The 288,358-nt window shown below is 37.1% G+C and overlaps 4 protein-coding genes across 28 annotated transcripts; 3 read left to right on the top strand and 1 right to left on the bottom strand.

Moving 5' to 3' along the window:
• The first annotated feature begins 70,105 nt into the window (after positions 1-70,105).
• PAM (peptidylglycine alpha-amidating monooxygenase) lies at positions 70,106-189,189 on the top strand. 9 transcript variants are annotated; one of them, XM_059873324.1, is made up of 28 exons: positions 70,106-70,234; positions 71,233-71,344; positions 125,075-125,590; positions 126,728-126,851; positions 129,093-129,150; positions 134,861-134,948; positions 141,342-141,427; positions 143,092-143,175; positions 149,573-149,621; positions 150,095-150,162; positions 151,766-151,846; positions 151,951-152,027; positions 152,309-152,412; positions 155,238-155,425; positions 156,078-156,143; positions 156,383-156,454; positions 166,248-166,553; positions 171,195-171,324; positions 176,387-176,503; positions 177,029-177,101; positions 178,421-178,628; positions 179,274-179,474; positions 182,152-182,270; positions 183,269-183,368; positions 184,677-184,730; positions 187,033-187,239; positions 187,786-187,842; positions 188,372-189,189. In XM_059873324.1, exons 3-28 carry the CDS (start codon positions 125,499-125,501, stop codon positions 188,551-188,553), a joined length of 2,991 nt encoding a protein of 996 aa, XP_059729307.1. In that variant the 5' UTR covers positions 70,106-70,234; positions 71,233-71,344; positions 125,075-125,498; the 3' UTR covers positions 188,554-189,189. The 9 variants fall into 9 exon arrangements, with proteins under 9 accessions (XP_059729307.1, XP_059729304.1, XP_059729312.1 ...); XM_059873321.1 differs by having other exon boundaries at positions 187,033-187,245; XM_059873329.1 differs by lacking the exon at positions 166,248-166,553.
• Positions 189,190-196,634: 7,445 nt separating this feature from the next.
• On the bottom strand, positions 196,635-207,521 carry GIN1 (gypsy retrotransposon integrase 1). 7 transcript variants are annotated; one of them, XM_059873336.1, is made up of 9 exons: positions 207,184-207,280; positions 205,072-205,116; positions 203,570-203,715; positions 202,477-202,670; positions 201,103-201,408; positions 200,217-200,405; positions 199,954-200,121; positions 199,220-199,508; positions 196,635-197,454 (listed from the first exon to the last, which is right to left on the bottom strand). In XM_059873336.1, exons 3-9 carry the CDS (start codon positions 203,706-203,708, stop codon positions 197,156-197,158), a joined length of 1,584 nt encoding a protein of 527 aa, XP_059729319.1. In that variant the 5' UTR covers positions 203,709-203,715; positions 205,072-205,116; positions 207,184-207,280; the 3' UTR covers positions 196,635-197,155. The 7 variants fall into 7 exon arrangements, with proteins under 7 accessions (XP_059729319.1, XP_059729318.1, XP_059729320.1 ...); XM_059873335.1 differs by lacking the exon at positions 207,184-207,280 and adding an exon at positions 206,813-206,952; XM_059873337.1 differs by lacking the exon at positions 207,184-207,280 and adding an exon at positions 206,809-206,905.
• On the top strand, positions 207,236-257,392 carry PPIP5K2 (diphosphoinositol pentakisphosphate kinase 2). Of its 11 annotated transcripts, none has more exons than XM_059873309.1 (32): positions 207,236-207,372; positions 210,826-210,898; positions 219,406-219,767; positions 221,272-221,467; positions 221,802-221,892; positions 222,853-222,938; positions 224,243-224,397; positions 224,741-224,842; positions 226,651-226,812; positions 227,921-228,042; positions 229,428-229,529; positions 230,086-230,172; positions 231,117-231,192; positions 231,276-231,385; positions 232,415-232,500; positions 233,117-233,242; positions 233,357-233,478; positions 234,928-235,110; positions 237,046-237,187; positions 237,744-237,967; positions 239,533-239,660; positions 239,866-239,980; positions 241,296-241,403; positions 241,486-241,602; positions 242,243-242,416; positions 244,823-244,996; positions 246,217-246,286; positions 248,339-248,458; positions 249,326-249,388; positions 253,205-253,336; positions 254,893-255,021; positions 255,636-257,392. In XM_059873309.1, exons 3-32 carry the CDS (start codon positions 219,624-219,626, stop codon positions 255,737-255,739), a joined length of 3,750 nt encoding a protein of 1,249 aa, XP_059729292.1. In that variant the 5' UTR covers positions 207,236-207,372; positions 210,826-210,898; positions 219,406-219,623; the 3' UTR covers positions 255,740-257,392. The 11 variants fall into 11 exon arrangements, with proteins under 11 accessions (XP_059729292.1, XP_059729297.1, XP_059729294.1 ...); XM_059873314.1 differs by having other exon boundaries at positions 253,205-253,352; XM_059873311.1 differs by having other exon boundaries at positions 231,117-231,196; positions 231,280-231,385.
• A 7,092-nt stretch (positions 257,393-264,484) lies between these two features.
• MACIR (macrophage immunometabolism regulator) lies at positions 264,485-275,668 on the top strand. Its single transcript, XM_059874015.1, has 2 exons — positions 264,485-264,604; positions 273,943-275,668. The coding sequence occupies exon 2, from the start codon at positions 273,964-273,966 to the stop codon at positions 274,585-274,587; it is 624 nt and encodes a 207-aa protein (XP_059729998.1). The 5' UTR covers positions 264,485-264,604; positions 273,943-273,963; the 3' UTR covers positions 274,588-275,668.
• Positions 275,669-288,358: the final 12,690 nt, after the last annotated feature.

The following is a 288,358-nucleotide window of genomic DNA, read 5'->3' as shown; positions in this document are numbered from 1 at the left end:
TTTTCACTTTAATTTGCTAGAGGCCATTTGGGCAGACATTTTGATACTCTTGGGTGACAATGTTTAACTCTACATCATTACGCATTAGCTCTTTCCTCTCAGCGTTTTCTAACAAAGACTAGTGTTTGAGGACCTTATACATACAGGTAGTGAGTAAGTATTGTAGCAGCAGGCCCCTGAATGGGTAATAACGAGCATTGACTCCATGATTGCAGAAGGCTGATCAATTGCTTTATTACTATACTATATCAAACCATACTCTCCTATTAAGAAAAACCCATCGCCCTTGCCACACGGTCTGATACACATGAGGATCCAATTGGTCAGTGAATCCAAAACACCATCACCAGAGTCCAATTAAGAAACCACCCTTTGATAAACAATTTCTATAACACATTTCACATGTGCGCAGCAACAGGTGCAGCAAGTGAAGATAAGACTTGTTTCTCATTTTCTCTGAGCTTTCTCACAGCTTCCCAGGAAAATCCTGGGAGAGAATTATGTCTCTCTCTGTTCAGAGGATATGTGATTGCCACAAGTAATTGAGCTGAATCATAGCAGAAGTGACACCCTCTTTATTGAGGAAGAATGCACAGAAGTTGTTTTTCATGTTTGTTCATGGCTCTTGTCACATAGAAAAATTATTTGCAGGTAGCTGCCACAGGCAGGAAAATACGGTGGAAGAAGATGCTTTTTGCCTTACTTTAGGGAAAAAAATTGCTGAATTTGTCAATGTGATCAATATCTAAGTTAAAAATTAAATGATACATGCAATTATATTATACATACAATGATACAATGCAGATGATACATGCAACATTCTGGAACACATTATTAAAAACAATTATCTTCTTTTAGCATGTGATTGTTCAGATCTGTTGTTCTGGACTCATCATTAAAACAGAGCTATTTGCAACCATTGCTTTGGCCATTTTTAAACAGTGAAGAGTGACAAGGATTTATCTTTTTTTATTCTGCACTCCCCTCACTCAGTGAGCAGGCTGGGAATGGGCAAGAGACTGGGAGGGGATACAGCCAGGATGACTGATACCAGCTGGCCAAAAGGATACTTAATATCTCATTAATGTCAGGTGTCACTGTTGAATAAAAAAATAGACTCATCAGAAGGCTGATTGGCATAGTGCACCATTTATTTTGGACTGCTCCTTTTTATACACTGTTCCCAGTCCAGGCAGACTTGATTGGTCATTCAGTTAATACATCTGAATGGCTAATTAACATGACACCCTTTTTATGAACAATCTTTGAGAAAAACAAATAAACAGAGGGTAGGAAAAACACCTGCATGTTGTTTATAATAATAAGCTATCATTGCTTGTCTTCTACTCGCCAAAGTCTCCCAGGCCAGTTCAGGGAAAACTTATCTAGTTTTCTCACTCTCTTACCAGGCTGTCACATCTAGAGTCAGGCTCAGCAAAGAACACTGGAGTCAGAAGTAGGAAGGGGATACTTTTGGATTCTGGGGTGTCCATCACTCAAAGAGTGGCAATGAGCATCAGTCTGCTTGTGGGAGGTGCTGAGGGATTGCTGTTCGGTCACACCTGTTTTATCTTTATCTTCCCTTCACCTGTTAAGTAATTTTTATCTTGATCCATCAGGTTTTCTTGCTTCTGTTCTTCCTATTCGCTTACCTGTTTCACTAGGCAAGAGAAGGAATGAGTGAGTAGCTGTGTGGGTGCCTATCTTCTGGCTGAGGTTAAACCACCACATAAAGAAAAAATTTTGGAGTTTTTTGTGAAGTAAAAAGAATAGATCACATTACATTTCTGGAGTTGCTTTTAAAAGTTAGTCTTTCCTCTTTGCTTTAGTTTCAATCCACATTTCTTTCAGATACTAGGGTAGAAAAAAAGATAAATCCCTAATAGAAATTTGCTTTGCAGGACAAAATTTATTTAAAGATATCTTAGCAAAAAATAGTGTTTGTTTCAAAAAACAAAACAAAACAAAAAAATCACAGTATTGTAAATTATCAAATCGGCAGCCAAATTTATTAAAAAAAAAAAATTATAAATTTATTAGATCAACAACCAAAAAATAGAATATTATAAAACCGCCACAACCAAGACAGCGTCAACCCCAGAATTTGACGCTGGGTGAACTTGGGTCAAACTGACGCAGTGTCAGCGTCTCCCCAGAGTTTCACACCAACTGCTTCAGGTAGCCAGATTATATACAGTTTATTCTGCCTGGAGCAGAAATGACCTAAGATTTCTAAAATTTCCTACATATGTATAACGGGGACTATACAGATGCAGTCCCGTACAAAAGTCAGTCCATAGGTTTGGATGGCTGTCTGGGCTCCTTGAGATAGTCTTCTTTTCACTTGTAGCCAAGACATCGCCCATTCCTCAATGTAATCTCTTCCAGGTGTTGTTCTGTGAATGTTCTGGACATTCCTGGGAAATGGCTGCTGATTGCCTGGGAAGGACTCATTCATTCGTTAATAGGCATGATTTTATCTGGGCGAGTCTGGGAAATCTTTTGAATAGAAAGGAAGGCCCTGCTTCTGGCCATGGGGGTCAGAGGCATGGTTGGATCTTATAATTTTTATACAGTTACAAAGCATGAGTTATTTCTATCATATACTACAACAGTTTCATATTTCTGTTAGAAGAGTTTAGGTAGAAAAACATAGCTAGTTGTCTACTATGATTAATTCACTACTGACTTCAGTGGGGATTATTTTTTATTTCATAACTGCTTTTTGTTCCATCAATATGCATATGCTTTCAAGTAGAACACAAAAAGATGACTTAAAATGATACCATAAAGAGGAAAATTTTTATTAAATTGAATGTTTCTATTTTGTACTGAAACTATCAACTATAGTGCATAATCCATGCCAATTTGTGTTTTATTGCTTGTTTTATGCAATCAGTTATAAGATTTCACAATACTCACAACAACACTCTTTTAGCAGTTGATAATAATCACATTCTACATAATCTACTGAGAATGTTTGGGTCAGCCATCATTCTACCTACTAATTGCCTGCTTTTGTCCCACAAGGTACTGTGAAGACCAGGACACAGAGGGGATCATTAAGGAACATTGTTTACTATCTTTGTTGAGTGTAGACTATGTTTGCAAAGTTAGAATGACGAAAAAAACATGGTTGCAAAATGGAAGGTAATGATATTTTCCTATTGAATACTAAAAAATTGTGGAGATTGAAGTGATTTACTCTTCCATATGATATCTCATTGTCTGCAGATGCAGAACAAATGTATCCACTTTCCTGCTGAGGGAGATCTTTTGTCTTACAGGAAACAATACCATTGTTCTGGCGTCATCCAAAATTCATTATTTCCTGACTTATTGTCAGCAAGCTACTGCATTATTCCAGTATTTTAATTTGTTTAATACAGTACTTTTAGATGTGTGTTATCTAAAGCTTGATCTATAAATATATCACAGTAGATACCTGCTATTATCCAAAAACCTCTAAGAAGTTTTCAAGATGGCCTAAGATTGGTTGTGTACTTAGAGAATATTTGCTATTTTAAGCTAATTTTTTCTCTATGCAACCTCCTTTGAAAACAAATGTCACTAAAAGAAGGCTGATGCATTGATTTTGACATCTCAGTTTTCTTTGGCAAAATTGAAAGGTGTACCCCACACTTAAATTTTTCAGAGGTTATCCAGTTTTGTAATGCTGAACCCTGACATAGCAAACATGAGGAAATAATGCAACTGGTCTCTTACAAATATACTTGTAACAGACTGCAAACTTCCTGCACGCTCTACCTCATTAACATTACAGAATTCCATTTTCAATTCATATGGAACAAATTCAGAGATTCTCAGTATCATTAGAGTGAAACCTGGAAGTGCAAAGAAAACTCCACTGTGGGAGCCAAAGTGTGCTTAGAGTGTCTCTACTTGCTCTTGCTGACAAGGAGGTTTAATTATGAGTAGGAAAGGAAGGAAGGAAGACTTGTAAATTAGTATATGGAGGCTCCTCTAAATTTTGGTTCCTTTTTCAGCACCAAAAATACTTGAAAAAAGTTGTTCATTCTCAAAGACAATGTATGTCAGGTTTCTCCTAACTTTCTGACAATACTCTGGGCTCTCTTTGATTTTAATTATATGTAACAGAGCTAGTATCTAAACTTTCTAGTACGCAGCCTAACTGTGGGAGAAAATGGACTAATCTTATATACTTGAAGAAATTTGGAGGGAAAAAAGGGATGAAATTTCAAAGCAGCTACAAATCCTCTAGTGCCAAATTTACTTGCCCATGTATGGCTGAAATTGGCAGCTGCACAAATGTAGAATGTGAGCCAATCATGTAGGTAAGAGTTTCCTTGATCACCATGTGAGTTCACAGTGGTTTGCAAAGCTGACCACGAGTCATGAAAATAATTAAAAAAAAAAAAAAAAAGAAAAACAAGACCATACAATATAATTTTTAAAAACAAACTAACAGAAAAAGAGCACAGGTTCAACAGAAAGAAACAAGATTTGAGAACAATAACTGGTATTTTCCTTCTATACTTCAGCAGTGAGATATCTGGGCATTTAGAGGGTATTTTTTTGCACGTGCTTCAGGATACATATGGATTAATAAGGATGAGAGATTCAGAGATGTTAGAAGGTCAAGACAGTGTGATCTACAGGGGAAGCTTGAGCAACTGCAAGAAAAGAAAAATGAAGTGGGATAAAATTTCTAAAGGCTTTGCTTAGCAGGAAATGGAAAAAATGTTCTACCTGTCCAAGCTGAATAGCACATTTGCTGCAGTGAAGATTTGAGTTAAACAGGGGGATAAATGGGTGAACAATGATAACAGTAAGGAACCAGGATTTCCTGGTACTGTTGTAGTGTTTCCTTCACTGGAGGTCCTTAAGACTAAGTTAAACTAACATTTGAAGGTGTGATTAACATGGCTTTGAGCACAGAGTTAGAACAGGTGACATGTTACTCAAGGTGATTACAAGGCTTTATGGTTCTGTGAAAAAATTACTAATTTGTAATGAAAAGTATTGCTTGGAATTAAAAATTGAAGGGTTTTACAAAGAAACTTTCCGAACAAATAATCTTCACATCTTCATAGTTATCCCTATTTTTTCCTTCAACCACATGATATACTGATTATCATTTCATTACTATTTTCCAGCCTCTTAGGCATGGGATTTTTCTTTTCAGTATAGACAAAACTATTCAGTATGGTTGCATATTGAACCCTGAATTTGAAAAATCTACTGACAAATATATTCTTTCCTTCCCCATGGTGGCTGTAGTACCACAAGGCAGATACTCCAGCTATTAAGTTTTCATTATTCAGTTTCCATTTACACAGTTTAGATATTGAGACTAACATGTAAATTTTTAGTAGAATATTAATATTCTAGAAACAAAAGGAACATTAGGTGTTCAGACCCACTTCAGCAGTCTCATGGGCTATCAGAACCTGCTTTAAAGTGCTTAAAAAAAGATGGGATAGTACAGTATGTTTTGAAGTGTAGGGACCTGATTAGAAAATTACCTATTGGCATTCTTCATAGCATAATGACATATAAGCATCTATGTCATTATACTAGGAAGCATTTATGCAGTTCAGTGAAAGCAAAGACCAGAAATAATCTTTGAATTAACTGTTCTGTGTTTCATGTTCAGATCATATGTTCACACTGTGCTGCTTGTTTCTGTAGAGATGGAAAACCAAGAACACAATTGATTTTCACAAAGATGGAGTGGTTCATGAAATTACAGAAAGGAGAGTCCTTGAGCCTTATGGAGCCTTGTGGAAGAGATATAAAATGTATTGATCTTATCAGGGAAGTATGATTTGACTGAAGGAAATATGAAAATGTTGTCCCTGCTTTCCCCCTACATGGGGCTGAATTAGTGTTTCCACTGATTTTCTCTTGGAAGTTTCTGGTAATAGCAAAGTGTTGATGGGGCTCAGACTATTATTTGCTATTTATTACCTCATCTCACAACATTCCCTCAAGATTTTTTAAAAGATTGAACATTATGCAGAGCTTGTCTGTTCTACTACAGCTCTGGAATATCAGGGCACAATTTTAAAGGGGCTAGGGGGTGATTTGATATTGAAACTGGATTAAAGAAGAACAGAAAAGATTAAAAAGAAGGAAATGCATAGACAAAGAGTGTCACAGGTCTGTCTCCAGAAGGGTCAGGCTTTCTGTACTCCTCTTGCAATTATTCTGTAGGTAATCCTCCATGTAATATTCTTCCATAAATTATTCTTCCATAAACTATTGAAAAAAAATACTCTAGTCTAGGATAAGGTAAATCTGAGTCTCATAGGTTCCCACACACTCCTTAAAGGAAATATACATTATTTGACTGCCTACTCTTTTGCTAGGTGCCTTATTATTGCAGGAATATGACTAAAATAATTGACAATAAAAGCATAAGAAATATTGACAATGTGATGACAGAGTGGGGCATACATTCCATTTTGGGATGTCTGTAAATCACAGATAGAAGATCAATTTCATTACACACTAGAAATGTTTCAAATAATTTCATGGTGGCAATTAGGTAGTGCTGCAAATTGCAGTGGTCAAACCATGAGATGGCCAATATGATATGAAACTTTCTGAGAAAAGCAATTATCAGGTTAATTCTGATACAACACTGGAAGTCAAAGAGCACTGAAAATTCCAGTACTCTTTGACTCCAGTAAATTAATAGCAAAGACAATTAGTTCCACTGAGTATTGAACCTATGTCTCTGCAAGGTTTGTGTTATCACAGTGATGCCAACACCAAAGAGAGCCTCTCCATAATATTTCTTTTAACTCAAAATTGTCAAAGACTAAGCTTATTTCCATAAGATTAACAATTTCTTTATATTTCCTTGTTTAAATTGATCATAATATGTATTACAAACTGTTGTTTTTAGAAGATTTCTCAAATTAGGGTTTTAAAGTAACACTTTTCAGCTGTAGAACTGGGTTAGAGTTTGAGCTGTAACAAAAAGAAAAGGCAAGAAAAGGAGGTGCACATAAACAATGCGGTGCAAAATTATACAGGATGTGGCAAAGAATGTTGGTTGATTGTTTTCGCGATTTCTTTATGTGCCACAAGATGGCATCAATTAGTTTTTAATAGACAGAGACTCTCAGCTAAGGAATTACTTTTGTAGTCCACGGGTTTGGGAAAAGCATTAAAAGGCAGTAGTTGTATTTTTTTCCTAATAAAATGCAAAAGCTCTCAAAATACATTCTATATTTACAAATCTAATGGGAAGAAAACTTTTAGGTAAATAAAATATTTGGAGAGCTCTGTATGTAAACTGGTTCTAAAAATGTGAGCAGAGGAACCTGATGTTGAAATTTATCAGACTTATACTGATTCAATAACTTGTACTGCCCTACCAGATAAGTTACTAAATATGGCTAAACATTCAAAGGGAAATGTGGAGCAGAAAGGATCATCATAGCATACTATCTTGCTCCACAGAAAGTTCATCACAGTTTTCAAAAAGCGGCTTCAAGTAAGGAGTTTGAATTTGGTTCCAGATTTTCTAGAGCTGTGTGTTTGGAATTCTAAATTTTGTATTTAAAAAGTTTCTCTTGTTTATCTTCACTGTATTTTTCGTTCACAACTTTTTAAAATGGGTCTTTCTTAGGCTTTTAAAGACCAGGAGCAATAGATTTAAAGGAAAGCTTTTGAAAATAACATCTGTCCCAAAGGTAATTTCTCTGAAGCGTATATTAAGAAAGCAGGAATCATGCTGTAAGCATGTAAATAAGAAATAGGAAGAAAACAGTTAAAAGCTGAAGAAGAAGGAAGTAAATGCAAACAAAAAAAAAGGAGAAGTGAAAGGAGTCTTGGAGGAACAGAAACTCTTTCCATTTATTTAAATAATTGTGTTGATATTTCAGAGTTTATCCAAACCTTGGGACTTGGGATTTCACTCTCATAACACCCAAACTGTAATTTCCAAACTGTTGCAAAACATTGCCGGGAGCTGACCATCCATGGCAGATCTCTACTCAGCCTACAAAGATATAACAGAGAAACTGTAATCTGTAAATAAGAAGTAAGATGCAGAATCACTACTCCCAGTTTAAAAGAGAATCCTCTAGAAATATCTTTGTAAACTTTAATGAGCATATTCTGGGGGATGGTAAGGATCATTATTGCTAATAATGAAAGCAGATATCTGATGACTGTTTTCAGAACAGTCTATGCCATCTCATTAATATCCTTCAAAATTGTTAGAGCTTTTACAATGACATAATTTTGGCATGCTCTACTTCTCTTCTCTTCTCCTTATCTGTGTGGGATAGTGACTGTGGCTTCTTCGTGTTGTCAACTGCACTAATGAAGACTGAGAATATCTCATTTAATAGCCAGTATTTCTTTGGTGGTATAGAACTGAATGGGGCTCTTAGACTGTTACCAAGTATGTGAGAGCTCTTAAATGTCTTACATCTTCTTAGACAAAACTAGGAATTACCAAGAATTGCACCATGCTCCTTATAGATATTTTCAGAGTTTACAGGTATAATTTTTTCATCATTATTATCATCATCATTGTTGTCATTGTAATTGTTGTCTTTATAGTTGTTACTGCTAAAATTATTGTATGCCTTTGTTTAATCTCAGGTTAAGACTAAAACAGCATTAATAACTGCAAGCTGGCTCTGGTTTAAGAAACCTGTAGTTTTGAACTCCAGCACCACCCCTTGCATTGGATATTACAGATTAAACACAGGAAAGACTGCAAATAACAGATCTATCTGCTGCACAGTATCACAGTAGAAGCCCTCAAAATCAGTATCCTGGATAAGAGGATAAAATAGCTCATGCTGCAAAAGGGGAATATTTATGGCTGATTCTTTGGATATCTACTGAGGAAATAAAAGACTCAGCATGAGAAGCAGGAGAAAAGAACAAAACCCAGGAGACTGACAGAAGATTCAGAAGGCTTTGGATGCCAGTGACTAACATAACTGTGTCATTTTCAGATGAGCTAATGGACATATATTCTATATTTAGACAACCTCTGACTATACAGAATTATATTTATTAACTGAGTATTCAGGCACTTACAAATATCTCTACATGAGTAAGCAAATGTATCTCTTACAATTGTTTATATCTTTGCAAACATAAAACTACAGCATTTCACCACTGGAATTAATGTTTCTTTCAGCAAATGACAAGGGATTCTAAGTGAGAATCAGAGATAGAACAAGAGATGGAAATTGATGGCTGATGATGTCCTGGATTCATCTGGGAGAGAGTTTCTTCTTAGTAGCTGGTGTTTTGGATTCAGTATGACAATAATGTTAATTACACACTGTTGTTTTGGCTGTAGTTAAGAAGTGCTAAGGACTTGTCAGTGTCTCATTATCTGTCAGTGAGGAGCTGCACATGGAGCCAGGGAGAACAGCCAGAACCAGTGACCTGAACTGGCCAAAGGGATATTCCAGTCATAAAGTGTCATGCCCAGTATACAAAATGGGGGAATTACCCAGAAGGAAGGTCATGTAAGGACTTGAAGAAGGCAGTTCCCTGTCTCAAAAGTCCACGGAAGGAACCTTGCATAAAATAAGCCACCAGAAGAAACTTAAGATAAGGAATTTGCAAGAGGAAGTTGCTAATTCCAGGCCTGGCAGAGGTGAGGTCTGGTTAGCACATCCTGGTTAATGCATCCAGACAAATATTCCCACTCTGGCAAGCTGTGGGAAAGAAGACAACTGCTCAAATATATATCACCTCAAGTTGTGGGAACAGCATGTACCAGTACTCCACGGATTCCCAGAACATGTTCTGTATAAAGGTGGTACCCCCAGAAGAACAATTCTGAGACACTCAACATCAAAAAGGGACTAACAGCATGCAGCTGATCCATGGGTGGTGCTTATCTTTTGCTGATCCCTCTCTCCCTTTCCTGCACTACTTTTTTTTATTTTTTCAATCTCTGTAACTCAAATTTACTGTTAATTATGACTGTATAGTTGACTTCAGCACATGATCTCATTTTCACCTTAATTCATGAAGAGGCATCTTTCACTAACCCATTCATAACACACTGATGGAGATTCAGAGATGGGCTGGACATCAGTGGGTGACATGCAATTGTATTGTGCATTGCTCGGTGTTTGTTTTTTGTGAGTTTTTGTTTGGTTGGTTGGTTTTTGGTTTTTTTTCTAATTAGCATTACTCTTTAATTTTATTTTAATTTTTAAACCCTTCTTACCTCAATTTTCCTCCCCATTCCACTGTGTGCTGCTTAGCTGCCAGCTGGGCTTAAACCACTACAGAAATTTATACCTAATTTTTGAATGGAAAACATCTCCTTCAGCTGTGCATCTATTCTGAAATAAATCAATGTTAAAGATGGTGTAACTGGTCTTTCTGTTTGGAAATATTTTTCTCTGATCTTTAATGGTATAGCATTTTATGGCTAGCATAAGATTTAGAATAAGTAGGATAATTTATAATACAAATAAAGACTATTTTTAACTAGAGATTGAGAACAATTTTTGTAGTTACTTGGATCATTTGATCTTCTGTACTACCAAATCTGTAATAAATATTTTGTTAGCTGGTTTATTTAACATGACAAGGACATATAACAGTCAGTTTAAGTCCCAGTGGAACAGAAAAGATAATAATACATCTTTTAATCAAATATTTGGCAGAATGCAATGCCTTTGTTCTGTATAGGTGAATGAGATTGAGAAATTGCTATTCTGTTGGATATAAATTCTTGTTGGATTTTGTTCTTGCCCTTGTGAAGTCGGCAAAAGTATTTCCAATGTATTATCTTATTTTGGTAAAACGAGGATTGGGTCCACCATAATAGTGGAATGTGACACAGTAGTTTTGCTGCTTTGAATTTCAGGATCACTCATGCAGTTCAGCTTGAAAATAGAACAGACACAGCAGTCCATGCAATATTTTAATTAAGGGATAATGTAACTATCATACATTCCTGAACCAGGTTAAAAGTCTTCTGCTGCTGGATGAAAGCCAAGAAAGACAAACAGTTAATGAACATAAACACTGAGATGCAAATGTTTCCAAAGAGTGGACATTTGTCCTTGGGATAAAATTTCATTTCAATTGTTTCTGTCAGAGAAGGTAGATAGAAAATTAAAAAAAATCATTGAACATGGCTACATCACAGTGACAATTTTTTACTGCTAACCAGACTATGCCTACAGGATGGAAACACCTCCATATACTGCTTGCTGCAAAGAGAGGCTTCTCTGCTTAAAATAGCAGTAAAGGGTTCTGACACTTGACCTGAAGATAGCCTCAATGTTACCTTTCTTTGCCAAAGATGTCATTTTCCTAGTGTTATCAGCTCTGATCTACAGCTTTGCAGCCTAGCTGCCCACAGCTTCTTCCCATCTTCTTTAAATATTTAAAAACATTCACATGGATCTGCTTTATTATTTATGGAGGGCTAATGCTCATGAGGCTTCAACATAAATATGGGCCCAGTTGTGTTACAGATACATCCTATTAAGATTCCAGAGCCTATTCTCTATGGAATTTAACAGTTTGCTGAATTTTTGTGTGTTTCCATATGATTTACAGCTGTTTGTATTGTAATGTCTCTACTGAAACAAATATCTTCATTTTATTCATAGATAAGCCTGGTATTCAAGAATCTGGGTGTTAGTTGTAGATAATATTACAAATTGTCTTGTCTAAATAATAAAGTTTTATAAGTTTTATTGCCATAAAAGATAGCTCTTTATAGGCACACAAAGAACTGGGACGAAGAAGACAGAACTAGTTTGGTCTACTGATCTGTTCCTACCAATTAAATTATTCTGCTAAACTGTATGAATAAAAAAAATGGGTATCTACCTCTCTTAGGCTTTCTATAAAAATCACTGAACTGTCACATTTTCTATAAATGTCAGTGACAATAGGCTGGCATTAAACAATCCTTTAAAAGGACTGAAGCAGAAAGACTTTAATACGGCTGTGAAGGAAGCACACACTGCCTCACTAGGAAAAATCTGAGAAGAGGGTTTGCAAGAATGTGGAACCATCTCCCTATGGAAATGATCTTGCATTATTTACCTCATATGCTGCCAATTAAACTGAACAGATCTCTGATAAAAATATCTATGTGAAACTAGCTTTTTGGAAAATGTTCTTGCCATTTGGTTATTAATTCAGTGTGCGTTCTGCAGTCTGTTGTAGGCCTAGGTTCACATCTTTAGTATATAAGACTTACCAATCACAATTTTAATAGTAAACTGTAAATCATATAAACTGAAAATGGGACTTTCCTGGTTTTTACCCATTTGCATTGTATTAACTGTTCCTACTTCCAGAAATTCATGTGTAACGTGAGCAAAGTTTCATTTTGAAATTTTTACTTCAAATAAACTGATGCTTATTAATGCATGTCACTCAATTTGAAAGTACTGAAACTGTTTCTAATATCTTTCAAAATAATTTTGCAGCCTTCTTCTTCTAGAAGTCTTATAAATTTAGAAAATTAATTGGAAGGAAAAAAAAAAAGTAACTGGAGGTAATATTTTCCATTCTTATTGATGGTAACTTTAAAAGACACAAACAAGATTTCCAGAAATCTACTAGCCTTGATTTTTCACTTGCACTCTGACCTCTTCCATTATACTACCAGTACAAAAGCCCTTTAAAATGGAAATAGCTCACTGGCTCAAGAGGTTCTTGATGTAAATGAAAATCAGGTTCAGTGAGTAGAAAGAATGCTGAGGAAAATTAACCCTGTAGTGAAGAAAGTAAAATGCATTCTCCTAAATAAATGCTAATTACATAGAGGAGAGAAAGCTCAAACGGGACTCTGAATCTCAGTGCACAGGAAGTCAAACATGAACACAGGAAAGGTATTGCTGCACATGTTACTCTAAAACAGATGAGGAGTTCCCTGCTTCCTGCCCACATCTATTGATTTTACAGCTGCAGATTTTTTTGTTGTTGTTGCTGGTATTGTATTTTGTTTGTTGTGGGGTTTGTTTTTTGGTGGCGCTTTTTTTTTTTTGTTCCATACTTTATAGGGTGATTTTTCATTTCACGGAAGATCAAAACCTTGTTCTAAATCATGTCTGAAAGAACTTGAACTACCATCCTAAGAGTATTCAACTCATTGAGGCATTGAATGCATTCCTGACTGCCCTGCTCAACTAACTGTAGCATACCAGACAAATTAACCAAGGAAACTCATGGTAAATTCAAGATGACTTCTTTTTTCTTTCCATGGAAAGCCAGACCGTAGAGCATGCAGCAAGTATTATTATTTATCTCTGTATTCACTGACTTTTGGGTCAAAAATGCAGATCAGGGTTAGGAAGAATGTATCATGAACTTTGTCAAGAGACTAAAGATTAATCAGCAAGTGTCCAAGAAAGATCAGTGTGAAAACAAGCACAAATTTCAAGAATTTCTTGAATAACTGTTATAGTCACGCAAATGACTTTATTTGTTGCAAATAAATCTGCTGTCTTACATCTTAATTTGAATTGTCCTTTTCAATCGTCCTTTACTTTAGCTGATATGCTTCAAATATTAGAAGGAAGCAATTTTAAGCAGTAATTAAATATTATCAATAACTGTTGGAGAAACTAGAAATACTATGAAACTCAGTAATCTTGACATAAGGCAAAACAATCAGTATTTATTATCATGCTTGGTTTGTTTTGGTTTTTTGTTTTTTTTCTTTTATAAGAGCATGAAAACAAAACATCAACCTCTATAAAGTCCCTGGAAACCGACAAAAAAGCCTTGCTGAGCTATGGTTCGGCAAATCTTGGCTTTTCAGATAAGTGAAAATTGTTAATGGAAGTCTGATTTCTGCTATGTGATTTAGCTGCTTATATCGAAACACACACGTGGTTGAGAGGAGGTTTATATAGGATCATAACAAAGACATTCAGAATGGTTTATTTAGGAAAATTTGCAAACCATTTAAAAATGTACAATATCTTCCTAGCAATAGCTTTCTGTATATCTGGCAAAGCCTTGGACTCTGTTCTCTGCTTGTGAAAAGAAATTATGGAAAGAATTCTTCTGGAGGCTTATGGTATGCTTTTCCAACAGGCAACAAATTTTATTTCTAATTTGTTTTTATCATCTCCTTGGTGAAGTTAAGCATGTGATAAGCCACACACTATTTGCCAGGAGTTACATAAATCATCCTTGCTGTTGAAAAGGAAACTTGGCTGCATGAAAATAGTAATTTAGTAATATAAGACCTATAATAAAAGGAGTGTTTCAGTATTACAATTTCTTATCTTATAGAAATACTACCTTTACATACACTTGTAACAGAAAGATTACTTAAGCTTAATAAGCAGTTTAAAGAAAAATATCACCCTAATCACCTGAAAGTTCCCTGATCAGACAGGTGCTTTAAAAAGTATTGCAACATAATATAAAATATTGGTTTACATGGTGTTTTGGGGGAGCTTGTAAAACCTTCCTGCCAGACCTGGCTGACACTAAAAAACTGGTACTGGTACTCTCACCCAGGAAAGGAGAAACCAGACAAACTGAGTTCATCGACTGAGCAACCAGGTGTCAGTGGTGAACTTGAAAATGAAGCACTGTGCTATTCAATACATTTGTTGATGTGATACTTAAATCCACATTTGTGTTAGAACACTCCCTTGTGATTCTATATCTTTATTGTCAACTCTATGGTACTTACTGGTCACTGAACTGGGAAGAAAACCTCTCTCAGTAATTCAGGGATGAGAATATTGTGTTTCACTCCCAATTTGAATCAAGCAGACTACAAATGAAGTCAGTTCTAAAACTGTAATTGTTCGGTCAGTGACAGATGAAAGAAGTGATCTTAGTCTTTCTCCTTTCAAGCTCATTACAGGAGATTTAACACAGTGAATGACAGCATAGTCATTAAGAAACAGTTTAGAAGATTTAATCCAAATGAGGAGAGTTTGCAGCCATTAGGATTTTTGTAGAAAATTCAGCAACCCAAATCCCCAGAAAAACCTTATATTGAGATTTGCTCTCTCTGCTGGTTTATTAACAAATGTGTGAGGCTGGTGCAAATGAGTCATGCATAGCTGCAGCAGATTTCTTTTTTTCTTAAATGTCTCATTACAATATGTGTCAATATGGCAATGCTGCAACTGCTAGGCACATAGAGACATAACCAGTCAGTAACAACTGAATTTCAGCAGTGACTTTTAAAACTCTGAAGGTTAATCAGTGTTTTCCACACAGAAATTAAATAAAATCTGAACAACATGTTTTATTGCAATGTAAAATGTTTCATTATGTAAAACTCAATATCCATAAGATGATTGTTCAAACTGAATGATGCCCATTTTTTAGTATCTCCAGGATGAATAAAAAAAATATGTTGTGATTGCCTACAAAACACTCACTTTACTCAAACTGAATTTTCTTTGAGATGCCTGCATTTTCAGAAACGATGGCATTTTGTTCACACCATTTATAAATCATTAAATAATCTTTTCAATATCAAATAAAACTGAAACACTACTCTTTTAAAGAACTCTTTTAGCAGCCTCTGAGAAGTGGACATATGTAGAAAATATATGGAATGAAACATGTAACACCTACCTGTATTAGGAAGGTTAAACCACAGAATTTTTTAAAATGTCAATGTCATGCAAAACAGTCATAGAGAGTCTCCTGCACTGAGGAACTCTACATGATATGATACATCAAGTGCTAATATTTTTTTATCTAGAGGATAGATTAGGCTATGACTAACTTTACAAATATCAAGAGAAAAAATAATTTTGTTATGCTGGCTGAAACAATATTCTGTCTCTTAACACATGCATTTATTATATTTTCTTAATCCTCTTAAGAACCATGAGAATCCCAAGGAATCAAGACTCTTCAATTCTTATTTATATTTACATAGCTGCATTTTACAGATTTTTCTGATAGAGCATATTAGGATAAATTTAAACATAAAACATTAGCTAGCAGTGTTTCTGGAAGCATGACAGTAGTGCAGAAATAATCAGAATCTGGAAATTACAGAAAATCCTAAATTCTACAAATTTACTTGTTAGTTCAAAAAACATGAAAGCACTAGAACTCTAACTAAAAACATGATAATTCAAATGTAAATAATGGTTAAAATGTGTTAGTTTTAATATTTGAGAAGTATGGTTCCACTCATAAAGGAAAGAAAGAAGAAAGAAATGGAGGAAAAATTTTTCCATACATACGTTATTTATAAAGATCAATTTATTAAATGCTGCAAGTAAAACTAATAATTAGCTAAGAATTATTGAATTTTAATTCTCTTTCCAGTACAGCTATTTTTTACCACAATAAATCTAAGGAAAAGAAAGATAATATGACTTTAAATTAATTTATGCTCAGCTCAGTGGGTACCAGAGTCTATTCATGTTGCCATGACAACAGACACTGAAAATTTAAACATCCACTGACAGGCTGAATTCCCTGTAAAGAAGCTACTCTGCATTAAAATGATATACTAGTAAAACACTAAATATATCTACATATAATCTATTTATGTTGAGCAGACTACTTGATTATAGCTTTTTAAGAATATAACTATTCAGGCATGAAGTTTATTATCTCAGTTTAAAATTCTCTGAGATTTAAAGGGCAACCTGAATACCAGTAAGTAAAAAGATGAAGTAGCCAATTAAGAGGGACTCTTGAAAGAAGATTTTATTTTTATTTTTTTCTTCTTCTTCTTTTTATTTTTTATTTTTTTAGGAATGCATTTGCATTATCTGTCCATCGTATATATTTGATTAAATTGCCTCTGCAAATATATCACCCCCCATGCAAAATTAAGCCTGTACGTTGTCCTTTTCATATTCATTACAAGAAAGCATTTGAAAGCCTCATAATGCATAAATATTTCTCAGAAACTTTTTTAACAACATACAGGATTTGAGAATTAATATTTTGTGCTTGCACTCAGCTTTTTTATAAAACAGCATCCTGTATTCTAAATGCAGAAGAATTTCTTGCACCTGGGAAAAAAATGTTTCGAGTCATGGACATAAATCTAGTGGCAGGAAAAGCATTTTATTGTCAACTGGTCAAACTATCCAAAAAAGGATACAGAAGATGTAGACAAGGAGTGAAACTACCACTATGATTTATACTCTGAAAAATCACCATTTGACTCTATATGGAGCAGAAGACACTGCTGTAGATCTGTTGGGCAGAATTCCTTCCACAATAACATAACTTTAAAGGCTGCCATTTAAAAGAATCACCTTCTGAAAAAGCTGTATCAGTTTTAGAAAAAGAACTAATTGGCAATAATTCTAAGAGGATTTAATTAACTATTAACTATAGGAATTAACTATTCCTACTTCATGGTATATTTACTTTATACATTAATGACATGAAAACATTGCCAAGGTTTATTTCTAAGTTCCATTTCTGTGGGAATCCACAAAATCAGAGGATTTTGGGAAAGCTACAAAAGGCAGGCCTCAGAGACAGCAGAACTGTGATTAGAGCTAAGCAGTAGCCATGAGACAGGTCAGCAGAAAAATTATTTAAAAAGTAGAAAAGCAAGGACAAATAGAACAATAGTCCACATATTAATGCTTGTCTAGGATAACTTCCTAAGCTGCAGAAAAGTTTGTCTAGCAAGATATTAAGAACTTTGAAGTTTAATAAGGGAGCTCTGTGCATTGTGCTTTAAGGCTTACAAGCAGGCATTGTATTTGAAATAAGCATTGTTTTAACCAAAGGTATGTGTGCTTATAGTGGTTGGATGGAACTACTGTCAATATGCTTTTGCTTTGTGTGATTGGTCAAAAAAGTTATAAAGTAAGTTGTAGCATTAAGTTCTTGGTCTGCTGCTTGGGATGTGATCTGATGGCATCTTCCCATTGTCATAACCATGTAATGAGACTGATGCTGAAAAATAAAACAGCTCAAGGCACATTCCACAGCAGTCCTGTCACGTTTGTGGTTTGTACATAGCCCCTGGCCAGCGATAATTTCCTTCTTAATATTCCTCAAATTACTCTCTTTATCTCCTGACACTCCCAGTCTTCTACCATCTGTGAGACTGCACAGGAAGTTCAGACCACTGAAAAATCCATCCTGGAGAATTCCAAACATAAAAAAATAATGATGTTATCTTTCTCAATATTGTCTTGTTAATATGTTCACAAATGGACCCCTTGCATACCATCTTAGTCATTGCTGAAGCACAGCATCTGTATGAACACTGGCACTCACTGTTGACCTCCAGTGCACTACCAGACTCTGCAACCTCCTTCCACCAATCCATCCACTCTCCAGGTTAGTGCATTTGTGCTCATGACTGCTCTGACAAAGCACAGTTGTGCTTCCAAATTGCTCGGTGCACAGCTGCAGAGCAGAAACTGTGAGAAGCCCCATGGGACACTGTCCCTGCTTCTCCTGGGAGCTGTATCAATGTTCTGGATAAAGTCTCTGGCTTGAGCTCTCCTGCAGGTAACCCTGTGTTCTTGTGCCTGGTCATGCATGTCCCTGCACTCAGCTGTGACCCGTCCTGGACTGGCATCATTATCCTTGTGTAGTGGTCCTGCTGGGTGCCCCTGGCTGCTGCCACTGCTCCCTGCTGTCCCCTATCCCCCAACAGTGTGGGGCTGCATCCTGTCTTCCTGCCCGCTCCACTGTCACCCCCAGCTCCCACAGCACCCTTCTACTGCTTCCTCCTGTCTTGCTTGTTGAGCTGCTGATCTGAGCTTTTACTGTGAAAGTTTCCTGCCTTGTTTAAAGCAGGAAACACTATTGTTTATTTACGCAGGATTTTGTAGCTGCATAAGGAAGAAATGAAACATGAACAAAATTATGGCACAGTGACTTGATCCAGTTATCCAGGTGCACCATGTGCATGCCAGGACTTGCTTAGCCCCAGTGCCTTCCTAATGCCCATGAAGGACTCCAGTGCTGTGCCCAGTAACAGCACATCTTCACCCGCGCCTCCAAAATTACAAACCCAGAATAATTTGCCTTCCCAGCTGTAATGGAGATTTGGAGCATGCAACCTCTTTCACTGATCAGTCAAATATTTATCTTTTTCCCTGCACAATGGAGTGGAGAACATTTTTGAGGCAAGGCCTTTTCTTTTACCTTACCATGCTACTGTTGATACAATATGATGGGAGTTTTTCAATAATTAGCCCCTACTTAGGCATCCAGGATGAGTGAGTAACTGATTACCTCTTCCCAGGGCTTTCAGCAGACAGTCCTTAAAGAGAGTTTCTCACAAAGAGAAGCATTTGCAGTGACCTTTTGCGAATGCATTGAAAAGATGAGAAAATGGGAACATTTTGCCAGGAAAACAACGCAGCTCTGGGCAGAAGCCAAAAGCAAGGCAGCAAATTACTGCCTTACTTGGAGTAGAAAATATCTGGCATCCTTCAGTGCTCCTGGTGAAGGGGAGGTCAAGACTGGTAGAGTACCTGTGGGGATATGAGAGAGGAAAGTAGAGCAATCCTTTACAGAAACAGATGCTCTAATTGTGTTCTAGGAAATAGACCGGAAACAGCAGTGGAAATACCCTCCATTTCACACCATTCTATTTCCCGGTTCCTTCTCCTTTGTCTCCTGTCTTCTTTCCATGACCACTGTAGGTGAGCTCTGTCCATTCTGACCCATCTCCAGAAATGAAATGCTGTCTTTGGCACCACAGAGAAGCCTCCAGATAAGGACACATCTTCATCATCTCTAACATGCTGCAGAGAGGAAATTGGCAGCACAGAATGTTCCAGTTCAATCTTACCAAACAACTGTCCCGTTTCTCACAAAAATGAAAGATTAAATTGTACAAACCATTGATGCTTCTGTTTTGCCCAGGGCAAGGATGAGTGGCTCTGCTGGAGCTGAGTGCTCCCACAGCCCTAACTGGGAGCAATGGGTGCCATGGGCAGGCCCAGTGCTGGGCTTTGGGCACCCCCTTCCAGGAATGGGGGCACCTGTGGAGAGGTCCAGCTCAGTGGGGTCCATTGACCTACGGGCAGGGCTGTGCAGAGCCAGACAAGGTCCCTGCTGCAGCACTGCTGGGGCAGAGCCTGTCAGTTCTGAGACTAGAATGGAGTCCTGGGCTGAGGACAGGTGACAAGAGCCTCAGGAGGGCCAGGCAGGGACAGTCAGGGCTTTCAGTGCCCATGGTGATGCCTTAATTTTTGAGCTTTTATGTGTTTTCAGATCCCGTATTGCATTAGTGTATAACTCTGGATTCCAGCTAGAGTATTAGTAAGCTCTCTTCATTTTTGTCAGACATAACAATCCTTCCAGGCCTGAGAGCCAATGATGCCTTCTGCCTCAGGCCCTGGGAAGTATAAACAAACGCTTTGCATCAGGTGGAAAGCAAACTGGGAGAATATGACTTCATTACCTGAACCTGTAATAGGACAATTAACCTCTGATATGCAAAGAAACCAAACTTACATCTGTCTGAAAAGCTCACAACTGTCATCCATCTGGGGTATTAACCTCTGCAAGGCTTTTGCACTGCCCAAGGTGTATCTTCTGAAGGCCTTTAATAAATATCTTCTTTTTCCTTGTAACTCTGTCTAGCCTCTGTTCTAGGTAGCCACGCAGGCATCCTGAGGCATCAATGGCATAAGTGACTCACATAGCCTATCATTCCAGAGGAAAATGTGCAGCCAGTAAACATTGCTGTTCCCTTCTTGAAAGGAAAAGCAAGGCTGGAAGTGAATTTTACATCAATTTTGGCTTATATTTAAATATAGCTGGTTTTTCATTACCCTTTCAAATATTCTTCAAGAAAATTTTTGTAAATCAAGTTATAATGTCCTCAGCAAAAAAAAAAAAAAAAAAAAAAAATCCTGTTTCTTCTTCTCTAGAGGTATAACAGCCGATAAATATGAAGTTTTGTTTTCATATAGGTCAAGACTGAAATTTCTTTCAGGCTTTGCTGTGCCAAACATCTAGGCTCCCAGTGCTTTCTTTTTTTAAATACACTACAAACATTGCTATATAACCTTCAAGATAGCGTAGGAGATCAATTTTCTCTACCAAGCTCATACTTTTCTATGTTAAAAATATTAGCTAAGTCAATAAATTAACATAGAAATTCTTCTTTTACATTCAGATTGTAAACAAGACTGCCTTTTGCCATGAAAGTAACTTAAGACATAAAATATCTCATAATAACATTAGATGGCACACAAAGAACAGCAGGGATGAATTTTAATTGAGATAAAGGGATGAGTTGAGTAATGTGGTAATAAAAATTACATCTCAGAAATGAAACATCCAAACATCTATCACATCTATCACCTGTTCTTGCTGTATGTTTTCAAGGCTTATTTAGGAACAGTAAAGGAAATATGTTTTCTCTTACAATAAGTTCATTAAGTTTTAAGACTTTAAGAGATTTTGGGGCCCTTCTGGCTGTTTTAATCACCAAATTTTTTTACTGCTTCCTGTTCAAATTCTGATGGAGTTGCTGAGTAAACCACAAAGTTTATATTAGTAAAACTGGGAAGTGGATAGAGTGGTGGTGATAGTGTCATATATTTAAGATTCTTCAGTATAAATCAGCCCAAGCACAAGAAGTCAAGTCATTATAAAATTAGCTCTATTACTTTAAAGTGGAATGTATTTTTTTCTTCTGACATCCTAAGAGTTTCATATTTTCTGCTGTATAACAAAGAAACAAATCCTTGGGATGACTAAGAGATGAAACAGCTTTGGTGATTCATCCTAGCTCAAGAATGAGCTTGTACAAACATAATAAAAAAAGTATTTACTCAGTACAGATTTGGAGATCTACTTTACAGCAACAGAAGTATACCACTCAAGGCAGGCCTGCATCTAGTAACAATAGCACTGCCTATTTTTTTCCCTTTCCTATGACTGAAAGTAATGTGCATTATTTATGAATTGCTTCTTCTCTACAGAAATGCAGCCACTTCAGGGACATATCTGTAATTTAAATGTCTCTTGCAATATTTTAAGAAGTAAAGGCATTTTCAGTGGAACAAAAAGCAAATAGTGAAAAAGATTGCAATAGCTTTAGAATACATGAAGATATTTTCACAATATTTCAAATTTTTTTAATAGATGGTGTGTTTTTCTGAAAGTAAAGTAAAGTATTTTCTCAAAATCAAATGTAAACTACAGTAAGGAATATTTGGAGAAGCAACTCTATTTTTATAGACAATCAAAGATCATGTTTCTTTATTTTACTGTTTTGCTTGATGCTACCCTGGCAATATTGCAGACATCTATTGAAGAATCTGAGATAGAATTTTTAAATAATTTTATTTAGACATGGAAGATGGCGTCAAAAATTCACTTTCAGATTTTGTGATCCTTGTACTAAAATACCTCATCAGCAGAGACTTCCTTTGTAGTCCTGTCTTACACTGTATACAGGTCTGCACTTTAACCCATGGCTAAGAGCAAATACCTAAGATAATAGAATTTCTTAATCAGCCTGAAAGCTTGTAATTAAGACAAGAATGATACTCCCTCCCCCACTTTTTCTAAGTCTTTATCCACTGCATCCGAGGCACTCCCAGTGCCTGTAGGAGGCATGTTTATTTTTCTAGGATATTGTTAAAACCAGCTAGTGGCATAGACTGTTGCCACAGGATAATTTGAAATACTTCTGAGCAGTGTTTGTTGAACGTCAGGATGCTGATGTCTAAGCGACTGATGGCATGACAATGTTCAACTGAATTTTTGGATCACTAAGATGAAGAATGCATGTCACTAGTGAAATGGTGAATGAGCATTTACTATATGGAAACATGCAGAGCTTAACACTCATACTATTGATCTAAACTTCCAAAATGACAAGAACATATTACAAGAACTTTGTAATATGTCCTTGTCTTTTTGGAAGCTTGTCTCTTTGTGAAAATTTAGGGCCCCTTCTGATTTTCTAAAATGTATTTCTGTTCTACTATAAATTTTGATAGGGTTCTAAGAATGAAATAAACAGCATGAACAAATCATTAGCCATTAAATTAAATGAGTAAGCAGTGGTAGTCAATCCTCAAAAAATTCCTGACTTGTCCAATACGGACCTGACAATGAATGTTCATCCGCTGTGTTTCTCTACTTAAGCATGCATGTATGTACAACAGAGCAGGCAGAAAAACAGTGCCAAACAAAACAAACTAAACCAACATCTATTACTTTATCAGAGAGTGGTAGCATTTGAGGTACAGATCTTGAAGTTCTCTGCTACAGTGATTCAGCACTGTAAGTGTCATTGGCATAGAAGGTTTGTCAATTTTATTAGTTTATACAGAGTTAATGTGTTCCAGAGGAAAGAGTTTGGGCTGATATACTAGAGAAGTATACTTAATAGAGCCCGAAGTGTCTTTTGATGGATGGGACATCAGAAGCATATTTAAAAGGCATTAAGGCTTCTACCATTTGAGCTGATATGAGATAGTACCATTATAGTGATCTTTATAGAGTGGGCAGGGTCTGTGTTTTAAAGACATACTGAAAATTTTTGTGCATGAGATGGAAAATACTAAATGCAAGTTTTGCATGTGCAAGAATGAATTAAACAGAACTGAGACTAGAAGTCTTCCAAGATCACTGTCAATTTATTGTGACTGTACTAAATACCAGCTTTATAATCTGGATTTTTTTGGTTTTTACTCATCAGGATGGAAGGAGATACTAGCTGAAGTTACCCTCAGCATGCCATGAGTTATGGGAATGCAGCAATTTTTAGCTGTCCCTATGTTAGCTTGTCAAAAGAAGAATTAAGTAGAAAACAAGGTCTAGAACACCAATTTTTCATTTCTCTTCCACAGAGAGGAGGTAAAAAATGGTGAAGGCTGTTCTCCTAGCTAAGCTAAATGTTTCAAATAGCTTACCCATAAAGAAGGCTTGAGGTGATTAAGTTGAAAACAAACTCCAAACACTATGGAAGCCTTTAGCAAATTATACGTATTAATGCTAATTTGGATAGATCTCTAGAAGCTTCAGCTACAACCAGACATTAGAATCAAAATTCCACTGGTAGGTTCATATATTTTCAGAGAAATGTCAGAATGACAATATTTAGTCTTAAAACAGAAATACAAAATGCCAGAAGAAATGTGGTGGTGAAGACAAATACACACATAGAAGTCTCAAAGACTTTTTTCCATATTAGACATTCTAAAGATACCCCACAACATATATCATCCTTGTAATTGATGAACTTCCTCTCCAGGCTGCATGATAATTCACTTTCCATACTGTGTTATCAAAAATGAACTGAGGTGTTCAGAGTAAAATGTGAATAAGGTTTTAAGCTGAAGCTTAATGTCCTGGCTCAAGGCCAGATTGTGTTAGCATTCATATTCAGAGATATAAAACTGATAAGTGCTTCTCAGAAGGAATCAATTAAAAAAATATAACCATTTGAAATAATGGAAACTTCACAATATCTGTCAGCTCTGCTGTGTTATATTCCTACACTTGGAGCAGCGCCAAAATTAAAAGCTCATGGACAGAACTTTGGCTCCAACTCAGCAAAACACACAAAGAACATACTTCTTAACCATGACCTGATTCTGGAAATGAGGTTCTGACAAAATCACGTCATTGGCTTTCTATCTGCCAGTCAGCTGAAATATTACCTTGCTTTAGATCTATAACCTTTAGAGATTATAGATTATGAATTACAAATAATTATAATAATTTATGCTATGGCATTGACTGCATGGTATAATATGTCTAAGAACAACTTATAACAAAGAAAACTTAAAGAAATGTATACAGTAGAAAGGTGGTATTTTAGCTTGTAATATAACAGTGATGCCATTTCCAAAGTGCTTTGGTTTATCCCAGACTTCCTTTAGAGCATATAATGGGTACTTATATTTTGTCTACATTTCTGGCTACCATTTCACAAGAATATATGGAATTCATGCTGTTGTATTTAAAGACTCAGCTGGATATGGGAAAATATCAGTCCATTTCTCCAGGCACAATTTTGATGTATTAATGATCTGTGGAAATGCTAGTTTAAGATCTGGAACATATTTTTCACTTCCAAACTTAATAAAAACCAAAGAATGTTAGAACTGATGTTTAAATTAGCTCATTATCTGTTTGTGTCTTTAGTCTTGAAGATTTGTCCTTGACTGAATTTTAGTTTTATATATTGTTTAAATGCTTGTGGTTTTGATTTACTCTTCAAGGAGTATACAGTATTCTCAGGTTTATCCCACAAAAGGGATGAAGTATTATCGTATTTCATAGATGTACTAGTTGCATAGTCTCCAGAATCACTTCTATGGAAAGTAAGCAGAAAAATATAAAGCAAGGGACAGGAGTAAATTATATTCTCAGGAGCAAGAAAAAGGAATTATGATAGTTGCATGGCACTTTCCTCAAAGTAATACAAAGAAAAACACTCTTGTAGATTAATTGAAGAAAAGAAAATTTAGAACACATAGAAATTTAAATTTGGGCTTCTATATAGAACAAATTATACTAAAAATGGAAGATTAAATACAAAATAAAGAATTTACATGGCAGAGAGCTGCACTGGTTAGGAAGTGGGTAATTTAATTTCTCCACAAGAATGAAAATCTAGCATGAATTAATTTGCTTCTTGCTGTTTTCTCTTCTTTCCTCAATGACTGTTTACTACATAAAGTCACGTCTTGCATTCTTTTATTGTTTAATTTTAGCAGGATTTTTTTTCATGGCACCATGTGTAGAAATAAGCTTTATTCTGCATGTAATACACAAGCTTATTATTTTAGCCTTCAAGATGACTAGGGCTATTTCAAGTTTGAAACAATATTATTCCAATATTTTATTTCCAGTCAATCATTTAACTACATTTTAATAAGGTGTCCAAGCCATAATCCAACATTACTTTTCCAGAACTCCTACTTTCTTCAGTTGATGCCTTGGATTTCTAATTAATAAATTAACTCCTGAAGAAAAACAGGAAAATCAGCTCATTTCAGTAAGATAAACCTCCACTAACCTCATAGGGCTAATTTTAGGATGTGAATGAAGAAAACCAATAGGACTGGGTCATGTTTATTGGACAGAACCACAGAGACACTTTGAAGCCTTTCAAAGGAAAGGCTTCAGAAATATTTGGAGAATACTGATCACTAGGGAAAAGTGATGGGGTTTCAGGTGGTATTCACCCAGAGAGTCAAAAGTTTTGGACTGTATATTCAAAAGACAATAATGTAACTTTTTTGGAGCACTTAGAGGAAGATCTATAAGAATAGATTACATTTTGTCAGTATAGAGTGATCTTTCCTACTAAACCCAAGTGGCCTAAACATGCTTACATGCAGATTTCATTATTTCAGTAACTAAACTAAATATAGAAGCATATATATAAATTACAATGAATTTTTAACAAATATAGTGAGAAATTACTTATGATAAATCATAAATTTAAACTAATTAGTAGGTGTAGTATACTAATTATTATATTGGGTTTCATAAACAAAAAATTACCTAAAAACCTATTGTAATGGCAGCAGTTTACATATCACCTCACATAGTACCACAGAATTTATTATATTCCTGAAACAGTAGAAGCAAGTGAGCCCTATGTATACAGAATATCACCCTATATTACTGAACGGTTCTTGTAAATTCCCCCTTTTTGTCATTAAATAGCTCAATGCAGCCCAAACAGTGGAAAGGCTGGTCATCAAATTGATCAGATGAAAATCTGATCATAATGGGAGAATAATTTTTTCATCATAATGGGAGAATAATTTTTTCAGACAAGTTTTATCTCAGAGATTTTTATCACTGCAGTAGACTTTAGCTATTTTTTTCTACACCACTAGCCATAAAATTATAGTTTTCCTTACATTGTTCTAACTTAAACAGGATTTGAGAAAATTTCCGCTACCTCAAGTAGATCTCAGTCAGTCCGGCTATTAGCAATGTGTCCTAGGGTGATGTTAGGATGCTTGCAGCCCCATTCGTGTGTGTTATTCATGCTGGATATTATGTTCTGTGCCTTCAAGACTGGCTCTGCAGAGTGAAAGTTTTGTTTTGGGCCTCTTATCAGCCACTCCCCGCAGCCGGCGGGACATACAGACAATACAGTACATAGTGCTGCTTTTTGCTTTTTGCCCTGCTTTTCGCTCTGCTCTTGCTTCTGCTCTGCTTCTGCTTTGCTTTTGCTTGCTCTTGCTTTTTTCCTCTTCTCATCAGTTAATTTAGCTAAACAGTCCAAATTCCTTCCTAGACTGTTTCCGCTTTCCTGTTTGGACCTACTGAACCTGCTTCGGACTGGGACCTGGGAAACACCGAGAGAGAGTTTGCATCTTGTAGCTGCAGCGGCTGCCCCAGTGCCGGAGGGACTGATAACAGAGCAAACCCCCAGGAGGGACTTTCTGAATTTGTCATCTTTTTCAGAGCTGTGAAAGAGTGGTGCCATCCGGTATTGTTCATTTTGTGTGCTGGGGGTGCTGTGCCTGTTAAATAAACAGGTTCTTTCCACTTCTCTCTGAGGAATTCTTCCCGAACCGGCTGGGGTGAGGGGCGCTGTGGGTTTGCATTCTGGAGGGGCCCCCTTTTTGGGGATTCTCTCCCAATTTTTCCCTAAACCAGGACATAATGTCAGAGAAAAAATGTTGTGTTTGATCTTCTCAAACCCCATCTCCCCCCCACCAGTAATGGAAAAGGACGTGCTTATGAGCATCCATTTTCCTTCCTTGCAGTCTGAAATCAACAGTTTGGAGATGGGAGATGCTGATAGTATGTGGAGATAAAGGGGAAAAAACCTTCGTGAACAACCAAGAAAATTGTGTTAGGAATCCCCCAAAACAAAGTCAGATTTCTAGCTTCAAAAATCCCTCCTCCTAATTCTTTGTGAACGAGAGAGGGAAAACAGCAGGAAGTTTCTTTTGCTTACCTGATAGTCTTGGAGCTAGTTAAATTTAATGTGTTCAGCTAAGTCACATGGACTAGGATGTAAGTGGGACATAACTTCTTCAAATTCAACATTTTGTTACCTCTCAGGTAACAAATGATCCCTTTGTAGCAACATATTGCTCATACATTTACTGCAATCTCTGGGCCCTTGCAAAGGTTGGATTTATTGTAAAGGATGGCACTGATCACAAAATCACTGAAACAGGTTCCTTGTGGTTTTACACTTTGTCACTGGACATTACAAAAAATTTGGCCTGAAGCACTGTAGATCTGACTTGTAAATATAGCGTAAGATATTTTCAGACTAACTTATATGTGAAGGACAATGCCTGCAGAAATAGAAGTGGAGTAAAATCACTGGTATGTTCTGCTGTGGTATCTTGTCAAATTTTTGGTTTTTGCCCCAAAGAGAAGCAACAATTTCTCAGGTGAATAGGGAGGGACAAGAGATAAAAACAGTATTTTCAGAAAAAGGTTAGCTGTACCCTGAGATGCTTTAAGCACAATACAGCTGACCAGTCAAAGGCCATTGTCCCCCTACATCCACTGCTGCTGTGTCCTCACCTCAAACATTGTGTAGAGTTTTCCTCACCACAATGTAAGAAGGAGATAAAAATATCAGAATGTGTCCAAAGGAGGGCAACAAAGGTGGTGAAAGGACTACATGGCAGGGCTTGCGAGGAGCAGCTGAGGATATTAGGTTTCTTCTGCTTAGAAGAGTCTGAAAGATGACCTAATTTCGATTTATAGTTTTGTCATGGTTTGACACTGGCCCAGTGCAAGGCACCCATGAGTAACTTGCTCACCCTCTCCTCCTACAGCTGAGCAGCGGAGAGGGAAAAAAATTAACAAATGCTTTATGAGTGAGATAAGGACTGGGAGAAAACACTTCAAGGGCAAAACCAGGCTCAGCTTAAGTTGCAAAGTAAATTTATTACTAACCGAGTCAGAAGAGGAAAATTAGAAGTAAAATAAGCCCTTAAAACACTTCTTCCCCCTAGCCCCTCTTCCCTTCCCACCAAGAACACAGGGAGACAGGGTGTGGGAGTTTTTGGTCAGTTCATCACCAAGATTTTCTTCCACTGCTCAGGGAGAGGAATCCTTCCCCTGTGAGGCCCTGGGGTCCCTCCCACGGGAGACAGCTCTCCATGAACTTCTCCAGTGTGGCTCCATTCTCACAAACAACAGCCATACTGCACCTGCTGCAGCATGAAGTCCCACCATGGGCAGACAGTGCTCCCAAAACTGCTGTGGCATGGGTCACTCTTTCCATGGGGTGCAGTCCTCCAAGGACAGCTGCTCCAGCCTGGAAGATGGGCCCTTTCTCTCCACTGGGTCTCCCACTGGATCACAGCCTCCTCCAGGCATCCACCCACTCCAGCATGGGCACCTCCCCGACGGGCTGCAGGTGGATCTCTGCATTCCCTGTGCACCCATGGGCTGCAGGGACACAGCTGCTTCACCATGGTCTTCACCACAGCCTGCAGAGGAATCTTGGCTCTGGTGCCTGGAGCACTTCCTCCCCCTCCTTCTCCACTGACCTTGGTGTCTTTATGTTTTCACCATGTTCTCACCTCCTCCTCTTCTCTGGCTACAAGCAAAATACCCCATGACATTGTGTTGATTTACTTCTTAAATATTTCATCACATAGGTGTTACCAGCCTCTCATTGGGCCAGTTTTGGCTAACAGCATGTCCATCTTCAGAGCCAACAGGGATTGGCGCTGCTGGGAAGCTTCTGGCATCTTCCCATGAGAACTGTCTTGTAGCCCCCCTGCTACGACAAACCAGGCCATGCCAAAACAGTGTAACCTTCCACACAAATGGAAGGGAGATGCTGATCTCTTCCCTGGTATCCAGTGAAAGAACCCATGGCAATGACTTAGAACTGTAGCAGGGGAAGTTAAGATTGAGGATTAGGAAAGGTTCTTCACTGAGGGATTGGTCAAGCAATTGAGCAAGATTCCCAGGAAAATAGTCATGGCTCCAAGCCAAGTGTTCAAGACATCTTTAGACAACAGTTTAAATTTTAGTTTCCTCTGTGTGAAGTCAGCAGTTTCATGCTCCTCACAAGTCCCTTCCAACCCAGGTTATTCTGTTGTTTATGATTCAAAGAACTCTCCCACTCTTCAAAGAAAAGAAAGATCCATTAAGTGCCCGTGTTCCCACCTCTCTAAATAAACAACTTTGCTGCTTTCCAACACTTTTCCATGTGCATAAGTAGAGATGTGATTTCATCAGTCATGCTGATGAAAACATCATCACAATGAATATACAAAGCCACCCTAATTGTAGTATTTCCTAGAATTCCAGTGATTCTAGTAAAAGGTCATTCCTGCTAATTGAATCATCTTTTTTTATACTAGGTGTAGTTTAGAGCTATTTAGTATAACAGGTCTTAGCACTTTAAATATTGAGCTGGTTTAGATACTTGTGGAGTAGAGTTAATTTTTTTCACAGTGCCTAGTGTAGGGATCTGGTTTGGATATGTAACAAAAACAGTGCTGATAATATAGACATGTTTTAGTTATTGTTGAGCAACACTTGCAGAGTGTGAAGACCATTTCTGCTTCTCACCCCACCCCACCAGTGAACAGGCTGGGGGTGCACAAGGAATTGGGAGAAAAACAGCCAGGACAGCTGACACTGACCACAAGTATATCCCAGGCCATGTGGAGTCATGCTCAGTACATGAAGCTGGAGGACAAAGAAGTAAGAGGGAACTATTTGGAGTGATGGCATTTGTCTTCCCAAGTCACTGTTACCCATGATGGTGCCTTCCAATCTTTGGGATAGCTAAATACCTGCTTGTACCTGGGAAGGGGGGAATGAATTAATTGCTTTCCTTTTTTTGTTTGTGTAGCTTTTGCTTTACCTCCTTATCTGTCTGTATCTCAACCCATGAGTTTTTTACTTTTATTTTTCTCATTCTTTCCCCAGTCCTGCCTGTGGAGGAGTGAGTGAGTAGCTGCTTAGTTGACAGCTGGGATCCAAGCACAATAAATATTCTTATATTTGAGTAAAAAAATTACTGACTAGATCCTAGGACCAGTTTTGATTCCCTGCAAAGTTTATTCTGAACTTCAAAATGCTTTCCCAGCAAAAAACCTGTAGCAATTAAGATGGGTGTCTCTGCATAACATAACACGAGGTTTATGAATCAAAGGCACACTCTAAAGCTATGACATTGGCCAAAAAGCATTCCTGTTCTTTGATCACCTTGCCTGTTGCAACCTTAATATAAAAAGGGAAGGAAATAATTTGAGTGGCAGCAATTTGCAGCTGCTGAAACACATAGAGCAGGAGCTTAGAAAGGATTGAAAAATTACTATAAATTATTTATCTCTGTTCGAAGAGGAGTCCTTATGGAAAAAATGTTGTTTCTAACTGATTGTACAGAGCAGGCAGGTATCTTCTTGCCATCTGCTGCATTTCCAAGTCAAGAACCCTTGAGGACGTCACTAGCGCAACAGCAGGCTAGACTGCTATGAATAAAGATCTGCATGAGAAGAAATTAATTATTTTTCACAATTTTTTCTTGTGCAATCTATTCTGTAGCTTCAGAGTGAGGCCTTACTTCATAACACCTTCAGCATTTTTCCAAAGAACTTCTAGTTGAGTAACTGTTCTTCTGTTAGCATTGCAAAAGAGGAATGTGGCAGTTATGTCTCAACAGGATATCAAGATTCAGGCCAGGGGGAAAGATGAAAGAGCACATTAGAAAATACTTCCTTTTTTGTACTAAAATGGATGGGGAAAGGGAAGGAAGAATGAGTTTAAGAGATGCAACTGACAGAAACTTTTCAACTGTTCCTTCATGAAATAACCAAACTTTCAAACATACTTACCTTGGGTAAAAGAGAGGCCAAGTTGCATTGTTCCTCAGGAGGAGACCTGGTCAAAGGAGGGAAAGGACATGCTGAATTTACTAGTGATTATCTCCTTCAAGCTCCAGTGCTCCTGGGAAGACTTAAGGCAGGTTACTGCCTCAGATAGATTTATTCCCAGATTGCTCTTGCCTCCTAATTTACTGCTGAAGTGCATCTGATTTCCAGAGTACTCAATGAAACACACTGAATATGTATCAGGATCAGGAAATGTGGATGGTTTACAGCTGCCTGGAGTAGCTGGCATGGTGATAGTCTCCTGACATGGATTGCCTTTAATAAAAAAAGCAGACACTTCAGCACAGAAACTTATTAAGTTTTCAAAAATGCTCAGGAGAAAAAAATATCTTTTTTCTGACCAGAACTTTGCAAGCTAGAGCATACAGACAGGTAGTATATGGCAGCCTTGAAGAGAAGGGATTAAACAACATTGTTTTAATCAAACATGTCCTGGGACAAACAGTTTCATGACATCCATTTTCATTGTCTGTCAAAGGGAGATAAATAATACTTACCTTCCAAATCCATTGAGATATATGGAAGTACCTCTCTGAAAATCTTTTACAAAACATCATATTTCAATAGCATTTGCTTATTAGCATGAAATTGGCTCTCAAGATGTTCTTGGCTTTTGCATGAATTTGATTTTGTGCCAAAGAAATGTATTTTTTTCCTTCTGTTTTTTTTTTTTTTTGTCTTTGTCTGTTTACTTTAAGGTTTGCCCTTCTGGATGAAGTTTCAGCCAAGGGCTTAATAAAAATGCATATGTTTCTTATTTGCTAACTAACACAGCTGTGCAAGCGAAATGTTATGTCAGTTGTCACTTTGCTGCTCAGTGTGGAAGAATGCTATGCATTTGCCTTCTCTTATTTAGTGTGGATATGGTCTTTCTCCTTACAATTCTATTGTGTTAAAGCATAAATATATTGGATAGAAAGAAGATTAAAGAAAAAGCATTTAGTTTTTAGTTCTGTGTAAAGTAGAATGTGCTTTTATCTATACTACCTGTAGTTACCTTTTCATCAAGATTGAGGCTGTCATATATTTCTGATGGAAGCTAGGAGAGCGTAGGAGACTAATTAATGTATTTTGCCTAACATTACACTTGGGGAATGTTTCCAATTAATATGCTAGATTTCTGGGCCTATTATTTCACCAAAATTCATTAAATTTGGTCCAGAACTGGTGCTTGAAAATCTTGTTCAGCTCTCTTTAACATTTTTAATAGAGCAAAAGCTCTATTAAACTAGCAGTTTTTATACACAGATTGCCCATGCTACTGTATTTTGCAAGTCAAAAATTGTGCTGACGAAAAAAACCACACAAAACCACTTTAGAGTTACACAGTTGTAAGTGAGGACAAAATTGTCCTTATCCAAGTAATTAAACTCTTATCAGATTAGATATCTAATGCAACATACACAGTTTATGAAGGAGATCTGCTCTGCTAAAAAAAGATAGAGATGAGAAAAATTATTCAAGCGTACTATATATGCATAGCACTCAAATTCAAGTGTGTTTGGAATAATGAAATTACAAATTTATTAAAACAATAAATTATTAGTATTTAGCCCTGCAAAACCACTTAGGCATTGAATTTGCTATAAAATTCCACATAACAACCAATTTGCTGCATAAAGGTCTAAAAAGATCTGCATTGAGTAATAAACACAGGAAGAATATTATTTTAATTTGCAAAATAAATTCTGAAATCAATGTTTTTCCATTTCTAATTTAAATTTTAAGAAGAGATTATACTCTAAATATTAACTTAGGATTTTTATTTTGTATTGCATTAAGGAAAGAAGGTTAGCTGAAGCTGATATTACACATGATCTTTCAGCTGTCTTGCAAATGTTTGCCAAAGCATCTTATGGATGATTTATGCTCATTGCTTCCCTAGGCTTGGAAAGGATTAACAGTCATGCTAGCCTGCAGAGTGGTTTTAATCTCCTGAAAAGTATTCATTAGGTATTACATTTAAATGCTCACTTATTCCATTTGCTGGCCTGGGGAAGAATTCAATTGTGGTTGCAGTTACCATTGTGTCACAGGACAGACTTCTCAGCACAGCTCTCCTCAGATATGTAGCCAGCCTTTTTTGGTCAGGTGTGGGTATAATGTAATAATATCTTTTTCCACCATTAGAAAACTGTTACAAAGTATAATTGATAACATGTTTTAAAGGTATCTCTAATCATAGTGTATAAACTTGAGTTTCTTAAAACACGAAAGGTGCCATAATATTTTGATAGTTTTAAAATCTGGAGCATATAGGGGTGTGTTAAGTATGAGTGTTTTGGGGGGGGTATATACATTTCAGCTGACATCACAAGGTTTTTCTCAAACAGCTGACTAGTCTGTATGTTTTCACCTTGTATAACTACCATCAAAACTCGTATCATTCCTGAAAAGAAATGCTAGTTGTAGGAGGAAAACAGTTTAAATTAAGTCAAACAGTTCAAATTATGTCAAACTCTTCCTTTCTAAGATTTCCTCTACTGGTAAAAACACATTTCATTCATATTGACCTATATTGTTACTGGCTGAGTGTGTAGCCTCCAAACAGTTAAAATACTTTCACTGGTGACTCTGTACATAAAGCACTCTCCACTAAATTTTCCTACACCCAGACATTTTTTTTTTCTTTTGGCCGTTAGAAAAATGGAGAACAGACAATAGGTGACTAAGCATTGTATTTCTTCTAGGGTGGCAAAAAGAGCTGTCTGTTGCTAAACAAACATTTCAGCTCCAGACAAGGCAAGTAAACTGCCCAGCCACAGCTTCAGGACTCCAAAGTGCTCAGTGGGGCTGTCTGATAAAGCTGTAAACTTGTCTCTACAAATCACCATACAGATTAATTATCAGTTATAAGAGGAAAAAGGAGCCAAACCCCTCAACTTTCCTTTACCCAGAATGCTCTGTCATTCAGGAAAAACAAAACAAACAAAAAAGAAACCCACAAATAAAACAAAACAAAATAAAACCAAACCAAACCAAAATCAAAACCAAATAAACAAAACACACAAAAGTAACCCCCAAAAACTAACAACAAAAAACCCAAAACCAAACAAAAAACCAAAGCAAAACAAAAATCAAAACAAATCAAACAAAAAAAAGTCCCAACCAAACAAAAAAGAATGTTTTAAATAAGCTTGTGCATCACACCTTTGATCACCATTAGGTGAACAGATATGAAAAAAAATAATCTGCCTCTATGCTTCATATATAATCTCATCCTAATTAGAGATTGTCACAGTGCTGTCACAGTACAGCTGGTCTATAGCTGGACAAGGTAAACACAAACCCAATTAGGCTGGCCTAGGTCATTCCAGAAAACAGATAAACAAGTTCCCAGGTAGGTTGGTTTCAAACCTATAGAGGGAACCCTCAGCCAACCCTGCTCAAGCCTAAATGCAGAAACACCACTGGCCAAAGATGTAGGCAGAAAGAGATCTCAGCCAATCAGTTGTCTGAGGTGGGGAAATCCAAACTCCCTATCAAAAGAAGCTCCGAACAATAAAACACGTTATTTGTCCAGGACACTCAGTGAGTTCATGTCGTCCCTGTCTCCCACCAACAACATCACGTAACAAGAGACTGTGCAATAAAAGTGTACCAATTCACCTTTTTAAAATCTCTGTGTTCCCATCTGGCCGGCTACCTGATTATTTACCATCAGACAAGCTTTGGGAAATGTTGTTTTTAATCTTTGTGAAATACGTCCATAATTTAGAGGAGAAGAAATTGCTGTCAAAGTACTTAATGCTATCAAGACCTGCGCAGAATTTGAACTGAGTTTGATTGCTTGGTTTTTTGAGCCAGATGTTGGCAAAGATGCTGATCCTATGTATTTTTTAACTTTCAAGTAACAAAAATACTCCTCCAAACTGAAAATATCACAACCATACTCTTCCTGAAACTGCATACCCCTCTAAGCAGAGGTTTTTTATGAGGTATCTTTGTAATAACCTCTGTTGGGTAAAATTATCTATCAAATACCAGTGAAACGCTACTCATTTGCACTTAGTGGTTTTCCTGCTTCATTAGCTCCTGATCCCTCCATCAGCTGAGTGATTTTCTGTTTCAAATATTAGATGCTTATATTTGTGCTATTGGGTTTTGTAAATGTTAGGAAGAGGAAACAGGAGCACAGCCCTCTTTCATTTGCAGATTTACCTCAAGAAATCCACTGTGATTTGTGCTGCAGACTGCAGCTCCACTGCTGCTGGGTCTGCTGTGATTTAACATCTACAGGTGTGTTCTGTAACATCTACAGGTTCTGTAAAACCCCTCCTATACAGGGGGGTTTTACAGAACCTGTAGATGTTACAGAATTTATTTAGAGGAGGGAGAAGGATCCTGTATCTAAGGAGAAAATTTGTATTCCAGGATGACATATTTGGAAGCCAGTCTTTCCTTTGTCTAATCCTTTTACATAACCTGTTCCTTGTAACTATTCTGTCTTGGCTTCCTTTATTTGATGTGACAGCCAAGATGGTCCCGGAGTAGCAAGTACATTCTATCAGTGCTTAAGGGATGTTTTATCCTGTTATTGTCATATTTATCAGTTTAAACATGAGGCTGGTTATATTCCTCTTCCTAGGCAGATAACACTAGCACAACAGGACAAATGTCACCCTCTCTGTCTCCATGGACAGTCTGGTAGTACAGATTTGACATTTTAAAAATTTGCTTCATATGGCTCAATGAGTTCAAACATGTAACAGTAACCTAAGCAGTAACTCAGATAACAGCAGTTTAATATTTTCACTTTGAACTGAAAGAAAAAATAGCTGGTTTTCTTCACCTCTTGCTATTAAGGTGATTTTAGGAACTAAACTACATAGGTTTGTTGAGTGCAGACTGTGGGAGAAAGCAACTTCTCTTTATTAGGGAAAAAGGGGTGGAAATAAAAAAAGAATAAGAAAAAGGCAATTGGAAGACAAAGGAACAATTGTGTGACTTTGGAAAGAAGATATTTTTGAAAATTTCCTAATTTCAAACAAGAAAAATATGGGTTTTTTCCTCCCTCATGCCCATTTGGTTTTATGGGGGTTTTTTTAGCTGGTTGGTTTGGGTTTGTGATGGTTTTTTGGGGGTTTGGGGCGAGGGGAGGAGTTGTTTCTTTTCCTTTGAATGTTTTCTTTTTTGTGGAGTAGCTTTGTTTGGATAGGCAGAGGTTTTTGGGTTTTTTTCATAAAATCATCTACCTTAAATTCTGAATTAATAAAAATTGCTGATCTGTGTAGTGACAGTACCATTCACAAAGCTCTGCTTCTGGTATTCCAAATTAATTATATACCTGGAAGATGCAGAACAAATCTTGCTGGAGGAGTGAAATTCTTTCTCAGGGTCACCTAGACATTTTTTAATAGAGCTAGAAATGGAAAGTTATCCAAGTGCCTTAACCACAACATATTTTCTTCCTTAAACATATAAGCTAAGTGCACCACATTACAAATTGCTGCATTGGTCATCAAGAAGAAAAGCATTTAAGGGATTGTGGAAGTTTAATTTCTACAGAAGTGAAAATATCATCAGATTCCCCACACTTTCATTAATTCTGCCCTCCAGTGTGGCTCATACTTATGGCTTTTCACCTAAAAAGACACAAATCCACTCACACCATTGTCTGAGCAACCCTGGGCTGTTTGTTTGTTTGGACATTCTGGTGTAGGGAAATGACTCCCCTTGAGCCTGGGCCTCTCCCATCTCCTAGGAGAGCTGGGCTGCTGTGACTGGTTTGGGCACCACTGAAGGCTAGCACAGTCTTGCAGCAACATTTGTTCCAAGCTCCACAAAACCAGAAGCCCATGCAGTAGTTCTACAGAACCCTACTTTTTCTCCCTTATCTCCCCCTCAGTGTATAGCAATATTTTTTTATTCTATTTTATCTAGTTTTATTAACGGAAGTTCTGTTTTTTATTACATGAATATTGACACTATAATCACTTTTCCTGGGCAGAAGAAAAGCTGTGATTTTAATCCCCAGCAAGGTCTTAACTTCCATGTAATGGCTTTAATTTCAACATGGAAGCATTTATCAGTGGAATGTGTGCTGGAAAACAAGGTTCAATGGAGGCAGCCAGAACTCAGCATTGTCTGCCCTGACCTGCCCGGAGCAGCCCCAGTTGTTTTCAGACTAGCTGAAACCCTGAGCTGCTGAGGCTTGTTTTCAAGGATTTCTTTAAAAATATTCATTTTACTCTTATAGAAATGTGACTGTCTGATGCAGCATTATTATTTAATTTTTCATTATTTCTTTGAAAGCACTTGGTGGAATGCTTGAATATATCAGTAGGACATTGACAGCAATTTTTTTGGCATGCTCATTGTCTTTTCCTCCTTTTCCTCTGTCTCAACTCTTCAAATTCAATCCTCTGTTTCCTCTGGTAGAGTGGCTGACTTTTTCTACCCTGCTGAGAGCCAGCCAGATGGTGTTTTGGGCTTTCTCCTAGAGCACAGATCTCATTAAGCCAGGAGTCAGTGGCTTAACAGGTCTTTATCCATGTTACCTCATGATAAAGACAGAAAAGCCAGATGAAATAACCCAGTTAAAAGCTGCTCTTCAAGACAGTTTTGCAATTTTGTCTCATTCCTTCAGATGATAATGTAATACATCTGATAGTACATGTACATACATATCTGTCCATGTACACACACACACATGCCTGACCCCATGTCTTTTCCCCCGTGAATGCAATTTTATCCTTCCATTTATTCTACTGAGGGACAAACTGCTCTAGCCAGCTGTCATATTACTCGCTCAGATGAAAACTGCAGTTGAGTGAATTATGTAACAGTACATCTGGTTTTTTAATTTTTTTGATTACTGTATAAATTATGGACTATAGGTATCAACATCAAATTTTCTATGTTTTTCCAGTGCTCTAGAAAATATATTTCCATATATTTTCCGTAGTGTTTTCTACTATGCTTTAGTGTTTTCTACTTGTGGCATAAGAGCTAGATTTAATATTCAAAAATCATTCTTTGTAAAAAGGTTTCCAAGAGAATTTTTACTCATCTCTAGTTTGCAAGACCTGGTGATACTCAATTAATGTGCAAAGCTAAACTGTGTCTTAACATGAGTAGTCCACTCTCCTGCTCTTACAGAAAAGGGGGGAAATTAACCTGTTTCCCTCAAAATAGCTTTCAGGTATTACAGATTCCTATGTATTTGATAAGGACTATGTATTTGATAAGGACGTACAAAAATGAAGAACCAGTGGAAAAGAATGCATCTCATGTTAGTAATGACATAAAAAGTACAAAATAAATAGCCCCCTGCCAAATAAAGAGGTTTATCCTCTTTACTTTGTTAATACAAAAATACAGCCTTTGAAACTTACTGGGATAGTTTTAACCAAAGAAATTCTGGAGGTGTATGAAACTCACATTAAGTAGAGGGTGTTTAAGACCATTACTGAATTCTTCATATTCCAGCATACCTTTGTCACCTCAATGAAATCTATTTGCTTTTAAATCTATTTGCTTTTTCTGTATGTAGAAGAGTTTACGATCTCCCTTACAATTTCTCCTTGAAATGTTACAGCTTCAGAAGAAAACTGTCTATGTTGTGTAAGTTGCAGGTCTTGAAAAATTAATAATTGCAGCATTGTTTTTTCCTCTGCTGTTCTGAATATGAACAGAACAACCTGGAAGTGAATCAAGTACTGGATAGAAACAGACCAACTTAGATTGCCAAGCCATTTCACCTTCCATTTCAGTAGAGCATCAAGGCATCACAACAAAACATTGATAATGCAATTGTGACAATAACATTAAAAGGAGAACATAATAATAGCAAGTATGAATGCACACCTGTAAAATCTGGCCGTTTAGTGGGAAATGTGCTTTCCTTCATGATTCATTCATCTATGCCTCCAAATGCCTTTAAAATGGATGGGCTAGTTAGCTCTCTGCTTTGTACCACACCTTCAGGAGGACTGTCAGGCCAGCTGCAAATCTGTTGTGATTGCAGAGAGATGGGACCTATGCCTGCAGCAGACTTCTTCACCCATGAGTCTAAACATCTGCTCATTTCTGTTATAAAGTCAGCAGTAAGATTCTTAATTTTTCATTGTACCCAAAACTTCTCCACTACTACCAGCCTAATGTTATAAACATTTGATCTCATATGACAAATACCAGGATGACCTCCCATAAAAGGGCCAGGGGCTGGCACATCAAGTAATGGGTCCATGCTGATGCTGTACAGATGGTGGATAACTACTTACGCAGAGCAAATAGGAACTCTGAAAATTCAGATTTGCTTTTCTTGATCTGCAGTCATACTCATGGATGTCCAGATACTTGGCAGGTATTTTACTGCATTCAAAGTAGTGTAGAAAATTTTGAAGTTAATTTTTTCTCCATTATTTTTGATATTTTTCTCCCCTTCTTACCGCCTGTTTTTCTTAAGGTAGTCTGGACTCCCCCAAATGAAACAAATCATTTTTAATTCAGACTGATATGTTTTGCTTTTATCTCAAATAATTAAAATAGTGATATTTGTTTCTCTAGTTTCAAATCCCTTAAACCAAATCCCAAAGCCGGAGAAACAGACAACTACCCCTTTCCTTATTTCCTCACTTGCAACTTCTAAGGCTAACAGATTCATTCTATCAAGGCAATATTCTTTGTATGCAGCAAGTGAATTTAAGCTCTTAGGAAGCAATTCTCTAATCTGTACATATCTATATCACTCTGTCATTACTTGTAAACTGATCTCAGGCTTGGACTGATTTTTTTTATGTTTCTCTGTAAGGAGAGATGCAAAGTGAAGTGTTTAACAATGCTTCCAGTGTTAGAATATCTCCTCCTTACATTATAAACTGTGTGGTATCAATTTGAAGTGGCCCAGTGGTTTCTTTAATCCTGTGATTAAGTGTTTCCAGGATAACATTTCAAAAGGTAGCAAAGGTCATGTCATTAATATACAGGTGCATGGGCTGTGCACTCACTGTTCTCACTCCAGCCCAACATGAAAAGCAGGCAGCCTCTTGAACAAGCAGGTGCACGCAAATTATTTTGTTCCACAGAAGGAATTGATTGCTCTTCTTGGCACATTGATTTTACTACTGTATAAGTCTTAGACATCCATTTCAGAATATTCTGAGAGCTACAATAGGCAGCATCCCTTTCTAAAATCTTTTGCTTACTAATAACTAATCTTTTTGTTGTATGTATAAATCAAGGAATTCTTTTAAAAGAAATATCAGATTCAAAGTTGAAATTGATTCAAAGTTAAAATTTAAACAAGGTATGGCAACGTATTTTGTACTTGTCATACAGAATTGTCTGACAGAGGCCTCACACTACTCTGCTGACATGTAATCAGGTACACGTGTTGCACGAAGAGGCAGGGCAGAAAAAAGAAAACATTATTAGTACCTTGGGAAAATACCTTGTTACCTTGTTCTTAAATCCCTCTTCATTACAAACATGATAGGGAGAAGAGATTCAGACTGATGCCTGTGTTTTTCATAGGACAGGTTACTGGTTTTGACTTACAAAAACAGTCTTGATTGTCCTGCAAAGAAATTCTCAGTGATTGTAAACAGAGCTTTGAAATAACAAAGGAAGGATCTATAAAACGTAATCATTCTAAATAAGAATTGATGCATTTTAGGAGGTAAACAAAAGTTTGGAGTATTTCACTTTTTAATGCTTTTGCTAGCAAAATAACACAAATGCCAAATCAAACAACAAGATATGAAAAAGTCAACAAATAAATGGCATGAACAGAAGACACACTGAGTAAACAAGAGGAACAAGTTGCTTTAGACACTGCATTTTCACTGATTTACACACTTGTGATAGAGGCTTATTTTCTTCACTCACTACCTTTAAAATGGACCAAAATGGAGCAAAATGGAGCAAAATGGATCAATTTTTCTCTTCTCTGTCTAGAAGTTTCTTTTGAACTAAAGTGAACATGTGTGAGTTTTCAATAAAAAAATATCTACTGCAGTCTCCAAATCCCTAAGTCCTCTCCCTGAACATAGCACTGATTCAATTTTAAACATTGCTTGTGTTTAATTTCAGTTGCTATATAGTACACTTTTGTGATTGTTCTTAAAAAGGATAGGTTTTCTTTTTTCCTTCATCATCCTTTTTGTGCCTGTTGGGGCCTCAGTGTCTCAGAGGTTTCTGGGATTGTCTGCCATTGAGAAGCAAATACTGGAATATTTCTGTAACAATAAGTTTTCCTAAGGCAGAATGATGTTGTCAAGCACATCCTGCCAAATTTCTTGCTGCTCACCAGCTTTATGTGACTATTATAACTAATTTAATGTGTAAGTTCTGTATTTTTGCTGTTTTCTGTATTTTGATATATTATTTTTAATATATGCCATATTTTCTTTTCACATATTGTAAAGGTGAGTTCTATTTTTTGTTTCTGTATCATATAGCATGTTCCTCTCTAAATCATGTGTCAAAATACAGAAAATATTTAAATATATTACAGTTTATTAGAGTGGGCAGTCTTACAACCCTCTGTGACTTTACTGAAACTACTTCTGCTAGAATCTGCAATAAGATTCCTATGATTCACAGCTTGCATCATATTTCTGCAATGTCCTCCAGGTTCTGTGCAGGGTTATAACGTACTAAAATATGGCAACAGTGAGAACAGTAAAAGAAAATCAGCTTTTAAGTATTCAGATTCAGTTGAAAAATCACACGCTTAGGATTGATATTTGAATATTTGAGAGTAGGAAAAGACAAAAATTCTTTATACCTGGCCACATCTTACATAACACTCAGTTCAAGAGAATTCTGAATCTGTGTGCAGGGTCCTGGAAGTGAATTGTAAATCATAGAATGACCTGAGCTGGAATTTGGTAATTTGGCAGTGTCCAGTTGACCAGGACATTTCCAGAAGCCCAAAATCATCCAAAAATGAAAAAGAAAGGCCTCACAATGACATCAGCCAGATCTTTGGGACAGTGTTATTTCTGCCTATTGCTATTTTGCTATTAACACATCTAAAAAGCACGTTTTACTGTCCAAAACAGTTCTGGTCTTCTTCAGCTCCAACAGAGTTTCAGACACACAAATTTTCTCCCTACAGCAGTGACCAGTGTCTCTGTATGCCCTCCATGTCACGAGAGCTTTCCTCCATTGACCATACACTTCTTTTTACCTTTGTTCCAGAAGAAGATGCCTGCTTAGCCAAGCTGGCCTTTTACCTCCCCTACTTGACTTCTAACATTTTGGAATTACCCATTCCTGTGCTCTTGGGAAGCAGTGCTTAAAAAGTAACCAGCACTGATGTACCCCAGGACTTTCTAAAGCATTCTCTCAGGGACCTCTCTGATTAGTTCCCTGAGCAGTCTGCTCTCCTCTTGTTCAGGGCTGACATTTTGCTGGCACTTTTCCTCCTGTTGTCAGAGATTTCAGACTTGATTACTTCATGGTTACTGTGGCCAAGATGGCCACCAGTCACTACTTCACTCATCAGAATCTCTCTTGTAAAATGAAACAAACCAAGAAGACCACTTTTCATAGTCTCCCTCTTTAGTACCTGTACCACAAATCATAGACTCATACAATGCTTAGGATTAGAAGAGACCTTTAAGATCATGTCATTCCCATCCCCCTGCCCATGGGCAGGGACACCTTCCCCTTCATCAGGTGGCTCAAAGACCCATCCAGCCTGGCCTTGAACTCTTCTATGATATGAACTCTTCTATGATACATCCACAGCTTCTTTGGCCAGCCTGTGGCAGTGCCTTACTGCCCTCAAAGTAAAGAATTTCTTCCTAATGTCTAATATAAACCAATTATCTTTCAGTTTAAAGACATCTTATCACTACATGCCCATGGCAAAAAGTCCCTCTACCAGCTTTCTTGTAGGCCCTCCCCATTAGGTACTAGAAGGCTGCTATAAGGACTCTCTGGAGTTTTCTCTTCTCTAGGATGAACAATGCCAATTATCTAAGCATTTTCTCATAGGGAAGACGCTCTATCCCTGTCATCATCTTCATGACCCTCCTCTGGACTTTTTTTTGACAGGTCTATGTCCTTCCAGTTGAGTTATAACACAAGTATTTTAGGGGTGTTTTGAATCTTTTTGTACCACCTGTGTGTTATTCACATACTAATAATATGGCAAGAATTTCTATACTAATAATATGGTTAATATCTGGCAAGATGGATTGTCCCATAAGGGCAAGGGTGGCTGAATTAGGCGTCTCTTAGTTCCTTAGAAAATTCATCAGTGCTGTCACCCTGTCTCAGTGGTCCATAGCAGACTCCCATGAGGAAATCTGCACTACTTGCTTGTCCCTTAATACTTATCCAGAGGCCCTCAACTGGGCAATTGCCAAATGTGAGCTCCACATATTCCAGCCCCTCCATTATGGACAATGCCACCCTACCACCATGACCTCCACTGCCTCTTCTGCCCTGCTTATCCCTCCTGAACAGCCTAGAACCATTCGACATCACATTTCTGTCAGAGGACTCATTCTACCAGGGATGACACTGAGGTATCTCAGGGACTCATGCTGCATGCGTTGGTCAAGTGCATCTGATTGCAGCCAACACCCCATGGAGAAGACTGAAGGATCTCACTAACACGTTGTCGTGGTTTGAGAGGAAATGGTTTTTTTGGGATAGTGTGGTCACGCCAATCGGTGTCCAGATTTTAATATTGGCACCTGGTTTGTCCATTGAGGGCATGGATACGCCTCTGAGAACACAGGGGGTTAAAAGCTGTGAACTCCCACTGGAAGTTCCTTTTGAGTTCGGGCCCAGGACCAAAGGAGACCTCTCCCCTGTCCAGCTCCGAGCTGGGCAGGGGGGGAGGGGAGCCATGCGGCCGGAGGGAGGTAGGCAAGGCCTGGGCCGAAGGGTGGAGGAGCTCTGCACTGCGAGGGCTTCGGGCAGCCATCCCCCATTCCCCCCGGAGGGAGAGAGAGAGAGAGCAGCCTGTGCCTGTGATAGCGCGGCTGGAGTGAAGGAGAAGGGGGGGATGCCCAGCAGGGCAGCCAGCCGTGGGAGTTCATGAACCAAACCGGCAGAGCCTGGGACTTTTAACCCTTCTTGGGACGATGGAAACCTTGCAAATGCTGATTCCTCCTAGAGTTGGTGAGATTGAGAAAAAGTTGAGAAGAATTCTAGGTGGGAGGAGATGATGGAGTGGCTTTTGGCTGGACTTTTCTTGGATAGCTATGGACAGAACCCTTGAGTTCCTGTGACACAGAGACTGCATCCTAGGGGGAGGCAATGGCTCAGAGCCAGGAGAGTGCGGTGATGTGAAGGTGTGTGAACAGAGACGAAGGGTGGAGGAGGGTTGTGGTGGTGCCCTCCGTCTTCGATGAAGAAGAAGAGGAAGATGATCTCTGTTCGAGAGACCCCTCAGCCCCAGGGGGTGAAACATGGGGGGGACAGGTGTCCCAAAAGGAGAGGGACTGTGCTCTTTTTTGGAACTGGACAAAGCATCCTTAAAGGGAAAAAACCCTAGAAGCAGCTCTGGTCCATGTGCAGTGGTGAGAGCACTGGACATGGAAGGAAGAGGTCACGATGGCAAAATGTTCTCCGGGCGGTGCCACACGTGACACGGAAACACGAGAAGTTTCGACTGTTTCCTGGGTGAAGTCTGTAGTGCAAGAGGGACTCCTCTCTTCTCAAAGAACTGAGAATTGATTATCCAAAGGGTGGCAACAGAATTAAGAAATTTGGTGGGGGGAGGAGGAGGAAATTTGGAAGGTTTTCATCCCGTGTTCTGTGTGTTTTTTCCCTGTAGTTTTATGTTAATAAAGTTTTTTTTCCTTTCAATCATAAGTTAGAGCCTGCTCTTCTCTGTCTCTGATCACATCTCACAGTAGATACCAGGAAAAGAGGTTTTCTCATGGAAGCACTGGCATTTCACCAGGCTCAGACCATGACACACGTAGTCCCTCAAACTTTCATGTCCCTCCCCATTACTTATAAGTAATGCTCTTTTTCCTTTCTCCATTCCAGTCTAGTTTAAAGTTCTGTTGATAAGCCCTTCTAACTCCTGCGCAAAAACCCTTTTTCCCCCTCTGAGAAAGGTGCATCTCATCAGGTGTCAGCCAGCCTGGCTGTATAGATCACCCTACAATCAAAAAAACCCCAAATTCTGTCAGTGACACCAGCCTTGGAGTAGCATGTTAATCTATTGACTTGGCCCATTCCTTTCAACATTCTTTGCTGTTGTTGAAAGGCATGAAAAAAATACTACCTGTGACCCTGATCCTTCAGGCAATCACCCCAAAGCCCTAAAATCCCTTTTCATTGCCCAAAAAGCCATGGAAACACTTGAAGTGCAGTAAGTTAAATAAATAGCAGGGGTATGATGAAGGTGATAGAGGATTCTCATTTCAACAAAGGAAAACTATAGCTCTATCTGGAGTTGTAACACAGAGTAATGGATTAATGTAAACTAGAGTGGAGTTGTTAGAGATAATTTCACATGACTTCAAGTCTGCCTCTGAAAAGTCATTCAATTCTGCCCTCATTTCCACATACACCAGTGCAATGAGCTGGTTCCAGGAAATTTCTGCAAATTTAGCGCTTGAAGAAAAAGCTGATCAATTTGATTTGCTGTAACTGAGTACAAACCACCACTTCCATTTCTTTTTAACTGCACTTCCTCTCCTTTAACCCACAAGAGTGTCAATTCAGAGATTAATCCCAACTCCAGGCAGCCCTAGAAATGTCAAGCTAATGGCATCTCAGCCATACGGGGGCTCAGCTCATGTTTCAGCTGTCTAATAGTCTGAGTTTGATACAGTTAATATATGCTAGACATACTTTTCATAAGAAATTAGTGCTCCATTCCCACTTTCATACTTTCCTCCTCCTCTCTTCCCCCAAATTGCAGCAGTCTGGATTGGAAATAAGACCAAATAAAAAACAAGCATGAAACATTAGCATGAAATGGTGTTACATACTTCATTCATGTAATGAAGAATTAATGTACATGCTTAGATATAATTATTTAAACATTGAAATTAGTAGTCATTGCAGTGTGGGAGTTTTCTTCTTCCAACAGATGCCTCACTCTGGTGCAAGAAGCAGAGCTGACTTTGGGGGGAAGTGCAATGATGTTTCCACACCCTATCCAAATAGAAGCACTTTGGAACAGTTTAAACAGGAATGGAAATAATTTGTAGGAATAGAGAGTTGATATAGGTCATAGTAGTTTGGTAAAGTCCATAGTACCCAAACAGCGATAGCTATATAGCTAACTATATCCTCCAAGTTCAAGCATTTTCTTATTTTTGGCAACTTGTTCAGAGATTACTGTTCAGAAACTGAGACAGTGTCATAGTACTGTCACAGCTGCAGGTGGTCTGTAGCTGGACAAGCTAAGTCTAGCCATAACACAAATCCAATTCAGCTAGCCTGGTTTGTTCCAGAAAACAGACAAACAAGTCCCTGGATAGGTTGGATTCAAACCTATATAGGGGACCCTCAGCCAACCCTGCTCAAGCCTAGATGCAGAAGCACCACTGGCCGGAGATCTGGGTGGAGAGAGATCCCAAAGAGTCAGCTGTTTAAATCCCTATATAAGGAATCATCCATAACAAACCATTGCTGTTGTCCCATGGATTGCTGAGAGTTTGTGTTGTCCCTGTCTCCAACCAATGACCTCATATAACAAGAAAGTTCTAACTTCACAACCAGTCTTGCCCAATGTGTATGTTTCTTCTATGAAAGTATAGTTTACTTTTTGACAGGAAATGATGAGGGTTTTTTTGCTGTCTTGAGGAAAAGATTATACTCTTCCTCTCTAGAGTCTTGTTTAATCTCTCACAAAGGTTTTTATAGAGGAAACAAATGCACATACATAAAAATCATTGCAAAGCTGTGTGTCCTGCAGAGACTTGAGCTCTTACTTATTGCCTCTCAACTCTTGTCTCCTGGAAAAAAAACCCAACAAAAATATTAGTTAGATGTGTTGATAAGAACTCTCTAAAGCCAGGACCTTAGCATGAGTGAGGATGTACTTGCAATCAAATGATACAGTTTATAATTTCCTAGCAGAGGATGATTATTCCACATACACTGTAAAGCAACTGAATATGGTCACTGATGTTCCAGAAGATGCTGTTGATATACATAAGGTTCTTGGCACTGTCTGATGAGCATTATACAATGCAAATCAGAAACAAGAAGCTACATTGAAAAAAGAAATCCAGTGAACATTAATTAACATACACATCCTTCTTTTTATCTACCATTAGCATTGTAGCAGTAAATAAGGTGCTAAAAATAATTGCCTAACACAAAAATCTATGTGACATTGATTTACTATAAAATAATTTTGACCTTTAACAAGTGGGTGTACTATGATGTTGTCCTGGTTCAGGGCAAATTTGGGAGAGAACCCCCAAAGGGCCCCCCTAGGAAATCGGATTCTACCACCCCTCCCCCAACCGGTCCGGGAAAAAAATACCTCCTTGGAGAAAAGCGGAAAAAAAACTGTTTATTAAACAAGAAAACCTAAACAATATTAAACAATAAAACCCCTTGCTGCTCCAAAAGACATGACAAACCCAGAAAGTCCCCTCCCCAGATTCCAGTTCAGCTCACTCAGTCCCTTATCAGTCCCTCCGGCGCTGGAAATGCCGCGGCCCAGGCCCGGCCCGGCCCACCGATGCGAGCTGCTGGTGCTCTTATGGTTGTTCAGTCCAGAGCAGGTGTGAACAGGTCCAAAGAAAGGGGAAAAAAGGAAAAAAACCCACAGTCCAGGGAACTTCTTTGCCTCAGCTAGCTAAACTAACTAAAAGCAAAAAAAAAAGAGCCCTGTCCTGCCATCTGTTCATCTGCAGACAACGCAGTCCAGGAGCAGGAATGTGTAGGAGTGGTTCAGTGTCTGAAAACAAACTGTGCGCCCCTCCTCTACCCCCCTCTCTATCCTTGGAGCAAGTCTTAAAGGTGCAAAACTTACTATTCAGCATAAACGGAACAGGACGATTGGGGATAAAAGCATCATATAGTCAACCGAGGACAGATGTGTTTTTAAGTAAGTGAATTCTATGAATCAAAATAGGAGAAAATATATCCAGTCAGAATATCCTAGTTTATGCTATAATTAACCTCCATGCTACTCTCTCCACCCACTGCTCAGAAACTAAGTAACTGCTGAGCTTCTATCTGGATCCTAGAAAAACCTTGTGAATTTTTTTATGAAATAGAACTACAGGAGAGGGTGTGCATCAAAAAGTCCCTTTTCAAGTATATGTCATTATTATTAAATACTCTTATTAAATACTATTTAATTCCCCATATGTCTGTCAAGACAGACATGTGGGGAATTAAATAGTATTTCTTTAATTAAACAGAAAAAATAAGAGTAGATTATAAAGCAGAAATCAGAGAAGAGGAAAGATAAGCTTCTGAAAAATAAATTTAGAATGGCTTCTTTAATTTATCTTGAAGTGTTGGTAACACTGCAAGGGGAATAGTATAGCTGTGATTCCATGTAGCAATATGCTATTTTTAGGTCATTCTAGCTGTGAATAAGGCAAGAACCTCTGGGGAGATTTTTGTTTTGTAGTGCTGGCCTCCTGCTAAAATATTTTTGTTCAGCTGTGATGACAGGGGCTTTCTGCTTCCTCTGTAATAGTTCATCTTACTCTCTCAGAGAATGATTCATTTTAAGTATGGGTATGGGAATAGATATGGTGCTTACATCATCTCAGGGAAAGAGAAAGTAGCTGGAGCCTGAGCCAAATAGTGTCCTGTAAGTGGACAATTAGAAATAATTCTAGGTCATAAAAAGGTAATATCAGTCTTATTTCTGATGTTAGAGCACATTATTTTTAATGAAAACACATCTCTATTATATGCATAATGTCCAACTGTTTTCTCCTTGAATATTTTTCACAAGTAGTAGCTGATGATCTAATTTAGTCCTAGCTGTTAATAGTTAAATTACTTCAATTTTTCAAAGAAATCTATATTTTCCTATTATTATTTTTATTGGTATTTTTACTATTGCTATTACTAGTATTATGATTATTAAAATGAGGAGGTAACTTTAAGGTTAATTTAGCAGTTTCCCAGTTGTGATTTCAAGGGATAGTTGAATGAGTTTGGAGAGGACAGAATAGAATACAAGGCTAGAAAATGAACACGCTAGATTTGCCTGGCATGGAACTCAATAGGCAAATAACAAATCTCATAAAAATAGCAAAACAGCAAGTAAGATGCCCTGGGACTAAGACACTATTGTGACATTTAAAAGATTCAAGAAATATGGATGCTACCAGTAGTATTAGAAGCTGCATTACCTTTGGAAAGGCATTTGACCTCTCATTTCCATAGTTTTCTGTCTTTACTGCATACGATTTTGTTCCTCTTGTTCTGTTTAAAGTAATAGATTTCTGATAGTCTATGAGCACTAAGCAGTTAGTTCTCTAACACATCATGAACTTCAATCAAAAGAAAAAAGAGCACAAAAATGACACCATGGGCTACAAAAGAGTAAAGATGTCAAATGACGTTTGTACTCTCTGCCTATATTCAAAGAAAACCCTCTTCCTTTTCTTTGTTATAATGGCAAGAACTTCCTCTGCCTCAAACAGCTTGGATGGGTAATGTAAAACAAAAAACCTCAGCAATACATGATTGCACTATTGGCCAGGCACATGGGCATTATTAGGGAGGATAGTTACGTACATTGACCAAAAGGAAGTTTTTGATGTCAATTTAGGAAGCCTGCAGATAGATAGTTACAAAGTACTTTAACAAAGTATCTCTTTTTTGAGACATTGAAATCTACTATTGCCATATTTTGTTGGCCTGCTAGCCACTTTTTAGAGTTTATGCTCCACCTACACATAGGAATACAATTTATTCTCTGATTGTTTATTTTGCTTGCTACACTTGTCTGCACTCACAGTTGAAGGCTGTAAAGAAAAGCCTTCAACCCTGGTAATGACTGAGACAACTATATAGCTTTATTTTTAGTTTTTAGTTTTTCTTTTGGTACAGCTTATTCACACACAACACATACACACACACACACACACACACACACACACTGAGATGCAGAGCACCAGAAACTTCTCCATGGAAAATCTTGTCCACCTGATTTTCTGTGTCCAACAGAAGAAATAACAGTTATTCTGGAAGATTCTCAACATGCCATCATCATCCCATCCAGCATCTAAACCATGTAAGACTAGCTTTCATACATCCAATGCACTTAAAAATATTAGTTTTAGGATGCTTTGTTATTTTTGGTAATTTATTTTGTAATAGATTGAGGGGAAAGGGAAAAGGGAAAGAAAGAGATAAGAATATGTGTGATCTCCCTAGAACATTTTTCTTCCTTTCTGGAAGCAGTTCTGCAAGTCTAAATCCCCAGGGTATGATCTAGGCTTGCAATGCCTTGTCTTCCCCCTGTCCCCCATGATTAGGCAGGCTCATCACCCTGGCCACATATCCCAAGGGTGTCAGTGATACCTTTTTCTCAGCCTCCAACAGGGGTGACACAGCTTGCACTGCAGCATCAGTCACATCAGTGACGCCACACTACAGTGTTACACATTTATGTGCATGGGGTGAAGAAAAACAAAACAGCACCAACTTCACAACCCTGAGAATAAACTCATGACATGCCAGCTGAAGAAGAATTCTACATTTCATCTCTGTTCTGTTTGCACTCTTACCTACTTCCCATTCCATTTATCAAAACTTCATTTTCATTCTGTTTCATGTCCTTTACCTCCCTTCCCTTCTTCCCTTTTGAGTGACCTGTTCCTAACAACATGTAGTTAAGCCTGATGCCTGGAAGCAATGTACCAGTGTGAGTCTCTCTGACAGATTCCAAAAAGGAAGAAAGGTGCCTGATTATTTAATAGGGGGATATTTGCAATGCTCTTGAGGGCAAGCTTTCTCATTTTGGTCACAAGCTCTGGCTTGGTTGCCATCATGGCCTGTGCTTCTCCAAGAGAAAGTTAATTAATTTTTCAAATTAATTTGAACAATTAATTTGCTCTTCAGTATCAACCTTCCCAGGGTAGTTTCAATGACAAGGTTGAACTTAGCTCACAATCAAAGAGATAAAGAGGGTCTGATGTGCCTTTGATTTTCAAAAGTGTGCCATCAATGTAACAGAGACATAATTTCCTAAGAAATTTTAGCAACAGAATACACATCTCTAGATGATTGAAGTCATATTCCCACTACAAAGTCTCTTAGACAAGTAGGAAATAAAACTGAATTAAATTTTTATATAACTGGAAGTCCCATGTAGTAAATTCTGTAATTTAATTACTAAAATGCTACCTAACCTCTTAAGTGAACCAAAATCCCACATGAGAAAAACCACTAGGTATTTATATACTCCAAGGCAAATAACTTTGTGACTGTGTCACTGAATTTGAGAATACCTTGCCCTTTAAATTGCAGTTAACAGATTTTTTGTTAAGTTGCACTATAAATTTCCAAAACATCAATAATCACATTACTAAGCCAGTGTCAATTTTGATCTCATCCTCATATTCTCTTCTGTCTTGCATCAACAGGAAGCCCATGGAACACACATCAGCAACAGAGACCAATGACATCACTGTTGCTCCTGCACAGCTAATGTCTCCTGAGCTGATAATTGCATATTACTATAATATCTGAGAGATAAAATCCATCACTGGTATAAGTAGCTATGGAAAATTTATTTTGATTTGAGGCAGCATGCCTAACCAGATCTTGAAACAAGTTGTAAGCACCCACAGAGGTAGAAACAGAATATAGCTTTTTTATCAGCTTTTGTTGGAAACTTGGCACATTGTAAATCAGGTCCCCCAGTTTTAACTGAGAAAGAAAAACCAAGATTTCTACAATCACTATAGTGGTATCAGTGTTAGCATAGGGTTTCTTTGGAAATACCAAAACCTTTGAATTTTCTAAATATGTCTAAATAGTTTTCAAAAATTTGTGAGGTATTTTAGCATGAAATGTGATGAAAAGTCAATTATTTTCTTAGGTTGTATTTTTGTTTTCTTAGTCTGCAGACACAAATAAGACCCCTGCAAGAGAGTGTTTGTGATTCAGTTTATGAAGCTCACAGAGAGGTAATGTATTTCAAGTACAGTGGTCAGATACCTGTTCCATTAAGTTGTTGTATACAACATCAAACACGTCTCACTGTTCTGCATCAATTTATGAATGAAGAAGACCATTCCATGTTTGTGAGTATGACAGAGTACTGTATTTCCAGCTGAACTGTACTTTCAATGAAGATTTTTCAGTAAGAGAAAATCACTACTTTTGATTGCACTCTTAGCATGCCTAATGTCAGCTAAACTCCCTTTGCTGAATTAGAGGCCAAATCTAACAGGAACCCTCCCACCTGGATCAGGAGCAGGAACACACTCTATCAAACATGAGAGGTAAACACAGGATCTCTATTTCCTGGTAATTAAATTCAGACAGCTGGCTTTTAGAAACATGGATTTTCACTGTGTCCTAGCAGAAGTTAAAAATGTGTAAAAAGGCTGTCTTAAGTGTGTCATTTGCTGTCTCCTATGACTGAAAAAAAAAAGGGAAAGTTTATAACTGCTAATATATATAATGTTAGGCTCCCATGCTGCAGTTCTACCCCAATATACAATAGAGCAGTGTTCCTCAGTGTTCCTCAGTATCCTCTGAGATGTTTGAAAAATAAAATTGCAATGAATGGAACACATTTTAGTGTTGCATGCTGACATACTATCAAGTAAAAAAATGTTAATTAATAATGAATTAATTTGTATTACCGCCACAGTAATTTGTTGCTGCCTGAATAGCTGTTAGTAAAGTCCAAGGTAAGGAACCAAAGAGAGCCTTTGCATGGTATCTACAGATGTTTAATTCAGCCGTGTGGTGAGATGTTCTGAGTCCACAGGCAGATTCATGAGGAGATTCAAGGTTTCTCCCTCACAAGCGGCAGGGGCTGACCCTGGTCTCAGGGCAGTACAAAGATAGGGGCCACTTAAGGAAGGGGGAGGGAGTGGCTCAGGGACAAGGGAACAGATATAGGAACAGGGGAAGGAGCCAATGGGATCTTAACACATTTTTGAGGGAAGATTCTTGTGTCTCCCCAACTCAGGGGATGCCTCCCAGGGTCTCCACGGTAATTCACCAAAAATTGTTTCTTCCTAAATCACTTACTTTGAAAGAAGATTATACACTGATATCCTCATCATTGCTAGATGTAGATAACAGAAGATAAATATATGCCTTTCAAAAACAAATATCCAATGTCCCTAATAGGTATATACACTCCAGCACCACTGCTGTGAAATGAAAATCACTACAAAACTACATAAACTTTTGTACAGTTATTCACCCAATAAAACCCTGCAGGGGAGGAGTTGCTTCTTCGCTAAGAGAGCTATTCTATTTCTCTGAAACTGGCAGAGCCCCAAATTCAGAAACATTCATAGTTCTCAAGTCACGTAATTCATAATCCTAACTAGTTTAAATTCTAGTCTTGCGTGTTGAATATATTGCTTTAATCAAGACAGAGTCCTTTTCTTAAATGTCCAGTGAATCTAATATGTCAAAGATTTGGCAATGTTCATTTCAATGATTTGGTCTTCTTTTGAATTCCTTCTTTCTAGCAAACTTCCTCTCCCCTCCCTTCCTACAAACCCCCACTGCCCTCCCCCCCACCCCCCCCAAAAAAAGGAAAGATATTAGATAACAATTTAATAATTTCTAGCCATACAAACTAAATTGAGAATTGAGATCTTTCTTTGTGCAGGGGTATTTATCATTAATGTTGCTTTCATACTTTAGCCAATAGGGACAAACTTTAGTGCCTTTAGAACAAGCTCTGGCTAAGGTAGAAAGGAGATGCAGAGCTGCTGTAGCTCATTTCTTTCCCCTAAGAAAAGTTACTGACTACTTCTGTCCCTGTCACTTGCAACCAAGAAATCATTACAGTTTTTCCTCTTTTCAGGTTGTCAAGGCTCTGAGTTCCTACAGGGGAAGAAAACTTTTTTGTCTTGAAAAGTCATGTGATTTTGAGATTTATCACCTTTTATGACATTTTCTTAGGGATTTCATCACATAATTAAACCTCTTATCTAATCTTACCTTTGCTTTGCTATATGTTTCCACAACAATCCACACAGTTAACAGCCTGAAGTTGTTCTCTGATTTTTCATGTAGGAACCTGGCTGTGTGCACAGCTTTCCATATATTATCCTTTTAGACAACCCACCACTGGGAACTGGGGCACTGCAGACAGGTCTGCAGGCCAGGTTACCACAAGGAAGCCTTGGGATGCATTCCAAGGCTTCTCAGCAGGTCGTCTGGACACTGCTGTTCTGCACAATTCTGGATATGAATATTTATTCAAGGAATAGCTTAGCATTTTTTTCTGTCCACTTCAGTGCAAAGAATCCAATATAATGAAAAGAAAGTTATATTTTTATTTGTCTTGGCCTCAGTCAGCTGCTGCTTGAAAGCACTCAGATTTCATATTCATTTTCCTTTCTTTGTCTATGGCTGATCAAATCATTGGCTGATAGATCGTGATGTCTATCTGTTAAGATCAGTGAACTTACACCAGCTTCTACTTAGTGAGAATTATCCTAAATCACTCCAGTTTTCCTTATTGGTTTTAGGGGTTGGTGTACTTTGGAGCATTAAAGAATAATATTTGAACACTATTTACTTATGAAGGTGTATTGTTTATAGTGTACAGAAGTATTGAAATGAAAGGGTATTAATTTTAAATATCATGACCCCCCCTCTGTGGCAGTATCATGGAAGCGCAGTGTAATGTAACAGGTGGCTTTCTGGGCTCTGTTTCACTTCATGATTCTACAAGACTAAAGGTTTTATAACTAAGATATCAATGTTTTACTGAGAAATTACTCTTCCTATTAATGATTTTGGGCTGTACTGACGATTGTGTGGACAGAATATTTGTGTCTGTCTGATTTGTATAATATCAGGATTATTTGCTCAATATGTCAAAAAGGACAAAATATGAAAAGAACAACTTTAAAAATATCTGGAACCTAATTAATTTTCTTTCTGTTGACTGTGATCACCCCATAATATCAGATGCATGCTTGAAGAAATCTGCCCACCTGTTTTCCAGAGAAGTTAAAAATTATAATTTAAAATCAATGTAGAACAGCAATATAACCACATAGATTCACAAAGGATTTATTAATACGACCTGAAATTAAATTCTCCACTGTGGATTATACTTATGGAGACGTAGCAAAAGCTCAGTGAAACTGGGCACATATATTTTAGGTATGTTGTTAATCTCACAAATTGGATCCAAAGCCTGTAATACTGAGTCCCCTTGCTTCAGAAATGTGTGCTTTCAGGGCACTTTATTTCAGCTGAGTGTAGCAAACCTTGTGGATACTCACAGGAGTCAGAGCTGGCCTCAGTCACAATTCTACTCCTGAACTTTAGGGAAACCTGCCCATCAATCCTGCCAGCTTATTAGTCTATTTGTACCATTTATAATAGAATAAGAGAATCACTGAATGTTTGGGTTGGGAAGTGTTGTGTTGTGTGGTGGACGAGCCCTTGGGTTGCTGCCAGTGCGTGCAAGCCTGGGATTGGATCAGGCAGGAGCATGGCAATAAAACAAAATAGGGACGGGAATGACTGGAGTGCCTGAAAATCAAAGTTTAATAAGGAAAAATAAAAGAGTGCAAATAAAACATAAACCATACACTATGTAGAGCTATTCCAGACAACCACAAAATGAAGCAAACACAACTGTAACTCAGGGCAGGGAACCAGCGAACAAGGAGAAATAGGAATACCTTCTATGGAACCAATCAGAGGGCAAGGTTCAGAACATAAACTAATAAGGAATAACTTAATTGACACAAATGTTCCCATCATTCTTTTCTCCTCACCCACCTCTCACCATAACCTGACTGGATGTTATCTATCCTCACATCTCAGTGTCTAGAGGCCAATACTGTTACCTGAGGTGCGGCTGTTTCACAGCCCTTTCTCTCCAGGATGGACTGCCACAGAGAAGGACATTAAAGATCATCTAGTTCCAATTCCCCTGCCAAGGGTAGGGACTACTTTCACTGTATTTTGTGGCTCAAAGCCCCGTTCAGCCTGACTTTGAATACTTCTAGGGATGGAGCATCCACAACATCAAACTCTTTTACTTAACTTAATTAGTTAAGTAAAAGAGTTTTCAAATTACATTATGACTAGACCTGTCTATGGGATATGAGCAAATATGAGATATTCTACTTCACCTTCACAAGAAAAGGCTTACCATGCGACAGAAGTAACTTCTATGGAACAGCAATGCCATTGAAATGAGACATTTAAAAGAACTTTTAATTCCACAAAAGCAAATGTAACTTTTTTTTCAAAAATATATAAAAGCTAGAACTGTCACCCTTAGTGCAGTCTGGGAGACAAAGATATGGAAGACTGGACAGTTATCTGTAAAATCATCGCTATTAATTTGCATTCATAGTGTGCTAAGCAGCTATATTTTCAAAATATTTTTCTCTATTTTTAGAGTCTTAACCAAGGAAAGCTTGTAGAAATAAGTCTGATTTCCAACACAGCATGCAAAATGCTTTTGGGTTTTCAGGGAGTGAGACAAGGCTTACTTCAAATCATTGTATTGTATGAACAGAGGTATTCATTTTACGTTGAGGAAAATCTGTTAAAATTAAACAGAAAGCCTAGACCAAGTTATTCTGGAATATTTATATTCCAGAACTCTAGTGGAAAAATGACTAAGCAGTCAAGGAACCATTTTGAAGTGTTCAAATATATTTTCAGGGCAATTGAGGAAACATTAAAGCATTTCTCAGTTCCCATAGTGTTTCATCTGGCTTTGGCATCTTTGGGTTTGTTGTATCTTTTGGGTTTGTGTTTTAGAAATCAATCAGCAATTCTGTCAATAGGAATACTGCTTCAAAAAATTAGTATTTGCCTTCTTATTCAGTGAAGCCTGCTAATTATATACCAAGGGTGACAATTTTCTTGCAGCATTTCTCTTTTATTTCTTACATGAAGGTTATAGTAAATAGTTACACTAATTCACATTTATGCACAGAATCACCTTCTACACTGTTATTTCCCACTGACCTCTCCACTATGGTTTAAATGAAGAATTTAATGGGAAGTTGTCTGAATTATGCAACCCCACCCCAACATTTAATAGATTTTAATGGAAATATAGCGATTCTCTCTGATGATCTATAGTATAAAGATCACAAAGAGACAGACTGTGTTAGTGTTCTATTCCTCTAACACCCCAAACACAAGGCTTACTACTAGAAATTGTGGTTTAATAGAACTAATGTCTTCTTTCCTGAAATGGTGATTGTATCTGAGGTGAGAAGGAAGGGTCAAGTAAAGGAAGATTGGTTGTCTATAACTTGTACACAGGCAATATTTCACATCTTTAGAACAAGACCTATCTGTTAAATGCAGCGCTACTTTTAGAGGATTTACAAACTGAGGTTTAGGGTTAGCTTCCTGGGCTCCATGTGAGCAAAGAGCTAGATGTCCTAAAAAGCTTTAAGTGAAAGATGAAAGAGTGAGCTGGAGCATGTTCATGTTGAACATGAAATTTTCTAAATTTGAGACATAGGAAACATTAAAGCTAAAAGAAAAGAGGAAAGGAAGAGAGGCATCTTGAGGCTTTCCAATGATGAAGTGCTAGAATAAAGGTGAAAGACCCACATATACACTTAGGGATAAAGAGACAGGTAGCATCTTCTTAAAAGGATGGTACACTTTTTTCCTTTCCCTTCCCTTCCCGAAACCTCCCCTCCCCTCCCCTCCCCTCCCCTCCCCTCCCCTCCCCTCCCCTCCCCTCCCCTCCCCTCCCCTCCCCTCCCCTCCCCTCCCCTCCCCTTCCCTTCCCTTCCCTTCCCTTCCCTTCCCTTCCCTTCCCTTCCCTTCCCTTCCCTTCCCTTCCCTTCCCTTCCCTTCCCTTCCCTTCCCTTCCCTTCCCTTCCCTTCCCTTCCCTTCCCTTCCCTTCCCTTCCCTTCCCTTCCCTTCCCTTCCCTTCCCTTCCCTTCCCTTCCCTTCCCTTCCCTTCCCTTCCCCTTCCCTTCCCTTCCCTTCCCTTCCCTTCCCTTCCCTTCCCTTCCCTTCCCTTCCCTTCCCTTCCCTTCCCTTCCCTTCCCTTCCCTTCCCTTCCCTTCCCGAAACCTTCCCAAACCTTCCCGAAACCTTCCCTTCCCTTCCCTTCCCTTCCCTTCCCTTCCCTTCCCTTCCCTTCCCTTCCCTTCCCTTCCCTTCCCTTCCCTTCCCTTCCCTTCCCTTCCCTTCCCTTCCCTTCCCTTCCCTTCCCTTCCCTTCCCTTCCCTTCCCTTCCCTTCCCTTCCCTTCCCTTCCCTTCCCTTCCCTTCCCGAAACCTAACCTTCCCTTCCCTTCCCTTCCCTTCCCTTCCCTTCCCTTCCCTTCCCTTCCCTTCCCTTCCCTTCCCTTCCCTTCCCTTCCCTTCCCTTCCCTTCCCTTCCCTTCCCTTCCCTTCCCTTCCCTTCCCTTCCCTTCCCTTCCCTTCCCTTCCCTTCCCTTCCCTTCCCTTCCCTTCCCTTCCCTTCCCTTCCCTTCCCTTCCCTTCCCTTCCCTTCCCTTCCCTTCCCTTCCCTTCCCTTCCCTTCCCTTCCCTTCCCTTCCCTTCCCTTCCCTTCCTTCCCTTCCCTTCCCTTCCCTTCCCTTCCCTTCCCTTCCCTTCCCTTCCCTTCCCTTCCCTTCCCTTCCCTTCCCTTCCCTTCCTTCCCTTCCCTTCCCTTCCCTTCCCTTCCCTTCCCTTCCCTTCCCTTCCCTTCCCTTCCCTTCCCTTCCCTTCCCTTCCCTTCCCTTCCCTTCCCAAACCTTCCCTTCCCAAACCTTCCCGAAACCTTCCCGAAACCTTCCCGAAACCTTCCCTTCCCTTCCCTTCCCTTCCTTCCCTTCCCTTCCCTTCCCTTCCCTTCCCTTCCCGAAACCTTCCCTTCCCTTCCCGAAACCTTCCCTTCCCTTCCCTTCCCGAAACCTTCCCTTCCCTTCCCTTCCCTTCCCTTCCCTTCCCTTCCCTTCCCTTCCCTTCCCTTCCCTTCCCTTCCCTTCCCTTCCCTTCCCTTCCCTTCCCTTCCCTTCCCTTCCCTTCCCTTCCCTTCCCTTCCCTTCCCTTCCCAAACCTTCCCTTCCCTTCCCTTCCCTTCCCTTCCCTTCCCTTCCCTTCCCTTCCCTTCCCTTCCCTTCCTCCCTTCCCTTCCCTTCCCTTCCCTTCCCTTCCCTTCCCTTCCCTTCCCTTCCCTTCCCTTCCCTTCCCTTCCCTTCCCTTCCCTTCCCTTCCCTTCCCTTCCCTTCCCTTCCCTTCCCTTCCCTTCCCTTCCCTTCCCTTCCCTTCCCTTCCCTTCCCTTCCCTTCCCTTCTCTCCCCTCCCCCTCCCCTCCCCTCCCCTCCCCCTCCCCTCCCCTCCCCTCCCCTCCCCTCCCCTCCCCTCCCCTCCCCTCCCCTCCCCTCCCCCCCTCAGAACTTTCCTTAGTTCTGCCCCCTTTTCTTTCTTTCCTTCCTTTCTTTCTTTTCTTTAATTAAGGGATCATGATAAAAGTGTCTGTAGCAAAACCACGTGCTATAGGTTGCCATATTCTGTGTAAAATAATTTTCCAAGTGACCTGGACAAAATCACTATAGCATCACTTGAGCAGACAGAAACTTCACACATACCATACTATGATCAGAAGACAGATACTACCTAAGTATTTTACTGAACCTCTATCAGCTTCGGAATGTAAGAAAAATAGCATAGTAGCAGTATTCATCCACATGCATTTTTTCCCCCACTACTTGCTTCCATAAGATCCAAAAGACCTGTCTATGCACAAATATTTGTTCTTGTGATCAACTTTCGCCATTCTTCTGACTTTGCACTCAGGGTATTGTCTTTGCTCTGTCTCCTCTACTGTTTTCTGTGGGGCATGGGAACCAATACCACTGTCATCCAGAACAGTCCAGAACCATCTCAGACTCACGCCTCATCACACTTTCCAATACATCAATAGAAACACTCTACAATCTTCAAAAGAGGATTGACTTGCTGCATCTAGGTTTATTCTACAACAGTTCATGACATCGAAGAGATTGAATAGGACTACATCATGTATTTCTCACCAACTTTTGAAAAAAAGGACCAAATTACAAGAATTGCTGTTAGCTGTTCCAATGGCTCAGGCAATTATTCTGGCCTGTCAACAGCAATCTATCTATATTTGCACAATTGTGATTCCTGATTGAACTTTATGTCCAAAATAAGCAGCTGCCATGACAGAATTCTTTAAAACTCTTCTGCATGAGATTGACTGGAGATGTGTTTTTATCTGAATGAAAGAAAATACCATTCTGACACAGACTGAGGAATTTAGTACCTAGAATTTATAATAACACCTGCTATCCATGTACAGAGTCTTTTCATAGAAAAGCATTGCTGAAACATCATGACATTTGCATCATTCATCCACTCAGGAATTTACAACAAATGCCAAAGGTAATTCAAGATATTGGAATAATGTGGTATTTTAAATCGTAGGTACATTTGGAAAGATGTTCCACGTGTTCATTGCCATGTGATTATTCTCATACAATACAGCAGACGTTTTACCAGCCAATGAATGAATTATATACAATTTTTGATTTATAAACTATTAGAAGGTAGTTTGGTAGGAAATTTTACAAAAAAATAAACCTTGTTATTTTCAGGAGGGTTAGAAGAAAAACAAGGGGGCAAATATTGAAATCTACAAGACAAGGATAAATATCTTACAATGGACAGATATCTTGATTTCGTTTCATTAAAATAAACCAAACACAACAAACTAGAAAAATGCAAATCCTGACTTTTTAAAAAGCTATCCTGCATCTTTGACCATGACAGGCATCAAAAGAACTAATTGCATTTTTGCTAATATTTGGTCCAGTGTTTTCACATGAAAATAGGGAGTTCATAATCAGGTTTAAGTTTACATTAGAGATAAAAAAAAGGATAGCAAGATGGTGTTAAACCTTTTTGCTTGCATTTAAGAGGCATCCAGATACATAATATGAATGACTACATCTGCCACAATGTTAAAAATTGGATAAAAAACAACCTAGTTGGCTTCACCAATACTATGTTCAATTATTTTAAAAGAATAATGGAAAAAGATAAAAAAAAATTGTCTGTTGTGGAATCAAAAGAAATTATTCCATTTCTGGAAATGTGCTCCTGCCAGAGCTGCTTTCACCAGGAATGACCCCATGCCAACAGCAAGTGGAAGAGGGGGTTTATGACCAGATGGCATGACATGTCCCAGAGGGAGCTTGCAGCAGCTCACAACAGCCACCCTTTCTGTGACTGCCCCATAATGTTAAGCTCAGAGATGTTTAATGGGAAATTCTTCCAGCTCCTGCAAGGAGTTACTGATGTATTCTATGCCTCAGGAGGACAAAACTGGCAAAACAAATAGGCATATCATGCCTGAGGGAATCTCAGGTAGGTTCACATATCTTGCTCAGTTTTCTTCATGTAAACCAGAAGAAATTTAGTTTTGATGGCATGCTGATGGACTTCATACCCCTGACATATTCCAAATAGATTCAGTGGCTTGCTGTCCTTCTCCATAGGTGATCATTGTTCACTTAAGAAAAAATGACCTCTGCAAATATCTAAACATAAACCTAAAGGACATCTGCCAGATCCCAGCACTTCCTCCTAATTTTAATCCCAGAACTTCCTTACTTATTTTTTAAACGGGTTGGAGGTACGTAAAGCAGGAATCTTTTGTCATGTAAATATCAATAAGATATAAAGGAAGTAAACTGGAAAAAGAGTAAATCATGACAAGAAAGAGAAGGATGTGTTGCTGGTTTAAGTGCATTTCTAAGGCTCTGCATAGAGAAAATCTGTCTGAAAAAATTGGTTGGATATCTTTCTTCAGAGATTATAAGCAATGCATGGGCTCCTTTTTAAGATGCCAAAGTGGATATCTGAACTGATTATGTTTTCAGGAAAGAGTAATTTGCACATCATGTTCTAACAACCTATGCTGATGGGATCCTGTCTCCATTCTGGAAGAGGGGCAGAGTTTGTGATCCCTCCTTTCTGGTGTAATTCCTAGCGTCTTTTGCTTTCTAAAGGACAAGTAAATCTTGGGATAATGGGGAATAATGAAAATGTACTGTCTTCAAATAATCAAATAATAGAATCATGAGACTACAGAATTCCAGAGTGATTTGTGCTGGACAGGATATTTAAACACCATCTAGTTCCAATTCTTTCACCATGGGCTTGGACATCTTCCACTAGACCAGGCTGCTCAGAGCCCCATCCAGCCTGGCCTTGAACACTTCCAGGTATGGGGCATCCAGAGCTTCTCTGGGCAACTACTTGCAGTACCTCATCACCTTTACAGTAAACTTCTTTTCTATGCCTATACTGTTTTGGCATGGCCTGGTTCCCATGGGAAGCTGCCAGAAGCTTCCCAGCAGCGCCAATCCCTGTTGGCTCTGAAGATGGACATGCTGTTAGCCAAAACTGGCCCAATGAGAGGCTGGTAACACCTATGTGATGAAATATTTAAGAAGTAAATCAACACAAAGTCATGGGGTATTTTGCTTGTAGCCAGAGAAGAGGAGGAGGTGAGAACATGGTGTAAACATAAAGACACCAAGGTCAGTGGAGAAGGAGGGGGAGGAAGTGCTCCAGGCACCAGAGCCAAGATTCCTCTGCAGGCTGTGGTGAAGACCAAGGTGAAGCAGCTGTGTCCCTGCAGCCCATGGGTGCACAGGGAATGCAGAGATCCACCTGCAGCCCGTCGGGGAGGTGCCCATGCTGGAGTGGGTGGTTGCCTGGAGGAGGCTGTGATCCAGTGGGAGACCCAGTAGAGAAAAAGGGCCCATCTTCCAGGCTGGAGCAGCTGTCCTTGGAGGACTGCACCCCATGGAAAGAGTGACCCATGCCACAGCAGTTTTGGGAGGACTGTCTGCCCATGGTGGGACTTCATGCTGCAGCAGGTGCAGTATGGCTGTTGTTTGTGAGAATGGAGCCACACTGGAGAAGTTCATGGAGAGCTGTCTCCCGTGGGAGGGACCCCAGGGCCTCACAGGGGAAGGATTCCTCTCCCTGAGCAGTGGAAGAAAATCTTGGTGATGAACTGACCAAAAACTCCCACACCCTGTCTCCCTGTGCTGTTGGTGGGAAGGGGGGGGGGGGGGGGGGGGGGGGGGGGGGGGGGGGGGGGGGGGGGGGGGGGGGGGGGGGCAGGGAAAGAAGTGTTTTAAGGGCTTATTTTACTTCTAATTTTCCTCTTCTGACTCGGTTAGTAATAAATTTACTTTGCAACTTAAGCTGAGCCTGGTTTTGCCCTTGAAGTGTTTTCTCCCAGTCCTTATCTCACTCATGAAGCATTTGTTAATATTTTTTTCTTTTTCCCTCCTCTGTCCGGTTGTGGCAGGGGAGGGTGAGTGAACTGCTCTTGTGGGTGTCTGGCGTTGGGTCAGTGTCAAACCACGACAATGCCCAATCTTTATCTATACTTCTAGAATTTGAAACAATTGTCCTTTATCCTGCCACAACTGGCCTTCATAAAAAGGCCTTTTTGTCTCTCTGATTTAGAGAATATTGTGAAGGATCATATCAAAGGACTTAGGGTAGCTCAGGTAGACACATCAGTATCTCTTCTCTTGTCCACTTTAATTGTTCCTGAATCATTAATGGCCACTTTAATGAGTAGTCCAGCACATTTTGGTCTTGGTGAAGCCATGGTGACTGTCCCTAATCACCTCCCTGTATTCCATTCACTTCAACATTATTTACAGGAGAATCTGTTCCTTATCTTACTGGTTAAAAAAGTGAGAATGATTAGTCAGTATTCCCCATTATTCCTCCTTTTCACCCTTTTTATAAATGGGAGTATTATGCCCTTTTCTTCAGTCACTGGGTGCATCACCTCTCTGCCATGACTTTTCAAATGCAACGTGGAATGAGTGGCTTAGTAATTATATCTTCCTGTTTCCTCAGCACCTGGGATGCAACATTTTTCTTCTCATACACTTTATATATTCAGCTTCCTTAGGTGGTCCCTAACCTGACCTTCTCTTAAGATGGGACATTGTTCACCCAGTCTTGAGGTTCAGACTTGAAAAATGTAGGAAGAAGGACAGCCAGTGAAAAATAATGAAAAAGAGTTCATCAGCCTTCTCTTTTCAGGGTACATGTACCTGCACCCGCTGCCTGTGCATTTCCTTCTTACTCACTTAGCCATGCTTCTATCCTGTCTTTGTTGCCTCATTTCTTACACACAGTAACCCAAAGCATTTTAGTTTCAAGAAAAAACATTAGTTGCCATCTCTATTCTGCTCCTGTATCCCTGAGGGCAATTTTGCAGGGGATCTCTTCCACTAATTCCATGTACAACTAATGCCTTGCTCTCCTAAATTTCAGGGTATTTTTGACTGATAGTTCAATAAAAGTGCATTAGTATGGTGAGTCTGGCAGATTTTAAAATTAATTCTATATCCACAACTGGGTATCTTTATTTTCAGTATTAGAGAAATGAAGACTTCACAGATTCTGTGGGACATAGTAGAATATGGGGGGCAAAAATTTGTTTTATCTTCTTTACATTGCTTTTGCAAAGCTCAGTTAGTATTTAAATGCTCCTAATAATAAACCAAAAGTATTAAGTAAGTATTAAATAGATCCATTTCATTTCTTTCACTGCCTCTCTTACTGGTGTCGTAACTTCATTTTCATTAATTTTGAATGGGTGATTATTTTATTGAGTGAAGCAATGTGACAGCTGGCTTCCATTCCACATCCCACCATTGCCTGATGTGGCACAGAGTCTTGGTCACGTTGTATATTAGTGCCTGAATAATCTCCTTCAATGTTATTTGAGGCTACATCCTTGTCTAGAATATTAATTTTTGTAATATTTTGCACAGACTGTGTCTAATAATTAGCTGGTAAGGAACCCACCATGAGTTATCCCATGACAAACTGAGCTACCTGGATTTTCAAAATGTGTAGCTGCGTGACTCAACCCATTAAAAAGTGGTTTAAGCCTGGCAAAAACCAGGTAAATTTACCCTACATAAATCACAGCTAAATGCTGATGGTTTTTCAAGGGCTTATTTTTCCACACTTTAAAATGAAATCTGCTTATTTATATACTGCTGTCACAGCATGATTTCCTCTGGTTTGAAGAATTACCTCTGTTCATGTGATTCTGAATGCAGTTACCTTTAAAAACCAATGTTAGCATAGAATAAATGGATTCTAAAAATTAACAGTTGTTTATACAGTAGACTGTGTTAGCAGATTTAGCTTTGTTCTAGGCAAACAATCAGTTATATGTATAGTCAATTAGGAACACACATGCAAGGGACAATTTGACATCGCTACTCTTCTATCTTTATCTTCTTAAATCTCCTATTATGGCTATTTTTCTCAGCACACAAATAGAAGACAGAGATACAACAATAAACATTTGCTGTTCTGAAACAATTAGAAACCATTTTCAGGGGTATGCAAAATATGGCTGCCACTCTAGGTAAGATGTTGTTATGAATAATTTGTCTTCAAAACACTGACATTAATTATTGCTTTATTAATTAAGCACTGTCCTACCAGAGGTAGAGATGAACATCCTTTACACATGGGAAAGGCATTAAATAAACATCAGTGACCCAAAAGCTTACATCATCTGCAGTCTGCAGAGAACATTTACTGCATGAGAGTTGAAGTTTTGCTAAGGATGTAAGCTTGCATAACTGGATTTGTGGCACATTTCCATTCACCTGGATAAAATTAAACCTCCAATATAAAGGTATTTCTTTCGTGTATTTTTGCTTTATACCAAGGTATGTAAAGTACTTTAATGACAGCTGTGTTACATATCTTTATATCTCTTTCACTGAGACTCATTTTTTACATTGAAATTTATCTTGGTGCTAGAAAAAACCCTAGGAAATAGCAATGAATAAAATTGCAGCCTGAAGGAGATCATGGGCTGATTTCTATCACCAAAGGAGCTGTTCAAAGGCTTTCATCCTTTTTGCTGCCAGTATGCTGCTCCATTTACAAAGTAAAATCTCCATGCAGCTCTCTAGTGTATGACGCAGTCTGTACTTTCACATGTGCAAGAGAATAAAGAGAAAGTTTGTATCTTGTTTTTCCTAAAAAAAACCAAACCAAAAACAAAACCAACAAACATAAAAGTCCAAAAAGCCATGGTAAAAGGAAATTAAGCATCTGTGGCAGAAATAGAGTAAATTGTGCTCAAAGCAAAGAGCTCAGAGCCTGGAATCAATTCACCTATCTAAAATACTTCATCAAGATATATGATACTGACTTTTATTATTTAATATTTACTATCGTTGCTTGCCAGTAACAATATCATTGTGTTATGGAAGTATAAGCAAGAAGACTTCAATTTGTGCAGAAAGGGTTTTGCACAAATTGAAAGAACATTTTCTCACAGATCTATAAATGGCAGGTAGTGTTGGTTCAGTAGCATGGTTCAGGCATGGATAATGAAAAATTTCAAGATAAGTTTGCCACAATGCAAAAGCTAAGGATATTAAGTCTATTCCTGTATACAAGACAGCCCAAGTACTTTATCATGAGATTACAACCACAGACCAATCTTATCTTTTTATGTAACTGTCATGTCAATAGTCTAAAACTAATGGCTTTAGCACCTAACCTTAAAATTCAAGTCCTTGCTGAATTTGGACCTAATGAAGATGAAAAGACTGGCAAGCTAAAAAAAAACCCCATAGTTTTATTTCCCACGCAAAGCTATTATAAAAGTAGATATTCAGTCATGCAAGATGAGAAATAGTTTTTTAACTCGGTGAAGTCAGTCTTACAGGAAATCTAGTACTTTACAGGATGCTTTGTTTATTTTTCAGTGCTTCACACTAGGAGGTAATGGCATAAGTCACAGAATAAAGTTTAAGACTTATTTTGTTTTTCTACCTTAGAAATTTTCAAATTCAAAGGACAGGACACTGAAAGCCAAGTCTCAGATTTCATAAAGAGAGAAAAATTAAGCATCACATTTTATTGTATTTATTTTTACTGCCTTTGTGAAGCAATATGAAAACAACTCTAGAACTAATGAAAACAGTAGGAGCAGATTAAGGAAAATTCAGTAGAATGACATAGAGAGCCATTAAACATGAAGTCTAAGGTAGACTGCCTTATGTTAACCATTAATAAAATTAGTGGATTTGACAGGTTCTATTCAAGTTAATGACTTTGATACAAAGGTAGACATAAAAAGCTGAAATTTTAATTCATTTTCTCTAATTATGAAGAAAAAATCTTTTAAAATTCAGAAAGAAAACTTTAAAGCCTCTTAGTAGGCCCCAGGGTCAGTCTCTTTCACAGTTTCTTTTCAAAGAGTTGAAAATATATCTTTTTGATGCTTTTCTCCTTTTCTTTTGTTTTTTTCCCAAATACTTTGATTCCTTTTATTACTACCTGAAAGCCAGATATTCCACACTTAGAAAAAGGACTGAATTTGTAGACCCTAGCAATGTCATAAAATAAGACCTTCTAATTCATGAAACATTCCTGTGCTAAAGACTATTTGGAGGTCCTCCAAATTCTTGTCCATGCTTTCCTTTGCAAAGATTGCCTGAAAATATAATAATCTACACCAGTTAAAGAATTTACATAAGAGCAGCTACCATAAGAAACACTTCTAGAACAGAATGTAGCCCCCTGTGAGAGACTGCAAAGCTGCACCCTTCAGTAAAGCCACATTGAGCTTAAGGTGAGGGCAAGCCTTTGGGCTGCTCCTGCCTCAGCAACAGGTATTTATTGATTTGTTATTTCAAAAAAGCACCATATGCTTTGCTCAGGGCAAGTCCTGGGATCCTTAGACCAGGCCTTTGTACCTACAGTGTTCATTTTCATGAGCCAGATCAATAATGTAAGGGAAGTCAGGCACAAACTTTGATGATGCCTTGGTGTGACAAAGAGCTCTACAAAAAAATGCTGGTGCGACTCGGCAAATCAGTTGAAGCCAGTAAGTCACCATTTCTGTTCAAAGAGCTTAATATTTATTGTCATCAAAGACTGAAAGCATCTTTAGGACACATTAATCACTAATTGCTTGCTATGTCCTATAGACCTGCAAAAGCAAATTTTCACCCTCTGAAGCAATCAAGACCAAGCCAGAACTCTACCGATGCACTTAAACTTAAAAAATATTAGTAAGCTTTCAAAGAATTAATTTGTGTTGCACTTTCCATTTTATATGAATGAGACAAATGCTCCATCTTAATAACACATCTAGCCTTTTTAGAAATACTGAAACATCCATCACAAACCCAAATACCCAGATTTGCTGTCATAACGAACTTGGTATATCTACTCAGAAAAAAAAAGCTATTATTTTAATCAGAGGGTGGCAAAACTATGTTTTACCATATATCTTTTTTATATTTTTAAGGAGCATTAGGACAATCTTGTTTGATAAACAAATACTTCATCACAATGCCCCTGGGCCCTAATCCTTCCATTTTACCTATGCAGATAAACCTCTTGAAGGTCTCCCGCACAAACCTATCCAGCAAGGGATGTTGAACAGGGCTCCCATGCAGTGGGTATGTGTGGTTGAGATACAGCTCATTGTAACATATGCCCAAGCTTCAGCTCGCTATGCTATGTTACGAATTTCACTGAAAACATAATCTCATTACAGTACACTGAAGCTCTCGACAAACTTACAACCGAAATCGGCACCCTCGCCTTGGATCCTTCGTTACCAGGATCTGCCTTGTGCCATACCCAGCACCCATCCCTCGGAGGATACCATGCCATGGCTCCCCCCTGTGCTGAGCTGGTGTTACCACCCGCCCCTACACCATGCAGAGAAGTCTGCAGAGCCTACCCCTCAATTAGCTGACCACCGCTTGCGACTCTCCAACCACAGCCTTTCCTCTCCCGGCACGAAGGGCCTTCATCCCCCGAGACTGATCGCACAGCAGCCCGTTCCTGCCCGAGGGCAGTCAAAACGGCACGGGGAGCTTTGTTCCCTCCCTGCGGACTCGCAAGGCTCCGACCCCTCCAAGCGGACACCGAGCCCGTTTCGTGCAGACTCCAGACCCTCCCCCGTGGACCCGAGCCCCTTCACTGAGAACACCGAACCCTCCCCTGAGGACTACAGGCCTTCCCCTGCGAACCCCAGCCTCTGGCCTGTAACCGCAGACCCACCGGGCCCCACTCCCGGCCCGGCCCGGCCCGGTGCGGATTACGACAGAGCGGGCTCGGACAGCGCCTCCCAGCGGCACAGCCGGGCGTAAGTGAGCCGACGTGAGAGCCGCCGCGTCCCCCGCGCCGGGGCGTGGTGGGGCGGGGCCCGAGGGGGGGCGGTCCCAGGGCGGGGCAGGAAGGGGGGTGTCGCGGCGAAAGAACCCGGTGTCGGTGGCGCTGCTGGCGGCAGCCGGGCAGGTCGGCCGGGAGTCAGCGGTGTGACGCGTCTTCCTCCCGTGAGTTCCAGCTGCGCCGCGTTCGCCCGGGCGCGGGGGCTGCGGGGAGGGGAGAAGCAGGGGATACTTTTGAGTAGCGGTGATTCTAAGCCCCGAGGCGGTGCCGGTGCCGCGCCTTGGCTGGACACTCGCCTGGCCGTGCTCGGCGCTGCCTCTGCCTGGGCACACATGCGGCGGCGGCGCCGCTCCCCTGCGCGCTGCCCGAGCCGCGGCACCTCCCGTGGATGCCTTGGGGCGGGTTCCCGGACGTCGGGGGCCCGCTTCGCATCGCCGAAGCGAGTGCGGGTGCCAGGAGCAGCTCTTCCCCTGCTGGCTTCAGACTGCGGCGGCTGCGGCGCTGGGAGGCGGGAATAGCCCCATCCCGCCCTCCCTGTCCCCGGCTGAGCACTACCGCCGCCTGAGGGGATTGATGCGGTGGAGCCTCCGTTCTCCCCGCCGGGACTTCGTGTCCTGTGCAAAGCCGACGGGAGGGTCGACCTTTCCCCAGAGGACGGGGGCACGGCGCGCTCCCCGCCGCCAAAGTTTCCCGCGACGCCCGGCGCCGCCAACACGAGCCCCTGCTGGCAGCGAGCGGGGCCGTCCCGGGGCCGGTGCCTCCCGCCCGTCATCAGGTCCGGCTTAAAGGGCTGGGTGGCATGCCGGTGGTAGGAACATGGCTGAATGAGGAGAGGCAAAGCCCCTCCGGACTTTGGCATTGGCCCGCTGGCGCTGTCATTTCTTCACCTCTGGGTGTCCAACCATGGGAAGCGTTCAAGTACTGTCATTTTGTTAGTTTCGACTTCCAGCTGTTTAGAGTAGCCTATGGTTCCCAATAGTCCCTGGGAGTGGCGCTTTTTTTTTTTTTTTTTTTTCTGGTAAACCTTCACTCCTCATTCTGTTCCTTTAAAACTCATGTATTAATTTCAGGCCTTACTATAAAAATTTATATGTTTTGTGTATCAATCTCTTACAAATTGATTCATACCTATTTTTGAATGTTCTGTATATCTACTTGCCAGAGCGTGGTTGTGCTGTGAGAACTGCTATGTGAAGGGGTGGGTCCCAAAGCTCTTCAGCAATGGTAAAGCCATGGTCACTTCTGCGGTTGAGTTATGGATTGCAAACACAGAGGTACTGTCATTGACAGATTGGGAGGTTTCACTGTAGACTGTTGTCACATTGCCTGCTGTATGCTTGCAGATGACTGTTCTTATAGATTGGAGTAAAAAAAAAATATCACTGGCATTAATTAGATTTTTTTAAGCTACTTATTCAAGAAAAAATGTTTGCCATGGAATTGTAAGTCTTCTTACAAGACAATAGGCATTTTTAATATCACAAATCTCTGTGAGCTGTTGCTTAATAGGAATCAGGTGTTTTGTTTCCTTTTTGATTTGGGGCACTCCTTTTCAGTCTTTGCAGGGATTCACACGTTAAAAACATCAGCAATAAATGTATAGCTTTCAGAAAATAGCAGTTTAATACCAAAATTTTAACTGAACTTACTTTTTTAAAGTACTGATGTGTTGGATTCTTATTTATATTTCTGTCCTTTGCTGTAGATCTGAAATCACGAGTCTGTTGTGTACTGTAAATCTGAATTCAGGAGCTAGTTTTCAGAAATAATTTTACTGGAAGACTGAAGCTGACTAGTTTGCTAACTAGTGCATGCAGAAAAAATGAAAGTGGGATGAATTTAGACCTTAGGTACTAAGTTAGTTCCTTTGATGTGGTGATCTCACAGTTGGGATGGGTGAAAATGAGAGATCTAGGCAGTAAGGGCTAGCAAGTAGCCAAAAGAAAATACTTCCTTTGACATATGGAGGCAGGGGTCTTCACAAGAGTATGGGCAAGCAAGCTTAAAGTAATCTCAAAGATCCAATCCAAAATACAAACCCACCATTTTGATGCTTTGTCTGCTTTCTTGTCAAGTGAGAGAGTCTCAGGGCTCCCAAGTGTCAAATAATACAAGATAGGATTGCATCTGCTTGTTGTGGAGGTTATTTCCCTGCATGTGGCTGATACCATAAAATGGTCAGAGAGGATGTTTTTTCTTGCTTCCTTAGAGGTGAATCCAGAGGAACTCTGTTGTACAATGCATACTTATTGAAGACAATTCTTTTCACATTGCTTTTGTTTTACATGTAGTAATGGCTCAAAAGGTGCCAAGAGGTTGGGATTTGTTCTGAAGTTCTCATTTTATTGCTTGACAGAAGTATTCATGTTGCACATTCAAAAATGATGAAATGCACAATGCAATTAAGACTTACTTTAAAGGAATTTCATAACTTGCTAGGTTTCCACTTAATTGGATCTGACTTTTGCTTGTGATATTCAAGATTAATAAATCTCCTGGGATCTTTATTAGTAGTACTATCCAAAGTCACAACTACTGCAAACAGAGTTTTGAAATGTATCACAAATGAAGACAAACAAGCTAGAAAAAGTATTTGTAGTGCATACTTTTAAAACAATTGCTAACAATTAGGATTAAATACTTAAAAGAGTAGGTTATACCATATCTACCATATTCTGTTCAGTACTAATAGGCTATACCATGTTAGTTGTCTTGCATCTTGAGAACAAGATATGCTGGCTGATCTGAGCAAATTGTTCTAGACTGGTTTACCAGCCTGGTCTAGTATGACAGTCTGTATAGTCAAAATATTCTGAATAGTTTAAAGGATGTCTCTACTTAAGGCATCCAAGTTCAATCTAATGTTAAAGTGGCAGAAAGAAACACTGGACATTCTCTAACTAGTGAGAAACCTTTTCTTCATGCTTCAGAGCTTGAGCCAATCCAAGGTGTTTTTCAAGGTACAACTAAGTGTTTTCCTCCTTTTTTTTCTCTCTTCTTCCTACCTTTTTTCTCTCTTTTTTCCTGTCCCACTCCACTCTTTTTTCTCCTCCTCCTTTATTTTTTTTTGTCCTCTTCTTCCTCTCTCCTTTTTACCCTTATTCTTTTTTCTTTTACCCCTCTTTTACTCTTTCTTTCCCCAATACCTTTTTCATTGCCTTCCCCCTTTTCTGTCACCTCCCCCACTTTTCAGCTTTCCCCCCTCTGTTTTGCTTTTCCTCACCACTTTTCACCTTTTCTCCCCCTTTCACACTTTCCCCCCTTCTTTTTCTCCTCCTTTTTGTTTTTTACCATCTTTCTAAGGCAGGCAGGACATAAAAAATTGAAATGCATAGGGCAGTAGAAAGACAGAATTTACAACATAGTCCTTATTAAATAACCCCCTTAATTTTTCTGTGATAAGCGAAGGACTCTTTCATTTTCTCTCAATCTTCCCTGTACTCAACTTCAGTGTCTTCCAATGGGCCAAGGTAAGGAGGAGAGGATGTTATTTATAAATTGTTCAGGCATGTTGAATCAACTAAAAGCATTTCCCTGCAGAAAGATGTAAAAGTTTTATCTGAAAAACTTGATTCAATAGATCGCAAATTTTATGGGTTATTTTATAACTTATATGAAAAAATATTTCAAGGTGAAATTGTATTAAAGGTATGTGGAATGCAAGTGTGGAGCACTTTTGTTACAACAACATTCTGAAAGCATAAAGTAAAATGAAGTAGAATTTTGAGATATAACTTCTGGACCATGTGAGCAAAAAACAAGCACTCACAAAAATTGTGTAGTATATATGGGAAGCAAAATTTATGGTTAGTGTGGTTTTTTGAAGCACTGTTTTTCAGGTATACATCTAAAATGTTGGGGTTTATTATTACTAGTGTTGAGAAACATAATCTGAGTAGAGATTCTCTTTCAAATCTATGTGAGAATGTGAATGAAATTGAATACTAGCCTCTGAAAGGATACATGTAGATTGTGTATGAAGAGATGCCAGAAGAAAGCAAGCTTTTACAATTTGTTTAATGGATGAAGGTCAGGCAGTGTGTTTCTAAGGCAGACACTTAGCAGTCATTAATTGGAAGAGCTCTGTTGCAGCAGTACTCCGAGCCCTGTGAGCACTTTCTCTGCATTGTAGAGGAAGGGGTTTTCTTGCTTTCCCACCACCCATCCATATTTTATTAGCAATGAAAATACTCAGCAGAACCCACCACTTTATGCAAAGAACAAAGTGTGTTTTGCAATAAAAAGCAATAAATAATAACTTTGGCTGTTCATGCTGCAGTGATGAAGTTCCGGCATATTAGGCAACAGATGTTGGCAAGTGCTCTGGTTTATGATACCAAGGTTCTGCAATAGCCAAACAGAGTGTGTCATCATATGAGATGAGAGTTTAAATTGCAGCAACTCACAATGGATCACTGGATAGGTGGAAACATGGCTTCTACATTTGAACAAATTAATTTTCATAAACTTGTATTTGAAATCTCATAGATTTTTGTCATTTTTTCATACTCTTGCTTTTGCAGTCCTACATTTATGAGGACCAGGACAAATGGCTGTCTTTTTAGTATGATTACGTGCAGTGACAAGGGAGAAAGGGATGCTGTTTACCAAATCCTCACTGTGTATTTTGGTTTATTTTTGCCTGGTAACGATGTTGCATGATCTTTGCTGCAGTTATCTTCCCTCTGGACAAGGAATGCTGAAGGTGTTGTTGAATCATACCCTATTTGCTGATCCATGAATATTGTATGGTCTCATACTCCAACACTGCCTCCCAGTTCCACTCCACAGTTATCAATATTCTTTTTTGGATTTTATGGTTCCACTTGATTGTCTCAGTACTGTTCTAGTATTTTAGTCTGTGCTGTTGTACATTTGTGGTCCTAGTGTACTTATAGAAGTACTTTACTGTAGAAATCCCTACAAAACAGTGTTATCTCAAAAGTTTGTCTTTGTAAGATTGTCTATCTCTGTTTCAGAGCCCCTAGTGTTTGGGGTAATCAAGCCATAAATAAGCAAAAAAATATTACTTCTGATGGTCATATGTTGCATGTGACTTGCTTTCAGTCTTCTCTGTTGTAAATGCCTCAGGTTTTCATACTTGAACAAAAAAGGAATTATTAGTCTTTCATACTTGGGAACAAATAGTGATTATGAGGAAATGTTTATTTTGAACTCTACATTTGCTTTCTGTTACAGACCTCTAAGTAATGTCCTTTGACCTATATGATAAAACAATTACTCATCTTTAAAATTAGGCCTAGAGCATATACCCTTTCTGGCTTTTTTCAAAATTGTCAATCTAAATTAAAAATTTTCAATCTAAATTATTCACAGTCTTCATTTATAGTCATTGTTCTTGTTTAGTATCATTCGGTAGCTTAATTCATACCTTGTTCTCTGTATATACTTCTGTATAGAGAACAGTCATGTTTACTTTTAGACTTCATGTTCTTGGGCTGAAAAGTCCAGATTGTCTTTGTTTCATTGCATACTGGGAAAACGAAGAGCTTATTGGGTTCAGCTTAGAAAAGAGAAGACTGAATGTGACCTCACAGCAGACTGCAGCTTCCTCAAAGGAGGAGGTGAAGCAGATGATACAGATCTGCTCTCTCTGGGGAACAGTGATAGGACGCAAGGAAGAGGAATGAAGCTGAATCAGAGGAAGTTCAGATATACAAATATAAGGCTATATTTATGAAACAGTTAATGAAATTACCACTTGAAACCTGTTTCAATTGTCTTTGTTTAATCATTCATTTTGAAATTTTTTTTTTTTTGCATCTTCTAATCTACTTTTGTCACATTTAATAATCCCCTGTTAATAGTGTGGATGAAAAAATAGTTCATCTCCCCACCCCTGACCAGCTCCACTGCATTTTCTTTTGTATTGGGGAATGGTCTTTTGTTTCATTGAAGAAAGATGTTATAATTTGCTAAGATAATGTACATATATTTTTCCGCCACTCTGTTGTTAATATATCTCTGTTTCTAATTATTTTTTACCTCAGAATCTATTAAATTTCCTTTACTCTTTGGTTCAGTTTAAATAAAGCACTTTTATTGAAACTAAGGTGTATTAATGTACTTGTAAGTAGCAGTAGGTCCATGGCACGTTTCTAAACTACGGGATGCTGGTCAGCCTTGACATCTTAGAAAGCTGTCTGATACTTCCCACACTAAGTTTCTGTGGCCTACAGACTGTAACATTGACAAGTTACTGAATATTGGTGGTGAAGTCTTCCAGTTCAAAGTTGAGGTGTTTTTTTGCTGTGAAGATAATAAGAGGAGTGCAAACAGAGACTAGAAGAGAATGTAAAGAGAAGTAGGTGAACTGGGGGGGAGGGGAAGAGTTGCATTGGAGGTCAGTCTGTGGGGGCAAATGGGGCTCTGTCTGTGCAAAGAAACGTGATGTCTGTAGATACCATTGGGACCATGACCTGGTAGGAGAGGGCAAAACTCTGTGAACTCTCAGGCTAGGCTGACAAGGATCTGAATCAAGGAAAGAAAACTGAAATCGAAGATCAGCTTATATGAGCTAGTGACTGAAAAAAGCTGAAGTGAAAGACTGTAAGGTTGAAAATCAGGCTAATGTGAAGGGAGGTGGAAGAAAAAAGCAAAGACTGGAATAGATCATACAACTAACCTGTGTCAGAGTAAATGTATTACTTCTCATGTCTTAACATATATTTAAAGGATTACATTAGTAATTATTGAGAATAGTCAAATGCTTTATTCTGTGCGATTCATTAACAGGCATTCGTTAATCAGCATAACTGGTATGCAATTATGCTTACCTTCTTCATCCTCATCTTTTCAGGAAGCCATAGCTTTTTCTTTTAGAAGCACATACCCATCTGTCATTTGTGGTTCCTCCCTCTGCCCCTTCCCAGTTGAGTTAACACTTTGTGAAACTGTACCTTTACCTCTTTTCAGGTACTGAAGGTGGTTGTAGTTGAGTGTTTTACCAAGAATAATAACAATGCTTATTACTTTGTGACTGTTCCAGGGTGTCAGTGATTATTTTGCTTTACAAGTCAGCTTGCTTTAATAGAGTTCTCTCTGAACCTCACTCATGTGCCCTGAAGCAGGAGTGAAGAAAAGGAATTTGAATATAGATCAAGTCAGCTTTGCCTGCTTACAGCAGTCCACTTAAAGGGAGGTGGGAAGGCTAGTGTTTGTTTTAATTCTTAGCTCTGTTGCAGACTTCTATGCTATATTCTTTAGTTTTCCATTAATTATTTATATTCAGATTGGTTAAATTCAGTTGGTTTTAATTCCTATGTGAGCATGTTATACCCTGACCTCAAGTTAAGGAGATGAATTTTATGGTAATAAGCATCCCAATCTCATTATAGAAGAGATTAAGGATTTATGCTGGATTTGAAAGCATCCTTTTTATCCTGACTTGAAATACTTACTGCTTTCGGCTTGTTTACTGTTGTTTGTATTGAGACAATGTCAATGTATTTTAATCACCATTTTATGAATATTAATTTACGTTGTCCTTTCATTAGTTAGTTTGCTGTAGTATCTAGTTTAGAGAACCTAGCTGTTCTAATAAAAGCTGATAGTATATACCATAGTTTTTATTACACACGACAGTTACTAGGATGTTAATTAAACAGTGATTTCCAGTTTTGGAAAAAACTGGAAAAAACCCAGAAAAAGGGGTTTTTGTCTTTTCTTTGACTGTCTCACCCAGCTTTCTGCATATGAGATTAATATAGGATTACAGAGTGGTTGAGGTGACAGGGAGCTTTTGGAGATGATGTAGTCTAACTCCACCCTCACTTAAATAGGACCAGCTATATCAGGTGACAAATGACTCTGTTCAGTCAGATTTTGAGAAGTTCTATGGATGGAGATTCCTCTTGGCAGCCTTTTCCCATGTTTGACCGCTCTTATAACGAACAAGTGTATTTGGTTTTGCATGTAGAATTTCTTCTGATTCAATTTATCCCTGTTGACTCTTTTCTAGTCAGTGTATACTGCTGTGGAAAGTCTACACATGCTTTTATCCCATGTTTATCAATCTTTTGTTTACATGTATTGATTAGGTTTTACCCCATCTTAAGCAAGCCTTCTCTTCAGGTTGTAAACAGTCCCACCTCTCCTTATATGTAGTCCCTCAGTCACTTTGCATCCTGTGTTTGGTCTTGTGCTGTATGTCCATGTCTCTTACACTAGGTTGGACTCCAAGTGTGTGCTGTGTCCACCTGCTGCTACATGGTAAGGGTCCACTTCTGGAAATGGCTTGAGGCTGTTTTTACTGACGTCTTTGCACACCTGAAAATGTGTTTCTTTAGGATGTGATCTCAAAATCTAAAGTAGGCTTAAATTGTTAGTTAATAAGCTGAAGTAAAATGTAGTAATTTATGTAACATTACCTTATAATTCCCATAAGGAATTTACTATTTAATTTTCTCAGGAAGAACAATTATCTTTCCTATTCTTCTTAAGTCACAAGTTTCACAGCTTGGTAGTGTGTCGTGTTTCACTGTGGGGAACTGTGGGGAGTTCTTTGAAAACAGATGGTCTAGGATGAAAATAAGCCAAATGAGACCCTATTGTATCTGAGAACCGTTTATTGGTAACAAAATAGGAGGGAATTGACCTACTAAAGAGGACTAGAAAAGACAGAAAAAGGAGGAAGGAAGATGAAAAATAATGGGGGAAAAAGGTGGGGACAGAAAAAGCAGGCATTACCACCCGAAGTCAGGAAGTGCCATCGACGTCCATGTGTCGGGGCGTGTGTGCGCGCTGCCTGGCGGGGAGCCTGCGCAGCTCTCGGAGAGGGCCCGGCTGCACCGGCACCGCTCCTGTGGCCGCGGGCAGCCGGGCACCGGGTGGGGCAGGGAGGGGGCGCTCGGGCGGGAGGTCCGGAACGCTGGACAGGATCGTGGTGGGGATCGCGGTGGTGGGCTGGATCGGTGAAGCGGGGTTAGAGGCAGGCAGGAACGCAGGAGTGAAGCAGGCAGGGCGTCGGTCTGGAACACAGGGAGGCGGGACAAGCGGCGGCTGGGACAGGCGAGGGGTAGGGCAGAGCACAGGCTAGGCACAAGGCTCGGAGGTCCAGCCAAATGCCCAGCGAGAGGGATGGCGAGTACTTGCGGGAGAGTAAGGGCCAGCAAGGGCGAAAGAGACAAAAGGCAGGCTCGAGCCAGAGTAAGACACAGACCTCAAGCCTGGGCAAAAAGACAAGACCGAATGCCCCAACATGGAAAGCCCTGAGTCAAAAAGCCTGAGTCCAAAAAGCCCCAGAGCTTGTGACTCAGTTATTTTTATGCCCCCTGTCTCTTCCCATGATCTGCCTGCTGACAGGATATCACTGGCACAGTGTTCCAATGTTCCACTGCAGTCCATTGGTGGAGACCTTTTTCCATCTCTTGGAGAACACCTCTGGAGGGTGCAGTGTCCCTGCTGGCCTGGTGCCTGCTTGTCTCATGTGAGACATGAAATGGTTGCTGGGCAAAGTATCCCCAGAGACAAGGCTTTCTCCCATCTTCTCCTGGTTGGCTCCTGCAAGTGGCACATGTGCACCCCCTCCCCCACATGCCTCTGACAACCAGTGTTGAGAGAGAATAGAAATTAAATCAGCTCTTCACATAGTGGCAGTGAGTTATTATGGTCTTTCTTCCGTGGAATGGACTTATTCTATTAACTCTAGCATACCAAAGATGTTTCAGCATTTTAGTTTGTATGAAAGGAAGTTGAAAACTCTCATTGATGAAAATTATTTGCTCTGTAAGAGATCAGTAGTACATAGCAAGGGCAAGGTAAAGCAATCTCTTCAAGAATCATCAGAGCATGGAGATCTTCCCCCACACATCCATTTTCAAGGCTCCCTTTGCAGTCATCCTTGGATGTTGATCAGCTCTTTTGGCCTTTTAGTTTCCACTAGAGTGTTCTTTGTGCCCCAAAGTATGCTAGGCAGGTGTGACTGAGCATCACTGTCACTCCCAGGTTCCCAATGGATGTTGCTGAAGGTTTAATGTAGCTGTGAGAATTCCCAGGGAGAATACCCACATCTGCTCTCTGTTGAAGGAATGGGAAGCATAATTTTTTTGCAAAATAGATGTTGTAGAATGTATTAAGCAGTACTGGCAAAGTGTTCTGAAATTAAGGATGTAGATTCTGGCACCTGGGCCAGTATCTTGGCAGGGAGCACTGTAAACAAGATTGTCCTTCCAGTACCAAGGTGCACCTTCCTCCTCTGTCTCAGACAGAAACCTTTTATCTGTTTCTGTGTGGTGATGACCTGACAGTAGTTTGTAAGTGTTGTAATCTTGGACTCACACCTTCCTATTCAGAATTATTAATGCTCTTGTCAGTACTGTTGGCTAAACACACCAAAGGGCAGGTAGGTGGAAGAATGCACAACTGCTTTTTGGTAATTCTTTTAGTATGCTTTATTAAACTGGCTCCACAAGATTGATAGGGATATGTGATAAACTCATGTTACCTGGTGTTCACCATCCTACAACTGGACCATTTCTCCTGGAAATGACAACCCTTATTTGATTTAATGCAAGAGGGAATACCTAACCATTGATTAAAAAGTGAAGGCCTTTCATAATGACCTTCTAGTTGGCAGGGGAGGTAGGCAATACAGTCAGGTGCTTATAGATGTATCTGCCAGCACCAGTATTTATCACAAGCCCTGGCCTTTTGGAAATGGCCCTGTGTCAGGTGTGTCACATCTGTCAGGTGTGGCCTGGGACCAGTGATTGCTCTATCTTTCCCTAAGGCTGTTGTGGCAGTTTTTCTTGCTTCTGTTATTTGCAAGTATTCTTAAAGACATTTAGAATGGTCTCTCTGGAGCAATGACTGCCTCTTATTTTGTCTCCATTTGTAGATGGCAAATATCCCTAAATGACTTGATTTCTTAGGAGAGTCCACTCAACTAACACATTGTCACTAGTGGTTATTGCAGATTTACATAGCTCACCATGATTTGCAGTATAGGCATCTACATGTCTCTCATGTCAAAGTAAGCAATGCTTTTATACACCAAACCCCAGCGAGGTTTGTCATGTATCATCCAGACATCTGCTTCTCATTTCCTAGACCACAGTGTGAAACCTTTCTAAGCCCAAGAGTCAGAACAAACACTTCTGAAGCAGATTACTCTTGCAGCTCCATAGATAGCCATAGCCATTAATTCAAAGTATTGCTTGCTCCTCCCTTTCTTTGATAGGTTAGGAAGGTTTGCTCAGCTGTTTCAAAGGATGTTGCTTTCCACTGCAGTTTTTCTTTTACATTTCTTGATGGCCAGTCAGTGAAACATTATTCTCTTGTGTTAATTGCTTGTACAGTGGGAACTGCTGTGCCCAAAGCAGAGACACACTTTTGTTACCCTGTTTTTGTCCTGTTTTTTCCTCTAAGGCACTTACTTTGTTGCAGCTGGGAGATGTAAGCTTAGAAATGGACCATTTCCACTTAACCTTTTTTTTTTTTCCTTATTATACAATGATTTTCATATGTGGACCAAATATGATATAAATTGCCTCTGAAGCCATCATTTTCTGTGAATTTTCTGTGTTTCTACTTTGCATTTCTGCTGTATAAAGTATGATTTGTTCAGCTGATTTGAGCAACATTTGTAAAGTGCCTGCCAATTTATTCTTCCAAATTTTACTCCTGGCTCAGTTCTCTGCATTTGCTTGGGGTTCATTTCCCAGGCTAGCCTGTACCATTTTAATGCAGTTTTCAGGAAGTTTCCAAATCAGCAGGATCTGTAACAACTTTTCTCACAGTGATAACAGGAACCCTGGAAGAATATTTGCCTCCCTGTTAAATTGAAAACTTTTCCTGCCATCAAGTCATACCAAGTAATATATTCCTGTACTTAAGCTTCCTGCACTTTTGCCAGAAAAGACAAGTAGGAACCCAGCTGTAATACCAAAGAAGTAAAAGAAGTTTCTATGTTCTCCCCTTCCCTGTCTCTCGAAGTGATTAATTGTAATTAATCACTTAATTGTTTATTTATTAGGTATAGGGAGGGTACCCTGTGAGGTACAATCACCTCAGGCCTATAATCATCAGAACCATCACCCACTGGCAGATATTAATGCTCCAGTGTACTGCCAACACAATATAAGGTTTGTTAACTTTCTGATCTCAGCTACCCATTTCACCTTCAAGACCCAGATCCGGTGGGGAAGACCCAGATCCAGTTAATTGATAGAGGGTTTGTATGTGAGCTACCAAATCGGGGTGGGGAATGGTTCTAGTATACCAGGAGGGCTCTTTTCCTGATTAGGAAAGCAGTAGGTGTACTTAGTCTGTCCACTGCCTTTATTTGGTTTTGTGGTCTATTTTTATCTTTTCATTTTTTATATTTTTTTTTCATAAATCCTCATAAACCATCTGTTCATGGTTTTCTGTCAATTTTGTATTTTGGGATTCTAGACTGGAGTAAAACTTACAACATTTCATTTCATGTAAATGTTTTCTGTTGCAGAGAATACATCTACAAGAGTGTTCACAATTTATCTTCCTCTGACAAGAAAGTAGGAATGTATCTTTCATGATAGCCCACTGTATGCAGCACTGGGTGGCATGGGGCACATTGGCAGATACTTTTGCAGGAATGACTAAGAAGTTTGGTACCTGCTTTTTTCCTCTGGGGTACCGAGTGCATATTGCTTCTTTGTAACTGCTTTTATATGGTGTGATCTGTCTCATCTTCAAAAGAAATTGAGTTGAAAAAAGTAAATAGCTATCAAATCTTCTGCTTTGCTTGTGGCAAAGGAAGAAAAAAGTATTCGTACCTGCTTTTAGACATTCATTAGTATTTATATCTGGTTTTCAAAAGACATTTCTGATTTGGAGGTTGGTCTTCTAACAGTATTCTGTGTCTGATACTTGGCCTTTTATTTCTAAGGATGTGTGAAGATAATGCAGATAGATAATTCAATCTATATTATCTACATTATCTATATTACTAGATGGATTTGTGTACTTTAGTTTCTCTCATGATACGTATCAGTGGAAATTATGGGCATGTGTAGTGAATTGGTGATCAATTCAGTCCTTCCACTGGCCTTACCTGGCTTTTGAATCTAATCAGACTGGGAAACAAAATTACGAACTTAGTCTCTTTATTTTATTTTTTGATAGGCATCAAAGCTAGTAATGTGTTAGAAAATTGGTAATGTTTTTTTGGCCATCTACAAAAATCTTACCAGCTTGTTGTATATACTCCTACTGTTGGGATAGCTATGTGGGTCTTGTGTGTGCACTCTTGTAATTATTTGTTTTGATACTGTTGTATTTCTTTTTGCCTGCTGAAAAATGTATTTCATAGTTGGCTAATGTAGCAAGAAGTTGTCTGTTCAGTTGATTACTTGTGACTATTTCTTGCAGTAGCTGCTGGATCATAAATTAGTTGCAAACATGAAGCGGTTTGTTTTGGAAAACTTGATTTGGTCTGGCATAATTTCTCTCAAGTGTCTGTCCTTAGACTCATATCATTGCTAGATTATGGGAGAGGATTTTTGATCTATGGAAATGTTTGCTTCTTGGGTCTTCCCCAAGTGGCTCTTACTAAGGTTTGTGCCTATCCTGTTCTTGCTGCTCTAGAAGTAAATAATTAGCTTCTTTCACTTTTTGCACAATGAAATAGTAGAAAACTTGCTAGTGGACTTATTATGTGAATGTTTTATTCTGTTTTGCAACCTTAAGCTTCAAGACGATGATTAAAACATTTACTTTTTTTTTTGTTACTTCCCCTTAATATAAATATTTCCCTCTCAATATAAATAAATTGTTACTAATCTTAACCAATCTTTGGTTTTGACTTTGTACTTGAAAGGACCGTTTCTTTGCACTGCTGTCAATACAGAACTTGTGAGCTGTACAACACTTCAAAATGAGTAATTGTAGAGTTAGAGTGCACTGTTTTTGGAGACCTGGTGGCATGTTATGAGCAGGTATGTCATTGAGATTGTGTGAACTTTCTGTAAGTTGGCATAGGATTTAAATGAATATCAGCACTTCAAATGATGCGTCTCTCATGAGAACCGTGTCACTCATTCTCTAAGTTCAGTTTAAAATGTATTTTACTACAGTAGTTAAACCTTCATACCCTACTCAAAGATTTAGGTTTTTCTTTACTGCTGTTTTCATATTTCAGAATTGTTGCCTTACTGGCTAGTTTTGCTGATGTCTTTGTCACATGTTTTCCTGTCTTCCTCATACTTGATTTGATTTTCAAACGGTCTTGCTGTAGATCCAGAACTCTGGCTAGGTAGAAAATGGATCCAACAGGCATGGAATAGTATCTCTCTCCACTTAGGGAAGTAAATTTTCATTGAGGTACTTCCTTTATTGCCATCTCTGATACTTAAATTTCATAACATGAAACTTTGAAAAAAATACATTACCAGTGTAAGTAGCGCTGGTCTTAGAGCTCTTAGATAAAGTAAAATAAAACCTGAGCTTAGTTTAGCAATAGTAACAAAGTGCTCTCAAGCCAATATTGTTGCTTAGATAACTTTGAAAATCTGCACCAGGGCTTTTCCAGTTGTCACATCACCCCCCAGAGAAAGGAGTGATTGCATTAGGATGGTACCTCAATGTGAACTTCCAGTGTTCTGTAGTATCGACTGTTAGAGCCTAACAGTGAATCAAGAGCAGCTGACCTTGGCCAAGTATGTTCCCTTGATTTGACTGGTTTTGGAAGACATAGTGCCTGAGGCCTTAACTTGCAAACAGAAAGGATTCATGATTTAATTAATGTCAAACCCAATATATGTTTGCATAAGTACAGTTTCCTGTCTTCTTTGGGTAATTTGAATGTTTTGCTGCTGCAAATAATGTTCTAAATATTAGTTACCCTATTTGCTACAATTTCTTCTCCTGAGATTCTCTTCTGTCTATCCATTTAGTGGATATTTGTACACAATACATTTAAAAAATAGACTGTAGATTATAATCTTGTTAGATGTAGGTGCTTTTTGACGAATTTGTGTTCACTGAAATATGATAAGGAAGTTTTTCAGGGTTTGGGTTTCTTGGTATGTTGGCAGTTTCAAGTATAAGATACCATCTGTAGTTTACTGAGGTTTGTTGGTAATCTTGACAAATACATGAGCCAGTAAAAGGAGTAGCCTTGGATTAAAGCCACCTTTGTCACTGTTATTTACTCCACTAGTAAGGTGGAGACCAGGTCCCCATCCTCTCTGTTGGTTTTTACTTGGGCTTTTCTTCTATTATTATTGTACTATTTCTCTGTTAAATCAGTATCAATTTTTTTATTTCTTAAACAAAATTTTTAAAACCAAAAAGACTTCCAGTGCAGACTAAATTTTTTTCAAAGTTGTTCTCAATAATTTCTCTCTTCCTTACTCTAGACAGGCAGTCTCCAACTTGAAATTTGTGTATTTCTTCTCTAGAATAGTAAAGAAGCTGGGAGAGGGAAGAAACTAAAGGAAAGAAAGCTTTATTCTTTATTGCTTTTATTTCAGATAACTGGATCTATCACCTGACCTTGTCTTGTTAAAACCTTTTATGTCCGTGAGGAGGAGCGCTATTTTGACAATTGTATCAAATCTGCCTCACAAGTATCAGAATGTTAGCACTGTTACTTTTGGTGCTTGTGATCTTCTTGATTCCTTTTATTTTTTCTGTTATATTTATAATAGTTGCTTATTAAAAAATAATATTACTCAAGGGTAATTTTATGTGTTTCCCACATTTCTGAGAGTGTTTTGGTTTTCCTCCTTTTTTTTTTTTTTATTTCTACATTTTATTTTTTGGTGATTTTAAAAGTAGCTCTCAGCTTCCTTAGTTATGTCTGCAAAATATATGTTAAAAATATTTTTCTACCTGTTTTTGGCTTTTCTGAATTGGTCAGGTTTTCTGTAGACTGTGGTTTTTTTTTGTGTTTCAATTTGTTAATATTTCGTTAGTTAGATTGCTTCCTCTAAATTTTATTTACTTCTGTCATGTGGTATTTTTTTTCTTGAGAAATGAATTGGGGAAATCAATATGGAATTATTGTTACATTGAATATGGAGTTATTGTTACATTGAATTCAGAAGTCCACTGTTGAAAGCTGCACCTGAACTTTTGTATTTGTGTTACTAGATTTTTTCAGGAGCAAATATTTCCAAAGAATGGAATGTATTTTCTAATAGTATGTGATAGTCATTCTGTTGATCAGTGTTCCTATACATTCTCAACAGGGCTCAGTCTTCTTATAGTTATTGTGGCTATCATCAAGCATTAAATCTTTTCTTTGGTTGATGTTCAAATCATGTAGATTGTTTGTGCCTTATTTTGTCTTTTCATCCCTGTCAAGACAACTTGACCTACATACAACGTGCAGGTGTTTGCTTAGGAAGATTTTCTGAGTTATTGTATGTGTGTATACATTATTTGAATGTAAAATCTCTTTTTAATTTATAATAGCATATATTCACTTACTAGTAGGGAACTGATGCTTAGACCAGGTGCTTTTTGAGGTAAGATCTTTTTCAAGTGTTATATCTGGTTATTACTTCTGTTTGAAGTTGTGGATTTTTGTTTTTTTGGGGGGTTTTTTTTTGTGTTTGTTTTTTAATTAATGGATCGTAGTTGTCAAGAGTTGTAATTATCACTTGCAGACTGTCTTCTGCACTGCAAGTTGAAATTTCAGCTGATGCTAGATTGGCATAGTCACATATAAAGGTGGCTTGCCTTGTTTCGTGGTTGCGTTACTACTTTGGTGAAATCGGAGTCTGAACAGTTATGTCAGTCACTGAGTATGGCATTTTTATTTTAAAATCTTCATGGGATATGGTATGGGTTGGCCTTGGTGGGCCTCAGCTGCTCTTTCACTCTCCCTCCTCAACAGGATGAGCTTAGAAAGTAGAAGTGGAACAGCCCAAGGTAAAAAGACTGGGAGATCACTCATCAGTTACCATCATGAGCAAAGAGATTGACTTGAGGAAAATGAATTTGATTTATTGCCAGTTGAAAATACAGAAGAATGGACTCCCAGTGGGTGGCAGCTTCCTTCAGGGCATCTCCAGCTGTTTAGCAGTGGGGTTTTCATGGGTTGCAAGGTTGGTATCTGCTTCAGTATGAGGCTTTTCAGGGGCTACAGGCCCTGCTGCTTGAAGCACCTCCTCCTCTCTTCACTGTCCCTGGTGTCTGCAGGGTTGTCCCTCACTTCTGGTTTTTACACTCTGCTTTGGAACATTTTTGTAAGCCTATTTCCCCAGAGGTACCAACCTCCTGGCTGAAGGGCTCAGTCCCCTGCTCTGGTCATGTAGTACCACATGTTTTTGGCACAGTCTCTCCTCACAGAAGCCCCCAATCAGGCAACTTACTGCTAGCACTTGGGCATGTAAACCAAATAAAACTATCAATGAAAAATCAAAACTTGATGTTTAAGATAATATGAATAATTCTGGGGACTCGTCTTATGTATGTAAAGTCCTATGGGACGAATTACATAGAACTAGTTAATGTTTTCTCATTGTGTTTGTACATACATCTCTTCCAGTTCAAAATACCTAGTGACAGATAAAATAACTATTAGTTTTCTTCACAGAATCACAGAACAGTCAAGGTTTGCAGGGACCTCTGGAGCTCACTGTGGACACCCACCTTGCTCAAGCAGGGCCACCTAAAGCAGGTTGCCCAGGACCATGTCCAGATGGATTTTGAAAATCTCCAAAGTTACACTCTCCACAGCCTTACTGGGCTCCTGCTCACCCTCACAGATGATTCCCTCAGTCCTTGTGCACCTTTCCCAATTGCCATGATTGATCAAAATTATGAAGAGTAGCAGTCATGGGTGTGTCCCATCAGGACCCATGGACTTACGTGTGTTCAGCTGGTTTAAGATCAAGGATATGTCTTCCTTGCTGTAGACTTCCCCTGGGATTTGATAATGTCATGATGTTTAGTATGACATTTGCTCTAACTTTCTAGCATATAAGGAGACCAAGAGGTTGGTTCAAATAAGGTTCCTTATATGCCTTTATGTGCCTGTAAAGTATTTTATGCAGTAATTCAGTGGAGTTGGTTTATTTCAGGGGTGGTGGTTGCTGCTGTTGGCAGTTTCATGTCCTGCTCTAGGTTAGCTTTTGTCTAATATGTGAGAGAGCAGCTGCAGTCATCTATCTGCCTTGCAGCACCGCTTTCTGTGTCAGTTTAGTGTTTATATATAAGCAAAGAATATGCTTTTAATGAAATTGTGGTATTTCAGCCAAGGATTATAACTGTATGTAGGTTGTGTTGCTGTTTTTAAAAGACAGCTAATATACTAGAGGGATCTTTTAGTAGATTTACATGCAGATAAGCACAATGGTGATTTGTTTGAATCAGTTACAGTTCTGCTTCTCTTAGCATCTAGCTCTTTCTTTCCAATGTACTATAAAGAAAATATCTTCTCTGCTTCTGTTTACTTTTTTTTTCTGCACACTGACAAAGCAAGCTCCATTTAAATAATAAATCCCCATCAAAAGCAATTTTCTATATGTTTTTTACTCCATCAAGGATATATTGATTTTCATTCTTTAGACCTACATAGGTTTATTATGCATAGGGCAAAGAAATAATTAACAAAGACATGATGCAGGGGCATTGGTTCTATTTTTTATGCCTATGCTTTCTTGTTTATATGTGAAACCTTATTTGTGAAAATATGACAGGTTAATGTATTGCTCTTGGTTGCAGAGATCATTACCAGAACTTTTATTTCACAATCCATGGTACAAATCCTTTATTCTAATTGACTAAATCAAGCATGTCTTTTGTCTTGTAATAAATTTGGCCATTATGAGTCATCTTCAAATAAAAATAAAGCTTCCACCATAAACTCTGTTTGCTCACCTGTAGGACTAGAATAAAAAAAAAGCCAGGAGAGTAAGTTGCTCATTTTGCTGTGAAGTCTGTCTCAGCTGAGCTAAATTAGTAAATGCATCTTGCCTTGCTCAGCTTGCCTACCTGTTTTTCTGCGAGTCATTCACATGTTCTAATTAAATATTAAGGGTTCCTTGATTAAAAATGACCTTTTATATTTTTGTGTAGCGGCTAGAGAGGAGCTGCTGGAAGACAGAAATAACACACTTCATCTGTAAAACACCTAGCGTGGAGATGTGCTAGTTGTGAAACTGTGAATCACTTCAGAATGAAAACTAGGTCCAATATACTAATCCTTTTAACCTACCCCTCTGTCAGACATTTTGTGGTTACAGGAGAGAGATTGTAGCCACATGTCGAATTCTCTCCTTTTCATTTAGGGGTTGCTTGTCTGGAAAGGTAGTTTGCAAAAGTCCACTCTCCCAAACTTCAATTTGCAGTGGTAGAGTTTGAGGTTGGGAACATTAATGGGAAGTAATTTTCTTGTGCCACAAGCAGGCTGAAGTATTTTCATAACTCATTTTGCTGTTAAAAAAAAAAAGCTACAGGCATCTGAAAAGGAGGTGACTGTGAAAAAGCCCTTCTTCAGATAAGTTTGATTTCAGAATTAGTTTGGTATGGACATGTCACTGAGAGTTCTTTGAGATTTGGAGGCAGTGTAAATTGAGCATGATCCTTGGAATGAAAGTGTTGTAGTTACTGCAGGACCGTGGAGTGGAATGAGGAATTTTGAAGCATGGGTATTTGGTTCTCTGAAGCATTTAGCTGACCTTTGGTGCACTTTTAGTGAGCCCTCAAACCAGCAAAGCAGTCAAGAAATGGTGGCATTTAATGACTGAGGGCCAACCCTATTTTAGAGCAAATTAGGAAATTTTCCTGTCAGATTTTTATAAAAAGCTCTGATATCATTCTGTTGGCAAAGCTGCATAAGGCATTTGGTCATTGAGCATGCATAAAGTTAAGGTGTGGAAGAAGGTTAATATCTGATTATTTCTCAGTGTCTCTGTGAGGAACAGTTGGACAGAGCATGAATAAAATTTTAGATGATGCAAAGTTGGGATTTACTTTGAAATTTTTGCTTGACATATAGAAATGTAAAATGAAATGAGGTTTGAACAGTAAAGACAGCATTCTTGGCAAGCACCTCATTTTTTGCTCTCAAAAAGTGGTGATGTGTATTGTTCCACCCCTACAGATCTAAGAGGACATTGTATATTTGCACCTAAAAATGCTTCTTGTGTGCACTGAGAGTCTTTTTAAAGAAATGTATAGAGTTGTAAGAAATCTTTTTTTCTACAAAAAAACCTGTTCGTGTGTTTCAGAAATCCAGGTTACAAGGACTTACTGCATGTGGGTATTGGGGTTCAGTGTTATCTGTAGTCCTCAATCTCCAGAGCTGTACTTGAGCTAAAAAGAAGACCTAGTGAGCAATTAGATTTTTCCAAATGTGAACATATCAATAAAAGTGCCTCGGTACAACTTGTTAATACTTTACATTGCATCTATTTTAGAAGTAAAGTTCTGTCTCTTCTCGTGTTTATTTTTGTAGCTTATCCCTCTGTTTTACATAAAGCAAATTTGCCCAGGCAGGAGACGTTGTTTTAAGAAGGCTAATTAAAGGGATGCATAGACTTAGAAAAATAGGACATATTCCAGGCCTTTAAGGGGAGAATGTTTGTGTGGCTGAGACAAACGAGGTGGCCTGTTGAGAACACAATTGTGCTGCTGCTTTGCTCCCCCCACCTGTCTTTCCTTGAAGATACTGATGATGGTGGTGGTCGTTCCAGAAGTTTGTGCACAGTGGTCCCCTTCTCCAGCATTGCAATATCAGGAAACATGTTTATTGTGAAGATATGTGTAGGAATAAGCAATGTCTGTAAAAAGGAAATTGTGGTAGCATTCTACTATTAATGCTATTTCTGTGAAAGCCTTCTAAGACTGCCCAGTCCAAATGTTTGAAGCTAAATAAGAGATTTGCAGAGACTTGATAGTAGAAGCACATGAAGTAATTAAAATACTTTTCTGTATACAATTTCTGTAGATTATTGTATATTTCTAATAAACAATTCTATATTATTTGAGTATGTTTTCTACATGATATGACCAAGTTCAGGAACCAATGCTATAGAGTAAGGAGTTGCTGCTGGAGAATTCTTTGCCTCCTTTTTGCCTCTGATGTTGATTGTGTTAAGAACTGTAGCTCTGTTTTGGCAACATGTCGCTATAAGAAATTAGAGAAATCTCCCTTGTTTAGTTGCAGCTATACATATATGAAATAAAACACAATAAATCCCCTAATTCAAAATATTTTCTAATTTAACTTGGTATTTATCATCTCTTACATTCCATAATACTAATAGTATAGGTTTTTATGTGTAGCACCAATTTAGTACTTTCTGTTTTGACAAATAATAATCATAATAATTATTATTATTAAATAATAATTATTATTAAACAATTATTATTTGTCCTGTTTTGATAAATAACAGGACAAATAATATATTTGTCCTGTTATGACAAATAATAATAATAAATTTATTTTATTATTATTATTTTCAGCAATATTTTTACCATGTGGTAAATGTTCATTGCTGTGTAAGCTGGTGCCTTTACAGCTTGTTTAGCAGGAAGACAGTTATTGCCTTAAAGGGCATATGCCCAGATTTCAGTGTGGAGGGGAGATTTTATAGAAACCCATATAGCATTGTTTGGGTTGGAAAGACCTTAAGGATCATCTTGTTTGAACTCCTGTGCAATGGACAGGGACACATGCTACTAGGCCAGGTTGCTGAGAGCTTCATCCAACCTGTCCTGAAACACTTCCAGGGGTTGGGCATCCATGCTGTCTCTGGACAAGCTGTGCCAGTGCCTCACCACCCTCATATCTTATCTAAACATATTATATGATATCTAAATATACTCTGTTTCAGTTCAAAACAATTTCCCCTTGTACTAACAGTACATGTCCTTCTAAAAAAGTCCTTTTCTACCTCTTTTGTAAACCCCTTTTAGGTACAGGAGGATGTTATAAGGTCTCCCTGTAGCCTTCCTTGCTCCAGACTGAACAGCTTAAACTGAACTCTCAGCCTGGCTTCAGAGGACAGATGCTCCAGCCCTCAGATTACCTTCTTGGGTAGAGGAAGAGATTTGTGGAGGAGTGCCAGGAAATGGATTGAAATCTCTCTTACTAAAAGCAGAACTTCATAATATGCTGTTGTGATTGCTTGAGCTACTCTGATTCTTTCTATTGCTGTAGAAATGAGAATCTTGAATGATTGTGAAGTGTTAGTATAATAGCCCTAGAAGTTTAGGTATAAGAGGAAACCATTACATGTGGCCTCAGAAATGGTGTCAAGATGGTTCTTAAGATGAACCATCTCAAGATGGTTCAATAAGGTTGCAAATAACATGCCATTGCATCGTTATTTGCAACCTTATTCTGTGCTGACATCCTAAGCTTGTGCCTGTTCACAGACATACAAAAATAAAATTACTGCTTATTGTGGTTTTTTTTTTTTGCCCTCTTAAAACCAGACTTTATTTAGCTCAAAGAACTACTGAGAAGAATGAAAAAATGTCATCTGGTATGTTTAATCTGCCTCCAATACCTGTCTCCCTACTTGATATCTAACCTAAATTGGTTGTTTTTCTGCAATTGTTGTAGCAATTGCAGGAGGGATGTTGTATATATTCAGACCCTGACAGTATTAGCATTCCATACTAAATTAAGTTACTCTTCAAGAACTGGACAATGAAGCTTTTCCTTTTATTTAATTTTAAAGCAGTCAAGTGAGTTAACTAGAGATGAACAGGAAGTTGTGGAATTGACCCAGAGAAATACTTCTACCTGAGATTCTAGTTGGAAAAAACTGAGACAGTCACTTAGCTGCTAAATCCAAACAACTGAGGTGTTGGATTTATTTGATTTATTTATTATTACATCCTATGGGAGGTTGGATGTAATTTACTAGATCTGTAGCTACTATCTGATCCTCCCCTTCCCAAAACAGGACGGAGACTGTGGGAATTGTGTTTTGGAAAACTGTTACTTTAAAGGCTGAGTGTGTCATCTAGCAATTTAAAATTGTGTGTGTTTTCATTTTTTGTAATTATATTTTCCACTCAATATCAGAAGTTTATTGCTTCAATTTTAAAGGAAGCTTTTATATTTGGCTTCAGGCTGATGTGGTCTTTTTCTTTTTTTTCCCTTTTTTTTAAGCTATTAACTTAGAAATTAATTTGAAATTTTAAGCACCTTTACATCTTATATATCTTGGTTTTAGAAGTAGTTTCAACTGTTCATACTGCTGTGGCTCTTTTTGACTTGTGTTTCTTAACAGGAGCTACCTTGCTTGTAACATCAGTCTCTAAAGGTGGAGTTGGAGGGTACAGTCTTCTGCTTTGGTTGAGCTATGGTTTTCAGCTGCTCTTTTTCTCTGTATTTATGCATCGGTGAGTGCTGTTAGTGTCTTTTGGAAACATAATACTGGTCTCAACAGAGGATCAACATTGTTATGGCTTTCTACATTGCCACACATAGCAGAAATTTAAGTGAGTTGTCTTTGTGATAAAGGCAAGTCTCCAGCTGTTTTTTACTTCTGTTCTCCCTCTGCTTTTTCTCTGAAGTGTGTGTAGCATTATATACAAAAAAAATACTGGAGGGCAGTGCAGTATTGCTCCTTAGATCAATGGTTTTGAAACCATGTGTATATAGAAAATTTCCTGTGAAAAGCAGGTGTGTGAAGCATCTGAGGAAATTTGCAATTGTGCTTGAAAAGGGGACATGAAATGTGCTTTTTTAAAATAAGAGTGCAAAATTTGGTTGGCAAGACCAAATGATGTCTAGTTGTGAAAGTGGTTGGCCCGGTAGTGTTCTTAACCTACGCATCTGATGATCAGAACTTTCAGCCTAAGTGTGAAAAGCCTAACTTCTTCACAAGGGCTTAATTAATGTTAGAATTGAAACAATGACATTGATTAAAAAAATCTGTTTATTATGGCCCTTCTAGATACTCCAAATTGAGGGAATCCATCTAATCATGTAATTCTGATTGGATTGTTAGTCACATGGTTATTCTTGAGTTTTCAGAAAACAAATATTTGCTGAACTATTTGTGTGCAAAATGAAGAGATGATAGTTCAGTTTTCTGGAAAACTGTCAAAATAATCTTATTCAACTGTCTTTGGGCCACATCATGTCACTGTTAGTAATATTTCCCAGAGTTTTGTCGTTCCTAACTAATCTACTGACTAATAGTCATTGAAGTTGAAAGAGACACGATACCAGGATAAACACTTTGTTTCACACCATGTCAGTTTATATTATGCCTGAGCTTTAGTATTCGCTGCACTTTAGGTTTCATTGTGAACAGTGTTTTACCCCCTAGTGCAAAAGAACATTCTACACCTAGAACTTTTCTGTGACTTTAAGAAGGTAATATCCCAATGTGATGGTGTCATTGCATAGAAATAGAGAAAACAGAAATGCTTATAAAATTACTGCCTGACAGTATTGCTTCTTGACCTCTGACTCCTGACAGATCTTGCAGATGTTAGATTTTAATAATGAATTCAAGCTATGACACTTGTAATTTAAAAAGTCGCATCACAATTAATAGAATCAGGATTCAGAGCAGGGTTTTTTTCTGCTCAATAGCACACTCACTGCCTCTGTGACAACCTTAATTTCTTTCTGAGCAAATGGAAACCTAGTAGCACAAGCCTCAGGAAGTTGTTAAAGCAATTAAAGTCCTCTCTCTCAGCACATTGCGTGGTTACCATAGTATCCTTTGCCTCAAAGCCTTTACTGATGATGTCAGTATGCATACCGGGGGCTATTCACAGCATCTACGTGAAGATCATTCGGCCCTCACAAAAGATCATAAGCATCTCTCCATACATTCTGTTGTCCAGTGTTATTTTAGTAATGAGACTGGAAGGTAAGTGACTGTTCCTCCATATTGAATCATTTTTATGTATCCTTACACTGAAGTTTCAGTGTTGCTTTTTTTTATTCCATTGCATTGTTTACTACATAATGCATAAAGTATGTTTTAGATGTACCAATTGCATAGCTTAGTGTAATTTAAATGTAATGACAAAGCCCAGGTAATTTTCATAAATACAAAAAAAAAAAAAGGTAAAGTAAAAATCCCTGAAGTAAAAACAAATTGAGTTGTTATATAGTTAGAAGGTTTTTAAAATGAAAATCTGCAGAGATTTATTTTCAATCATAAGAAGATGATTGAAAATATGCAATGGGGAGTATTACCCAAAAGAAAAATGTTCACTTTAAAAAAAATTATTATTAAAACAATAACTCAGCAATTAATACCCATCTCATATTAAAAAAGGGCTTTGATGTTGCAGGAAATTCTACATTAAGGTGGTATGTATAGTACAAGTCCATCAATGTACCTCTCTTTCTCCCATGCATATACAGTATGCAAGTAACTTTTCTTAACCTGTACCTGTTTTCTGTTTTTTGATCATAAGATTCCTTGACTTATTTAGACAAGGAATCTGTTTTGGGGAAACAGGGCCTCTATTGACATTTCTTAAGCAAAATGCTTCATATGCACTGACTTATTTGACAGTTTTTAATGTTATTACTTGCAATAGATGTGATGCATTAGAAGAATAGGAAAGGCAGTCTAGTGACAATAATGTGCCTTTTGAGTATCGTTAATTCCTTGTAGACTGAGGATTTTTTTTTTTGCTTTCTAGTATAAAGATGTATATGCTCTTTTTTTCTCTCTCTTGACTGCCTAGCTATTAGTTTGGATAATAATATAAAAATAACAATATTTTAGATAAACTGATAACTACCATTCTGATTCTGATGCATATTAACTTAGATATATGACACTTAAAAAAAGAAAGACTATTTATGTATTTAATGCAATTTTTGATCGTTCACGGTGTTTATGGCTTTAGGAATTGTGCTTTTCTGTTTTAGCTTAGGAGGCTAGACTAGGGGGTTTTTGTTCATTCCTTTTTGTTTGGTTGGTTTTTTGTTCACCTTTTTTTTTTTGTTTGATTGGTTTTCAGTTTGTCATATTAGGCACAATCAGGCAGTATGTAATACATATTTCTTTAAGAAATATTAACATGTAATACATGTTTCTTTAAAGAATGTCTGTCTAATGACGTAGTAGTTTTTTGGAGTTGGGAGCTTCTTTTCATGTTTAGTAATGGGTTTGATTTGTTCTTCCTCCCACCAAGTCTTTTGACTCCATATTCGGGTTTCACACTCAAACAGTTCATTACAGGGTTTTGTTTTCTCACTATAATCCTGTTAGGTCATTTGTAGGGGTGCATGTTTGGGTGCCCTCTGAAGATCTTCCATTGTAGTGGTGTCATTAATCATTGCTGTTTTCTCTGTTCTGAGCAGAAATCAAGTGGGATGACAGGAGGATTGAGGGGAAAGGATAAGAACTACTTTAAAGAAACATGTTTACATGTTTTTTTCAAATAATACTGTGGTACTGACCTAAAAGGGTGTCACAGAATTAGAGTGAGCATCAAAAAGATGAAGATGGAGATAGGTAACTTAAACATGGGCTGAAGGAGAAGTTCTTGAAGGAAAAAAAAAGACTTGAACAGGGTAAATTGGGAATTCTTTCAATTTATGTTATCTAACAAGAGAACAGATTAGAACATTATCTAAGGTACTGCTAACAGTGTTTGAGGATGTTAATTCAGTGCTGAAAAGAGTAGTCTTGTTCTCCTGGTGCTCTTTTCTCTCTACAGCAGTCATGGGATGCATTTGTTTAGTGGGTTGATGCAACATGAATCTAGTGTGTAGCAAAGCAAAGAGATTTTCCAGAAACTGGCAAGATGAGCCCATTGCAGTGGAATCTGTGGACTCATAAAGTCTGTCAGAGTAGACAGGACCGGTTTAATAGCCCTGCAGAGCTTTAGCTCTGAACATATTCTGCTGTATCAACTTAGTCATAAGTACAGCTGTACCCTAAAATAGTGGTGGGTTTTTATGGAGTTTAAAATCTCCCTGTTCAAATACAACTGTGACAAAAAATAGTTGGTTGGCACATGAAATATTTTTCTGACTATTTCCCCTGATATTTAGGGAAGTTACTATTCAGATAGACATCCTAGACAAATTTCTGACCTTGTTTGAACAAGGAAATTGACTTCAAGACCTGACACTAAGGATGTGCTGGTTTTAAATTAGGATATCCTCTCCCTCTACCTCTGTCCTTGCCCCATGGCTGGTCATGTGTACAATTATACATGTGTTTTGTGTGCATGGTGGGGATATATGCTTAACTTCACCATGGTTGGATGTGGGAGCTGAGACCACCTTCCCTTTCTTGGTCTGCATGATCTGGCCAGATTTTCTTCCAGTACAAAGCTTTAAGCATTTTTGCATAGTTATATATTTAAAGCATGCAGCTTGTCTTTGCACAGAAGTTAATAATAATGGAGGATATGCATAGTCTTTCAGAATTCATAAAGTTTACTCAATTGCGTCCTATCTCTTCTGACATTATTTGTACACACGCATGTGGAATGGGGTGATGAAGGCTCTGTGTTTTGCCTGGTATTTCAGTCAATAGGAGAAAAAATTTGTCCTAATCTTGCTAGAATTTTACTTTTCTGTAAGCAAATTCTTGCTAGAATTTGCTTACAGAAAAGTACCTAATATTTTTGTTCTGACAAAATGTAATTGCTTGTAGATAAGCACTCATGTATTTCTGTAAGATTGGATAATTTAATGAGGAGTGTTAAAATTGTAGAAAAATCCATAAGTAACTGTGCAACAGCTGTGTCTTTTTTGTCTTCCCCCCCCCCCCCCCACGTTATTCCAGAAATCATGCTTCAGCTGTGCCCCAGAGATACAGGGATTCCCCTCTGTACCTGCATGAAAATGAAAAACAATCTCCGTAATTTTTTTGTGTCTCTTTTTTTCTAAGTGCTTTTCTTTTTTTTTTTTTTTTTTTTTTTTTGTCTGGAACCATATGCACATGTTTGTTTAAATCTGTTTAATAATAATAATAAATAAGGTGGAACTGATAGATAGGAAGAACTAAATGGATTACCAAAGTTCAAGGCTTTTGTAAATACTTCCATTACATATTGACTGGTAACTAGCATATTGATTTCCAAAAATATATTATCCTGTTCTGAAAATATTGCCTTCTGGTATTGGGAATATTGTCATATCCTGTGAATACGATCATTATGTAGTGACAGGTGGCTTAGATGATCTTTAAGAGGAAAATACTATAAAGCTAAATATACAACAAAAATAATACTGTGCTATGAAAAACATTTTAGAATTCTCTAGAGCTTGCTAGTCTGAATTAGCTGGTCTGTCTCTGTCTATGTATAACATCTAATTCTGGAGAACTTTTTAAAAACCATGAGAATCCCTTGATAATATTCAGTGTGTTCTACATGTGGGGGAAATGGGACTTCACTGATGCTTTTTTCCTTAGAATTTCACTGTGAGCATTTTCATTTGTACATGCAAACATGTATAGGTTCTGTTGTGTTTTTCAATCCATCTATTCCATACCCTCCAAGTTTTAGGATTTTTTTTAATGTTATATTGGGTTTTTTCCCTGATTAAATGTCAAAATTTTGAAGCTGCATGATTGTTTCACCTTCTTATTTTCAATCTTTTGAGTATTTAACTCAAGAGTAGGAGCAGTGTTGTGCATCTGGAATAGGCATTAATTTATGATTTAATAAAAGTGTTTGTGAAAAATGTCAATCACTTTTTAAAAAATTTTTAAAGTTTAATAATAATAAAATGGTTAGAAAAATAGTAATAAAAATTAGAGCAATAAGAATTTGTACAATCAGTGTTAGGACAATAGAGAAAAATAAAAAATAAAGAATATGGACATCTGGATGCTTTCCTAGGGCAATTATGCCCCGAAAAGCACACATGCTAACAAAGGATTAACCCTTAAAAGCAGTAGCCTGTTACATATTCATATATCTCATACATGATGCATAAATTCTTTTGAAGCAAAGGGTGTTCTCTGGTTATTGTCAACTTCTCCCCCTTAACCTTGTTGGCTCCTCAAAGGCAGGAAGGAGTTGGTCTCTTCTGAGAAGGAGGCAATAATTCTTCTCTTGGGGATTTAAGTGTGTTGTTGCTGTTCTTTCTGTGCAAAGAATTTCTTGATTATCTCATCCCTTTCTTGAGCTAGTTAAAAAAGTGTCTTACATTGCATAGTTTCTATTTTAACATTATGTTATAACCTAGAACTCTATTTATCACACTACTTAAAAAACACAGTACTACTAATTAATTCAAAATAACACATCTAGTATCTGTGAAGAGCCAGTCATGTAGTATGTACTTTTCAGAGTGCTGAGTTACATCATGTGTTACCTCAGGCTGTAGGTGAGGGTTTGTCTGATTGGTTTGGGTTTTTTTAACAGTGCTATTTTTATATTATTTTCTATGCACTAGAATTAGTATTGAAGTAAATTATTTCAGTTGGAGGTGCTGCTGGAATCTTGGCTGAAAACAACTTGTATCTACTTCAGTGAAAGCTGCACATTACACTGTGCCTGAATCTTATTTTCACTTTTCTGGATGTAGATCTGTAAGCTCTTTGTGGTGGGAAAGGGTAACAGTCAAAAGGGAGCTTTAAGTCTAGAACTAAGCCAGTCTGTCTGGTTTTCAGCAGGATTGAAAGTCTTGGACCTTCCTGCAAGGTTTCAATGTATGACTTCCATTCCTTTCTGAGAGAGTCCAGAAGTGTTTGTTTTGTTTTAGAGCCAGCTGGTAGAAGTAGGCTGGTGAATCTTGTTACTTGGTGTAAGGAGTCTCTTACCAACTTTTCTCCTTCCAATACACCTGAAAGAAGCTTTAGTGTGTGAATAGCAGAGTGGATCCATCACTTGTGAAGGTCAGACTGCTACAAGAAAACAGAACTTTTGCAGCCGCTGTACTATTTCTCGGGTGTTTTTTTGTTTGTTTGCTTGTTTTTTCTTTAACTAAAAAATTAACGCAATTTGAAGGTTGTAGTTTATTCCATAGTGCTTTCTCAGGGAAATCTCTGCAGAAGTGGTAGGTGTATTTAAAGGGAAAAAAGGAGCAAGTTTTTAAGAAAAGTACTGTAGAACTGCAGTGTTGCCACATTCTAGTGTTTAAAGAAGTCTATACAGTCTATCAGAAGGAATGTCACAGTACAAATTTCTTTGAGGTTTTCCTAGAAAATCTAGATTAAATCTGAACCACTGTGAAGTACTCCATTTAGTGGTATGCCATCCCTCCCTTTCCTTTTTGAAGAAACCTACCTGCAAATGGGAATGCCTCAGGAGTTCCCTGGCTGACAACTCTCTGATTTTAGCCTGACTGCCAGCTCTGTTATTCACTGCTGTAGACTTTTTGGATATGGTGACTGTTCAGTGAATGACCAGACTAGTGTGGAGTGCTTTTTCTTAGGCTTATCCCCCATCTTGGGCCACATAGATGAATTCACAAAGGAGTCCTGGAACAATTAATCAGTTTGTCTGAGTATGAATCAGTGCAGTTTTGCAAAACTGCTATAAATAGTAGCTGTTTCCTCTTCTATACTGGCCAGATTCTTAAGGACCAGTGGCTTTGCAGGGGAGATAAAAGGCTGATTTTGTGTGAGGGTCATCTGACACCGTCAAAGAAAAACAGAGGAACCCAAAAGGCCAAGCACATCCATTCTATTAAAGACACAAAAGGGAGAAAGACTCTTGGTCCAAAATTTGTGATTTCAGGAAATCTTGGAAAAATGACTGTCTGGTTTCATGTATATTTGTGTCAAACATGCATAGCAAATTGTGCATCTTGGGACATAAAAAAGCCATGAATGGCCATCTTGTTTGGAGCAGTAAAAGAATTGTTATCTGTTTCTTTCATCCTAAGAAGGTGATACATGGTGATTTCTTTGGTTTAGGAAAAACTTGAGTTTATTTTAATGCAAATTTGTTTTTCAATTCAGGCTAAAAAAAAAAAAATCACAAAGCAGTTCTGCTCTTGAGAGCTAATGAGACTTTATGAATACATTCTCCTCCAATTAGAAGTTTGAAAGTGTGTATTTTATTCTACTTGTTGGTTACAGTAGCTCACCCATTAATAGAAGTTACCTTGTAAAAACTACAAGTGGTAAGTATTGTATTTCTGTTTGTCTGTAACTAAAATGAGATGTTGTAATTGGGAAAAACTCCACTTGATAGTCAACTCCAGGGTAAGATTTTTGAAGTGTCCAGTTTAATTGCGGTGTGTCCTTTCTCTGGTGAGCTTTATTGAGGGCAGTGTGACTTCGCAAGAACTGATGTGATGATTTGTTGCAGGCAGTGCTCTGGTATGGGTGCGCTTGATTTTAGTTCTTGACATGGTTACAAGTGGCCTTGCATGAACATGCGCTGTAGTTCCCAATCTTCAGTAGCTAGTGAATTAGCTACTGCGTTGTATCATGGAAGCACAAGGGATAGAATTCCATGGAAGCACTTGTGAATTAGTCTCTTAAGATATATCTAAATTATATATAGGGTACACATGGCACCCACATTCATAGAGAGGGATATAAAGAGTTAATTGTTAATGTAGTCTTAAATGTTAATGTTCTTAATTTTTAATGTAGCCTTAAAAGCTTTATTGGTGAAGTTTAGAGAAGAATGCTTCAAAAAGAAGATAAATACCTAAGTATAATTTTTTTTTTTTGTACTTGAGTGTAAACTATAAGCTTGCATTTTTATTTTATGAGCGAATGAGAGTTTAAGAAGACATTTTCAACATCCACTTTTACAGAAAACGTATTTTCAGGAAGCTTTTAAACTTTATCAATATTTCAGTATTTTAACCATTTCCTCTGTAAGCAGTACCCTATGACTACCATGGAAAACCTCCTTTAGTTAAAGGAGTTTTTATCTTTTAAAGTTGCATAATTGTGGAGCCATTGGAAGTGTAGTGGATGTTTTTGCTATAGTAATTAAAACACAGGTGGAGCTTGTAAGATGAGGTATGTCTGAGTGGCAGTCAGTATTACTCGGTGCTGAGCATGGGCTAACAACCAAGCAACCAACTAAAACAAACAACCAACAAACCAACTAAAACCTCTAAAGTGAAGTCAGCTAGCTGCTAGAAAGATGAGGGTATGTCTGTTGTCTTGGAGGTATCGTACACAGAGAAGCATTACATTTGTTGTATGGGATGTACAAGAAGGCATGGGAAAAAAAGATGTGATTTCTCACTTTTAATATGATTAGTTATAGCTATCAATGAAATGCATTTTTGGGAATATTCAGTAAGATTTTTTTGAACAAGAAAACAATTTAATCTTTTTTGATTGTATTTAAAGTTGGTTTTGCATCTCGTATATAAATAGATAAACGCTTGTGCTTTACTGGCAGATTTGCATTAAAAAACCATTTTTTTTCAAAGGCAAGTTGTCATATTTTAATTTGTTGTTTTCTTTTATGAGCACTAGTATTTATGTTCTAATTATTAGTTTGTACAACATTATGACTGACAAAACTGAAGATACAGCTGCCACTGAATACCTGGTTCCCCACTGTATTTGCTAATGGATCTTTAGGATTACTTTGTTGTTTAAAACCAACCAGTGCTTAGCAGGAAAGCAAACTTCAGATACATGCTGCATCTATTTTCAAGCAGCATCTTGAAAGAGCAGTTGTAACTGATGTCTTTTTGCTTGAATTTCTTTAACTGGATGGTAGGAAAGCATATAGTGCAAATAGGCTTTGGTGTCAATCTGTTTTCTGCAGTGCATCAGCAGTAGCTGCTAAAGCCCCCTGGAAAGCTGTCAGGCATTCAGTTTCGTACTTGTCAGTGTCACGATGGAGAGAAGTACTGTTTTTTGTTCATGTAGTGCTAAATATAGATTATTTTAACACAGCTCTATTTTTTAGTGGTGTTAGTCACTTTTTTGTCACTCTCCCAAAGCAGCACAATTATAATCAAATTCAATCAGCCCTCTCTGATTTCTAAATAACTTAATGTCCTGGTTCAGGGCAAATTTGGGAGAGAACCCCCAAAGGGCTCCTCTAGGAAATCGGATTCTATTGCCCCTCCCCCAACCGGTCCGGGAGAAAATACCTCCTTGGAGAAAAGTGGAAAAAAACCTGTTTATTAAACAAGAAAACCTAAACAATATTAAACAATAAAACCCCTTGCTGCTCCAAAAGAGATGACAAACCCAAAAAGTCCCCTCCCCAGATTCCAGTTCAGCTCACTCAGTCCCTTATCAGTCCCTCCAGCGCTGGAAATGCCGCCGCCCAAGCCCCGGCCCAGTGGCCGCTGATGCAAACTGCTGGTGCTCTTATGGTTGTTCAGTCCAGAGCAGGTGTGAAACAGGTCCAGAGAAAAGGGAAAAAAGGAAAAAAAAACCACAGCCCAGGGAACTTCTTTGCCTCAGCTAGCTAAACTAACTAAAAGTGAAAAAAGAGAGCCCTGTCCCGCCGTCTGTTCATCCGCAGACAACGCAGTCCAGGAGCAGGAATGTGTAGGAGTGAGTTCAGTATCTGAAAACAAACTGCGTGCCTCCTCTCCCCCCCTCAATCCTTGGAACAAGTCTAAAAGTGCAAAACTTACTATTCAGCATAAACGGAACAAGACGATTGGGGATAAAAGCATCATAGAGTCAACCTAGGACTTAAAGGAAGTGAAAGTGTTTTTCTTTGCAGTTTAATGCCAAATCAGACATAATTCTCTTTAGCTAAAGTACAGTGCCAAGACTGATAAATGATAGAGGAGTTTTGTCATCTGATACAAAACACTTGCGAAAGTACAGGATAAGTAATGAGAGATTATATAGAATTGCCTGTTTTGAGAAAGGGATGGATAGGAATTTGCACATATGGGGAAAGCAACAGACTGTAGAATGAATTCTAAATTTACTAGAAAATGCTTGTTGCATCCTCTGTTCCTGTCTTCCCCTTTAAAAACCTTAATGGTAATTTCATATAAAGTATTAAAATCTGTTAAAACTGTTTGACAGCAAATTTGAGATGGCTCAGTAACTAGCCATGAGATTTTGGGTAAAGTTCTTGTGTGGTGTGCATATGACAAGGAAATGAAGATAACTTTCCATCTATCAAATTTAAAAGCATGTGAAGAGTTCATGCAATTAAACAGCATTAGCATTTTTTTTTCTGTACTACTTTTATGCTTCCTCACACATCCATTCTTTTTCACTTTGGTAAACTTGACCTGTGTATGGAGCTGTCTCCTTATTTGAGTCAGAATGAGGAGTAAACGAGTCCGTGGTGTTTCTGAGCCATCTCGTAATAGTGACACTGATGCCTGCTTCTTCAAAATAGCTTCTTTCTACTTGTTCCATATAGTTTGCTATCCTTCACCAGGTTCCCTGTAGGAAACAAAATTTATGTGACACATAGTGGGATTTTGTTGAGGTGTTTTGTACAGTTACAGTGCTAATAGATAGAGCCTTCATGATTGAAATCCCGTGCAACTACAGTGCAAGTGTGCAGATCAGGCTCCTGGCATCCTGGCACAGCTTGTCTTGTGGTGTTTGGGGAATTTGTGTGCCTGCTGCTGTGCAGTAACACAAAAATAATTCAATCCTGTTGCTTCAGGTTGCTTATGTAGAAGAGGCAAGCATTGCATACAGCCCTAAGCTGGAAGTTAAACTTCTAGGTGTGCTCTGGTGGCTCTCTAGGACTACCTGAAAGCAGGTTATAGTCAGGTGCCTGTCAGGCTTTTGTCCCAAGTAACAAGTGATAGGACAAGAGGAAATGATCTAATGAAGGGTGTGGTTAATTTCTGTATCACGTGGTAGATGTGGATTCTTTACCCATGATACACAACACCATTTCTTCCTTGAAGGCTTTAGCTAGAAATGCCATTTATTAACTGTATTCCTGGTCTTTGTTTTCCTCACAAACACTGTGACTTAAGGTAAATCATTACATAGTCATACAAAGGTGATTGTAAAAATGTGTTATCAAAAGAATCTGGAAGTGCTTACTAGGCTGATATGAGTAGCTGTTAGAGTAATCCAGCTTTGAGGAGAGAAAATTGACTTTGAGTTTTCAAGCCTAATTTTCAGAAGAGCACATATACCTAAAATCTATACTCTTATTTTAGAGTATTTTAGCAAACTATTGGCTAACACTTTGCAATGTCGTAATCATTGGATACAAAGAAGAGTTTATATCATGGAGTTTCAGTGGTGAAATTTTCCCTCACCATATACCAGTTTCCAACTTCCTCTCTAGTAACCCCTTGAGGATCTCTGGCACACATTTGTATTTCATCATCACAGAGCAATTCCAACTTTCTTTTTCTTACCTTAAAAGATCCAAATTTTAGTTTGCTGTGGCATTAGTGAGTCCTTTATTCAGAAGACAATCTCTATATTACTGTGCCTGCCACTCTCTTCAGCCAGCATGTTGCCAGCAAGCTCTGGCACATCTATGGATTGCTGTACCAGATTGTGTCTTGATACAAAGATAGATGTCAGTATAAGAAATTTTCCTGAGCAGATAATTTGAAAGGAAATGTGAAAACCAGGTTTCTCATCTGGATTTTTATGGGTTTTGCTTAAAAACTAGCTGAAATTATTCTGCTTTTGATGCAAGTTATAAAATGTAAGAGCTTTACAGAGGCTACTCAAACCCCACCAAAAGTGTGCTTGCGTAACAGACATATTGATATTATCCCCTCCTGCTGCTAAAGTCTGATTCAAAAGCTGGACGTCTACTTCTCAAGGATAAAAGAAGACAGAAATCCAAGTTTGAGTCAATGAGGCTGCCACCTTTGGTAAGAGCAAACAGCCATGTTTGGATAAGAGCTGCATATCACTAGACCTGCAGCCCTATCTTGTGGGAGGGTTTGAGGGTACCCCTTGAATAAAAAAAGGGAAGGGAAGCATGGGATGTGATTTGGACCTGAGAAAAAGACAAATCTCTTCTTGCTGGTGTGGAGGTTCTGTTATGTAAGTAGTACCAACTACTTACACTAACACTTAAAATGTCTTGATTGTAGCTGAAAAATACTGTGACGATTATACTGTTTCATGCAGAATTTCTGTCATTCTTTATCATTTGGTCACCTGGCTTCCATCTTTGACTTTAGCCTTGATCTTCACCTCCCTATGCCATGTTCTTTAGTAGCTTGATTTCATGCCTCATGGAAGGCAGCTTGGGTTAAAACGATGGATTTATAGTGTGCTTGTGGAATTTACACACTTAATTTGAGAATTAAGGCAGGTAAGCTCCAAGGTGAGTTTGGAGTATGTATTGTGTTTCCTGCCAAGGGATCATACCCTGTGCTTTCATATACAGAGTATCAGAATTGGAACTGATGTGTAACACTAAACTCTTTCTCCCCTTTTCATCATGGTTGGATTTTTTAGATCCCCTTTATGTAATACTACCTTATTTTTATTTCACTAGTGAAATAACCTGTCTTATACTAAACTGTCAATGTAATCCATTGGAAAAACAAGTTTCCCCACTTGAGATCATAATAGAATTAAAAACTTCCAACTGTTCTCAACAACAGAAGTAGGTACTGACTTTGTGATAGTGTGTTTAGTCTGCTGATAGTTGACCTGCTTCTTCGTTATCATAAACTGGGCAAATTTTGTTGTACAAATTTCTTGTTGCATTTTACACCAAAACACTTCTAAAAGTCTGCTTTCTTTCTGTATTTTATCAGTGGCTAAGGAAGACTTAAAATGTGACAATGAAACATTTTTGTGAACGATTTTTAGTGTTGACCTAAAAAAAAATATTTATCTTTGGAGTCTTTTACTTTAGTCTCAGATGTCTTCCTGAATACTTAAACTACTGCATCTCTGTAATTGGTTGAGATTCAGTGTTTGGGCCTCAGGTTGAATAATTTACTTATAAGTAAAAATGTGTCTGAAACAAAAAGTAATGTAAGCTAAGTCTATGTAATGTTTTATATAGCACTTCAAATTGAGCATTTTGGAAAATTTTATACTGATCTTTTTTCTTTTCTTGCAAAAATGCATAGTTTTGATCCAGAAAGAATAAAATTTAGGAAAACAAAATAGTGTATTTATCATTTACAGAGTAATGGACATATTAAAAAATTGTGTCCAAAGTATTGCATCCAAGTGTCCTATTCAAAATATTGTCTGCTATTTCTATACAGTGTGACTTTTGTATTTTCTCTCCTCAACCCATACCCCTCTCATCCTGGTAGCTTCCACCTTATGTCAGAAAAATCAGTCCTGTTGAGTGGGGACTCAAATGGGGGATTTGGGCCTTCTTGCTAAAGAAACCAATGATGTGATCTAGGAGGAGCTGATATGCTACTTTGACAAGTTATTTCATGCAAGTAGGTGAGTGGGTGTTGTATTTGGAAAAAATTCTAATAAGCACTGTAATGAATAAGAAATGTTTAAATCCACTGTTCTTACATTATAAAAAAATTTGTTGGTATACCCTTAATAAGCTTTAGTATGTTAATTAAAAAATGTTTCCTTTTACTAGGCTAAAGCTTCATTTTACTGCTGGTTTATAAAGTTCACTAATGTGACTGGTTTGTAGTTGAACTAGACAAAATATGAATGTGGGTAAATGAGTTTCTTCACAAATCTGATTTTGGAAGGACAGTCTCATCTCTAGTTTATAGACATTTCATGCTACTGCATTAAGGAGCAATATTAAAATGTATTCTTAATATTAATTAAGAATGACAATTTTGTACAAATTTTTGATAGCAAAGTAGTTTTCTTAGTTTGTAATTGAACTAATGTCAAAATAGTTTTTCTATATGGGAACTTGCTTGTTGAAATAAAAACAAACAAAAAAAGTGTATGTTATACTACAAGTAGAAGTCATTGCCACATTTTCTTGCAAACATACCTGTGTGCTTATGAGTTGGTGGTTATGTAATTTGGCTCATAACCAGGTTTCCAATTCATATGTTCATAGATGAGTCTTTTCATAAATGTTGCAGCTGAGTTCACGAGTTTAGACTTGCACTCATGTGAACAAATCACATCTCTTCTGATAGGCTCTATTTTTAAGACTATTCATTATTCAGGATGGTGGTTGCTTTGGTGAATCTGACATAAAAGAATTGTAACCGTTTCTGATGCATGGCATGCTGATATTTTGCAGGGGGCTTGGATTTCCTTCTGCAGGCTATTTAGTTTGAGTTACTGACTGTTGATTTTACACACTTCCTTTCTCAGATAAGTGAATATCTTTCTCCAAAACTTCACCTTATCTATGAATATTTGTGTCATGCATTTTTGGTATGTATATTTTTTTTGGTATGTCAAAGGGATTTGTCCATGGGCTTGCAGTAACTATGATATCCTTTCATAGTTTGTGATAATGATTTTACTTTTGTTGTTTTAAAACCATTAATCATGCCATTGCCCTTAATAAGATTTGTTCCTGTTGTCTTTTGACAAACCCAGAAACATGGTGGATCTCATTCCTTCTTCTGCAGTAGAAGTGTTTGTTTTGTTCCTCATTTTGGCTAGGAATTCAGGTACTGGCTGAGTACTAACAAGCTTTTTGTTACTACTTACAGAATTTGTTGGAGTAGCAAAATATTGTGACACAGGGTGCAATAAATGATTTTTAAAATCTGGGACTCAAGATGGGTATTTTGTGTTTTAGTTTTCATCACTGCTGTTCTTGCAGCAGTCACAGAATATCAGGTTGGAAGGGGACCTTCAGGATCACCTGATCCAGCCTTCCTGGCAAAAGTATGGTCCAGTCAAGATCACCAGCGCCTTGTCCAGAGGGATCTTAAAAGAACCCAACATTGAGCCCAATCCACCACATCTGAGGGGTGGTTATTTCAAGGGCTGAATGTTCTCATTATGACAAATCTTCATTTGGTGTCCAACAGAATCTTCCCAGGAGTAATTTATACCCACTACTGCTTGTATTTTCCTTGTGAAATGGGAGTCTTCTTCTTTGTAGGCCCCAGTGATAAGAATTCCTGGAAGCATTTCTCTTCTCAAGGCTGAACAAGCCTGGTCCCCGTTTGCCAGCCCGGGTCCTTGTAGTTGCATTCCAGGACTGTTTTAATCCCCTGCAGACAGTCCTGCACTTCCCCAGGCCCCCTGCCTGCCCCACCCTGCTGGGTGAGTATTGTGCCAAGTGTTCTGAGGGCTTCCCTTCATCCCATTCCAGCAAAGGCCAATCTTTGAAGAAACACCTTTTTTTCTTTCTCTGCAGGATGTTGGTTTGTGGTTTGTCTGTATTGTTAGTGTTAAATAACTAGTTGAATATTGTTAAGGAAGCTAGCAGAAAAATTGGTAAAAGGTCCTGTAAGTATAGGTTTCTCTCTTTGCTACTTGTATTCTGTATTCCCTTAGTGATAAAGGACAGTAATTTATGTCCAGTTAGAAGAAGGGGCTGTTCTGGGGGAAGGTGGAATAGACAAATGAGGGTGCGTCACAAAAATTCACTGCATCTCCTAAGCTGCTTTGTTTAGGTTGCTTTTAGCTCTGTTCCATAACATGTAATCTCTAAATAGAATAAATAGTATTAGGAGTAAAGTGGTAGGTGTCGTAGTTTGAGAGGAAATGAGTTTTTTGAGATGCTGTGGTCAAACAAGTAAGTGCTCAGATTTGAATATTGGCACTTAGTGTAGCTGCTGAGGACATGGATACGCTTCTGAGAATACAAGGGAGTTAAAAGTTCAGAACTCTCAGGGGAAAGCTCTCTTAAATTTTGTCTGTGAAAGAAGTTAGACTTCTCTGTCCTGGCTCTGGGCTGGGTGGGGGAGGGGAAGCCACGCGGTGAGGTAGGCCAGGCTTTGGACGGAGAAGGGAGGTGAAAGCTTCTGCAGGATGGAAGAGTAGAAGAACTTTGAGAGACATTGGGCAGTGCCCCCACTCCCGAGGGAGAGAGAGAGAGGGAGCTGGTGTCTGTGCCACCTTGAAGTTTGATAGCATGGCAGGTGGGGCGGGGCAGGGGGGGGTGGGGGTGTGCCCAGCATGGCCAGTGTAGGAATTCTAGACAAGCAGAGCCTGAGATTTTTAACCCTTTTCTTAAATGATAGAAACCTTACAAATGCTGATTCCTCCTAGAGTTTAATGAGAAGAGAGATAGAGATGCGATTAGAAGAAGTGAGCTATGAGAGAAGTTGGGAAGAATCTTAGGTGAGAAGAAATGATACAGTGGCCTTTAGCTGGACTTTTTTTGTATAGCCATAGACAAAACCATTTTTTCCTGTGACACAGAGACTGCATTTAGGGAGGAGGCAATGGCTCAGAGCCAAGAGAGTGCAGTGATGTGATGTGAAAGAGTGGCGTGAGCAGAGACGATGGGTGACAAAGGTAGTTAGTAGTAGTGCCCTCCATCTTCAAAGAAGAAGAAGAAGATGATCTCTGTTCTCGAGACCCCTCGGCCCCCGGGGGTGAAATTTGGGGGAGACAGGTGTCCCAAAAGTGAAAGACTGTGCTTTTTTTAGAACTAAGCAAAGCAACCTTTAAAAAAGAAAACTCTAGAACCAGCTCTAGTCCATGCGCAGTGGTGAGAGCACTGGGCATAGAAAGATTGTCACGATAGCAGATGATCTCTGGGCAGTGCCACGTGTGACATGGAAACACAAGAAATTTCAACTGTGTTTCTAGGAGAAGCCTGTAGTACAAGAGAGACTCCTCTCTCCTTAATAAACTGAAAATTGATTATCTAAAAAGTAGTAATAAACTGAGAGTTGATGATCTGAAGGGTAGATGTATTAGAAATTTAGTGGGGGGGAAGAAGAGTGTTTTTAGACAGTTTCCATTCCGAATTCTGTGTTTCTCTTTATGTATAGTTGTAAGTTAATAAAATTTTTTCCATTTTGTTCCTAAACTAAAACCTACTTTACTCTATTTCTAATCACATCTCACAGCAAACACTAAAGAAAAGGTATTTTCATGAAAACACTAGCATTGCGCCAAAGTCAAACCATGACAGTTGGGTTTTCGAGCTGGCCTGTTAAATTTATCTTTGAAAGGTTTCTTCCTGTGATGTTCAGTTTTTTGCTGTTGTGTATGAAACGGCCCCATCCTCTCCTCCAATAGTGGATCGATTCCCAATAAATTCTGTATTTCCAAATACTTCCTGGCTCACTCTTTCATAGGAGGCGTTCCTTAACAAACACTTCCTAGAGAAGTATGCTGGCATGCACAAGGTGCTTAATGATAGACAAATCACCAAGGAAAACAGCGTTTTTAGTTGATGCCTTTTCAGCTAATCAAAATAATCACTTGACAGATGGAATAGCAGAGAAAAGAGATTGCATTCTGAACCAAAAGGCAAAATATATAAAATAATTACCTTGAATTTTTTTGATTTTCAAAATATAAAAAAAAAAAAAAAGAGAAAGAAACTTAATGTATCTACCTACATATTTACCATTGTTGTATGCAGGGGGTAACTCACGTGCAATACCAATACAGAGTCTGTAATAGTGGTCATAAGCAATAAGACAAGTACTGAGTCATAAAACTGCGTCCTTTGCCAGCTGGGATTAAACAACAACAATATGAAGAGATTTCATTGTAGCTCTTGAATTATCTTCCATTTCTTCCCCTACAGTGGAATTCAAGAGTCCAGCCATGAGTAGGATTCACAGGTACTCAGGTTAGGAAAAATAAACTTTTTTTTTTCTGTTGGCTGTTGGAGGTTTCTGATACATCTTAAATTTAATTTTCATTTTCAGTGAGCAGTGGTTATACAATGAAAGCTAAAAAATCCAGATTGGGTTCTAGCATGTTCCAGTTTCTCTTGCCAGGTATCTGCTGATATCAGCAAGGCAATCTCTGTAGTAAAATGCAGAGCCTAAATTTTTTGCTTTCTGATGTACAGGGTCAGAAATCATTAAACCAGACTTCTTAGGTTCTGTTCATACTGTGTATTGCAGAAATGCTTTTCATCTGAATTAATTTCAACAAATTAGCTAAGTACAAGCTAAGTCTTAAGACTCTTCTTTAACCTGAAATCATGGTCATTATGCAGGAATCAGAAAACATAAAGCTTGAGGATTTTGTAGAGTGGTATAGGAAGGGCAGTATGATGATTAATCTTATATCCACATCTGTCAGAGCTTTGTGGAAAACAGTAATAAATCAGTATCAAGCAAAAGCATTGCTTCCTGTATTATGATTTTAACCCATTCTGTGCAAAATTCTATTTATAAACTAAAAAGAGCCTTACTGGACACAAATAATTGGAAAAAGTTGGTGAAGTGTATTGGTCTTCTAAGAATCAGAACAGATGATCTTGCAAATCTTTCTGATCTAAGCTGTCAGCCTCATACAAGATGCATGATTTTTATGTAGCTTTAAATTATATTATAAACATCAAAACAAATCATGCAGACATGAAATCTGGCTCTACGCAGTTCTGAAGAACTTTTGTCTGCAGCAAGACTTCTAAAAACTTTCTTGAAACTTCCGGTTTCATTACTGTTATTGGTGGACTGAACTTGTTTGTGTGTATATATAGCAACTGAATTGTAACTACGTTAAAAACTAACTAGATTTCACATTGTTGAATGAGAATTGTGTTCCCCTACGTGTGTGATGTGGGTTTGTTCTTCCCGTTTGCTGCAGTTCTTCATTCTTAAAGGTGTGCAGCTGTCTGTATGCAGTTGTCTGTCACAGAAAAATATCTTGTTTCTTAACATTTATGCATTGCTTTGAAATAATGAATCATTTCTGTGGTTCATAATTCAAGTGAATGAATATGTGTCTATCAAGTGATTTATCATAATTTTTTTTTCTTTATTTTTGCTATAAGGAAACTAGTACTATTTTAAAGTTTGGAGTACTTTCTTGCAGAAATCTTCTACAGGTTTTCTGTCTAATAGGTGTCGGATCTTTAAAGGTAAAGTATGTCTTTAATTTTTGGCACTTGTGAGGACCTCCTCTTGTAGCATGAAAGATTTCCTTCAGTAGTGTCCTTTCTTCCTTTTGTGTTCAAAGGTATCTGATTTTTCTTCCTTTCATTCAAAGAGAGGTCTGCTTTTAAACTGTGCTGTGAGTAACGCTGGCAGTAATGGATTTCCTTTAGCTAAGGCAATTTGAAATTAGGATAACTTGAAATTTCTGAAATTACTGAACACGCCCTGGGAGAGAGAAAATATATATGACTCATGGCTGTTGACATTATTTTTTTTTTTAAATACCAGGCAAGATTTCCAGAATGAGTAAAGTCCAGTGTTACTGAGAAACAGGAGTAACCAGTATGTTAGTAAGCATTTAAAATTGCACTTGCCATTGCTCTCACGTGTGAAAACTAATTGCATAAATAGTTTTATTGTTTTAATAGTTTTTGTTATGCTGCAGGAGAAGGTACTGTAGATTTTACATACATTTTCTTGTCTCTCATACATACTTTTGACTGAATAATTAAAGGAAGTAAAAGAAATGCGAAGATGTTCTTCCTCATAAGTCAAACCCTGATGTTGCATGAGACAAAACAGATGGTAGAATTACTTGAAAGTCTTAGATTTAAAGATTTTTCTGCCCCTGCTGTTTATTGAATAGGGGATTAAACATAATTTGAATCACCTGTGTTTTGGAAACAAGTATAACTGCAAAAATACAATTTAAAACTTTTTTTTTAATTTCAGTGTCCATAAGGAACAAACTGTCTTGCCCAACTTTGCCTAGTTTCAATTTTATATACCTTTCTTCTACAAGTATTGTATTTGTTGCAGGAAAACAATTTATTTGGGGATTGAGTCTAAAATTTAAATGTTGGGATGGGTATTCTACTATTTTTCATGCATCATCTTTTCAGTCCTAGTGATATATAGCTGAATGTCATTTTCCAGGGAAGAACACTTGATTGACTTTACTCTGGAAATTAACAAGCTTGAGAATCCTCCTTCATGCTCCAAGAACCAGAGTAAAATACGTTTCTGCAAGGAAATTTTTTCAAGAGGTTGGGGTGTAGGTTGTAGAGACCAGGGAACATATTCACGGTAGTTTAGATACTCATGCTGGTTATTTGTTTTCCCCTTCATGGTTATTTCTCTTTTGGTTTGTTTTGTGTTATGGAGATAGCAAATAAATGAAACTAGTTATGATTTAAGGCTGGTGGGTGTGTCAGCACCACATAAATCCTCTCTCCCTGACCCCCTGTGAGCTGGGCAAGACAATTACAAGAAAATGAGAAATCTCATGAGGTTGAGTTGAAGACAGATGAAGGCAGCAAAAGCTACATGCACAAGCAAAGGAGAATAAGGAATTCATATCCTCCTTGCAGGTTTTCATCACCTGCAAGAAGTAGGGCTCCTTCACCAGTAGTGGTTTCTTGGGAAGACAAATGCCATCACTCGAAATGTCCCCGCAGTCCTACTTTATGTGGTTTGGAATATCTCTCTGGCCAGTTAGGGGCAGCTGTCCTGACTCTGTCCCCTCCCAACCTTCTCACTGATACAGTGGTATTACAAGCAGCAAGGCCTTGGCTCTGTATAAGCACTGCTCAGCAACAGCTAAAACATCCATCTGTTTTCAGTGCTGATTTGCTTACAAATCCAAAGCATAAGTTCATATAACCTACTTGAAAGAAAATTTTCAAGCCAAAATTAGTACAAATTATGCCCACAAACCCACACTCCATCCCCAATTCCATATTGTTCATATCATACTCAAAGTCCTGTGTTATCTGATACATCCTTATCCTCACCACCTACACACCACTTCCTGTCTTTTGATGTATACACAGATCCTTCATGGATGGACCACCCTTGTAAAATGCCCACAGATGTTCACTGAGTTACTTCAGTCCATGACTTGGAGCTTAATCTGTTCTGGTGATTGCTCAGGACAGAGAGGTGGTCTTGTGGGGGGGAGTCACTGGGCACAAAAGTCAGGTCAGGTCACAGCTGCACTTGTGCTGCCTTGCGTGAGGCTCGTCCGCTGCTGGTTGAGGTAGGTCCTTTTATAGGAATTCCTGTAACATAAAATGAAAATCATGGATTACAACAATTTAAAGGTGTTACCAACCCTTAAGTCTCCAACCCTTGTTCCTTTGGGCCAGGCTATAGGATCTAACATCCTCCCCTTGCCCCTGCTCCCACATGAGGTCCCTCCTGTGGGGTATGGGATATAATTCTTCAAGAATTGGTAAAATGTGAATCCTCTCCTTAGCTACAGTCTTTCCAGATCAGACTTCTCTAGTGTGAGCCCCCTGCAGGGCCACTGCTCCTAATGGGTGTCATGAATTGGTGATTTAGATCATTTAATGAACCCCTGACAAAGAATTTTAGCTAAAGTGTTATTAATAAGATGTTGTAAATCTGTGAAGTACAGTTTAGTGCCAGAGTTCACTCTTTTACTGTGTGGCCCAGTCATTTGGACAACGATTCAAAATTACCAGGCACAAATCAAAGTTACCATTCTACCAAGGCTATGTGCAATATCAATCACTTTAAAAAGGCCTACCTTTGGGAAAATGGCCTCTTTACTTCAGGGAGCAACCTTGAGAGGCCACCCAGCTTCAGGGGAGATCACTTCCATGCTGTCTGGCAAGCAGAACTCAAAGAAGGCTCACTTAGGCTGTCATTTATGGAATAATGTGGTTTGCTCATAGTCAAATTGTGTACAATGGGACAAGTATGCATGAGACTCCTTGTGCCCATAACTTCCTTTGTTCTGTGACAAATGATCCTTGGAAAAGCCACTTGCTATTCATTTTGTAATCGCATGATCAATGTTCCAAGTTCATGAGCATGGATGCTCACTGGGTCACTCTGCTTCTTTGTGGGTTTTCAGAGAACAGATAAAACTGGAGTTCTTGGCCTAATTATGGCTCAGATCTTTATCTTCCTTCAAACCTATACTGTTTGGCTAAGGGGACACATGAATCTGTCACAATGGGTACCTGTCTGCAGGCCACAGCACCTGCCAAGAGCTGGCTCGGGTATAGGGTTTCCATAGGCCAAAGCTTCCTTTAAAGCACATTCACCTGCTCCAGTATGGAGTCCCTTTTCCTGACTTCTGCCATGGTGTTGGATGTTTGTGCATAGCAATGGAGCATAGTATGTTCTCAGCACTTCTTTCTTGCACTGATTTTCATTTCTGGTTTCTTTCCTTTATACTTCCTTTCCGATGTGCTTAGTTTTTCTTCCAGTTTCTCGTGAACTCTTGTCTTCCCATGTCTAATGGTCCCTTCTAGCAAAGAAGCTTGAACTCCTTGATTATCCATTTATGTCCTAGTATTTGATATTATTGTACCTTTGTTTAGGCACTGCATAGAAAAACCTTGTGCTAGTGTAATCACAGGCAATTGTGTTGTACTTACCCTTAAATTTTTTTTAAATTCCACATAATGTTAATGTTAATAAAATACTGTTCTGTTTCATTGTGTTCAGTTATCTTAGCATTTTTATATTTTGTGATACTAAAAGTCTGTATCTCTAGAGGTGCTAGATTTCTAGCATTATTTTGATGTTTACAGAATTCTTTCTTTTACTCTTATGGATACTAGTTTTGAAAGCAATGCATTTAACTAGTAAAAACTGTGTCATAAAAAGGCCTGTAATACTTGAGGATTCATTTATCTGCTTTTAGCAAGGATCTTATGTTGCTCAATGTTAGCGAATATTAAATGGAATTGTATTCATTGACTTGATTTTCATCTTCCACTCTCCTGATTATCTTTTTCCTTAATTGAGAGGTGTTGTTATCTGTGCCATGTGAAGCAAGGAAACATTATAACATTACTTTTGTAATGAACTCTAAGAAACTTCTCTTGATTTATTTTCATTAATTGAACTTGCTCGTAACTTCTATTAAGCTACAATGCTTCAGTTTAACTACATAACCTAGACTGGATATATAGGAATATGTTCCCTATTTTTACCTGGAATTACTTAAAAGAGACATACAATTAAAGAGGTTAGGAAAAAGTTCTTTATTTTTCTTTTTTTAAATTTTATTTGTTTCTAGTAGCCATATATTTGTTATCTAAAGAAGGCTTATTGAGGCATGTTTTTGCAGGGGGTGTGTCTGGAGTTGGGTGGTGTTGTCATGAATAGTATTTGGATTGACAGGTCATTCCAGCATCCTTCTGAGCAAATAGAAACTGTGGAAGTGATCACTCCAACATTCTTCTAAGAGTGTACTGAACTAGGAATCACCATTTGCAGAAAAACAGGCATAAAGGTGCATTTCAATGGCATGTCCAAGGAAAGTTAGAAGCTTTAGCAGTATTCCTGTCCCTGCTGCTAGCATTAGCAGTATTCCTAGCATTAACAGTATTCCTGTCCCTGCTGCTATCCTGACTCCTAGCTACACACTGCTGTTTCTTTTTTTTTTTGTTTTTCAGTGCTTAGTTTCATCTAGTACCTTTGACAACTGCTCCATCTCAGTAATCTAACAAAAGAACCTACCCTGTCCCTGCAGTGGGAAGTTTGAGAAACCTTGGGACAATGCTCTCGGGCTCTCTTGCCTCTTGTACTGTGCAGGGCTAGGAGTTGGACTTGGTGATCCTTGTGGGCCCCTTTCCAGCTCAGGATATTCTATTTTTTGATTTATTATCAGTTAAACGGAGTGGGATACTGAGAAATAAAAACATATTTACAACCAGCTTCTCTCAGCCTCAACTTCACTCTCAATTCCTCTCATTTTCTGAGCTGTGCAGGGGAATAGGGAATGGGAGTTGCAGTCAGTTTATAATGCTTTCTTCCTGCTCCAGAGTGGGGTCTCTCCTGTGCAAGACAGTCCTCCTTGAACTTTTCCAGCATGGGTTCTCTTCATAGGTTCAGTTCTTTGAGAGCAGACTGCTCTAGTGTAGATCTCCCATGGGCTGCAGCTCCTGCCAGGAGCCTTCTCCAGCATGGACTTTTCAGGAACTGCAGCTTCTGTCAGGGTATATCCACCTTCTCTGGCGTGGGCTCTGTGGCCTGTAGGGGGATCTCTGGTGCCTGGAGCACCTCCTTCTCCTTCCTCAGTGACTTTGGGGTCTGCCCAGAAACAACTGAGTTGTTTCTCTCAGTTATTGTCACCCCTCTCAGCTGTTGAGCAATGTTCTTTGCCCCTTCCTAAATGCCTTATAGCAGGGGCATCACCAAGCATGGCCAAGAGGCTCAGCTTTGGGCAGCAGCAGGTCTGTCTTGGAGCTGACTGGAACTGGCTCTGTCTGACATAGGGACAGCTTCTGGTGTGTCTCAAAGACCCCTGCAGCTAAACCCAACCTAATTCAATGTCCTTCTTAGCGAAGGAATGGGCAGTGAATTTAATTCATAGTTCATATGTAATGCATAATTGAACTTAAGTACTTGAAATGTTCTCTCATCTGCTTTATCCTTGGAGGCTAATCCTAACCCTATAAAACATTCTTCCTTTAATATTTCCTATTTTTGCATAACAAAGGGAAAAGAAAGGGCATTTCAGTGAACTTTTAATCTTACATTGTGCTACTGATAGTGATCTGATATTAAATGAATGCAAGGGCATCTTATGTATTTTCCCTTTTAAGCAAGTAGTTAGTATCATCCAGCTTGTTCACTTCTTCATTATATGAAATTAGCAGTTTGCTAAGATGTTGTCTTTCTATAAAAAGTGTTGATCTTTCTTGACAAGAGAATTTTGCCTGTTTTGATACCTGGTCAAAGCAGAAGCATTAGAAGATTTTTTTGGTGAATAAAATGCTTTTCAAATGCTATTAAAATGCATAGTAGGAGAACCAACACATGCTGTCTTGTCTTAAGACTTCTGATATCTGTGACTCCCAAGAAAAGATCGGGAATGTTTGAAGCAGTTTCAGGCTGTAAAAGTGAATTTCTGCTTGAAGTCTCCTGTTTTACTAATGCGAGCACAACTGTATTATATAAACAGGAAGTAATTTTTTTGCTGGTTTGCTTATATATTTCTGTTCTGTCAACCAAAGTACAATTCCTTGTTCTTAAACAAGTTTATGCCAAATAGTTTACAGTGTGGTGATGGAGAGAATGAGTAAAAAATCTTACCTTGAACTCTCTATCGTGTTTTGAAAAATCTTAGCTTAGGATTCAGAAATTGATGTAAATTTCCAGAATTCCAATAACAATAATTTTATTTTGGTTTGAAACACACTGGCAAGTGTCTAGATTGTACAATATTAAAATTGTTTTTCAGGTATTTCTTTGTCTCACACCTGAGTGTGCCTTGTGTTGAGGAGTGGCATCTGTTGTATTCACTTTGGGAATGCGAGGAAAATTGGGCTGGGAAGGTAGTCCTAGGACAGATTTACTTGTTGGCAAATAACCAAGTCTTAAGAAGAGGCTGTTCAATAAGATAACATTATAAAGTAGTAGTTAAATCTTTTGTGCATCTTTTTTTCTTATACATTTTCTTCTGTTTCCATAGAGTCGTCACACAGTATTAAAAAATTAACAGTTCTAGACATTTATCTGCCTAATCTTTTAAGTTTGTCCCTTCTGTCCCAAATCTGGGAGATGCTAAAAATGACAGCTGGGTGCAGAGGTTGGTGACAGCAATTCTGACACCTTCAGTTGTGGTTTGTTTGCTTCCCTTGGTTTTTCTGTGTTTTCTCATGCATATCCTGATGCTCACAAAAAAATCTGAGGCTCAGTTTAGTTTCTATATATTCTATAAATTTTTCCTGAGTCACCCTTGGAATAATATCCTTGCTTTTTCTTTGCATGAACATGTACATATAAAATAATCTGTTCCTTTGCATCCTTCTGTTTGTGATTTCCTTAACCACTGTTGCTGCATGAGTTGCCTACTAAATACAATTGAATGGTTTCTGTATTAATAGGGTTCACTTACGGTTTGGGGCCATAGGGTTTATGATTTTCTCTCAATACAGCAGTTAGGAAACTGCAAGTTGTGTTGTGAACGTGTTGGTCTCCAAAAGGAAAAAGTGTCAAGAGTTCTTCATCCACCATTCCTTGGCTGTATAAAACTTTAATGAATTTTAAAAACAACACATATATCTGTCTAGTGGGTAAAACTTACCATACTTACTGAATTGACAGAGCATTTGAAGGATTTTACTTAATTATTTTCTTGGTACAGATAGTCTATCTCAAGATAGTAAGTAGAACTTACTTTCTCAGTAGGAAACGCATAAAAATGCTTAATGGATCATCAAAGTATCTCAAAATAAGCTTAGATTCAGATATTGAACATTTTCATATGTTGTGTTGCCCTTATAAGCGATCCTTTTAAGGAGAGCTTAATATTAATTACCATTATATTCTTCTAGTTACACAGGAAAGAAATACATATTGTCTAATTTCAACCTATTTGGAAAGCATTCAAAGAGTAAATCCTGTTAGAATGAATACAGTTTCACTGCTGCAGTGCATACAAGAAAATTAAAAGCACAGTTCATTCTTTAATGTAATAAACTTGTTCTTCCTGTGATTAATGAGGCAATAGGTTTTTGTATAATATTTCTTTTAAAAATAGGCATTTTACTTATTCTCAGCAGAACAAATTTTGGAGAAGATTAATTTAAGCAACGTTAAGAGCAATCATGTTTCTCTTTTTTTACTATCCCTTTGGTATTAATATCTAAAGTTTTTGTTGGTAGCAAAAGACAGGAATTTGCACTATATAAATTAAAGTAAAAGGCAAGCCATATTTGAAAAGTTAGCATATTCATTTTTTAAAATATGTTTAATACTACCCCAAATCCAGTATGGGTTGCTCCCCAAGCAGGGGGCAGTTCCAGCTGTATGCTCACACCTTTTTTGTTGTGGTAGAAGGCCAGCAGTTGCTTGCTGGCACACTGACCAATTGATCTGATAGAAAATTAATACACTGCTGGGGTGGGTGGGGGGGAGGGCATCGTTTTCCTGAATAAACACAGAGCAAGAAGAGAAAAGTGCAAGGCAGCCAACAATTACAATGTGTGATTGGAAGTGCTACAGAGGGTTGTTGTGACCCAAGGGCAGGACCCAGCACTTGGCCTTGTTGAACCTCATCCATCTGGCTTCAGCCCGTTGATTAAGCCTGTCCAGAACCTTCCTGCTCTCCAGATTAACACTCCCACCCAGTTTAGTGTCATCTATGAACTGTCTTAGGTGGCACTTGATCCCCTGGCCCAGATCACCGATAAAGATGTTGAGTAAGTTTGCACCTGGCTTCATCCTCTTTGTACCTTTCCTTCATGTATTTCTATACCTTGGTGAGATCTCCTTGAGCCTTCTTTCTTGGGGTGAACAGTCCCCACTCTCTCAGTCTATCCTGGTAGGAGAGATACTCCAGTGTATTCAGCATCTTTGTGGTACTTGCTTGGACTCTCCCCAGTATGTCCATGTCTCTCTCACACCTGGGAGCCCCGTACAGGACTGCATGTGTGGCTTCACCAGCACTGAGGGGAAGGATCCCCTCTGTGACATCCCGGCCATGCTTTGGCTCATGCAGCCAAAGGCATCATTAGTCCTTCTGATGGGTTAGCCTTGGCTAAGCATCAGGTGCCCATGCCAAACTGCTCAGTCACTCCCTTGCTGAGCTGGAGAGGGGAGAGAAAATATAATGAGAGGCTCATGGGTCAAGATAAGGACGTTTCTTCTGCCTGTCAAGATCCTTCAGCATAGCAGCACAAAGCTGTGATGTACCAGTCACTTGTCCCAGTCCAGTGTTATCTGCATTATACATCTCCTTACACCTAGATATGTTTTGTGAGACATTTTTTTGTTGATGTTGGGTATCAAAAGGTTGTCTGATTTGATGGCTTCTTTTGAAATGTGTTTTCCTGTGAATCTGTGTCCTTGGTGGCTGCATTTAGTACATTACTTAGTCCCTAAGCAGATTCCACAACATATTGATTATCCTGTGTAATTAGAAGCAGAGTGTTCCAACCTGGAGGCCTAGCTGCAGTTCATTTGTTGAACTGGCTATTTTTTGTATATCCAGCTGTAGTCTAAGCTTAAAATTTTGCCTAAGACAAAATGTGAACTTGGCTCTAGCTGAAGACAGAACACAAGGAATCCTTGCTCATTTCCATTATTACTTCAGTGCATAAGAAACAAACCCAGAGATTCGTGTTTGAGAAATTACCATCTGTGATAGACTTGGATATTAATCCCCATGAAAAATGATAATCTTCTAATTTCGCTTTTCTTTGAAGGTAGTGGTGGTGGAGGGTGTGGTTTCTGCTTCTGGTTTATTCTCTTGCTACTGTATATAAACTGTTCCAGTGACTAAACAGAAAAAAAGAAAATACTATAATATGCTTTATAAACTTGTGGTTAATACAGAACTTTTTTATGTAGATGATTTTTGGAAATGAATTGCTATTCCTTTAAAAGGAAGACTTCTAGTTTGTATAATGTCACATTGATATATTGTTAGTCTGCTTTGCATTATATTTTGAATTCCAGCTTCTTGCCTGCCACTCCTTCCCCCGCCCCCATCCAGTCTTTGTGCTAGTTGCTTTAGGCTGTTTTTTTCTTCTTTACTACCTAGTTTTTTCCTTTGTTTGGGTGGAGCATGTGGGATAGAATAGCATGTTTACATTGCCTAATCCAATTTTCATCTCCCTTTTTCTGCTTTCATTGTAGTCTTTGTCATTAATTATGCTTTTTACTTTATTACTTCTGTTCCCTTAGGATCTCTTACCCCAAATTGAAAACATAACAGTGGTATCTAGATGTCCACATAATGAACCTTAATTGTTTAATCTTATTACTGAGTCTCTCATCCTTGCTCTTTTCCCTCACCTAATGTTTTTCTGTATTGCATCTTACCTAAAATTACATTGGAATAGCTTCAGGATAGTGCTGCCTTCTTAAATTTTTTCCTCTCTTTTCCTTCCAAATGTAAAATTTCATTGGGCAGGGATATAATCTGAAGTATTAGGTACATTAAACCTCGTATTTCATATGAATACATTAAACCTCATATTTCATATTCAGCCAGCTGATAAACCTTAAAAGGCACTTGGAGATGAAATTGGACTGTTTTTAAGGAGACTATACAGATGTGTATTTTTCTCACTACATCTTAATTTCTTTGGTTTTTTGAGACTATTCCAAATTATTGGTTTACCCCTACCTCCTGTGGTCAGCCACAAATTGTCACATTTTCTGTTAACATTAACATGCGTTCTGGTGATTTTTGCTATTACCATATTTTGCTATGATTAACTTGTAGTGAGGATTGAAAGCTGCTATAAAGAAGCCCTTGTATTCCAGATGGGAAGGGACTATTGGTCTGGTTTCTTAGTTCCTTTTTTAAATTTCTTTTAAATTAAATAAATCTCCTTTATTAAATTGTGTACCATGTAAATGTTTGTAACAGACTTGATCTAATAGATCTCAGACTTAGTAAAGCCAGCATGAGCTAAACATTTCTTCTTATTTCTAGTTATTGGAAAATATATTTTTGTATTTTAAAAAAATAGGATATTGTAATTCGGTGCATGTTACAACTCATTGTATTCTTCCTGTCCCTGTTCTTTAGATTTCTTGCTTGTCAGGTGCATTTCCATAATGATATGGGGAAAAAAAAAAGCACCAGAATTTCTTGGGTAATACAACTAAAGAAAGGTAGTAAAACTTCTGGTCAGGTAGTTTACAAAGATACTGAATAGTTACTGTTGTGTAGTTATTCCTTTAAGAGTGAAAGTAGTGAAGCTTAATTTTATTGTAGTTAACTTATGTGAAGCATATTAGCATGTCACACTTGTCTTTTTTGTTTGTTTTTAAATGATTTTTGGTCTTCATCACAGCACAGTCCTTTGTATGTGTTGTGGATTTGTATAGTTCACCAGTGAAAACTATTTAGATCACTTATTCAAATAAAGAAGTGGAGACATGAAAATTTACGTGGAAAAAGGAATTAAGATTGTATCATTACTTGCATGAATGGTTTTGGACAGTCTTGGCATATTTTCAGCAAGCTGAGAACTAATATGTGTTTATTTTCGGTTGTTTGCGACTAAATCTTTTTTGCCATCCTTCAATGAATAAAATTTGCAAGTTTAATGTGGATTACCATAATCAGATTTTTAAATCTTGCTAATAGTCCATTGCAAATCTGGAGTAGCTGTTTACCAACAGGAAGTGACTGTTTAGCCAGTATGGCTTCTTAATTTATGCTTAAGCACTTCTGATTTATAAGAGGACTTTTTGGTACATGTGCCCTGAAATGGGAGTGATTTTTTTTTTTTTTTTTTACATAGATGGATTTTCATTGGTTTCATGTCAGAATCCTTATTTTCTATTTCATCCTTATGAAAGTATTTTGACTGTCTTCCAGGGGCTTGAAGATATTTTAATTTGGGTAGTTTTTTTCCTAATAGTATTTATACTAATCTAGAATACATTATTTAGTATATTCTATTTATACTAATTTAGAAGAATTATTACATAGTACAGTTGTGTATGTTTATGACTGGAAACTTTTCTTCTGCCAAAACTGGAATTCTCAAAATATAGAAGAATAGTGATATATATGTCTTCAGTAAAACATGGTGTAATTTTCTAGCATAATTATTAAAGAGTACTAAAATTTTGAAATTAAATACCATGCATATTAAAATGGGGAAATAAGAACAGTTGAAATTAAACAGGGAGGAGACTAATAGTTTATGCTGACATACCCTCAGTGTATGAAAGGATAGAAAACTACTCAACTAATATAAAGCAGTCTGATGTCAACAGTTCTGGTTACTGTATTTCCAAAAATAATTTTAAGTATCTTTTTCCTGAAGTGGGTATAAAAGCAGCTAAAGTACATAAGAAACAGATCCTTATTAATGACATAATGGTTTCTTACAGCTTGAATTAAAATTAAAATATTCTCCCAGTCTGCAATATGTGCAGAAACATTTGGTGATAGTTAATAAAATTTCCGAACCTTGATTCTTGCTATGTCAAGTTGGTGCTTTTTTTTTTTTCCTGCTTGTAGAACCCATAATACTAGTGTTTGCATATGTAAAATACTCCATACTTTGCATTTTATATATTGAGGAGGTTTTTATATTTCTTCCCATCATGTAAAATATCTTTGAGAATCCATTTTGTATGTCAATATGAAATGTGTCTCTTTCTGATCCTTTATGCAGGGAAGGGTAGGAAAAGAAGGACTCGACGAGTCAAGAACAAATGCAGTCTTTACTGGGTTGGGCTAAAGCTCATGAAAAAAACCTATTAATGTATTAAAATACCTCAGCAGTAATTTGCTGAGAACTAGTGCTCTAATGTGTTAGTCACCCTTAAGCTCCTTCTATTTTTACAGGTTCTGAAGGATGACTGATGCTGTTTTCTGTGATGCCACTTGAAGTCTCCAGTGCTGTGGATTGATAAGTAACATGCAGATTTAACTGCACAACCTGGGCAGAAAGCAGCAGGAGTGCTAGTCCTTTTCAGCTCCTTAAGTGGATAGAAGTACAGTGTCATCTCTCTGCAAGGGAAGATTCTTCAACAGCATTTTATAGCTAATAAGACAGACAACACAGTCGCATCCACCTTCCTGATTTACAGTGCGTTGCCTTCCAAGACAGATGGTCTGTCAGAAGCTGGAGGATGCCTGCAGAACACATAATAATGAAGTAGTGAAATGATACTGCTGCTGCTGCTGCCTGATTGTCGAGATCACAGCTGATAGAACTGCACTGCCCTTTTTCTGCTTGCCTAATCAGGCCAGAAATAGCAGGGAGGACATGGCTGGCTTTGTTAGCAACCTGCTAATACTGCATCTTCTGTTTCAAAACATCTGTTTGGGTTTCAGAAGCCCACTTTCAGTCTTCAAGAGGTGGGTTATTTAAGAAAATACTATGTACTAAATGCATGCAGTCAAAATATTACAAATTGGGAAAAAGCATATCTTAGATAAAAATGTGTCATGATATTTGGTCAGTGTTGATCATTGCACAGAATTTTCTTTCTGCAATTTGAAATGGTACTGTTCTCTTACCGAAAACAGAAATTCATGTTTTATCCATAGCGCTGCTCAAGATGGATAAAATGGCAATTAATACAACTTTTTTTAGTTAACACTACAGCTATATTTGAGGCTACACAGAGAGTAAATATATTTCAGATGCTGGAGTTAGCTTGCAGGGTAATATCGTGTTTTAACAAGAAAACATCAATTAAGCTGAACAGTCCTGAGAAATTTAGGGGTTGTTTGAATTCAAAATTGCATAGATAAGCTTTAATGTAGTGTGGACAAGAGAAGTAGCCTCTTAGCTCCTGAAAAAAGGGTTTTACTGTTATTGAGCTTGGGTACCACCTCACTTCTGTATACATGTATATACATAGCCAAAACTTGTATCAGTGTTGCATCAATGTTTCTCATGTCTTACCATTCAGTCTTTATGGTGATCTACATTTTTTTTACAATTAATTTATACGTTGCATTCAATACAGAATTTGATATTTGCTTGATGTTGCCAAGTTTACTGTTTTACTTTGCTACTTGTTGTAGCATAGAAATTGCTATAAATGCCATAGTGTTTGAATTAAAAGTTGCCCCTTTGCATGTAATTTAAGTTTAATCTGTATAGAATTATAAATCCTAGTCTCAAACCCCCCCCCCCCCCCCCCCAAAACTGTTGTGAATTTTTAATAGTACTCAACATAGTGCAGTGAACTAATTCTCTGTTTGTACATCCATGTGCCTCCGACAATTTTTGGATAAGTTAATAGGTTACATTTTCAGCTAGCATTTTCCAAAGTAATTATCTTATTGCTCAGATCAGGAACTACTTCAGTAAGTACTGCATAACTAAGATGTTTTCCTCAACTTGTAATGGAGTGAAATTTTCAGATCACTCCTGGAACTACTCATCAGCATTGTCTTCTTTACTAGGTCTGTGGAGACCCTTCTTTTAAGAAAGACATAAAAAAATCAATACTTGAAAAAAAAACTTTCTTCCTTCTTTTTCAGATATAAAGATACTAAAGATACATCTCTTCCCAATGAATGCCTTGGAAGTGACCAGCTGGTGATTTCCTTTGGTCTTTTAGATTTTGCACTGGACATTCGCATGCCTGCAGTGACACCTAAGCAGGTGAGAGAATTGCAGGTTTTGCCTCTTTCTCTTCTTTCAATAAGTTAGGAAAACAATTTCCCTATAATATCATTCATTAAAAGGAACAAAAAAACCATGGTAACTTTTATAAATACATATCTGGGTAACATATAAATGCATATCTGTATGTACTTCTCACAGAAAAGTAGACAACAAAAAAGTAGCCTCAAATGAGAGAAAAATCTCTTCATTGAATTAATTTTAATTGTAAAATGTTGGTTTTATAAATTGAATTGTTGAAGTTTTATAATGTGAAATATTTCTAGCTGTGCTATTAAGACATGCAGTTGCAGTTTACACCAAATCTCAGATGATGCGTCAGTGAATCTAATTACGTTAAACTGTATGTTGCTGTAGTTTCAGCAAGCTGAGTAACAACAACCAAAAAGCATTTAAAAAGGGATAGTACTTCTGACCCAGTATTTTTAATGCTCAAAATACTCCATGAAAGCTATTACAAACATGTTATGATTTTGTACTCATTAAGGTATGAAGTGTATTATATCCTGCTGAACCAAGTGAGTAAAAGTGAAGACAGTTAAGATTTTTAAACTTAATATTAAGATTCACATAAAATATTGAGATTCCACTGTCATGTTCTGATCTAATTTCATTAAGCAAGAATCATTAAAGAATGTTTTTCTAATTGCAGAGAATTATAATTTTTATATATATATATATATATATATATATATATAATGAAGAGGTCTACATCTCTTTTAAAGGGCTGCAGATGCTTGAAAAGAGCAGTATGTTGTGGTGCAGTAGTTGATGACTCATTGTTGCAGATAGCAGTTTTTAAAGGAGTGAAGAGAAAATGAGGTTTTCAAGTTATTGGGGAAATCCCCTCTGGAACATGTAATTTAAAGCAAGAGGTGTTACTTCAGCAAGTACAAAACAGAAATATGGTTTCTACTAGATCTTCTTTGCAGCAAAATATTAAACTTCTCCATCAGAAAAAAATGAAAAGTACTCTCAGTTCATCCAGGTGTGCATTTATAATCGTAAGTTATTGATTTTACCTAAGGAGCCATGAGTTGTACAGTTAGGAAACACATACAAAGAGATCAGTCAGTTCAGATTCCTGATAAAAAACCCCTTCTCTTTGTGTGTTGTAATGTCAAGACTGGGGAAAAAGGTTGCCAAAAACCCTGCATTTTTTAAAATGAGTTACTGGGCATGTTGAAGGGGTGGGAGGGCCAGGATTTGTCTTACAGTTCATAATTGCAGTTGTTCTTTGGGTGCATGAATGTCAACCAAGCCCTTACATGACTTAGGAGTGTTCTGTGTATACCTGAGTTGTGCATTCATTTGTCACAGGTACTGCATATGGACATTAATTGAAAACTGCTTAATTTCTACTGCTCTGTGAAGCATTGCTGTAGTTTGCTTTCAAAGTTTGAATATAAGGTTGTGCTTTTTTTTTTTTTAAAAATCGTCTGAACCCAGGTTAAATAAAAAGCACAGCGTATTTTCTATTTCTAGAAGGCTTTAGTATTTTAGCTCTGTAAATGCTTGTAATCACAGTACACAAAGGCATTGACATCAGTCGTATTGGTTAACCTCCGTTCATCCTTCCCATTTTCTAGCAAAAACACCAAAAATGGTTCCTTATCTGTGCAAATCACTGCTCTGTGTAATCACGTGTTGTTATCATCATTGTACCTTCCTTCTCTGTTGCATTTAATTGTTTACACCTATCCACAGAGTCTTCTTTTGAATTAAGTTTGAAGTTATTCGTAGCAGGAATTTTATCTGTTTTGATTTTATCTGTCTTTATGAAAGTGAAGGCCTGTCAGATTTTGAGTTCATGGGTGTAGTGAAATTCCAGCAGATGATACATTTCTTCTCCTAAACAGCCTTAGAAGTTGGAAAAAAACACCTATGAAAAAAGAGGTTTAAAATAGTTGCTAGTGTACCTACCAACTTAATAGCTACTTTGATAACCTTATAGACTGATCTCTGTTCATGTAAATAAATTGTGGCAATGAATTTATTTCTTAGAATAGTAAATCAGATAACATACTCATATTTGCCCAAGTATCTTAGTAAAGTACATGATATTATTTTTCTAGATGGTCCTATTATATATCCTCATTTGTTCACTATTCCCACATTCATTTTCAAAAAGTGTAGGGAATTTTGATGCTTTGTTTCTATTCTTTAAATTCTAAATTCTTCCAATTTAAAGGTAATTTCTGTTCTCTTTTCTTTTAACAGTCTGATACCTACCTCTGCATGTCAGTACCCCTGCCAGTGGATGATGAAGCCTATGTAGGTGAGTATTGGTTAACTGAAAGAACTTAAGTAAGCCATTTGGAAGAACCTCAACATTTCCTTTTTTTCTTTGACTCATTTTAGCTTAATCTTTGAATGTCAGAGTTTCTAAAATGCATTTGTCATGTTCAATCAGGAAACAAACTAGAGGGAGTTACTTAGAGTCAAGATAAAACTGTATCTGAGGAGATTCATGAGTAATAGTGGTTAAGGAGCTGCATGGATGCCTCTGGCAGTCAGGACCAAACAGTCCATTTGCAAAGTATTGGCTTTCTGTCTCTGGCCAAGTACTTAATTCTGCACTGCTGAGCAGACTGTTTATTTACCTCCTGGTACAGGTTGTAAATACTATGTACTTAGAACAGTCAGTGTTGGCTGTAGAAAGATTTTACTTGGAGGAGAAACTGAACCCTGTCTTTCTTTTTTTTTTCTTTTTTTTTAATGGCATGACATGAATAAGATGGCTGACAAGTAGAAGGAAATATTGTAATGTGTTACAAATGCTGTCATCATATAAATCAGCAGAAGAACACCATCTGTTCAGAAAATCTTTGTGGTAGTTAAAATTTTATTGTGCTTTGCCATGAACATACAGTCGTTCAGACAGAGAGAAGGCTTATTGGTTTGGCTGAAGATAGTTTTGCTTTCAGAACATGCTATAAGCTGTTCAAAAGGAAACAATATTTTTCTTTCTTTACACTTTTGTTGCATTTTAGGATATCTGTGCTTAATAAAAGCATGGTGGGAATCCCATGTAGTTTTTGATGTTGAGTATTATGAGATTGTTGATTGTTGTTCCATATGGATTTTCTTGTGGAAATCCCTCAGAAGATAGAATATGTTTTTTTTATTTTCATGTTGTATTACAGTAACTAAGAAAAATGATTAAATTTTTTCCAGTGCTTTCTCTATATATCTGTTTTCTAAAGAGGTGAGAATCTGACTTCACATTTTGTTTGTATGACCCCAGAAGGAAAAATGAGCATAGAAGGGAGTGAGTGTTCACTCTTGAATAAATTATGCTTGCTGTGCTGTGTGCAATAGACTCTTCTGCTTTTGTTGATTCATAGAAAGGCAATACTACTAACTTCCTCCTTAAGCAGCTTTTATTTAGTGTGTCACTGAGTTGAAAAAATCCATAGTTTAATTCATTGTTAGGTTGCTGCCCATCTAGTTCTGCTGCTTGTGTTAAAGGAACATAAACTTCTTTTGATGCTTAAAAGGACCTACTGAAAGAATTTGCTTTAAAGTTATGCAAAGTTTCAGTGCAAATCATGCAATTCAACCCATTTTATTTTTTTTTTTGCAGACCTACAATTTTATATATTCTTCACCTGATTTTTACAGGATTTGGTCACCTTTCCAGTGATCACTGAGTACCCTCATTGCAAAGCAGAATGAGGTCTCTGGACAGAGAAACCATTCTGGTTGTCTTGTAGAGCTTTGAAGAGTAAGAGGAACTTGATGAGCAATCTGTAAAAAACCCAGCTTGTTGTGTGAACTTAAAGTATTCCCACAATAGCATTCCTTACAAACATACATATATTGGAATACACACACACACACACACGCACATACATACACACATACATACATACACACACACATATACATACATACATACACACACACACACACATATATATATATATGATTTTTGTTGTATGCTTTAAAATTAGAAGAAAATTTTTGGTTTTTCACTCTTTTGTCACTTCCACGTATGGTGGAAATCAATAGACATATGGTTAGTCTGAAATATGTGATCATTCCATTTTGCTTCACTGGAAGTTGTTCCTCATGGAAAAGGCTCAGATTGGCATCTTCATAGTCCATGGAAGTTACATGATGATTAGAAAGAGTAGACTCAATCATATCAAGCTGTAGAGAGTAGAAAGAATGTGGAATGACCTACCTTATAAAATAGCTATGTAGAAAACTATTAACTTGCATACATGTGTTTTGTGTTGCTTAAATAAACACAGAAGACTGGCACACAGAGAATGATTCATCTTTTTGAAAGGATAGAGTCTATATTTTTTATGGTTTAAGTTAGATCTACCTTCATTGTATTGCCAATAAATGGTGTAATGGGCTTTCCTTAAAACATACTGTTTTACTTTGTGACAAAAACAATGGAAAACAAGCGTATGAGCTGTCGCTGGGTTGCTGTGTAGTGATGTTGAGAAGACTGTGTGTTGTGTAGGGCTTCAGCATGAGGATGTGTGAATACACATAACTGAAAAAATAAACTGGATTCCTAAGACATTTTGATGGTAATGCTCCATATTCTGCCTTCAGTTCAATTTATTTGCTAAGAAAATACCTTGTGCTTTGTTTCCTTTTATGGTTTAAAGAGACATTTTTATGACCAATTGTCTTTACAGTTTCATCAAGACTTGCTAATTCATTTCTTTTTTTAACATCGCCTTCCTATTTTTACTCTTGTTTTTCCCTTCCTTCAAGACATTTTGGAAGAGAAGGATCTATAATGGAACCTGCAGCAAGATATTTTTGTTGCATATTGGTGTAATATAAGAGCCTTGGCAGAGAAATCTTCTTTTTTAGTGTTTTATGTGGGCAGTACTATGTTCGTTATTAAGTAGAAAAATTTTTTGTAACATTTTTTTCAGTATTTTTATTAAATTTGTATATAAGGACTTTGAATTCAGACTTCAACTTTGCTATTTCCCTAAAGGAAACCAGTAAACATTCATGCTTGCACAGGACAGTGGGTATAACTTAGTACTTCAAAACTGGAGGCACGCTATACCACAATTCACAAACTTGTTCAGAGTCAGTTCTCAGACATTTTCAGAGGAAGGAATCGATCACACTTAATTAATGAAATGTTGCCAGCTGGAAGGAGAATTAGAGCAGGTTTTGCCCTATGGATCTTTTTTTTTTGGTTCTTTATGGGTTCTTTAGTGGAGGATCAGACTGTCAAGGCTGAGATTTCTGTTTGAACCAGTTGTTTCTCTGTCCCAAATGACTGTAAATACTGACAAATTTGATTAAGGAGAATATTTTTTGTGTGGTTTGTTGGTGTACATTTAGGTTTATGTTAGGAATGTACCATTTGCTCCTGGAAAGTGACATGGCTGTGAGATAAACATGCTGTTATTAGCGAGTGAGATTAATATGTGATTTTCCAAGTAAGTATTATTCCAGTTTTATTTTTAAAACATATCATTGTGGTTTTCTTCTTCCACATCCTGTTTGATTAATGTTTATTAATAAATAGCTAAACCAGAAACTCAGGTGAATCTTTAATGGTGCAGGCATTGGTAAAAATTAGTTTTTCATTACGAAACTGTAGAGAGAGCTAAATGCTCTACAGACACTCTACAGACACTCAAAAAAATTTAGTCTGACCTCTCAGCCAAAATACATGACTGTCACCTTCACCTACTTATATTAATTTACATGGGTGACCAGTAAATAAATGTCTTTTTCTTACTGACTTATGATAGGTCCCTGTCAGATTGTGCTGTAGAAATGAAATTGAGCCTTCTACATTCAGAAACATTGAAGTAATTAGATGGTGTATTACTTTTCATCCATAAAGGACTCTGAGAAGCTCTAGGTTTGTTACTCTGTTATGGGAACCATATACAAAAGCTGTCTTAAGCTCATAGACTTACTGTGAGGTTTTTCAATGCTTCATTAAGCAATGATGAAGTGTATCAGTTAAAATAGTGTAAGCCAGAAATCTGATTTTGCTTTGTTAGCTCTGGTGCATTGTTTCCTCTTGGTGAGAATAGCATTTAGTCAGGTATTTGTAGTAAGTTTTCTAAAAGTGCTTGAAGGTCCTGTCCATGCTCTAAGACATCATTGTAATAGGTGCTATGTGGAGCGAATAAAAGACTTCCTGAAACACTCATTAGAATAAATACTTGCAATAGGAGAGTGGCAGAAAAATAAAAAGAAGCAGAGACAGTATTAAGCAGCAGGAGAGGTGGTGACCTTAGCAGCTAGAAGGCCTAACCTTCAATTTTACCTTTATTGAAGGCTGCCTTTATAAGTGGTACTTACAGCACATTTTTTACAGGTATTAATTTTGACAATAAAGTAAATGAAATTTCACATGTGTGACCTGCTTATAAACCCCTTCAGAAATTTAATCTCTCGATTGATAACAGCAGCTTCAAACACCCAAAACAGCTGAAAAGTAAGGTAGGAATTCCACAGAATGGCACTGCCTCTGCCATGCAAGCATAAACCATAATGTCACTACTAATCGTTACTGATAAAAACATCAAAACAAGAATAGTCTCCATAAAACAGATTATGTTTTTATCTATGAAACAAGAAGAATTTGCTTTTAGAAAAATAAAGATGTTGGGTTGTCTCTGGACTTTCTTCATGCTGGCAACTTTAGTAGTTCTTAATTCATATATATCACTCAAAGTTCCTTCTCAGGGTGTATGGGTACATCTCTTATTTCCCAAACCACGCCCTCAGCTGTGGCACGCTCGTTTCTTTACAGTCTGACCTCCTATCTTCAAGCTTAAACTTTACTTACATGCTTTAACTGTTGACTGGTTTTCCCTACTTTCCCAGACAGAGCTCAGCTCCTGAAATTGGGTTAGAAGCTATTGATATTTTTTCCTCTGTGAAATTGGGATGATAACCCACATCATCATTCATTTCAGGAACTCTGCCACAGCTCCGTGTTAAAATACTGATTTCTGAGTGCAGATAGTGCCATAAACCTCAGGTTTGCAGCTTCACCACCTTCCCTGTTAATAGCTAAAAGACAATTAATTGGAGAGTTCTCACTGTCTGTGTACATGTAGGGGCTGGAGTAATTTGTCTTCAAACTTTCTGCTGAACTCCAAGATTAAAAACCATTGTGTTCTCTGCAACAGCATATTTTTTCTGTACTAATAAAAGAATGTAAAATGCTTTTAGAAAAGCCATCATTACACATTCATGGTCAATATTACTCCCATGATGTGGATAAAATTTTTACTTTGCTAAACAGGATCACAAGTACTTGAGAAACCAAGCCAGTGTTTTTTCTACGGCATAGGTTAAAGAACAGACATTTAAGAGGTGAACTTTCACATCTAAGTTTCTAATAATGAGAAATATTTCGTCAGTGAGATTATACTGACTTTAAACAAATCTTGGTTTTCATTCCAAAGGATTTGATGTATTAGTGAGACTCAGTCCCTTCTTGGAACTGTTGTCCCAAGAAAAATGTGGGAAAAATGTAAGCCAGGTAGAATACTGGAAGAAGATATTACTAATACATAAGATTTAGTTGCTCTTACTGTAACTTACTACTTGTTTGTTTTTTTTATGAAGTACGAAAGGATTAGAAGAGTATTATTAAGTCACAAGTGCAGATTTCAAAGGTAGATAGCGATTAGACTGGTGACAGTAAAATTTTATGGTTTGGGATACAGTGAAATATTAACTTAGTATCATATTTACTTTCTGTGGGAAATACAGTGGTTTTCATTAGGAACTTAGTTTCTTTTTCTTAATAAATAAATGAGGTACATACAGTGTTTTAGCTTAGAAGGAAGGCTGTTGAATGAAAATTTAAGGAATGTGTGTAAGTGGAATGCAGAAGGCAAGTAAATGGGTGGGGATGTACTTGTCTTATTTGTAGTATTACAGGGGAAAATGGCACAAGATTATCTTGGTTATGTAACTTATGGTGAGGTTAGACAGCTTACTTGTTTTGCCATATTTTTTTTCAGTTGACTTTAAGCCTCATGCCAGCATGGACACAGTCCATCACATGTTACTCTTCGGATGTAATGAACCTTCCTCTACTGAAAATTACTGGTAAGAGCTGCATCTTGCTTTTGTTATTAACCAATTCTTTTTCAGTTTTAATTGCTTAAACCTCTTCCAGTGTCAGATTCTCTTGGGAAAGCAGGAAAATTTGAAATGAAGAAGAAATGAATAACAATCTAGTCTTTCCACATTAAAAGTGGGTTTTTTTTGTTAACTAACTCCTCCATATTCTTCATGACTAATTGACTGTCTTCAAGGAGGAGGCAGAGGCTATAGTAAAGACATAGTCATTGAATACCAAGAAATCTAATCTTCAAACTATAGTTGTCTGCTCTTCTCTGTATGAAGTCATGTAGCAGATTGTTCAGAATGAAACCGAGTGAAGGATAAACTGAAGAAGATTATCAAGTGATTTGGTAGTTGATTTGCACTTCGAAATGCCTAAGCAGTGAGAGCAGAGGGAAGAACCCAATGCCAGTAAATAGGTGTGTGGAGGCAATGTGAAGAGAACATGAAGGTGGGTGGAAATTAATCATCTATCCAGTAATTTTGCAAAATTTCTGTAGGTTTTCATGAGAGAGCTGATGGGGATTTTTGCTGATGCTGCAAAAGTTGTATGAATTATTCTGAACTGTAGAACAATTTTAATATAGGTATTCTGATAGAGTTGTGTAATCATAATATATCTTCTAAGTATTTACCAGAAAGGTAACTAGACCTGGAATTTAGAACTAACATTATAGTATAATATAATTTCAGGAAAAATACACAAAACATTTTGATTGCCTGTTTTGGGGAGATGATTTGATTAGTATTTTAAACATACACAATACAATTTTCCTCAAAAGTCTTATCCCCGTTTACTTAACAACCAGTAGTTCTAATATTGAAAATATAATCTTACATAGTTGTGCAAGAAAACTAGATGCTTAAGAAGTTCAGACCAAGGTAAAACTGAAAGCATAGAATTTCTCTTAATTTCTTTTCCTTGCAGAAAATTCTTGAAATTTCTTTCCCCACAGCTTTTCTGTGCTCTTTTTTTATTTTATCTCAAATTATAGAATATTCTTGAATACTTTAATGTGAACAATATGCCAACATAAAACTTTTCCATTCTGGCCTTTTAAAAACAGGTAAGTATCCTATTTAAAACTGTGTAGATTGTACTTGGACCTAGTGCTGTTTTCATATTTCTGGAAGTAGTTTTAATAGAGCCTTGGAATAATTTCTACATTGTAGAATTATGTTGTTACAGGTTGATCAGGAGCTTGTGTTGAGATGAAGTTTTGAGACAATGCCTTATTCACAACTAACTGATGTTCTGAGGTTGTAGGAGAGGTGGATCCAAAGCCAAAACACAAAGTTTTTCAAAACTGAATCAGACTGAAATCCCTGTTTTAAGTCTAGAGTTCAGGTAGTTTGAGCTCCCTGGTTGTGCTTTCACTCTCGTAGCAGAGGACTCACCAACGACAGCCTTTGCAGAGTGGCAGCTAATGTTGTTTTTGTTCTTGATTGACTTACCTGTCAGATGACAAGATACTTATTTAGTTAGGATGGATTGAGCTTTGCTGGACATCAGGTTCCTACCAAGCTGCTCTATCCCTCCACTCCTCAGGATGGGGAAAAAAGTCATGATTCAAAGTACAGACAGTTTAATAAAGCAAAAGCAAATGTTGTGCAGAAGTGGAGGAAAACAAAATATTTTATTCTCTTCTTTTCATCACCAAGCCACTTCCAAGCACAAGTAATGGTTGCTCTGAAAGACAAATATCATATATTACAAACGTGTGTGTGTGTGTGTGTCCCCACCCTTCTTTTGTTCCTATTACCTTATGATTGTTGGGTGGATATAATATGGTATGGAACATTTATTTGGTCAGTTTGGGTCACCCTGCCTGGCTGTTACCTCTCCTAAGATCTTTCCCAAGCACTGATGTGTTATCAACACCTTTCTAGCTACTCATTAGAATCCCAGCACCATGAGAGTTGCTGTGGGGAAAATTAACTCCATCTGAGCCAGACTGAATATGTCAGTGTTGTGTTTAAATCTGCTGTTTTCAATTTTTCATATGCAGGTTTTGATTAGGTCTTTCTGGTTTTTTTAGGTGTATTTTCTGAGGTTTTGTGTTTGCTTTGTGTTTTCAAAATGAAAGCTCTTCATTCACTCTCTCATCATTTCACACCCCTGTTTTTGCAGCTTTTTATATTGCTCTACCCGCAGTTATTTGCAAGGCTAGAAAGATGATCTTGTGTTTTCTACATAAAATAGACTAGAGGACTAAAGAGTGCTAGAAACTTCTAACCTAATTTTGTTAAAGTAATTCTGGTGACTGTGTGTTAGGAGTCTTCATTGTTGTTTATTTTGTGTGTTTATTTGCTGTTCCTTTAGTTACCTGAAGGCTAGCAAATGATGACTTCTCTTGCTCTTCCATCTAGTAGGGAGGGAACAGTTGTTTGAGCAGACCGCAGTAAGACTTGCTTAGCAGGGTTCCTCTCCTTACTTTTACATGCTCAACATTTTTACAGGGCCAGCTTTGATTCAATTAGGCATGCCACATAGATTCTTTTCTTCTAGTTTCTTTTTCAAGTCAAAATTTTCTCTACCATAATGATGTGGATTAGTTGTATTATGGAAAAATAGACTGTTAGGAGCACTAAGAATGGAAGGTCAAAATTAGTTTTCCTGAGATGTGAAGTTTCTTTCAGGCCAGTTTTGAGTGGGGAGGAATGAGAAGCATCCAGATGACTCCGTTGGAATTAGCTACCCTTTGACCATAGCAGTACTAGGTCAAAATCTGTGATGCCCATCTGGCCTCCTGCCTTTTCTGGTGATTTGACACTATTCTTGCAAATGTCCATGGCCTTCCGAAAGGCTTTCAAGTTTTATGGAACCTGTGCTGGTTTCAACATTCACTGCAGTGTGGTAGAATCTTTATCTGAACAAATGCTAAAGGTTGCTCTCCCTTCTTGAAATACAGAGGCCTTTCCACAAGAAAAAAAAAATCATTTCCCAGGGCTCATTGCCTCAGGTGTTGCCCAGTGCATTAAAAAAAACTGCATACCTGCTTCTATTCCTTGATCGTAATTGATCTAAAAACAGTTCAGCCACAACGACAAGTTTTGCCTGAGCTGACAAACTGTGTTGAAATTGATGTAACATGCCTGAACTGATTGATAAAAGTTCAGATTCTCTGTAGATAATCAGGAATACACTTGAATGCTTTAAAAGAAAATGTTGAATTATTCAGAACTTGTGAGTCTCCTGGCAAGACAAGTCTTGCGCTGCATCAAACCTAACACTGAAATAATCTCTTGTGAATTATCTGATTCATAGATAAAGCCATTATTTTGAGATCAGGCAGGGCAACTTTAAATACTTATCTTATGTAAACAAATGTATAAGTGCAGGTCATAGATGGCCACCTGGTGATTCCTCTATCAGATAGTTGTTTCGGTTGGCAGGAAATAATGGGTTTAAATGTCTTTGGCATCAATAGTTCAGCAGAGGTTGCAAAAGATGTCATGACTAGAAGGACTTTTATTTCACTGCATGAGAGAGAGTGGGGACAGTAGCAGGAATTGTGTTTTTAGGTGTAGTTTCTTACCATTGCCATTGCCCCAGAATGTTCTGCAACATTCAAGAGCTAAAAATGATTATTTGTCTTAATCAATCACCTCAATTACCTTTTTTTTAAAGTATTGATTAGTATTCAGGAGTGCAGTGTAATAGAGAAAGAAATAAAAGAAGTTATTTGTTACCATAACCAATGCAAATTTGCTGAAGGGATAGCCAAACACTGATCTTGCTGTCATAGTGAAATATTTTACTTTCAGTCTACGTAATCAGTCAAAACCTCAGTGTCATTAACAAAAACAGCTCTTGAGCTTGCCCAAGACTGAGGAGAATGCCTTTGGGAAGCCCAGGAGAGTTTGCAAAAACCACAAAGATCCAAGAAACAGTCAGTAAGCTCTCTTCTACCCCACTCAATTGCAAATTTTAAGTCAAAATGAGTTTTTAGCACAATAGTGTATAATATGCAGCTATAGTCCATTTTTAAAGAATTCAGTGTCACTCATTTGGTTTTGAGTCTCATTTTTTGTATGCAAAGCTGCTATGAATTTCAGTGATTTTTTTGTTAGATAAATTTATACTTTTTACTAGCTCCCTGCTTTTCAATCTGTGTATTTTATTACCTCTTCTTTGCAATCTCCTCTAGGTTTGTTTTTTCTGAAAACTTAACGTTTCAAGATCATCATTGATGGCAAAATGAGATGGTTAACTATTTTTTAAATGAAATGAAAGACCAGGGTCTGTAGTTCATCTTTGTTCCCTGCAGTCTTCCCCCTTCATTCTGCTAGTTTCTTGGAAGAAAGTTTGAAGCAGCCTGCACAGGGCTTTTTCCTAATTAATGTGTTCTTAGAAATACTGTCGTATGAATTAAAGGCAGTTGTGCCCTAAGTGTGGTGGTAAAGCTGTGACTGTGCTTGTAGTTCCTTCTGGCATTCCTCCTAAACAATCTCTTCAACACATTCCCAGGTTGTACAGCTCAATACTAGGTTAGATCCATGAAGTCTTATGAGTTTTTTGTATAGTAGCAGTGGGAAGCTGCATAATTTTCAGTTGCAGCTGAATCCATCAAAACATTTCACTTATCTTGAAGTAAGTTTTGATTGTCCTTTGGTATGTGGGCATGTTTGAAGGGGAAGGTGACCAAACAGTTATGAAGGTCTAGAAATATGTGTTGTGAGTATAACTACTAAAAAAGTAGTGGTGTGTTCCCCTTTCTCTTGAGACTCTCGGGATTATGTCAGAGCTTTCAGTCAGAATTAAATACAGTAGCTAGGCCACAATAAAGCTCACTGGGATGAAAGGAAGGGATATCCTGCTGATGTGGTTTGATACGCATGTCAGAAGAGCTGGTTATCTCTTAGAGATACCTGGAAAGCATTATCATCATTTGCACATATGGCTTAGCCATTCTCAGCAGAAACAGGATTTAGCTGCATCTGCTAGATGTCCTGGTCTTTTTTGTGTTTATACTCTTCCTCACACTGTGTGGCACTCTTTTTTTCCCCCACAATTTCAGGTGACTGAAACCATGTCTTACATATGCAAATGTTTTCCCAAGTATTTTACAGGCAGTGATAAACAGAGCAGAGCCTGTACAAATGGTTTAGAATGAAATATTGCCATAGACGCCAACCTTTGTTGCATCTGGCTTGAGTCTGTTGATGTAGTCTGAATAGTTTCAGGGTGAAGCTTTCTAAAAGCCATACCTGTGTATGCTGCACACCTTCTACACTCCGTGCTCAGGGCCATGGATGCTTTGCCGTTGGAAAAAGATACAAATACACCCCGTAAATAAACCTTTTCCCTAATTCAGGATAAAGAGGGAGAGGTGTATTCTGGATGGGTGTTCAGAAAGCTCCTTAGGGTCCCTTGTTTGATTATCCGTGTGTATCATCATGCAGCCGACCCCCACATGTAGCAATTAGTGCCTTCTAGGATGTGGTCCAGGTACACTGTGCTGTCTGTACGACTGTGTCTGTCCATTGAGACTTGGTGGTGTCTCTGCCTCAGGCTTACCAGTTCTTGCAGATTTAAGGTATCTAGAATTTTCCAGTCTTTGGGAGTCCTTCATTCTTCATCCTCCGTGTCACCTGCAGGGTGCTAGCTGCAGAGGCTAGGGACAACTCAAGCTCTCTGTTACTGTAAATATTTGTGACCAGTTTGTGGCCTGTTAACTTGGCAAACCCTTCTTTTTTCTTTTTGTTTTCCCTTGGGTTTTTGGTTGGCATTTTTTTGGTGCTTGTTTGTTTGGGATTTTTTTGGTGACTGTTTCTTCTGTGTGTGTGTGTATATGTGTGATTTTTGTGTTTTGAATACCAAGAAATGGTGCAGTGGAATAAGAATTAACTTAAAACAATGAGCTTGCATTAAGGACAGGGCATGAGAGCCTTCAATCTTTGGGTTCATATACAGCTTTCCGTCACTTTTTCTGACAATGATTTTAAAATTAATTTTAAATTACCAGTTTGGTGGGGGTTTTTTCTGCTTTGTGCATGAGTCATATTCCTCTGTGTGAATGTGGCAGCCATCGTCATTTTGCATCACTTGAGTTAATAATGCTAGAAATTTTCATACCGTTCTTCACCATAAAACATTCCTTCATTTTTTCCATCAATGATTAATAGGCCAACAGGGCCCATCAGAACTGTCTAACACTGCCTTAATGCGCAGGGAGGGAAATAAAAGAAATTGGAACATATACCAATATCCATGAAAGCAATCTGCATTAAAATAACTGTGTTTAATTAGCACTCATTAAAAAAAAATCTTCATAGATCTTAAAATTAGTGATTTTGCATGTAACTCACCTGATGTTTTCTGTCTTCAGAACTTTAAAAGTTATATTACCTTTTCTTTCCTCATGTTTTTAGGGACTGTGATGAAGGAACATGCAAAGATAAATCTAACATTTTGTATGCTTGGGCAAGAAATGCTCCACCCACCAGGCTGCCCAAAGGTATTGGCCCTTTAATGTGGAGTTCTTGTGTGCAGGGGCAGGGGAAAAAGGAGGACATGGAAGTAAGAACCTGGCATATCTAAGAACATCCTGTAATATTTTTATTATGTCTAATTGATAGAAACTGTATAAATATCAACCTAATTAACTATGAAATGTATTATGCTAGCTAATATATGTGGGTTTTTGCTTGTTCTGTTTGCTATACCACTATGAGTTTCTATAGGGGTTTTATAGGGACAAAAATGACAGATATAATTATCATAACATACTGATTATTTTTATATAGCATTAGTCTTGAATTTCCTACTATATGTTACTAGAAGGTTACCGTTTACATATCTTTCAGTAGCACACAAACTACATTAAAATATTTTTGTTTGTTTGGGAAAGCACAAATTCAGTTGAAATATTGGCTTTTTACTGTTTAAATTTAATGTGTTTTTCATTTTTAATGCTTTGATGCAGTTGAGCAGCATGCTTGTATACCCATTTTCTTGTATAATAGACAACCCTACTGAATTAAATCAAAACATTTTAAGCTACTCGGAGTGGTATGTCTGGAAAATAGGGTGAAGTGCTTCTTTGTAATAACCACTAAGAGTCTTAGAAATATCTACCATCTGTATAGCCTTGATCTGAAAATATCTTGAATTCTAAGTATTTTTTTCTTTCATCATTTACTGCCCATTTTCATAGCCAGGGGCAGTATAATGAAAATGCCTTTTTAAATAAGCCATTTACTCACTTACCAACATGAATGTATTTGATTTGATTATCAGAATGTCAAGTTTAAAAAAAGTTGTTACATGGAGGATTCTGTCAATGTGTTGTACTTAAAATATTATGTAAAAGTTTTACTGTTAAACCCCAGCTGTTGATACTTTTCTTGTTGGAAAGCTGTGCAAAAATACGAGGTTTGTAGGGAGTATTCGTAAAGATTCCTCATTCGTGCACAGAGAGGCTGCAGGCCCATTTATAAGGTGGCTTTGCATTTTACTGTGACCAAATACAAAGAAATTTTTTTTCTGCTTCTTTTGAAAAATGTTCATTGTAGAATTGGTTTAGAGAAATCCCTTTTCATGATGGTGATAATTTGCAATTTCATTTTTTCAGATTATTTCAAGCTTCTCTATTGTATTTTGTGCCTGTACTTGCTTCTCTCATCAAGTAATATATGTGCATAATTTCCTCAAGATTTTTTTCTGCATATAATATTAATTTAAATCTAAAAATATTTTACTGCAGACCTTTTTCTTTTCTCATTCTCAATGTCTTATTAGTAAGTTAGTGTTAATTAGTTTATATCATGCAGAGATTGTATGAGAAATAAAAGGTTCACCAAATCCTCCATGGATAGTAAGACTTCATTTTTATTTTGGATTTTTAAAAAATCTGTATTAATGTTCTTTGAGAGAGTTCTCTGCATAAAGCAGATCCTTATTCATAATCAAGTTATGGTCCTAGCTTCTTAGTCTGTTTGGGATCATGTGCTGGTGGTTTTCCTGGGTTTCAGGACAAAGTTTTCTTCAGTGTTGTTTGAAATTTTCTACCCATTCACTCTTAGCCAGTAAAGTGATTTGTATTTTTTTTTATATTGTCAGTGATGGTGAATCATCTTACATTTTATTTTTTCTGAAAACTTTACATTTTCCTTCTTTTAGGTGTTGGATTCAGAGTTGGAGGAGAAACAGGTAGCAGATACTTTGTTCTCCAGGTACACTATGGAGATGTTAGTGCATTTAGAGGTATGCATTTTGGAAATTTGCTCTGTAAGTTGTATCATCTACATCATCAAAAATATTTACCTGTAGAAAATAATTTTTCTGTTAGTGCCATTTGCAAAGATCAGTGGTCATCTTTGGAGTACAGTTTCTGTATGAACTTGACTTCATAAACTCTATTGTCTCTATAAATATTTGAACTGTGAACACCACTTTTTTCTTCAAAAACTGTGGAGCAAATTAATTAAAGTAATCTAGAAGTAGATTAATAATTTTAAGTTTGGGGAGAAACTTGGGGTTTCCATGTATAATTCAGTGTTTTGTTTAATGAAGTTGAAACAAACAGGTGTGAATACACTTAACCTGTCATTTTACATGAGTAGATTGCTAGTAAATAATATTCACAAGCCAATCAGTCGCAGTATTTCTGCTTGGGAAAAATGTAACTTGTGGAGACAGTGTCTTTTTTTTGTTTGTCTGTTTGTCTTGGCTTTTTTAATTCTCATTTTTTTAAGTTGAAATGCTCATTTCAAGCATAGCAATATGGTTGTTCTTGTCATTGAGTGTTTCACAGAATCACATAATGGTTGAGATTGAAACAAATCTTCGGACGTCATCTGACCCATGCCCTCCCTGCTCAAGCAGGCCACCTACAGCCTCTTGTCCAGGCCTGTGTCGGGTACATTCAGGGGTAGAAGCACCCCAGGGCAACCTCTGCCAGTGCTTAGTCACCCATACAGTGAAAAAGTTTCCTTGTGTTCAGCCGGAGCCCCCTGTGTTTCAGTGTGTGCCCATCACCTCTAGTCTTGTCGCTGAGCACTGCAAAGAGTCTGGCTCCCTCTTCTTTGCACCATCCCTTCAGATCCATCTCTCTCTGAACAGGCTCTCTCAGCCTTTCCTCAAAGGAGAGATGCTTCAATTCCTTCATAATCTTTGTGGCCCTTTGCTGGACAGAATTAATTTAATACCTGGTTAATGAAATGAAGAATATTCTTTTTAGAAGAGTTGAACATGAGAGTTGATGATTTTATCTACAGCATTTTTCCCTCCAAAACTGATAGGAAGTAAAATTGGGTGCTAATACATAAATAACTACTACATAAAATCAAATATTTTATATTTGTAATTGCTTGTAAGTCAGAATAGTAAACTCTGAACAGCGCTTCAGAATCCTTGATGTACTACTGAAAGCATAACAAGTTAACTGAGCATGTTTCATCATTTATCATCTGTTCTGAATTGCAACAACTGCATGGGCTTACATAGGATCTTCAGTGACTGTATTCTTGTGCTTTGACTCTATTCTTATGCCTGTCATTATCAACAGACATCTAATTACAAGAAAAATCCCTTTAAGTTATTCCTGAAATTAAAAACACTTGTGAAACTAGTTGAAAATTATGCATTGAATATCTTTGAACACTACTATGAAGGTTTAGGACATTTTATAAGATTAGAATAATTCTGCTTTCCATCTGTTCTTGCCTATAATCCTGAGCTAAGAATTCATATTTAGATATTCACTTTACTTTCAGATAACAAAATAAAACTTATTGTACCTTGTCTAAAGTAAGCAGATTAAAATTTAGTCTGGAGAAACAAAAATACATTCTACAAAAAAATGTGTGAAGAGCCATCTTAGAAAAATATTGATTACTCTATTTCATTTTCTTTGCTTTTTATATTATAAAAGCAAAAATTATTGTGGAGTTATGCCTCATAGTGGAAACAAGTAAACAAGTAAAAAATTGTCAGAAATTTGTCTGCCTTTTTATATAGTCACAAGGGTTTTGAGTTCAGATTCAAATTGAAGTAAATCTAGCCGTCTTTAGGTCTGTAAAGGGACCTAGTCAGCTTTGAACTTGGGCTGTAGGGTTATGCAGTGCTGTTGTAATCCTGGTCTTATTTTATTATTCTATGTAAGCACCTTTGAATCTGAATTTTAAAAAATACTGTATTTTTCTAATGTCTAGAATGTTGGGGTTTTTTCCCCGTCCCTTTTATAATAAAGATAAATGTTGTTTCTAATCTGCCATATTATTATCTTAGTCCTTTTCAGCACATGTAAGAAAATAATTGTTATCACCAAGAATGAAAGTGTTTAGAAATTATCAATGATAAGGTCTTTTAGCTATTCTGAAATAGAAGTTTTTCACATTCTGTTGTTTTGTGTGTATCTGTTGCATTGTTTGCAGCAATTTATAATTCTTTGTCAATATGTTTGGAGTAAATTTATGAGGGAGTCTTTAATCTTTGTTCAGCTTTTGCTTTTTTTCATTCCCATTCTTGTTCTCTCTCTTTTTTGCACAATAAACAATGCATTCTTGCATTCTCAGCTTATTTTAACCCCCAGCTTTTCACTGAGAGTAGATTTATGTCTCCCTGCTCTCACGCTCTGCAAGAATTACCCACATTGCATATAATAACATATTATTTCTCAGTGGGGTGCAGGGTTCTTGGTGTTGTCTTAAGGTTTGGTTTTTTCGGTTTGGGGAGAGCAATTATTTTTGACCACCAAGCTAGTAGATGTCTTAAAAAGATCTGTTTCCTCATAAGAATGTGAGTTGTATATTGTCATTTGAACATTACTCTGAACATTAGATTTGGTGTGCTTTTCTTTGACATTCTCTTGAATATGCCAGCATCTTGAATAAAATTACTTTTTCATACTCACACAGATTCATGGCTATGATATATTTTTATATCCTTTTAGCAAATCAGTCATCTGTGACCTTTATGAGGTCTTCATCTGTTAAAAAATTTATATTGAACAAGGATCAACAATTGTCTCCTTTCTGTTTGGAAAGCAAGTTGTGAAAATGTCACTGGGGAGTCTGTGTTTGCATTTTGTTTTTCACAAATTGAGTAAAGGTACAGTTTCATTCCATATTTTATACTAGACTTTTAAAAATAAATTTTACTGAATTGATGCTGAATGAGTGAACAGATTGGCAATTACAAGCACCTTGACTTGCATTAAAAAAACAAATTAAGGTAGTTTTATGTATCCAATATTAGATAACAATATTAAATGCCGTACTATTTGTCTCATTCTTTTCTCGTACCTCAAGTTCATTTCTTGTGCTGCATTTCTTTACTCAATAATTATAACTTGTACAAAGTTACTTCCCCATGGGCATTAGCTTTGGAATTGCCTTGCTCAGGGGTTGTGCTCACCTTTGAGGCCACTTCTTACCTTTAATGAAGCAAAGCCAATTCTGAGACAGTATATGGAGATTCTGGTGCAAATCAAGGGCTGACTTTGAAATAACAAGGGGTTTGGACCTTCATAAAAAGTGCCACTCTTGCAGTGGGAGCTTGTAAGTATTCTAGTCACCATGAATGAGTGCTATACTCATGCATGGTGACTAGAATGAGTATAGCACCATGAAATACTAGAAACAGAGCAGTGAAGAAGCTGAATAAATAGTTTGATCACAGTGCTCAGTAATTTATAATCCCCATACTCAGAGTGCAAAGAAGGTAGGTTTTGAAGACTGTTTGTTTTTATGAGTAAAAAACCCATAAAATTTTAAGTATCTAGGAAGTCCTAGAAGTCTCAGTGTCTGTGGCAGATTATCATGCATGTAATTGAAGAGTTCAGGACTGTAGATCTGGATAGACAGATTAGCAGAAAGCCTGTCAGGCTTGTTTCAAAAGTCTTAGCAAAATCAGCTTACAGAAGAAGAGTGTTTCTCTTTAGCATAATTTGCCTTCACATCAGGTGTGAGTATTCAATTTGAAAAACTGTTGAGTTTTTCTAGTATTTGAGGTATTTCTCCTAGAAAACATTTAAACATTTATTGGCAGGTAAACTTCAAATGATCGTTGCAATGTTGTCATGCCCAATTTTTAAAAATTGTATCCTTAAAATCTGAAGCCAGTGTAACATGCACCGTTGGCTTTGTTTGGTATGGGTAAATAAAGGCAGGAAATATTTAATATGATTGTGTTATACTTGCACAGAACACAAAAGGCAGAGCACAACTTGTCAGCATTATTTGGTGAAGTGTTCAAAGCTTTGAGTCTTTCAAAGAGGTGAACTGAAGGAAGAAGAAGGAGGGAAACATCAGTTCCAGCATCCCTCTGTAGTTGTTAGAAAAACATTTAGTTCAGTTATGGCTAAATATAAGTACAAACAGAATTATAAAGCACTGTAGGAATTCCTGAAGGGTTTAGACTAATGTATCCATCCATTATTTCATTCTTAACACAGCACTGCAGATCAGATACTTCACAAATGAACTTGAAGTTCATTTGTGCTTCTCCTGATGCTGATTTAGATGATTGCCTTAAATATAACAATTCTAATAATTAGTAGCAACTTTCCAACTATCTTCAGTTCATTTTTAAATCGCTCTCTTTAAATGAAAATGCAGTCAGCATTTTTTGCATGTTCTGAAAATTCAAATTGTGTCAAAATACTTTAGTATTACCTAACAGAAATAATATTCGAGGGTTTTTTCCCCCTCCTCCCATGCGCTACTTTTATGACTATGACCTAGTAAGGGCTAAAGTTTTCAAATATGATATGAGTTTGATGGCTTGGGAATAATTTTGCAGCTGTTTTCAAAAGATAGAATGGTGCTGTTTTCAACTAAAATTCCAAAACTGAGAGACACAAAATGACTGTTTGCATTTTAAAATTTTAAATTTTATTGCTTTAAGTAGTAGTGTTCAGAGAGAAAGCAAGCATTGTCCAATTTCCATTGAAATTCATGCAGTGCAGAGTTCTAAAAATATTGAACTTATAAAAATTGAGTTCTGGAGTGTCACCTGTGCTACATAAATAAGAAAAAATTAGTTTAAAGTGAGGAGAGTGGGGCAGAAGAGACTTTACAAAGACCTTTGCAGCAAGCACTAAGGTATTGGGATTGCCTGAGGGAAGAGGATGAACAGTATATATATATATATATATATATATATATATATATATATATATATATATATATATATATATATATATAACTTTTTCTAAAATCATTGAAAAGGAGTTTCATTTCTCTTTCTCTTGAATGTTTTCTTACCATTCCCCTTCTTTTGTCCTAATAACTTAGTCTATTTGGCCCTTTTGGATTCTTGATTTGGTAGTCTTGATTCTTGTAAGCAATCTTGATGAAAGAGCTACTGTTCTTATTTTTCTTTTCTGTGTACAATGAAGACTTAGATTTTTTTGTTGTTATTTGTAAAGATGCAACTGTGGTATAGTGATTCCAGTTTTTAAATCCTAAAGTGTTTATTGGGATGCTCAGACCTGGAGTAACAAAGAATTTATAGAAGCCATGATAGTGAGCATTATGAGAACAAAGTGAAATTGTGTTAGGAGCTATTTCAATTGAATAACGCATACATTAATTTACAGATCTACTTTGTGAACATAGTGAAAACAAATTCTTGTAAATTCTACTATCAGTGATGGTGAAAAGCAAACTGAGTATTAGCCTTTATTAGTGACATGTGGGGTGACTGAAATAGCTAATGTGTGAAAAACTGAACTGACAGTTTCTAAGTCAAGTTGTCTGTCAAGTTTCCATGTGTTGTCCTACTTTGGCTATTATCCTTTTTTCTGTTCAAACGCACTACTTTTTCAGTTTGGCATCTGGCTATTTATGGGAGGAAAAACTCTCAGAAAGAAATTACTGCTTGTTACTATAGATACTCTGATCTCTTTCTTATCTGAAACATATACTGTTGGATAATATCTTTTCAGTATGTTCTGTTTACTTACTTTGGAGTTAGATCCATCTTCTAACTACAGCTATTATTATATGAACATTAGAAAAAGAAACTTGCTTAAAAAGGAGCAAGTTGGCCAGCTATAATTTAGTTACTGTCAAGACGACTGGGTCTTTGAATTAAAATGTCAAACGTATCACCTAATGATTATACAGTGCACTAACAAAAGAATTAGCTATTTTACTCACCTTCTGGGATATCCAATTTTAAGTAGAATTGCTGTCTGTATTGATATATCAGGTTCACCTGCTGACTTTCATTACAAGGATTTCTGGCAGCTGCATTATTAATTTCTAAAATTATTGCTTTTCACAAACCTTTCATTTTTCTAACTTTGATCAAAATATAAATTTATTTGAAACAAAACTTCTATTTTTACTATTGTAAACATGATACCGTTTCATTTCCCAGATGCTAGTTCATAAAGATCTAAATTTTCTAGTACAGTAGTTTTCATCCACCGAAGTTCTTCTTTGTATTAGGATTTCTACAAGTGCAGTACTGAGATGATCAGGTTTGTGCAAATTTCAGTAGTATTTCCACAGTATAATAATTTTACTGCACACAGTAAGATTAAAACTTGTATTGTTTTCTGTTATTTTTTACATAGCAGAAAAATCTTGTTAATATGCAGTAATTTGCAGGGATTCAGTTGCTAATGATGAAACTTTCACAATTTGTACAGATAAACACAAGGATTGCTCTGGTGTAACTTTACATCTGACACATCAAAAGTGAGTATTTTTAAAAATTCTTACCCATTTTTTTATTGGATTAGAAATTGTGGATTCCATTGAAAACATTTGAAATAAAAATAATACATACTTCACAATAGTAAGAATTACGAAGTCGTGTCATCCATTGGCAAAAAATTTCATTTCTGCTAAGAAATTTGACACAGCTGTGCTATGAGTACTGGGTTAATACAGTTTAAGAGCTTCATATTTAGAAATCTGGGATGAGAACAGCAATTATGCAGATGATAGCTTTGTCCTATTTCACATACTTTGCAGAAAATGCTTTAGAAATGGTAGCAAAAAATAGAGGGAGAGGGGAACTGCTTTGAAACAGCTTTGTTTTAAGGAGACCTGTTTAAGATGTAATCTGATGTTTGGAAATTGGTGGTATGAAATAGTATTGGATATTAAGTCACTTGCAGTTATGTTTTACAGAGGTTGTTTACCAGAGTTTGCATTTTCCATTGCAGGCAGCCTTTGATTGCAGGAATGTATCTTATGATGTCTGTGAACACGGTCATACCACCAGGCAAGAAAGGTGAGTTATCATTTTACAAAGCGATTATGTGATTTCAGCATCTGATCTATTATTGTTGCTTATTGTGGAAGAAAATTTGACAGCGACTTACTGATATGTAGATGGACAAATTATTTATTTGACTGATTGAACAAATTAGGAAAAAAGTAGTTATGTTTAAGATTGTAATCTGTTTCCCTATGGCTACATCAGTAAAGGCAATCAATGCTGTATGAACAAAATGTGCACAAATAATAATGAGTAGTTCTTTAATTTATTTTCATCTTATATTTTATAAAAAATGCCATGCCTCTTTTCTAATTCCTCCTCTCCCCTCTAAAAAGCCATAAACTGCTTAGGACTCTTCTTCATATGTCATTCATGACTTTTGTGATTCTAGTAGGAATTCAGTTTTAAAAAATTAATTTCTACCAGTAAGGAGCTGCTATTTAAGATTTTTGTTCCCATGTTGGGAGTAAAGGTCCTAGTTGGTTAAAAGGTCAAAATGCTAAAGAAACCCCAAACTGTAATAAAAAGTTTCCAAATTGTTTCTGTTCAGAATCCTGAATTTTATCAAACCTCATCTTGGAAGCTCCCCAAATCCTTTCTTTGACTAGCATGGGATGTACTGTTTGAAGGAAGTTGGACACTGACTGTACTCTGCTATACCAAATTTTTAAGGAGATAACCAAGAGTACCATTTGTTCCATTCACAGTTAGCTGCCTAAATACGATGAGGTTGTCAAATGCTCAGCTGACTCCAGCTGTTTAGTGAATTCAGCAACTTGAAACATTTTTTAATTTTAACTGAAATTAAAAATATTTTGCTCTCTGATATGAAAACCCACCAAATTAATCCTCCACTATCCCCAAGAATATTTGATCAGTGTAGGAATTTAATTTTTCAGCTGGGGGGTGAGGGAAAAGGGCAAGCAAGCTGTTCTGTAGTTGCTGATAACTTCCTTCTTATGTTCAGTCAAATTTACAGCTCTTAAGTGGAGCATGAAATTTGTTAAAACAGGAAGTGTGGTGATATCTCTCAGAAAGGCACCAGGATTTTTCTGTAGGCTCTTCCTTCGTTACTGTTACTGCACCTAACACAAGTACTACCCTGTAAACATTGTACACCGCTTCTGTGACGAAGCCTCTTGTCTAAATCTAAATTAGGTCAGGGCCTTTATAATCAAGACTTCATTGTAAATTGTATCAGTTTTGAATTATATCAGTTTATTTTAATTTTCCCCTGATTAGATTATTTACCATAGCTATGTTTATTTAAGCAACCCTCAACTAGTCTGTAAGTAAATGTATTACTTGTTAAATAGTAGTAGTGTACACTGAAAGAAGTTCTTCTGGCTTTCAGCCAGAAATATTTTATATATATGTCAGCAGATTAAGTAATTTTCAAGTAACCTGGACTATATTTTATTAGTTTTTCTTTGCAGATAGCTTGAGATGGACACTGCAGAAATATAAGATATTATATATTATCTTTTGAAATTATCTGCTGTCCATTGTACATATGCTTTTTGTAAACCATGCTGAATGAAGTACAGTAATTCAACTTTTCTCTGTTTGATAAATGATCTGTTTGTCATTGTTTATTGCTGTCATATTTTCACAGTGGTTGATGCAGACATTGCCTGCCATTACAAAAGGTCTCCAATGCACCTTTTTGCCTACAGAGTTCACACACACAGACTAGGTAAGAGTAACATAGGAATATCAAATGTCTAACAGAAAAATGCTGACCCAGCTACATATTTTTTGACGTATATCTCACTTCTCATGTATATTCATATCTTATAGGTAAAGTAGTGAGTGGATACAGAGTGAGAAATGGTCAATGGTCATTGATTGGGAGGCAGAGTCCACAACTACCACAGGTTGGTTGGGTTCTTTTTAGTTCTGAATGTAAATTTTAATTATCTTTGTTTCAAACTGAGAAACTGAATTGGAAATCACATGTCCACAGATTTGCGTCATGGTGTTTCCAGTGGTTATGGCTGTTGTGCTCCTGGAAGTGAATATTGCCAAGTATTATCACAATTAGATTATGATGCAGAAGTCATTTCAGATGTGTAGCACCGTCCTTCTCATCAATGTCTATTAACAGAGAGAATATGAAGCACTTTTCCTGATTGTGGTGAATCATCCTCTTTTTCAGGCATTCTACCCTGTGAAATATCCGGTAGACATTAGCTATGATGATATCCTAGCAGCCAGATGTGTGTTCAGTGGGGAAGGCAGAACTACAGAGACACATATAGGGTAAATTTTATCTATTCGCTCCATTTCAGAACCTGGTTTGCCAGGGTGTTGGTTATTTGTAGAAATGTTTTTCTTTCCATGTCTTCTTCCAAGGTAAATCTAAAAAACAGTTTCTGCCAGAATGTTTTGTTATGCTGTCTGATCTATGTAAGATTTAACTCCACACCATATTCATTGACGTTACTTATGTGAATATTTGCTTTGCTGAAGTGTTCAGAACGTTTTTGAAGTGAAGCTGTACTGCCAGACAACTTAGTCAGATGTTGGGCTGATCTGTTCTTAGAGAAGGATTCAGAATATCAATTCTAGAAAATATATTTTTTAATCAGGTGACAGTATTAACTGTTTATGGTGAAATAATAAAACTTCACAATTCTCTACACTATTTCAAAATGAAAATGTATAGAAGCTTATGAAATTTTGATATTTTGACTTATATATTGCAAAATCTAGCCTTAAAATTCTGGACCAATACTGAAATTACCTTTTTTCAGTATAAAAATGTACAGGCCTTTATGAAAAACACTCAAACCAGAAATTACTAATAATAAAAAATAGGAAAATCTGAACTGTGTTAGTCACTGATGCGACTCAGCTGCAGGTGACAGACACAGCCCTGTAAGATCAGGAGGACAAATACAGGTGTAAAAATACATATAGTATTATATACTCTCTGGCTGAGGTTCTTTAAACTGTAATTTAATGCATATGTAGAGAAACAAAACCTGTGGAAATCTCTCCATTCTCTGAGTGTGTGCTGCAGCATTCCAAGGAAAGAGATTTTTATGCATTGAGCACCCTAAGATTGCGTCTCAGTGGAGGGTTAAGGATTAAACATGGATTTATCACCTTCCAGTGGGCAGTTAAGATAGTGATGTATAGCAGTTGGAAAAAATCAGTTGAGAAGAGGTTTTTACAGATACTAAGATGCTAAAAACATAAATGTAACTGCTGACCTTTTTTCATAAGTTCAAAACGTTTCTGTAACTTTCCTCAGAGTAGTTCTTATTTGTTGAATAATCCTTACAGTTTAAGAAACAGTCTTAGGAAAATTATGGTATTTTCTTTCAATGTACTAGTATGCTTTCAGTGGAGAAACTCTCTCTCTGTCCTTTTCATTACAGTAATTGTTATTATTATAACTATTGTTTTACTACATTTATTATTATTTGCTTGCACTATAATATATGTGTATGGTATGAATGAACAATATGGTATGAATCATTACATATTGTTTATTAGTATCATCATTATTATTTTTAGTATTACTATTATTTATTTAATAATATTTAATATTTAGTAGTATTATATTTTATCACAAGTTTTGCTTTTTCCCACTCTGGGGAGGGCAGGAGTGGGGGCAGTGAGAAGCAGTACTTAACTGCCACCTGAAATTAAACCACTACAAATGCTTAGACACAGTAGCATGTCAGGTGAACCACAGTTTGTGTAATTTCCACATCCCATTTTCTGCTGGAGTTTTAAAGAGGAAGCAATCACAGTGATAAATGTTGGAGGTCCAACAGTGAAGTTAATGCTTTCTAAAAGCTTAAGCAGAGCTTGCCCAATTTTATAGTCTCCAAGGGATGCCAAACTTCCAGTGCATGGAAATATAACCAATTCCCCTTTTGTAACAGTCTCTTCTCCCATGTTTCCCTTTCTCCCCTCTGGCTTGTGTTATTATTGTTGCTATGGTGAATAAACGAATGCTGCAGAATGCTCCCGGAAAAATCAGCACTGATGTGTTTTGCAAACAGCTAATAGAACACCTCTGTACTTCTTTAATGAGTGTAGGCTCACTGTTTAATTGTGAAAGCTAATTTAAAATCTTGATGTAAATCCCTTTATTATATGAACTTCCATTAAGAAGTCCTAGCTTACTAATTTTCAGGATTGTAGCTCTAAACAAAACGTATGAACCTATATGGCAGAGGAGGAATCAGACCACAGTTATAAAGAGGCCATATATACTCTGCTTCACAAAGTAATATTTTTCAGAAAAAAAAAATCTTACTTCTGCCAGCTGTTTTTTTCTATTGAGGATAGGATTATGTGGCAGTAGAGAAGGGCCACTTCTATTTCAAGTACATGCACAACATTTATCAAAGAGCTGAATTTTGCTAGTGTTTCATCCTTCCCCTTGCACTCATGTTTTTGTTACAGAAGCTTAAGAACAAGTTATTCTCAAGGTGAAGTGCTCTGTTCTCTTTAAGAGATATTTACAGTAGCTTAATATGTTACAAAAAATAATTTTTCAGTATTAGAACCAGTGTGATTGGACAGTAAATTAATGCACATGATAAGGAAAGGGGGAAGACTTGTCAAATAGCTGCTGAAATGCAACATATATGTTATTTGCAACAATTTCAAATTACATTTGTCCAAGATTTATAGAAAAGTAAGTGATTAGTAATGTAATGAATGATTCAGTTCTGTCATATTTAATCAGAAGATGTGCCCAGTTGATAACACAATGGGAACTGTGTGAAGTATGCTGGACAAATTAGAAGGAAGAGCAGTTTGAATAGGTGATGCAATTTTCTGTGAAAACAAAAGCAAATTGCTGGGAAGTTTTGAGATATATTTTGTCTGAAGCAGATGTGGTTGGGCTTATCCTGCTGCATTTGTCCACACTGCTTTTCTCCAGTACAAACCAAAAGTAATTTCTGATATTCACTGCAATGCAGGTATTGCATGCTTTAGCTTGGGACATCTAAACATTTGATTGCAATATTTTAGTATCCTGTTAAACAAGTTGGATGAATTAAATAATAGCTATTCAGCTCATTATTTTCTAAGTGCCACATCTTTTCTGTACGGTGTAGGGGTACTGCCAATGATGAAATGTGCAACTTTTATATTATGTACTACATGGAAGCCAAGCATGCTGTCTCATATATGACCTGCACAGAGAACACAAACCCTGAAATGTTCAGAAATATTCCGCAGGAGGCAAATATTCCTATTCCAGTCAAGTCTGATGTGATGAAGATGATGCATGGACATCATGAAGGTGAAAATCCCTTGTAATCCTTTTTATTCATGCCATCTTATGCTCACTGATGTATTTCTCTGTGTTGTGTTGGTATGCAAAATTTTCATAAAGAGGTAATGCAGTTTTGGATAAAATTCAAATTGCCTATTAATAAAGCATCTTGGGATTCTGCTGTTGATTTTGGTGGAAATGTCTGCTATAGTCTTTTGTCTGTTTCTTACTCATGTTGTCTTCCAATTTCTTACATATTTTTACAGTTGTGTGGCCTGTGTGCCCTAAAGACTGGTTTCTTTTTCTATGCCAAACTTTATATTAAAAGTTTCTTAATGTTTGTCTTACCTTCTGTCTGTTTCCTACAAAATTGAATCATAACATTGCCCTAGTTTTCTAGATCCCACTGCTGTGTTATGGGAGAATCAAATTTTTACATTGAACAGTTGTAGGCATATAAATAATAGCAACAGTTATTATCTAGAGGTAATCTGACTGATGTGTCTGTGTAGCAGGTACAAGTTTTAGTTTTTTATTTCACTTTTTTACTGTTGTATTGTATGGTATGACTACTATGTTAAAAATATCACATATTTTCAGAAGGGTATTTTTTCCTCAGTAGGGTGGTGATACCCTTCACATGCAGAAGTTAACATCATACTCTAAACCCATTTTTCAGAAACCAAGGATAGTGATACAAGTTCTTTGCTGCAACAGGACAAAAAAGAAGAGATTTTGGATCAGGGTAAGCACTTGCTTATTTCTATGTACATTTTTATTTCTATATTTATTTCTACTTCTATCTTCTTATATAAATCTTAATTTTTTTTCTGATTGTTTTAGTGCTGTGTTGTTTGATATAGCTACTGTTTATATATAAAAATGCCAAATGTTCATTTCTGAAGGTCGTTTTTCCACAGTAGGGGGATACTTAATTTCATTCGCATGCAAAGGCTAACATAATATCCTAAATAAATTTTTTAGAAACCAAGGATAGTGATACAAGTTATTTGCTGCAGCAGGCCAAAAAGGAAGAGGCAGAGATTTTGGATCAGGGTATGTACTTGTTTATTTCTGTGTCAAGTAAAGGACTCATTCATGTAAAATATATAAATAATTTAATGATTTAGGAAGTTTTTAATCTGTTTATCTTTAATTGATGCAATTTAAAATGTTCTGTAAAGCTAATAGGGTTGCATGCTATATAAAAAAAGAATTAGTTTGCCACTGATCTCCAGCCTTGTAGGTAAAATTTATTAGTGCACTTTAATCTCATAATGTTTTCCTGTTCTTTGTTTAATTTGCTGACAAAGATTGTGATTTACTTGTATGTGCGTGTGTTCTGTATGTAACTATTTGCTATTAACTCTTCATTGATTTCTCAGTTTGTATTACCATGTGTGTATTAGGAAATGATGTTCTTATGCTTTAATATTTGCTGTACATGCAAATATTGAGTTGAAGTTGAATGCAGCTGTTTAATACTCTATTTTTGCTGTATTTGTGTATATGTATGCATTATAATGCACACAAAAATATAGATAATACTTAGCTGGAGGAAAAAATCTATGACTGCTGTAAGGATTTAGAAATACTCAGAATATTATTTATGTTTCAGAAATATCTTAGACTCTACTTAAGTTCTTGTGTGTCATATACTGTTAGATAACAATCACTTCAGTTTTACTTTTGGTTAAGGGGAAGACCTCATCAGCCACAGATTCATACAGTTTCCATTGAACAATGTTGAGGTTCAAGGACTTAATTAGAGGACACTTACTTTTGCCTTTCAGAAGAGCAAAGATTGGACAATGTTTAGAATTTTTGAGAATGTCTCCAAAATGGAGATTTTGGATTTTTTATGTACTCTGCTGTTTCTTAGAGTTAACTCAAATAATTAAGTTTTGGTTACATAAAACCAGCTTCTGGAGTGTGAAACTCTCTTGAATGAAAGAACTTTGAACTATTAGAAGCAGTATTTACAGTGGCATATCTGATATTTATCTTGGTCAATTCAAGATGTATTTTTTAAGAAAGAAAAGCAATTCAATTTTTTTAATCCTGTTTCAGAGCAGAATGAGCTATCTGCTTATAAATTTATGTGGAAATTCATGCTGACAATCTGGTTTACCCTTACATTACCAATAAATGCATTACCATTGATCAAGGTTCTTGTTATATATATGTTTTATTAAATTCAGCAGTGTTGGGGAAAAAAGTGTTGAAGAATGTCCTGCTGGTAAAATGTTTTTGATTTGTCTTTGAAATGTATGTTGAAGACATTTCCACAATGCAGTCTGGTTTGCTGAGAGCGCTAGTTAATATATATGTCCTCATCTAAGCTGTTTCTATGGAAACACACAATTTTTTGTTCATTTGAAATTACTTGGGTTCATGATGTGAAATACCAAAACACAGTAGTTGCTGTGGATTTATTTTTTTGTTCTTAATTGTTAGATTAAGAGAAATAAGATAAAAACCAGTTCAGGTTTGGTTTTATTTTTGTCTCCAATGAGAGAAGGTTGAGTGGCTGGCTCAGAAAGTAGGTTTTGGTTCTGCAAGTGCTCACCAGATAGACTGGGGAAACCAGGAGCTGAAAATGATCTGCAAAATTTGCCTGTAAAAATTATATAGAAATTGGAGTCCAGTTTTGTGGAGCAAATCAGTTTTAAGCAATGGTGTTGCCAAATCATCCATCTCCTCAATAACTTCAGTGAGTTAGCCAGTAGGAACCAAATTTGAAGAAAACCTTAATGGCAGGAAAATTCTACAGTTTGGAGGGAGGAGGCAGTGGATCCTTCATGGAAGCACATGCATACATCCACTGTGGCTAAGGTCATTATACAAATATGTCCTTTCACAGAGGTAAAGGACAAAAGGCTTTCCCTTTATGGTCTGGCATGACATATTCTGTATGATAACCTTATCTACAAAGCACAGAGACACCAGAACTGACTCTTTGATTAGTTCTGTTACTGCTGAGCTGTTACTCAGTAAATTCAGCCTTTGATTTGCTCAAAAGAAAGCATATCAACAATTTTCCAATAATTCTGTGTTTGATCTTGCATGGGTTTCTTTCTCTGTGATTTATGTTTTAGCAGCTTATTTTCCTCTTCTTAGTTTCAGGCAACTGAAATAAACACTGTTATTTCACTGTTACTTCAATAAACTCTGAAATGGTTGCTAAATTTTTGTGGTCCCATGGAGGTGATGCCATGATGATTTTTTGCCCTTTCTTTTTATATACCTTTTATGTATTCACAGTATTCTTAGCATACATACTTGGAATTCTTTAAGCCTGATATCTTGACATAGTCCTGATATTCTGCAAGGCAAAAACCCCAAACATCCTAAAGGCCTCACAGCTGGGGGCCAAAAAGCCTCACACTATCTTGAGAAACCAAAGCCTTCTGTAGGACATACTTTGTAAACTGGATTCAAGTCCCATGTAGGGAAGAATGCTTTAAAAAATGTCATGCCATTCATTTAAACTTCTCATTAAGGAACCTTTGTCAAATATACTAATCTACAAAGTCCATAAAATTATATGTGCAATATACCATGTGTTGTGTGCATTTTGACATATTCCACCTTGACGAATTTTTGCACCTAAGGATCCTTATTAAATACCAAGATCACCCTTTTGTCCCCTAACTGTGTTTGGCTCTTAATCCTAGAACTAGAGAAAAGACGTCAGAGGTACTTACTAACCTGGAGGTAAGAGATATGGCCCAAGAGACAACATTTATTGTCAGAACTATTAAGGATTTGCCTCAAAAGAGGAAAACAAAAAAGTCTGCTGTATGAAAGTATCTGTCTGCAAATAACGTGTATATCATATTTGCCTGGGCATAGAGGTACCTCCTAGTCACACACAGGATGTTTATTACTTTGGTGCATCCAGGTGTTATCATTGCTTTTACATTAAATTTTCAGTTGGATCATCTTCACTCATCAGAGGCACATTAATAAATAATGCAAATATAAGAAATAAGCAGTAACCACCACAAAGTGAACTAGCACTCTGCATGAAGACAAAGCCAAATCTCTGATGTGTTAAAATTTAACTGAACTTATCTTAATGAAACTGATCTCATTATATAGTTTCTGAAACAGCAGTGAAGATTAACTTTTCATAGGAAGTGAATGATTGTAGGACCTGCAATTGATTTAGATGTTTGGTGTTGGAAAGTTTCTGGTTCTTGTTGAAGTGTCAAGTCTCTAGTAAAACAAATAATATGTATGTTTAGTTTTTGTTCAATAGAAGGTTGATTAAATTGTACTCAGTAGATACAGAGGAGCAAAATAATTTATTTGTTAGCATTCATTATCTCTGTCATATGTCTTTACCTGTTGAAAAAATATCTAAATGTATTTTGTTCTGCTTGTTGATCACTTTCCTGTGTAGTGTAGTTCAGGTTTGTTTTGGTATGCAAGCAGTGAAGCAGCCCTTACTACTGAGAAAGTTTGCTGATGGTATATCTGAAAGCTTTAGAAGCTTGTGCATATAAACAATAGGAGAATAGCTTCTTAAAAAAAAGGAAAAAGTAACACAGGGGATGGTTAGTCAAATGTCCAGTATTCAATGTTTTGACTGGCTCATGATTTGATATCTCATTTTGTGTGTATTAGGTATAATCATAAACTGAAGGAGAAGGGGCAAAATTTCTCAACTAAAATTAATACAATAATTTGATTATATTTATATTACTATAAAATATATTTAATATATTAAGCATAATTAAATATAATTATGTTTAAATGGCTTAAAGCAAAATTCAAGGCTGGCTTGAGCTGAAAATTCACTAGCAGCATATAAAACAAAAATTAGATTTTGGGTTTTATTTTAGAATGGCATATGTGTACGCATATGTGTGTCACATACACATATATGGGAGAGAAAAGAGTTGAGATTTTCATTGTACTTCTGGTATTATGTTTTCCATCGCCCTTTAAAATGTACATTTTTTGTTCTGTCTGGCTTAGGGAATTTAGGAGTTAGTACCAAAACAGTAACATATATTTTGCTTCTGATGATGGAATCTGAAGTGAGTCAAAGTTGTAGTTGCTCTCAGCACTGGTGTTGGTTCTATGAATACAGTGGGATTTTTCCCCTTATCCCTCATTATTTCTTTGTTGCCATGAGACTAAGTTAATACAATTGGAGTAATAACTTACTTAATAGTAATTTACTTGGAGTTCAGATGGGAAAGTTCAGTATAAAGGAACATAAGTTCTTTCTTTTGCAGCGTCCCAGATAGATTCATGTGAGGTCCCTTTTTCACACGTATTAACTGAATGTATTAACTGAGATTCCATTAAATCTTGTGTGTTTAAAGTAATATGGCAGTTTCAGTTAAGCATTCAGGTGTTAGCTTCTATAAAGCTGAGCTTCACATTTGCAGTCATTACAATTGCAGTCCTAGTGGTGAGATAGGTTGCACATAAAACACCTCATTGTATTTCTGCCTTGTTTTAGAGAGTGAAATGTGTATAGTCAGAGAAATAGTACACAACAGAAAGAAAATTAAATGGCTCTGTAGTCTAAGGTGATTTGATGCTCTCTGATTACAGCGTGTTTTTCTCTAGGCTCTTACAAGAGTTGTAGAGTGGTTCTAGGTAGCTGGGTAGTCTGATGTTGAGATCTGTTTTCCCAGTCTTTTAGGATGTACAAAGCAAAGAACTGAAGCTAAGTCGGCATATACAGAGCACCTGCTGAAACCAACTGGAAATGTGGCTTGAATGTAAGGTGTGGAATATGATACAAAGTACCCTGTAAATTCACACTCTGAGATGTTTCTAGGTGGACATTTGATTTGTCTAGCAAAGTAAGAGTAATCATGGACCGTAATTTTGCAGTACAGGCTGAAGTACTTTAATGCAAGCATGTGTTTCATAAACAGACATGATGGAATAAAAATGTTAGGAGAAATCTTTCTGTTCAGTTAAAATATTTTTTCAGGAGTTTTTGGAAAGAGAATCTTTGAATAAAGTTAAATATACATATATTGTGATGGCCCATTGACTGCAGGAGGAACTTTCTTTATAAGAAAGTTTAACATCATATTCTGTACAAAATGGGGTCTGAATAAAGGTTACACATAAATCTCCTATTTATGAATGCCTATCCCATCTTTTAATTATTTTCATTTGTATGGTATACTTGCGTATGACTGCACACACACACACAGAAGTATTTTGCACAAGGTATTTGTTAGACAGCTGGGAATATTTTCCTAGGTTGTAGCTGAATCTGTGAGTTGGGAAACTGAAATGTCTGTGCTGAGTTGCATATTTTCTGTAAAGTTCTGCATTTCTTAGAAAAGCTGGTTACAGTAAAAATACATTGAATGAGGTCTTTGCATCTGGGATAGAAATCTCTGGTTTAAGTGAAAGAAAGAAATGCAGCTCCTCTGCTCTCTGCCCATCTCTCTTTTGTTTCCTTAAGGGAAAAAAAAAATAAAAGAGGGGGAGATGTGAAGGGAGGCTTGCAATATCCTGTGGGGCAGGTGTTGAAAGGAAGAGGAAAGGAGAATCAGCATGCAGGCAGGCCCTCAGTTTTTCAACAGTGTGTTTTTGGGATCATGTTACATAGCAAAGCCATGGAAGCAGCATCAACCAAGAAGATGATGTACTTTTATGCCACCGTGGGCTACATTTCTTTCTAAAATAAATGTTTTATATAGTCTACCCTTGCTAGTTTGTATATGACTATGAGAAAAGAGAGGAGTTTGATTTGTTAGGTGATTAAAAATTCTTAGGAGAAGCTTGAAACCAAAGACAAATTTGTGTTCCAGATGTGGGATGTGTAGAATGAAGTGTTTGAGACATTTTTAGATTAAGGCCAGATGTACAAGAAAATCATCAGACGTTTTCAGGCTTTGACAACATGTTGAGGCCTCAGATTGTATGAGATCTCTTAAAGAGATTACAAAAGTGAGATAAAAGTGACTGAATTAAACCTTGGAAGAAAATACTACTAAAAGGTACTAGGAGTGATATATACTGCTAGGAAATTATAGTTAGGGAGATTCAGAATAGCTGAGGATTTGCTTGCTCTCTCAACACTGAACGATCCTGCTCCAAGCTGGATGAGCCTTTGATTTGGTTGGGATAAGGTTATTCATAATCTTCACAAAAGCATCTTCAGCACAATACAATAGTAAAAAAGGACCAAAAAAAAAAAAAAATAAAGGCAATTGGTATAAACTGCGTATCTAAGCAGGAAAAGTGTACAAGAAGCATAGAAAGAAGCCATTTTAAATTGAATGTTTCATCTTCACTGTCTGACTCTTGATTTTTGTTCTCTGCCAATGTTATGATTTTGTTTGTATGACTGTAAACCAAAACATTGTTCTATGAAAGAGTTTCGATAGTGTAGAGCCACCAGAGGAGGCTTAAATTTACTGGAATAAGCTTGTGGATTGTTTCACTCTTGAGATGTTGGTCTTGACAGCTATCACTTCTTCCAGAAAGAATAAGCTGCAGGTGTTTGTAGCCAATTATCTTTTCCATTGAGGAAACTGCTGATAGCTTGCATGTAAGAAATACAAGTATCTTCTCTGAAAGTGACCTAATCAAGCAGCTTTCCAGAGACTGCGCTGCTAGATTTCAGTTTCTTCAGTAAGATCAAGTTGGTGATTCACCCATGTCTTGGTCTAGTTATACTCAGGCATTCTAAAGGCCAGGCTGTCTCATCACAAACAAGACCAAGCATTGATCAGTTTTCCTTTACTACTGAGTATCTTCAGGCAAACAACACCTCCAGCTGTTCCAGCTGGTACAAGACCTCTGCAAAGTAGTAACACAAGATCATGCTTTGATGTTTGCTGGATATTGCTTTACACAGAGCAGCTTTTACTCAAAAACAACATGAGTCTGCTCTTTGCTAGTTTGTCTAGTAAGTTTTGAACAATTTCTTAAAATTACACTGCTTATAAATTATTGCAATCTGCCTGGACATCACTAGCAAAGCTGAAAAAAAGCTAGATGCACATTCAGAGTGTGGAATTTACGGTAGGGTTGCAGACGCTGGGTAATCAGCAAAATTAAATTCTTCGCTTCAATGTCTTTTGTGCCTTCTAAATACTCTGAGTTCTGTCAAATAGCCAGGACACTGATAGGGCAGTTCAGCCTAGTGTTTCTGCCAGAAGTTTGGAGGTACTGGTCACACACGTAGACTTCCTGGATGTTTTTTGATCTTTGTGTGTGTTGAGATTCCATATTCATTTTCTCAAATGCATTCATTTAAGGAAAGGATCACAGTTTCAGGGCACCTGCACTTCTGACCACTTCTGTTCACTGATGCATACCCTTTTCCATACATTCAGATAGTTCCTAAATATTTTAACTGCTGTGGTTACAAAACCCCTGCTTAATGGAAGCTCTAACAGAACAAGCTCATTTTGGAAAATATCTCATGTACTCCCATGGATAGTGGTTATATTACTCAAACTGCCCTACTCTATAGAACAGTGTTCAGAGGTTTGTCATATATCTTATGGTCATTGGCTCAGCTCTAGGAGAAAACCAAAACAGATTACTGACTTGAATCCCCGATTAATAGCTTCCATAAAGACCACTAACTTTTCATGAAAGCATTCTGTCCTAAAAATTATTCCTGGGCATGTTGTGTCTTTTAAGTAGAATTCTCCTGCTCTCTTTTCTTCTTATCCCCTATTGAGCCCTATATTTTAACAGTTTCTTTTGAAGCTGCTAAAATCCGACACGTAAACAAAAGAACTTTTTTGTCTTCTTTTTATTTGTTCAACCAACAAGCAATATCTATTTTAGAGACCGGGTTAATTATTCTGTGACAACACTTGACAACACCAGAGATAAAATGCAACATTTTTGGCTGAAGCATGAAGCTGTCAAACTTCTTCACTCAAGTAGAATGAGCATATAAGCTGTTAGAGTTCTGAAACCTTTGTAATAACTGTAGTATGTTGATGTCCTTTTGCAGCCAATAATTACAAGGCAGTTGATTAGACAGTTGATACAGAACTAGGAGAGGGTAAACTGTGCAGGGATCATTAAGCTTGCTTTAAAAAGGTCAGCAGTTCATAATAGCATCAGGCTTGTTTGTTTAAGGAGAAGTCTTACCACTCAGACCTCTCATCAGAAATGATTGCTTATAGGTCATCTATAGGTCTCCAGCCACAGAGAAAACCAAAACATTTGTTTTGTATGACATTCATTTAATTATAAAATGCTGGGGAATAAAAAGGCCAGTGTAGAGTATTTTAATACTAAATGTTTCCTTGATAAAGGAAATTTCAGCGTTTCTGCTTCAGCACCAGTTGATGGTTGTTTTAGTAGTAAAAAATCTTTCTCAGTATAGATATGGTTTGTATCAAAAACTCCTGTGATATACTTTTGAAATGTTTGGATTTGTTTTGAATCAATACTTGGACTTGTTAAATGACAGTGTTAAGATAATGGAGTGCTCCAGCTTTAAGAATTCCATTGGAAGCAAATAATTCGTATTAGTTGAATAGCTTAATGATTTTGTCTCTTCTCTAATTTGCTTTGTTAATATCATTGAAATTGGCCCTGTTACTTCAGTTATTATTTTCTGACAGACTGTGTCATCTGGGATATTTCATTTCCAAGGGCAAGGAACGCAATTCTACTCAAAATCATTGAACAGGGACTGTATAACAACAGATGACAGATCCTCTGAGGATCGTTTTCAAAAGACTTAATTTCCTCTCTCCCAGGCTGCAAATGATGATTTCTGGTTCTGAATGGGTTTTTTTGGGTTTTGATTTTTTGTTTGTTGCAAGGGTGGGGTAGCGTTTGTTTCTTGTTTATTTCTTTGATTTGTGTGAAAGCCTCATTCTTTATAGTTTCACTTTTCTTAAAAGTTTTCTATATAGCCTGTCATAAAACAATACAGTTTTTAAATAACAAGTGATTTGTGTTTGAAATAAAAGGATACCTACTTGCAATAACTCTTAAAGTACATTCAATGTCTCTTTCCACTCAAATGATGTAGTGGTATTTAATAGAACTTATAATAGTTTGAGGCAGGCAAGATACTTGGTTAATAAGTTCTGTTTTCATAGTTTTTTTGCTGTGAGCTATTGTTCTGGAATGTACTGAAATGTTTGTTGAATGCCTAAGAAAGTTACAGTCATAACTTTATTGCTAGCAGGCACATTGAGAAGATAGTTTTACCTCCACTGCCAGATGATATCATGACTATTTGGAGAAAAAGAAGGAGTATAACCCAGACTGAATTGATAAAAGCAAATTTAATTGTTCATGTCTTTTTTTTACAGTGGGTGCTATAGAATCTGCTTGTAAATGGGAAATTCAGTATTCTTACAGCTTAAGCTTCTTATACAAAAAATATATTTTAAAAAGTATCATGATTATCTATTACTGTCTTTGTAAGTGAAAAATTTGATAAAACTATAGAATTTTTCCTTCTTTGATTTATAACTGCAGTAGCCTGGCAAATCCAGATAATTCCATCATAAATATTCTTTTACTGAGACGTGCACACTTTTTCCTTTCCCTTTTGCTTTCATTTTTCCTTCCTCTTTTTCTCTTGTTCCTTGTTCCCAAGAACAGAGGTGATGATTTTTTTATGCTAGTGTCAGATAAAAATGAGCATCTATATGTAATTTAAAGTCAGTAAGGATTTGACTGTATCTTTGCATACTAGAAACCTGGCTCATTCAGTTCCTGAGGCTGAAACAGTTCCTCTTTGCTACTTTTGCCAATAACTGTTTGAATAACTTTGTTACATGTTACCTTGCTGAAGCCTTCTAAAACTACTCGATCTGGTAGAATTGGTTTATTTTCTCTTTCACTCTGATCTTTTCTCTTTTCTGTACAGGTGATTTCTATTCACTCCTTTCTAAGCTGCTAGGAGGAAGGAAAGATGTTGTACATGTACATAAGCATAACCCTACAGAAAAAGCAGAATCAGATCTTGTAGCAGAGATTGCTAATGTAGTCCAAAAGAAGGATCTTGCCAGAGAGATCACAAATCATGATGAAAGGGACAATACTAATCTTGGGAGAGACAGAACTCAGAAATTCTACAGACTAGAGTCTACCTTGAGGCCACCAGAGAACAGACATTTGTCTTTACAACAGTCTAAACATGGCGAGGGAAGCTGGGAAAAAGAACATAAAGGAGGTGGGTTGGGGTTAATTTTATACATTGAAATGCTGTGCAAGAGCTGTGATCCACATTGCAAAATCTGAAGGGAATTTCAGTGGAGGCTTGGAAGTATTTTGCGTAATGTTGTTCCTAATTATTGAAATATTCTCCCTCTAATTTAGAAGTATTTCACTGGGGTCATTTTGCCCTCCATGTGTAAAGAAAGAATGTGTGCTGATGGCACAATAGTAGCACTTCAGTACAGTATTACAGGAAGTGAAGAATTTAATACAAGGAACTGCTGTAAAATGGTCACTGGCATAATCAATATATTTTATGAGTTTGCTGACTACTTTGGTCTGTCAGATACACAATTTTATAAAATTTATTGCTGTAATTCTACCAGATATTTTTCTCTCATTCAGAAAGAGTGGTAGATAATCCTGAAAAATTCTTCAGAAGTAACATTTTCTGCATATTGATTTCAAATTGGGCTTGACTCTCCAAATATTCTTGTTCTGGCAGTTTTATTGTGCTAGAAATATAATTTATTCCCTTCAGGTTTCTATGACAGCAGAAACCATGAAATTACTGTGTTTGTTTTACTTGTGTTTTGGTCTCTGTGATATTGACTGTCCTTAGCCTTACTTGCTAATGTGGAAAGCCAGATAATGCAGCATGTGATGAGTTTCTCATAAAATAAGCTGATATGTGTGCATGAAAGCCATCTGTATCCATAAGCTGTAGCCACACATGCCAGCTTTTATGTTGTAACCACCCAGATTGATGTTTCCAAGTACTTTTGTACACCTATATGTATCATCCATCAACCATTTGATTTTTATTTCATTTCATAATGTTAACATGTATTGTCTCTTCTTATAAGCCCTGGGTTTGTATTTAGAAGAAAACCAAAGATGAGGACTTGAGAGTGTTACATTGTACAATCCAGTTAAATAAGAGCCTATCAAATTGTTGGCAGAGGGACAAAAAAACAGGTAGAATGTTACTATATGCCTGACATATGTGTAAATCATAAATAATTCCATAAACCTGACTGGAATTAAATGTTCAGGAAAGTAGTGTGGATAGCATTTCTTTCATGTGGATAGTTTGTTCTGTTTAGACTAATAACATGTGGTCTATACAAAGAAAGAAGAAAATTCCTTTCTATTTTCACTGATCCAGAAGAGGAATGTCAGTGAGCTGAATACATGACTCAGTTTGGCATACCTTATAGCATGAATTCTAACTACAGAAAGTATTTTCTTTCATATGTCAGTAGCCCCCATATTTGGGAGTAATTTGTTGGTGGGGAACTAATTAATAAATGAACTTTCAAATTATGCAATTTTGAGCTATAAGAAAAAAAGAAACTGAAATTTTCCTAATAAGCATTTTTAGGGTGTTTTTTTATGCTTGTAGTACCTTTAATTACAGAATTCCTGATCTGCAGAAGATGTCAATACCATCTTTTGGTAAAAGAACCTTTGTAGCAATAAAATATTTAAGCATATATTTTGTTTCTTTTTAGAGAAGTATTTACATGTTTAAAACAAAATCTTCTGTAAGAGAATTTTCCTCCTCAGGGGAAGAAGTAAATGATTTGATGATTTGATGATTTAATGAAAAATTTATCCCCTTTGTAAAACATTTACTGCATTGAACTGAAAATTTTCTCAATTTTCTTAGGCAAGACTCTGCTATTAAATTAATTTCATTTAACTGTTTAAAAATCACCAGTATTAAAATAATTTAATATTTTTAGTCTTGCAAATATTCCAATTTTTAGCGTATAATCGGCCTGAAGTACCAAATACCTGAAATACCAAGTGGCTAGTGCAGTAAGTAAAGTTGTTATAAATGTTTAAGCTTTATACAACAGCTCTTCCTGCACTGTGGTTATCTTGTTAACCTAGACTGGTCAATAATCTGTCAGGTTATTTAATATCACTGCAACTAGTACAATTATACCCTCTAAATATGTCAAATAGTGTAATTCTCCAATTTTCAAAACTCCTTTGTGCACTGCTTAATTAAATTTGTCAAGACTTAAGTGAAGGCTCTGATGGCAGGGAGTGCAACATGACTTAAAGTTGACAAAGCTAAAATCTAGAATGATCTTCCAGGAAATTCTGGATATTAAATTACAGTTGTGTCAGTAAATAAGGCTTTCATCTTTCACTTCTTTAGAGACTTAATTGCATGTTCTAAATTTAGGTGATTCTTCCTTGTTTTCTTTTTTTTTTTTTTTAATGAAAGGAACTACTCCAAGTTGAAAACTAGAAGATCTGGTACCTAGTTTAGAGATCTCATTCACAAGAAAACCAATGATCTTGGTTTTTCTAAGTAATTATAAATTATTTCAACGGGGAAAGTAATTTTCATTAGCCTCATATGAAACTGTTCCATGGACCACTAATTCTTGTAGGGAAATAAGTAATAAGTCTTAGATAAGGGAAGTCTAAATGTAGTGAGTTTTTGTAAAAAGCTAGTTGCCTTGAGATAAACCTGTATAAAGGACTTTCAGAATGGACTGAAAGGAAAAAGAAAATGCAATACTAATTAACAAATCTTGGAAAAATGTGATAAAATCTAAAGATTGTATTGAGGCTAGAGCTCTTCTGATTAGATTATATTTCACTATACATTCATTTTATTGTTTTGATCTATCAGAAATCTTTTATTGCTTTAAGTATAAACATTTTCCATTTTACAGTATGTGTCTGCTGAGAGACTAAATAGAGGCCAAAATAGAGGTTTTATGTTTAGCCTTCTATTTTTTCTAGCTTTTTTAATAAAGGCTCAGAGGCCTCTGTAACATGAAACATAGACAAGCTTTCTGGAGTTTACCATAAAGTGATATTGGTTGAGCAAGTGAGGATGCAGACACTCAATTTCCATTCTCTTATTCCTTCCAAACTTCTGTGAATATATCTGGCACTGCACCTGCTGTGATCAACTCAACTCTACAGAAGTATGAATATGTATAATTTTTTGTAACAGCTTTTCTTTTAGCTTGCAGCTTTTGTTCAACTAAAATTTCTACAGGGCAGGATTTCTTGTTTTACAAGTTTCTGATTACTGTCCTGGATACACTGCAGTTGCTGATAGCTTGTGGGTTTCCTTTAGGTCACCGACTCTAGCTTACGATATCGCAGTACAAACAATTAAAACATCTCCTAGTCTGCAGTAGGTTTTCAGCACTGGTTTCATATTTCTCTTGGATAGGTTGTAGAGAATGATTTTCCCTCTACTTCATTCCTGTTCCTTCTCAGACTGCAGCTCTTCTGAATGAATGCAAGGGGAGGCTATTATCAGGACAGATGGGTTGCAAAGGTGGCTTAAAGATTTTAAACATGGTTTCCCATTAATTTTACCTTTCGTTGGAAAATGGCTTCCAGGTGAAGGTGAATCCTCTCAGACTCCTTGGGTGCTGTGTTCTGAGGTCTCTTATCTGCCTTCTTTCAAAGCAGGATGCCCTTGCACTTTGTGAATTTTGAAATCTTTTTCACCTGCCTAGATGGTACCCTAGGTGGCTGGTGTTTAGGATCAGAGCAGAACTCACAAATTTGCGTGAGCTGAAAGTTGCAAAATAAAGCATGGTTGCTTTCAAACACACTGACTATTAGTGAAGTGGCTCCAGTTTCACATAACTTCCAAGAAATTGCTTCTTATTTGCCATCAGTTTGGCTGAATGTGCCTACATACTAATTATGTGTTGTAGAAATACCTGAATTATTCTCAACAAATCAATTTCTGAAAGGAAGCAGTGGTGGATTTCCTAACATGTAGAACAAATTTTAGAATTTTTTGGTTTTAATTTCTTTCTATTTTATCAGAATTATTGAGATCTCTTTTTCCATTACATTTTTTATTTTTTAAAATCTAGTTCATTTGTCTCTTAATACACTGCCAGAGCCACACAAGAGCAATCTCTTCCAAATAGTGTTTAAGTAGGTGATCTGTGAGAAATTAATCCTTGCAGTCAACTCTCTGCCACTTTTCAAATATTGAACAGTTTGCACCTTTTATCCTTGTCAGTCTGCTTTTACGTAAGAGATACTGAAGAGACGATACTTTTATCTTTGTAATGTTAATCTCTAAAACTAAATTTCTCTCCCTTAGTTGAGTTTTGCAGGTTAAGACAAGTACAAGAAGTCTTCTTTTCTTAGTGTTAAAAGCTTTAATAGGAAAAAAAAACCCCATGATTCACCCTCCACATGTTTCATTTAGTCATTCATGGTATTTATTATGCATTTTATAATCAAACACTCATAGTTAATATTTAAATTTTCCTGCTGATTTCAATTGTATATTTTTGTAATCTTTCAGTGTAGAAAGTATTTACAGAGCTTCTAAAGCTTCTGGAGTATGTATTCATGTATCCTTACAAGTTGGAGAAAAGGATGGAGTCAAAAGCAGTTTTGACATTTCTGTCATCTATATATAGCAGGTTGCCAGTGCTTGTGCATGCTTTACTATGTTAAAACTATGCTTGGAATGAAATTGCAATGCATTGAATGGAAATACTGCATGTAAGAAAATGTCCATATAATTCCCAATAGTCTGTACCAAATGCCAGTTAACCATATTTGGAATTTTTTTTAAAATATGCTACATGATTATCTTTTTGGTTTTTTGTATTTATTTTTATTTATTTATTTATTTGGTCAGATTTCCACACAGAAGAGGCTGTGGAGTGGACTGGGTTAGACCTCAAACTAGGCCAAGTTTCTGGGTTGGCTCTGGACCCTAAAAATAACCTAGTTGTCTTCCACAGAGGTGATCGTGTTTGGGATGAAAAGTAAGTAGAGACCCTTGCTGAATGGTGAGTTAGAAGGTTGAATTTCTGTGTGCTGTTTATATACCTTCTCAAGAAAAGACAGCTTGAAGTTATTTTTTCATTTAAAAATTCAGTCCTTTGGCTGACAGTGCCTTTCAGAGACTCAGAATAGAAATGGTGACTGACAATTCAAGATGATGAGTTATTAGGTCTTTACACAGTAAGAATGTGTCTCCAGGGGAAAAGAACTTAGTACATTAGGTCCTTAAACTGTATGACCACGTTAGTATGATATTCACTGGGATTAATTATCCCTACCTCTCCATGTCTCTTAGCAGGCATAATTAGCCTGGGTGAATAATGTTTTCGTATGGTATATTATAATCAGTACTTGGGCTTAAGATGTGCAAAGCTATGTCCATTCTTCTTTGTGTTTATGTACACAGAAAAAAAAGTAATTGTTACAAGGTACTCTCTCAAAACAAACTTTATTCTACTCATTTGATGAAATTTACTACATTTAGCATCACTTAAACAAAAAAATATCTGAACTCTAGAATGGTGGTCCTTCTAGTGTTTGTAAAATTATATAGTCAGAGGTATATTATTTTTAGAACAGAACATTCCAATACTATCTTTGTTTTTACAGTGTTCTTATGTATTTGATTTTTAAAATTGTATATGTGTTTATATGGATACTTTTTGAAATTGGAAGAAATACTGGGAGAAAGTAGTACAAGATGTTATATGGTACCCTTTTCAAATATACCCTTTTAAAAAAATCTCTTATTATTATTTTGTCTTCTTTTTAAGCATCTGTTTTCCATATATATATATATATATATATATATATATATATATATATATATATATATATATATATATATAGCTATAAGACTAAAGGGTAGGTCTGTTTTCAAATCCTGATGAGTTCATTTAAAGATAACATCATGTCTGAAAAATAGGACAGTATTCTGAACCTTAGGATAACAAATTATGCTTAGAATAGTGTTTCATGAAAGAAAATAAGTAATTTAGGTTTTAAGGTAAATAATGTATTGCAGCAGATGAGGCAATCATTTGTTTCTCATACAGTATTCTCATGCATCAGTGATATCTCCAGCTCAAGTGTATATAAATAGAGACTAAATTATGCATTGTACAACTTGTATTACTCAGACTTCAAGTATTATGTAAAAGCTGGTTTTTTTATCCTCCTACTCAGAAACATAAGTGCCATTCTTTGTGTTGTTGAATAACGAATTGTAAAAATATTTGAAAATAGGCTGGTCCTTCTAAAATACATATTTTTGAGTGTCTGGCAATTGAAGTATACCAGCAATCCAGAGCACAAAACTTGAGTTTGAGATCCAGCAGTATTGGGAAAGCCTACAGGTTTGAAACAAAACAAAACAAATTCCCTAAAACATCAGGTGTGCATGATGAATCAACCATGTTGAGAGACAGGCAAAACTTCAGCTTCATTATGCTGTGGCTGCAGAAGATTGGAGTTGTGATATGTAGTCTGGAAATCCATGTATGTACCACCAGTGCTCAATAACAGTACACATGGCCTCCCATAAAGATAACTAATCATTAAATCCTAGTTCTTTAGGGATTTTGTTCCTAAATCTTACTTTTTTTCTTCTTTTTGTGGAGCATAGTTAATCAATGTATAGGAAATCTAGTGTTGATAGGGACCCTTAAGTCAGCTGAACTGGAACATTGTAGGCCTTTTATATAGAGTGTGATGATTTTAAAATGTATTTTGAAAACATGCCTGTTGTTAAGTCCTTGTTCCACATCTTGTCACATGGAGAAGAGGCACACAGAAGTGTGCTGATCCAGTCAGCCTTCCCTTTTTACTTTTGGGTACATACATGGGTATTAAGTTTCAGGTTCCTTTCATGCGTTGTGATGAAAAAGGAAGAAGTAATGGGTGTTCTCATTTTTCAAGAAAAAACAATTGCATTTGGAAAGGGTTCATCATGACAGTTGTATGGGGGAGGCATAACAAGTTAGCAGACTTTTAAGTTAACTTTCATTATTAGCTGCAAATACACAGTTAATTGAATATTCCTTACCAAATTGTAAACATGATAAATCAATGGCCTGAAAGCCCAGAATTTGTTTTCTGTTTTAATGCTTCACCAGCTTAGTATAGAAGCAAATAAAACAAAACCAATCTGTGCTATTAGGCTATGCACAATTTTTTCCAATGCATTATTAACATATGCCACAAAAGCTGGATTCTCATTCAGCTTAATATAGCTAGTTGAATTGTATATGCTCTTGCAAAAGGTGACTTCAGTCTACTTTAGAGCACAAAGGTTATGCAGTGACAAACACTGTAATACAGTAGCAGTTTTGCAGTGGCTGTAGCATTCCTTCAGCATATGTTTTTAAAAAATAATCCTCTTAAATAATTAAGGTACTTCTACTGCATGGTCTCTTCAGTTTCAGAAGAGTCTTTGCTATAAGCAGCATGTATTGTGTAGAATTAAAAAAATTAAAACCATTCAGCTGGCTAAACAGTGAATCAGCTGGAAGTTATTTTGGATTTTGTGTAGAAAAATGTGTGCTATTTATCCAGTTTATAAAGAACTTATTAGAGAATATCAGTTACATTCTTGTTACTGCATTCTTACCAAGGTAGGCAGGCTGAGCACAGTACCACAATGGTGATGGATATTGATCAAAAATAGACCTCGGGGTTGTGCTTTCAGAAGTTATGAGATCAGGTGGTCTGTCTAAATTTACTATGTAGCCCACACTAAGGATACTAGATTTAGCAAGAAATCCTTTGCATTAGTGTGAAGTAGCCAGATGACAAGTAGAAACAACATGTGGAATTACATTGGAGTTTGAAATTAAAAGTAGTAGATATGCAGTGGATTTTATTGGTCTTTCAGTATCAAAGTGCAGAACATATCAGGAAACCATTTTTTAGAGAAATACGACTACTGTGTTTAGTTGTTCTCTTTCTGTAGTTTTGGTCTTGCTGTTTTTAAGCTGGAAGTAGTCAGCATTGTTTGTGTTTTTATATATCAGTTAAAACAAAGGAACATTGCTTGGAAATTAGTAAGAAGAAAAGAGTGACTGTGATTTTGTAGCATTCTAGTCATTCTCCTAGAAAAGAAGTTTGACAGGGAGAAGATGAATGGAAGATGACTCCATAAACTCAAGTTCACTAGAATTTCTCTGCATACCATACAATCTCTTGTTTACACTGAAATCACTTAGTTCCCAGAAGAGCTGGGAATAGCAGGAAATACTTACGTGTCTAGACAGCACCATTACTAAGAACCAAAATCATACCAAGGAAAGCCAATAATTATTTTAAGTAGTCTAGATAGTCAGTTCTGCAGATACATTCATGTTTTTCATGGGGCTTGTTTTGTACAATATCTACCATCACTAAGATTCTTTTCTTTGATTATTTGTGTGGATTTTTTGTAGTTATCTATGTAGATTAAAAATTATATTAGTTCAATCTGTCCATTTTTGATGCTACAGATCGGTAATCCATAGCCAGAGCAAGCCCTTTTGAGTGTTGGACTCCTTTTAAAATAAAACTTCAAAAATTAAGAGAACTTATCATGGCAGATTACTGTCATGAATGGTAAAGAATATAATAGCACCTGCTGAATCATGTTGAAACAAGGAGGTACAACACCAGTATAGGCCTTTGTCATTACCATTTATCCATTGTCTTCCTCCACATGATGGCAGAAGTCAGGGGAGAGTTTTAATAGCTTTCACCTTTGGTTTAACCATTCATAGTCAAAAGGATTATTTTTCCATCAGACATTATTTCTACCAGAAATTCAATAGTTACACATAGTTACTATATGCAATAGCAGTATCTAAATACTACTTTTTAATCATAGCCTATGTAGAAACTTAAACACATTCTGTATTGATTTTTCTGGTTATGTATAAAGCCAATATTGCTTTTCCGCATTAAAAATTCTTGACATATAAATATTTAATGTTATGGAGATGTGAGACTGTTAGAGCTGTACAATACATAGTTTTAATGGCTGTATTCAAAGCCTTCTCTGTGACTACAAAGTATATTCTTGTTTACCAAGTAATATCAATCATGGCTGGATTTCTCTTGGGATTAACAAATGGATTTAAAAATACAAAGTGGGAGCTGGGAATGGGCCTTGTATTCATGCATTGTTCATTCACATCAAACACCATGCTTTAACATTTAGCCTGAAATGTTCAAAATATTTTACACTCTGTTTACCTTCACTAAAAGCTGAACATATATTTTAACAGGTCAGAGTGAGAGCCAACATCTCTGTAAGGATATAGACAACTATATTTTTATTTTTTAGGAGCATATGATAATTTCCTGCCTAGTAAATGTCCTCTGGAAAGTTTATCATGATTCTTAATGAATGAAATAGTGACATGTACAAATGTTTTTATGGATATATTTTATGTACCTTGAAAATTGAGTGGAATTTTGTGGGATGAGGAGGAATGCACATAATATCCTATAGTCATGTGTAAGCACACTGTGAAAAGAATAAGAACCATAAGAACTGAATCTTGTTGTAGGAAGCCCTGGCAAAATACTGAACTGCATATGAAAAAAAGAAAAGCAGAAGACACACAAATATGCATAGACTGCCTTAGATGGTACATTGTATACCTGGTCTTAGTGGCAGGTATACCCTGGTGATTCCCTGTATTTTTTTTCTTAGGCTGTATTGTTGAATTTCTCGTTTCTGGGTTGCCATGACAATGAAATTATTAAACAAAATAACTTGAAAAGGGGTTTTTACTTACTTGCTTTAGGACTATCTTTAATTGTTGCTATGTTGATTTGGTGCTCCTTTAGTTTAGAAGTTATAACCTCAGTAGAAAATGCAGGCATACAACACTATTAACTCTTACAGCTATACTCTTAACAGTGATGTAGTAAGATTTATATTTAAAAAAAAAAAAAAAAAGGTAATAACCCCACACTGGAACTGAGCTACAAAACTTGGCTTTAAGTTGTGTGTATATTATTCATCAGTAGAACTTTCTAATGCTGGCTTTCTATTCCACTCTTTTTGTACAGTTCTTTTGACAGCAAATTTGTCTATCAGCAAAGAGGACTTGGACCAATTGAACAGAATACAATTATTGTCTTGAATCCAAGTACTGCAAAACTGCTTCATTCCACAGGCAAAAGTCTGTAAGTTGGAGTTTTTTTCTATTACTAATTGAACTAGTAATAGATATATTAGAATATATTTCCATATATTTTATGCCAAAGAGTCCCTAAACTATTTTTTTTTGTATTTTATATTATGTTTGTGCATTTATATACAATTGTGTAATTGTAGCCTGAGTATCTTCAAGTAAATAAATAAAGTCAACAAATAATGAAATAAATTTGCCATCTCTATCAGCTCTATTTTCTAACATTTCATATAATTGCATCTACCAGCCAGATTAACAGAAGTGAATATTGTACATTGTCCTTATAAATGCTAAGGTAGCCTGAGTGAAGTAGCTGAGATCAATTGAATTTCATACCTGAGACACTGTTGTCAAGGAAATGCTAAGCTGTAAAGCTATATTTTTCATTAAGTGCTACATGCAGTTAGTACGTACAGCATTTGTTTCTGATCTATAGATAAGAAATTAAATCTTCTCATCTGTATGATTCTTCCAGAAAAATGATTTTAACTTAATTCTTCTACATTTGTGCTTGCAGATTTTATTTACCACATGGTTTGAGTGTAGATAAAAATGGTAACTACTGGGTCACTGATGTAGCTCTTCATCAGGTATGTTTCTGAAGCTTTAGTATCAGGACCATAAAATTTTGCTAAAAATATTTTTATTTTCCTAGAGATTTGATATACGTTGCTTATCTAGGTGTGTTTAGAATAACATTAAGAATGTATAGGAATTCACCCCTGTGCACTTCATGGAATATAGTTGTGTTGAATAATTTGCTACGAGGACATAGCATGTAGAAATAATAGAATCATAGACTCAAACCATGGAATCATTGTCTGAGTTGGAAAGGACCTTAGAGATTATCTTGTTCCAGCTGCCCTACCATGGGCTGGGACACCTTCCACTAGGCCAGGTTGCTCAGAGCTCCATCCAACATAGCCTGGAGCACTTTCAGAGGTGTGACAGCCACAGCTTCTCTGGGCAGCCTCACCAGTGGCATCACCAACCTTATGGTAAAGAACTTCCTCCTAATATCTAATCTAAACCTACTCCCTGTTTGAAGTCATTCCCACTTGAATGGGGAATTCTATCACTATGTGCATCTGTAAAAGGTTCATTTCTGACTTTCTTGTGGGCTCCCTTCAGGAGCTGGGAGGCCACAGTTAGGTCGCCCAGAAGCCTTTTTTTCTCCAGGCTGAACAGTCCCAGTTTCTCTCAGCCTTTCCCCACAGCAGAGGTGCTCCATCCCTCTGATCACCTTTGTGTCCCTCCTCTGGACTCTCTCCAGCAGCTCCATGTCCTTCCTGTGCTGGAACCCCAGAGCTGGAGGCAGCTCTGCAGGTGGGGTCTCAGCAGAGCGGGGCAGAGGGGCAGAATCCCCTCTCTCCCATGCTGCTCACAGGGCTTTGGATGCAGCCCAGGACATGGTTAACCTCTGGCTGTGAGCACACATTACCAACTCATGCTGAGCTTCTCATTAACCAACCCTTTCTCTTCATGGCTGCTCTCAATCCCTTCTCTTCCCAGCCTGTATTTGTGCTTGGGATTGCCCCAACCCAGGTGTAAGACCTTGCACTTGGCCTTGTTGAATTTCTCAAGGTTCTCATGGAACCCTCTCTTCCGCCTTTCAAGATCCTTCTATAATTTTCTGCTATGTCTTTTGCTTATCGATGCAGTTAAGTCTAGAAAGTGAAACTAAATTGTTTACTTTGCAGGAAATTTGCATTTTAAGCAGAGGTTTCCTAGAATCAGAACTATTGAAAAACTAATAATAAATATTATGGTCAATATATTAAGATTATATTTAGTATGTAAATTTATTTCATACGCAGTGATAGGAGATTTTCCCTAGGCCACCTAGTTCTTTGGTTTCACCTTCCATAACTAAAACCTCTTTTCTTTTCCTTTTGACTGAAAAAAAAAGGTTTTCAAACTAGGAGCCAATGACAAAGAGCCACTACTGATCTTGGGAGTACCTTTGCAACCAGGCAGTGACAAAAATCATTTCTGTCAACCAACTGATGTGGCCGTGGACCCAGTCACTGGCAGCATTTACGTCTCTGATGGCTACTGCAACAGTCGGATTATTCAGTTCTCTCCAAATGGACTGTATGTGATGCAGTGGGGAGAAGGTACAGTCGGGGCTCTTGGCGCTTTATCCATACTGCCATTACCACGAGCTCATCATGAACCACAAAATTGCTGATGTTGCTATTAATTTTTAAAATTAATTTCTATGACTAAAATACTTTCCAGGCCCTACATGAATTTCAGCCTCGTCCTTGCATCCAAATTTTCTCTTGGCTTTTTCTACAGCTACTTGTAGTGGTTATATATTTACTAAAAATAAAAGGTTGGAGTTTGTCATTGCTTTCAGAATAAATATTGTCATGCCCTGTTTTATCAAGAAAATATTCTGACTTTCATAAAGCAATTTTTTTTTCTTAAGCATATAAGAAAGGAGTAATTTTTGCCAGATTTATGCTGTGATTTAATCTATTTTAAGTTTTATGAATAATTCTATTTCTGCCTGACTCAGATTTATGTATCGCTGTAACTATGCTGAATATCCTCAGGAAATTGCAAAATCTGAATTTGGGATTTATAAAGAAAACAAAATAGGTTACTGTGAGTTGTCTATCTAAATGCTAGGAAGAAAGCAAGCTGACCTTAGTCTTTTCCCAGAGTTACATTATGTGGTATACTGCTGTTTCTAAGTAAAACTGATAGTTTCAGTGCATACTTTAACATAAACTTCGGGGGTTTTTTTATTGCAGACACTTCTCTAGGCAGATCCAGGCCTGGGCAGTTTAGTATCCCTCACAGCTTAGCCCTGATCCCTGACTTAAGTCAGCTGTGCGTTGCAGACAGAGAAAATGGTCGAATTCAGTGCTTTAGGCTGGAGACTGGGGAGTTCACAAGAGAGATCAAACACAAAGCATTTGGAAGAGAGTTATTTGCAGTGTCATATGTTCCAGGTAATCTTTTTTCTTGTTCTTCGTATTTCAAGTAATTGTTTTGTGCCAGGATGTCACGCTTCCTGAAGAGCTATTGTGTTATCTTGAGATGAATATTAACTATCTTCTAGAGTTGTCCTGTTGCAATGGAAAATTTGAGAACTACTTGTTTTCCTGCTTGCAGATGAGGGAAGCTTGCATCTAATCTCTGTTTCTAAAAAATTACTGATTACTACCTAAATGTGATATCAACAAGTGACGATCTTGCTCCTTCCTGGTGACTGCGCAGTTAATCAGTAAATAAGGAATTATTATTAATAGTAACATTTCTAAATATTCATTTTGAACTCCATTGAAGAGAGCAAAATTCAGACCAAATGAACAAGAAGGGTTTTTGGTTTCGTGAAACCAGAGAACTGAAAACAAACAGAAAACATTGTGGCTTTTAATATCACGGTCTGGTTAACAATTACTATGTTAAGTTTTGGAATTAGATTTTAAATACCAATACTGAAGGTAAGGTAAGTGTTGGATGAGGAATTTTGGCATGTTGGGCTCCTGACTCCTTAATACTAAATTTAATATCATGTTTCTCTCTTTTGCATCTGCAAGAATGTAAAAAAATGCTGTGCTGGGTGAGAGACTTCATATCTATGTGTCTCTGACAGTGGAAAGAGGCTTTCTGAGAATGTGTGTAAGCTTGGATGCATTTTGTAGTCTTTCCTCTCCTATTCACTATGCATCCACAAACCCTTTATTTAGCAGGTGTAGGAGGTAACCTCTGATCTGTTCTTCACAGTATCTTTCTACAGACATATTGCCCATAAGTTCTAATCCTATTTCAAACTGACTGGTATTGTCTGGTTCATTGGCCTTCTACCATTGCAGGCTCCAGAAGTTCATTATCCACTTTATTTATTTTTTTTAATATAAAAAGTGACCTAGTTTCATTGAGTGCTACTCAATCTCCAAATTTTGGGAGGTGAATAACAGTTCCACACTCCCCCAGTCTGGTGCCCCTTCATCTTGCCTTATCCTCTTCAAACCAAAGAACCCCCGCTACCTTAGCCTCTCCCCATAATTTATTTAATTATAAGCATATTTAATTGCTTCAGCCATAAGCATATTTAATTGCTTCAGCCCCTTGAGTATTGTATCTGCCTTTCTCTTCCAACATCTTTAGCTTCATTGGAGTCTTTTTGATAAGAGCACTAGGTGCTCATTATGTGTGCATGCTAAGTTTTTGCATAGTGTAGAACTGTCCCCTCCACTCCTAGTTCTCCTCTTCATGATGCCAGACATTCTACTGAAATTTTGTCAGACACTGTACATGGAGGTGGAGATTTCAGGAATCTTTTAGGGATGGCTTAGAGATCTCTCTCCTGAGATCCAAGTTCAAACACCACATAGGCATGATCTAGATTATTTTTTTGGAAGAAACTTCACTTTACCTTTGTCTTTGCAAAAGCTGTTCTGTCATCTGTTTAACAACTTATTTGTATAAAAAGTCTTTCTGGACTTCCTTAGTATCATGAAGCTTTTGACTTCTCCACAGAACTCACCTTCCTCAGACTGCTAGGTGTTATTTTTTGCCCCATTTTTCAGTCATTGATGAAAACTTTTGAATAAAATTTCTGACTCTGATCACTTCAACATCACACTATTCAGACTTCTCTGTCCTGAAGAATTTTTAGCCCTGCCCATAAGCTTAGCTGTTTGCTTCCTGTTCATTAATGGATCTTTTGTTCTGCCCTTTGATAACTCACATTCAAAAACATCTGATGTACTACCTTGTCAAGAGTTTTCTGAAAGCCCAAATATGTCTATAGAATCTGCTTACCTATGTGCTTTTTCTCCCTGTTCAAAGCTGAGGCACAACCCTTAGAGAAGCCACACCAACTTGTTCTGACAGTTCACACTTATCCATGTCTCAGTCTTCGTTATGATTTCTACCATCTTACTGGAGGTGGATGCCAGAATTGATAATGTGTGTTCGCAGGCACCCTTTTGTTGGTGGGCATTACTTCGGCATCCTGCTGGACAAGTGGCTGTTTGAAGCGCTGGATTACTTAATTTGACCTGAAGTCTGATTTCACATTTGGTTTCCTTCTGAATTTGAGTGAATGCGATCTAAACCTCATAAACTAATAACCTCCAACTTGTCTTATACCTTGTGCTTCCCACTGAGCTTTCTCCTCTGATCTCTTTACTAAGAAAAAAATTTGAGTGTTAGAAACATCCCAGGATATTAAACAGAAAAAACTGACACAACCCATTTCTTTGCCATAGGCCTCTAATCTCTGAGTCCCCCTTCTCATTTTTTCCTTTTGTGGTCCGACTTACTCCCCAGATGACTTTCTTCTTTTGATGCATTGAAAGAACTTTCTGCTATCAGGTCAACCATCTATAGCACAGCATTCTTGAGGTTATTTTTTTAACACCTTCACATTCCTTTTACATTTAAACTATATGTAAAATATTGTCTTGCTGGTTCTTCTTATTTGAAGTAAGTGTGCATCTCTGAAATTACGTGAGTTATACCTCACTTAACTTTCCTCTTGTAGTTTAGCTTCTTGTTGAGTTATCTTGCTGTCTCTCTGTCTCTCAGACAGCCTTTTTTCATCTAAACTATTACAGTTCCATCTTCACTGCAGTTTGCTATGTGTGGGTTCTTAAGGCAAATTTAATGTTGTTGCAGGTGGTCTCCTCTTTGCAGTTAATGGAATGCCCTATCCTGGAGAGGCAGAATCAGTGCAAGGATTTGTGATGAACTTCTCTACTGGAGAAATAATTGATACTTTCATTCCACTTAGAAAGGTAGAGTACTACACAGAGTGCCTGTTACATATAATTATATATATGAGAACATTGGTAACATTCTACTTTCCCATCTTCCATAAGAAGTTGGAAAATAGTTTATTGCTCGGAATAAGACATTTTATAATGTAAGGTATTCAAAAGGAATTATTTATAGTACTAAACAAAAACACTAGAATTTTGGGTATTACCTTCTACATGTGATACACATTTAAAAATTATACTAATTTCTAGATGATTCCTACAGATAGTATCTTCAGGCAGGATAAGCCTATTTTATTACTGCCATTACAGTTCTTAAAAGTTCATTTTAGAGAATAATGAAGGAATTGAAAGATTCATATATTTAGATGCTAGTAATTTATCAAAAAATAGAGCTTATTCCTAAGCAGAAATAATACAGTATATAATAACTGTATGGTTATATCCCTCTTTACTGAATACTAGTGAGTAAGTTAAGGCTAAATGTTCTTCATGCAGAATTGTACGTTAAAATTGTAGGGGTTTTTTAACACTTTCTATATATTGTGTTAGATTAAAGAATGAATGTTAATATTCCCACTTCTTGGTATCACATACACTCTTTATTTACAGTCCAACTTTAAATTATATTGAGTTATTTTTTCTGAGTCTAGCGAATAGTTGTTTTGCATATGAACTTTAACAAAAATTAAATTTGTGGGCTTCAAAGTCAGATTATTTTTGAAAATGCATGTTTCAGTGGATAAAGTGGAACATATTTATATGAATAGAAATAATATTAATATAGTTTTTTTAGCATTAATATATGGAATAATCTCTATGTTGTTATCCCTGGAGAAGGCAAACATTTATGAGAAATGGAATTCCTTTCCTTTCACACATTTGGGTTTCACATCAGCACCTGCTGCATTTTCCAGTCTAAAGCAGGATTGAATATGAGTCTCAAATTAGGTGTTAAGGAGGCCTCATGAAAGCATAGACACTTAGGGGTAATCTGTGACTGCTTATCCTCGCAGAGCTTTGAGATGCCACATGATATTGTTGCTTCAGAAGACAGAACAGTATTTGTTGGAGATGTTCATGCCAAAGCAGTGTGGAAGTTTGCACCTGTGGAAAGTATGTTCTTTTTGTTCTTAATGTCCTAACTTCATATTTTATACCTTCAGGTCAGTATCACTTATCTGGTACCCCTGGCCAAGAGCCTAGTGGCATAATGAGTGATTTAAGTGCACTACAAACTTCACCTGCAGCAGTTGTGTGTTGCTACTCAGTTTTAGCATTGTTGTATGCTCTATCAGGTCCTGGGCACATGAGTTTGTCACAGAGGAAATCATCATGCATTTGCCTTACACATCCATTGTCAGTACTTGCTTAAACAAAAGTGTTACTCTAGTATTTTAGTAATTTCAGTGTATAATTTGCTGATAACTCAACTGCTTCCTGTGAGGTTATCATGAAGAAAACTCCCAAGGTATAAAACAGAAACAAAGGTCAACTTAAAAACATTGGGAGCATTCAGCACTAGAAAATAATCTAGTATAATTTGAAGTCCTATTTTCATACAGAGGAAAACACTTGCCAGTTTTAATCTAGTAACTCCCAAGGCAAGCAGCCTCAGTTCAGGGAGAGGAACCTGAATAGTCAGACTTCAATTTAGTAGGATTCAGAGAGAGGTTACATGTTTTACAGGAATAAAAATATAATTCACTGCTCCATTATATGGGATAAAAAAAATGTATGACAAACATAAAGTCTTAGGCTTCAGGATGTTAGTCATCCAGTAAGAGTCTGCTGCTATAAATGACTAAGCTAGTTATTCCTTATTTGTCTTGTTTATAATTAATGGATTTTCCTTTGGGGCATTTGCTATCAGCTACTCTTAATAACAGGAGACCAGACCAGATAAATTGTAATTCTGATTGTATATGTTTTCATCTGCATCTGCTAAACTGAACATGAACAATTCTCAGCTGTTATTCAAAGAAATATGAGAATAAAAAAGTAATGGAATTTTTACAGGTTAGATGAGGAAAGTCCTTGTATAAAATTTTTTTAGTTTTTGCTGAAGTATAAAAGACGAGTAGCTAAGAAACCCTGATTCAACCAGCCTTTAGTTCATTATGATTTTGATTATAATAAACAGTTTTATTTTTGCGGGAATCTGTGAACCTTTAGGCATAGGCATAGACATAAAATCTTTCTGTTTCATTAAAGGCGATTATTGCAAGCAACTTTCATGAACTTTTTTTCTCCGGCCTTGTGAGCTACTGAATAGTTTATATTGACTCTCCGTGGTGAAATTCAGGTGTTGATGGGAATGTTTACTGTAGGATCGTACTGTACATTTGAGAAAGCTAGTAGGAAGATGTCACTGAGTGCCTTTCTGAAATATCAGTTGTCCTGAAGAATTATTTTGTTTTACAGAAATGGAACATCGGTCAGTTAAAAAGGCTGGTATTGAGGTACAGGAGACAAAAGGTTAGTCTGATTCATAATGAAAATGAAGGGATCAGTATGTTCAAGTAGACTAGGTCTGCTTCTGCCAAGCTGAAGAGACAAAACACTGACTAGTTTGATCTGGTTTTTGTGAGTTCCTATAGGATGCACTAGAAGGAAGCTTGTAATGCTGTACCTATTTTACAGCCAACCTAAACATTTAATTTCTAGTGGTGACAAGTGCTTCACTGTCACTGAATAAAAATTTTACTAGTAGGTTAATTCCATTCTACCATCTGGTATGTTCCAGATTGGTGTCTGTGGCAGTTCCCTCAGATGCAAAAAAAGCTCTAAACAGCAACAGCAACAAATCCCCAGTACTGTCCCCCGCTCTACAACCCTCCACCACCAAAAAAAGGGTTATTTCAAACAACAATTAGTTTCTATTCCTGTGTAGTATTTTAGTACACAGCCTTGTTAGTCACACCATATGGCAAGGAATACTATTTTTTTCTATTTACATGTCTTTTTTTTCTATTTACAAGTCTATTTACTAGACTTTCTGTTTATTTAATCTGCATGAAAATGGAAAAAAAAAAGAAAAAGAAAATGAAAGCATATAGGAACAATATAAGGAGACAGAACACAGAGGAGATTCAAAGGAGTAAAATACCAATTAAGGTAGATAAAAAGTAATTTTAACCATTTGTATTCTATTGTGTAGCTCATTTCCCTTTCAGAAAAACAGTACCACATTATGGTACCATTTATAAAGGCATTTAAAATGTTCAAATGTTTTTAACTGTTTTTCTTTGCTTAAATTCAGAGCTTATGTAGTTTGCTTCAGCCATATATACACAAACAGAGAAAAGTAAAAAAAATCCCAACTGACAATTGAAAGCATATAGAATAAAGTAGAATAAGTAGGAAGGCTAATGAAACAATGAAATGCTTACTGCCATCACTGTTATCCTTTTATTTTATCTCCATTGGTACACCAGCCTGCCTGAAGCACTCAAAAGGGAAGTATTGATATTACAGTATGCTGTATATCTAGGGATAGGTAAATGCCTTTTGGCTTTCTTTAGCTGACACTTTCAATGTCATGGAGAAAAAATGCAATAGTAACACCCAGGTAAGAGAAAGGTTTTAAGTAACAATGTCTAAAACTTTATAGAGTAGGTAGGCTGAAATTAACATCTTCCAGCTCCCCTGGGAGAAAAGAGCCAATGGACTTTGTGTCATAATGCTTAATAAATGGAGAGGAGTAGCCTGCACTCTCACAGCATCCTGGTGACTGTTTGTTACTAGTGCTTGTACTACTGTGACATGGGGGAAAATTTATGGAGAACTGTAACTGCCCAGAGGTGGGAAATATAGTGAAGGAGAATCTTCCTTAGCAGTAACAACTTTTTGAACAGACAACATGTTTTCATTGTGTCATTGTTATCCTTGTACTTGTGATAACAATTATATTATTTCTCATTGGTATCATATTATTTGTCATTGTTATGTCAAATTATTTATCATTTATCAACTGAACCATTTGCTACTCCTTCAGAGTAGAACATCATTTTAATTTGATACTGAATCAAAATAGTGTTCATTGAAACTGTTTGTGATACAACTACTTGTAAAGACATGCTGTTCAGTCTGAATTCAAAATACACAGCTAGACAGTTTTACTTACTAAAAATTATCACAAAGCATTTGCAACATCATAAAGGTTTTTCTGAAATAGTTTTTCTCCTTGTGGGTATAGAGTTAACAAATTAGTCAGCAAGACTGAATGCAGTTTTCAAAAGCTCTCCAGATTTGTAGAACCAAAATTCTTTCATGGAATGTAACAGTTCTGAAAATGTAACCCTTTGCCACAGTTTTATTAGAAAGATCTTTAAAATTTTTCTTTGTGTTTATGATAATGTGATGTATACTGTCTTTCTGTATTTCTTGTGGAAATGTTTTTGTCAAAAGGAGATGTTTGATTGATGTTACACCACATGGTTATTTGCAAAAATGGATCATTGAGGTAATTTCCTATATTTTAAATAGTAGTTACTTTTTAGGACAAAACTGTTTGATGCATCTCCTTTCCTTATTTGAGAAAAGGGGAGGGAATCTTTGCTAGTGAGTGGTATCATTCAGACTTGCTCTTCCTTTTATTTGGGATAACATCAGCAAAAGCCAAAAGTGTCTCCATAAGTGTTTGTCTTTTGTTTCTTTGTTACAAAGCACTTAAGGTATCCTAGCTTTTTGTTTCCTGTAACACCATGTTCTGCCACAGCTGTTCAAGCAACAGCTTGATGCATATGGATTACATGTGGAAATTGTTTTCTTTTTAAAGAATCAGAAACAATTGTTGAAGCCAGATTGAAAAACAAGCCAGAATCAAGAGACCCTCTAGAGAATATGGATAAGCAACACTTGGTCCAACAGGCCAGCAGCACTGGAGTTTCCTTTGTTCTTATTACAACTCTTCTTATTATCCCTGTTGTTGTCCTGCTGGTAATTTTAGTATTTATTCGGTGGAGGAAGACAACTGTCTATGGAGGTAACTGTGAGTAGCTGTTCTAGAGAATAGGCTTTTATTATTCCAGTTCCAAATATCACTGAACACTGGGGGATTAGTGTATTTTTCATAAATTGGCAGACTGCGATAGACATTTGATCACTAGATCAAATGCCTATTGTTATTTTGTATCACAAAATTGTTTTATCAAGATACTTTCATCCAGAGAAGAAAATGTACATGGAGTACACAACACAGTTCTGCCACTGGTCAGGACCTACTGTGACAGAGTAGACCATTCAGCAATTTAATATGGCTACATCAACTGAATTGGATGTATTGTATTTGAAGATTTCAGCATACAGCTTCCTGACTTTTGTGTTCAAATGGGTTAGCATACCAAATGTGCTATATAGCATATCAAATATGCTAACACTCTAGTCTATTGCAGTACTGCCATAAATAGCTTCTTAGAGCTGCTGATTAGTTAGCTGAATGTCTGTGATTTGTATCAGAAAATACAGATACTTATTTGATCACAGAACACTTAGGGTTTAGCTGATTTTTGAAATTTACTTTATTTTTCAGCTGATGGGGAACGCAAACTTGATTCTAATTCAGGCAGAATTTTAGGCAGACTTAGAGGTAAGTAGTCACTGAAGATATTTTCAAATGCTGTAACTGGAGGCTTTTTTTCTGTATTCGTGTTGACTAACAGATTTGATGGAACTTTCCCAAAGGAAGAATTGGGGGCAAAGATCAGGGGGTTTTGAAAATTTATATTACAACAACTTTATTTGTCATTATCTGCCCACTAAAGAGGATGAGTCACTACCAGTGAGAGCAGGAGCTATAATGAGTTATTGTAAATCTGGTGAATGAAATGAAGCACTTTGAAACTAAGGGCAAATAGGAATGCCAATAACCTGTGTAAAATTAATAAAATAATGGATGCTAAAAAAGCATAGTCTGAAACTTCTACTTCTAAGATTAATTTCCTTTTTCTTTCCTATTATATACACCTAGCTTTTGTGGCTCATATGCTGAACCTTTAAAAACAGTTTCTGGAGGGACACTTTAAAGAATCACCACTATACTGTTCAATTAGTAGATAGATTTTTATTGCCCCCTTACAGTTAAAGCAACCCTTATGAAAATCCTTTCCTTTCCATAGGAAAAGGTGGTGGTGGAATAAACCTTGGGAACTTCTTTGCAAGTCACAAAGGCTACAGCCGAAAAGGGTTTGACAGGCTGAGCACTGAAGGAAGTGATCAAGAAAAAGATGAAGATGATGGCACTGATTCCGAGGAAGAGTGTTCAGTGTCTCCACTGCCACCAGCACCTTCATCATCCTGAAACTAAGCATTTCAGTTCTCCATTATATGGTTCAACCCAGAATGTCAGATTTCTTTTCCCTTAAGCACGTTTAAGATCTTATATATTTAATTGTAAACTGTTCTAGTCTGTGTGGGGCTGTACACTGGTTCCTTTAATTTTTGGGTGGTTTTAGTTATTTTAGTTTTTTAAGTGAAGGAGTATATGGAAATTCCATATCAGTGCCGTTGGTTTTTATGTGAACATCTTAATAAAGCAAAGTCTTCTAATTGCAGGACTCATTTAAAGCAGTAGTATTTTATCATCAAATATGGGGATCTTGTAAATAAGTCTACTATCTGCTTCATCAAAATATTTTTTCCATAATTATTGAGTTGCCAATTTCTGTTTTGTGCCTTTCCTCTTCAATGTCCTTAACCTGTTGCATTACAGAGAATATACAGTGCCACAAGAAAATGAAGCTGTTAAGTCTTCTTCTATTTTTTTAAATCACTAACATGATATTGCATTGAAGGAAAGAAAAAAGTCTCTATTTAATTTTTTTCTTCTTCCTAACTTGATGTGTTTCTGGAATGTCTTATTTTTAGATGGTATCACTGTTAGAACACTATTTTCAGAAGCTGAATGTAATTTGTGCAATAAAGTATTCGCAGAGCATTGGCTGTCAGAGTGTACTTTGGAATTTTTGCTTGCACTTTTTTGTATATGACTTTTGTAAGAGTTACAGGGGGCACTTTACAAAGCAAAAATTTTAATGTGTTCTACCAACTGATTAAAAAATGCTATTTTATATGGAAGTTGGGAAAATATTTTGTTATGTCATGGGGTTGTTTGGGTTTTTTTTTTTTTAAGGCTAATAATCTTCATCACACGTACAAAGTCAAACTTAAACATCTAAAGAGGGATTTTACTTATTTAATAAAGCTGCAAGGTATTTCCTTAATAAAACACATGGTCACAGCTAAGACAAAACCTGTGTCTCAAATTAAATATGCAAATTAGTCAGGGTAGGCATCTAATACTACCTGATTAGAAGCACTGATTTTCTTTTTTCTTCCACACTATTTTTCATTCATTCAACAGGAACCCTCAGTCCTGAAATGAGCTCTCTCATTTAACAGCAGACATACGGAAGTCCTGCTGGATAATTACCCTCTCTGTATGAGTCATCTAGAGTGTGAATCATTGTGTAACATCATTATGACTAATCAGTCCAGTTTAAGGATCAGAGCATAATTAATGTTCTTTTTAAACTGCTATTATGAGCAGAGTGTACACAGCTGTAATTGCCAGAAGATTTTATGAAACAGTTTCCATTATCATCATTGCAGGTGTTGTAATAGGCTACTGCTGTCATTGAGATTGCAAAATAGGCTTTAAGCTCCTTGTGGTGGTTTTGCAAGGTCTATGGGGGACTAAGGGTAATGATAGTGGAGAAAAATGTAAGGTTTCTTCTCCCAGCAAGATTTTATAAATCCCCTTTTTCCGGAAAAAAACCCCAAAAAACCAAAACCCCAAACTTAAAATGCATTACAAGCTGGTTTCTTTTCTCACATACAGCAAAATCCCCAGGATAGCCACCTGAAATGCTGGAGAACAGGCAGAGTTTCATGTGAAATGTATTTAGTGCATACTCTTAAGTTGCTTCCTCTCCAGCAAATTTTTGTTTTCCAAATGTTACAAGGAAAATAGTGTGTTTCTTTCTCACCTTTGAAAGCAAGGCAATATTATTTTTGGCAGTGGCCTCATATATATGAATAAAAATAAATCAGTTGGGAAGAATCCTCTGAAGCGTCTACAACAATGCTCAGTCACTAGTTTAAGGAAGTTTCCGGTGACAGCTGTTAAGAAAGCTGTGGTGACACTGCTGTCATAGGTGGCACATATGCTATCAGTTCTAAGAGATCACAGGGGTTTCTCAAAAGGAGTCAATAAGGGTATATTTTTCTAACATTTTGTTACCTCACCTTATGTCCAAGTGATGTTGGGTCTTCTCTGCTTCCATTAGCAGAGCTCAGTGGAAGTAATATGCAGCTTCCCTCTTTGTCCTTTCCTTTGTTTGAGCTGTATCTCCAATTCTAAATAATGCTTTGTTGAGAGGGAATCAGCCAAAGTGTTTAATTACAAGTACAGGCTAAAATAGATTAATTGAGCTTTAATCATAGTCTCAGCTCTCTGAGAAAAATTCAGGCATTTTTCTCTTCAATAATCTTGGGATGCCTAAAGAGAAGCAGGATGAGGGAGGAGATTCTACTCTGATCTGGTGAGACCCCACCTGCAGTGCTGCATCCAGCCCTGGGGTCCCCAAACTAAGAAGGATGTGGGCCTCTAGGAGTTGGGTCCAGAGAGGGCCACAAGCATAGTCAGAGGGCTGAAGTACCTCTCTTGGAGTTTTTCGGTCTGGATAAGAGAAGGCTCCCCAGAGCCTTTCATTTTGGTCTTTGAGAGTTTAAAGTGGGTTTGTAAGAAAGACAAAACCATTTTATCAAGGACTATAGTGATAGGACAAGGGCAATGGTTTTAAACTGAAAGAGGGAGAATTTAAGATTGGATATTAGAGAGCAATTCTTTATTCTGAGGATGGTGAGGCACTGGCACAATTTGCCCAGAGAAGCTGTAGATGCCTCATCCCTGGAAGTGTTCAAGGCCAGGTTGGATGGGGCTCTGAGCAACCTGGTCCAGCAGGAAGTGTCCATGCCCATGGCAGAGGGGTTGGATTAGGTGATCTTAAAGGTCACTTTCAACCCAAGCCATTCTGTCATTTTTAATAACTGCACAGACAGGCCACCAACTACTTTCCAGCACCAATCAAATTTCAGCACCTCAGGTTTCTTGCTCCTAATTTTGTAAAGGTGCAATGGCAGAATTGGAACATCTGAACCTGCTTGAAGGCACTGAATGTTCTTAGTCTCTTATTAAAGCTGCATCTTATGAAAACAATGTACCAGAGATTCCATACTGGAATAGAAAAATTAACATAAATATGAAGCGACAAGCTTTCTGAATCAGTTCTCATTTAAATAAGCCAGCAGACCATCCTCCATCCTAACAGGTTCTGTGTGCTAATATTATTTATTGTATTAAATGTTGAATTCTAAACTAAATTAAATGTTTTCAAGTCTAAACTTTAGAGAGCACGTTTAAATTAGTTTTCAGTAGTTGCTCCAGATAAGACTGTGCTTTAGTGAACAACATGTAATTGCACATTTTAAGATTTAAAAGATGTGGTACTACCTTCTATGTGTTGTTGATTAATCTTTTATTAAGCCTTTTTAAGGAAGAAGAATCTTGGCTATTGTGGGGGCTGAATATTTTCATTAAAATTAGGCTGACCAAGTAGCTAAGTACCTTTCTGTACTGTATTAAGCATCTCCCTGTTTTAAATAGCCTGACCCATGGGAAGTCTTACAGAGTTATAGGGAGGTGGTTGTGGTCCACTGGCAAGAGGCATCCGGTAATTTTTGGTACCTTTTTGTGAACCTGCTGTAAGTGAGGGCAGACTGGGGCAACTGCAAGGTGCTATGAGGAGGATGCACTGACCTGTAACACACAGGTTGCCACCCAGGTCACCTGAAGGTGTCCCAATTAACAGAAATTACAATCCCAATTAAGCAGCTGTCCTTGCCACCAAGTATCATTAGGTATAAATTGATTCCTTGGGAAGCATCTTGATTAAGTAGATTTCTAATCAAGCAGTGGACTGTAGAGTTAATGAGGATTTATAGATCATTGCAGTAATTGCAAAATCATATTCCTTGCCAAAACTAGATTAATTTAAATTTTATCAGTCTTTAGATCAGTAATGGCTGTCACGCTATGGATTAGGATTAAGCATGTGCCATGCTACAGAGAAGGGGCTTGGTGGTTTTTAGGTTGCCATTCAAATACACGTGTGAAAACTTGTTTGAAAGACTTCATATGTATTAGCAGTAAAAGCTGTGGGGACCATCACTGCTGAGCAATTCAAGAGCAACTTTATTATTTAATTACTTAATTGTACATTAGGACATTCTTTAAAATTTTAAAGACTATGTCATTATATAGTTTGCAGTTTATGTGTATTCCTGTATTGTACAGTAAAAAAATGCAAAACCAGAACCAAATATTCAAATAAATTAAAAATAAGAGCTGAAATTAAGCCACTGTATTTTCTCTATGTAAAACAGATGCTACTAAACCACAGTTTTAGCATCCTGATTTGCCTTTACCTCTTGGGGTTTTTTAATTCTTAAATGTGAAAATATTTTTACTTTTTATGTGAATTTTCAAAACTTGTTAGAAAAATTTACACTGTAGCTGTTCTTTAGGCTCTTCTCCAGTAATGGGGAAAAAATTAGATTTGTCTGTATAGCTAAGCATTACTGGCAGATGAAAAGAGAGGAGCTGATAGTGTAGAGGAGAATTTAAGGTCTATAGTGATAGCTACTTATCCAAGCAAAACCTGCAAACTTCTTGCTCTTTCTGGACATGGTGGCTAAAAAACCTAAAAGAATATTCAGCTGACATTGTTAGACACGTATTTTGGAGAGATACTGTGTGGCAGCCAATCTGGAAGCTGCACTATACTTTTTCCTAAATACTACAGGTCATGAAGGCACTTTATTTTACGGTTTCTTCATCTCCATCGCACTCATATTTCTTATTAATGGGTTGCATGTGAAGCATGACATCCTCTGAGTAAAGCTCTGTCTAATTTCATTGTATAGCTTTTAGAAAATATACAGATGATGTATGGGCAGTATTCTTGTAGGGAACTGTGCCCAAGTACTGGTTTAAGGATGCAGTAATTTTTTTTCTTAGAAAATAGCCAGTGGTAACAGTTCCTCAAACTAAGGAAATTATTAATTACAGACTGTAGTGATTCTTCTGAGACATATGAGAAACCTATATTTTCAACTATTTTTAATTAGAATTGAAGAATTTTTTCAGAATGGAGATTAGGCAACTACCAAAGTGGCTAAAGTTGGTGCTACATGTTATTTAGGGGTTCAGGGCAGAACCCTGCCCTGGCCACTACAATCCTCAGAGCTCTGAGTACCCTGTTATTGCTTCCTTCAACTATGACACATCCTAAACCAGCTGCTCAAGAGAAAATTACTTTCAGGAAAAAAGGACTGAATTCCACAATTCTGGCATGTTTTCTCGGGTTGGCTCTCGGGTCACATACATTTTGCCACACAATAGGAAAAGGAGGCATGGCGTTATTCCAGGCACTGCCTGGGAGATCCTGCCCGCAGCAACCAAGATGTAAAGAGCACTGAAACGTGCTTGGAAGGTGTAAAGCTGTACTGAAAGTTTACCACAGTTGGTAGATGTGGTATAAAACCACCTAAAGCACAAGTAGAGCATTTTTGTACTCTGGCTCACAAGACAGGTCAGCCACGCAGCCTTCACACAATGCGGGTCATATTGCTCTCAGAAATGTGTTCATGCTCCCGTGATTATCGACGATTTGATGCGAAAATTACCGAAAATTCTGCTGCGAACGTTGTTTCGGAAAGAAGTCTCGGAAGGGCACGGCGGGCAGCAGTTCCTGCGAGCCCTGCGCTCCCCGTGGGCGGCGGCTCCCGTGGATCCAGGCTGCCACCATGCGACCAACGCTGAAACACAAATCCGGAACGTCTCCCGCTGGAGACGAACACACGAAAGCTAAGACTCTAAAAAGATTGTTTGCCGGTGTAACAGCATGTCTATGCGCTCTGCTTTCCTTCTTCTTGGTCTTTATTCTATGGGAGTCATAGAGTGGATGATCTTTCTGACTAGGTAAAGATTCAGAATCAAACTAGTGGGGAAGCACAGGTATTATTTACTGCATAGCATTGAAACGCTGTACTAAACAGAACTCATTTTCTTGGGGCTTTTATCACTACGTCTGCCAGCTTTATGAAGGGTAATGAGTATTTTTCGCAGTTTGTCTGGAACCTGATACGGTGTTACTCACTCTGTAGAGAAGGCGGAAGTGAGGCATAAGGAAATTAAAGGCATCAATTACCAAGAATAATCAACTAATTTTAGGTACTGAATTCGTGAAGTCTGATTTATTCCCTTTTTTACCCACTTACTCGGATATCACTTTACATATTCAAGGCACCAATTCTTGCCACCAGCTGCAGTTCTAAATGCTCCAGTTCTGCTGAGGAGTTTTGAAATGCTTCTCAGTCACCCAAAAAAGGGCTCACACATGTGAGTAGTAAGTAGTCCGTGGTAAAACAGAATTATAGAAACTTGTATCCAAGTGATCTGCTCATTACTGCACTAGCAGTCTGTAACAGAGCAGCACTGCCTGGCAGTGGGGATATGCTGTATTTCCTACAACAGTAACTGTTTACTGGCACATCTGCTTCTTCTACCAGTGCAGCAAGGTTGCTGCAGATCCCTTCATCTACACACAGGCTGCAAGGAGAACTGACATGGGAATGCATCTCTCAGGATTAACTGCTCCAGAAACAAATGCTTTAAAATTCAATTTACTGTCTGGTTACTTCTCTCTGGAAGAGCCTTCTTCCTCAAACTAAAGCTTTTGGTGTGCTGCTTTTCATTCAAAATTTCCAGATAGTTTTGTTACCAAGATATAAACAGCAAGCTGGCAGGTCTTCTAATAGGGGCAGAAGAGAACAGTATCCATTTCTTGAAGACAGAGCTGAATCTTGCTTCCTTGTGTCAGTTTTGGCCAAACAGTTTCTTTTCCATTTTCCAGTGATGTTCTTCACGTCAATAGTTTGAAAACCTGTATTTTATTTCAGTGAACGTTCCCCATCCACAGGAGGCCACATTTCAGTGCGCTGGTAAGTCACCAGTGCCTGCTTGTTAATACAGTAGATCAAAATTTCCAGGAAGCCTGAGCAATCAGCAATATGTTAAATGTACACAGCATGTTAACTGTTTCGGTGTTTTCCCCATTACTCTCTCACTGCAGCATTTTCTTTCTTTTCAGTGTAGCTGTAACAAGTCTAGAGCACTTGGGTTACCCCAGGGCTACTGCAGAAAACAGCTTTGCTGTAGTGTGCACAATTCAGGAACTGATCATTTGGAGTAAGAAAAAAAATAAGAGAGGCTTCTATTTTGCAGCAACTAAAGCAGAAATGAGTCTTACAAACAATGCCTTACTCTGCAGTTTTATCCCTGACAGTAATATTTTCTTCAAAAGGATGATATATAAAAGTAAGTATTTATTCCATGTGTGCATACACACAATGTACCCAGATTCTTTCTGAAGTCTTGGTGGAGAAAAACTGTTTCTGTAGGACTGCATTTCAGAAGACACAAAATAGTTTGAGTATTAATTATTTTTCATTAGAAGTTTGAGATAGGATTCTGTCATGGTGCTGAGCTCTTTTCTCACACAGATGCATCCCGTGATATTAAAGACATACTGTACTGCACATGTAGATACCTAATCAGCCTTGATGACAACATCTAATTGCCTAAAAATAACTGAAAACTCCTAATAAATAGTACTTTCCCCCACTTGTGTTAAGTCACATGACATTCAAGAGCAGAAATGAGAGGGATCACAAAAATTCAGAGAGCAAGATATGCAAATCTTCCACAGCATCATCCATAAGTTGCTGAATTCCTCAATCCAGTTTTCTGCTAGTTTTCTTCATGTCAATTCCCTACAAAAAAAAACCCCAAACCAAACCAAACAAAAAAACCCCACCAAAAAAAAACAAACAAAAAACCAACCCCCCCCAAAACAAACCAAAAAAACCAAAACAACAAAAAAAATTTGCTTCCACTCATCAGTTTTCCACATGAAAAAATTCCTGTGCTGATGACTTTGAGAAACAGTCTTCTCAGCAGGAAGTCCAGACCAGTAACAACTTCTTCAAGGAAATCAGAGAAAAAGAAAATACCACTGCTTCACCTTTTATAGCCCACTGTCCACAGAAAATCTCCCAACACGCACAGGCTCAGTGGAGAGTTAAGTGTAATGGAGAAACCAGAGGTTTGTGGAAAAAGCACATATTAATATTAAATATTAAATGCTCCTAAAATTTTTTCACATGCCTGAAATATTAAACCTTCCTACACTAGTAGACTTCTAATGAGCAGGGAACAGCTGAAGCCCTCATTGTTTCACGCATAGAACACTACATGTATTTGATTTTGGCAGTTTTATTGTTTTGTGAGATTTTAAATGGAATAGATTAGAAATTAAAAGTTGTACAAGTCAGATGATGCAGCTTCTCAAAATGAATAGAAAATTCTTATATAACAGGAAAAGGAAGGCATGAGCTTCTCTGTAGTGGAGGAAAGATTTACACCAACTTGCTTAGGTTTAATTAATCTCACAGTGCACATTAGGAATATGTCATCCAAGGATTGAATGGAAAAGGTCATTACAGTGAAATTATGCCTTGTGTCCTGAGAAGATAACATTAAGGCATGGCCACATTGCCATTCTACCAACAAAATATGGAATTTAAATGCATGATCAGAATATGTGCTTTTACTAGTGCTTTTTCTTAACACCCAGACAAACTAGATACCTGAAGTACTCCTGGATTCATAAAGGAGTAAAGTGGATTGGGCTAAGGATGTTGGAGCTATTAATTTTTTTTTTCAGTTTGCCACAGTAGATCCAAACTGCTTGGCAATGAAATGTGATAGAAGACCATGCTTAAGTATCCTCTGTCTTTGTCTGAAGGGTCCAACAAGGTGATGGCCATTGCTCTGGCTCTGCAGTGTTTGGTTCAATGCAATGATCTTCTCTCAGCTCAGATTCCTGTTTACCATCTGCTGATTCTTGGTCTTTGCAGGCTGCAGGTGGAATCTGTACAGCAGACATGATATCCCTTTTGTAAGCATTTATTTCTTTTTCAGCAACAGAGTCTGCTTGTCTTGAATTATTAGATCTTTCAGATAAGCCAATATAGTCATGGTCAAAAACTACTGCACCTTGTAGAATGTAATGGTTGCCTGTAAAAGGAAAGCAGCCATTAGTTCAGATCTCTGAAGTCATACTTGAAATGTTAGTGAGGTGCTAACTTACTTTTCAAAGCAATTTCCAAAAGAGGACAGGAATATTTGAGCGACAGTAAACTGATTATGTGAATTTCCCAATTTCTCTGAGGATTAAATGTTTGGCATCTCGTTACACCCACAAAATATTCCCTGGGATGATCCACATTTAGAGCTTTTCTTAGCTAAGTCAATGATTAGCTTGATGTCTGTCTTAGTCACCTACTGAACTAATGCTTTAATACAACTACTAGCTTGAATAAATGGACATGTAGATTCTTTCATTTTGTGCATGCACATGAATAAACGAGGTTTCCTCATGCTCTCACTGGGAAATCTTAGTTGAACACACAACAGCTTCCTTAAACCATAAAAAGTTTAAAAATTAAGTAAAGTAGGTAAGTAAAAAAAACCCCACAAACTAAAAAACCCCAAAATCTATCCCTGCCAAGATAGTCACTTCCTGAAAAAGGAAATTCTATGTTTACACACTGCTTCTGCAGTACTCAGCAGTTAGCATATCAGGCTCCCATACTACAAAGACCACTACTTTCAGCTTTTTATACTGACACAATTTACCAAAAGTTATTGTAATAGCTGTTCATTATCTATATGATTGATATGCATGTGACTTCCTCCTCATGCATCAGCAATTTAATGAGGAACCAGAAGGCACAGAGTGATCATCCAAAGAAAGTAGAGGCCTCATGACATGAAACCAGTATCCTAGTTACAAAATCTGTAATCGATGACTGACATAAATATTTCAGCTTGTTACATGAAATTCCAGAATTAGTTTCAGCTTTGCAAATCTCTCAGCTTTGAGAGATGATGGAAGAAATTACCACCTCAATGTAGTTTATCTATTTACAAGAACCAAAGTTTGACCACGTGTGCCAATAGTGTGGGAATTGTTCTGCTCTTCAAGAACTCTGAAGTTCAAAGCAGCTTGTTCCGTAACAGAAGTCTTTTGTATACCAAGTATTTAATTTTTTTGAAAATGCCTCTGATGACTCAAAGATGCTATGAGCAGAAAAGAAACAGCTGCCACTGTTTGATTTGCAAAAGGGCATGCTGAATATGTAAGACCAAGAGCAGAAGTAGGTTATCCAAATCTTTGGAAATTTCTAGACATCCTACCACAGAGCATGACAATTCTATTTGCTCTTGTAAGAGAAACACTGACTTCTTTAATATAGAAAAATTTAAAATATACTATTCCAAAATCAGTTCCCTGATGTAGTCTTTATATTTTAAGGCTTTAGAAGACACTCCAATGTTGTTAAAAAAAAAAGTTTCCATTGCATAAGCAAAATCAATGTGACTCTTGCCTACACCAAAATGGAGTCAGAAAATATTCCTTGAATACAGGTCAGTCTGCTTATACTTCTAGCATGTTCTTATACTTCTGTCAGCCAGCACAAATAGATCCAAGCCAGTGATTAGAAGCAACTTTAATAGAGGCTATCTTTAAAAAGACTTTGAACATTATTCATGAGCTCTGTTCCATGCTCTGCATAGTTTGATGTCTCTCACATTCACTATTCTCCTTACTTAACTATTACACTATTGTGTGTGCTAATATAACTCCCACTGGTTACTGAATGATACTTTTTCATTCTAATAACCTAACACCACAACAGAGAAGTTAAAAAACAAAAATCAAAAAACCCAACTCTTTTTACATATATAAAAATACCAACTTAAAAACAATTTTATACACCTTTTTCACTGGACCCTCTTATATACGGCTTGAGGTGAGACATCTTGATGGGTCTTTTCAGCCTGGATCCTGTGGAATCTCTTAATATTGCACAGCCATTTTCTGTGATGTAATCTATGATACAAGGACCAATCCATTCTGACTGGAAACGACCATCTTTCCACCAGTTTTTTCTTTGCCTGAGGACTTCATGACCAACTTTAAGTTGAAGGGTATTTAATTGTTTTGACTTCCTTTTGACTGTGATTTTGGTTCTGATTTTTTGTTCATCTGAAGTTTTTTTATCTGCCTACAGAAAGATAAATGTGAATTACTTTTTTTTTTTTTAAGTAATCATGCAATTTTGTAGCATTGGTTAACAGTGGTTAAGCATGACATTGAGTGGTTTTAGATGTCTGTAGTTTGTAATTATGTGGGATTGACAAGTGATGAAGAAATTGCTTTTATCTTCATAAATCACTACACCATAGGCAAGAGTTTTCTACTTCTCTGTTCTGCCCTCTAAGTCAGACATAGAAAACTTCTGACAATAGGTCTTTTTTAAGGTTACTCCTTCCAAATACATATGTGTTACACTGAAATTAAGGGATCACAGGAGTAGGAAAACAAATTAAAAACCACCACTCAACCACCCCCCCCATTATCTTAAAAGGTTAGTTATACTTTATACATCAGACATTTTCATCTTTATCTTCAATCTTCTTACTAGTAAAATTCAAATACACAACATTTACCTGGCAATCTGAGGTTTTCTCTTCTTCCAGTGCTTGACTTTGTTTTTTAGTTGCTTCAAATATTTTGGCAAAACTACTGTATTCTCCTTCCACACATGTATTCATGGGCTCAACAACACGTGGGTTACGGTTGAACATTTGGAAATATGGGGTGTTTTGATCTGGCTCCTGTTTATATGGGCAGCAAAAGCAAGGAAATTTAGCATTCAGCTTTGCTGACATTTTGGAGAACTTCAGTCAAAAGAAGAAGAATCTTTACATACCAAATTTGTCAAATTGAAAGCATAGGCTATAGCAGATAAATGCTCATCCCAATCATTTGGATGGTCTATGCAATACTTATTAAGGAAAGTTTTGATTGTCTTGGACATTCTTTCATTTACATCATGTGTCTGAGGATAAGACATTACAATTTGCTTCATTCCAAAGAGTGCAAACAGTTCTTCATTTATCTTCAAAATAAGAAGAAAACAATTAGTGAACATTTCTCCTGCTTTGTGCCCCATTTCAAGTAAAAAAACTCAGATTTCCACCTCTTTGGTTGATATGATGGTGACTGGGAAAAATCTTGCATACATATTGGCACAGAACACACCAGGACCGTGAATGAGAGCTAAAGCATTAAGGAGGACTTAGGAGCCAGTGAATGATGGTTCCTAACCACATTTTTGCCACTTAAATCAATCTGCCATTACCTCCATGTCACAATCTGATGACTTCATAACCTCTTTGAGGAACAAAGTGTGGTAAGTCATTCATAATCACTATAAGTCAACTTCAAAAATACCCTTAGCTATTGCTATACTGGGCAAAATGGATAAAAGACATACATCAGAATGCAGTGTACAAATTCATGCCAATTCAAGTGAGTGACAAAACCTGCACTATGACTGCCAGGAAATAATTTTACTGTGCTCTTTTTACAAAGAATAAAGTCCTAGGAAACATTGCGTAGCATTACAATTGCAAATTATTGGTTGACATTTTTTGTATTGTGCAGATGTCTTTACTTTTTCAAGTAAAGAAAAAAAATATTAAAGTCTTTCTGAAAAAAATTCTAAAATTCTAATCTAATATAAGAGAAAATGTATTTTTCTTGAGGGAAAAAACAACAACAAAAAGTGATTAACTATCCATGTAAATAATTACCTGATAAACAAGCTCCTTCCCCTGATCAATAGGCATCTTTTCAGGTGGCCCATATAAGAAAAACATGTTTATGATTGCCTTAGCAATTTCAGCTGCTGAAGTGTCATGCAGTGGTAAGATAACAGTCCATCTTGTAAACAAATCTGTCATAATTATGATGTATTTGTGACTTCTGTTGGTAACATTGAAAGGTCCCATTAGTTCTATAGTGACTGCTGTCCATGGGTCCTCTGCTTTGATAGGGTGTATTTTGGGTACTCTGGTGGCTATGTTCTTTGCCACCTGGCAATGCTGGCAAGCATGCACCTAGAGAAGACACCAGGGAAGGTGTTATCAATGAAAAGTGACGGTGAGGTGATGACAACCATCAGAATCATAGATCTCCACTATTTCTCTGTAAATCAGGTCAGACCAGGCAACGCAAAAAAAAAAAATTATCACTTTTCTTACAATTTTTTACCCTTAAATTTTTCAGAAACAGCATAAAACCTAACAATACTGAAAGACAGGAAAGGAACATGTAAAAGAACTCATTCTCCATTCTGAAAGCACTGTGCTCTTTCAAGTCCACACTACAAATTTTAAAATCCATTACTATATGTAAATAATTAAGGAAGTAGGAAGCAACTGGGAGTGAAAGGAAGTCCTAATCATTCCCCTTTTGGCTCATCTATGTGTGCTGGGGCTGAAAAACACTGGAAGTATACATTATCTTCCATACACAACAACTCAATTTATGGGACAGAGAACCTTTGTCCAATCTAAATTGAAAGGAAAGACTCATTTTCATGCCATGTAACAATTGCACAAGACCTCAAAGTATTAACATGGCGCAGCAAGCCAATAGCAACAGTTATTTGGCCTGAAACTATTTACATAGTTTCCTGAACAATCAAATTCTGCTAGGGGTTCCTGTGCCTGTATCTTTGGGTGGAGGAGAAGAAACTTTCCCAAGCTTTGACTATTTCCTGAACACAATTTATTGTAAAGCAGAGACACCATTTTCATACTCTTATCTGCTAGCAGCTGCGCTGGTCACACATCCTTGTGATGGCACATTGCATCCTAACAAAGATATGTGAGAGTCCTTACACAAGAAATCTCTCTCGGGGACTGGATGTGCCCTGCCTACCAAAAGAGATTATGGCTCCCCACCACACCAAAGTGGTGTGCAAGCCAGTAGTAAAAGAATAAAAAGTAGTAACAGAGTAAAAAGAAACACCATGCATTGCCAAGATGACCAGTTTCAATGTGATTGTAAGCTTACACTTCCTCCATGTGAAACAGGCTGGGCACTTGCTGTACCAAAGTTCATAGGATTACCAAACATTTGTAACAGACTACATAAAGTATCTTGTAGCTATGAAGCCATACCCACTGCTTGACATCATTTGTTACAGAGGTCCAGTAGTAATTAGACTCCACTAAAGTCAGTGTCCTTGATATACCATGATGAGTGCCAGCAGCATTTTTGTGGCATTTCTCGAGGACTTTTTTCTTCTCTTCATCGGAAACAATTACCAGGCGCATTTGCTTTCTGTCTTTCCCAACATAGAACAACTTGTTTTCTGAAAGAAGTACCACGAAATTATAAGCAAGTGCTTTGTCTTCTGTTTGGTTTACTAAACTACTGAGCATGACTCAGAATAGAATTTAATACAATAAGTTCACTTTTGTAAACATAGCTTTTTGTTTACAAACATTTCAGTTATGTCCTCCAAAGAGCCATTAGTTCAGCCGTGTTTTTTATCTGGACACAAGGAGTTACAAGTGCAAGTCAGAAGTGCAAACAGCATTCCCACAAAAAATCTGACTGAAACACAAACCAACACTGAGGTTGGAAAGGGGACCTGGGAGTGTTGAAACTGTTGTTTGTGAAGCTGTTGAGTGACTGCCAGCAACCTGACACTGATAGTCAAAGATTTAACTCCACCCTGCCTTCTCACTATACAACACTGGCAGTTTTGATGGGATTGAGACAGTACAGCAGACTACAATGGCTCATAGAGGCTCATATTTCTCCCAGGGCTGCAATAAAGTTGGGAAGGGCCTGCAGGCTCTCAGGTGACTGATGGCAAAATTGTCCTTGTACGTCTCCCAGCCATCCCCCACATTGGATGGAGCATTCCTTGTCTCTAGCTGCAGATCTATTTCCCTTTCTGTAATCCTTTCAATTATGGATTGCAGTGACTACATATTTCTACAGTATAAAAAAGATATAAAATGACGTTTGGCTTTTATATAGATAAATAAAGCTGTCCTGGAATGGACTAAAGCAGATTGAGCTTCCATTTTTACAAACATCCTGTTATATATTAACCAGGAATTTGCAGAGCGTTTGTCTCACAGAGAATGTTTATTAAAAATCACAGATTGCTGCAGAGCAAGATCTCACTTTTTTTTTTTCATATTAGCAAATCTTCACCTTAATGTTTATTTTTAGCATAATCTGAGAGAAAATTTTTACCATTGAAAACAAATTTTTTGGCAGCTCTCCTGATTCCACTTCTTTCACTTGATAATGTTGTGGGATGATATTCCCCTGTTCGCTTGTAGTATGCAATCTGCTTCAAGTGAAGCCCACCACTTTTTCCACTACGAACCATTGCCAATCTGAACAAAATGGACAGAATTTATTAGATAAATTGTCAGAGAAGCACATTGTCAAGTCTTTATTGATTTCTTTGTAGCTCAGAGGCATCCTGGTTATGTAGCCTCTAAGAAGAGGTTACACCATTCACTATACATATCCACCATCAACTTTAACAACAAGGAGCACTGCTTGAAACACTAATTTTGTTCTAAGCAGAGCTGGTTTTGTCAAACTATTAAAATTTCCACAAAATGGAGTCTTCTACTACACTCACTGGACAGGGAAAGGAAATGGTATCAGAGAGAAAGAAATTGTTCTCATTCTTGGATACCTCTCAAATTCAGTTTTGCTTGAGATAGTCCAAAGATCCATCTTAGCTGAGAAAAATCTACATAGGTAAATAGGAAAAAAAACAACTTCCCACAGAGAATCGAATGGAAATTTATTTTTTCACTAATTAATCAGACAATTAGAATTTGAAATTCTAAACCATGTTACCAATGTTACCTCTGCATGTGAGGTAACAATTCATTACTTGACACAAGCTGACTTCCCTGGTAACATTAATAAGCAATAATGTCATTAGTAAAATGGGCCACTGATATAGAACCTCTTTGGGTTCAGCAAGAATAGCATTAAAAAATTATGTAATAATGAAAATTGAAGTATTCACAGACAGGATTATTGATGCAGCCTCTACATCATTTGAGTGGTTTGCTTTTTTTCCAAATCTTTTCCAGCAGCATAGATGAGGCAGCAGTTTAATCCTGCTCTCATCAATGTCTCCAGGAGCACAGTCAAGCTTGGGTTCAGCCATGTCATAATTTCACAGTGAATACTGGTTATCCACAGCATTAAGTAAATTTATTTCTTATCCTGCCACTGTTCCAATGCCAGACTGTGACATTATGTAGCCTGCTAAAAAGTTTGTCTGCCATATGTTCTAAGTGGCTTACAATTATGGGGAAGTGACAGTATCCAGTCACTCTGGAATGCACATCATCTTATCATGTGGTGATGCTATTTGAAAACAAAATGTGTAGGACAAGACGTCTATTTTTCAATTTATAGATTCTAACCTATCTTTACTATGCTGGTGGTGGAAAGGAGGTAAAGACCTCTTAAGAGTGATTATGCCTTTCATTTCATCCTTTCCTCCCACAAAATAAAATGCTGTATGTCATTTTTGGAACCAGCACCCTGAGCTAAGCACTGCTGTTAGCAATGGCAAATGCATGACAGGAATTTCCCATCCAAAATGTGACAAGGCTTTTGCCTCACTGAATACTTCATTTTATACAACCAAGAGCTGGTTTTCAAAACAAGCCAAGTCTCTTGTCATACAGCATTAGTGTTTTAAAGTAAAATTTTCATACCTGACAGAACTAACACAGATGTACTTCTCAACACCACGATCTCACCTGTGAAGAAAGATGGTGTTTCAGAACAGGTAAGGAGACCAGCCAGAAAACACAGGACTTTCTGACACTGCATTTTCCTGTAAATTTATATCTGGCAGCACATGCTAAATCAACCCACCGAGCTGGTAAATTGGATAACTAACAGCAGAAAAGGAGGTGAGGCTGCCATGAAGTAAATTAATGTTTCTGTTGTTTAAAAGAAGTCAATTAACGAGTATTTCTGACAGTAAAAGAACATTGGTGAAGGGCAATTAAAACATCTCATCTGCAAGGGGAACACATTCGAGTTTTACTCAGGGGCTTCCTCAAGGCCAGTCCAGCACTTAAGTTACCTGAAGTCAAAACTAGCCCAGTATGAACTGTCACTTAACCAAAGGGATGATGGATTCTTTTGGCTTGACACAGACTTTCACACATGGGAAGAAAAGATCTTACAGAACAATCTTTATTCTTCCAGTACTTTTAAAACTTGCCCAAAGCAGTGAATATTCTCCATGGATCCCAAAATTGCCCATTTTAATAAAATGAAGTTGCACAGGAACAAAATACTTCTAAGTAGGACCACTGCTAAGCATGTCTGCTGTACAGACATACAGTGTACACTTCTGCTAAGCAGACATGCTATCCACATTTCTGCAATGACAGTTTCTGTTATAAGCATTTTGAAGAGCTTAGGTAAGCCAATGAAGAAAGAATGCACTATGTAGCACCCACATACATTAATTTAGTACGATTCTGATCCAGCAAACCGTTAAGTACTTAAGTCTGCTGGATTGCTGCCTAATATGAGCTTCCTTCCTGAATATTTAATTTCTTATGCCCCTACTAATCTTTTCCCCCACTACCTAATTTGTTGTGTTTGGCCTACTCCTAAAAAGTGCCAAATAAAACAGCCCTGAAAAGAACAATTTATAAAATCTTCTGTTTTTCTTATTTATTCAGATAATTCATATGCTATATCTCAATACTCATAATGCATCCGGTAGTCTAAAAATCAAAGACATAAAATCAGCTGTCCATTTTTTAGTACCTTAGAAGTTCAAAAAGTATACTCTAGAAAGTATTTTAGCAAAGAGAATGAAACTTCCATATAACCAGTGATCTTTTAGCTTTAATGGCTTAGCCAAAATAGTCACACCTGCTAAAACTAAGCCATTTCATCCTTTAATGCCCATTTTCTCCTACAGACAAACACAATCCCAACTGCAAACTTATTCTTTTAGTCCAGCTTTTGACCAGTTCCCCTAATTCTGACTGCTGTTCCTACAAGAAACAGAAATCGTCTGTGGAGCCCTGAATCACAGTCACAGAATGATTTTGGTCGGCATGGACTTTAAAGATCATCAACTTCCAAACTGCTGCCAGGTTCAGGGACACCTTCCACTAGATGAGATGCCTTAGACCCCCAAGCCCACGTGGGTTCGAACACTTCCAGGAATGGGACAGACAGAGCTTTTCTGGGCAACCTGTTCTAGTGCCTCACCATCCTCACAGTAAAGACTGTTTTCCTAATATCTGGTCTAAACATGTTCTCTTTCTTTGAATGCATTCCCCCTTATCTTATCAGTACATGTTCGTGTAAGAAGTCCCCCTCCTGTTCCCTTACAGGCTGTCACCAGCACACAGCTTCAAAACACCACTTTTCTAACCCAGGTGCTTCCCAAAATGTGTAAATCAAACTGATAGACTCGCCTACATTCCTTCCTGGTTTTGCAAAGTGCGACAGAGGGCTGGGGAGTTCGCCTATGAGGCTGAGTGGACAGGCACGCGAAGTCGGCGTCTTGCAGCCCGCGGTAGCGTCAGCTGCCATCAACAATTCCACGTATTCCTCTCGGGAAGACTCCTCCGCAACCCTCCCACCCACAGCACTACACATCCCAGCGTGCATCGCGACCGCGCACGGCATGCCGGGAGCAGCGGTCGCGAGTGATCATCCCCTGGGCCTCTCACCCCGCGCATGCACGAAGAGACGCCAACGCGAACTTTTTGCTTCCCGCCACCGCCCCCCGCCGCCCTTTCGGCTCGGCGGGCACCCCCGTGAACATCCGCCTTGCCGCGGGGACACACCTGCTCCGGCAGAGGTACCGGCAAGGCCCGTCGCGGGGGCCACAGTTTCCTGGCCAGACCAGCCACAGCCACGGCCCCGGTGGCGCCCCGAGACTTTTGTGGCGCCCCCGGAAGTGGCGGGAGGGAGAGGAGGGGGCGGGGCAGCGGCGCTGCCGCCTCCTGTGGGGACTGCGGGGCTGCCGGGAGCAGGTGAGGCGGCCGTTCCCTTCTTTCTTTTCTGCCTTTCCCGCCTTTCCTTCCTTCCCATTCCCGGCCCGACCGAGATGCATGTAGGCAGCGCGGTGTCTGAGGCGAGCGGGAGTTCCCGTGAGAAGCGGTGTCGCAGTGGGCGGGCAGCGCAGGCGGTCCGGCGGGCGGCGGCCCCGCACCGGAGCGTGCGGTGGGCAGAGCCCCGCGGGCTCCCCTGCCTGTTCCTCGGGCACGCCCAAGGCTGCTGCGGCGGGCACGGCCCGTGTGTGCGGTCAGCGCTATGTCTCTGGGTCATTCAGCTCTCGGACAGAGCTTCGCTGAAACAGCGGCGTGCCGCACACCGGATGTGTGAGGTTGCAGTGTGCGGGGCTGTCGGTGTCAGGTGAAGCGTTTTGGTACAAATGAACATGGGTTGGAAGGTGTTGTGTGAAATAAACAGGGCAGGAAATTTTCCTCCTTTTAATGTCTTTATTAAAGTGATTAGCTCAAAATGGGGTTTCTGCAGATCTGGTGAGTTCTGCCGCCCCGCTCCCAGCAATGACTCAGAAGAGGATTTGCAGGTCTGTCCCTTAAGGGCCAGAGCCGGGGGTCCTGTCCTCGCAAGAGCAGTGGGGGTATACCCATGTTTCTCAGTTTGGGTTATCAGTCCAGGGGGTCCTGGGTCCGACTGGCATCATTTGTAGTTGGGGCGAGGTGTGACCGAGGTTTTCAAGCATCTCTGCCGGCTTCGGACCTCGGCCCTGCTGTCCAGACACCACCCTGACTTTTCAATTCTGCTTTGGCTCGTCTTTTTTTGGGGTATTTTCCAGGATTTGGTGAAGGTCCCCTCCCAGTGCAGTTTGGGTTTGAGATAAATTTGCATGTCTCCTGAGATGCAAATATCTCCCTCTCCCCACCGACCGAGGGGAGGTTGTCATCCTCCTGGCAACAGGCTAGGGTGGTTCTGAAAAACAAGAATTCTCTACAAAAGAGAGTTAAACGGCGGTACTTAAGGATACTTAAGAGGTTATTCCAACATTTCCCTAACAAAGAACTCTTGGCCAGCGATCAATTCCTAGCTCAACTGAAAACTCCTCTGCAGCCCCTTCTCTTAAAAAAAACGGTAACTTTTTTGTTCATAACAATGTGTGCCTAAGAAGGGATGGGGAGGGAAGTGATAGAACACCTCTTGGTGCTGTGGCTTTGGAGCACTCTGTTGGAGCAAGGGAGATGGCTGTCTGTAATCAAAATGAAAAGGGGTGGGGGGGTGGGAAGCAGAAGCCCGAAGGCGAGAATTGATTACGTGTCAGGAGCGGAGAAGAGGGAGATGTAAAAACTGTATGTCCTGTGTTACAGTTTTCCAGAACGGAACTTTATAGAGTATTGCTTAAGTTTGAAAATGCTGGGGGTTTGGCACTTCGATTGTTTCCCAGTAGTTAGTCACGAGCAGGAAGACTGGGGGATATCTGTGTCATAACCACAAGGAAATAAGTAGTTTTCTTTCTCATACAAGCTACTTCTGCTCCTGGTGTACTTTTTTTTTTTTTTAAATATACATCTTTTTGTAACATTGTTTCTGTATTGTTGTGTCGGTCTTTTTAAGCGCTGTTTCCCTCTGCTCTGTTTAGCTTGTATCTTTCCAACTTTTCTGCATCCCTTCTGTATCATCTTTGTACTCAAAGTAACAAACCAAGGCTGTTTTTTTTCCTTGGAATATCAAAATTCTTATTGAATCCATCTTTGTCCTGGTGAACAAGGTTTGATTCAATCAGTAACAAAACTATTCTTGCTATGTAAAACTTTTTTGTGGTATATGGTGATGTAATATGCCTCTTATGGTTCAATATGTGAGAAATTCAAATTTTTATACTTATTGGCTTGTCTTGGTTGTCTTATTCTTTCTATGGAAGAAAGTTTCACCCTTCTGGCAGTTGTGATTAGAACAGATCAAGCCTCCAGAGGCTGAGCCAAATGAACTCGGGTACATTTTTTTGCAAAACCTCTCATTTCTACAAAGTTGAATTAAAGTTCTTTGTGAGAATCTGGAGAAGCTGTTTTGACATCTGTGAATAGGATTTTTAAAATTTTGGAAGCCAGCCTTCCTGAAATATTCAAACTTGTCTCAAATATAAATGACTTTCTGTGATATGTTTGACAGAGCATGATTTAGAAAGGAACTTGGAGGTTAATGAATGTGAAGGTTATCTATTCTGTGGCTATGCAGGAGACACTTAAAACAAATGGCAGATACCAGTTTCTGTAGTTTGCCTGTTTGCGATAACACTGCCATTCTGTGTGGAAGATAAGAGAATGATATTTACTAGATGATTTACTAGATGGGTTTTTCTAGACTTCTAAGGCTGTTTTAGCATTTCTGTTATGGGATAGTAATTATTTTGCAGTTTCAACCAGAGAGTTGAAATATGCCTGTGATACTGCAATATTTGAAGATCAAACTCACAGTTTTACTTGTGCTGAAAAGTTACTCTTCTGCTGGTGAACTGCTAGGGAAAAATAAGTTCTGCAAGCAAAGAACTTGGTCAGGAAAAGACCCATTGAAAAGTTATTTCACTTTAGGTTTGGTGATTCATAATTACTGAAAATACTTTGCCTAACAAACTGTATAATTACTGGGAGAAAAGGTAGACATGGGGAAATCAGCCAAGTAGTTCAAAAACTGGAACAGTTGTGGTTTAAGATTAGAAATCTTATTTTTGAACAACCTAGAAGGCGTGTATTTCCTTGCTGCAAAGCTGGCCTCTCAACAGACTCCTGGCTTACATGGCTCTTCTCAGTTTTCTGTCGCTAAGATACTGTAATACAAATGATCAGACTGAATATTGCTTTTTGGTACAAATATTTTTTTGGTACAAACATCCATTACTCTTGGAAAATAATAAGGGTCCCTAGAAAAAGACTTAAGCAACTGAAGCTTATTAGCTAGCCTAGCTGCAGAGAGTTTTGAGAAATGTTAGATACTCCTGAGCAGAGTTGTTTCCAGTGGGAAATGCCAGTAATGTGGGTATTTCTAGATTGCTGCTGCTTGAGAGTGGGTGTTTGAAAGTGTCTCATTGGTAAGATTTGGCAGACTAAGGACCTGTCTTCTGCTTGGAATACTGAATAACCATACTGACTCCCTCCTGTAAAAAGCAATCCAGAGGCCACCTTAAAAAACAAACGAACAAAAAACCCCCAACAGCACAACAAACAAACAAAACACAAAAATCCACTTAGTGGTGAAGAAAGATAGTGAAAGGGTTATAATAGCCTAATGGTTAGAACAGTTGAATGGAACAGGACAAAAAACTATCTCTGTTCTCTCCTATATCAGAGGTTTTCTCCTTGTTTTCTGTTAATGAGAAGTGTGTCCTAACCATCAAGCTGAAAAGTGTGTGGATAAAAACATCTACATGTATACATTACTGGCTAAGATGGAGTATGAGTAATAGTGCATAGTTTTTTTTTTTCCCCCAGAAAACACATTCATTGGCCACCAGGTGCTTACTAAGCAGAATCATGGAACAGATCCTCCTGGGGCATTTGGAAGGTAAGAAGGTAATGGATGACAGCCAATGTGACTTCACTAAGGCAAATTTGACAAATTTAGTGGCCTTCTATGAGCACCTTCCAGTAAGTAAAAGGAGACTGACTACAAGAAAACTGGAAAGTGGCTATTTACAAAGGTCTGTAGTGATAGGACCTGGGGAAATGACTTTCAGGATAAGGAATGAGAGATTTAGATTAAATATTCAGAAATTCTTTGCTGAGGGAGTCGTGAGGTACAGGCACAGTTTACCCAGAGAAGTGGATGCCCCATCCCTGGATATCTTCAAGGCCAGGTTGGATCAAGCTTGGAGCAATTTGGTCTAGTGGAGTGTTCCCTGCCCATGGTAGGGGTTTGGAACCAAGTGATCTTTGGGGACCCTTCAAACCAAAACCATTCGATGATGCTTTAATATACAATGACACATTTTTTTTACATTACTTTTCTAATATATTAATTTATTAATCCATAAGGAACCACTTGAGCACTTAATATGATCCCAGAAGTAAAAGAGGGCTCCATCCTGGAATAGCGTTCCTGTCCATGTGTCTGCTCCATGGGCCACAGCTCCTGCAAGTAGCACAGACTCTCTGTGGGCTACATCTTCTTTCAGGGTACATCCACTACCTCCAGTGTGGGGTTCCCTATGGGCTGCAGGTGGATCTCTGCTCCACTGTGGACCTCTGTGAGCGTACAGGGGCGTAGACTGCTTTACAGTGGGCTGTCGGGGAATCTCTAAGTGCCTGAAGCACTTCCTGTATGTCCTTTCTGCATGACTTTGGGGTCTGCAGAGTAGTTTCTCTCAGTTATTGTCACTCCTCTCAGCTGTTTTGCAGTGTTCTTTACCCTTTCCTAAATACCTTATAGCAGAGGCATCTCAGTGTGGCCAAGAGGCTCAGCTTTGGGCAGCAGCAGGTCCATCTTGGAGCTGACTGGAACTGGCTCTGTCTGACATAGGGACAGCTTATGGTGTCTTTCACCCTGGCAGCCCACTCACCACCAGAACCTTACCAGAGAATCCCAATGCAGGCACTTACCTGGCAAGGAAGACTCTTTTTATTCTTGAGAAGGTTTTTACAGGTTTCAGTACAGTGAAACTGGAAGGTGGATAGTCTGTTTTGGAATGGGAACTGCTGTAATTTTTCTAGTGGAGTAATGTATAAATTGCTATATAGTAATGCTTCTGGAACGTTGTAAAAAATAGCTGCAGTGCTCCCACAGACAGAAAGAAATTAACATGTTTACAGTTTTCATTAGCATCTATCTATCTTTTTGTCTTGTCATTTGCATAGATCTTTTCATGTGGCAGTCTGAGAGCTGTGCTTGGCTTGTAAGCAGTATCAGCATCTGGTTAAAAGCTACAAATAAAGGCAACTTTTAATCTTTTCTTGATATTCTTGTCATGATTAGGGAATATGTTAGCATATTGTGATATCTAGAGCTCAGTGTTTCTTTGATGCAAGATTGGAGCAGGTTACTTAGTTCTTGTCAAGCTGTGTGATATAGTCTTTATAATACTCTTCTTTTCTTTGTTACCTTTTTTTAGCCTATTTCTTGTCTGTTATTTTGTACATCAGTGGAGTTTCTTGCTTAATGTTACTTAGTAACTGAAGGTGATTATAAACTTCGTAAGGCTATTGAAATTAGTATTTGCTGAAGGGAGCACAGAGCTTCATATACTCAGCTTCATATACTGTACTTGGACCTTATAAATTCCAGTACTTATTTAAAACCCTTACATCCCCTTGAATTTTCATGATTATTGTTTGATTATTTATTGTTTGATTTGTTTCTTTGTTGGGGTTTGGTTGCTTGGTTTGTTTAGATTGTTTGGTTTGTGGTTTTGTTATTGTGGAAAAATTATCAGGCAGTGACTATAACATTCTTTGTGTTTAAGAGATACTGGGATAGAGCTGCTCAATAAATCTTTTTCAGATTTAGTCCATCTCAGTAATGTGCTGACAGCTACTGCTCTGCACTTCACAGGATGCATGTGGGGAACAAAACAAGATCTGTATGTAAATGTTAATTTTTTATTATTGATTACATGACACAGGAGAAATTTTGGTTTGAATTCTGTCCAGCTTTAAATTGGAAAGAATATGTATCTCTTGCTGTGTAAGGTACAGCAATAAACAAGTCAAATATTTACTGGCAGCATTGTCTTCAGCAGCTTCTGTTTTTGGCATCCTTTCCCTCTTTTTCTGCCTTTTGACTGTCCTGCCTCCTCTCTTCTTGGTTGTTTGTCAGACCTAAAAAAATGCTTTTGTTGAGTATTGGTTCTTGTTAGTAGTTCTAAAGTCTCACATACAAATTTGAAGTATTATCAACTTTTTTTGAATCATCTGTAGAAAGGTGTCACACATGTATGGAGAACTCTTGGGATTGCAGTGCTCAGTGCTCTCAGCTATCAGACTCCACTGGTCCTATCTTCTTCCTATCCGTCCTCTGCTTTCACCTTGTTTCCTCCTTATGCTTTCTTTCTTGTGTCACCAGCAACTCAACAAACTGTCTATCTTTGGTGGTTTCTTGCACCATAAATCATATTGCAGAATTTGAGTTTTGAAACAGGTAAAATGCCTCAGCAGGAGTCTGGCAAACATTTTTGCTGTTAAATGTACTGTTAATGAAAATATTAGCTATAGTCATTCTAGCAGGAAGATATGGAAAACCTTTTGTCAATTTAAGACTATCTGAAAAATTGCTGTTAACATTATTTGTGTTTTAATGATGTATTTAAATTGCTGGAAGCTGATAAGGGATGCAGTTGGAATATGCCTACAGCACAAAAAAAGTGAAACTTATTTAAAAGTGTCCTGGGATGACTTTATGATGCTCATATCCCCGTTTGTCTGTTTAGCCCAGAAATAAGTTTTGCACCTTTAAGACTGGTTCTGAGAGCGAAGCGGGGGAGAGAAGTGTGCAGCTTGTTTTCAGACACTGCACTCATTCCTCCACATTCATGGTCCTGGACTGTGTTGTCTGTGGACAGACTGACAGCGGGACAGAGCTTTCCTTTACTTTTTAGTTAGTTTTTAGCTAGCTGAGGGTGGGGTTTTTCTTTTCTTGGACCTGTTTAAACCTGTTCTGGACTGAACACCCAGAAGAGCACCAGGAACTCCCACCTGTGGCCCACTGGGCTGGGACTGGACTGTGGCATTTCCAGCATCGGAGGGTCTGATAAGAGACTGAGTGAACCGAGCTACAGCCCACCAAGGGGACTTTCTGAGTTTGTCATCCCTTCAGAGCAGTGAGAGGTTTTATTGTTTAATATTGTTCTTTATTTTCTTTTGTGCTGATGAATGCTTTGCCTGTTTAATAAACAGTTTTGTCTACTTTTCTCCAAAGAAATCTTTTCCGAAACAGTTTGTGGAAGGGCCACTTGAGTTTGCTTTCTAGAGGAACCCCTTTGGAGGTTATCTCCCAAATTTGCCCTAAACTGGACAAAAAGGAGCAGTATGGAGGTAGAGGACAGGGCAGTGGTGTGTTTTGTTACTATTATCAATATATATGTTCAGAATCATGAAACAGATGAGCACTACTTAAGACTCTTTGTTAAAGAATCATAAGTAAATTGATTCTTGTTTGTAAATTCCACAATGTAAACTGTTTTGATATAATGGCATTTTAAAAGTTTTCTTCCTGTGTGGTTGGTAATTTAAAAATATTTTGTAACTATTTAATGCATGTTGTGTTCTTTTTTTCTTGAGATAACAGATAAGAAGCACTTTTACTATAGTTTTGTTCAATTTGTGTGCAGTATAGTAAATGTATATGTGTTCTTCTGATGGCTGCAGAGACACAGAAGATAATCTAGTGAAATGCTTCTGTTTGTACAGGAGTTGTATATGTTCTTATTTGTATTCAAAATGTGAGTGTTAAAACTTTGAGACCCTTTTTCATGACTGCCCAGACCACTGCTGCTGTGTTGAGCTGATTTGTTGATAAAGGTTACTGGAATAATAATATTTATTGTGGTCTAAGTAAATATGAGAAACACTAGGGCTGGATTCCTGAGCTCCTGAAACATGTGGAATGAGGTCAGGAAAATTGTGGATGTATCTTTTAACACAGTGAGGACTAGTTTTTGGCCTATTCTGTCAGAATATTCTGTGGAATTCCTTTGACAAGAATATTCTTATGGAAATTAAGAGATGTTCCATTAGAAGAAAAATTTGTAGAGCACCACTGGAGTAAACACAGAACTTGGAATGCAGGGCACAGGCTATCAAAATCTCTGATTTTTATCCCTTTTTGGGATTTTATTTTTTGGGGCTCTTTTTGTGCTTTTGGCCAAGACATATCATGTTGCAGACAAGCCACCCATTTGGTTGAAAGTCTTTTTAAGAGCACCAGTACATTTCTCAAAAAATTGAACATATTTTAATCTATAAGCTTTGAAAGAGAAGCCTTGTGTAAGAGGTGAGATTTAAACAGAACATAGTGTAGTTAATTTTATCTGGAGATGTCATAGCACAGTGGGAGATGGTTGTCTGGATGTTATTGATGCTATCTCTTTGGAAATAGGTCAGTGTATGTTCCAACACAAAGCTTTGGGTTTTGTCTTGCTTACAGTGCAGTTGTTCATGGCTGAGATAAGTACATAATTGTCTAACATTCACTGTCTAATGAGGCTAATGAAGATCTAGCATAAAGTATCTCTGTCCCTTATATTACTGCTGCTGCTCACTTCTTAATACAGAAAAATGTTGCTGGGAAAACTCTTACATGCTCAAGGGGCAGCAAGATGGAATTCTGCATAGGGCACTATGTACTTGAAGCTTCTTCGGTCAGCACTAATAGGATTTTTGAAGCAGGAAGACAGCTCCATTTTCTTGCTTTGCAATTTATTATTTCTTCTTGGCATACGACTAGAGAACCATGTGTTAAGTCAAGCATGATCTTACTGCATTTTTGATGTCAGATAACTGTAGATGGTGTTTGGGAGACTTGTGTAAATTGTTCACTGTAGTTGCAGTCACTTAGTAGTTCTCTTTGCTTGTCCCTTTTCTTGATTTAATTTTATTTCAAATACCACAAGAAAGAAGGGGATATCTCAATTTTTATTGTAGAATATGGGAGGGGGAAGAATTTTAATTCCCGTCTCTGAAAGCATTAATTTTAAAAAATAGATAATTTATTAAATATATCCTGACACAAATGTATGGTAATGACAGTAGCTTACAGTATCTGCTCTCATGGAGCTAAACTGGCAACCATCAGTTTGCCAGTTTATATGCAATTCAGTGAGTTCAGGCAATAGTTTATATGCCTGAAAAATGTCAGCATCCTTTTCTGATCTGTAGTCTTCAGTGTTACTTTTACAAACAGCATGAAAACTCTGGGGCATAGTGACAGTAGAATGAAGTGGCAATCTAGTTATTCATTTGCCTTCAAATGGGTGAACAACGTTAATCTTGGAGAAAATAATCTGTTCATTCCAAGTGAACTAAGTGGCTGTTCAAAGTCTGTTTTCTGCACATGAGGCCCTACTGCAATATACTTTCCACTCATAAAACCAACAGTCTCCAGATTTTTGAATGAGGAAGGTGGCAGAGTGAGTTTTCAGATAGAAGTGTTGGGGAAGTGTTTCAGGTGGTATTTTTGTAGACAAATATGTTGCTCTTTCCCTTCAGTCTGTTTGTATCAGTTTCACTTGCTTTGAAAAGTAATCCTTTTGGGCTAGAAAGACTTGGTTAGTGTCAGATATCCCCGTGAAATAACCAGTCACCAATTGTACACAAACTTCGTAACTTCTGCTGCTCTCACAAAGTGTACTGCAGGAATAGGTAGGGGAAAGCAGGCCTAAAAATCTTAAGACCTTCAACTTTCTTGTTTCAAGTCATTGTTCTTTCCTCTTTTTCCTAAGTTTTAGAAAGCCGTTAAGGACCTGATTACCAGTCTAGAGATTTTGGGTAGTCAGATGGAAGGTGATACAAGACGAACTTCATTTTTTGGCTTCATCAGTGGTTTTTGGGGGATGTCTTTTTTGTTTTATACCTTTATAAAATTCTGTGTTAGCTGCCAGTTACCATCACATGTTGACAATAACCTCTGCCTTTCTGAAGCTTGCTAGAAATAGGATTTGGAAATAGGATTTGGAAAGCTCTCTTTCTTTACCATGTCATAAGTAGGATTAATTTACCTGAACACCCAATTTCTAACTCTTGTGACGGTCAAATGAATTAGGGGTTTGAAATTCTTCTCGTTCTTATTGTCTGAAAGGTGAACAGCTACAGTTCCACATTCTAAGGGAAAGTAATTTTTTGTTAGCAGAATTGAAGAATAACAGATACATAGCAAATGCATTTATGAAATAAATCTTTTTAATCCTCTTCCATGAGCCCAGGTTCCTTATGCTCAGAGCTCAGTTTCAGCTTCTGGGTCTGAAGTTTTTTTATTTTTCTTGGGGTGATTTTATGATGATACTTTATTCCTTGATCATCTGCTTTGTGCCCAGAAATGTCTGCAGTATCAGGGGGCAGGAACAGAACCTGCGAACACTGTGGGCATGGGCTCTGTTCAGACTCTCTCTCCAGTGTGTTCTGGACAGTGTGGACCAGGGACATTGCTTTTCTGGTTGTTCTTTTGTTGGATTAGGTTTTTAGGGTTTTTTGCAAACTTGAAGCAAGAACCTTCCCCTTCCCGGAACTTCCCCTTCCCGGAACTTCCCCTTCCCGGAACTTCCCAGAACTTCCCTTCCTGTAGCTGGGAAGCTGTACAAGGAATCCTCTCAGCAGCGTTTTGGTTTTTTGTTCTCTTGGACTGTTTTTGGCTTGGCTTGTTTTTCCTTTTGACCTACCTGGGGATCCAGCAGGACGACCCTGAACCTGAGAGCTCAGAGGAACTGAACCAAAATGAGAAAGGACATTAAAATCCACCAACTTTGGCTGCTGCAAGGAGGAGACCCGTTCCAGAAATTCAACAGCTTTCCCATCTGCTCTGCTTTGGGCTGCTATGTGATCTCCTCTTCCCCTTCCCAGAGACAAAAGAGACCAACTGCCATTTTATTCTGGGGCATGTGATCAGCCTCTGTATTTTTTTTCCTGACAATTTTCTGAGATATATTTTTGTTCAGCTATTGGTGGGTGTCTGGATCTGTGGAGGGTAGGTTTCTGGGAGTTCATATCTAGCATTTATTCAATCCTTTTCTATGCCTTAGGGCACCCCAATGCCTTTTTGTTTGTTTGTTTTTATTTTGGTTCTTTGTTGTTGTTGTTGTTATTAATAAGCAGGTCTTTTGAGGTTTTTTCACTTTCACTGGCTGGTATCAATTTCTCTCATTGGCTGAAGACAGAGGAGTTATTGAAGGGCTTTTTCACTTTAGAGGAAATGCTCATTCCAGGGCATTTTCTCCCAAAACTTGTCTCCAAAACTGAGACAGCATTGTTCACCCACACCTAGCCTCTGAATTAGGACAGATTCTTTCTGTGCAAATTTTGCTTTGCTTGCCATCCCCCTTCATGGTTGACCACTATAGCAGGAATTTACTATTGCTTCACTTAGTTCATAGGACAGGCAAAGTAATTTTCACTGATACTCAAAAACAAATTCTATTCTGCTGAGGCCATCACTGTTGAATGGCACTTGCGTAATGCTGTACAAGTGAACAACCTAACCTGTTGGATCAGATGAGCTTCTAAACTGCTTGTAAAGTAACTGCTTACTAATTTGTAAGTAGTAGTGACACGTTATAAATAATCTTATAAAGCCATATACATCTCAGAGCATCAGTTTCCTTGTTAAAATAACAGATGCCTAATCTGTAGGTCTTTTTCTGTATGCAAGTTATTTTGCCAATATTTTCACATGACAAGTTAAAAAGTATAATATGTGTTCTCTTCACTGCTACATTAGTGGTTAGAAGTCCTTTTGAAAGCAGGCAGTGCTAGTGTCCATCTCTGTAATTTTTAATTTTTCACAGTGAAAATAAGGTAACACTTTGTTGCAAGCTGTCACATTCTGTTTTCATAGAAAAGATTCACTTGAGTTTTAAGACTGGGGTTTATTTAATAGTCCCAATGGTAGCTTTGTATTTTTCACTAGCACAGACAGTAGCAAACAGACAGTAGTCTGTTTGCAATTGTCATTTGATCATAAAATTTCTGTGGGAAAAACAGCCAATGCCATGGAGAGTCAGTTAAATATTGTAAATATTGGAGAATATTTTTGTTGTATATTTCTTGTAAAATATGTATACTCTCCATTTAAGTCCTTTGAATTTAGGAAATAAAATGCATTTGCTACCTTTTGCTTCTATAAGTTATATTTTCTGTTTCTAAAATATATGCATCAGTAGTTTGGTAGTAATTTTGAAACTGTTCCCCATGCCCTAAACATACATCTAAAAGTGTAGACTGTGTGTGGTGCACACTGTTTTATTTCTGATGCTTTGCTCAGAAGTACATAATTGTCCAAACACTTTTTCTAAGTAAAAAGAGTTTATTTTAGATCTCTTTATCAAGTGTGTCTTTTTTTTTTTTTTTTTTTTTTTTTTTTTTTTGGTCTAGCACTGGGTTTCTTGGAGCGGCAACTCTGATCAGTAATGAGCAGATGATAACGAGTTAAACAGTGGCTGGTAAACAGCACAATCACAGAGGCAGCAGTGCACAAGCAACGTCAAAGAGCAGGGGACTTTGGTGTTCCCGTGTCAGTAGGAAACATGCCCAGGATCTCAGCCGCCAGAGTGCCTGCAATTTTTACATAGAGTTCTTTAGCTCTTGTAACCATGTCTGTTAATGCAACAGAGAATGATCCTCCCAGATTCTTTGTGGGTGGAGAAGATGGAGAAGGATTATTGGATTCAGCCAGATCTACAGATTATGAACACTTCTATGACCATGGGGAAGAAGAGGAGGAAGAGTATGACTCTGTAAGTACTGTAGGAGCACTTGTTTACTATTCTAAAGCATTATTTTTAATTTCCAAAATTTTTTCAAAAATGATTTATAAAAAATATTTTTTTCAAAATATTTTTCAGTATTTAATTATTTTTAAAAAATGGCATTAGCTCACATAAATCTAGTACTGAAATGATGTTCTAAATTGAGAAATTGCTCATATTCAGATAATGATGTGTCAGTAATGTTTGGAAAAGAAGAATACCGGAAAATTAAGTATACCTTGAACTGTGAAGTAGATGTGCTTAATTTCAGAGAGTTTCAGGGCAACTGAGGTTGATGTGCATGATTTGGAGACTTGGTTTGGATTCTGGGAATGAACTTAATGATGGCATTAATCTTCTGTATTATTTATTTGGATAGTTGGAAGCAAAAAAATTATGGGGGATTTTTCTTTTGTGTCAACTTCTTCGGAGTTAACTTTTGATTTTTTTTTTCTTTCCTTGTCTTGGTATATTGTAAGTGCATACTAAGTTCATCTTAATTATAACTTAGTTTATTATACCAATAAAGTGTTCTGAATTGTATTTTGAGCACTGTGCTCACCAATTTTTAGCTTGCTTAAGACAAACTCTTAATGGTATTATGCATTTTTTTAAACTCTTTGTTGTTTATCTTTTTGCAAGATTGCATTTTCTGGAATAGATTAAATTTTCACTAATTGTGAATTTGTCTGAAAGGTTTAATGCAAGACAGCATTACTAAAGCTCTTCCCATGATTAAAAGTAACTTGGAAATGCAGAGTAGCAGTGCAAATTTGGCAGCTCAGGTAGCTCAATTCAGGGAGCCTATTTTGGCAAGGAAGCTGGCTAGGTTTTTAAAAAGCAATTAGTTGAATTAAAGGATTGCTCTGTGGATTTTTTGTTTGTTTCCTTTATAGAGCAGAGTAGGTTGGTCGTTGCCTTAGAAATATCACTGACAGAAAAACATTATTGAAAGTTTAACGTGAAAGTAAATATAGAGTATGCAAAAAAGGTGAAACTGTTTATGCACTAAATAGTTGAGAAATCTAGAAAAGTAGTTTCTTGTTTTCTTATTTTCCTTTTCATAATTCACTTGTAATATTAAGTGATGAGAGGCCTTGTGACTGTTAATTAGACATTAAAAATTACATAATTGAAAAATCAATTACTAGTTAATTTCAGAGTGAGCCATAAGTATGATTTTATTCAGATCTGACACTCTTGACTGAGCCTTTGATCATGTCTGTTTGTTCCTGGTAACAATACTCAAAAAAAGTAATATAGAGTTGTTAAACACTTTCAGTCTTGAGTCATTTTTTGTGAGGATTTAGTATGATATGCTGTTAAGACACATTTTGTTGTCTGCTAGAAATTTACCTGATTAAAAACAAAATTAATGGTAGCATGTGAATTTTAAGAGAAAATACCTGTTTTAGTATTATGCTGCTAAAAGCTTGTTGTGTTTTGAGAGCACATAAAAATTACTTTTCCCTTCCCCCTGCCTCCTTTCCAGCCACCAGAAAGACAAATTGCAGTTGGGATTTGTTCAATGGCTAAGAAATCAAAGTCCAAACCAATGAAAGAAATTCTTGAACGCCTCTCCATGTTTAAGTATATAACTGTGGTGATATTTGAAGAGGATGTTATTTTGAACGAGCCAGTAGAAAATTGGCCTTTGTGTGATTGTCTCATTTCTTTCCACTCTAAAGGTAAATCTGTAATAATACCATAAATACTTGTGACATCTAAATTATTTAAGCTCTTTAAAAGTCCTTTTATGTTTTTTGTCTCGCAGTTTTATTGGATTTTCCTAGGAAGTGATCTTTTGTCTTCTTTAATACAACTGACTTCTAAATTGCAAGTTTTTTAAACTATACTGTTTACATTGCTTGAGAAAGTCTTGTCTGACACAATATAAGAATAGCTGTCCCACTGGTAAATAAGCTTGAAGCCAGTGGAAATAGTGATGTAATGTAAAGGTTCAAACTATTTACTGGTAATGTTCTTATAATTTTAATTTGTTTTTCTTAATGAACATTTTAGGGTTTCCACTGGACAAAGCAGTAGCTTATGCAAAACTCAGGAATCCGTTCATAATCAATGACTTGAATATGCAGTATCACATACAAGACAGGTAAATAACACTAGTCACCTTTTAAAGTAAGCCATTTTTGTCAGAGACTATAAAAATTTGTTGTTATTGCGTAGCAACAGTTCCAGTGTATTGTCCCTACCCATGGTGGAGGGTTTGGAATTAGATGATTTTTAACATCTCTTCTAATTCAAATCATCCCGTGATTCCATGGATTATATAGTAGTTTAAATAAAATTACAGTAAATGTTACACTTTATTAACGTATGCATAGTTTTCTAGAATGTGTTTCTAGGTGTGTTTTTTTCTTTTGCTGTTTTTCCATTGATGTATCTGAAGATTTACTGAGTTAGAAATTTGCTGGTATGTTTTTGTAAAGCTTAGCAAATAAAAAAGTTTAAACTCTTAAAATACATAGAGGAGGTATGTATAGCAGCTGTACAAGCTCAGATAATTGTAGAATTATACAATTCTACAATGTGATTTATAGTCTTTTTTTTCTGTAAAGATGATACTTAACAGAAGTTGTTTGCACTCAAAGGTCATGTGGTTATTGAAAGCAAGTTTTCTTTTGGAGCTGAGGTCATGCATAGCAAACATTAATAAAACAACAGTAAGCAAAATACATGAACACCGAAACCTTCTGAACAGTGAGCTGACTTGCTATTTCAGGTGCCTCAGTTACTGTTCTGTATAAAGTTGAACAGTTGAAAATCTCCTTTAATAAGACAATTGTTTTGTGCAAATGTCTGTTGCACTGCCAGATAGGAGAGGACTGGCATTACAAAGTGCATTTTTATTGATGTTGAAGAGATCACTGTCCAGCTGTGTCAGTGACCTTTAAAGCATTATATTAGTAAATAGAGTATTATATATGTAACCTTGCCCTATGTGATTTGAAAAATAAATTGTGTTTATTTTTTTTCTCCTTTACTCATAGATTGTAAAATGCAAATATTTGCAGGATTTGCTGGCTCATTTCTTTATGTTCTTTTCTTCTAGAAGAGAAGTCTATGGTATTCTTAAAGCTGAAGGAATTTTACTTCCTCGCTATGCAGTTCTGAACCGTGATCCAAACAATCCCCAAGGTAAGAAGAACAGATAAAAAATATCAACCATTAGCATCTCGCTGTTTCCACTGGAGAACAGTATGGACATAGTGGAAAGCTAAATTTCACTGCCTAGACAATTCACTTTTGCGGTTTGATTTTTATGCCAACATTTAAGTGTTGTAAATGACCTTTACTGGCTGTGGGGTGCAATGACCTTTACTGGCTGTGGGGTGCAGTATGTGGAAAAAAAAAAAGAGGTTGAGGCTGTGTAAGTGTTCAGCATTAACAAAAACATCATGACTTTTTTGTCACAAGTTCAAAACATAGCACCATACCAGCTGCTGTCAAGAAAATTAACTCCATCCCAGCCAAAGGCAGTACAAGTATGCAGCTGAGAAGTATGATTCTGACACTGCACATCTTACAGACATCATAGAATAACTAGAGTATAAAGGCCTCCTTATTCAAACTGAGCTTCTAATATGTCACTTAGCAGAGCAGCATTCAGGATATTATATTAACCACAATTATTAGTAATTTTCCTTTGGAAAGTTTTATTGACTGAAACAAGTCAGGCTATTGAAATCTTCTTCCCCTTCTGAGTATAAGCAGCCATATATTTGAAATCTGTTCTAGATATATCTGCAGATCTTGTACTATGAATATAAAATGGAAATAATTTTTTGTGTACCTGCAAGAAATACCTGAACTTTTTCTACCAAAATGATGACTTTAAGCAACAGTAAGAGATTGCAATGACAGGTCAAGAGAATTTTGCATTAAAGTGTTTGTGTGATCTACGGAAAAAAGGACACATTTATGCTTCAAAAGTGAAATTAAAGCTGCTGCTTGCAGTTAACCAGTATTTTATACCAGATTTCTGATTGCTGATACCAGATGACCTGATTTTATGTTCAGGTGCATCTATCACACAGTATGAAATAGTTCTAACCCTATGGAAGGTGGCTGTGGCATCTGACACCACACTGTGTGTACAGTTCACCTGCCAGATCCCTGATATTCCAGAGAAAGGCACTGAAAAAAAAAAAAAAATAGCACTTCCCTCTCTTCAAAACACTTCAAATATACCATCTTATGCACCTTATGCAGCTGCAGGAAATCAATAGTAATTCTGGAACATAGTATTTAAGTAACATAATATATACATGGTACAGCAAAAATATATTGCATGTGAACATCAGTCATTGCGCAATCAGTAAAAATCAGAGAAATAAAGGTGTAATAGAATATTATTTCAAACTGCAAATTAATGTAGCTCTCTTAATAATTGTACGCCATTAGTATACTGTTACAGCTCTGTTCTTTGCCCTGTTCTTCAGAATGCAACTTGATTGAGGGAGAAGATCATGTGGAAGTGAATGGAGAAATTTTCCAGAAGCCCTTTGTAGAAAAGCCAGTTTGTGCTGAGGACCACAATGTTTACATTTATTACCCAACATCTGCTGGGGGTGGAAGCCAGAGGCTCTTTCGAAAGGTGAGGTTATGGTACTAAAGCTATTGAAAGCTTTAGGTGTCTAACAGAATTGCTGAGTAATTCTGTCCTACTTGCTTAGGAATAGTGGCAGATCAGAGAAATTTCAGGAGAACATATAGATTGAATGAAGGCCTATGTTTCTTGCAGTTAGCTACTGCAGATTCTCAGCACACACCATGATTTTACTTCTAGAATCTTATGAAAATCTTTTTGGCAATAGTCGAAAGTTTGCTTCATTTGGTACATGAAGTGTTTTCTTAGTACAAGTGTGTTATTTTAGGTAATTTCAAAGTTTCTCCAGCAGTGTTCTTTGAGTTTTTTAATGAAAAAATACATCTTTCAGATTGGCAGCAGAAGCAGTGTTTATTCTCCTGAAAGCAGTGTGAGGAAAACAGGCTCCTATATTTATGAGGAATTCATGCCTACAGATGGAACTGATGTGAAGGTATGACAACTGCGCATTCTTATTTATATTTAGAACGATCAAGTGCTCAAAGAGCTTGTCAGTTTTAAATCTTGGTCAAGGGTTAATTTTAATTGAGTTTTACTACAATTCATAAGTAAAAAATGCAATTCTGATTCTAGCTAAACATAGTACTTGTAAATGTAGAGCAGCTGTGCTTGCATTGTTAGAGTCAAGTGCTTGCTGAAAGACAATATATTGCTACCCAATATATTGTCTTTCTTTTTTTCTATTGTATTAGTGCCAGAACAGCATCTTCTCTCCCATGGTAACAGGTGCTGCCGAGATATTTTATCTGAAGGCTAGAGGTTACAAAGTAACATAACTGAAGTAGATCTTAGTTTGCTAATTAATAAGCAAAAGTTACTTGCTAAATTTTATGGAGTCAAAGAAAATAACCTTTCTGGACCTTATTTGTAATAATTTTCACTCTTTCATTGAGGTTCTTAACAGAGGTATTAGGTACCATAAGAGAACGCTAAAACAGAACGATAACAAAGTAGGTGTGAAACCAGCCTTGTGCGAAGATAACTTTTTTCCCTTTGTGTTCATTTTGGCTATTTTAAGCCCATTTCAAAATATGTGAAACCAATGTTTTACAATATACATAAGAGATCACCATACTTAGACAAAAAAGTGTGGGTGTAGGGAGTGTGAGGTCTAATCCAAAAAGCCCTTTTATTAACTGCTGTCAGCTTCTTGGTATCACTTGGTTGTGCATGAGGGGAATACTCTTTCCATGTTCTCAGCAAAATGCCCTGGTGTACCTTCTGAAGGTAATTCTGTGAAACATTTTGCACAGAAGTTAATATGTGTTTACAGATGTTCATGTAAGAGCTTTATAAACTTTCTGCAAAGATTCTTGCGACAAGAAGAGATGCAAATGGCTTGAGGATTGGGGACTATTTTGGCTAGTTGCAGTGTAGTCATCAAGTGGCAGAGGGCTTTTAATAGTCCAAATTAGTAATGGATTTTTTAACAAGACTATCAATGTTATATTAGGCAGTTTCACTGAACTTACCCTCTTGCCTGAATACTGAATTGGCAGTATTGGCACTTATCTGCTTTAACTGAATACTTTTTTAATCAATGCCTGGAGTTTGTTTTTTAATTAAAGAAACTGTAGCCTATTTTTGAGAGCTGCTGACAAATCTCTTCCAGCATATGCCCCAAACTCTTCAGTGACCATCAAAACTGCAGTAGAGAGATAACACAATTTTTCTGTCAAGCTCTTGACTGGAGTTATTCTCTTGGTTTAAAAAGTATGTTTACATTTTAGACAGGATGAAACAAAGCAAGGGTCTGCTCAGCTTAAAGATTGTCATCTTAAGATTGTCATCTTAAAGCTGGGCAGATTCCTTGCTTTGTTTTATCCTGTCTAAAATGTAAACATACTTTTTTAATTAAGAGAATAACTTAATCCTGCAGCCAGATTTCCATAAGTAAACTGAAATAACTCTCAAATTAACCAGTTCTTCAGGTTCTGTAGATATTTAGGAGGAGAAAACATTACATCTCTGTACCATCGTAACTGAGAAATAAATTTTTAATAATTGAATTTTTATAATTACTCTTTTTCTTTTTTTATCCCACACTATCAGTAATGATGTGTGTTCTCTGAAGGCAGAGAATGCCACTGAGGAAGATACTTTAGAGTGACCTTTTCAATAACGGAAGCAGCTAGTATCTTTTGATGTTGTTGTCACGTTTAAGTTGCATGCATACATTTTGCAAATTTATGCAACATCATTTAAATACACTGGAACAAGAGCTCCTGTTTTTCAATACAGGTGTACACAGTAGGTCCAGACTATGCTCATGCTGAGGCCCGGAAGTCTCCAGCTCTGGACGGCAAAGTAGAACGAGACAGTGAAGGAAAAGAAGTGAGATACCCAGTCATCCTGAATGCAAGAGAGAAGTTAATTGCTTGGAAAGTATGCCTTGCCTTTAAGGTAAGCGGATTGCTTTCCTATCTGATCAAACATTTAGTGTTAATTAATTGTTTGTTATGTGAAACTTCTGTAGGGTTTTAGTGCATGAGCCAGCAGTGGTAATTAGTGCTGAACTCCTAGGAAGGTGGAAAGTTAAACTTCCATATGACTTTTTTTTTAATCAAGAAGGATTTTTCCTTTAATGTATTGAAAAGTTCTGGATAAGTTCCTTGTGTTGCATTAGTTCCCTGAATTTACATGTTGCTATTGTGCTTTGCTACACCACAGTGTATCTATTTTGTGTATAATATTTTCACATGTATTGATAATAGTTTCTAAGTTAGCAAAACACACTTTCAATAAAGTTTCTGTAACTTCTATTACCTAGTATTTTCATCGGGTACAGATTCATTGTTAATTTGGTACTTACATGATTAAGTACTTATTTGAATAAATTGATAATAATTTAATACTTTTGATTTTTGTAAAATTTTAAGATTGCTGTATAGTTACAAAGATTCTTTTGTTCAAAACATCATTTAGTCTCTTTCCCTCCTTTCATTTGTTTTATAAGAAGGCTTTCAGTCTCCCTCCTTTATCTATGATGGCATTCTCTAGGGTGTGGGCCTCTATCAGTGAAGTAGGCTTTGAGATCTTTAAAAGTAATCTGTTGAAATAGCTTCTAGTTTTCTCTACTAATGATGTCAATAGTATGTTAATATCAAAACTATCTTGTAAAATTTTAACAAAAATGGTTTTTCAATTTTTTTTTGTATTTTCTTGCCTGCCATCCTTAAAAACCATATGTAGTGGGAAACACTGTCAGAAAGGGGGACTTGTAGCCCCATGGTTGCTGTGAGTCTTGAAGTTTGTGCTCTTGTGAACTTGACCTTCAATACTAATACTGATAGGAATATGCAGGAAGCATAAAATCAAGTTGGGGATAAAAAGTTAAAAACAGGAAGATATTTGCATTATGTGGGTGAACGTAATATGGAACTCACATAAGGTAGTAAGTGTAAAGTGTGACATGTTTTGTTCATGTTTTCAGATGAATACCTGGTTAAAATATAAAATTTGTTTAGAATAAGCAATCCTAAATAACTTGAACTTTTATTCTTTAAAACAGCAAACAGTTTGTGGCTTTGATTTGCTACGTGCTAATGGACAGTCTTATGTCTGTGATGTGAATGGCTTCAGTTTTGTGAAAAACTCCATGAAATACTATGATGATTGTGCTAAAATACTGGGGTAAGAGTTTTCTGATTTATTTCAGATTTGCTAATTAACTCCCCTTCATATTATTGTAGTTTATGTACTGCCAGATTTCTTCTTATTATTACTTACTTATTACTATGAATTATTTCTTATTACTATTAATATTATTTCTTGTTACTATTAATTATGAATTATTTATTAAAAATTAAATATCACATTCCAAGTCATTAACTTAAACAATTAAAAAATCCTTGAAGAGAATCCTAAGTCAATAAAAAATACTAACTAAGTTCCTTCTTCCTAAAATTATCCCAAACATCTGTGTTTTTAAAAGTGCCTATAGCTAACTGAATAAGTATTTTGAAATCAAGAATAAGTTCTTAAAGGTAGCTGAGATCTTTTCAAGGAGTGAAGTGCCACTGGATGGTTGTGACTGCTGCTGTTTAATGTGTCCAAATTGCTGTACATTGTCTTTGATCTGAAGCTGGTATATACTTGTATATTTGTGTATTTCATCCTTAAAAAATCAAACTGAAATAGAATCATGGTGTTTTCTATCATACCATCTTGTCTGTGCCACTGGAGGCAAAAGAAAGTATAATGAGGGATCATATAGAATTGGATATAGACCTTTATGCCAAGGAAATGTTGCCCTCAAAGTAGGCAAAGCACATTGTGACTAGCTTTACGGCAAGATTGCAGTGATGAGATACAGCATGAATTTTGCATGATCTAATGGTCTGGAATCTTATTATGTGAAGGATTTTGCAAGTTTTTTCAAGATTTTTAGCAATTACATTTTGGCTTTTTCTACTTTAAAATGGACCTTTTTTCCTGTCTGTGTTACTGCTTCTCATGGTAGCTATTAGTCTGAAGTTCAGTGTATTTTAATGAAATATCTGTGAAACAGAACATTGTATGTACCATCCTTCTTGAGCTGGAGACTGCATTGTCATTTTATAGTTACAATGAGAGACTGTACCTATTTTTCCAGTTTTATCACAGAAACTTTTGAGAAACTACTGGTAAAAGATAGTAGTTAACTCTTTGATGAATGGCTTGGGGATTATTAGGCACTTTTAGTTAGGCAGCAAAGCCAATTGTCTGCATATATAAATGAACAAGAATAATTCCTATCCAAGGAACTCTTTTAGGAGTTGAAAAGCTGAAGTTCATTACAAATACAGGGCCAGTAGTCTAATGTTCCTGTAGCAGTTGTAATAGCTCTAAATTATTAAGTGGTCTTTATTATGCAATTAAAAGCAAAATATGTATAGATACACATTCATGGCTGCTAGTACTCTGAAACTACATTAATGAAAATGCATATATATGATCTGTTTGGAGTTTACATGTGTTGTACAAGCTGTGCTTTAAACTTACTTGATTTATTTTTTTATTTTTAACTCCTATTTTAGAAATATCATAATGAGAGAACTTGCTCCCCAATTTCAAATACCATGGTCAATTCCTTTGGAAGCTGAAGACATTCCTATTGTGCCAACCACGTCTGGAACAATGTAAGAAAATAGTAGCTACACCTAAATTGTTCAAACTTCCAATGTAACTTTTGTGTGAATCTATTTTTCTCTTTGCAAGGTATGCCCGCATTGGTCTGTGAATGCTTGTTTTGTATGCTGAAAACAAGGAAGGAATCACAATTGCTATATCAGCAGTCAGAGTTTCTCACCCTTAGTCAAGCTGAGTATAGAACAGCAGATTTTTTTATAGTTTAGCATCTTTTATACATAGCTTCCACTGCTAATCATTGTTCCAGTACCAACTTAATATGTGCTTCTAATAAACATGCTCTCTCATTTAATGATCCTCAAAATTGTTGCTTTAAAAACTACTTAAAATAGATATCCTATAGTTACTTAAATCTTAAAATCAGTATTTATATTTTATACCTTACATCATTTTCAGTTAACCTTATATTCTTGCATGTTCTTCCATCACTTCTGTAGTTATGTCAGATGACTACAACTTTGTCAATTGTCTTGATTGCAGTTGGTTTAATATTAAATAAAAGACCCTTGTGTACAGACTTGTGAAATACAACCCTTGAAATTTCAGGATGGAGCTTAGATGTGTTATAGCTGTAATACGCCATGGGGATCGAACACCAAAGCAAAAAATGAAAATGGAAGTAAAACATCAGAGGTAAATAGAATCTTGGTAAAAGTTATTTCCCATATTTTAGAGTATAGGATTTTAGGGCTAAGCAAGCAGTGAATTAATGAGGAATTGCACAATTGCAAGTTGCTTTTTGTTTTGTTTTCCTCTAAATCTAACAGTTTTAGATACTGCAAATAATTGCAAGTATGCACCTCTCTTTCTGACAGGACTGTCAACTTACTTGCGCAGATTTCCTTCAATACATTCTGTGCCTTGTGAACTGTCCTGTTTGATTTTACGGAAAATGCATTTGTGTCTCTAAATGTCTTTATTAAAAATAATGCAGCAGAGAATATTTCTGGTTCTCCATTACTCCATTAGACCATGGCTTCTGCCTTCTCCTTTTTATCATAACTATTCTTGTATGCAATGTCATATTACTTTTTCTAGTAATTTTTGTCAAAGTTTAATGACTCTGAATTTCTGGTAGATACCATATTTATGTGGCATTCATAAGACAACTTAATGTAATTGACCTGGAACTAGGTGCAGTTTCAGTAAAATGGATTTATTTTGGGACTAGATTCTTGCATTCAGAACATGCTGAAGAAGAATAGGACTGCTCACTTGCTGTTTTTGGTCCCTACTTCTGTTCAGGATCATTCTTGAAGATCAGGAATTGATATAGCTGCCTTTTCAAATAATATATCATTCAAATATATAGAATATATATATTTTTTTTAATACTTAGCAAGTCAGTAAGAGACTGACTAAGTCACTTATGGTGCTCTTATTTCCCTAATGCATTGAAAACTTTCTGGGGAGATGGGCTTTGAATAAAACTTGGTTTGACCTCTGTACTGCAGGTTTTAACGTGACTTTCAAATACTGTAAAGGTACTAATTTTAGATCACTTTACAGCCTCCTGTTCGAGTAGTAGTAATTTATTTTTTAATAGAATTTTAAAATTATTTTTCTTTATCTTAAAGATTTTTTGATCTCTTTGAAAAATGTGATGGATATAAATCTGGAAAACTGAAACTGAAAAAACCAAAACAGTTGCAGGCAAGTTTCTTTATTTTTTTACTGTAATATTTTGTAAGTAAAAATCTACTTTTTAAATTAAATCCTATGTTTCCTTCCTTTAGGAAGTACTTGATATAGCAAGGCAGCTCCTTGTAGAACTTGGGCAAAACAATGATTCTGAAATTGAAGAAAGTAAAGCAAAGCTTGAACAGCTAAAGACTGTGTTAGAAATGTAAGTGTGTGATTTTCAGGCTTAATAACAATGAATTTATATCTGCTGTATTGACTTGTTCCACCAGTTACTGTGTGGATTGCAATGTTATCAAATACATAATAATATAATAATTCAAGCACAATATATTTGAAGAGAAGGGATATCATGTTTGAAATGGGCCATCACTCTGGTTTTTTTCTTCTTGACTTTTTAATTTAACTTATTGCTGTATCTAGCGCCTCAATATACATTCATAAAGAGAAGGTTACTTTTGTTGATGTCAAATTTTGTCTTCTTGCATGTTTTTAAAATGAAAATACTTGTAAGCAGGGTCTGCTTCTTGTAGTGTGACATAATGACATCTGATAAAACCAGTAAGAACTATCACCATGCTTACTTGTCTACTTACAGCAAACTTTGAGGATTGAAGATAAATAAGTTTTTGTATACTAAGCCTGAAATATTTAGTAACAAAAAAAACCTTTAAAAACCCAACAAAACAAAGAAAACAACAGAAAAAAAAGGCTTCAAGATTTATTAAAGAGCTGAGATCTTAGACTGTGAACTGGTAATAGGAATTTTTAATTTGAAAAATATCAGGGAACAGATAATTATTATTGAAATTTATAATAATTGTTTTAAATACTGAGTTTTGCTTGAGAACTTAATGGGCTATAAAACCAGTAGCCATCTACACTGTGAGACCAGTTTCTGGATACTGATAGCCACTGTAGTTTTGGATCTGAATAGATAAATTACTTGTGCCATGTCCAATACTGCTTGTTGTTTGGGGGTGGCGGGGGGCAGTTCCAGTTTTATGCTCAAGGTTGTAAAAGGTAGAATTAGATAGTATTTTAAGATGTTTCATTGTAGTATAGTTGTTATTTCTGCTAATTCTGTGCTTGTTAATATTTATTCTAAGGATTGCTTCAATAAATGTTGGTCAAATGCATAAATCCTGTAACAGGATTTTAGCAGTTTTGGAGGAAGATATTTAAAATGTTTCTCTCCCTCTTCCCTTCTCATTTTTTCCTGTTCCTGCTTAAGGTATGGGCATTTTTCAGGCATAAATCGCAAAGTTCAGTTAACATATCTTCCTCATGGCTGCCCTAAGACTTCCAGTGAAGAGGAAGGTATTGTATTACTTTTGTACCTAACCACTTATTATTATGTGCATATAAATAGTCATGGACTACTGGTATAACATGTCTTGATGTTAAAAAGAGGGAATATTCTGTTTTGAAAGAATGTATAGTTAGCAGATATTCATAGTATTTTAATCTGCTGAATTACGCACCTAAAACTCTGTAGTAAACCTGTCTTCTAACCCTGCTCTTGTGCAAGAGAAGAGTAACATGAAAAGAAACTTCAGTGATTCACCAAAGTGGTGTTTTGAGCCAGTATAAGAAAATCTCACTCAACAATTACTGTCTTTAAAACATTTACAAATTGTAGGGTGTTTAGCATCCAGTTTGTTTTAAGTTTTCTGTCTTGATTTACTTTTTGCTTCAGATTCATGCTAAATATTTTTCACATATATTATCTTCATAGTTTTATTATTTCAGTTTGAAGTGCCCATTTAGTTCAGCGGGTCAATATGTCCTTAATGTTAGAATACTATTAAAGATTCATAATGTTGAAGAGGTCCTTTGATGAAGCTTCTTGTAGACCAAATATTTTTTGTTCATTTGGAAAAAAAATATTAACAATATACTTAAGTACTAAGCTTTTCTCCCTGTGTAAAATTAGATAATAGAAGAAATGAGCCATCCCTTCTTCTGGTTCTAAAATGGGGAGGAGAGTTGACCCCTGCAGGCAGGGTTCAAGCAGAGGAGCTTGGAAGAGCTTTCAGGTGTATGTATCCAGGTGGACAAGGTAAAAAGAAAATTATCATAATAATTTTCAAAAAAAATCAATTGAGTGTCATAAATCACTTTTGAAGATAATCAAGTGCAAGATGAGAGTTTGAGCAAAATATTTATTTGGTAGGAGATTATGCTGGATTTCCTGGATGTGGATTACTTAGATTACATAGCACTTACCGACATGATCTCAAAATCTATGCTTCTGATGAGGGACGAGTTCAGATGACTGCAGCAGCTTTTGCAAAGGTACAATGTGAAATGGTATCTTTATTTCTAAAATTCTGATATTCTCAGGTTTGTGTTTTCTTTTGAAGTTTGGGAAGGATTTACAGTTTATTAGAAAAAGGTATTTTCAAAGAGTAGTTCAGTGTGGGAAAAGTATCCAAATAATGTGCCAAACATTTGAAGTTCTTTAAGCAGATGAAGACAGTTTTTAACTAAACGGCCCTGTCTGAGACACTTTTGTCCTCTTCTCCATAAGATTTTGTGAACAACCTTCTCTGGCAAATGAACTGTCTGCTCACTTGAAATCCTGGGCTCTAGTGCAAGTATTTGTCTTCTTTACTTTTCCATGGATCTGTTTTAACATCAGATTTCAATTACCAAGACTGCCATCTACCTTTACTTTCCTGACACTTGTGAGTAACAGGTCCAGGGCAATGCCTGTGCTCAACAGGTCATCAGTGACCTCTGTGAAAGAATTGTTCTAGGCATTTTCCAGAAATCTTGGTACCTTGTCCCCTGCAATATTGCCATAGACGTATCCAGGGCTGAGAGTACTCAGGAAACAATTAGGTGGCTTTCTCCACTTGTGTTAAGAAGACTTCATCCGTTTCCCCTTTTAAATTGGGGGTTCTGTAATAGATGCCTACCATGATACTGTGATGTCTACCTGGCTTCCAAAAGGTCCTATATCTAGTTACAGCAAAAGTCCATTCACGTGAACTATTCTACAATATCTCTCTAATATGAATTAACTTAAGCTCTACAAGTCTTCAGACTTCCTGTTTCTCCTATTTGTTTCTATGCTGCATGTATTTGTACAGAAATATTTCAGCCATCTGACCTGCTTTCCCTTGGTCAGCTGGCTTGAAGAGATACCACATGATTTCCTTCTTAATTTCAGAGCCCTTCCATTGCCAGATAAGTCACAAAAGTTTCCAGCTTTCTTCATTTTGGAATTATCCATTCACTTCTTGTTCAAGGCCTTTGATTGTCCTGTGACTTACATGGCTTGGGTTTTTGCCTCTGTAGAGTCTCTCTAAGACCCTACCTATCTGCTGTTTATCCTGCCAGATGCTATTTGGTTTGCAAACCCTTCCCATAGCTCCTCTCTGGTAACACAAGTCCTTGAGCAAAGCATGTCACCCACAAGTCAGGCAGCTGTTGCTTCCAGCCTCAGGGAGAGGGAACCTGCACTCCCTACAATCCAAGACCCGAACAGCTGGTGCTGGGGAACATTCTCTGTGGCATGTCACCATCACTGTTGTACCATCTGTATCATTCCTGCAGACTAGCAGTGTATAGGGACCCATTTCTCTGTAAGTATAGGCATTGTGCCCCTGTTTATCTAACCTATAGCCAAGTGATACCATCTTGAATTTAAATTTGTGTTTGGGGCATTTATTTTTTTTTAAATATATTCATTTTTTCATCTTCATCTGTTTGCCTGAATAATGGTATTGTTTGCTTCAGGGACTACTGGCCTTAGAGGGAGAGCTGACTCCTATTCTTGTCCAGATGGTAAAAAGTGCTAATATGAATGGTCTGTTGGACAGTGACAGTGATTCTTTAAGCAGCTGTCAACATCGTGTTAAAGCAAGGCTCCATGAAATTCTCCAGAGAGACAGAGAATTTACTACTGATGACTATGATAAGGTTAGCATATGATTAGTTTCCCATTAAATAAAATAACAATGAAATTGCTGTGCAAAAGTACTGGGCAGTGATTTTATTTATCTGTTTTGCAATATTATTTGAGTGCTTGCAAATAGTTTGAAGTACAAAGGTGGCTGTACCAATTATGGCTGTAGATATTTCATCCTGCAGTTTTGGTAATCAGAATAGCTGCAAACTTTGAAGTAGGAGTGGACAGGGATCTCGTTTGTAAACCTTTTTCATTCTTCCATTAAAATATTTTAATTATTCAAGAAATGACATTATATTGTTTGAATTTTTTGCAATCTTTACTTTGACAGTGTGTGGTGTAACAAAATGCTTTCCTACCTACTGCAGTTGTTTCAATCATTAATCTGCTGCAAGGTCTTTTTTTTTTTGACTAGAATACTAAGATACTGAAAACCAGTAGAATACTTTCAATGAGATGAAGTATCTCATTAACATGCTAAATTAGCATGTAGTAATATAGTTTATGCTGACTTAGTACAGACCATGTCATTGTTTCTGGTTTTAAATGTATTGTTTGTTATAGTTAAGAAACTTCTTTATCTTTCAATTGCTCGTCTCTATACTCTTGTCTCATATAACAACTAAATACAAGTCCTCAACTGAGATTTAAGCTTAAACTGCTATTTTTGAAAAAGTATCGAGAGCAAATTAATTAAGAACAATATACCCTGCATGTATATACCCTGTGTGGATTCATTTAAATATATAAAGTATCATGCAAACCACTCCTAGCAGTGGATTCAACAGTAATTGGAAAATGCAAGGATTTATAGCTGTTTGTTATATAGACATAATAACATAATTGTGTATGGATCTGTTTTAAATTGGCTAGAACTAATACAGTGCTCTTCAATCACTGAGTTACTAACCTTTGGGATTATAAGGCAATAAAAACTTCGGGGTTCATTTATTTCTAGAGGTTTTTTACTTGTGATTTGGGAAAATTGTATGGGGTTTATTCCTGTGCCTTCCTCCCTATTATGTACAAGTAATCAATTTCTTGATTTTCATCATAATAGGGAGATAGGCACTGCTTAGTGTTAGGTAGAGAGCAGAAGTTTTCCACATCCAAATTACTCTATCAATTTCAGGAAACTGAGGAAAGTGCAAATAAGGGTGTTTTGTGTATAAATAACTGTTTCATATCATTTGTCATTTTGAATCCTCAGACTTTTCTGAAAAAAATGAGGCTAAGTCTCACATATTCATTGACTGTATTGTTTTAGTGACATTCACCTCAATGATGATAGTTTGTAGCTTTTACCATTTCTATAATTTATTCAGTTCTGGAAGAACATTTCATATGTTGTTGCTATATGTGCCTTTAAAGGCTTTCTTTTTGTGTTTGTGTCCTGCAGTCCTGTAGAAACAAAAGCCTATGACAGGAACAGGCAAACTTTTTTTAAGGTACCAGTTACTATTGCAAATCTGGTTCCTATAGAGCAAAAAATATTTTGTGAGGTGTGTAGCTTAATGACATTTCTAACTGAATTTAATTTTGTAAGATTTTGAATACAAAAGTTACTTGAAAGGAAGATATGGAAGCTTGCTAAGTATATATGAAGTTTTAAACATCTTCCCAATTTTCCTGTCTTGGAATAAAAGAAATGGTTTTATGAATTCTTGTAGTTACTCACATTTACTGTAGAGAATTAGTTGCTCTGTGAATTTCTTATTACCTTTGAATCTCTAGTAAATGGTATGTTTATATGTATTTTCTTAATGCCTCAAAGATAATAGATAGTTGATAAATTATTAAAAATGTTCATAGCAACCTGCTTGAGTTCTTTTTCTCCCGTTCTTTGACATGTTCTTTGACAGTATCTTTGCAATGTTCCATCTTATCTCACCAGGTTTTTCAAATCTAGTCTGTTCAGTTAATTTTGTGTTTATCTCAAATTACAGCTCACTCCATCTGGAAGTATCTCACTGATAAAATCAATGCAGGTTATTAAAAATCCTGTAAAGACATGTGACAAGGTCTATTACTTGATACAGAGTTTGACTTCTCAGATCAGGCAGAGAATGGAAGACCCAAAGTCTGCAGGTACTGAAACGTTTTTGAACTTGTATTGCGTTTCACTAGTTAACATACAAGAAAGAGAATTGTAATGTAACTTCTTCACTAAACTCAGTTGTAGCAGAACATCAGTCAACCAATGATAAAGTATTTTCCCTGTCTGATTATATGCATAGTTTTGAAGTAAAAAGCATGAGGAACATTTGGTTGTATTGCAGGTAAGGGCTCTTTGGTGTTCAGAAATTCCAATGTTTGCAGAAATTCTTGTCTTAGTTATTTGAAACTCAGCATTCCATAAAAGTAATAGGAAGAATTGATGGTACTGAAGCTAATTTATATAGGTACATCTTATATTTAAGGGCCACTGGTGCATTTCTGCAGCAATGTGTTTTACTATCTTAGGGAAGCCATGTAATTGTGATGCTTTCAGCGCTAAAATTAATTTTATGCCCTGCTGTCCCTTCTTCTTAATATTAACGTATTTTGATCCCTCTATAATTCAGTTGTTACTACTATGTAATTAAAATGTCCTTTTGTTACTTGAATGGCCTTAATTACTTATAAGAGATACATGTCTATCCAGATATTCAGCTGTACCACAGTGAAACTCTAGAACTGATGTTGCGTAGGTGGGCCAAGCTGGAAAAAGACTTCAAAACAAAAAATGGAAGATATGATATTAGCAAAATTCCTGATATTTATGACTGTATAAAATATGATGTACAACACAATGGATCCTTAAAATTAGAAAACACAATGGAATTATATAGGCTTTCAAAGGCTTTAGCTGACATTGTGATTCCTCAGGTAAGCATTTTCAGTTATTAAATAGAAGAAAGTGTAGAATAAATGCTTTTTTAAATTTTTGTGAAAATGTCTACATTGCATTTTCTTTTGAAGCTCCCACATTTTGCAATAATAGAAGCTTTTAACATTATCTCTTATTTTTCAGTAGCAAGCTGAGTGAGATTTTTTTGGAAAAATTTGATTCATAATTAATTAAGCTGTGTTCAGGGTGAATTTTTCTATAAATTTAGGGTGTGAACATGCCTCCTTCCTTACAGCAGTGTATTAAAATAAAATAGTTCATCTTCACCATTCATTCTAGATTTAACAGTTGCCTTTGTGAATAAGTATGTTTTCTTAAATTGCTTTTAATTTCATTTCTCCAGCTTATAGAAATTTCATTTTTGGGCTCTTTCCAAATGACAATGTTAATCCAATCTATGCAATTTAACTAATTTTAAAGAATTTTAATTTAAAAAGGTCTTTCTGCTTTTTCAAAATGGTAAGATTCCATGATGTGAATGTAGACATTAAATTTCATAGAATTTCAGGCCAGAAATGGACAAGTTAAACTTACGTGCTCTGTAGGCTGTTAAACTTTGTTTAGCTCTAAAATCTTGGAGGTGGCAGGTCAAGAAATTGATTTCTGATAAGAGAACAGAACAGACTAAAGCTTTCCCCAATGTCCCTGCAGTTACAGAACAGTGTTGTAACAGAGGTGTTTACCCATATTGTATGCAGTATTTGAAGGAAGTTCTTCCTCTCCCCATCTCTCAAACTCCTTGACATGAAAGACAAAAATAGTAGTGATGCTTAGAATGCATTGTTGTGTGTGGGTTTGTTAAGCTGAAATTTTGAATAGAAAGTTAGATAAGAGCAGGTAAAAATGAGGACACATACTGAAGGAAGAAGAAAGCAAACTTGTTAGCCTGCATAATGCAAGGGAAGTCTGCTTGTGTTGCTCTCTAGGGTAACAAGAAGATCCATTCTAACTTTCATACTATGTGCAGCACAGAGTATGAAGCTCCTGGAAGAACATACTATTAAATATTGATGATATTACAACATTTAATATCACCAGTAATTTCCCAGTTGCACATAAATACCATTTGTGTTATTATTTGACATAAATGGAAGTCTCTGGGGTGGCTTACTCCAAACTAAGGCAGACATACCAAATACATCTCTTTAGTGACTATTAAAGAAAGGGAAAAAAAAAAAAAGAAACAAAAAACCACAACATTTTGGGGGCAGGATGCGAGATGGAGATGGTGACAAGAAGGCAGAATGACTCCCTAGACATTATGGTTAAGAAAAAGAGCTGTATCATACCTGAAGGTAAGTCTACTTCTTTGGTTTAACTAATGAAGGAAAAACTTTTTGTCTGTATCAAGCCAAACAGCAAAAGGGCAAACTGCTTGTTAGTTGAAGCTGCATCACTAATCATATGTAGTAAAAATGTTTAAAAAATAGTTTGTAGCCAGAGCAAACTTATAAATGACTAATTTGCTTTAATATAGAAGCTTTGATATAGAAGGCATATTAATCTTTAACTGAATTTTAAAAGTCCATTTGTTTTTACATAGGAATATGGTATTTCTAAAGCTGAGAAATTGGAGATTGCCAAAGGTTACTGCACTCCTCTAGTCAGAAAAATTCGTTCTGACCTTCAGAGAACTCAAGATGATGACACTGTAAATAAACTTCACCCTCTGTAAGCCAGTTACTTTTTCACATGGTTACATTAATTGCCAAAAAAATTAGAGCTATTCTGTAGAGCTATTCAAATTCTATTTCAAATTTGAAGTATCTTCTTAGCTCATAAAAATTAGAAAATATAATTTATTTATTTATTAACAGCTATTTTAAAAATAAGGCACATCTTATCATGGTCTAATAACATTTTGGTTTTTTTTAAGCTACTCCAGGGGCGTTATGTCCCCAGAACGCCATGTTCGTACCCGGCTGTATTTCACCAGTGAGAGTCACGTCCACTCCCTGTTATCCACCCTTCGTTACGGTGCCTTATGTGATGTAAGTTTCTGTGTTAAAGCCCTGATGTTTTGTGAGGAACCTGAGTCTTCTCACTGTATCAACTGAAACATTAAGTGTCTTTGAAATTTATCACATTTTTTTCAAACACTTTATTTTCTATTACTTATGCAGAAACATATTGCAAATTGCACATTAATTAGCATGTTAATTTCCATCAAAGTAATGCTATGTTCTGTTGGCTGTATGTGTTAGAATCACAAATAGATGTGGAAAGGCCAGACACTTCTTTTTTGTCTTCCAATAATTCTTTCAACTTTCAACTAATTCTTTCATTCTTTCCAATAATTCTTTTGTCACCAATAATTCTTTCAACTTTTATTCTCAAGTTATGATTCAGGGTTTTCTTGAATGTACTTTTGCACTGGCTTACTATTTTTGACCATTGACGTATTGTCAAGACATCCCTACCTAATTTCAAGACTGCTCATAGAGTACAAAGTTCCTCCTATACAGTGAATTTTTTTACTTTCCTATACTGTTATAGAATACTACAAAGGTGGTGCATTATCTTCATCTGATAGTCTTTGACACTGAGAAAGACAAGGTCTCCAGATTTAGGAATTACTTAAACTGACCTCTTGGCGTAGATATATGCAGCACCATGAACATATCTGGTTGTAAGATACCATTTGACTTATACACTACTTTTCAAATTGTCATGTTGACATACTTGCTGGTAATGGATGACAAAACTCAGTGATGGCAAAAGCATTTATAAGTCTCTGTGACATGCTACAACAGGTACACTTCAAATTTAAGTCTGATAAACTCTTAATTTTTCTTTAAGGTGGATTACTAAATGATTTCTTTGCTACAGCATAAAAAAGGTGACTATTCATTTAACTAGTTTGGGATGTGACAGTTGTACCTCCTCTATATACTAGAAAGCTCTGTTTACTCTGTTTGGCTGATATCTCCATTAGTGCGATGTCTAAAAACATTTTTCACAATATACTAGCTGAAATGAATTTATTGCAGCATTAGGAATTCTCATCAGGAGAATTGAAAACAGTGCTTCTGTCCACGTGTCATCATTGGAGAAAAAACATGAAAGACACACTGAAATAACATGAAAAGTTTGCTCTTCACTTTTCAGTCATTTGATAAGCAATTTTAAGTCACTTTTGGAGGTTCATAATTAGTTTTTTTTCATTGTACGTCTGCATTTTCCTTAACTATGATGAGCTTTGCACTTCTACCATGAAAATCTGTGTAAATGTGGGAAAAGTTAAATCATCAGTCTTTTTAAAGAAAATAGCTGAGTTTTACTTTTTGATTTTTTTTTCTCCATAAGGAATCAAAAGATGAACAATGGAAACGAGCTATGGATTACTTAAATGTGGTCAATGAACTCAATTACATGACACAGATTGTCATCATGCTCTACGAGGATCCAAACAAGGTATTTAAAAATGGATAAATATCTACAGAAATTAGTAGTGTTGAGCTATTTATTAAAGTATAAACCTATTATTTTACTTCAGGAACTTTCTTCGGAAGAACGTTTTCATGTAGAGCTGCATTTCAGTCCAGGAGCTAAAGGCTGTGAGGAAGATAAAAATTTACCATCTGGATATGGATACAGACCTGCCTCCAGAGAGGTAGTAATTATGCCTTTCTATAAAGCAAAACTCAGGTTTTTTGGATATTGATGTACCTAAAATAAACACTTTAAAATTGTTAGGTAAAAAAACACAAGTGTGAGTTTTTCTTTTGGTAGAAAAACATGCAGTAAAAGTAGTCTCAGTATTTTCTATTTTGAATGGGCACTGAGGTGAAGGACACAGACAATTTGGATGCTCTAAAGTTTTGCCAGAATTTTTACTATAAATGCAAAATACTCTAAGTGATATCAACATCAGAGTGTCACATGAAAAATATTTTGGCAACTGGAAGACATATTTAAGAAAGTAGTTAGGCATGTTTATGAATATATATTGTTGAGGAAGAATTGATATTTTCCAAGATACATGGTCAGGTAAGTGGAGTTATGACTGCTGTTTGAGAAAGGAATGAGAGCAAAGCTAGGAATTCTTCTAAATAGAAGAAGAAAGAAGAAACAGATTACTATGTAGATTATTAAAGTTTAGAACTGTTTTTTCAGTAATATGTGATTTGCATCTTGTATTTTTAAAATCAGCTTGTTTTATCTTTATGCGGAATATTTATTTAAGAGCCACTTCTGTCCACATGTTTGAAGGTGTGCAGAGAAATTGAGAATGAATTATGTATTTTCTGTAGAATGAAGGCTCAAAGAAAACCTCTCATAAAAATGATAGTGATGAGGAGGTACATACTCCTAAACGAGATGAAACAGATCGATCGGTAGTGATGTTCAAGCCAATGGTGTCAGACCCAATTCACATACACAGAAAGTCACCCCTTCCAAGATCCAGGAAGATTGGTTCTGTTGAAGTAAGTGTTTGTGTTCCACATAATTTCTGTCAAATATATTAACTTTTGCTTGCTTTTAAGAAAACAAAACCAAATGTGTTTCTGCTTTTGATTATACAGAACCAGCATGATACGCCTCACAGAAGGTTTGCCCCTGCTCAGTGGGAAATCCTCCATGCCAATAATTTCTCTGAAGGGATACTTTTTTTTAATTATAATTATTCTGTGATAAGATTTACTTCCTTTTTTTAAGCTGTTTTAGAAAAGTTGATATTTGAAAATGAAGACTCTTTCAGTCTAAACCTACATCTACAAACTAACATATATTGCTTTTCTATTCATCCTTACAAGAGAGCTACTACTGGGAATTAAGCAAACTTTCAGGGTGATTGTGCTGAAAGGGAACAGAGGGATTAGGGTGGATGGGGAGGTGCAGGACATGAGACATCTTCTGCTGTCTTTGCTTTCATGTGGAGTGAAAGTGACTCCACTTGTCAAGCTTGTGAAGGTAAGAAAGATAAAGTGGAAGTTTTCTTTTTAAGTGGATGGTGTTTGTTCATGAATTCTGTAGGTAACATCTTGAACAATCTAGTTTGCTGTCTTGAAAGCCATGACATCTAGGTGTGCTTCACAGATATGGCTTAATGTCACAGAGGTGGGGGGGATGCACAGCTGTATCACTGATATCATTGGGATGGCTGAGTGGAAATTCAGATGGTGCATAGAAGCACTTCTGTGATATTAATGCTAGAAGCAGACTAACAGCATCTTACTGCCTCATTTTCAGTTGCTTAAAACCATCAGAAATGAATATTCACACAAAAAGCTTTTTCTTTCATGTTTGTGTTGGGAATGAGTTGTCTGTATGCAGTAAAAATATTACAGATTTGGAAATCACTTGGTTATTGGCAGTATGGAGAGAAAAAGATGCATGATTCCCTTCTGTAAGATATTTGTAAAACTTCACATGACTTCCATAAATTAACAGACATAATAAATGTTAATGTCTTACATTTTCTATTTCCAAGTTTTTTCATAAACAAATGCTCGCAACATCAATATTTTTGATTTTTAAAAGCTGTTTTTGCAATGATCATGCAAACTCCCCTCCTAGCTGTGAGTTCACTTATGCACAGCTTAAAAGTCTATTACTTCAAACTTTCAACCATTTTCATAAACTATATGGAAGTTAACTTTCACAAGCTATCAGAAGTACAAATTGCTAAATTTTGACTGTGCAGATAATATATGTTAAAATGGGATGTGTTTCAGCATTCAGACCTTGCTTATTTTCTGGAAGGAAATAACCAATTTAGAGAAAACATACACTGTAGAACATATTTTTGTTATAAGTAAAAGAGAAAGTTCATCTGGCCTACTGAAATCTGCAAAACTAGTATTTGGAATATTTAAACTAAACAGTATTTTGGAGCAATTTTAAAAAGTCACTGCAACTTAAACTGCAACTGCCTTGAACTTTTTTCTTTCTTTTTTTTTTTTCTTTTCCCCTGCCCCCCTTCCCTCCCCCCCACCCCCCCCCCCCCCTTTTTTTTTTTCCTCCTGTAAGGTAATTCTGTTTTTACCTATGTCCATTAATTTGAAAGGACACTGTCAGGTGTGAGATTATATGTAAATTTTAATCTGGGTTATAGTCAGCAATACTTACGGAAGGAATGCAACTGTGACTGAGTCATGAAAAGAAAAAAAAAACTTGAGTTATAGTGGTAAAACAAGAATGTAAAGCTCGTTGACATTGGGAAGCAAACTGTATTAGAAAGAATGTTATTGCTAATGATATGTAATGATGAAGATTTGGGGGGGGTGCTTAGCCTGACACTCCCTTGCAGTCCTGATACAGTGTCCAGCATCAGATAACTTTTAGGACATTTTTAAGTTTGGAAAACTACTACCAGTCAATTTGGTGCAACTATCAGTGAGTCAGCTGTAAAATCTCAAAGGAAATTTTAAAATTTAAAAATAAGCATTCAGATAAGCTTATAGACCAGAAATGGAAACTATAAGTAATAAATAGGAAAGTTTAATGTACTTAGGAGGGGAAAAACGATTAAACAGTATGTTAAGGGTAACAGAAGTTCTGTTTCCAACATTTGAGAAATTCTTAAAATTATGAATCAATTATTGTAACAATGAGTGATAACAAATGTTTTCTCTCATATCTAGTATCAGTCTACTAGAAATTTGATTGAAGTGTTGTAGTAAAAGGTATAGTTGGATGAAGATATGAAAGTGAAACTGATAACTTTCTAATATAGGATTATTACTCTTCTCTCTTTGCTGTTTAATAGTTTTAAAGGTAGTATGTAAAAGGGTGCAAGCAGATTGGGGTTTTTTCTTTTCTGTTCATTTGGCTCTGTTGAATCTAACTTTGCATGCTTTGCTGTTTTTTGCCCCCTTTCTCACTTCCAGGAAGAGAGCCCCCTGAGTGTGTCTAGCCCAGAGTGTATTGGTACCTGGCTGCATTACACCAGTGGTGTGGGTACTGGGCGTCGAAGACGCAGATCAGGGGAACAAATCACTTCTTCCCCTGTCTCCCCTAAATCACTGGCTTTCACATCCAGTATTTTTGGCTCATGGCAACAGGTTTTTAAACTTTACTTCATTAAACATTTTATGCATTCCAAGCAACAACTGTCTTTAAGGACATCTAATCCCTTGTTATGGATTATGTTTCAAGCAATACCTTCCACTTTTTAAAATTACATGCCAAGAATGTTTGGGGGAAAGAGACCAAGTGCATGTTTTTCCACTGAATGTATTACACGCTTTCATAAACATTTGGTTTCTTTATAGGAATTGCAAATGTTACTACAGTAAAAAAGAGTTAGTGTACTTCCTAATGAAAGAGAATTATGCTTTGGTTTAGTTGTCCTTTAAGACTTTAAAACCAGCATTGCTTAATTTGGTGGTAGGTAAATTTAAAAAAAAATTAATAATTGCAACCGATTCAATCTAAAATAATTTATTTGGTACTTCATGTTGCTATTCAAAACTTGTTTTGCATATATCATATTTTCAGTGGCCTGGTATTAACTATTGCAGGGAAAAAAACTCTAGCACTAATAATTCTTGCCATCTATATCCGGAGGTATCTGAAACTCCCAACACAGTACATCATCCATTGACTCATACAATATTTTGAAGATTGCTCCTTGTAATGGGGGGTGAGGGAAAAGCAGGGAAAAAAAGAAACAGTAAATGTTTTGGAAGTCCCAGTGAAGATCTGAAACTGTTCAGAATGTCAAGATATTGTTTACGTGTAAGACAATGGATGGTGTTCTGCAACCATATCCTTTTAGTTTGAAAATTTTCATAATTTATTGTAGAAAATTCTAAAATGATATACATTTGAAAAGTTTATATCAGCAAAGGCTGTGAGAATCTGAAGATTATAATGATTGAGCCTGTGCATGGTCAGTGATTGTATGGTGTCCTCAATAGCTTGTCTGTCTTTCCTTCCCTCCCCTCCTTTTTTCAATACAGGCGCAGTTTAGGAAAGTGCATTTGGTAAAATGAAATAAAATGTCTCAAATGTTTGTTCTCATATCAGTCTTGGTCTGTGTCCTTTCTCATTCTGAATGCTTGCTTTGCACCACTTCATTGCAAGGAACTCATATGTGAAATGGACTCCCTTCAGAAGGGGATATTGCATGATCTCTCATGTTTCCTTTACATATTTTTACTAACACTTATCATACAGCTTATTAACATCTGTCTGTCTGAAACAGGCTGCTGTATCAAGTTAAATGGATGTTTCATGCTGCTGTTCCACTTTCCCTTATTTTTCTGTCTCTTACATCCAGGTCCTATCAGAAAGCAATAGTAACTTACGAACACCAAGAACTATTCTGGAACAAAAGCAGAGTGGTCTAGGTATGTGCCTACAGTTGAAATTTTTTTTTATGTTATCAGCTTTTCCTCTGCCTGCTGTTCTCTATAGCTGTATATTCTTTGAATAGCTTTTTTGTTAACAGAACCCAATAGTACTTGTTATTAATAACATATGCCGAGTGTCTGCCTATAGACTGGACAATTTTTTTTGCAATGGAATTTTAAAATAAATTATAACTGAAAAGAGCAAATTGTTTGAGACCCTTCATACTACTGATTTTGTACTGCTGACAAGAGGTACACAGGATTGTTTTTAACATAAAGCAGATTTATAAGATAATGTAGTTTCTGATTGAGCTTTTGGATTTTGCAAGAATATTATGGATTAAAATGGCCTGCTCTGGAAACAGTTAAAACACTTTTCTTTAAAATTTCTGTTTCCTATTGTGGGCAATTGATGAAAATAAAGATGTTTTTCTGAGGGGAGGGCCATGGGGAGCAAACATAAAGTTTCTTGATAGTATCAGGGGTTTTGTACATATTCCTCTCCTAAAATCAATTTCTTCTTTTCAGCATTAGTATGAATCATGCTATAATTCAAAGGCTTCTTTAAAATTCTCTTAATTCAAGTGGTGCTTTTCTAATGCTTTATTAAAACAGGCATAGATATGATTCACATGCAAAAAAAACCTAAATCATGCACTGCTGTAAATCAATATTGATTTTTTTTCTGTGTGTCTTTTCATGGAAAAAATAAGTATAAATAACTGCATCACCTAGATGCATAAACTTAGAAGTAGCTTTTCCTTTATTTGCAAAGATACGTGGTTTTTGTATGTTTAATCTTTCTGTGATACTTTTCTTCCCATTATATTTTTCCCATAGCAAAATGCATACAATCAGGTGCTCATGTTTACTGAAGTCCTGGATTTTATTATGTGCTTGCTAAAGTTAAATGAATATTCTTTTGTGTGACACAATATGCCTTGTGGAATTTGATGTATTTCCGTGTAGATTAAGGTATTGTATTTGTTGTGAAAGGCTTTTGCCACAGACCAGGCACCAATTTATTTTGGCTGACTGGTCACATGTGCTAGTAATGTTTCCCCTCATTAGACTGTTATAAGTAATGAAAGGAAGTATTGCTGGTTTTCAAAAAAAATCTGCCATTACTTATCTAAAATGTAAAAGATAAGTTCTGAGTGAAAAATCGCTTCTCCTTTCAACCAGTAGTAAAATGTAAAGGAAAAAACTTGCAACTTTTTTTCCCATTTTGTTCATTGTTGTATGTAAGTTTCATTAATGGTTGATGATTACAAAAGTTATTTTTATATTTTTATCTGTGGCTGTCAATAATTTGTTAAAATTCCCATTCTAGTGGCAGGAATACATGATTTGTAACAAAGTACTGTCACTTGCATGGAACTGTGCAAAAGTCTTCTCAGGAAAGGGAGTTAAACTTTATGAAACGTTCAGTTTTTTTCAGTTTGCAACATTGTTAGTAATGGTAGCTGAAATCTGAATAGAGTATTTCCAATTTGTTTAAGATTTTGTTGGGATTAGAATTGTTTCCACATACTAAGTCTGTGGAACTGCATGAGTACTTCATAGCAGCCTGTCATCTCAAAGGTTGATTTGGATGAATGCAATGAGCAGCATTTTTCCAGTTTATATTTGTTTCAGGAATACAGGTATTCAAAGACACAACTTTCACATCATCAGTCATCATCATCAATCATTATCATCATCATCTTCATTTTGTTTTGTTGTTTTGTTTATGTTTGCATTGATGCTAACTGGTAACTTTTTTTTACCAAAAGTGAAAACAGGACAAGAACTCACTTTGTTAAAGCCAGTCCTCTCTTTGCACATATAACAGAGTGTGCTGTTTCATGAGTAGAAGCACAATAAATTATGATAGTTTCAGCCTACAAGTCCCACTCTGACATTACAAGCATATTGTGAACCTGTCCAAGGCACTGCCAAAAGCTGCCTTTTGTGTGGTAAGAGCCATGTGCTTGCATGCTGCATGCATCCCCAATGTGAATGGACGAACACCTGGTTGTTGTATGTATTTTCTCTAACTCCCATCAGGGTCTCACTGTGCGGGCCTGTTTAGCACCTCAGTGCTCGGGGGTTCTTCAAGTGCACCTAACCTACAGGATTATGCTCGTACGCATCGTAAAAAGCTGACTTCTTCTGGCTTCATAGATGGTATGTGCACACTCTAGCACATGCACGCACAACCCATGTGCCACATTGAACTTCTAAAGATTTTAATGGAATCCTAGAATCTTTGGCCTTAGTATTAATTTTATGAGTTTCTATTCCTTCTTTATTGCCCATAGCTTGCTTATGTTTAACTTAATAGCATAGTTAATTCTTGTTTGTCTTGAATTGAACACCAGATCACAGACTTGTAATGTGCACCAGGAGATTCCAGCAAGTGCATTTTTTAAGTAAACTGAAAGTTTTGTTGTTAAATTTTTTAATAATTTTAAACTCTGTTTTTTATCACTGCTAATTGATCTTGAAATTAAATTATTTGGAGCATATACAAAGAATGAAATTATAAAGTAATAAGTTAAATACTGATGGTGAAAATTTTAGGATTCCTGACCTTTTTTTTTCGTGGGGTTTGGATTACAAAGGAGCAGGAGATTCTCAGTTTTGGATAATCTGGCATAGAGAAGAAACTCACTCACTAGATTTCAGAATGTAAAGATACCAAAGCACACCTTCATAACTCTGAAGTGAAACAGTATTTGTGCTGTTTTCCCCCCACTTCACTTCTCAGTATTCAACTCTAACCTGAATAACCTTGTATGCCGGGATCACCAGCTCATTCTGCTTGTTTTCATACACGTCATTACACATCTTGTAGTTACCAACAATCCAAATTTTCTTCTTTTTTAACATCTACTTAGATTTTAGCCCTTTTCCTTGGTCCCTTCTGCATGCCACTCACTTCTAATACCTTCTCATCTTTTCTTTTTTCCTTTCTTCTTCCTTTTCTATTTTAAAATCTTCCACTTTTGGTAGCTGTTACAAATTTCAGGTACCTGTTTTTCTCTTTCTCAGACACCACACGCGGTTCTGCTGTTAAAAGGTTTTCTATCTCATTTGCTCGACACCCAACCAATGGTACGTTTTGCTTTTATTTTAAAAACAAAATCAAAAACAAAAGGTTTCTTGCTTCATCCCTTTTATTTTTATTTCAAAAACGGGGTGTACAGTATCATCCAGCTGTCTGTCGTTCCTAACTTCAAGCACAATTCCAAATATATTTGTAATCATTAGAGATCCTAAATACTTTCTTTACCATTCATTAGTATAAATACAACATCAAAATTCATTACTTAGAAAAATCTGTGAAAAAAATTAAGTACTACTGTTAATCATGATCTCTCTAATAAATTATTTTCCTGAAGTTCTTGTGTGATCAGACTGCACAGTACAAGATACAGGCAATGAAATCTGATTTTATTAGACATACACTTCTTGATAGCTGCTGTTTCTTCTTTGTCTTTCTCCTGCTGAGCTGATTCTCTGAGCCTGCCCATTCTAAAATAAATCACTGAATTGACAGCTGGAGTTTATGACTATCTTCTTGAAGTGATGCTAAATTACAAAAACTAAAGCAGAAGCTTTGGTTCTATTCCTGCTAAATTGCTGAATTTTTTATGGGTCAAAAATTTATTTTACCTTATCATACTTCTCTGTTCATCAGATGTGCAAATTACTTAAATATTGCACTAAAAATCACAGCAAGAGAGCTGTGACTTCTTGAGCATCATTGACCTCTTGAGCTTCAAGAGTGAGAGTTAACTGTCTTCAGTTTGCAAAATTTCTCATTTAACACACAGGACAGAGGTATGTCTTTTTCTTCCTCAGCAAAATATTTTGCACCTTCCTTTCTACATGATTGAATAGGCCCCAGACCAGAACCAACTGGACCTGAATGTAGCTTTTCCAGATTTCTTCACTGCAGTTTTAAAATGTGCATGACTGCTGGCTGAGTTCAGTGATACTGAAATTGCAGTGGAAATCATCAGTATTTTCATGTTAGATTCAAAATACATTTGCTTAGGAAAAAAGTTTAAAAAAAAAAAGACTTGAGTTTTTGTTTAGCCTTGCTTAGAAACAGAGTAGTATTTTAGTAGTACTTACATTCATTTTAAATCGATAGTGGCTTTTTTGCACTGCAGTGCTTTATGAAGGAAAACTGTAGTAAGGCTAAATTTATTTTTAAGACTGAGTTTGATCTAAAATGCCAAATCTAATGTTTTATCTCAAATAGAAAAGTCAGGAGTCCATTTTTTATATGACTCAAACCAAACAATATTCCCAAAACATACAAGGTCAGAAAGTAAGAACTGCATTTGAGAATCTGTGGCCAATAATAGAATTACTTTTTGTTCCATTTAGTCACTTTTTGTGATTCCATTCTTTTTTAAAAAAGGATCTTAACAGCTTTTATCAATCACACTTACTGTTCTGATTCATGTAATGCAGCAGTTTTGCCATACATCTTTGACAAGATTAATGCATGCAGTATGAGCTCCCATGAACCCTAAGTATTGCAGTTTCCAGGGGTCTCTACTAACATAACACCCTATTGATGTTGTTTCATCTGTCCTCTGGACTATCATTTTAATTATCCTTGTCCCTTTCATTCTGTTTTTTTCTTACTTTTATGTTGTTATCACTGTTATCACACCCTCTTAACTCATTTCAGACTACCTGCCCCCCCCCCCCCCCCCCCCAACCCTCGCCCCCCCCAATCTTTAGTTCAAGGAACATGGTGAAACAAGTATCTTCTGAAAGTGCTGTGCCTTATTTTCTGGGCCTCTGCAGAACACCCACACCTCTTTAGGTGCTGGTCCATTTCCTCTCTGGAATTTCCAGGCTCCAGTGGTACGTCTCTGCAGCTTTTGAACCCTAAGACAGCAGGGTGGCTTTTTGAGATGCTGCGTTAACCCTTTCATTGGCTTCCCTTTTGATGCTTTAAGAATAAATACAGGCAAAAATCAAAGACTGATAGTGTACAGGGAATTGCTTTCTTAAAGGGATACTGTTGGGCTTCTTCACCATAAAATTTAAAATTTATTTCTTATACCATCAGATAATATTTATCAGAAAACATTAAAATAAAACACTACACTTAGATTTCCTGATTATGTTTTAAGCCATATCCCTTAGAAATAAATATACTAGAATGACATTCTGGGATATGACTAGCTGACAGCAGAATTGTCAAAACTCAACAAAAAAATTTGGAGGGGAAATTCCTAACACAATAAAATTTTATTTCTTCTCTTTTTTCTTTTAAAGTGCATTTTGGAATTCCTCTCTGGTTCTCTGTAACATGCACTATAACAATAATAGTTAACTAAAAAGGTAACCTGACATTGTCCCACTTCATTAATTGCAAAATTAGAAAAAATAATTCTTATTCAAGTGATAGGAACTTTTCTGTCAGGGAAAAGAGAAATCTTACATTTTACTGTAAGGCAGTGAAAGGGTTTGCGCTTTACATGCATGCTAATAGTTATTTAGGATATTAATATGTATGGTAAGCATCTTAGTGCTTACACTGAAGGCTAGCTACTGGCTTTATAGGAGAATAGAAATTAATAGTATGATGGTGTTTCTTTGTACACAAAACTCACGTTTTCATGAAATGCAACGTTTTGTTTATAATTTAAGTGAAGCTGACATAAGTCTACCTCAGTTGGTTGAATATGTATAGCAATGGTCCCCAAAATTTGAATATGGCCAAGGTGGGTCTAAATATAAGTATAGACATTTGGTGGTTGAAATCTTGCTGAATTTCTTCTTTATGCAAAGTCCTGATGGGGAGTGAATGGACAACACTGGGTATCACAGGAACATTGTTGCTTATTATTTCATGGGAAAGAACAGTTCCCAGTCATAATGCTATCTCTAATAAATGTACCTTGAACTGAAATTCTAAACATTATTTCATTCACTATTACTTCTTCATTTAATTGTCTTAAAAGAAATTTACAGTATTGAATTGCAAAGTTCTAATGTTACAGCTGTATGTTGAAAACACTAATGGACATGTTTTCCTCTTCTGAAATGCAACTGGATGAAGCACTGTTTATTGAGTTACCAAACTTGAAGCACTTTAGAGGACTGCAAATTTTTTTTTTAGCCAAGATGTTTAAATGCTTTTTAGCCTGTTAGTAATATGGATATGCATGGTTAGTGTATGATCAATACTAACATAGAAAAGTCCAATAAATTTTTAGATTTTTGGTTTGCTTTACTTACCTGTTCCAATATATGAAACTTCTAGTCTTTCAATGGTGTTTTTAAATGCATAAAGGTACGTGTATATCTGTCTCAGAAAGTAAAAGCATGTAACCTCAAGATATAAAAATGCTAACAGTGGTTTTCCTTTGATATTAAAGGCAACAGTTTGTTTTCACAGAATATGGAAGATTATAGAACATGAATTCTGCAAATTTATTTCTTGGAAGATACAGCAATTTTAGCGCTTATCTGCTAACAAAATAGCTATCCTACTTTCTTGCATGAATGAGTTACCTATTTAGTCTTGTGTCAGGTATGAGTAGGAGAAATACTACCTTTTCCTGACTTTTTTTTTAGTGATCTGCTAAGTTTGTCTTAAAGGGACATTATCTTTCAGGAACTGATTTGGGAGTAGGGCACAGTTCTCATATTGGAATAATTTATGTGTACATGGGTACTTCATGTGTACACGGGACTTGTATCCCATGTATTGTATCTTTAACTGGAAACTGGCTCATCTTGTTCCAACTCCTGTAATATTTAATTTCCAAGACTTCAAGAGACTTATGCCTGCACATGCTCATGCAAACTAAGCATTTTTTATCATGCATTAATGCAATACCTTAAATCCTTTCTTATGTTTGGAAATCTCTTTTTTTTATTATTTTTTTATTTTAGGTTTTGAACTGTATTCCATGGTGCCTTCTATTTGCCCTTTGGAAACTCTACACAATTCATTGTCTTTGAAGCAGGTGGATGAATTTCTTGCTTCTGTTGCTGCTCCATCAAGGGAAAATCTACAGGAGACATGTACTGGTTTTAGTTTGTAATTATGTTAATTTTAAATTCTTAACTGTAGTTTAGTTAAACTTTGCAGTGTTTGCAGCTTTGCAGTAAACTTGTTAAAAAAAAAAAAGGATACTGCTTTTGAAGAAAATGAAAATGTATATAAACAATGATTTTACATTTTGAACTATCCTTTTGTGGGTATGGATATATATAATTCATTGAAGTAGCATCTCTGTTGGCTGAGGTAGTAGATGAAGGATTTAATGAAATCATAGTTAATTTCCTTTATTATTATTATACTGACTTCTCTGTACTGTCCACATTCAGCTGAATTACAGGTAATGCTTTTCAGGGAGCATGCAAAATTCACAGCTTTATACTGTAATGTACTCTCAGTAACCTCAGGAGAATAGTATTGCATTTACACTTAAAACTTCATTATTTTCTGTTTCTTTCAATATTACTTGCGGTTTCACCTGTAGAGTACTTTGCAGTTACTCAGCTTTTTAGCAGTTTGTGCTGCGTGTTTAAAGTTTAGGTGATCTTGAAAGGAAATACAGATGAATTCTATCCATGTGCATGTGTCTGGGGAAGTTATTTCCCATTGTGATTCTAGTGCTGTGTCTTTGGAAATGGTTTAAGTTAGGTCAGATTTACCACATAATAGGATGTGTCTGGTGATTGAAAATCATTCTTCCTAAGGAAGTGTCTAAAGACATACACTTTGATCGAGAAACTTGTACTGTTTCCTATCAAAGTACTGATACAACAGTATTCTACCTGTTTGGACTTACCCTTTTTTCTACTACAGGATTGTTCATCTTTTCCCCCATTATTTTATAGAGTTTAGATATTAATCAGCAGTTTATTTGATAGGGTAGACCTCCTGTATTTGAGAAGGAGTATAAGCAATTTAAGAAAATTGATGTTACTGAAAAAGAGCTCAGAGAGGTTTGTATGGATATAAAAATTTTCAGCTATTTAAAATGTCTTTTTATACTGGTTAGGAGGTTTGTCTTCAAAATCAGTTCAGAATTAAGAGGATACAAGATGAAGAAATACTGAAAAACAAAACGTGCCATACTCCTAGCATTTGGTTGTCATCTTTCTACCAAGAAGTGATTGGAAAATAGACCTGATACAATTAAAGTCATAGATGTTTAGTTCTCCTGCTTTCCTGTACTATTTGGAGGTTGTCTAGAGATTAATGCATTGTGGGCGCTTTTTTTAGACATACTGGACTTGAAGCCTATTCAGGTACAATCTTCATAACCTATGAGAAAGAGCACGAATGCTTTTGCCAGTCTTCTGGCAAGGCACCTATTACTGAAATTCTGCCTTAACAGCATGAACTTACTGTGTTGCTTTCTGTTGTAAAAAAGAGTTTTTAAGACTTGTCTTTCATATTGTAATTGTTTGACACTAGAGTCAAAAATTGGTAGCTGAGCAGCTGGTTGTATAAATGTGGTATCTATTTTGCTGAATGGATACAAAGTCCTGTAGCCACAGTTTTTGACATCTCGTTTAGGTCAGAATATTTTTATTAATAATGATTTTTTTTCCCCTCATCATTTCAGCTACTCCAACTTACATGATGCCCCTTTCAGGAAGAAAAATTTCTTTAAATACATTTACCCCTGCAAAAATTCAACCAACTCCACTTGAAACTTTGCCTGAAAGTCTAGTGGTGGAGAAACTAACCTTATGTAAGTAAATTCTGTCAAAGGCAGAATGACTGCCTAGATTATTTCCAGCTGTATAATTCCTCCTTACATATTTCATGATTTCATAGGACAGCTTTTTCTTAAGATTCCCTATATAAGTAGAATCATTTTGTGGGTCAGTGAGAACTCAATAGCATTGCACAAATAACTTTAACAGTAAAACTGTGTTAAAGTTTCTCTTCTCTGAACTGTTTTCATTTTCGATGGCCTGAAGTTCATGAGCTTTTGTTTAGAAGTATGACAGTTATCTCCAATTAAGACAAAGTAAATTTATTTCTTCAAATAGCTAAATTTCTAAGATGTTTTCTGAACACCTAATGTAGAGCACTGTGACTCTGTTCTGACTAAAGCTGCCAATAACATGATGATGCATTCAATCATTAATATGTTCAGTCTGAACTGTTGGCCCGCTACACTGTCTGCCCTTGGGTGGTTGTGCTGCTTAGAGACCAAATTTCACTTGGATTTCTGATTTCATTAGATAGTGTAGCTTATTTGTTTCTGTGCTAGGTAACATGCATTTTTCTTGCCTTTGTGCTTTTTAGCATGGATATTAAGTGTAAAACCTAATACATCTTTTCTCTCTATTTGTACAGCTACCCTTGGATGTCCTGTTAATGTATCTAATATTAAAGCATCTCTTGAAGAGACCTCAGTAGATGCAGAAATTTGTGGTGAAACTCTTTCTGAGAAGAAATGATCAGACAAAACTGGAAACAACTTCTTAAATGGTTCTTTAGCATGCATTCAAGCAAGTTACGGAGCTGTCAAAAGCCATTCATGTCTGCATCTGCAATTCATAGTGTACTTATAAATCTTTATAAATGGTTAACTAGTGTTCACAGTATTTAGGTCAAGCGTCTTTTCTCATTTTCTAAAACACAGTATACTTATCAATTTGATGAACATCACAACTTTTAATGGAAAAGCTGCACATGATCCTTTTCTGTGTCTTCAAATATCCACTGAAACATGTACAAAAACAAGATGGTATGTATTACAGTGGCTCTGTTGTTACTGTAATGAAAGCATTGTCTGCTGTCATCATAAACTTCTATTTTCAGGAGTTTATAATCTCCCTGTAAATTTTTTCTGTGTGCTGAAACAGAACGCGCATCTTGACTTTTTTTAAATTTAACTACATTTCCAAAGAGATGTCTTTTCCCTGGTTTGGAGATAAGCAGATATTTTCTGCATTTTAATTATATTATATTATATATGCTGCAATAATTAGACATGATGGAGTGAGTTCATGTATCAGCACTTTTGACTACTCTTTTTCTTTTTCCTCTGTTTACATCAGACCTGTAACATTCAAATCTACCTTCTCGTTTATTGTTTAGTACACATGCTTGTATACAGATACTTGTATATCATCCAGCACATAAAACTGTCTTTTATAGGTTTTTATCAAAACCTTCTTTTGCTTACTAAAAAAGACAGTTTTATTTTCCTTGCCATGTGTTTCTAGAAAAAGGTGATACTAAAACGCAGGTTTTGTAGAGTGAGAAATGGTTACAGCTGGTCTGCTACTAGGTTTATTCCAAAAATTGTAAATATTCCACCTATGCTTTATTGTCATCTTTTCAGCACAGAGAGAGACTGTGGACTACCAAAACTCAAAGCATACTGTTGCAGAAAACTCAGGATTCGTCATGGCCTGGGAATTTTCATACCTCCCTTCTTCCAAAATAAAAAAAAAACATTTTATGAGGTGTAAGAAGCATTTCTCAATTGGTGGAACATGGAGTTATGGTGTTATTTAGAATAATTATCCAATCTAAGCAATTTTTGTCATTTTTTTCTGAGGCACAAAAAATTACTGGGTTATGAGTACCCTAAATGTATGAAAATACAGATCACTTCTTTAAGTTCAAGTGGCTGAGTAGTAAGAATGGACTTCATAACTACAAGTTAGGTAATTCCTTTCATGTTTAAGCTGCAGAAGACAGCTTATGAGTAAAATGTTTAAGTAGGTCTCTTCCGTGTCTCCAGAGCCAGTGCAAGTTGCACTAGTTACATTCACTAGTTACTATTTACATTCGCTTTGTCACAGGGTCTTTTTTCAGTGTTTACCATATATGAAATGGCTTCAGCAGACGATTTCTAACAATGCTAAACAATGATTCAATACCAAAAATATTAAGGGTTTCACAGCTATATACTTCAATTTCATTTTACGTTAGTGTAATTGTGTTATTTACAATGTTGGTCTTGCATACAACTGAAGGTATCCTTGTTTACCATTTAAAAAGAAAACCTAAAAATTTAAGTGTATGTATCATTCCAGTCAACCAAAGCTGTGGCATAAATTTTTTTATGTGCTTCTAAATAAAATCAAGATCACTGGCAACTTCTCTCCATTGTATTTTCCTTTAAAAGCACTGTGAAGTATAGTGAGTAGCTGACAAAGTCATCTCAGTGGAAAACAATCTACATATACACCAATAATTTACAAATAAGCCAAAATTACTCTTGGTGGTAAGGATGTGGCATAAAAGAAATGACCATATCATTTCATACTGAAATCACTCCTCAAAAAGATAAGTGCCACATTCTGCAGTGCTTTGTCATGCTCCAGAATGATAATATCAAATACAGGACCATTGTGAATGCTCTACTACTTGCTGTTGAGACCAACAATAAGACACAATGAGGACTGTACTGTTTTCAACCTATTTTTAATTCCCTTTTTTTACGCAATAGCACTCTCTCTCACATTAACTTTTTTGAACTATACATCCTATTCCAACCAGATTTGGCAGAGGTCAAAAAATATGTTTACAAAAAAATCAGTCAAAATATGACTGTGACTCCCAAAATATTATCACCCTGCAATGTAGTTTAAGTAAATTTAGCTTAGCATTTCTTCAAAAATGAAGGATGATTATAAAACACTCCAAACCACAACAAGGTGTGTGAAAACCCCTAAAATTAATTTAAATCCTGTTTTATGTTTCTTTATCATAAATTTCAGGTATGTAATTATCCAAGCATGCAGAGGCTGTTAAGGGAAAGCAGATGTGCTTCCAAAGTTCAGTTTTGTAGAAATCTATATGAACAAGCTTAGGGAGGTATCATATTTCAAAAATAATGATCATACATGAAACATGATGAAACAACAGCATCAAAAACAGTTCAAAGGATAAAAGCAGAAGACATATAACAGATTTTTAAAAGCCATTTCAGTGCAATAGAAAAGTGGCAGAATGTAGGGTTTTAAGACTACTTTCTGTCATCCAGCACACAGAGAAGCATAATGTTCCTTTATTTTTCCTGCATTTTTTTCCTAATCACTTTACAGCAACTGTATTTTTGACAGTCCCATACGTAACTTAATTAAGAAAAAATAGCAAAAACTTATCCAGAAAACCAATTCTGCAAGAAGCAGTATAAGAAAGGAAGTGTACTTTCTAGTAGTAGTTCATATTTCTTTTATTTTTCTTTCTAAATAATGGTTTTCATTTTGCTTGCTTTTGTGAGGACAAATTTTATTGAGTATTTTTAAATGCTAGTTTTTTTATTCCCTTACTTAGCCTTCAAAACAACCACCTTGTGCTCTGAAATACAGAAACTGGTGTAACACCAAAGCAGTCCAGAGTGTATTACTGTGAAAAACAGATGTTGAATTTAAAAATAGGCCAAATATTTTATATATAAAAAAGAGAATGTGTGAGTGTGTGAATGGCAACAAATGTGGGCCTAGGAGGAGGAGAATGCACTAAATACAGAGAACATCCCCATCAGAAAAGGTAGAAGCTAGTGTACAAAAGACCTTACAGGAAACTTAAATTCTGCACTTATACAAAACCAGTTCTAAAGTGGACTTGCTTTAAAAAAAATAAAAATAGACTTGACTGAAAAGCAGTCACTGTGCCACTATGTATGAATATAGTATATAGAAATAGACTTCTAATCCAGAGTTCTAAAAATTAGAATTTACAGATCTCCATCCTGTTCAATCAAAGAGAAACAAGAGAAAACAAGGTAACTGGGTGACATGCATTTTGCAACAGATCCAGAACATTTCTAATATAATGGCAGTATCTTTGCTTCCAATAAAGCTTGTTTGGTCTGAGCGCACCTGTCTTACCAGATATCCTACTTCATCTCTTCAGAAGAAGGAATAACTGCTCCTTTATTTAATAGGATTATTATTTGTTGTGTACTAATATAAGTACTAAAAATTTGTGAACCTTTTAAAATCTGAGTATAAGTCCATTCAGACTTCCTGTCTTATTTGTTTTCAGATAGCTTGATAGCTTTTTAATTTTTCTTTTGGGTGACAGCTGGGAATATATTTAGACTTAAATTATTAGACGTAAAACTTCCATAAATTATTTTAAAAGGCTACTCTGGAAAGCATTTTGAACTCTATGAATTTAAACTAAGTCTGTAGGCATTTTTAAAGAGCACTCACACAGAACTTGTAGAGTTACAAATACTGAAAAGCAGAAATGAAAATAAAGGACAAAATCCAACAAAGAGAATTCAAAAGAAACTTCAAAAGAAATGACATTGGATTTGAAATAGAATAGAATGAAAAAAGAAAAAAAACTGGAGGTTCCTGCCTTTTCTAACTTCAATATTAGTTACAAGTAAGTAAACATGGACTAAAACTCTGTGCAGTTCAAGGCCACAAAAATTAAGAACAATGCTAAAGCACCTGAATACATCCTGAAGAAGGCAGCCAAGCGGGCAGAAGGGCTGGAAGGTCTGTCCTGCAAGGAGTGGTGGGGTTTGGAGAGAAGGAGGCTGAGGGGCAACATCACTGCTGTTTTCAGCTGCCAGAGGAGGGGAAGTGGGGAAGTACGTGCTGAGCTCTTCTCCTTGCAATTCAACAACAGGGTATGTGGGAATGGTTCAAAGCTGTATCAGGGGAGGTTCTGACTGGACAGTAGGAAGAACATTTTTTCTTTTTTTTTCTGAGAGGATGGTCAAACCCTGGCACAGGCTTTCTAGAGAGGTGGGTGGTACCCTGAGCCTGTTGGTGCTTCAAAAATTAGGTATCTGGATAATGTCCTTTGTTGCAGCGTGGCAGGATGGTAGAAATACTGCAGCGTTTTTTTGAAATGTCTCCTTCAGAAGCTGCTCAGAATAAGACCACCAGAACAAGTCATTTCAAGTGTATGCACACACACACACACCACAGACAGCTCAGCAGAGGAAAGACAGGAAGGGTCTTTGTATGATATACTCCAGCAAGGGTTTATTGCATCCACCACGCCAAAGGAACCAGAGCCAAAAGACAAAACGATGTGGTCTGCATGACTTAAGAACGGGGTCAGTGACCAATGACCTGAGGGCACAGGGGTGGGCAAAGGGCAGGGCAAAGGGCAGCAACCTATAGGGGGAATGAGGGATGAATAATAGGGGTGGGCAGTGTCAACTGGCCAATGGGGGAGGCAATCTAAGGCAGATTGGCAGTAGTGCTGCAGAACATCACGGGTTAAGTCCTCTCTATCAGCTTATGTGGGGAAAACTCTTATGATATAATCTTCCAAGGCAAGGCCCTGGGGATTTCCCTGAGGGGAAGGAGTCAGAGAATTCCACAGTCTTCACAATGGGCTTTAAATTTGGTCAGCCCTGAAGTGGTCAGGCAGTTAAACTAGATGATCACTGTAGGTCCCTTCCAACTGTTCTGTTCTGTTCTGTTCTATTCTATTCTATTCTATTCCATCCCATCCCATCCCATCCCATCCCATCCCATCCCATCCCATCCTATCTTATCCTATCCTATCCTATCCTATCCTATCCTATCCTATCCTATCCTATCCTATCCTATCCTATCCTATCCTATCCTATCCTATCCTATCCTATCCTATCCTATCCTATCCTATCCTATCCTATCCTATCCTATCCTATCCTATCCTATCCTATCCTATCCTATCCTATCCTATCCTATTCTTTCTGTTAATAATTGCCATACATCTTAAACTCAACATAGGCTATGCACTCAATCCAAAAGCAATGACGTTAAACAGGGATCATAGGAACACACAGTAACCCAGGATGGAAATGGCTTCAGGAAGAGTGTGGTCAAATGTCTTGTTCAAATCAGGGTCATCTGTGGGACCAAACAATGTCACTAAATAAAGCTTTCACTTGAGAGCCTTGAAGGATGGAGAATGCACCAACTCTGTGACCAGCTAGGTCCACTCATAGACATGGCTTCATCACTTCTCTTTCTCCTTAACAATGCACAGTTTGATTTTGATAGACTTACTTATGTTCAATTAACAGCCTACAGCAACATTGGCAAGTATTTTCTGTTGCCTCTCCCTATATATGTGCCCACTAAGTACAAATTTTTCTAAAGATTGGTCCAAAATTTCACCTGCCTTTCCCATTAACTTTTAGATCTCAAAGTGTAGGACAGAGTGTATTTTTTCATGTTGAATAGTTCTTTTTATAGCTTTGAGATGCTCTGAATCAGAGCTGGTACTACCTGAAGGTCTGCAAAATGCACAAAGCTCTAAACCCACCACTTTTTTCATATTCTTTCCTGTGTTTGTATCCATTGGATAAAATTCACCTTGCTTAAATAGCTGTTATTCCAGCTGAAATCATCTTAATTAGGCAAAAAAGTCAATTTGGCCCAATAACCAAACCAAGGGATGCTTTTCACACGTATTAAACTTATTTTTTAATGTTATACAAAAATTAAGATTGTATTTTAATAAATGATGTGCTTTAAAATTTTTGTTTAGGTTTTAAGTTGATTTTCACTGTATTCACTGGTCTGTTAAGTTTTGAACTTAGCCAAATAATTCTTTAAGAAATTACTAACTTTTGAATTTGGATGGCAAAAGTTGCAAGTCATATGGCAATATGTAATATTTCTTTCTTTGTCTTTTAATATAAAAATACTCCTTCTGTGCCACACTCCCCCTGCCCCCCCTAACGCTCTTTGGCCACACCCTCCTCAGAGGTGCTTTTCTCTTCCCTGCCCCCTCTCAAATTAGTGGCTTAGTTTTTATCTGGAATGTGGTTCTGGATTTCCAGCAAAGATTATGTATTCAAAATAATGGCTACAATCCTTCAAAAGCAAAAGGAAAGTGAGTATTTAATAAAAATGTTTGTCTCATTAGGCTCGGTGATTAAATCCATGTACAGAGATCCAAAGAAACACAATGAGTAAATATTCTATAAATTGCTCAGCTTTCAGCTGTTGAATTTAATAACTTCACCAATGCTAAAACACCATAGCAGTTTCCAATGTACAAACATGGAATACAGGAATAGCAAGAAAAATAAGCCTTTTGATAAAAGGACTCTAGGGATAATAAATAAGGAAGAGCTTGAAGAGGATAATAGAAATTGAGCTGTTTTCAGTGTATTTTACCTTTAGTATTGTGTTTACTTACCAACTGTCTTGTATTGTCATTCTAATTGACAGTCATTGATGTGGGAAGCTACTGATCATCACAGAGAGTGTAAGATGTTGGTATTTCATGTTCTGGCCAGAATGATGCAGAGAAAATGGCTTGTAATGGTCTCTTTCTGTCTGTGTTGCAGTAATACTACAGTGTGTTTGTGAGTGATGGAGAGGATGGGGAGACTGACTTGGTGATCAGAATCCAATTTTACTGTGGGATACAAGCACTTATATACTATTTCAGGGAGACTAGTAATGTGTACTACAATGATTAGGTTAAAATCACAGACACAAACTTATGCATATAACAACATCTCTTGCTTGCAGAGTTTAATGGGATTTTCTTTTTCCAGTAAACCCGTTTGATTTAATCTTCTTACAATCTAGGTCTAATTTTCAAAGTTCCATTTGCTTTTGCCAAGGCATCCTGTTATCAAATCTCCTATGTTAACCAAGTCCAAAGGCCATCATCTGTCTTGCGTCCCCCAACATTCCAACAAGTGGTAATCAGAGTTTATGTGGGAAAACAAAGCCCAGGTTTTCTAAAGTATCTTTCTTTTTCATGTAAAATCTTAGATGCCTTGATAAACATTGCAAAAAAGCAATGGAATACAGTAGCTTATCTTAAGAAAATCTTAACAGCATGACAGCATTGAAACCACAAAATTTTGAAAATTATGGGGATTTAAGAAACTAGGTTCATTTTTTAAATATTTGGTTTGGAATGTGAATACTACCTTTGAGAGAAGTCTTCAGGATCTGCCTTTCTTCTGGTGCCTAGGAATTTTAAAGTTTTGCACCATGTTAATTCTGTCAGTGTGATACATGTTAATAAATTTTACAGCTAATTAAATACTAAAATATCCTACTGCTGCCTGCCCTCTCCTCCTTGGAACTCCATTTCAGAGTCTGACTGAAAACTCAGTTGACAGTGACAGCAGGAAGCTGTTGGGAGGAAGTTTGTTGGAAGAAAGTTGTGATATACTAACTCACAAGATCTCACAGCCTCATTTATACCTCGGGACAACATAGGAAGATGGGATTTCCTGCTTAGGCCAGTACTGCAGGTGTCAACATGAACCAAAGGAGTTTGTGTACTGTGAGCAACATGGAGCATCATAGTGTCCCTGAACTACACTCCAGGTTCCTTTTCTTAGACTGCTGCTTGACCAGATACATTCCCCATGTCCTGTGCAAAATTTACTAATTTAGTTTTTAGAGCGCTTTTGTGATCTTGCAAACCCTATGACTCTCAAGGACTTGCAGAGCCTGTAATTAAAATTCCTTATAAAAACATTGGGGATTATGTCTCTGTTGTTTGTTCTAGCTGAGAATTCCAAGTAACACAAATTCCAGGAGTATTTGGGTGCACAGTGGTTAGTCTGGATGCATATGGAATGCCAACACCCTTCAGTGCAATTCAAGACCAGAGCACGTGCGACTTTCTTGGCAGGACCATTTGCACTAGAGGGAGAACAGAATGTGGCCTTGGTACGGGGGTCATCCATGCCTCCCCAATCAGACTAATAAACTTTAGCTGTGTGTTTAAAAATGACTCTTTAAGAATCATTTTCAGAAAAAAAACCTAGCTTAAATCAACCCCTAGGGGGTTTAAGGGCTGTGTGGTAGAGCTCATAACTATTATTACAGGGGAAAAATAGGACTATGACATCAAACTTTTTCTTCCCCATCCCTTCTATCTTACTTGCAGAAGCCAAGTTAAGCAATTGTTTACAAGGTTTGCTGTAGCAACAGTATCTTTGCTTGCGCAGCAAAATGCAATAGGGAAACGATCTAATTAGTTGCTGGCAAAACCCGTTATTAAAGGTTTGTTATCTAGTCGGCGTTCAAACTTTGTAGGCTGCTTGAAAAGACTACAGAACTGGGCGGTATTCCCGTGATGAGAAAGTCACCAAGAGATGGTTGCTTCATCCATTCTTACAGCTATATACAACGGGAAACGGTATGGAGGACTAACGCTTATTAAACCACACTGAGGGCAGCTGAAAGACACCTCGGCTCCCGCAGGCGCGGGAGGCGGAGCTCAGAATGGCGTGGATGCGCTGCACAGAGCCGCCGCCGCGCTCCGCCCTCAGCCCGGCGCCGGGCGGGCCCGGGGACCCGGAGCGCCCCACACTCCGCCGCCGGCAGCTGCTGCTGCGCGGGCCCCGCCGCACTGGGCCGCAGGTAAGAGTGAGCGGGATCGGAGTCAGGCTCCGCGGCCTCTGGCCCTGCCCTCGGTTCCCGGAGCTGGGTGGGCCCAGGGAGGGGCCGTAAGGCGGGAGCCTTCGGGGGTGGGCGGTAGTGGCGCCGGCGGGGAAGCCTGGGGAGCCGCGCGGTGCAGACCGCGCCTCCCGAGGGCGCCGGCTCCTGTGCCCGCTCCCAGCGGCAGCGGGGCACGCGGACTGGGAGCCGGTGAGCCGTGCCCGGGCGGCGCGAGGTCGCGCGGTGCGGGCAGCGGCCCTGCGCTCTTGCAGGCCTCGGAGCCTGCCCTGCGGCCCCGACTGCGGCAGGGCTGAGCCGGTAAGGGAGAGCAAGGCAGGAGCTGCCCGGCAGCCCTGGGAGAGCAGGACACTTGGTGGCGATTCCCATGTGTACAGGAAAGCCGGGGAGTTGCCCTGCGGGGCCTGCAGTCCTGTGCGCTCTCCGTGCTATGCGAAGGGTGACAGTGTAAGTGGTGGAAAAGCCCAGAACTTACTTGTTTGCAGCTATATCTGGTACTAGTGTATGTATACATTTAGTACGCATAACCGTCTCTTCAGTTGAAGTTTAAAGCACCCTGGCAGCCCCATACTCAGACAAGTGATAAACTTAAATATGGCCTTACTATTGAATTTGACAATGACAGCGTGCACTAGTGCACAGCCTTCTCTGGGTAACTTTTGTATTGCTTTGTAATAAATTTTACTTAGTGAAGAGTAGACAGACTCAGAGTTTTGTCTTAATATTTACTGTATGGCCTGTGAAGCTCATGGACTGCCCTTGTGAACTCAAAGATGTATTAAAGTGTTACTTCAGTGTGTTAAACTTCCTAAGCTGAGCTGCCTGCATTAGCAAGCATGTTTTTTCAGTTCTGTCTCTGCACATTACAAGAAAAGTGTCTTTGAACAGCGCAGTGCTGTTTTGAGTGGTATGCAGAATGTAGGAAAGCGATCTTAATTCTCTGTATATATTACTTATATGCTGATTTACATATATTTTGCCTAGCATAAATGTATATTTTATTACAAAGGAAAACTAACAAATGCATCTTATGAGCATGTAACAAAGATGTTACTGTATTCTCTAGAGTGGGCCAGGATGTCATACACTTGCATAGCTGCATGCAGAAATGAATTGATGTCAGAAAGCTGCTCCTCCCACTACCCTCCTGCTGTTGGTGTATTTTGAACCATATTCCAGCTAATGAGATGTGCTTGCTTCAGTTGTCTCTTTTCTCCCTTGAAGAAGAACATTTGTTAGGATAATGAAGATAGAGAAGCTTGATTCTCGCAGTGGCTTTGAAGTGGAGGGAAATGAGGCAGTGGCAGTGCGATTGCTGAAACTAAGCTCTTGCGTAAGAGTACTGACATTTTAGTGTGGCTTTCTGTGCTGTCTCTTTTTTGATCAGCCTTATGCTACTGGCTTGGCCACCAGCAATGTATAATCATATGCAAATGTGTGGTGTTGCAAAGTCAGATGAGTCAGAACTGAGTGTTCTGGGAGGAAGATTTCTGTTCACACTAGTTGTAAGTTTAATAGAAATTTACTGTGACTGCATGTACTGTTGGGCTCCTATTAATTGTTACTCTATACTTGTGTTATACTTGTTTTAAAGCAGCATTTAAGTAAGGGAAAGAGCATTTGAGAACAGGCGAACAACGAAACTTTAAAGCCTTTATGTACATTACTCTAGTGAGCTTGAGAAAGTGACCTTTTTCAGTGTGGATGGTAAAAGTGAATGTGAAACTGATGCCTTTAGTTTTAAGTTTCATATTTTCCAGATTCTGTACTGAGTTAGTATATAACTCTGAACTTCATATAAAGTGTTAGCAAATTCTCTTCACAGTTTAGTTAGACAAATCAATCCTTTTCCGGCCTGAGAACCAAGGTCACAGTTGCAGCTTCAGGCCCAAAAAGTATTAACAACAGCAAATTGAGGAGAGCAAACTGGGAGGATGGTACTTCATTACCTGAAGCTGTAATTGGACAATTAACCCCAATATGTAAATTGAACAAAACTTATAAAAGTGTGAAACCTCGTGACTAGTTGCTCATCTTGGGTGTAGCCACAGCCAGGCTCTTGTACTGCCCAAGGTGTATCCTTTGAAGGCCTTTTTAATAAATACCTACTTTATTCCTTTAACCCTGTCTAGCCTCTGTTTCTAGGTAGCCTTTCAAGGCATCAAAACCTTTCCACCAAATATCTAAATATCTCCTGCAGATTGTAGCAAGGTAAGACAAAGACCAAATGACTTAAAGTACTTCCATTAAAAAAACCAGAAAAAACTAATTTGCATTGGTTGAATATATTTTTCATATTTTTTTATGAGTAGGTCTATTTTTAAAGTTTCCTTCCTGGAATAGCTGTTCCTAGTCAATGACTGAATATTGTATGGTTTAGGCTGATCATTTCAAAATAATGTCACCAGAACTGCACTAACTTGTAAGTATAGAATACTACCCAACGTGAATTTCTTTTCTAACACAGAAACATTGGAGAACCATAGTCCCTTTGGTTTTTAAAGAAAAGAAATCAGTATTTATTTGGTGAAAACTGCAATACTTTAAGCACTGTCCTTTTGTTTGTTTGTTTCTGTCTCTTATTTTTAAAAGGTGTTTAGGTTTTTGTTGACAACTCAGGTAGTTTGGTGTCTTCCCAAGTGGGCTAACCTGAACATAAGAACTTCGAAAATTAAACTTAGATTTTAGTTGATGAAAATATGGAAGATCAAAAATACAGAGAAGTAAAAATTAAATTATAAGGGAAACATTATTTTACTCGCTAATCCAATAAAGAATAAAAATTATTTGTGTTACAATGTGCATTAGCTACTTTGCATGTATCTAACTGTTTAATTTTTTTGATGAGTCAGCATAGTAAACAACCTACCTTTATGCTGGCCAGGAACATCATTTTACTGACCAAGTGAAGGGGAAGTGTTCGTCTGTGATTCAATCCAACAAGAGAGTCTCATTGTCCATGTGGAAGGCTCTAAATATTTTGGAGAAGTTATTGTCTGTTAAACACTTCTGTCTAGTGTTGCTTGGCAGAGAGATGTTAAATGGCCTTCTTTCCCACCATTTTATTTCACTTCCCCTGCTTGCTAAGTCTGCTCATACAAAATTCATTAGTCTGGTCAGGCTCTTTACATTCCACGTGTCTCTTTGTAAATAGTATGCTCTGTCATGCTGATCTGGTCTGAGGTAGTCAGTTTTGTTGCTAGCTGTAGTTTCTCAGTAGTGCACTTATGACAGTCTTCAATTTTAAAAGGTAGTTTTCTGGATCATAATAGTTTTATGTTTAAGACTGTTAATAACAAGCATTTAAAAAACTGGTTCCTGCTACTTGGAGTAGGAGCATATTAGTAGAAATTGATGTAGTCATCTTTTTGAAAAGAACACTTTGTAAATCCTAGTTTTTTGTAAGCCATGTGGTATTTATTGCCTGGTATACTCAGTAGCTGAATGGCTTGATTTTTTACCTGTTGACAAGAGCAACCCCCCCCTCCCCCCCAATACACACATACTTTACTAGTTGTTCTGTAGGCTGTTGTTTTACATTACATTCTGAAGTTACTGCACTGGCTTTATTAATTCAGTAATATCAATTCAAATTTTATTAAGGTCTGTAGGATTATAGTCTATGTCTTATGCATAATTTAGTTTTCTTGCATGTAATTTTGAGAAAATAAATCTGTGCTACACTTAGTTATTACTCCATCTGAATGTTGTCTTATGTGGTGCAACAATTTTATATTGCCCCTATTCTCTTTAGCTTAGAGTATGGACTTTCTTGTAAGGAACAGCAAACATTTTTTTTCCCTTCAGACTGCAAGGGGAATGATGTAGACCTTATCTTTCGCTCTTCACAAGAGACAGTTGAAATAATTAAAGGTGTCCTGGCTTCACACGTGCTGGGCTATTTCACTTGCGCCTGATGTCTAACAGATAAACGTTCTGTCTTCTAAGTGCATTGTATATATCAAGTAATGGCAGCACAGAGAAGGGAAAGTGTCAAAACTGGCTTGATATCTCTGTTCAGGATGTTTGGCTCTTTTACAGTTGGTATCACCACTGCCATCTCCATTCTGCTTTTTCTTGTTGCAATTACTATCATTTTATCAATGTGTCATATCTTAGTCATTCTTAACTAAAAGTATTGCCTACAGGCTTGGCATCTAGGAGGAAGAATCAGTTCTGAAGAAGAAGACATTTACTGAATGGACAGAAATTTAGTGCTTATCTAAAAGGAAAAAAAAAAAGCATGTTGTAAAATCACTTTAGATTCTAGCTGAGGAGATAAGTAACAATAGAAATGGCAAATTACAGAGAACTAGTTGTTTTGTTAAGATTAACTTAACAGAAGTTCCAAAATAATGTGGACTTTCTACAAAGCATAAGAGTTATCAAGGAAAAATGCTCTTCATCTTTCTTTTTTTTCAAATACTGAGTAATTAAAGTTTGTATTTTGTAAGTCACAATTCTGTCCTCAGAAAGAAGTAAGTAATGCATGTAACATAAGAAATAACACTTTATTGGAGAAAAAAACCAAACACAAGATTTTGAGCGCAGTGAAGCACATGCCAAGAAGTCAATTCAACAATAAATGATTTACAGTGCATATATCATGATATCAGGCCCTAGTGTGTCATTCATGTCTGTTTTTCATTTGTCCCGTGTTATGAAAAGGATATGAATGGTATCTGACAACTTTGTGGAAGATTAAATAACCAGAAAATATTTATATTTGCAAAATGTGGAAATTTTGATGGTTTTACACTGAAAGAACTATCTCAAGAATATTAATCCATTCTTTGAGGTCATACAGTGATTTTTAATAGTTAATCTAGTATTTATCTTCATTATTTCTCTGCTCTGTGTTTTAGACAATTTTCTCAGTATTTGTCTGGATTGGGTCTGGTTACTTTATATGCAGAGCTTGTTTTAAATATGCAGAGAATTGATAAAATCTTGTAAAATCTCATTGAATTCTATTCTGAAGGCCATTCTGGTAGATATTGGTCAAATTAATTCTCTTGGTAACTGCTACTTTCAGTTACTTTGCATATGTTTTTAATATGTGGACCAGCAGCAAAGAATATACCATCTTGTTCTTAGTCTCCTTGCTTAGGTTCAATAATAACCTTCAATTATGAATTGTCTTGAGTTGGCATCACTGTGTTGTCATTCTGTTTGAGAGGCAAGAAGACAAGCCAGCAGTGATCTGAAGAAGTAATCTCTTAAAACTGAAGTACTGTGTTTTCCAGTATTTTTACTGATGAGCTGATACTTGTAAACAGCAGTGAACATAACAGAAGTTACCAAATGCTTTATAACCATAGAAATGTCCTAAAAATACTGTCAAAAAGTTTTAAATATCTGTTTAGAGGTGATGGTACAGACACTTACTGTGAATCTTACTTCACTTACTGTGAATTTTTTTCTATTTTTTAATAGGAGTTGTCTAAATAATGTCTTTTTGTCTTTTTTTTTTTTCCCAGATAAGGATACAAATAATTTTGAAGCCATATGGCAGCTTGAATAACTGACATTAAAAGTCTTGGGAAAGAAGAGCTGAACACATACATGCTGAGTTTTGGTCCTTTGCTTATGGAGCTGACTAGTCATTCCTGTCACTGGCTAGCAGTCTCTAGCTCAGTCCCTTTAGTTTTTGATGTTTGTGGCGCCAGCTTCTGATGCTGCTGTTCCTTTCGAATGTTTGACAGATTTCTTGGTTTTGATACTGTTCTTCACACTGCAGCACAGAATGGGAGTTCTTCAGTTTCAGAACCTTAAGTACTTAGGCTGGACCTTGCTGTCTTGAAGACTTTCTGCTCTGATCTTCCTTTGTACTAGTTTACAGTGAGGGTAATTATTGTGCAGTGAACTGCTGACTTCTTCCCTTCTGCATGGTTACTTTTCCAAGCTGATTGCTCTTGGTTACCAGAGCACATGCCCATGTTTCAAACAAAATAAATTAATTTTAAAAGCTGTGTTCTGAGAAGAGCAGCCTTTGTGTTACTTTTAGATTTTAAACACCAAAAGTACGTTAAGATATCTTCCTCTTCTTTAGGGCACATACTGCCGTGACCAGCGATTTGTTTGTTCTGGGCTTGTTTGTTTATTTGTTTGTTGGTTTTGCTGTTTATAGGTGACTAGGTAATATGATTAATTTCCGACTTTGCAGTGTGTCCATTTTATTTATACATTTTCTAGCATCATTTCAGTTTCTTTTAACAGAACAAATTGAGTCTTTCTGAAAGGTTCTGGGAGAGGTTTCCAAGCTGCCGGGTAAAACTTGGGAATTAAGAGCAAGAACAGATACTTAGGTTTCTTGCCTAAAATCACAGGATAGCTGAAAATTGAAATGGAGAATTTCTGCGTGCTGTGCCTCCAGTAACAGTGGTTCCTGGTGGTACATAATTTCAACTTCAGAAATTGTCATTAATATCTCTGTCTCAGCAGCTGAAGCCTCGTCAGATGTACTGTTTCACTGCTTGATATGGTGTTAAAGTAGAAAACAACTGCTTCTGCTGTTCTAAAACTGGTAATTGACAGCATAAATATATATTGAATTCAATTAAATGTCATGGGAATCATTATTTAATTGTGTGGACTTTCTGCAGTGAAAAATTTTGGTGTCTGCTTTGCTTCAGTATTTTAATTCTTTATTTAACTGTTTTACCTGTTTTGATTGATTCACAGAATTGTGAGGGTTGGAACGGATTTCTGGAGATCATTTGGTCCAACCCCAGACCATCTAGTCCAACCCCAGAATGTTTAAAAGCTCATTGGATGAAGTATATCTGCAAAAGTTACAGTACACAAAACTGCTAATGAAGAATCCTAAGTATACCACAACTGAGAAGTAAAAGAGACCATTTAAGACTAAAGGAACATTAAAAGTAGTCTCTCCATAATATAAGTCTGTTAATGGCAAATAAAATCCTCTTTAGCAGAACTGTGGGCATTTTGTTTACTCCTTATTTATTAGCATAGGGAGCAGCAGGTTGAATGGGGACTAAGCAGGGAAGGAGAGGTGGGAACATCAGACCCCAGTCACTTAAATCCAGGGTTAAACCAAGATTCTTTTGGTCTGAGTAGGTGCAAAGGAGAAATACAAACCAGATATCTTCAAGAGGTAAAAAATCAAAAAGTTTACTGGTGAATTGTAGAAGATGAGGAACTTTGTCAAATTATTTAGTACAACATGAAATACCACAGCACAGACATAGCCCACTGAATATAGAAAACCTTTAAACCCATTTGACGTTATCTTCTGTTAAAAGAAAGGAGAAAGGGAGAAAGACAGGAAAGATGTAGAAAACAGACAGCTACCGCCTCCAGGGTTCCAGCGATGTAAAGCTCCAGGCTGAAGGTAGAGTTAAAGAGCAACATGCTTGCATCATGGTCAGTCTTCTTAAAAACCCTTCCTACTAGGTGGGTCTTTCTGTTGCTCAGCCGTTTAGGGGGCTGGCTTAGGCAATACTGGGGGCCTTCCTCCATTGTGCTGTGAGTGACAGACACTGTGGGGCTGGGGCGGGGCACCACCTCACCAGAGCAAGGCCTCACCCACCCTCTTCCGCATATTCCAAGTCCCCAAGATGTCTCAAAACAGATTTCTACTCTCTGACAGAACATCATTTGAACTACTCCTTCCCAATCTCCTTACAGAAACATCTTCTGTTTTGCATACTAAGGCTAATATTTTCTTTTGCCATGTGATAATTGCACACAGCTCCCTGTCTTAGTTAAAACAAATTAATGGAGATAGGGGATTTTTGGGGGAGTGTCTAATTGCAGAAGATGGAATAAAGTACTTCCTTGTTGCATTGTTGCTGCTAGGCCTGTGATGTTCCAAGCCTGAAAATGGCAGCAAGTAGTAGGCAAACTCCTGGAAGTATGTTTTAAGTTAGCCTTATTTGTGAATTATTATTCAGCTTTTGAATGTAGTTTATGATCACATATAATTAATTTTAGTATTCTTTCAGCTTAACACTTGGATGCTAACTTCCCTTCCTTTGTGGCCTTTAAAAGTGACATGGTTATGCTGATTTTTTTTTGTGAAGTATATTGACTACACTAGCTGACCTTTAAAGCAAAGGTGAGTCTGACAATGAAGAAAGCATGGATTTGCAAGAAATGAAGAAACCACGTCACAAATGTGACCTCTTATGTGAAGTAGCCGCGTGACTGAAATGGTTCAGATGATGCTGAAAATAGAAATGAAGGGGAGGCTTTTTATACATCTACTGGTGTATACTTGCTGTGATGGTGACCATATCTTTCCATGTTAGAGGTGATAACAGCTTGCAGTGAGCACTTTTGTTTGTAAAGGCACCAAATAAGGCATTTGGAATAGTTGTGAAGGAAGGGTAAAATGTTTCCAAGAAATACAGGAAAAAAACCAAATCTTGCTTATTCTTAAGATCCTTATAAGAATCTAATGCTATATTCCTTAAACACAGTATACAGAATATGCTCCGATGCCAATAGAATCCTTTTAGAGTAAAAGAGTGTGTGTTTGATTAATTGTGAATAAGATGATAGGTGAATTTTCTTGGGGAGTATGTGAAGACATATATATATAGATATAGATATATATATATATCTTCACATACTAGGATGTATGTGAAGACATATATATATGTATGTATATGTGTGTGTGTGTGTGTGTGTGTGTATATATATATATATATATATATATATATATATATATATATATATATATATACACACACACATACATATATATATGTCTTCACTAGCTAGGATGCCATTCCATGAATTTAAAGCAAGCTGTCTGCACATCCGGAAGATGGAAGCATTGCAGTACACTCAGATCAGATCTGATCCATGGTCATATCTGAATGAGCTCGTACTTTTTAGGCATTTTTTTTGAAAACTTTGTTTACTGATATTGTCAGTAGACAATTACAAAGTAAAGATGGGGGAAGGTGCTGTGGATCTGCGAATGGATGTAGATGCTCCAAGAGGTCAGGGATTACAAAGAATCAAATGCACCAAAAGGCTGAAAAAATGATCCACAAAGATGCTCCATTTTTGTGTATGATAGTACCCATATGTTTTTAGCTATTTAGAATTATCAGTATCTTTATGGTATCTTTTACTAAAAAAAACCCACTGAAGGTAATTTTGAAAGATAGATGTTGGTGATAGGTCTGTTATGTGACACCGTGCAGAGCTAAGACTATTCTGAATAGACTGGTTATGAGTTCTGGGTGATACAAAATTCCTTTTCTGTGGTCTTCTTCTCAGCACCTTGTGTTGCATTTTCTGATCAAGATCTGTTTTATTTTTAGGAGAAAAACTTTGTATTGAAAATGGAAGTTGATGTGACTGGAGAGTCCAGGACTGCCCTCTCCACCCTCTCTGTGCCTCTTGCTGAGGTGAGTTCTGCAGTTAGGATGGAAGCAGAAAAGCCACGCTGTTCCAGCACCCCCTGCTCACCATTGAGGAGGACAGTTGCAGGATATCAGATCCTTCACATGGATTCTAACTACCTGGTTAGTTTCACAACTGGAAAGGAACTGCTAAAATTGGCCCATAAGTATATTGGAAGTGAAGAGAATAAAGGAGAATCTGGTCCTAACTTGGGCTCCAAACATCTTGATTCAGGACTTTCACATTCCTCACGTTTGTACAAAACTAGAAGTAGGTACTACCAGCCCTATGAGATCCCAGCAGTAAATGGAAGGAGGAGGAGATGGATGCCCAGCTCAGGGGATAAATACAATAAAAGTTTACCATATGAGCCTTACAAAGCACTTCATGGTCCCCTGCCTCTCTGCCTTTTGAAAGGTAAAAGGGTTCATTCAAAATCCCTAGACTACCTCAATTTAGACAAAATGAGCATTAAGGAACCTGCTGACACAGAAGTGCTACAATACCAGCTCCAACACCTTACTATTCGAGGGGATCGTATGTTTGCAAGGAATAGCACATGAGCTATGACAAATTAAGAAATTGTTTCTGATCTTTGTCTGTTGCTGCAGAAATCCACTGTTGTACTGTGTACATGACTGTCCACATTGTAGGTGGGTTTATCAACTCAATCTTACCAGGAAGTAATTTATTTAAATACAGTCTTGGCAATGCAGTGTTCTACAAGTATTTGGAGAGCAAAATCTTTCCTGATCCAGCAGCTTCTCATGCAGGTTTGACTGCAACTAGTGGATATTTTTTTGATGAAGATGCAACTAGTGGATATTTCTTTGGACACATTTTAACAAAAAAAAAAAAGCTTTTGATTTTTGTGGGGTTTTTTTTCCTGTGCTGCTATATCTAGTGTTTACAGTAATTCAACACTGAAAAATTTGTGATGTCTGCTTGGTTGTTGCTAATTTTGGCTTGATATTTGAAACTGCTCTTGGATAAGTACCCAAGGAGGTTTTTTGGGTTTACTTTTTGTTTCTGTTGTAAAATGTATACATTTTTCTTGCAGCATGGACAGGAAAGTAAGCTTGACTGGATAAATCACTTGCGATTTAAACAATCCAATTCATACATTTTGAGACTGCACTTGTACTGGTGATGTGGGTGAGATTTATTCATAAAAGAAACGTTTGCTACTTGAATCCTATTTAAACTGTTTTTTTAGTTTTTGCATGGAAGTAATTGCTTTGTCCTTTTTATTTTATAAAACATGTTCAGAATAAATCTTTAAGTTATTTAAAGCAAATCTTTCAGGAAGTAAAGTGGTTTTTTTGGGTTTTGAGGGGGTTTTTTTTTAGATTTTTTTTACATTGTCTAGAGACAGAAAATGGAACGTCTGTACTGGTATGCTGGTAATGTTTTTTGATTTTAATTTGTATGTAGTAGCAGAAGGTATCAACTTCAGCATAGCTTTAGAAATTTTGTTGACTTGAAGCACTAAACATGAGCTCTGGAGGGAAGATTTTTTTTTCTTGACAAGAGTACAAGTGAAATATTTCTTGTCAGGGTTGAAGAGATGATCTTGAATTTTGCAGCAGAATAATGTACTGGGTTACTTTTGTTAATAAATTTTTATCCAAATATGACATCAAATGCCATTTTGACAGCTGTATTCCTAGATGTGTTTAAAACATTTTATGTAATTACTTTTAATTTTACTTTAGTTTAAAAATGAAAAATAGTTTTCATACTGTATTTTTTTAGGTGCAGTCTTGTACTGAAGCAGTGCATAACTTGATTTTGCCTGATGACCTCTGCTGAAGTTAAAAATAATTTCATATTGCTTTGAAGCATAAATTATTTGATCAGTTATTTCTGATAGAGTCAAGATTTGTTTTGTTTGTTTGTTTATCACTCAGAATTACTAGAAAGCACTAGTTAGTGCATGTGCTCTGGGAAATGAAGAGTTCTTATGCTGTCATTCCACAGTTTAAATGAAGGTGGCCCAATAGTGAGTATTTTGTAGTTTGGTTATCTTTTTTAGGTTTATTAGAAAATACAAAAAAAACCTCAATGTGTGTTTTGCAAAGTTAACTGCAATGGTGTAAATTTAATGTACTTAACATTGATCTTGAAAGTAAAGTCTTCCTATTAGTCTTTAGTTTGAAAAACAGAATACAGTCAGATGCCAAAGAGATAGTGGATTTATTTAAGGAATAAACACTACTGTTTATTGAAATATCAAATTAATTTGTATTTCTGGCTGAAAAATAAAAAGGATATTATAAACAGCTGTTGTTGTGAATTCATTTGCTGTGTAGGAGAAGAAGAGGACATTTTAAAAAATACACCTATAGACCAGGGAACATTTAAAAACTACTTGAAAGGCAGGGTCCAAGATTTCTGCGAAATAAATGCTTAGCTCTGTTCCTTTGTTTTGGGAGAAGGGCCACACATTTACCTTACGTGCATCTTTCTGATATTGTCCAGTGCTATAATTGTATGGCTACACTAAGAGACTGGTTGATGGCTATATAGCTTAGTTCAGACATAATAAATGTGTTGGTATTTTATCTTTGGTTATTTGTTTGTCAGTATGCTCAGACATGGTCATGGTGTTTAACTCACACACACTTGCAGCCCTCATAACATAGGAAGTACTATTTACACTACATGTAATGCAGACTAAGCAAGGAATTGTAAATAGAAAAATAATTTATGTTTTTTCTAAGTTTTAATGGTACCAAGGAATCAGAAACAAATTTTCCTACATTAAGTTTTTAAAAGTTCTGTAGTGTGGTCTGGTTGAAGCTAGTTGTTTTCACCTTTAAAGCATTACATGCTAAATGGACACAGTTGGAAAAGAGCATCCTTAGTGAGAATATGGTCAGTAAAAACTAGAAAAAATGCTTTGAATAAGACTAATTTTATAGTGGAGCTACAGTAGAGTAGAGAAGTATAAATAAGTTGTTAAGCTGTTGTAGGAAAAATGTAGATTAAAACTGAAAAATTTAGATTTATTATAATGCTAATAGCTTTAAAGACAATGTGAAGCTTGGCAACCAACAGTAAAATGCCACATACCTTTGCATGTTGTTGGAGCTGGCAAGTGCAGGTTTATTGATGAATCTGAGGATGACTTTTTGCATGAATGGTTTGCTATAATCTCTTAACTGGGACATCAGTTTCCTTAGTGGGTGATTACACTGAGCACTGTAAGAGTGGCACAAACACATGCCAGATACACAGATCCTTAGAAGAACACAATAATGTTTGATTTACTGATTTTTTTCCTGTGTCTCACAGTACATTATTTTAGCCAGAAGGTAATGCCAACTTTCCAAGTCTTCGAAAACCTTCTGATAGATTATATGGGTTTTTTCCCAGTGATTTTGCCAGGGTAATTTTTTTTTTCTTCCATCGCAGAAGCACTCAGGAAAGATCAAACTATTTTCAGGTCAACAGAATGTGGAAGGCTTCCTTTCTGCATTGGAAAGGAATGTAGACTAAGGGAACATTGCCCTAATATTTGAAAGGAGCAAGGGAACATTACCCTAATATTTCAATACCCAGTCTGTCTCACACTGTTCTTAACTTACTACTATGGAGTTTGGCAGTAGAGAATGAAATTGATGTAAACGTACAGAGGTCACATTAGAAGAACTGGGGAAAGAAGACTATCACTTTTGGGAAAAAAACCCAGATTCAGTTGTCTTGTGTTGAAAACAAAAGAGAAGGTAAGGAAATTAACTAACCGCATTGCATCCTTTTTTAGGAGACAAGTTGTTTCACCTTGCATATGCTTGGTATCACTTACCAAGAAATTGTCCTGGAGTAAAAAGAGGAGGAGTTTCTCTTTAAGAGGAGGAGGAGAGCCTTGCACAGTGCTTTAATTTCTGTGGGGAGTGGAAGGACGGAAAGAGCTCCCTGTAATATATCAGGGAAAGGGTGGAGAAATAAATCAAAAACCTCAGAGGAGCAGCACAACAAGAACAGCAGGAGTGTAGTTCCAGTATCAGAAAAGACATGGAAGAAGATGGTGTGCTGGCCTCAAATAGAGAGTTGGCTGCATAGCGATGGAGTGTGTTTCTGCTCGACTAAGGAGGCTGATGAGATGTCCTAGCAAAATGCTGTAATCAGTCTGGGCTGCAGTGAAGGTAGGAAGCAGGAACTTGAGGCTGTGTGTATAACACTTTCATACTCATAAGCTCAGATGAAATTCAGATGACAGTGCTGAAAGAGCAAAATAATAATCTTTATTCCAATTGAGCATGGCCTGAATTCAAGTTCTGTGGTGTTTTATGATACTGAACAGCCCTACACAGCATGAATAAGCAGATGGTGCAATTTTGTAGTCTGAGAAGATCTCTGGAAAAGCAAAACTTTTGTCTGTTAAGTTTGTTTATTATTAATTTCAGTTTAAAAAAATTAAGAATCTTTCAAGCTTTGTTATATATTATGGTGTAAATACCGACTATAATGTCTGGTAGGATTATTGTTGCATTCCATTTTGGCATTTTGCTAGACTCTCCCATGCTGAAGCTCCTGATAGGCTGTTCTTTCAGTGGTGAGGCAGAAGTGCTAAAATATGCAAGAACATTGAGAACAGCACTGACAGCCTGAACCCTGTGAGAAAGTGGAGCAAGCCACAATTTACTGTAGTGTTTTACATTAGCTGATTTTTCAGGAAGTCAAAAAAAATTCAAAAAAAGCATGAGATGCTGGGATGTCTTTAGAAGTTTATTTCAGGCCAGGTATGTTGCAGGATAGAGCTTCATGGTGTGAACTATAGTCTGCAAATGGATAAAAGCAGAAGGGGAGAGAGAATGTCGTTGTGCACTTGAATATCGAGTGGTGGAACACCAACTTTTTAAGCTAAGTAGATGAGAGGAGAAAAAAAGAATGTATTAAATGCAAATTAATTTGTTTCTGCCTTATCTCAGTGATTTTAAGCTTTTAATGTTAATTGCAGTGAACATCTTGAAATTTTATGAAGAAAAATTGGAGGATATCCAGAACAGCTACAGCTCCAAGCGACTGACTGTGCAAGATTTTCACCTATCCATCTATAACAATGCTTTCTTTAGACTTTAAATATTTTTGGTTTTATGACACTTTCAATATTTAGCTGATATTTTTTGCAGAATTAGTCTTGTGAAAGTGATAGTTGGGAAAAAATATTGAAGCAAGAAATACTGATGGGAGTCTCAGTAAAAATTGTAGATAAACCTTCATGTAAATAATGGCCATCCTATCAGTTTAATAACTTTGAAGTAGAACTGCAAACCTAGAGAAAAAAAAGAGTCATTCACCAATCCCAGGAGCAGAGGTGGGATACAATGATCCCCAAAGGCTGCTCCAATCTGTATCCAAATTTGCTCCAATTAATCAATTGTTGAGACACAGTCATGTTTCAGAGATGATGAAGTGCTTCACGGATATTAGTTTTAACATTTCAGAGAAGCTTTTAGAAGGCTGGAGTACCCACTTCTAGAAACACAGAATCATTTAGGTCCAAAATCATTGAGTCCAACAATTAACCCACTGCCAAGTCCACACTAAACCATGTCCCTGAGTGCCACATATACAGGTCTTTAAATAGCTCCAGGGATATGGTGGATGCCACCATAGCCCTGGGCAGCCTGTTCCAGTGCTTGACAACCCTTAACAGGAAGAAATTTCCCCTAATATTCAAACTAAACCTCCCCTGGTGCAACTTGAGACTATTTCCTATTGTCCTGTTGCTCTTTCTTTAGGAGAAGACCCTGACCCCCCTCTGGCTGTGCCCTCCTCTCTGGTCATTGTAGAGAGCAGCAAGGTTCTCTGTAAGCCTTCTTTTCTCCAGGCTGAGCCCCCCCAGCCCCTCAGATGCTCCTCATCAACTCCATTCACTTCTCTGGACTCACTCCAGCACCTCAATTTCTTTCTTCTTGTGGGAGGCCTAGCATTGTTTCCTGGATTTGAGGTGCAGCTGTTTGAATATTTGAATGTTGTTATCTGCCTTCCATTTTCAGTAGGCCAGTGATGCATTTGAAATAACATCTTCTGTCTCCTTAGATCTAGGTTCTAAGAAATGTGGGAGGGGAAAAAATCTTTTTTACTCTTACATATTCTTGTCATATAATACATGCTTTAAATTATTAACTGCAGAGTCATCCAAGATTTTAATCAGTATTGAAATTGCTACTGCAGTAATTGGTAACTTTTCTGTCTGGCCTCAAAAAGAGGTATATTTTTAAATGCATATAAATGTTGGCATTTTCCCTACTTACATGATTTAGGCTTCCAGTTAATGGGAAGATTGCCACTTTTAACATTAGAGGATCTGGACTTCAGAAAAATAAAGCCGTGACACTTTTTTACTATAAAACCTCCAATCAACTGCCTGCATTCCAATCTCCTGTGGAAGTCTTGTTGATGAATTTAGAACTTCAGCCAGAATGTAAAACCTTTTGGGAATGAAAGGATTTCCTCAGGTGGCCAATTTTCCAGGGAAATAATCTTGAATTGTTTTGTGTGTTTGAAAAACATTATCAGTTGAGACTTGCTTATGTCACGAGAAATAATTTTGGGGGCACTATTTTTTGTATTTATTTAACACTGAGCTGGAGGAAGAAGGCAGAAACCTTATTACAGCACCTAATGCTTAATACTAATTCATATAAATATTGCCAGAAAAAAAGAGACAGAAGTGTATGTATCAATCAGAGGAGACATGACCATGGCTTCATTCAGTAATTGGAATCATCCAAGGTATCCTTTAAAGAGAACTTAAAAAACCAAACTCATAACAGTAGGTAGTAGGCAGTGTTCTACTCACACATGAGAGGTTTTCTCGTACCTTTGATCCAGAAGGTCATTTAATACTCAAGTGGTGTGAAAAGGTAGTAATCCTGACTGGTAAACTGGCAGAAGTTTAAATTTCTTGCAGAGGGAGGGTTAGTAATGCTGCTTGCTGTGGCAATTTCTACACAGCAAGTAATCGTTCTGATTAAGGCTCCCTTTTAGACTGAATATTTTCTCCGATTGGAAGACTACATCTGCCTTTAATCATCCAGATAAGATGACATCATTAGGATGCTATAAACCGGCTGAAGGATTAAATGCCCTCTATCAAAATGCAAACCTAATTCCAAAGTTGGAAAAGGCTGCCATTTTTAATTCTTTGATCAGCATTAGTTAATATGAACCCTAAATACACACTATTGCTGAATAAAAAGATCTTTATTAGAATGTGTGCTATATATAGGGAGAATTTTTTTATTTATTTGGCAGACAGCTGCTTTCTCAAAGAATTTCTCTTGGCCAGTTGGAAGAAGCTTTTCTGCACTTTGTTCCAGCTGAAGACTTACCTATGGATGAATTACTGGTATACCTCTGTACTAACATTTACATTATATTTAGATTTATAATTGCTATAGGAATGAGGAAGTCAGGTAACTCACAGACTTTATCCACAGAAATCCTACACATGTTTTAATTATGTAGAAATGAGGCAGTCCAAAAAGCAAGAAACCTCCAAGCCAACCATTTCATTAAACCATGTCTGACTCATTAGAACATCTTGGGTAATTATTACAGAGTTGATGTTAAGAAAGGCTGATGTTAATAATTTAAAAGCCTGCTTAAATGCACAGGACAAGGCAGACAGTGTATGATGGACTGCTTAGCTGGAAACAGGACTATAAGATGGTTGGAAAATTCACTTTTCTATGGAAACAAAAGATGGTAGTGAAAAGTTCTCTAAATTCATCAAAAGCAGGAAGTAATTTAGGGAACAAGTGAAGAGATGACAGGAGGAAAAAACGTCAGAGAGATGCTTGAGTGATGAGACTGACAGACTTGGCAAATTCTTTGCTTCATTTTTATTGCTGAAAATGTTGCACACAATAAATTATTTGTACCAGAAAAACTGCATGAAATCTCAGCCCAAGGATATTGGTTAGATATTTTTTTTTTCTTTTTTTCCCCTCTAACATTAAATTAAATAATTGGTGTCAAAAACAGATTATTAAGGGAGTTGTCATATTTTCAGACAGGGGCAAAGTCCCTTCTGAAAAAATGTGTCCAAACCACACAGGAATTACTGTGCTTGGAGCAGGGGTACATCAGGCTGCCCATTAAAACTGAAGTGATGCCAGGCTTGGTTGGCATACAGTGTCCCTTTGACCTCTTGGTTAGGAATGTCTTTAAGAATTCTACAGATGGAGTAACAGCTGGTAAAACACATCTGGATGGTGCAGAAATACCCATCTGCAGCCATCACTGTTGTAGGAAATGTCTGTGCTGTGCTCTGTATCCTGACTCTCTTGACTAAGTCATCCAGCATCTTCTTGCTAACAGAGGGAACAAGGGTCAAGAGTAGCCAGCTTGATTTAAAGGAAACAGATACAAGTGTTGAACCCCATGGAAATACAAAGCAAATAAGCTACCTGGGCTATGGCATCACTCAAGGAACCTGAGCACACATGAGAAGTGTGAGGTGTTGGGATAGCATGGCTTCTCTCTAAAGGGAAATCCCAGTGGACTAAACTTGGTATGTGTTCCCTGAGTGAGTCAGAAAGGGTACAGGCTAACTATCTAGAGAGTGTTCAGAAAGCCTTTGATGCGGGTGTGCAGCTGAGATTATTGAAACATGAAAGTTACCACAGGGTTGGAGGAGAGATGGCCAGTGCACAGAAGGCAGAAGTAGACCTTGGAAAGGGAAGAAAGTTTTGGAAGCTGGTTGGGTTATGGTGGGGAGTCTCAGGACAAAATGCAGAACAGAAATATTCTTCCTTTGTGTAGTGGGTTATACAAGGAAGCCCCATTTTTTCATAAGTGTTTTTTCTTAAAACTAAAAATTGACTTGTTATAAAATACCTATAAGTAATCAATAGCCTAGAGGAGCTGTAGTTTGGCAATTCTCACATACTGTTATTTGTTACATATACGATGTCTTGTTTTTAAATTTAATATTTTTTTTAACTTAAAAATTATTTGTTCTCATACATTGCTATCATATTATTAATGTCAGGTGTAATCTTCTTTGGAGATTATGATGGAACATGACAAATTAAGCTAATTACACTGTATCTTTTGTCTTATGTCAGACTTAAGAGCTCGAATTATTTGCAGCATACTAAGGCCTCAGTAGTTACTGCCTTGACCTCTGGTAATGGATGAAGATGCAGGAAATATTATTGAGAGAACAGTTAATAATTATTGTTACACACAGTGGATGAAACATCTTTATTCACACACGACCCCTGTTGAAAATTGCTCCATAATTAAGAGTGGTTTGTAATGTTCCTGATTGCCATTTAAGAAATGTTTGTGCATTTAAATGTATTTCGTATTGGCCTGATACTTGGATTGGTTAAACTCTTACTGGAGATTGAGTTTCGATATTCTTTCCTTCCTTCCATCCTTCCCTATTTCTGCAACTTCGTTCCGCCACTTCCTTCCTTCCTTCCACCAGTTTCTTCCGCCACTTTCTTCTGTTCCTTCCTTCCTTCCTTCCTTCCTTCCTTCCTTCCTTCCTTCCTTCCTTCCTTCCTTCCTTCCTTCCTTCCTTCCTTCCTTCCTTCCTTCCTTCCTTCCTTCCTTCCTTCCTTCCTTCCTTCCTTCCTTCCTTCCTTCCTTCATTCCCTCCTTCCCTCCGCCACTTCATTCTGCCACTTTCTTCCTTCACTTCCTTCCTTCACTTCCTTCCTTCCTTCTGCCACTTCCTTCTGCCACTTCCATCCTTATGCCACTTCCTTTCTTCCGCCACTTTCTTTTGTCACTTCCTTCCTTTCTTTTCCTTAACTGTAAGAGTTAAGACTGGGAGTGTCACATTATCGATTTTAGTCTGTTCTTAATATCCATGCAACATCCATATTTTAATATTCAGTATGTCTGCTTGACAACTATAATTTCATCTGATGTGCACCTTGGCCATTATGCCCTTATGCCTTCTTATTTCACTTCATTTTCACCTGGCTTATTACAACAGACATTTTGAAATTATTTTAATTTTCATTTGAAAACTCTGTTTTTATTTAAAATATTAGTTTGCTTTTTATAATAGAAAAATCTAAAATTCACAGTTACCAGAACTTTGTTAGACAGCAGTGAAGAGACTTTAGACTTCCCTGAACAAAGATTGGTCTGCATTAAAAGCTTTCTTTCTTTTCAAGTCCGAAGCTGTAGCCATCGGCTGAACAGGGTTGCGCATGGTCTTGTTCACTTAAAACTTGTTCACTTTGAGTTACTTTGCTTGTGTCTATGTTGAAAAGCAGGACGTAGCCAAGAGTTTTCTACATGGTATTGCAGTCTGCAATATTAACAGGTGTAGCAGCGTGTGGCTACTGTGACAATCGTATCCAGGGAGGCCACAACCGCCAGCAGGGGAAACAGATGAGACAAGTCTCTTTGTTCAGCACGAGAGTCAATTTTATTTCCCCCCCGCCAGCCCCCCCACCCTGTGCCCGGGGTGGGAGGAGGCGGTGCCCCGGGAGCCTGAGCAGAGCCCAGAGAGTCGAGTAAGCAGAGGGAGGACACAGACCCGAGGCTGGGCAGGTGTCTCATAGGAGGAGTCTTTGGATCAGGGCACGGGTTGGACTCGATGATCTTGAAGGTCTATTTCAACCAAGTCATTCTGTGAATTCTGTGAATTATACTGACATGGACTGTTAACAAAGCTAAATATTACTACAAGAGACATTTCTGACAGAAGGTTTTGGGGTTTTTTTAACAAATTTCTATCCTCGTATTGTATTCTGCCATTTTGACATTGATTTTTTAGAGCACAAATTCAGACACCAAAACCCCTTTTATTCAAGTACAGATGTGGAATGGTCTACCTTACTGTACTTAATGCCACCTCACGGCTTCCTTAAAGTCCACAATTAAAAATTCCTACTACTGAAAAATAAGCAAGAGTTTACTTAAAAAAAATAAAGTTCACTTTCTACAGGAAAGGACAGTTCTTACAAATTTCTTTAAATCTAAGCATTAAACCAGTAAAATTTCAAAGTCCTTTTTCCCACTCCACTCAACTGGTATAATTTATTTTAAGCTAATTTCACTATTGCAAAACTCCTTTCTGTAGTTATTTGTCATTTCATCTTCAGTAAATAACCTATTTTAGAATTCAAGAATTAAAAATAATCTTTCCATATGAGTACTAATAATTTAAAGAAAGAATGCCTTCAAGGTGGAAGATAAGATGCCCCTGGAAAAACCTAGAAGCAGCATGAGCTGAGAATGAATCGTATAAGCTACAACCTAATTCTGGCCTTCCACTACCTGAAGGGAATCCACAAGAAAGATGGAAAGGGACTATTTATAGGAGCATGTAATGACAGAACTAAGGGGAATGGTTTCAGACTGAGAGTGGAAGTTATATTAAGAAAAAATTGCCCAGTGAAGCTGTTGATGCCCCATCCCTGGAAGTGTTGGATGGGGCATGGAGCATCCTGGGATAGTGGACGGTGTCCCTGCCCACAGCAGCAGGTTGGAGCTAGAGGATCTTTAAGCTCCCTTCCAACACAGACCATTTTCCATGGTTCTATGTTTCTTTTATTCTAAATACTATTATTACCATCTCTAACGGTCACAATATCTAGAAGCCTGCAACTGAAGAGATGTTGTCCAAAGAGATAAACTCTTTAACCAAAATGAAGTTATAACTTAAGTGAAAAAGAACAAAAAGTAAAGGAGCAACAAAGATGGGGATTGTGCTGGCAAGTGACAAGAGAAGTGAATTGTCTCTGCCCAATTTTGCATGGACTAGATTAACAATAAATACATAACTATGTATGATCTCACTCATGTCCAGAGCAACAGTCTACCTATATTAAGTTTAAGCAGTTGTCTTAGGAGAACATGTTACTTCAAGCCCTGAACTGCAATAGTGCAATTAGGTTGTCCCCACTGTAGATACTGTAGTAATCTCTCCACCATGCTTCTTCACAACTCTTTTGCAAAGTATCACTGGCCAGGGGTTTATTTACAAATCACAAACAGAATGGGACTGCTGTGGAACGTACCTTGAGCTGTTTTTTTTTTCAGCATCAGTCTCATTACATGGTTACGACAATGGGAAGATGCCAGCAGCTCACATCCCAGGCAGCAGACAAAGAACTTGATGTTACAACTTACTTTATAACATTTTTGACCAATCACACAAAGCAAAAGCATATTGACGGTGGTTCCATCCAACTGCTATAAGCACATGTACCTTTGGTTAAAACAATGCTTGCTTATTTAGAATACAATGCCTGCTTGTAAGCCTTAAAACACTATGCACAGAGCTCCATTATTAAGCTTCAAACTTCCTAATATCTTGCTAGATAAACTTTTCTACAGCTTAGGGAGTTATCCTAGACGAACGTTAATACAGAGACCATTGTTCTATTTGTCCTCACTTTTCTACTTTTTCAATAATTTTTCTGCTGACCTATCTCATGGCTACTGCTTACTCTAATCACAGTTCTGTTGTCTCTGAGGCCTGCCTTTTGCAGCTTTTCCAAAACCATCTGATTTTGTGGATTCCCACACAAAGTTTTATGATTTCTGCAAGACTATGTGGGTGACAGAGTCATAGGTACAAAAAACTGTATCTTTGCAGTATGCCTCCTAAAATCATTCCTAGTTATTGCTAGAAATCCAAATAGTCCCATTTTTAACTTACAGAAAACTTATGCTTACCTTTCTTCATTGAAAGCTTCCTTTTTGTTGTGCTGGCAATGAAGCATACAGAGTTCATGACATGTGAATGAATATTAAGTGGAGGAAAACAGAGAAAGCTGAGTCCCAACTTTGAGCCCTGGCAGGGGGCTTGCCATTTGGGAATAGTAGAGAATTTCTAAAAACAGAAGAAAGTGTTTGAAGAATTTACAGAAAATATGGGAGAGGAAAGAAAGGATAAAACATAAAAACATCTCTTCTGGAGATATTTGGTGAACCTGAGTTTGAGATGAGCACAGAGCACATAGATCCCTGGTTTGCATGACTGCTGGACATGGGAGATGTGGGTGTGAGCTGCAGACAGAACCACAGCAAAATAAATAATAATGAATGCCATCTAAATAGCTAGGTTCAGACGTGCAGTACTTTTAGGTGGAAAGCCTAAAAACTGCTTAAAGTAATATCTTCAGAAATTTTATCTGTTTGTATAAAAGTCTTTGCAAAAAGTCTTGAACATTTACTATGATTTGGGGTAAGGCATTAAACCAACACAAAGCTTTTTAATAGGCACTCCTTATTGCCTGTAAATGTTTAAATAGGGATTGTCTTGTTCCATTAGGATTCTAACAACAGAGGTTTTCCTATCTGATTTAAATCAAAGTCCAGTGTAGCAGCTAATGAGATGAAGAGTTGAAATATAATCTTAAGGGCACATTCTCAGATTTTAAACAGAAAGCTGAGTGTGAGATTCATTGACTACTGTGTACTCTGGATATAAATTGCTTCCTGTGGCATCCAGTTAGAGGGCTGATCTTTATTTACCTTTCACAGCCCAGACAAAAACAAAGTCTTACTTGAATTAAATCTTAACCTTGGATAATATTTCTTAAATGTTTTTAATAACATTTAAATATTTTATAAATTAAATACTGAACTTCAAGCTGAAAAATTGAAATATAAGTTCTTTTTTTCAATTTCATTTTTGAATCAAAACATCTAGAATATATTTTTTTCCTTTTAAAGTTAAATTCATGAACTTTGGAATTTAGAAGTTTGGTTGAAAAATCTTTCTCTAAGTCAGCTGCAAAAAATCCTATGCTCTAGGATTCTCTTCACTACTCTGCTAATAAACTGATCTGTGGTCATATGCCTTTCTGTGCTCAGATTATTACTGTTTCCTGTGCTGTTTAGGTTATATACCTTAAAAATAGATAAAAATAATGAAAAGTAGAAATAATCAAATAAATATGTTTCCTTTGGACTTAGATAATTTTTCTTTTCCTGTTGATAGAGGTATGTACTTAAACCCCTTTAAACACACTTGAAATGACTGGGATAAATCTATATGAGACCTGAAGAATGTGGAGCTCACAGATATTTGTATCATCTTTTTATTGCTTCAAACTGACATAATTTGGATCTCAGAAGAGATAGCAGTGGAGAAGGATTTGGCAAAGATCACTCTATCTGGGTGTAATGCATGACGTAGCCTGCCTGGGAAGGACAATGACAACCTGTCTAGATTCCTGATTGGAATTTTTTCGCAAAGCATTTGGGAATTAAATGTGAATACATTGTGTAGGATCTATTTTATATGCAGTCCCAAAATAATAGCTACAAAGCCCAAGGGCATATCCATATGAAATATCGATTTCCTCAGAATATAATCCCTTTACCTCCAGATTTAAT

This window comes from Haemorhous mexicanus, chromosome Z (assembly GCF_027477595.1).
Source record: "Haemorhous mexicanus isolate bHaeMex1 chromosome Z, bHaeMex1.pri, whole genome shotgun sequence".
Lineage (NCBI taxonomy): Eukaryota > Metazoa > Chordata > Aves > Passeriformes > Fringillidae > Haemorhous > Haemorhous mexicanus.
The sequence above is the reverse complement of the archived record's forward strand: the minus strand, read 5'-3'. Positions and strand labels throughout refer to the sequence as shown.

What these genes read in the sequence shown, in the direction of transcription:
- MACIR (XM_059874015.1), top strand. Translation starts at nt 273,964, where the DNA reads ATGGAAGTTGATGTGACTGGAGAGTCCAGGACTGCCCTCTCCACCCTC.
- PAM (XM_059873321.1), top strand. Translation starts at nt 125,499, where the DNA reads ATGGCTGGCTTTGTTAGCAACCTGCTAATACTGCATCTTCTGTTTCAA. An exon ending in TGTGATGCAGTGGGGAGAAG is followed by an intron (nt 178,629 to 179,273) that starts GTACAGTCGGGG and finishes TTTTTATTGCAG; the next exon opens with ACACTTCTCTAGGCAGATCC. An exon ending in TGCAGTGTCATATGTTCCAG is followed by an intron (nt 179,475 to 182,151) that starts GTAATCTTTTTT and finishes ATGTTGTTGCAG; the next exon opens with GTGGTCTCCTCTTTGCAGTT.
- GIN1 (XM_059873331.1), bottom strand. Translation starts at nt 207,430, where the DNA reads ATGGGAAGGAAGGAAAGGCGGGAAAGGCAGAAAAGAAAGAAGGGAACG. An exon ending in CGGTACCTCTGCCGGAGCAG is followed by an intron (nt 205,117 to 207,183) that starts GTGTGTCCCCGC and finishes CTTTCTTCACAG; the next exon opens with GTGAGATCGTGGTGTTGAGA. An exon ending in CTTTCAATTTGACAAATTTG is followed by an intron (nt 200,122 to 200,216) that starts GTATGTAAAGAT and finishes CCATATAAACAG; the next exon opens with GAGCCAGATCAAAACACCCC.
- PPIP5K2 (XM_059873309.1), top strand. Translation starts at nt 219,624, where the DNA reads ATGTCTGTTAATGCAACAGAGAATGATCCTCCCAGATTCTTTGTGGGT. An exon ending in ATGGAAGTAAAACATCAGAG is followed by an intron (nt 230,173 to 231,116) that starts GTAAATAGAATC and finishes TTTATCTTAAAG; the next exon opens with ATTTTTTGATCTCTTTGAAA. An exon ending in CTGACATTGTGATTCCTCAG is followed by an intron (nt 237,968 to 239,532) that starts GTAAGCATTTTC and finishes GTTTTTACATAG; the next exon opens with GAATATGGTATTTCTAAAGC.